At 41.2% G+C, this 288,358-nt stretch overlaps 11 protein-coding genes and 1 pseudogene across 27 annotated transcripts in view; 3 read left to right on the forward strand and 9 right to left on the reverse strand.

Moving 5' to 3' along the window:
• Nucleotides 1-7,570: 7,570 nt before the first annotated feature.
• fev (FEV transcription factor, ETS family member) lies at nt 7,571-11,051 on the reverse strand. Its single transcript, XM_030112072.1, has 3 exons — nt 11,003-11,051; nt 10,320-10,391; nt 7,571-9,217 (listed from the first exon to the last, which is right to left on the reverse strand). Exons 1-3 carry the CDS (start codon nt 11,049-11,051, stop codon nt 8,676-8,678), a joined length of 663 nt encoding a protein of 220 aa, XP_029967932.1. The 3' UTR covers nt 7,571-8,675.
• A 6,099-nt stretch (nt 11,052-17,150) lies between these two features.
• cryba2b (crystallin, beta A2b) lies at nt 17,151-20,325 on the reverse strand. The gene is made up of 5 exons (XM_030111900.1): nt 20,193-20,325; nt 19,150-19,338; nt 18,189-18,330; nt 17,636-17,778; nt 17,151-17,357 (listed from the first exon to the last, which is right to left on the reverse strand). Exons 2-5 carry the CDS (start codon nt 19,305-19,307, stop codon nt 17,210-17,212), a joined length of 591 nt encoding a protein of 196 aa, XP_029967760.1. The 5' UTR covers nt 19,308-19,338; nt 20,193-20,325; the 3' UTR covers nt 17,151-17,209.
• A 9,815-nt stretch (nt 20,326-30,140) lies between these two features.
• On the reverse strand, nt 30,141-36,652 carry umps (uridine monophosphate synthetase). Its single transcript, XM_030112292.1, has 10 exons — nt 36,441-36,652; nt 35,258-35,411; nt 34,470-34,594; nt 34,190-34,377; nt 33,960-34,057; nt 33,657-33,817; nt 33,455-33,572; nt 33,186-33,361; nt 32,993-33,107; nt 30,141-31,950 (listed from the first exon to the last, which is right to left on the reverse strand). Exons 1-10 carry the CDS (start codon nt 36,588-36,590, stop codon nt 31,772-31,774), a joined length of 1,464 nt encoding a protein of 487 aa, XP_029968152.1. The 5' UTR covers nt 36,591-36,652; the 3' UTR covers nt 30,141-31,771.
• Nucleotides 36,653-39,660: 3,008 nt separating this feature from the next.
• Nucleotides 39,661-46,595, reverse strand: poglut2 (protein O-glucosyltransferase 2). 2 transcript variants are annotated; one of them, XM_030112291.1, is made up of 10 exons: nt 46,247-46,595; nt 44,211-44,416; nt 43,915-44,120; nt 41,668-41,745; nt 41,311-41,483; nt 40,951-41,188; nt 40,418-40,627; nt 40,218-40,307; nt 40,036-40,140; nt 39,661-39,795 (listed from the first exon to the last, which is right to left on the reverse strand). In XM_030112291.1, exons 1-10 carry the CDS (start codon nt 46,438-46,440, stop codon nt 39,778-39,780), a joined length of 1,518 nt encoding a protein of 505 aa, XP_029968151.1. In that variant the 5' UTR covers nt 46,441-46,595; the 3' UTR covers nt 39,661-39,777. The 2 variants fall into 2 exon arrangements, with proteins under 2 accessions (XP_029968151.1, XP_029968150.1); XM_030112290.1 differs by having other exon boundaries at nt 40,027-40,140.
• Nucleotides 46,596-47,933: 1,338 nt separating this feature from the next.
• stxbp5l (syntaxin binding protein 5L) lies at nt 47,934-215,028 on the reverse strand. 16 transcript variants are annotated; one of them, XM_030112277.1, is made up of 30 exons: nt 214,790-215,028; nt 183,782-183,879; nt 136,232-136,313; nt 128,034-128,134; nt 118,720-118,854; nt 104,159-104,222; nt 100,804-100,887; nt 98,066-98,189; nt 94,124-94,199; nt 93,162-93,316; nt 92,488-92,560; nt 91,195-91,342; nt 90,650-90,717; nt 89,412-89,452; nt 88,283-88,497; nt 87,968-88,143; nt 86,816-86,941; nt 82,373-82,524; nt 79,917-79,949; nt 78,605-78,670; nt 71,978-72,109; nt 67,703-67,756; nt 64,924-65,103; nt 57,619-57,723; nt 55,787-56,026; nt 53,367-53,730; nt 52,197-52,362; nt 51,379-51,490; nt 51,017-51,237; nt 47,934-50,386 (listed from the first exon to the last, which is right to left on the reverse strand). In XM_030112277.1, exons 1-30 carry the CDS (start codon nt 214,955-214,957, stop codon nt 50,345-50,347), a joined length of 3,801 nt encoding a protein of 1,266 aa, XP_029968137.1. In that variant the 5' UTR covers nt 214,958-215,028; the 3' UTR covers nt 47,934-50,344. The 16 variants fall into 16 exon arrangements, with proteins under 16 accessions (XP_029968137.1, XP_029968136.1, XP_029968135.1 ...); XM_030112276.1 differs by having other exon boundaries at nt 57,619-57,720; nt 71,978-72,082; nt 79,917-79,985; XM_030112275.1 differs by having other exon boundaries at nt 71,978-72,082; nt 79,917-79,985.
• Nucleotides 215,029-233,583: 18,555 nt separating this feature from the next.
• gtf2e1 (general transcription factor IIE, polypeptide 1, alpha) lies at nt 233,584-242,813 on the reverse strand. The gene is made up of 6 exons (XM_030112595.1): nt 242,640-242,813; nt 241,075-241,370; nt 240,805-240,962; nt 236,865-237,060; nt 236,364-236,602; nt 233,584-234,266 (listed from the first exon to the last, which is right to left on the reverse strand). Exons 2-6 carry the CDS (start codon nt 241,362-241,364, stop codon nt 233,818-233,820), a joined length of 1,332 nt encoding a protein of 443 aa, XP_029968455.1. The 5' UTR covers nt 241,365-241,370; nt 242,640-242,813; the 3' UTR covers nt 233,584-233,817.
• A 153-nt stretch (nt 242,814-242,966) lies between these two features.
• rabl3 (RAB, member of RAS oncogene family-like 3) lies at nt 242,967-245,948 on the forward strand. The gene is made up of 8 exons (XM_030112602.1): nt 242,967-243,035; nt 243,637-243,728; nt 244,057-244,186; nt 244,285-244,399; nt 244,496-244,649; nt 245,275-245,346; nt 245,531-245,569; nt 245,680-245,948. Exons 1-8 carry the CDS (start codon nt 242,990-242,992, stop codon nt 245,734-245,736), a joined length of 705 nt encoding a protein of 234 aa, XP_029968462.1. The 5' UTR covers nt 242,967-242,989; the 3' UTR covers nt 245,737-245,948.
• A 107-nt stretch (nt 245,949-246,055) lies between these two features.
• LOC115403631 (granzyme B-like) lies at nt 246,056-247,734 on the reverse strand. Its single transcript, XM_030112600.1, has 5 exons — nt 247,582-247,734; nt 247,315-247,462; nt 246,854-246,992; nt 246,358-246,618; nt 246,056-246,254 (listed from the first exon to the last, which is right to left on the reverse strand). Exons 1-5 carry the CDS (start codon nt 247,637-247,639, stop codon nt 246,087-246,089), a joined length of 774 nt encoding a protein of 257 aa, XP_029968460.1. The 5' UTR covers nt 247,640-247,734; the 3' UTR covers nt 246,056-246,086.
• A 3,756-nt stretch (nt 247,735-251,490) lies between these two features.
• On the forward strand, nt 251,491-253,171 carry LOC115403627 (tubulin alpha chain-like; annotated as a pseudogene).
• A 2,644-nt stretch (nt 253,172-255,815) lies between these two features.
• On the forward strand, nt 255,816-258,349 carry LOC115403444 (rab-like protein 3). Its single transcript, XM_030112339.1, has 7 exons — nt 255,816-255,878; nt 256,486-256,577; nt 256,892-257,021; nt 257,120-257,217; nt 257,843-257,914; nt 258,098-258,136; nt 258,247-258,349. The coding sequence occupies exons 1-7, from the start codon at nt 255,833-255,835 to the stop codon at nt 258,301-258,303; spliced, it is 534 nt and encodes a 177-aa protein (XP_029968199.1). The 5' UTR covers nt 255,816-255,832; the 3' UTR covers nt 258,304-258,349.
• LOC115403630 (mast cell protease 1A-like) lies at nt 258,211-260,303 on the reverse strand. Its single transcript, XM_030112599.1, has 5 exons — nt 260,151-260,303; nt 259,884-260,031; nt 259,423-259,561; nt 258,925-259,185; nt 258,211-258,821 (listed from the first exon to the last, which is right to left on the reverse strand). The coding sequence occupies exons 1-5, from the start codon at nt 260,206-260,208 to the stop codon at nt 258,654-258,656; spliced, it is 774 nt and encodes a 257-aa protein (XP_029968459.1). The 5' UTR covers nt 260,209-260,303; the 3' UTR covers nt 258,211-258,653.
• A 26,696-nt stretch (nt 260,304-286,999) lies between these two features.
• LOC115403446 (granzyme B-like) overlaps nt 287,000-288,358 on the reverse strand; it is a 2,204-nt gene continuing 845 nt past the window's right edge. The window contains exons 4-6 of the mRNA XM_030112341.1: nt 287,900-288,160; nt 287,689-287,796; nt 287,000-287,185 (exon numbers count right to left, since the gene is read on the reverse strand). Coding sequence (XP_029968201.1) covers nt 287,000-287,185; nt 287,689-287,796; nt 287,900-288,160 — 555 coding nt within the window. The remainder of the gene's footprint in view (nt 287,186-287,688; nt 287,797-287,899; nt 288,161-288,358) is intronic.

Below are 288,358 nucleotides of genomic sequence, written 5' to 3' on the forward strand. Positions count from 1 at the left end.
CTCAGAACTGTCTGTGGCTCTCTCTCTCTCTCTCTCTCTCTCTCTCTCTCTCTCTCTCTCTCTCTCTCTCTCTCTCTCTCTCTCTCTTTGCCTTGCTCTCTTCACCTCTTTTAGAGAGACACAGACTATTTATGGAACAAAAATTAAGAAACTCAGGCAGAAAATAAGGAACTGCATCGTGACAGAACATGAATGGAAAAAAATAATGAGATTAAAGTCAGACAGCTTTCAATTAGATTCATTCCCTTTCTTCTGTTAACCCCTCTTTTATTTATGTTTTTTATATTTTTCATTCAAAACCAGCACAACCTAATTCAACAATCCAATCTTTTATGGCAAAGAAAATAACAAGCACATGAATAGCGCTTATATTTTAAATGCATCTATATATTTTTTTTCTCAATAAATGCAGCTATACACTGAAAATGCATCTTGTGTGACAACCATGATCCTGACAGTCTCACAACTAATGAGGCATTGCTTTTTGAAACTGAACAGTGAAGGAAAACATCGAAATGCAACATGAAAAAATAGCCGTCTTTTTATAAAACTGTTTTGTTTCCAAAGTGTTGACAGGTTGACATGGCAGGATTCTGCAGTAGTGTTATATAACAGTCTCCCAGTGCTGTGTTGCGAGCCTTGTCTTTGTTATTAAGATTCAGCCCAGGTCTCCAGCATATCTGTCTGCTCGCCTGCTTTCTGCATTCTTCTCCAATGTGTCTCTATAGTAACGGGAAGGTAAGTGAATGAGAGCCCGGCAATGTGTGCTGTGCTGAGCTGAGCTGGGCCGAGCATGGGTTGAACCGCTGCACAGCACATACATGCTGCAGTAATCAATAAAAGACATGCACACAGTACATGGACGTCTGTTGGTGCAGGCATGTCTGTGACTCCTCCATATGCAGCCACACAGCTGCCTCTGCTGTGCATTGTATTTCACTCCACTTGGCTTTTCTCCAGACTTCAGTTCATCTCAATGGACTGAATGAGTCTTAAATTTGATATTTGCAAACTGATTTAAGTGAGTTGAATGTCATTCTGTTTCCAGTATTGCAACTCAAACACAATAAAGGGACACAGCTGAGTCTGTTTTCTTCAATTTTCCACTTGCACCAAATGTTTAATGTTTGTTTAATGACAATTTAGACAAAATATATATCTCTTCTTTGCACTAAACCTGTATGATGCAGTATATTTGTTTAGATCCATTGGATAAATGCAGTCAGGAGGAGGAAGAAGAAGGGTAAAAGTAGGAGTCTGTGAAATTAAATGAACTGAGAACTTCACAAAACACACTCATAGGTTAAAGAATGTAAATTATCTACCACAACAAAATAATTTAATGGGGTATTGTTTTACATTATAAATAATTTGTAACTTTTCATCCATATGTCTGAAACAAATAGACCAATGTTATTTAAAATGATAGTAGCAAATGGCTTTGGTCAATGACCTTCAAATAACCTTTTCAGATAGATTTTAGCTCTTCCCCTGTCAGATCCTTTCATCAGTATTAGCAGGAAGCTCTGTATTGATTTCCATTGTGTACCTGGAAGACGTTGAACTGTTAACCTCTCATATTCCAAACCAGCTTGAATGATCTATAATTGTGTGCTTTTTAATTTACACATTTTCAAGCTCTTTGTGAACATATCTCCAAAAATAATTTTCTGACCAAAGGCAACTCAAGATAACAATTCCTCCACGATGTTCAGATACATTTGAGTTGTCTTTAACTTGGATTAAACTTACTCAGTGAGAACATCTCCATCACTGCCTTCTTTCACCAGTGTTGAATCACCAGAGCTGTAAATGACCAAGTCTTACAACTTCTTAGAAAGCTGATCGTACCATGCTATGCCCACATCTCTTACCACATGACTGACTGAGCTTTCAGCTCCTCTCCTCGGTTCTCATTTTTATGTGGGAAGCTGAGATCCTTGACCTTTGAGCAGCAGAAACATCTCTGAACTCCAAATGAATATACTGGACTTTTAAGATTGACTGATTCACTCTGATCAAAATAACATTTCTGCATGCCACCGTTTGTGAGTGCCACACAGCGCTGACACCTCAGCTTTCTCACTCCAGTAGCACACCATCAATACATCCTGAACGAGGGAAAAACAGCTATACTTTTCAGAGATGTAACTTGTGACTGTAATAAATTAGGAAGTGACTAAGTGGCACTGCGCTGCCTTTAGCATCAGGTTTTAAACTTCCCTACACCCTGAAATTTCCTTTAATTATTAGATTTTGACTGATGTAGATTTAAACTGGGGGGGCATTCTCTTCCATATTTCACTTGTGTGGTCTCAGAAAGAAAAACACTGGATGTTATTAACGCTGTGTGCTTCTCCTTTGCTTGTCTTCAGTCCTCTCTACAGACTATCTTGTAAGTGCCTTTAGCTGTGCAGTGGAGGGTTCCTGATCCTGTGAGCATGCACCGTGTTAGATTGTTTGTTGTTTCCCATCCTTTTTTCTATCGTTACTATCCAATAGCCTCAATCTGTCAAACAGATGGCCACCACCTCTGAGTCTGGTCCTACCGCAGGTTTCCATCTGTTGAAAGGGAGCACTTTTTCTCCCCACCATTACCTCGCCTGCTTATGTGAATCAGCAAACTGGCAATCATTTATTTTTTCCTGTAAGATCTTGACTAAAATATGTTTGGGTTTGTGAGATGGTAATGCCACAGTTCACCCTGTATAGATAGAAGAAAACAAGCCCAGCAGAATTGTTTGTTTGTCTGGGTAAATTCTATGAAAGGGTCTGAATTTGACAAGAAATCGTCAGACTGGCAGGCTGACAAGCAACTAAACATAAACATCAACAAAAAGCCTGTAGTTTCGTCTCCTCTAATACTGTATAGGAAACATTTTTCTCCATGCATGTGTGTTTGCAGTCCTTATCTTCTGGCTTTTCTTCCCTCTCTCTTGAAATGGGATTCTCTCTGACGTGACAACTGTCATCTTCACCTGTGTGGAAAAAGGCCAAATGCGGACCAACTGAGGCTACACCCAGTGGGGATTATGTCTATTTTGCTGTCCTCTTGCTACATAACCACCAGGCTAATCTCTCTAACTAGATTACTCCAACACTGAGTCGCAGTGAGAGGTCTTTGGTCTTATACCGAAGGCTGGCTGGACAAACAATAAAACTTTGCTGAAGTTTACTTCTGTGATTTTTATCTTAGAGTTTTTTGCTGAATTTTTCACTACATAACAGGAATTATTGTCTTGTCTGAGAAATCTTTTAATTTGTATATTATGAATTATGTAATATTAATTGCTCCATTCATCACACACCTGTAAAGTGTCCATTGTTATTTTGTCCTCTCTGCCGGTGAATCATCTCACGCTGAATGAATCTGCATGATTATTCACCCTCTTCTAGTTTTATGTAACAGCCAAACTCCAGACTCAGGTTTAGATATGCAGAGGTGCTCCAGTTTGGGGACATTATCTAAATTGACAAATTGAAATTCAAGTGAGCTGTTGCTGGTGTCCCGAGCTCAATCTATTTACCACCACTCAGGTATTGGCTGGATTTCAGTTCTCAGTACAACCGGTAAGAAAATGTTGCAGGATTTTGTTCAGTGTTCATTTTTACTGCTCCACCATTTTCACCACCAAGAAGCAGTAGTAACTTAGTAGTAGTAACTTGTATGAGATGCATCTTTTATCAGAACTGTTGTGGAATAACCTGTAATGTGAACTATTTTAATTAACACATTACTGCGCTTAACTCAGTTACTATAATTAAAATTTCCCCGAGTGTCTTCCTTATTAACTTTATCATTTATGTGAACAGTTTGAAAGCTGTTGTCTCTTTCTTTCCTGTTGCCTTTAGTTTTAGAAGACATTACCCTGCTCACACAGTGCTGAATATAGACTTACAGCCACTGATTTTGTGTTTATGAGACATGTCTGCTGTACTCTGCACAGTGGAAGTATATCTCAGCTGCTTTGTTGCTGCTGCTGATTCTTCTCGGGTTTCTTTGAAGAACAGGTCTTTTGCCAATGCATGCAAAAGATTTTATCCAAATTGCAGAGCTTTAACAATGACAGATAAACTCCCAGTTTTTGGGCTTGAGGGTTCTTTTTCTGTGTAGAGTTTGCATGTTCTAGCATTGCTTTTTTTTTTTTTTTTTTTTTTTTTTTGGTTTGGGGGGTATTCAGGCTTCGTTGCTTCTTTTCCCGGAATACACAAGCAGCTGTGTTATAGTAGTAACCCTCAGTGTTATTAAAGGTTTTTTGTGTGTCCAGTCATGTTGGTGACTGATAGAAAAGAGGTACAAAGACATATACAAATTGCTTTCTCTTGCTTTCTCTCACTTCTCCTCCATCTCTTTTCGTTACCTCTTTGATTCTCTTTCACATCTCACATCGCTTTCTGTCACCCTTCCCTTTTCTTCTCAGTCTATTTCAGCACCATGTAGGTGTGCTGTTCTAAATTAGCTGAGCCTTCATTACCACTTTCGCTGGCTGGGAGAATGACTCACTGGCTGCAACACTTCACACTAAGCAACACGAGGCTGACAGGCTGCCTCGCTGTGTCCCAATAAGGCGCTGCTGGGACAAATAGATCTCTTTTTTAAGTGGCTCATACATATAAGCAGAAGACAATCACATCTAGATATACTGAAGACGTCAGTGTACTCAGTGCACTTTAGTTTTTATAACCAGTTTTGTGGTTTTACCCTCTTTAGTGTTTTTTATCAGACAGAAAATTACTGTTGGTGTTCTTAGATACAAACACACCCTAAAATGTAAACTGTGTCATTTTGATTGATTCCCTCACTAAGTCACCTGCATATTAAAAAAAAGACAATTCAGAGTCACTATTTAATCTAACAAGGAGGCATTCGGTACAAGAACAGAAGCTGGACAACAAGATGAGCCCACAAAGGCACAGGGGAGAACATGCAAACTCCAGACGGAACAGCCAGCGCCAGAAAGTGAACATATAGCTGTGAGGTGAGCAGGTGTGAAAGTAACCAATTACAAAGCGTTCGATATTTCAATTGTTTGGTATCCTAAAATTTAAAAATAAAGTAAATCATTACCGAGTAAGCGCACAATCAGAATTATGGACAGAAACCAGAGTCCTTCAGGGAAGCGTTGCTTCAACAGGGAAAACATGCAGCCTTCACATAGGAAATCTCCCCAAACCCACTGTGGAGTCAAAAGTAATGAACGCTCTGCAGCCTGCGTTTCCTGACCAAAAGGTTGATTTTAAGGGTGATGAGGTGTTATATTTGATATGAATACACCTCGACAAGCGTCACAATCCGAGTGATGCAGGAAACACTCAGAAATGAAGGCCACTGAAGTGTTAGACGTGTGAATTTGAGTGACATAACATCATTCATTTCCTTCTTCATAACTCACACTGAAGTTTCATTTCAAATAAATGTGCTGCCAGGGAACATACTGTACGAGTCATGAGATGTGTCTCGTACTCCTCCTCCTCCACCTCCTTCGTGTTTTTCCTCTCGCTCGCCAGTCTTCTGCGTTCACACTGTTAATCCTGTGGCTCGCAGGAAAACACCCACCTTGCTGGTTATGCAAGAAGACAGAGGATGAGGATCAGCAACAATAGGGCGCAGCAGATTAGTGGCGAAGCGGCTGGCAGTGTGAAGACAGTGACGACGGTGATGTTGTGGAAGTGATTCAGTCCCTGTGGACTTTCCAACAGTCCTATAACAAGCTCAGTCTGGAGGGTGAACGCCAGGGAGACACATCTCCCACATCTCCCCTGTGCGTGCGTGTGTGTGTGTGCGCGCGTGCGCGTGCATATTAGATTAAGTGTGCTGGTGTGTTTTTTAAAGGGCTAAAGCAGCAGAGAGACAGAAAGAGACTCAGTTGTCAGTAGCGACCAGCTTGCTTCCCTATTGCTATTCAGGACACACACACAAGCACTCAAACACTGCTGTAGTGAATAACTGACCCTCTCAATACCACCACCAACACCACCACCATCACCCCTCACCCCCCCACCCCTCTCTTTCCAACTCTCTCTCACTTTCCTCTGTTTGCTCCATCCTCGTGGATTAATGCTCACAAGCTTTACAAATTGATCACCTCTTACAATACAGAGCATTAAATCACCACCCATCACCCTCCTGAGGTGAAGATCTAACAAGACTGCTATTTTCTTTCCCCTGCGTGTGAGTTGGGCTCTGAACTGCTGTCTTGTCTCTATTGTCTGATAAAACACGGTGCGGACATACTCAGATCTTTGCAGAATTACACTGTCATGAAACCGGATTTGAGGTTAATCTGCCATTAGCAAATGCTTTTATGTTCTGTATCAGACCAGCTCTGCTGTCACACAGTTATGTAAACTGTGTCTCAGACTTTGATGGACCTTTGGCGCCCCCACGTGGTTGATATCTCTTATTGTTGCCCTCCTCTTTGGGCTGCAGCAACACCAGTGAGATGCCTCATGAAAGATGGACGACAAAAGGTAATACCTGAAAAATCACGTTTTGAAGTGTTAAGAAGATCGCAATGTACAAGTATCTTCACAATTCAGTAAAGTTTTGTTAAGCTATTCTATTTAAAAGCCACCATGTGGATATATTCTGTAAATATTATTTGGTACTCTGGGAGGCACCAGTGAGTAACTATTCCTTCTAAGATAAAGTAAATTGCTCTAAATTGTTACGAAGTAATACTATTTCAAGTCCGCAGCATGTTGTTATGACACAATATTATAAGATTATTATATAATTAGTAGACTTTGTTAAAATACTCTTATGAATTTAAGGGTTTTCTCTCGATATTGCACAGCCTACTGTACTTTTAAAATAGAGTAATACAGAAAGCAGGTGTCAAAGGGTTCTTTAGAGTTAGCAGAATGTTAACACAATGACCAAGCTGCTCCCTCTTTCTAACACACCACTGTTGCTGTCCAGAGGTGAAAAATGATTTCTACTCCATTATTAATTATTAATTAGATTATTCAGGTACCTGCACTTTACTAGAGTTGCCTCTGACAAATCTCTGTACTTTCAACTTCTTCTTGTCTTCAAACTTTCTTTTTTTTTTCTTCAATCAGCTAATTGGAGGATTTTTTAAAATCACGTGGAACAGAGAAGATGCACAATGATGAAGACACATCAACCAACGTTTAATATGACAAGACTTCCTGTTTCTATTTCAAAAATTAAACTCCAAAACAAAATAAAAAAAAAATACGTTGAAATATACATCATATTGTTTTAAAGTCTGACCAGGTTTATTCCCTTTTAATGAGAGAATATTTACTTTATGACTGAAAACATTATCAATGTCATTGATATATTTTAACATAGTACAAATGTCTTTTTTGAACTTTTGTACTGAAGTATGCTTCAGAGCACACTTTATAGATCAGAATAAAGTTTTATTATTCTTCGTTTATCATTGCATGAAGTTACATGCAAACCCTGGTGGAAAGACAATTTGAGCTCCCTGCAGGTTATGAAGGTTTTTATATCAACGTGATTCAGCAGTGACACAGGCAGTAAAATACAAGGTAAAAGGACACGAACATATTGACAAGTAAGCCCTGTTATAACAGTCTGGATTTTATTGACTTGATTCGTTTGTCATTGGTTACAATTGTTTAATCACAGCATGGTTCTGTGTAAATGAACACAATCTATTTCACTTTAAAATTACTTAAAGGCAGATCATTCTGCCTACTTCTACTCTACAGTATTTACAGAGAGGTTGATGAATTCACAGTATAGTATGCAGCCTATTCACAAAATACAACTCTGTGCACTGCACGTTTTTTCTATTGTTATTGCATGTGGATCAGGTATGATGTCCCTATAAATACAGTGTGCAGGATTCTCATCTGTGAGCAAACCAGGACTTAAAGTGAACGGACTGTACATATTAGCTGACAGCTTTTTCTTTTCTTTTTTATCAAATTAAATTAACTTCAAATGAAGATCAGTGAAGCACAATTTAACCACTAGATGGTGCTAGTGGTCCATTAATTGCTTTGCACTCGCTTTCCTAAACGGTGCAAATTCAGTTTGCAGCATAGAGCTGTAAATAATGCTTTTTTTTTTTTTTTTGCTCTATAGTTTGCAGTATGTTGCGTTTATAGATGACTGGGAAGTTGTGAAATTTGTCCTTCTAAACATCGAAAATGCGCCTCAAAGTAAAGAAAAGGTGGTTTTATAGGAGGCATAATCGCTGACTGTCTGTTTTCATGTAAACAGGTCCAAAATGGACTTTTCCAGCTGTAAGTCTTCCGAGCTCTCATGCACTGCATTAACGCATTGCTCCTGAAGCTGGTTTATCTATTTATTTTTATTATTCTTTTTTTTTCGCAAATAATGTCCATTTCAGATTTAATTTCTTAAAAAAAAAGAAAATCTACATTGCGCAGCTGTATTGGATAACTTGAGTTTTTTTTTAAGTACAAACTGCAGGATAAATCACACATTCAAATAAATTTCGTGTTTAAACTGTAGAGAATTACATTTTTTTCCCCAAAAAACCAAAATTCCAGTAGTTTAAGTAGCATGCGTCGTAATTGTAATCTTTAAAATTCCTACATGTGGATAAAAACTGGCTGTACATTTTATAATTTTACAAGCTAATCTTAAAGGAATGTATCCTCGCTGTCCTGGTGTCTCAGTGCGCTTTCTGCGGCTCTGCAGCAGGCAGTCAGTTGTAGTGGTTGTTGATGTTGCTCAGGCTGTTGATGTTGTTGACGCAGCTGATGTGGGACGGAGACACGGTGCCGAACGGCCCCGGCGGCTGCAGGTTGTGGCTGTGGTACAGAGCCGCGGAGGGGGACCCGGGCCAGTAGGAGAAGCCCGAGGGCCCCACGCCGGGGGCCACCAGGTTGAGTTTGGAGATCCCGGAGAAGGGGATCGGGGAGAAGTTCCCCTGGAACTTGTAGATGGCCTGCTCCGTGGTGGACGGCTGGCACACCTGCGCCAGGCCGTGGAAGTCGAACTTGTACGCGTACCTCTTGCCGTGCACTTTGGTCATGATGTTCTTGTCGTAGTAGTAGCGCAGCGCGCGGCTCAGCTTGTCGTAGTTCATGTTGGGCTTGCTCTTGCGCTCTCCCCAGCGCCGGGCCACCTCGTCCGGGTCGATGAGCTTGAACTCCCCGTTGGTTCCCTCCCAGGCGATGCAGGACATGTTGGTGCTGTCGGACAGCAGCTCCAGCAGGAACTGCCACAGCTGGATCTGCCCGCTGCCTGCGAAAACACCAACATCGGATGACAATATGTCCCAAAGCAGCGGTGCGAGGTGTAAATCATGGCAGAAAATCTGCATATTAGAGAAGAAAAAGCGCAAACCCAAAATATCTGGACGGATAAAAACACAGTCGATAAAACATCTTTGGTCAATTAAAGTTTAGTTTATTATCATTCAGATCAAAATCCTTTGTCAGTATAATTAAAAACTGATTTAGCTTAAAATAGATGTACATTCAAAAACCTCGATGCTGGCATTGTAATAATTTATAAATCGCCTTTTCTCTCTCTCTAAGCTTGTTTTATTATCAGTTTACCGCTCCGTTTCAAAGTAATTATCTTTTTCTCCCAGACTATATAATGTGTAATATTCAAGACGATTTGTTTAGAAATTAAACTCAAAAATATTAAAAATGGAATTCGAGCTGTTGTATAAATGATAAACAGCAATGCATTGTAATTCGCACGAGCGATTGATGTTTATTTTTTTCCCCTGGATGAAAGATTTTGTGTAAAGCTACATATCTTTTTTGGGAAAGTTTAATAGCTTCCGAATTTAGGTTTTGTTTTGCTTTTTTCTTTTCGTTTGCTTGTGTGTGCGATTTATCTAAGCAGTTATTTTTTCATTCATCACTGAAGACTGAAAATTACGCACAGGTTTTTGAGTTGTGGTGCTTTCATATTTGGTTATTTTTGTTACATTTAAGTAAATCCTGGATGTGAAATAATTTTGTTCATTAAATCTTTAGTCTGGATCTTCAGAATAACAGTTATTTTATCAAACGTTATAAATAAACACTTAATAGAAAATCATGATAAAATACTTTATTCCTACAATTCATCCAGTATAACAACTAATTGACTATATAACATTAAAAAAAATCTATTTTTTAAATTTTATGTCACCATTTTTTGTTTTTGGAATAACTGGATGCTTCTTTCCTGAAAGTATTTTAACATGAAATCAAAATCCCATATTTTTCACTGTTTTAATCCCTTTTGAAACGAACATTTTAGTTTCTTTTTTGTTCTTTTTTGCATATTTTGTATTTGAAACATTGCACTCGTTAGTATAATATAATAAACTGAGGCTGTCTCTTACCTTTTTGCACGCCTGTATTTATTGGACCCCAAGATGTTCCTTTGCTTTCTTTCAACAGATTTTCTGTTGGATCTGAAATAAAAACAGAAACATGTTCAACATCCTAAAAATGCGACAATGGGTAGGTGTGTGCCTTCAATCTTTTTATATTGGCTGCATTTGAAATCATCACGACACTCCTGCCTTGCTGGGGTTAAATTAAATCGAAAATAAGTCTCTTGTTCAATGAAATTTACAAAGCATTAAATATAATTTGTATTTCTCGGAGATACAATTCATCATCCAGCCCAGAGCAGTTGCCGAAAAAGTCTCCCAGTGTTGCTCAACTGATGCCCAGACCATCATTTCAAGTTGAAAATGGCTTAAAATTCCGAAAATCTGAAACAAATTGCGAAACAGATTAAAAATCCTAATTGCATCCAGGTCCGGCAGGAGTCTAATGCGTGAAGCGTGTCGTCTTTGCGGTCTCCCCCTGCGAGAAGCCAGGAAACGCGTCCAGGAAAAAGGATTTCCGATTTCCGACAAAAGAGCAGACGGGCTTTCAGATTGAAAAGGCTGAACAATGCTGTGCCCTGGAAATGGAGCGCCGACGTCCGCGGGACTCCGACACCCGGCAGAAAAACTCAAAAATCAGATCATAATGGGTTATTTCTACCATTCTTTAACGGGGCAAAACGACGAACCTGAGAGATACATGTTGAACATGAGGTTTCCTCCGCAGTCCTGTCTCATTGTGTTCACTTGTTCAGAAAGGGTTGGATTTCATTTCGTTGGTGGCGGAGGAAAAGATTTTTATTAAACTTTATCTCATAACTGTGATCTGGAATAAATGCGGGTGGACAGATTGAAGTTTCCAGGCAACTGTCACTGGCCCCCATCTCTGAGACAATATTCAGACAGCAATTTCCCCTGGTGCATTGCTTTAATTAAAAGAGCAATTTACCTCTGTCAGCCCGCCTGGTGCCCACAATAAAAAGAGGCCGATAGAAATTCGGCCCTTATCAATCCGCCATCACAGTTTAATAAAGTTTCCGCGTTAAGATCTGAGTTTCTATGGTGAATTGAAGTGTTTGACATGGAAACCAGTTCAGATCCTCCTCACTTTTCCGCCCCTTTACCTCTCGGCAAACAGCAAAGGCCTATTTCATGTTGGAAAAAGAATATTTACCTTCACAAACACGCTCCAGTGGGCACGGGAAAACAAGAACATTTCATCCCCCCAAGACCGTCTCTGTGTGGCTTTGGGGTTATATGGCCTCAATCTGAGGGTAATGAGGTCGTAACTCTAAATCAAGGCTTCTGATGCTGACTGACCTTATCATGTCCTTTAAAAAAAAATAAAAAGACAGCAGTAGACTGTAGGAAAGTGTGGTTTTGACTGTAAATGCGTGGTCTAACAAAGCTTATACTGATGAAAAAAATAGTAATAAATAATCTATAATAATGAGATGTTATCTAAACACAACGCTGAATTACTGAAACTGAGGAGTTTTCCATCTTTATGCCAATGTGTCACATTTTTACTCACTTTGTTGTTATTGTGCGATTTGCAGGATGTGGTGGGAGGATGGATCCATATCTGCTTAACTATTGTTCAATGGCATGAAGCATCATTAAAGCAGCTCCATCTGCAAACTGAACAAAATAGATCAATCAGGAGACAAACATAAGGGCCACGGACCAAAAGCGGCCCACCAGAGGGTGTGTTTTACTAAAGAACACGACACTGAGAGCTGAACAGCAGATGGCACAACTCCCAGTAATGATGCAGGCAGCAGTGTTAATGCAAAAGAGCATTGGCATTAAAAACATGCAGCTTAAGAAGACAGTGTGGAGAAACAGAAGCTGCTGTTGCAGACATTTCCACAGAAATAGGCCTATCCTTATTTATAAGGTATAATGAGAACTGGGACAACTGTGAAGACTAAAATGACCGCCCTGACCAGTTATCTCAGACTGAGTAGAATATTTGAATTCCGGATTCTGTTTTTACAAAATGAAAGATGTGCTTGTCGACAGCAGTCCAGATGGCAAATATGTTAGCAGAGTTTGTCAGAGGTTTGAGTTGGTACAATAGTTAAGTTACTCCATTAGACACAGCTGAAAGGCAGAAACAGGAAGCTGTAATGAAACTGTAAAGCACTTTACGTTCAAATAAAAAGAAGCTTTATTCTTTCCACTTCATTGCTCTTTTATTTGATGTTCTTTCATTCACTCCTCATGCTGTCATCATCATAAACATGGTTCCTCTTCTTACAAATTGCATCTTTTCATATAGTTATAATGCATAACACTGGCACTGTGGTAAGAATATTTTCAGCACAGATTTAATGAGATTAATCCTGTAACATTTGATCCTGTCACTCTTTATTCTGTGTTTCATTGTTTGTACTTGTGGTCACAGTGGTTTCAAAGTATGTTGCTTTTGTGCTTTAGGTAAAAACAACAATAAATTCATTCAATATATCAGTGACATACATTTTTTTTCTAAAGTCATCTAATCAAACAAGCTAATTTGCATTGAAGGAAACAAATAGATAAAAAAAAATCTGTGAATAAAAATTGATAGAAAGTTGTTTTTGAGTTTCAGACTACAGAATGTCTGCTGTTCGCTCAACTCAGGATATCTGCTGTATTTTTGGAATTGTTTTCATCGCCAGGTATGTTCAGTGTTCAAGGAAGGATATCAATAAAGTACCAGCTGTGGATCGTTGGAAGAGTAGGTCTTCTCTCAGGCAAAAGGTTGCAAGTTCGATTTCCTATCTGTCCACACTGAAGTGTCCTTGAGCAAGACACTGAACCCCAAACGGCTCTCAATGGATGAACTGAACAGTTGCTTGGCATCTTCCTCCATTGGTGTGAGGTGGAGAAAAAGTGCTGCAAAAGAGAAATTAACCTTAACAGCATAAAAAATACAAGTAACAAAAAAATAATTGTTCATGTTGTACCTTCTGCAATCCTTATGTGCGTTTCCTATTTTTATCATATTTCACAATACTTGTCTTTTTCATATTTCTCATATTTCTGTCTCAAAAATCAAAACATGTTTAATAAATACAAAAAAGACAATAAAATGCTTGATTGATAAAATGCCATAAAGAACAGGACATCCACAAATCTCAGAGAGTGTGAGCAACTTTATTTCTTCGCATAACAAGCAGTGCATTTGTGAAACCCTCAGGACACACATACTGTACATGGTAAAACAACTCCTTACACATCACATCCACATTCATTTCTATCATTAAACTACAATTTAATCCCATTCAGGTGGTTTTTTTTTCACAGTATAAAGATACAACATATGTTATGGTCTCAGTGTTGGCTGCACTGAGGGTGAACGATCTGCTAATTATTAAACATTTCTCTAATGGCTCACCAAAGACAGCACAAGGAACAATGCAACAGGCTAATATGTAACAACTTTAACTATTTAATGTATCATGGTCATGCATACTGCAGAGCATGAAAGTCATTTTAAATACACTAATCCAATCCACAGAGTCAGTTTGCACATGCATTAACATAAAAACTGGTTTTGCACGATGACTCATTGGATCCACATTATCGAAAGAATTATGCTGCAACATAAAATGCAAAGACTTGTCCTTCCTGCTTATAAGATCAGGAGAAGATCAGATTGCAGTGCTCATTATTGAGTAGAGTATTGTTTGTCCTCCATTCCCGGCTGAAAGGCGTTTAGTCTCTGGCGTCCCAGGCTTGCTTTAGCTGCCTGTGTCCATGTAAAAGTCGCAGGCAACTTAAAACAAGCCTGGAGAGCCAGACTGTGTCTTTGGTGAAGCGGTTGAGGAAAGGTCGCCTTCTTCCAGAGACCAGTGTAGCCAGAAAACAACACATGAAGAAATGAAAATACATGTTTTCACAAGATAAACGTAATGTAGTGGATGCAAATTGTCTTAAAATATATATCTTTAAAATGGACATTAAAAGAAAAAGTATGATTGCAGTTGTTTCACATCATGCTTGTTTTTTGCACATAAACTAAGATGGTAATTTAAATGTTTCAGTTGGTTTATAGTTTAACTGAGCCATTCGACACTGCAAAAAACAACAGCAATCATTTTTAGATCAAAACGTAAAAAGTTCTTTCAGATTAAGATGCACTAATCTTCTGATCTACAGAGCAATCGCTGCTATAAAACTATTTTCCCTAAGTTATCATCAACAAGTGCAGAGTACTCAGCTTACCTTGCAGCTCTGAGCAGCACCCCTTCCTGTGTCTTGCTACACTACTCAAGTTTCCTCCAGTGCAACAGCTTTAATCAGTCTGCAGAGGAATGTATGTTTGAGAAAGGTGTGTGTGTATGGTTACACATTTATTAAAAGATCCTGGTCTTTTGGGTGTGGGACCGCGAGCGAGTGAAGGCTTTTGGGTGTGTAACACGGAATCCTACGTCCTGAACCAACAGGAGGTGTGTGTGTGGAGGTAAACACACTCCAGGATCCCAGTGTGTGACTGTAAGATAAACACAGCAGGGGTCATATTAGAATAAACAAACAATTGTCAGGCTTCTCCTGTCACATGCAGTACTGACGTGTAGCTTGTAAAGGGAAATCATCTCTCGATGCTCGAACTGAATTTGTAGTAATTTAAAGTTTATTCCACAAATCCCTTGTTGAGTTCATGATCACATCGATTTTGTAAATTTAGATGAACAGGAAGTTTTGTGAACTGCAGCTTTGAAACCAGCCAAATGATTCACCTCTCAACAGCAACAAATGTCACTGAATGAAAAAAGTTAAAGGGTTGGGGTTAAATAACTTTTAAATAACTGACTCCCCTGAGTTCAGTTAAATCTCCAAACATGTGAAATAGAAAGAACATGATGACATATAAAACTCTGCTTTAAGTAGACTGATCTCTTTGACCACATGACTTTATAAGAAGGAGACACGTGAATGAGATAGATTAGAGAGCCATGCAGGAAGTACAGCAGGAGAGGCTGAGCTGGAAGTAAAGCCTTTTAATGTAGATAAATGGATAATTTACTAATAATGCAGGAAATGAATGAAATTATTCCAGCAACTGAAATAACAAAGAAAAATATTTTTTTCACAGCTAGTATCAAGCTATACAACAAAGTTGCAAGTAAAACCAAAATATATTTTGTCAAATAAAGCAAAAATCGATTTTCTATGGCAAAATTAGACACCATGCATGGCTGCACAGTCATATGGCTGTTAGAGAATGTCTGTAGTTGGAATCCATTGGGCTTCTGGTCCTTTCTGTGTGGAGTTTGCGTGGTCTCCCGCAGTCCAAGATCATTTCAAAACTGCCCGAGGTGTGAGTGTCATAGACCAGTGACTCATTCAGGGTGTACCCTGCCTTTGCGGATAGCCGGTTGGTTTCAGCCGAACCCCGCCACCCCTGTGATCCTTGTTGGGATGAAGAGATAAAGAAGTTGGGAGATAGATTCTGCGTCCGTCAGACATCTTTCCTATTGTGAAACACGGTGGTGGCAGCATCATGTTGTGGAGGTGCTTCTTTACAACAAACCTCAAACTGTTTATTTATTTAAAGCGCTTTTTAAAATAAAGTTTTCATTTATTACATCATCATCTGGATCACCTGTGGAGAGATTTCACTTTCATACATTCAAAACAGTGAAGCAACTGAAAGTTTTGTACTATTCTCTGCAATGTTTTTATTACAAAACCACAGCACCCACGAGTAGTGGCATTGTCATCCATTGTCATGAAAATCGGATCTATTCTTACCAGTTCGCCTCGAAAGAATGTTTTTGATCTATAGGAAGAAACCAGAGGAACTCACATACATGTGCATGGGAAGAACATGCAGTTAACTCCTAGAAAGGCCTGGCTAGTGTATGAAACCATTACTAGTTCTTACCATGACTTGAGATTTCTCACCACTGCACCAGTGTGCAAACTTTAAAGTATTTGTGTGGAAGAGAGGTTTCTTGAATCATGCTTCAGATCATTTTATCAAACACATCTAGTTTACCATGGGCGCCAAACCACCTGACATGTGGTTTCCATTGAACATAGGAATTATTCTCTTCTCCAGCAGAAAAGTGTATTTGGATTTTAAGCACTGAAAATGAAGCTCTAATAGTCTGGAACAGCAGCAAGGAAAGCCTGTTGTTGAGTGATGGTAGCTTTAACTAAACCAAATAAGAGAAGATGGATCATGAAAATGTGTTTTTCCAGATCTCAGTATCTCAAAGTGTATTTCTTCACAATCACTAAATACCACACTTTTGATTTTTTTTATACAGATTCTCTTTACTGACCGTTGTGACAACTTGGAGTTGAAACAGGTGTAACACAAAATATAGAAACAAATGCAATCTCGTGCTTTGGTTTATTTGAAATAAGAATACAATCTGACAAAAACAATATTACACATCCTAAATGCCTAACAGGATCAAATCTTCACTGAAAAGCTAAATATGTTCTGTAAATAAATACAAAGCAGTATGGAGGGGCAGGGGGGCTCTGGCTTTGCGGTGGTTGTACACATGGAGTGTGACCTATTGTCAAAATCATGGGTACAAATTTGCTTCTATCAACCATCGGCTCTGAGCTTTGATATTTGTTTAAATACAGTGATTAACCTCATTGTAAAAAGGGAAGAAAAGAATACCGACAAACAGTCTCTAGTTTTGAAGAAAAGCCTTTATTTCCTATTCCAAGAACATGCTTTAGCATGGTAGTAGAAGGTATTTAGATATCCATACATGCAGAGCCACAGAGTGCTAGAAAGAGTTTGCCCATCTACTGTTGTGTGACAGTGGTCTGTCCAGGGTTTTATCGTCAAGGAAGCAATCAGAAGGAGAGTTTGGTTTAGTTTTTTCGTTTAGATTTTTTTTCCTTTTCAGGTCAGGTCAGGCAGGCAGAACGAAGGCTTAGTGCTGGATCCTACGGATGGACTGCACCTGGTTGGTGTGAGCCTGGGTGCTGAACTCGTTGTAGTTTCTGTACTCGCCTTGGTGCCTGTCTCTCTCCAGGATGTACTGGTAGCCACGGTAACCAGGGAACTGATAGGCCACCCAGCTGCAGGGAAGAGAGGGAGGGGGCGGGGCGATGAGTCAAAATCAGATCAGGGGATTGGGCAAATTTACAGACACTTCAGCGGACGCCATATGTTTGTTTCAAACATGTTCAGTAAATTTAAAGAGAGAACATTGGTAATTTCATTTAGCCATTCTAACTCTTTAATAAACCTACAAAGACTCAACAAGCAGAGCAGGAATGAGGCTGGAGCTTCCAAAAAAAGGAAAACCAAAAGTGGTAAATGGAGACAAAAAGAGTGGAGAATGTGTGAAACTTACGCTCCTGAGTTGACTTTGATGGAGGGCACCTCCTTGCTGCACCAGCCCATGGCCTGTAGGGAGGGGTAGTCATCGCACATCTCAAACTTACGGCCCTGGAAGTCCTCACACTCGTACAGGGTCACCTTGCTGTCACTGTGGTTCTGCAGAGAAAGATACAAAAATCCTATGATGATGCTGTTGGTGTAGTAACATGCAATAAAGCACATTTTCACCTGCTGTGGAAGAATCAGCAAGGTTACAGTAAAAAAATCTAATCAGGTCTGATTGATTGTTTTCAATTGTCAAAGGAAATAACACGTTTGCAAAACAAAGCTCAAAGAATGAAATCTCCTAAACAAATTAAATTCAAGTAACAGAGTGTGAAAAGAGTTTTAAATACTTCATAACCACATGATTTTGACAACAATGGAATCAGTGGAATGGATTAGTGGAAATTTCACAGGATACATTCACAAGTAAAGGTGAAACAAAGGTAACACAAAAGCAGCATGGGACAAAGCTTGACCAGGAGAAAGATAAAATGTTTGTTTGAACGGGTGAGGTGACTCACAGCGCACTTGATGGGTCTGAAGGAAAGCATGTGCTCGGTTCTGTAGCTGCTGTTTCCGCTCCAGGCCTCATAGCGAGGATAGTCTCCCTTCTCCAGGATAAACTGCTGTCCCTGGAACTCAGGGTACTCATAACCCACCCAGCTGAGGAAGACAAGCAGGGGGAGGAATGTTGTCAGGTGAGAATCAAATATAAATTATAGCATTCAAACAGCAATAAGTTTACACACCTGCCTCTGTGATGAACTGAAGACTAGATATTTCAACTGTAACAGCACTGAAGCGTCATTTTAGTTAAACAGAAGCCGAAATAATAGTTGTAAGTGAAACCAGCCAGCAGCTTCTTTTGTCACTGGGAGCACAAAGCAAACATTAAGCGCGTCTGCTCCTGCTTCCACCACCACTGCTATTACTGCCGCTGTCGCTGCTGCGCCCGGGCCCTCTTATCTGATCGCCAGTCAGTCAGCCATTCTGGCTCACAGCCGCCAGCTGCACACAGCCAACTCATATCAGAAGAGGGTCACACTTGGCCGCGTGCACATACACACACAGAGCCACACACACACACATGCAAATGATGCATGCCACTTAGCAATGTAATAACGCTGCAGGTTGTTATTTATAGTTTTTGTGATGCTCTTTTTTATACTGGTTGTCTGGAGTCGGTGTCATTTGCTCTGATCAGACTTTTTCAAGCAGATTATATTAAAATCTGAGCAGACTGAGGATGTTACCCATGGGACAATCAGCAGGCTTCAGCTCACAACATACAGCATGCTTTTACTCTAAAGATTTCAGAATCTCATAGGGTATGAACTTGGTAAAACTAATCAGGCAGAATTGTCCAGAAAAAAAATCCAAATAGGTGAAAATTTGTATGAATCCAAGGATTGAAGGTAATCAAAAACCGATGGACTAAACAGGAGCGGGTGATCCAGAGGGACCACAGCGGAGTCGACTTACGGTCCGTTCTCGACCTTGATGGAGCGGATCTTGTTGAAGCCCCTCTCCATGATGTTCTGGCACTCCAGCATGAACTCACAGCGCTTGCCCTGGAAGTTCTCCTCCTCCCAGACTGTGATCTTGAACTGGCCCATCTGCTCCATCTGTTGAGTGTTCATGGCTGCTGCTTCTCCCTTGTGGGGTTACTCTCTGAAGAATGCGAGAAGGGCGTTTAGATCCAATACGGAATCAAATCAAAATCTCCAAAAAAACAAACAAACAACAAGAAAACTTGTCTGTCCTTGAAATGACTTTAAAAAAGGAAAGGCAACTTATCAGGAATTAAACTACATTAAACGTGCATGATTAGGCAGTTAACTAGTTGTTCTCTGAACGATTTCACAAGTGTTTATTTTCACCCCGCCAAAAGAAATCCTGTAGAAACTGGGATGATAAGGTCAGTTCACCCTCTAAAGGTGTCAAAAAGCGTGAAGAATTCCACTCATTTGTCATTTTCTCATTTCCGCTGCAGATTTGTCTGTTTCCATACCCTGACATGAAAAAGCATCAGCCAACCCATTAACTGTACTGTGAACTATATTGTGACTGTAATATAGCAGTAAAACGGCAACAAAAATCCTCAAGAAAAGCTTAAAAAACCCCACACTCTTTCTTCTCTGTGGAGCTTCTTGATGACAGACTTTTTTCCTTTTGAAATCTCATTTTATGTTTGAAATAGATTCATATCTCTCACTGGTTTAGGAGAAATGCTTGTGCAGAGTTTACATCTTAAACACAAGCACACCAATAAGGCATCATCTTGCCAGATTTATCCCTTAAAATCAATGTAAAATAATAATTCAGCAATTTTTTTTAAAGCAGAGTATTTCCCTGGCCTCTCTTTTTCTTGACCGCCCTATTCACAGAGCATCCACAGGCAGCCGATTTCCAAGATCAAGACCACCCTGGTGGCTGCCGAGGCCCACCCCAGTCCACAGAGCTGTGCTCCCCCCCCCGACTGCAGCTCCTCACAGCGAAATCTGAGGCGGTGTTGGTATACTTACAGATGGTACTGAGGTGGGACAGATCCAGTATAATCAATGTCGGGGAAGAGACCCTCGCCTGCGTTTTTATAGGGCCAGGCCCCCTGGACCCGAGCCACTCCATTTGCCCCGCAGCCTTGCACACTCAGCAGCTGAGCGGGCCGGCTGAAAGGGGGGCATTAGCCTGGCGCTTTGTGGAGGCTCCAGAGGACCATTGTGCTCAGAGCCCCAAACCGACTTAGTCATCAATATGGCAGCCACGGCCAGTGGCGACCTGACCCAGGACAATACAATGGTAACGCACTGACACAACAGTTTGATTGGTGTGGCAGGATAAAAGACACATTCTGGGAGCTGATCCCCTCTCCGTCGTTCTCTCTGTCTCTCACACACACATACACATAATAACTGCAGTAGGTAAACTGGATCCTTAACTACAGGGGGAGAAAAGGGTCCAGAGAGTCCAGAGGGTCCCTCTCAGACGGCACAAGGCCTGAAGTCAGCTTCATCAGGAAGATGTCTTCCTTTCTACGGCAGATCTGAAAAGCATCGATCTGATGATGGTGAAAAGCAGCAGAGAGACAGGAATCTGAACCGGACTCTTCTGCACTGCCACAGTAGAATATGTAGTTTGAACATTACAAGTGTCATAAATTCACAGTTTGCATAGTCAGGTAGTATGATGTTTAAGTCAAATAACCATAATGAAGAATTTCTGTGTAGCTCATTGATTATTTTTATAGTTACACTGGTAATACTAATGGAAAATGTTAAATGACATCGAAAAAGTATTGAATTTATTTAGGGAAAAAATGCTTTGTTTAATTCATTTGTGGTGGATTCGACTGTAATGGCTGAATGGCAATAAAGATATCAACACAGAAACAAAAATATTAACCGTAAGTGTCTGACTGTTTACAGTTTACAGCTTACTTTTTGAAAGAGTCAGCTTTTAAGATTAATTCTATTTTCAATTACTCTTTTCAATTTTGGGCCTTATTATGTCGACATACAGGACTTAATCACATATATTTGTGTGTTTCCTCTGTTTTAACCTAAATATCAATGGTATGTGAATATCTGTCACAAAACCAATGAGATTTAGAGACACAAAAGATGTGATGAAGGAACAGTTACAGTGAGAAGATCCCTGATTTGATTTTGGGCCTGTGGACACTCTGTTTGTTGTTGGTATGTTCTCTCTGTCTGTAGGATTCTTGTTTTTCCTCTTATAGCAATAAGCGTGTGGAGGAAGTTAATTGGTGACTTTTAGTTGCATGTCAAAGTGTCGTGATGGTGAATACTCCCTCTTTCAGCTCAATCAGCCCCCCTGCAAACAAAGTGGTATAGGAGATGAGCTGATGATCGCACTGGGATGATTTAACATCATGAATGCAAATCGTTCAACATTATGTTATTGTTATTTTATTTTTATCTGATTTCATGATCATGATATTGTTTCTTTGTCATTTTTGGAGAACAGAATCCCAGGCAATGTGGTTCTCCTGAATAGGCTCCATTTGCACAGCTTACAGATTTACAGTTGGAAGAAAAAAAAATAATACAATCAAAGGTGCATAAATAAATAAGGAAAATAGAGAAACTCACATTGCAATTCAAACATTTTTTGAAGATGTGCTTTTAAATGGACAAAGAGAACACAATGCTCATGGCAGGACTTTTTATGAATCAGTGAGGTATTTATCCTTCATCATTGGTGACATCTAGTGGCATTTATGGGTATTACATTAGTTTGGGGCCAATACAGACAGGTGAATCATTTTAATCGTGTGCACGAGATTTAATATACCAATGTGGTGCATTTAAAGGGATCTGCTAGCAGCCAGTTATCAATAAATCCAGACGTAAAAAGGAAAAAAATCCTCCAGACAGTGTGAGCAGCCTGTCTTCACCCAACAAATATACAGTAAAAGATGCCATTTAGACAGCTGTGTGTGTGTGTGTGTGTGTGTGTGTGTGTGTGTGTGTGTGTGTGTGTGTGCATGTTCCACCTGTGCAGCATGTTTACCTGTATGAACAGCTTTCCCATTGTCTTCTGTTAACCCATTCATTGTCTGCCTCCCTGCGTGTGCATTAGAGTGTGTTACCCTGCTTGCCCCCAGAGCAGGTGACGAGCAGGTGAAAGGAAAAGCTTGTATAGACACAGATGTTGTGTGAGTGTGTGTGTGTGTGTGTGTAAAAGGAAAAGGTACTAATATTACTCATGAGGACACAACTGTTGACACAGTGACGTGAGGGGGCCTGCCTCAACCTGACGGAAACCACTTCTTGGGAGTTTTTCAGCTTATCATTGTTAGATTTTCTGATCAGTGTGTCTGTACTAGTATCTGTACCTCTTAGTGTGTAAATCTGTTTATTATTTAATGTCGACTCGTCATTTAAGTCCCTGTTAGAAAAATCATGTAAAAGAGCATGTTTGAAGGGTAGACTTTAGATTATAATTGGGTTCTTGTGTTTCTCAAAGTGTGGGGCAGGCCTCCTGTGTGGACGAACAAGAATTTCATTGGCATTGGGGTGGAGGGGTTGCCAATCCTTTCAAACTTGAAAACTTTGCATTGTAAAATGGTTAGACGGTGGTATTATGGCTAGAGTTTGACCAACATTATTTATTCGGTACTTTACAGTAAGTCTGCATGAAATAACTGTATTAATGTCAAATCAATCACCTCTGCTTCTGTGCAGGCTTTGTCTACATCCCCAAACCAAAAGCTAAACACATTTGCTTGTGGAGAATCAGATTGACATCACCTCAACTATAGAAGAACACACACACACACACACACACACACACACACACACACACACACACACACACACACACTACTAATTTGACTGGTAAATACAGCTGGGTGCATTTGCATATGGAGGGGTCAGTGTCCTCCAGCAGAGCCAGCACATATGTTCCTTATCTCAATCTAAAATCAGTTTTTCCCCATCATGTTACCATTTTGCTCTAATGAGATGAAAAATCACAGCTCAAATGACCTCAATTTTAGCTTTAAACACTTGATATAAAAGATTATCCAGGCAGGATTTGCGTATCAAAAGCATTTTCTGATTAAAATGATGTATCACAAGCTGAGCTGATTTATTGTGACGCCTGTGACTCCTAAATCCAGTCTCGTCTCGACAACTGTTATAATGCTATAATGGCAGGTAGAATTTATAACCATGATAATATATTAGTCACCGGGAGTCTCCGTGCCTTTTGAGTGTCAGCTAGGACACAGCCACAGCCACTGACTGCTCAAATGTTCTTGTCACAAACTGGGAAAATGTTTTTTTACTTCCTCTTTTGCATTTACCCTTGCTGTGTGCTCCTACCCTGGACTGGTTGCATCATCATTCAAATCAGAAAGCCAAATGTTGAAAATAGTTCAGCACATATACTGAAGCAATCCTAATAAAAGATCACACAGTTTAAGATTATTTTAAAGGATTGGATTAAATTAACTGGTTCCTTTCATCTGAGGTTCAAAGTCATCAAATTTACACACTGTGTGTGTGTGTTGTGCTGTAGCTATGGGGAAGGAAGTCAGCAACCTGTCCAGTCCGGTAAGAAATGACAGACTGAATTGTAAACACAACCGCAGCTGGAGCGCTTGAAATAAATAAAAATCAAAGATCTTGGATATACATGAACTCACTGATGCCAACTAATGCACCAAACAGGCACCATGTCAACTTGCTGCTCTGCATGTTAAAGATTTAGAAAAAAAAAAAAGAAGAAACACCCCAAATTGCTTGATGTCAAGTCTGACATTTCTTTCCATCTGTTCCAATTTCTAATGATTTATGTCAACTGAGGTTCAGATTTTTAGATTTATCCCGTTTATCCCAGCTAACATAAGAGAAATGTAGGATATACTCTGCCAGTTTGTTAAATGTATTACACAAAAGAAGAAATTTGAGAAATTCAGTTTGTTTTCAGGGAATCTTCATAATATCAAACAGCAAATTTCAACTGGATTTAAATTTCAACTGGATTTAAATATAAAAAAGAACTGGCTTCATCAAAAAAAAGAGAGAAGTGTCTCAAACTGTTGTAGTTTATGTAAGTTCTTTCACCTGTATCATGATGCATTTATAGATTTAAAATGTCGAAACAATAAGAAGTCGTTGCACTGTAACTTCTTCATATGTGGAGCTGAAGCACGCAGCATTTTTAATGTTATGTGTATTTGGCTCAGCGACTTATGCTTGTTTTTAAATATGTGTGAGTTTGAATTATTTGAATAGTTAACAAATGTACCTGGACACACACATATGCACGCATGCACACATACAGACATGGGCACACACACACACACACACACACACACACACACGCACGCAGACTGCCCTGAATAAACGGCCTCCTTCAGGTGGAACGTTACCTTGGAGAATAATCCAGGTAAGGGTGATGTGAGCAGGACATCTGCTCGCTCTGCCTCCACTCGTTCTCGCTGTTCTCTGGCCCCAAAGCAGCAGGCTTCACATACAGGATCATCGACTGAAGTAAAGTAAATGGTGAAGTTTACATAGTCACTTTTTGTCACTTTTAATATTTTGTCACTTTTAATATTTTGTCACTTTTAATATGCGTTGACAGACACAAACAAATAAAAACTGGTAGTTAGTTTTAGGGAAAATGTGTTACGTTTCTGAGCGTTTCACATTTAGCTTCTGCCAACAGTACGTCAGGTAACAAAGGCGAAAGAGAAGCCTGATGGGAAGGGGAAACAGGCCTTGAGCATTTGCATGACTCCTGATAATCAGTAACTGTCAGAGAAAACAGCACACAGCCGACAGGTAGTACACACACACACACACACACACACACAACACACACACCGAGGGGAACATGCACAGCCTCTGGCCACTCGCTCCACTCCACCATTCACAGATTGCACTAAAACAGTTTGGCAGACGCAGAAAATGTAATCATGTTGCTGCTGCACAGATGCAGAGTGTGTTCTGATGGTGCTGATGAGCAGCGGCCCTGCAGAGCAGAGTTTAAAGGGTCAGTCAGCACCGAGGCTGCAGGATCCTTGAAACAGGAGAACGCCGTCATTTCACTACATCAAGTCCTTTTAGTCAGACTTTATGAAATATGAAAAACTTAGTTGTCATCGCTCCGTCAAAATGTAAGTGAGAAGGGTGATGGAGGGTGGACTGGAGAGAGACGTTGTAGTTTTATGATCATGCTGGGAAACAAGTGACAGCAATAAATAAGTTCCCCAGGTTCACCCTCTTTATGGAAGGTGACCAAATCACTATATCACCATCAAAGTGTTTCAAAAATAAGTTTCATCAGCTTCAATCAGAAACTGATGGTCATCGTGAAATGTTCATCTTATCAACTCAGCAGGTGTGTGAGCCTCCATGTTGAATCCTATAAGCAAATTATCTGTAAGCCGACGCTGCAGGGGCGGGTGGAGCAACAGCAGGACCAGTTGGAATAGTCATTCTGAAAGGAAACAAGGTAACCAGGATACTGGGGAGTGTGAGCTTTCCCTTCCTCTGCCTTTAAACAAATATTGACTGGAGATTCAAGCTGAGGCAAATAGGCTCTCAGGTAAAGAATGACATGTGGGACAGGTTCTGAGATGGGTGTCGCTCATTAGGTAATGATACACATTCTGTTGTATTTTAGGATAGTAAAAGATGGATGGTGTTTAAGCAGAAGGAAAAAAACACTGATCATTGACTGAGAGGACCAACAGCTGAAAACGTTTCAGTTTAAGTAGTAGTTGAAAAGGTGGAACTATAGTTCAACAGTATATTCAAGGTTGAACTTTTCCAACGCTAACACAATGACAGAGAGGAACCAAGTAAAATTGCTTTTAATTGCAGGTTACTGCAGGTTGCCACATTTAATGCAACATGCCCCATGTCTGTTTTCTGTTAGCAGATCTATTGATGTGGGGATGTATTGTGCATTTTATTGCTCATGCTTGGGAAGACTGTCAATTCAGCTTCAAACATTTTATTAAGTTTATTTTCAAGGAAAGAGAATTGGAATCAAAACCTTCAGTATCAAAGCAATGAAAGACTTGCCTCTGAAAAAACACAAAACAAAATAAACAGAAGATGTTTGAAATGAAGGGACGATTATGACCTAAAGTGGAAGAAAACGGTGAATGGTGAAGTTGCGTGTTGGTTGAATAACAGCACCAGAGCATCTGAAAAGACAGGTGGCTGCTATCAGATGTCTGGTGTGCATGTGGCTGATGTTTAGTTAATGATTAACACGTCCCTCCATTAAGCCCATCTTTCAGCTCTCTGCTGCTCGCCTACGGACTCGCTCTGTGACGTAGGAGATGGAGCAGTGATGAACAGGCTCCATAGTGGAAAGTACATTCTGTCATCGCCAGTGGGCCAACAGGAAAATGATTACCACAAAAAAAAAAGAAGCCCCAAAGTGAGGTTCTGTTCACAGATTGCCATCCCTGTCATAGAAATGTTTTTTTCACAATGTAAAATATCCCCTGGGGCAAGGAAGACGAGTATAACCACTCTCTAACAGAAAATAAACAGTGAATGGCTTCCACTTTGGCTTTTTCCCCCTTTGTCACTGAAAGGCTTGCTAATGCTTCTGCAGAGTGGCCATCTCTTTCTCACTGTAACTGCTGGCCCGGTCAGACAGGTGTGTCTGTTTCAAGCCAGGTGGTTTGTTTTTTTGTTTTTTTTTTCATGCACACATGAATTGATGTGAGGCTGAGCTTGCTTAACGTTTTTCAGAAGAGTCAACAAAACTTGTTTGATTTATCCTGCAGCTTATTGTCCACAGACCTCTGATAACATCGCTGTGAGCTCACCAGCTTTCAGACAACTGCCACCTGTATGCAAATCCAGTGAATTCACAACACACCGATAGACTACTTTAGTTACTCAAACTGATGCTTTAATAAGATAGTTGCCAGTGCCCAAGACATTTCTGAAGCAGCAAACTTGTGTTGTGGTGTAATTACAACATCTGGCCTCGATTAACTGATGACACTTCCCATTATTTACAACGTTCAGGCATTTGGATGGAGTCTCGGAGTTGCTGCCAGTGGGATCAACGTGCGTCTTTCCCCAGTTGCCAACCCGTACCTGCGTAACGCGAGCCGAACGAACAAAACTTCATCTTCAGGTATTGTACGTGAGGCTCAACGTGAAGCAAATACGGACAATGGAAAGAAAGAAAGAAAAAAAAAGTCACAAAGCTCAGGGCGAGCCGATGGTCCAGATGTGTGCGCGCGCTGCCTCGCAACAGCTGGACTCTCTCGCTGTGTCAACCTTTGGAGGAAAGAGTTGGAAAAGTTAGAGCTTCAAGCAATGGTAACTTCTTGCAGGAGTGAAATATCTGGGATGGAATGAAATGAGTGAAAAAAAAAAGAAAAGAAACAAACTTCAGGCCTACCTGTGGAAGGAGCAAAGTTATGGGAACGTGCGCAACCTTATCGCGATCCTCAGTGTGTGGCTTTTGTGACAGGTATACACCTTTTATACCTCTCTCTCTCTCTCTCTCTCTCTCTCTCTCTCTCTCTCTCTCTCTCTCTCTCTCTCTCTCTCTCTCTCTCTCTCTCTCTCTCTCTCTCACACAACTTTTTTTTTGTCCCTCCACCCGCAGAGGTGGATCCTCAGGGCGCGCAGCAGAGACACCTGTCGCACGGTGCGTTGCCCTGAGCCAATATTGACAGAATGGGGGAAGGGTGCTCGTGAGTGTGGCGCGGGGGCGAGGACAGACACACACACACACACACACACACACACACACACACACGCGAAATGAATTATTCTTACGAGGCCTTTCCTCCATCCTCGCGCCCTCCCCCTCTCCGTGATGCCAGGCAACCTGTCTGACCTTTGCGCCTCTGGCAAACTGTGAAAAGGCCCATTGTAAAAAAGGATACCTGCCGTTTTGCCTGATTCGTCTTATTTGGACGTCATTTTCATATTGTCTGACTTGCAAATGACTTTGTGCTGCTGCTGCTTAGTCGCAGCCTTGTCGGAGGGCACTGGAGAAAAAAGCTCACATGTTTGAAGGGCAAATGTTTTTGACAAATTCAGCTTTCTTGAAATACTTGAAGCATATTCTGTGAAACAGGAAGAGGTGGATTCATGAGCTCAGTCCACCAGCAAGCTGTAAAATTGTATTTGGGGTAGTGAATGCATCTGTGGCCAAACTCTTATAGATCAGTTTCACTTTTTTTTAAATATATGTATTTATATTTCTTTAAAATGTTTAGGGAGCAAGATCTTCAGGCATGGTTGAATTAATTGTTTCTACCATTTTCATTTGGACTGAGGACAGAGAAGATGCATGATTATATATTTGCAGTGTGTTGTAAATCAATGACACATGAAAAAAATCAATCAGACACCTTATAAAAATATTTTCATTTTTATTAGAACGTTATTTGACCTGGTAGGTCAAACATTCTCACTTATAGCTACTCATTTAAAATGATATCCTGGCCTGGAGGCACCAAGAAGCGGATATAAAACAATAAAGACATGAATAAACAAAGGAAAAAAAATCCAAATTAAACTGCTATCATATCAATCCTATGAGATGATTGAAAGTTTTTACAGTGATGCACAATAAAAATAAAATAAAGGATTGTCAGCAGTACGCTGATGTAAACGTTTGCCATCAATAAAGGGGGCTTTTGAGATATTCAATATTCTGTTGAAAAGATTAGATGAGCCATAATTTATCAGAGCTGACTTTTGCAACAGATGCAAACGTTTACCAGCTGATCATATTCAGGTTTTGGCCATGCCCCAAACTTAATGAATATTGGAGTACCATCTTTGGTACGTTCAGAAATGTCCTTAGTCGTACAGTGATCTCTGACCCCCATCACTCTACCACAAACACTTGGCTGGTCCAAATCCTTACAACACATCATTGCTTGAAGAGGCTTATTCTCCCCAAATGGTCTCATTCATCCCCACCCCAATATGATAGATGGATTCAAGACATTTCACGACGCATGAGACTTAAGAAACTCAGATTCTTCTTGAGGGATTCCCTTCCAGAAAATCTAGCAGCTTTTTCTAGTCTGTATAGATACCTCACATATTGAACCTGAATACAAATGTTGTGTTCATTGATGATTAATATTTTCTTCTTCCTCTCTTTTTCTCATACTTTATTTTTCAGTTTTTCCATCTTGCTGTATTATTTCTGTTTGCTGATACAATGTAACATTTGATTGTTGAGTCTGTCTTGTTACCTGTGGATGAGTGTGAATGAGTGATTTGTTTGGGTGGGGAAGGGCGACTTTCCCACCCATGCAGCCTGGTTTTAAGGGAGCTGTTATTTTTAAATGTGACAAAGTCAACACAGAGAAATGACCACTGTTTTGCATGTGATGTCCTTTTTTTTCTGTACCCTTCGCGTAAATGGAAACCAATGAAATGAAATAAAATAATGAAGGCAGTTTTTTGTCTCAGACTAAATGAAGGACACAGAAAGAACAGTGTGTGTTATCGAAACTGGTCTGCTGTGAAACACATGTATAAATAATGTTATCTGCATATACAGTACATGTACATGACAATCACCTTCTGATAAGGCAATGCTGTTAATGTCAATCAGCTCGCTGGTCAGCCATGGAGCTGGGAATTTCCCACTGTCACACTGGAAGTGTTCACTTTACAATGAAAGGCTTGAAAAAACAAAACTGCAGATAATTGACAAAACTTTCTCAGGTCACACGGACGATATGTTACCAGCTGGTAATGAAGACTTCCCTTTGAGAGTTGTAGATATACCAGACAAGCACATGGATTAAATTAATAAGGTAGATGGATGGCAAATAATGCCACAAATATATACATTTACATACAACATCCAATCTACCGAACTTGAGAACTCATGGCTAATAGAGTAAAAAAAGTCAAACCACTGATCTGAGCAGCTCTGTCGGCATGATCAAGATAGAAATGGACATTTAAGAATAAAAACTTAACACTATTTTCAACAAAACATTTATTGATGTTTCCCTTACAGAAATACACTGCATTTTTTTTTTAAGAAACCAAAAGTGTAAGGAAAGAGGCGTTATCAAACACGACATTAGGCCAGGTAAATGCAGAGGGAATAAAACATTGTAAACTAGCAGAAACTCTGGTATAACAATCGAGGACTTCGGTCACAGATTTCAACATGAGCCTGCATACAAAAGAAACTGTCACAGTGAGCAAGCTTATTAGTCCGTTTAGATTATTTTGTTTTATATGAAAACACAGGGACGGTTCACGAACAAGATAATTGCTTCAACCCGCTTTCAATCGCAACAATATTGATAAAACAATAACCGCGGTTGATAAAACTGCAAGAAACCCCTCCGCAGTTAGCCTGGTCCCTCATTTCACCTCAACCACACCAATCAAAAGTCATTTCACAGCTTATGAGAGTCACAGCAATGATAAAAAAAAAAAAAAAACTAAATCAGAAATCTAATTGTTTTGAGCATTAGTGCAGTCAACAAAAGTAAACACTCTTTATGCTGGAAATACAGGATACAGGTTTTTCAACATAAAATGCCATTAAAAAAAAAAATCCACACATTTGAACTTTTTGTTCATTTATACCTAGTGTGCCAGGTAACATCCAACAAGGGCATTTGAACAATATTTTCAACCTTTTTCTCTTCCTGATGGCAGGTTTAGGTGACTCCTATTGTAGAAGAGAAACGCAGCCGAGGGTCATTTTTCTGGCTTTGTGATACGTTTGTTTTAAAATTGGACTTCAGAGATGATAGTAACAAAATTACTTTGTTTTATTTTTAGGAGCATAGGAATGAGTCTTGATCTTGGTGTGGGGGACACAGACGGGAGTTCCAGTCGCAGCAGGACGGACGTTTGACACAGAGACAGTGTTACGGTGCAAGTTGCAAGGATTTACTGTGGTGCAGGGTCACAGGTAAACACTACAGGTAATTTAACAAAACTGAACGCTATATGTTCACCTGTGAACACTAATCTAATGCCAACTAAATGTTCCACATTAGAAACTATCATGGATGGAACTTAAAATAATTTACTTGTTCTTTATACATTGCTTCAGTACAGTAAAATCAAAAGCGTGTAATTTTGAAGAACACCGATCAAAACTGTTGTTATATTTTCAAAAATCAATCAGTCAGGATGGAACACAAAATAAAACTTAGTGAAAAATGTTTTACCCACTCTCCATTTGCGGGATATTAAACGGCCCTGAGGAATCAGTTTGAGAAGTTCTTAAGACACACTTCACGCCTGGTTGGATGGATCGCTGCCGATTTAATCTACCGGGTGAAATCTGGAAGGAAGCAATCAAAGAGGCATTGAACTGCTCAGCGACGGGACAGAATTAAGTACTACTATATATGTATATTTTCAACCACATGGCAGGAATCATCGTCCACGCTGTGTAGCCGTCTGGGTGCAGCCACACTTTTAGATGCATCAGTGTAACGTTCAGTGCACACGTCTGCAGGGTCACTGTGTGCACAGCCATGTGCTAGCTGGACTTCCTGGAGAAGCCCTGCAGTTCGCCCTGCAGGTCCTCAGAGAATTTTCATTTTAACGGACTGCAGTAAACGTCGCTCCAGAGCTTCCTATTGGCCAACCCGGCCCACTCGCTTTGCGTACGCGTCCCAGCCCGACTTTCTGTATGACTCGGCAGCTTTCAGCCTATCGGGCGCCTCCAAAACACCCCGGCCGACGATGATGATGTCAGAGCCTTTGCTGGCGATGACGTCCTCTGGGGTGGAGTACTGTTGGCCCAGCAGATCTCCTGTCAGAAGGCAGAGGAGGAGAAGCAGCTAATGAAGGAAGGCTGGTTCAAGGCAGAGACAGGAACCATTTCTGGTCCTGCAGCGCCACCCTGTGTTTAAGATAAGATATGAAGACAGGAACTGACGAGGAAAACAAAGCTATTTGCTTCTACAAATCCTGTACTGGCTCATATCGTCTAGGAGAATATAACAGTTTACTACAGGCTGCTTACACTGTGGTCAGCTGGTTTTTGGTGGACAACAATTGAAGATTTTTAAAGAGGAGATAAGAGACTGAAGTTACTGTTCTTCCACAAACTTGTGCACCACCGAGTTTTTTTCCAAGTGTGAGAGATTTCAGAATCTATTTGCACAAGGTATCTATGCTGAAGTGAAGATGGACAAAAAAAGGGGAGATTTCAATTTTTAGTAGGAGAAAAGTCTGCTTTCATCTTACAATGTTAAAAAATACGTATATCAGGGACAAAAATAAACTGGACAGTGGTCAGAGTGTCAAGTATGCAGCCTTAAAGGAATCTTTGCCTTTGCATGGTGACACCCGTTAATCACCAAAGAGGCAAGCTCACAATTTTAGAAGGGACAACTGTCCCCCACTTGTTCTCTGGGATTCGTAAAGAGTTAGAGATTTTAAGGTCGGGGTCTGCAACCCATAGGACTAAAAGAGCCATTTCTGCAACCATCATCCGAATAAAATTCATCTGGAACAACAAAACAAGTTGAACACCGAAAGTCTCTGCTGTTAATTGTTGCCTTGTAACAGGGGTCAGGGTTAAGGTCAACTCAGGAACCACATCTGCCTCTTTTGTGGATTCATACAAGCTCCCTGAAGCTTTCCTGAAATAAAGCTCTATAAACCGTTTTTTTTTTTAAATCTTAGACATAAAAAGAAATCTTTAAAATAAAATAAATTTTCTCCTAAAATAGTCCAAATAACTTTACCGGTGGAATAAATGTAAAAAATTGCTCAAAACTACTAGAACAGCCAAAATAAAGTAAAAGTAACCCAAACATGGTGAAAATCAAAACAATTGCCACGGTTACCTCCAGTCTGCATTTGCACGCCGGGGGTCATGTGGATGAACTCTGGCCTCTTCGTCACACTGGAGCCACAGATGAATCCAATGACAAAGTCTGAGTGCTCCTCTGCCATCCGCAGCTGTAAAGACGTTATCAATGAAGATCTATGCAATAAAATACAACTTGAAAATACATTGAAATGAAAAACTGTCCTTACCACGGCCGCTGTGTATTCACCGGTAGCCAGCGACCCTTGGGAGCTCATCTGTGCGATGAGCAAACAGCCTCGGCCCAGAGGCTTTCCTACGGCGCTCAGACCTTTCACGACCCCGGGCCCCGGCACCGCGTGGGCGTTCACTATATGAGACCAGGAAGAGATCTGGTACACTCCACCTGCAGAGCAGACGCGTGAACTGTGTGAGACCGCTGTAGGTGTTGAAAAGGAAGACCTTTAAAGCGAAAAACTGCATTAATGAGATTCGTCACCTTCATACTGGTGCTTGACCGTGTTCCCAATGTCGGCAAACTTGCGATCTTCAAAGATGAGGAAGTTGTGTTTCTCAGCTGCAGCCTGCAGTTTCTGGCTGAAAGCAGCCGTGTAGTCCTGTTAGCGCATGAAATACTGACATCAATCCACTGATTCTGTCAAACACCAGCACGGTTACATGCAGATCGGTCGTCGCAGTACCTTCAGGATGTCCACGTGGGTCTTCAGCAAGCAGATCTTTGGGCCCAGAGAGTCGGCCAGCTGGAGCAGCTCCTCGCTGGAGGTCAGGTCAGCAGACACACACAGGTTGGACTGCTTCTCCTCCATGATCGTCAAAAGTTTGGATGCCAGAGGGTGAATGTCTGCAGACAAAATGCAGCATTAGTTTCTGTACTGATCTGCCAAATCCGGGTGTACTCACAGATATCTCATTCAGATTAAAAAAAAAGTATGATGGTGTCTAAACCTTAAAAATATAAGTATGTGTGCACTAAAACAACGTACTTGGTAGCTTGGCTCTGTCCATATAGGTCAGCTGCTGGTTTTGTTCCACACATGGCTTCTTGGCAGCAGGAGTGTCATTTCCATTCTCCTTTTTGGAGCTAAAAAAAAAAAAGGAAAGGTGGAGCAAACAAAAAGGAAATTCACTTTATATTTGTCATTCATGTAGTTTGCACTGAAGATACAGAGACTGTGCTAGCCAATAGAGCCAGTAATGTAGTACAGAAGTGCACCTGAATGTGTTATTGTCCAGGATGAACTTGCGGACATTCTGAGCGGTTTCGGCACTGATGCGCTCAGCTGCCAACAGGACGTTGATCAGCTTGAACATGGAGATGACAGGATGGAGTTTGATTCCTCGAGAGGCCAACATTTCCACTCCACCTTGCTCTCGGTCCATTAGTACAATGGCGTCTGTCACCTTCAGGAAACAAATCCTTATGAATGTCATGAAATCCAGGGGCACAAAACAAATAAAGTCTCTCATCTACTGACAGATTTCTGCTCGTTTACCTTCAGACCCTCTTTACAGAGCACCTCTGCCGTCTCCAGGATGCTGCTGCCGCTGGTCACGGTATCTTCGATGACCAGACATATATCCCCGTCACGATACGACCCTTCCACCAGTCGCTTGGTTCCTGCAGCAGAGCGCCACAATGTTTATCATTCGACAAACTGGAAGTTTAGAGGAAAGCTGTGACTGACATAAACACATCAGTAATAACTGAGATCTGAGATAAAGCTCAGTGAGCTGTGCAGCAACCTCAGGTGACGAGCAAATAACACTCACTGGATAAGTTACAGCTCCCTGTGACATTGTTTTGTTTACACTAAGCACAGAAGATCGAGCAGTCATCCAAACTGCAGATCTGAGGAGTCTGTTACTCTCATTTGTGGTGTATATTCAACAGTGAGGGACTCTATACTTGACACTTTTTGACAGAGCAAGTACATTGGCAGGTGTGTAGAGTTCTGTGTGTATGCTGCTGTCTTCAGGGTGAATGTATACATACATGCAACAGAGAACAGTCAACAGAATCCGTCCTTCAAAGAGAACTGCAGAATGCTCTCAAAACTTTGTAAGAGGAGTAACATTTTATCACCAGTCCATAGAAGTGTGTGTTTTCCTAATATGGATATGCAGTTTGCAGGAGCAGAGAGGTCTGTCCTTGGCACTGCGCTTCCCTTTCTTATCAGACACTGTGCGGACGGTTTCAAATGTGTACATATGCAAGTATATATGTGTCATTTCTGCACAAATGAAAGTCCAGATCCCAGTTTTAGTGTTGTGCCTGACTTACCGTAGTCCTTAGCCTCCTTGCGCCTGATGAGCATAGGAAGTTCATGTCTGGAGCAGATAATAGTGGCCAAAGGTAGAGCAGTGTAAGGAACGCCACACACAGAGTCAAACTGCAGCTCCTCATCCAGGACCCTCTGGTATATGAGACTTGAAACCTATAAACACAATAAAGTTAACACATGAATATAGCTGAATGACTAACACAGTTGAAAAAAGCTGAGATGAAGCAGATTCCAAGGCTTGCTACTCACTGATCCATGTTAAACCTGTATTTTGGACACTATCTGCCATCAAATGTTAGTTTTTTTCCCCACAAAGATATGCTCTAATTACTATGCAAACATGCTACTTTTGTAGCGAGTCAAGTGAAACCGGTTTCTAACCACTAAAAGAAACTACATCAGATATTCTCTCCCACTGCATCTCTTCCATTGGCTTCATTTTCACCCTATCAGAGAGCTTGATAAACTTAATGACTGATAACAATCGATGATAACCACATCCTGGGTGGTTCCAGTGACCTTCATTCGGTGTAAAATGTGACATCTAGCTTTTGACAGTTATTACTTTTGAATACTTCAGCAAAACATTAATGGCTGCTGACAGAAACCTTGATATATGGCATCATGTAGCACATCATTACTTATTTACTCCCTTTCATAATTTTGATTCTGTCGATATTTAACTGATCACTGTCACCTCACTTTGTTTACCAAATGTAGTCATCCTGTACCTGTAGGGTACAGCAAATATACCTCAGCATACAGGTTCTTTGCGTTAATTTTTCACATTTTGTTTGAAATATTAAAAAAGAGAAGTGTAATTGGCGCCATATCAAAAAAGCGACACGAATTCAAAATAACTTGTGACTGGCGGGAGAGACAAGCTTAGAAGAGGCAATTCAATATGTCACAGCTCAGCAGGTTCAGGATAGTTAAGATAACTGAAGAGCTCAGTAATCTATGTGCGCGTGTGTGCGCGCGCGAGCACGGGGGTCTCATTGATAACCCTTCACTGCGATAAGACAGCCACGTGCGAATCGATTTCACTCCTAAACCGGAGAAAAGAAGACGTGGTTGTCGAGCTGTGCCGTCATGGAGCTTACAGAAAGAAAAGCTGTTGTTTCGGGGTGTTCGGCCCCCTCTGGTTCCCGGGGAGCAGCAGCAGCAGCAGCACGTGCTCACCTGGTTCATGAGCGCGGGATGGGACACCAGCACCCTCAGGTCGATGTAAATGGGCGTCATCAAGCCGCTCTTCAGTTTATACTCTCCGAACTTCACCGCGTTCACGTCGTGAAGCTTCAGGATCAGTTCATCCACGCAGACGCTCTCCATCTTGTCGCGAACTCACAGAAATCCAACCAGCAAACTTGTAGTAGTCGCACACTAAACTTCTGTGTTCCACAACTTCCGGTGCAGCAGCAATGCTATTCCGCTTTGGGGTTTTCACAATAAAAGCCCCGCGTGGTCAGCACGTGACTTCAACAATAAAATAAATGAAGACGCTTTCAAGGTCATTGAAATTGCCGTGTATTTAGCAGCTTTATTAACTTTAAAGGTAGGAAACATGGATAAACACTACTCACAACAGTTAGGTTTATTTGGGTGGATTTTCAGGATGAACCTAAAATGCAGCATAACCTTTCCAGGTGAACTCTGGCTCACTCTGCAACCCTGAATTAAATCAAAGCAACATAAACCTTGAACGAATTATTATTTTAAGGTTATATTCAGATAATTGTGAGCTAACACCTGTGATTTATGCTTAAGGAAGCCTGCAGGGCACGAATATATTCCAGTGCAATCAAACAAATAGCTTTTTCTTGATCTGATATGATTCTGCATAGTTTTTTTTTTTATGAACGTTGTTTGCTTTCCAGCAACTCATCAAGCTCCTTTCTTTGATAGTTGTTTGGATAACTGAATTTGTGAATATAAGTTAATACAGTGTCCTGTGAAGGTCTAAAAACACAACGTGTATGTGGAGAGTGATTTGTTTTATTTGTCTTAAACCTGGCTATCTTCAAAATAGTGGAATTTTTATCAGGGCAAAAATGAACACTTTTATTTTCAGTGCAAAGAATCAAAAAGAAACACAACATTTCAAACTGAGAGCTTGGTTGGCTCATTGGAGTCTGAGTGCACTGTCTGATCCATCAGGACTGTTTCTTTGTGGTGGGGCAGCTGCAGTTTCCCTGATTGTCCCTGCAGGGCCAAACAGCTGGATGACAAGTTGCGTCTCCAGCTTTGGTCACAGTGGCCTTTTTGAACGAGGTGTTCGTTTTCAGAGAAGGTGTTTGGACTGTAGTTGGTAGGGCTTTTTTGTTTGCATCCTTCAGAGAATAGAAGAAAAAAAAAAAACATTATAATAATCACAAAGGAAAATTCATTCTCACTGTTACTCCACACAGAAAAGAACATAATAAACAAGTTAAAAATATTAAATAAGTAAATGTTAAATATTCATCTGTACACGGCTTAAAATTCCAAGAATTGAGACGGCTCTGGAAATGAAGGGCTTTGGTGTTCAGGACCTCTTTTCTCACCTTCTGCTGATTCTTCTTCCCGACAGAGGGCTCTCCTCAGCTTTTCCATCTCCTCTTATTCTGCTTCACAGCCTTCCTCTACTCATTCATGCCCTCTTTGTCAGAAGTAAGGGCTCTTCTCCTAAATTTTGACACTTGCTCCTCTTGGAGCTTTTTTTCCCCTCTTTGTCCATATTGTCTTTTTCTGTCTGAAATTCCTCTCAGCTTCTGAATACTGACTTTTTCCTTGATGTAGGCCTTCATCATCCTCGCCATCCCTTTTGTCTTAAAGCCTCTCTCTCATCAATCATGTTTAAAAGATCCCATCTTCAGACAATGTTCCCTGACTTCCTTAAATAAAGTTTTTCTTTCTGTCTTTTTTTTTCTTCCTTAAAGCTGGAAAGCCTCCCTCCTGCGCTGTAAGTTGGACTTCTCCTGACTTTCGGCCTTTCTCTGGATGGCCATTTCTTTCTTCTGTTCGTCAAAGCCTTTTCTTTCTTGTTTTTTGAAAAACAAAATATTTGCTCAAATGTGGGTGTTTATGCATAGTACCATAAAATGCTTTCGGCCAATTTGCGTGATGACCAATTGTGCTGCACACATAATGGATCTGTTATTTGCTCAAAGTTCTGTTGCTTGGTCTGTGCATTTTAAACAATATTAGTATGCAATTGACTGATCATACAGGTTTATACTTGCTCAGTCTATCAATCTTGTGAATTTGTTAATTTTGTACAGAGGTTAACCCTTAACACTAATTTAAGGACAGAACCATCCAACCAGGAAAATGGCCTTGTGCATGGGATGATTTCTAATTGCATTGCTGACATGTTTTTCAAACACATCCTCTTTACGTTCCTCTTCACATTGAACCCCAAGACATGCATAGCCCAAATCCATAATGTGATTTGCATTTGCACCTGTGAAAATCAGTCAATTTGTAGAGCACATCTCAATGAATATACCACCATTTAAATGGTTCATAACACAAAATATAAGGGAAGTTAACAGACACGTCAACCTAGAAACATGCCCTCTAGTAGATATTGTCATTTGTAATTTTACTGTATCCACTAGAAATCACACAACCTTCTAGTGTAGTCGAAGTAGTGTGCATGGCCAATCAAATCCAACCCATGAACCCATGAAAACACAGGCTGCAGCCTGCAACACGTCTCCAATGCACTGTTTTTTATTGACCACTAGATGTCCTACTCGAGCTGTTTTGTGAAACTTCGACAAATCAACTGTGAATAAAAATCCTCGATCAGCGATCAGTAATCCCATGTATAGCACCCACCGCCTGGGTTCGATTTTACCAACAACAGAACCACAGATATATAGACAAAGGCCTTTTTTTTTTTAAATCAAAGTACCACTGCCACTGAATCAGGTCAACCGGAAGTGATACAGCGTTCCCAACCTCACGCATCTCTATGAGGAGCGACACCAATGGTCCAGGAGGAGTCACTACAACACCATATTAACAGGGTTTTGTAGGGATCGATTGATTTAGATATTATTTTGGACATGTGTATGAAATGAAAGGTTGAATTATATAAAATTAAAGCAAAAAAAAAAAAAAACCCACAAAAACAAAAAAAAAAAGGCTGCACATTCCATCAATCATAATAGAGGAATGAAAAGAAGAATAAACGATTTTATCAAACCTATTAATCCAGTGTTGTGGACTTCATTACATTTTTACTTTTTTCAACATTTTCATAAGATATTGTTTATTGCAGCTGTTAGGATCCTTGAGGAATAATAATGCAAAACAAGTCTTCCTATTTTCCCCTCAGAAGATTCCTTCCCATGGCTTACCACACTAACGCTTAGGACAGTGAGAGAGAAAAAAGACAACGACATAAAAAACAAAAAAAATATATATATTTTTATTACAAATGAAAATGTCAAAGTTATACAATCAAGTCACAATTTCAGGAAAAAAAGGCTGTATATCAAATATGAGTTGGGGCTCTGTGGCTAACAGGTTCTCACAGCTCATCCTTCACCTGAAAAACAAAAACAAAACGTAAGCATGGTAAAGTCAGAACACAGTGGCACTGCACACACACACCACTGACTCTGTTCTAAAGAAACAATGTATTTTTATTCTTCTATCATAATGGAAAGCAAATCAAAAAAATGAGTTTACAGCTACATTCAACTAACCAGTGAAGACTGACTGATATACTGCAGCTCTGACAATGAAAGCAATTTGTTTCTGAAGTAAAGCGACTGGCCTCCTTTGCCGTTGTCCTGTGGCAGGCACAAGGAAACAGGTCATCAGCAGGCTGCTCTACCAGCTCCATGCCTTTGCGAATCTTTGGCTCGGTCACCTGGAGTTTGGCGTATGCCTACAAGAGGAACAATGCCGTGAGAAAGTATTCCATTCCTGACACACGTCGGAGCTCTGGGAATGAAGAAACATTACCTCGAAAAGTTTGAAGTAGTAACAAAATATGCTGTCACCCATGAGTTGACTGCGGGCAAAGCGCTGACCGGCCAGTGCGATTGTCTTTGCCTGGAAGACAGCAGCAGTCGCAGAAACAGGAGAGAATTTACTGCACAGTGACAAGAACTCGTGATTGGTTTTATTGAAGTCGTAAAATGAACGGAGCATTTCACTCTGACCTCGTCGTCATGGTCTCGAGCCCACTGGATCTTTTCCAGCAGGTCTCCCAGGTCCGCCCTCACAGGGATGTAGTGCTCCCAGGGTCGAAGCTCCTTGTAGAAGTGCTCATAATATCCAGAGTCCTGTTTGAAGACCACACTGTCCCCGGCCAACAGGTAAGGCAGGCGATACGCTGCGACCGTGCCGTCTATGTTTATTTGGTACTTGTACTGATGGTGGACAGAGACAGAATATTCAATTACTTTCTCATTGTTTTTTTTTTTTTAACTGAATTCACTGTTCTTTATATGGTTATGCAAGACATTTTTTGTAGTGTTTATCAAAGTGTCAGCACGTGACTGAAAAAGTTCACTTGTCTAAAGTAGTCAGACAGCAGGTAGCATGCAGTGTAACATACTTGGATTCTGACCACAGAGTTCAAATTTGGGAAAAATTGCCAAAGTAGTGTCCCTTTCATTTTGCTGTAATGAATGCTGCTGCTATTTCTCTCTAGATGACACACGAGATTACAGCGTAAATGATGAACTTTCACCTTAAAGAAATCAAAGAAGGAGACGTGTTTGACCAGCGGCCCGTACAGACTCTCATCATGCTTGAAGAAGAAGAAGTTGGTGAAGGCGGCGTCGATGACGTCCGGGTGAGCCCTCGACAGCTTGACCAGCTCCAGACGCTCCTGACGACTGTCCCGCCCCCTCCAGAAGGCCGTGGCGTTTTTCTCTGCCCACGGCGGCCCCGTGTTGGCTTGAACAGACATCATATCCAGGCTGACTCTGTTCGGTGGATGGACACAGTGAGTTTTTTTTTTTTTTCTCCCCCCCAAAAGTTTTTCCTGGGAACTGTGTGAACTGCGTCCGCCTGCAGCTCTGTGTGTGTTATGGCTGTGGAGACGTACCTTCCCATGGTCTCGAGGACAGACTCAGTCAGGTCATAGGTGGGCATCACAATATCTCTGGTGTTGTTGGAGCCGCACCAGGAGAAGATGGGGTGGAGCTTCTCGGTGGGCTTCCTCTTCTCTAAAGGCCAGTCGCCCAGATTAACGAAGAACTCCACGTCAGGGAGCCGCACCTGGACACACAGTCAGAAGAGAAGGGCTCAAGACAAATGTCAATGAGGAGATTCATACCTTTGTGAAAATTTCAAATGTTCATGTTTTGCATAAAATCCATCATAATAAACTACAGAAAGAAAAACACCCAGTAACTGATTCAACTGGTTGAAAACAAAGAGGTGCAGCACAAGAGAAACATACCTTCCTGGTGAGAGACAGAAGAATGGCATCCATGAAGATTCTGAAGCCCACATGCTCTCCAAACGTTTTAACGTACACCTAAAGAAGTAAAAAAAAAAAAAAAAAAAAAAAAAAAATCACACTTTATTAGAAAAAATACACACTCAGATTTGAACAGAATTAAGAGTTTCCAGCTCTATCATAGCACAGTGTAGTCTTTATACACATTATACACTGAGAAATGTACCATGAAGGCAAAACAGCAAAATAACAAAATAAAATATCAAATTCTCTAATGTATGCTGGTAGAGAGGAATTGTGGGGAGATTTTTTTTTTTTTTTAATTGGAGTTTCATTTGTTTAAGCTGCAATTTGCACATTCATAGCAACTTTTATTTGTGGTATTTATATCCATAACCAGGTTGATACGGTTTTACAGGTCCTGGCTCCAGTGTATCGTGGGAGACCTGCCAAAAACTTCACCCAACTAGATTATTCTCACAAGAGAGCAGTACATCCAGGCTTGACACAGATCTGCCTTCACGGCATCATGAAGTTTATCAAGTTGAATTATCTCAGACAGTTACTTCAAACACACAGAGTCAGTGTTTCACCTACTATACATCTGCTTCATGACGAAATAACAACGACCATTCTTTCAACAACACGGGATCTTAAACTTTGAACAGGTTTTAATTCAAAGGGTGTTAGGGTGAGCTCATATTTCAAAACCACAGCGGTCTAGTGTTTAATATCACATTGAGATGTGCCAACCACTGATAGGATCAGCTATGCTCAGGGTTTCTTTATTCACAAAGCCATTGTCTTCTACTTTCATCGATGCGTGTCTTTTTAATTTTCACCATGACCCAAAAGGAAGAGAACAACAGACAAAAAACATTGCATAAAACTTAGACAGCACTGGACAGCTTCTGTAAAGGTCACTGAGACTGAAAACAGAAAAATGGTTGGAGGCTTTTAGCTGTGTAATCTGAGTTCACAACAACAACAACTGGTGAGATTGTTGCCAGCCAGGCTGGTGAACACAGGTGAACCAATATCCACAATTCATTGGGAAATTTGCCAAAGGAAACACAAAGACTATCCCAAAAGACTAAAAGGTATCCCACTTCAAGACCAGATGAGACCAAAAATTAACCTTCAACAAACTGACAGGAAGCCAAACGTGTGACAAAAGACAGAAACATGAAACATGGAAAATGTCACGACCCGGGCAGATACCGACTTTATTCAAGACTGCAATGGCACAATGCTTTCAGCCGAGCTGACGCCCATCCCATCGGTCAGATATTCATCAGACAACAGGAGTGTGATCCCAAACGCAGCGATAGTGCCGCCAAAGCTTGCATGAGTGACCCCCGCGGAAGATCCAAGCCAAGCCAGCCAGTCTAATTTATGAGCTTTTCGGCAGGTGAAAAGCTGAGTGAGGACAAAGAGGGGGAAGGAACAGCATGTCTGAAGGTGACACCGAATGTTATGCTTGATGAGGGTTTAGACTACATTATAGGTTCAAGACTAATTATATATTATTATTTCTCAAATGGCGATGAGGTGTCGGGGGAGTGAGAGGCAGGGGGACTTTCAGTATTAGGGTGGATTAATGGAGCTCAAGACAACTGTTATATAACTTAATGAGCCGGGGCTAATGTACATTCTCTTTCAGAAAAAAGATGACAAATAGCTTTTGGTGAAAAGTGACAGAATGTATAAAAGTTTGATGAACAAATGGGTGCATGTGTATAAAGAATAAAAAAGATTTAACACATAAAATGTCAAACTTCCTCCCACTGCATGATCATAGGTCACGCTGAAATAATCCCAACAGGAATGTGAAATCACTGACATATATATATATATATATATATATATATATATATATATATATATATATATATATATATATATATATATATAAACTTCAGGATGTTCCCAGGTAATGCTAGCACTGTGTGACTGGAGCTGTAAACATATCACCATTACAGGCACCTGGACCCACATTAAAGTGGTATTTTGAGAAGGCTCTATCCTTAAACTGCGGCTACAGGTGTGGCACCTGGCTTCAAGCTCTCCTCACTGACTTCACAATGCAGTCCTAATTGTATGTCGGCATGACAGCACTCCCATTGCTGGTTGGTCAAGGGTTGGATGAATCCCTTCCTCAAAGACAATGAAGATGATTTAGTGCTTGTCTTTTCCCTAACACCTAAGACTTTTATGTTTCTTTCTGATGTCCTTTGTGCGAAGTACCTTGTTGTCTTTGACGGTGTAGTGACAGAGACTCTGTCGCTGCCCAAAGCGCTGCGGTATCTCCTGCGCATTCAGATCAGGGTCGACGGTTGTGTACAGGGACAGGTCTCTGTCAATCTGGGCGAATGACTGAGGACAACGCATGTGAGCCTCCCACACTGAACCGACTGGCTGTGGACACAAACAGCCCTCATGATAGACCGGACCTGCAGAGAAACAACGTAAACCTGTCATCCTCATCATTTATCCACACTGAACATGTCCCATCCAGAACACTCGGTCTCTACATCTCGTACCTTTAAGGATGAACGGTGACTTTGCAACGTGTTTGTCCTGGAGCAACACGTGGATATGGAGGTCAGTGTAGGTGGCGTACATCCTGTAGCGGACCAGGAATGACCCATCCTGACGATCCAGGACCTGGATCCATATCCTGGTGAAGGGCTCTGATGGAGAAACAATCTTCACCTCAAACGTCTTCTCACCTGGTGAAGTGGTTAAACTGAGGAAAAGACAATGAATTGCTGTTCAGAATGATATTTCATTCATGGCGTCAAACAGCTTTCATTAACATGGGCCATCTTGGTAAAATAAAGATGGTGAGAAAAAAAAAATAGATTAAAAGGAGAAATCTGTAGTTTCCTGATGTGACTCACTGTTTCTCAGATTAGTTATTGTGTCTAATCTGTCCCAGCAGACAACAACAGCCTCGTGTTTTTGTAGTAGGCATGAATGGAGCTGGGAGAGTGAACCAAAGCATGTGTGAAAGTGACACCTCGGCAGAAAGTAGGATACCTTAAATGGACCCATGGAGGTGTTTGAGAGCTGAAAGAGGTCATTGGAGGTTGTCTAACATGTTTTTGCCCGCGGCACAAATTTTAATGTCTGCGATCTCGGTTTACATTTCAGTTTCCATACTACAGCACATGTGGACCGTTTGTTTACTATGCTGTCCATCATGTGTACACACACACAATCTGCAGGCCCAAACACGCACACACCAACAGTCCTGATAACAACATGTGATAATGCTGTCAAATATTGAGATGACAAAATGATTTTCAATAAATACAGAAACTCAAGTACATGATCTGCATGTTGCTATTTTCATCTTTCTTGTGCTCTGTGCTTATGATTTGTACAATATGTGTGCAAACACTGTTATAATAATCTTATGCGATATTTTGTGTAGCCCAAGCAACAATGATGGTTCTAAACAGACACCTTTCGGGAAATCATCGCTAGTTTACATTTCGCTGTACTGTTTATCAATTACTTTGCTGTACTGTTAAAATGCTGCATTACACATCAGGATATTCTGATCCATTAGCAATTTTCAGACTGAAACCAACTTTTTTGCTCCTTGGATAATTTGGTTGATGTCTTTATTTTCAGTAGAAAATAAAGAGATTTTCCCCAAAATGTACTATGTAACATGTACAATCTGAAAAAAATCAAATAAAGACCATGTTTGACGGGAAAGAGTGTCTAAGTGAAAAAAGGTAGGTTACCTATTTCGAAATACTTGTACAACTTGTAGCTATTTTGTATTATAGTTGAGTTTTAATACTGATATGCATGATTTTTTGTGTTTATATATGCTAGTTCAGCACCAGAACTTCTTTACAATGGTACATTGTATAACTGTCAAGAGTGGTTTATTATTAACCTGCAAATATAAACTAATAGTATAAAAACTGCTCACTAACAAACACTTTAACTTAAACCTTTAGTTGCAGTCAAAAGCTTTCTTCACAGGAAATGGCTTTACAAAAGTGTTCCTAAAGTGTTTTCTATCCTTTCATACAGTTAACCAGCTTTTCAGGATTTTCTAAAAAGAGGTTGGATTTACAGCACTGGATAAACTGAGTTGGGCTAATTCATGTTTAATCTTTAAGGCCCTCATACTTCAAGGTTGCAAATAAAAATAATTGATGATGCAGTTTTTTTTGTTTTTTAAATAATGTTTAAATGTCTTTGCATTCACGTTTTATTAACATTGAACACACGATGTTGGGCTGAAAATCATAGTAAAGTACAATTTACAATATGCTTACAATATATTAAATGTTTGTAAGTTATATCTAAATTTATTTCAGAACAAACTGCTAGAGGAAATCTTTATATGCTTCATTAGTTTGCTGAGATATCTGTTGTAAAGGTAGATATTTGATGTAAGTATTCTCAATCAGATGCCAGCCTCACAATGTGGCTGAAAAGTTGCTAGTAACTAGTTCCAGATGTGCAGTAACTAGTTGTCCAGTCGTAGCGCGTGTCCGGGCCGGAGCAGAGCAGAGAGCCGCCCAGACACTCCCGGGCTCCACATACTCACTTCTTCCCTGAGCCGTCCACCGCCTGGATGTAGAAAAAGCGAACCGGGAGGACAATGTTCGCCTCCAACCCGGGTCCCCACACCAAAGAGTTGTCAGCGGCGGGCACCGAGGCCGCCGGAGCTCCCGGCTGACGGTGTGCGAGCACCGACACGCAGAGCGGCAGCAGCAAGCAGGAGTAACGCCCGGCGGACATAGCGGCTTCACGCTGCTCTCACCGGGCCGCTGGAGACACTTCCCATTCCTGCTTCAGCAACGTCCGCGGGCAACGTGGGGAATGAAGGCAGACAGCGGCGGCACCGTGTGCATACTTTAACTTGGTTAAGGCGTCGCCGCCGGTTCGGAGTTCATCTTCAGCTACTCCCCAAATTCAACACAGTGCAGTGAATGAACGGAGGGGGCGGGATCAGAGGGTGAAAGGCAGGATCTGATTGGTCAAGATTTCAGCTACACCGATCTGATTGGCTGAAAGAATCTAACATGAAATATGATTGGAAGTTTAGAGTCAGTGATTGTGACTGCACATAAATTCATTATTGATCCAGAGGGAAGTTCAAATTGTCAGCAACACTAACGATACCAAATGAAAACATAAACAGGCAAAATAGGAATTTAAAGGACTTTATCACTATATCCTGCGCAAATATATTAAAATAACGCCTGTTTTTATGAATAAGTCTTTATTCCATACTTTTGGGTCAATAAAAAGAACAACAGAAAAGAATAGAAAAATAATGAACACAAAAATAATGAAAACAAACACAGACAAGAATAAATGAGAACATCGTTGTTCATAGACCATCAACGCTGCCCCCAGAGCCTCCAAAGTCCGGATGAGTACATGATACTGCTTCCTTTAGTCTGATTAAAAATTTAATGTTTGGATAACCCCAGTCTGTTTACACATCTATACACAATATTTCTGACGAGGGAATTTAGTGTGGTCACTCAATTCAACACAATACGTGACTGGCATTGATCCACCATGGAGTCTTCAGTAATAAATGCAGTGCATCGTTATATTCAACCTGCAGCTTCCTAAATTTCAAAGTCTATACCAAAGTGTGCACGTTACATAAATTTAGATTCAAATAGTACATTTAGATACTCAAATGACAATAAAAGCACGACCCGTATCTGATTCTATTTAATGGTTGATCTATAAAAATCTTTTCAAATGGTTTTGCTAATAAAATCCAACATACAGAATGAAACACACCTTCTCTCAACTGTGTACATCAATCAATGTTTATTTCAGTTTGCTTTTGCATCAACATATTTTTCAGATCTTTTTTTGTCAAGTAATTTCTATTACACTAGTATAATATCAAGAAGAACAAAAAGTGGTAGAATCCATTGAAATAAGACAAACTTTGCTGCCATCATTGAGAAAACCAGAGAAACGCTTCTTCAGCATACTACAGTGTGAAGAACTACATAGTTCCAGTGATTTAGACAGAGCCAGAATACCAGATACAGTACCAGCAGGAACAGGTACAACATATACAGAGAAAATATCCCAAGAATATCTTTCAACAATTTTTTTTCACCTTTCACCCAAGATTGAACTGTACAGTTAATATAAAAACTGAAAACATACTAACCAAAAACATACTAACAAAACACCCTGTCAGCAGAAGTCAGATTTTTTTTCAGCTTTATTTTGGTTTTGTTTTGTTTTTTTTTTGAGTGTATTTTCTCTGCCTTTGAAAGAACTGCACTGAACACAAATCTCATTGACGATACAGAAATAGAAGAGAAATGTGTATTTGCCGATTAATTTTGACATGTACTAGGACACCATTTCGAGTCAAATTCTGTAATTTGTGGAATCCCTGTGCCGTGGGATTTAGGATTTCACCTGAACTGTAGTTGAAGTAAATAGGCCTGAAAGGTGTTGAAGCTGTAGGAATGTTTCAGCAGCCTGACAGAAGGCGGGCAGAAACTACTTGACTCACTTGCATTTTTTTTTTTGTTTTGTTTTTGTCTTGAAATCATTGGCTTTGAGTGTCGCTGTGCATATTCTATGTGCGAGTGATGCCAAAGCGCATTACTTTGTTTTGATGCTCAAGTGCTGAAAAATTCAACGTGAGATAGAGAGATGGGTATCCATAATCGTCTGATTGATTAGTTTTTTTTTTCTCAGATCAGTTCAAAATACAGACAAATACACAAGTACAAAATATCCTCCTCACTTAATGCTGTTGTCCGTGTTGCGTTCTATTCACTGACATACAACACAATCACAATATGATACACAACCATGTATCATGAAACATTTGTTGATTTTAAAATACAAGAGCCGTCAGTTAAGAGGCCATAACCATCAAATATAGGACTGCGACACAAGGATATCATAGTCATCAAGAACAATATTGAAAATAAAAACAAAACGTATTCGCCTTCAGTTGAAATTGTTGCAAATGTTTTACACATGTACATAGTTTCTTCACTGACTCAACATCTCAACATCACTTGAAAGTAAAGAAAGAATACTGTCACCACTTCTCCGGAACGCTTCACTGATGGACACCTCACGAGGGAGTGGGCAGAGTATGAGCACATGTGATACTAACGCCCCGTTCTGAGTCGTTATGAAAAGAGAACTACTTTTTTTTTTTTTAACGCTGGAAACCACAGGACCGAGGTGGAAAGTGATGGGAGCGTGTCATTCATTTCTGATTGCTTTGGTAGAGAAAAAGAAAGTCGGGTTTTAACATCTGACACCCTTTGCCTCCCTCTCACTTATTCTTCACACATGAACTTCTTCCAACTCATACATCCGACAAAGGCAGCGAAAGACTCAAATGGTGATCCAGTGACAATCAAAAAAGTAAACAAAAACACCCTCATACTTTTAGTTTTTTCATGTGTTTGATGCTGATAAATGCCCTCAGTGGCGTGTCTTATTATTACGACCCATCTATTATCATCAATGACTACCACATACAGTATTAGCTCTTTGTTAGTTGGTCGTGAGTGGATTTCTCCATCCATCCAGTTTTTTTATTTTTTATGGCACGTGAATAGTACATAGTGTCATACTATAGATATAAACACGTAATCCAGAAGACCTTCTCATCTCTCTAAACCTTTGCATTCATGTCACATCCGTGTTTTCATACAACTGTAGCAGGGGAGCGAGATATCCCGTACCATTGTTTAACGCTTTCGTAAGTAGCAGCAGCTGAAAAGTGAAGACAGATCTTTAGACTGTGCAGAGTTAAGTGTTAATACTACTGACTTATATTTGCATGGTGCAGCCCAGAGTAATTGAAGTAAGAACAAAGTTTTAGCATTATTCTAAGTGTGTGTAGATAAAGGTAACTATGTGCATTTATATTGTGTCAAGTAATATTTGCTGAGACTAGGACAAAAGTAACGAAATCAACCAGAAGTGGAAAAAAAAAAAAAGAAAAAAAAAGAAAAAGGGAAAGTAACACAAGTTTTGGCTTAATAGCAATGCAGGTATACATTTCCCTTTTTATATATAGATTTTGTCAATATCTCAAAAAATATAAAGTTTTTCATAGTTTCTGTTGTTGGCTTACATAGTAAATAAATTTTTTTTATTTAATTTTTGAATCTCCTGTTAAAGTAGCATGCTGCTTTTTAATATGGCAGTTGTATATTTTAATAGTCATCCATTGTTGTTTCATGCATTTCTTGTTGGTTTCTTTATGTTTGAGTATCTACATGTTAAGGTCCTGAAAACCCAAGCGCACCAGTTCACAGTCACTCACACGCACGCGCACACACACACACACACACACACACACACACACACACACACACACACACACACACACACACACACACACACACACACACACACACACACACAGAAACTCTCAAGACGTTTTCACTTTCATACACAGCCTCTCTAATACCACCAGTCTCTCTGTCCCCATCGCGAACAAGCACGTCTGTGGCATTCGACAAAGTGACGAATGCCCCGTGTGAAGCCGGTCCAGAAGCAGTTAAGACAAAGTCACTCTCGTGTCCCTCTTTTAATCGCTTTCATTTTCAAAGTGAAAGTTCTGTCGCGGCGATAAAGTTCCCCGCAGCCCGAGGGCAGCTCCCGGCCCTCCGCTCTGCTATTAGAACTGGTACCACTTTTTGTCCTTGCACTTCAGCATCAGCTGTAAAAAGACAAAGCCAGACATCATAAATGATGAGGAATAAAACACGTTACTGCAACTTCACACAGCACTTTTCTATACCAACCATTCCCTTTTTAAATAATTTGCACCTTTTTTGACTTCAGTAAGATAATAACAGATCTGTTTATAGCAGTGCTTTACATAAGAAGCATTTATCTGTATGAAAAAAGATACTGTTTTTATTAATGCATGTCAAAATGTCTGATTAAATAGGAACCTTGCAAGATTTCATACGTCTCATCTTACTTGCAATTAAACTTGCCATTGTTTTAAACCTTTTCATCAGTTTTACTTCCTGCATTTTGGTACACTGGGAGACACTTACACACATTGCAATAAGTAATAGAACTAAACGTTGTCTAAAGGAAAAATAGTGCAAAACATTTATCACATTTCTTAACATGTCACACATTTTTTTAAATAAATATTTCAGCAATAGTGCTGAAAGGAAAATAAATCACTTAGAAGTATGTTACTGTCTGTTGGTTTACATATGACCTGAACAGAAAATTTGTTGTTTTCATGCTGACATGAAGAAGAAAAAACTAGTTTGATGGAAGATCCATGAGAATATAACTGAAGTGTGAAAGTTTAATAAATGCCGTTAACCTCGTGAGCATGTTTGGAGAAGGTTTCTGCGCTGGTCATCATGAGGGCGGTCCGCTCCTCCAGCTCCCCCAGCCTCTGGCCTCTCTCATCCAGAGCAATGCGGGCCCGTGCCAGCTCCCCCACCACCCCACTAGCTGCCACCTTCATGCCCTCCACGCCGCCTTGCCCGGGGATGTGCTGCGCCAGACTCCGAGAAGCCTTCCCAGCTGCTGCCTCGCCAACTGTCAACAGCATCAGGTTAAAAGAAAAAAAAAAAAAGAAGAAGAAGAAGCTTTATCTCATTTGGAATCTCTCAGGAGCTTTGACACATGCCGTGATTGAATACTTTCTACTGGGAAGGAAAATAAAAATAATAAACGCACAGAGCTCCTCTCTGTCGAAGGTATGAGCATTTCCTCCAAAGAATCCCTTTAAAAATCCTCTGTTCTGGGCTTCAGGCGTTTCAATAGGCGTAAACAACTCCCCCAGCATTTCCTGCAATGAAGGAAGAGAGAAAAGTTTTATATAAATGCTTTCCAAACTTGGCTTGATGACCAGAGAGGGAGGAGGAAAGTGTGAAATGCATTTTCAATGATAGGACCTATTGGAAACTGCCTCAGTGCACATCTGCATCCCATTATTGTGCACACTAATATACAACCAGTGTTGCCTGTAGAGGGCACTATGGCAGCATCACATTCCTGCAGAACCACTCATTCATTATGCGTGACAGTGCAGGGATGACTCCAAAGAACAACCGTGTTTGAGAATGAATAGGCCTGTGAGTACACACACATACACACACACACACACAGTGTTAACCCATATGCAATATGCAGCCCACTGGAAGTCATGCCACATATGACAAGTGTGACATTTCACTTCAATGGCTCCTGTCAGCTCCGGGCTTCATCAAGGGCGGCTATAATGGATTCTGCTTATTTACTGCACACATACTTTTTATGAAGTCACAACCAAACCACCAGATAATTCAAACTGTCAGTCAGACCATTTTTCTCCTTCTACGTACATAGAAATGCAAAACAGAGAAGAGATTTATCTCTAAATCAATACATGCATGGACGCTATTCCTAAAAACAAAGCAACTGTCAAGAAATGCAGCACATTATAAACAGGTAGACAAAACAGGATTTGTGCATGCACAGATACAGAAACACGCAGGCATGCACGCAGTGCTAACCTGCAGGTTGTCACACATCTCCTGACTGTATGTGATTCTCTGGATCTCTGTGGGGGAGCTGAGATATAGTGCCTGCCCCCCGTTGGTGAAGCAAAAGGTTCTGGCAATGCGCATGTCTGTCAGAGGCAGGTAATTGACATCCATCAGCGGTCTTAAACTCGGCAAACTGCAGGCAGAACGAGACGAGCGAAAGATGGGTTAGACAAAAGAAGAGCACCACACACGCCTTTCTCCCATTTTTGATATCAGCTGATTGTGTTGTCATTTGACAGAAAGCAGAATTACAGCAGTTTATAGTGTTCTGTGCTTCGTAAAACCAGAGGTAAAACATCTTTGAGGTAAAACAAAATCAAAATTTTTTTCCAGGTGACTGTGATCACACAAAGCAGGCAGTTGTGCAGTCGTTCAGTCTACATCAATGCAGTACAACAATATTACATGTGCTTTGCTGTGTATTAAAAAAAACACATAGCAAAGACACTGTGACTGATCTAGCTCTAATGATCGACTGGTTTGGGTATTAAAAACAGGTGAGGACTGTGCAGCCAGCTAAATGTCAATCTTTGGCAGCTTAGAATTAAAAAAAAAAAAGAAAAAAGAAAAAAAAATTGCAATAATACTCTAGAATCACAAATTACTGTATGAATTCACAGCAAGTTAAATGGGCTCCAGAAAATACTTCTCCTTGTTTCTCTTTTTTGAACTCATCAGCAGCCTGAGTGAGCTTTTCATGGTCGGCTACATTTAACCATACACACGCAGGCCTGTGAACGTCACAAAGTAACAATGGTAAGCATAATAAGGCACATTTTTAGAGCTTTAAGAGGAAAATTGTTGAAGTCGTCTGGACCAGTCATTTCAGTCAATGTAGGCCTGCGGTGTTTGTTCCACACCGCTAGTTTAAAGCACCTTGAGGCTCAGTGCCTTGCCCAAGGACACTTCCACAAATGCGCAGGCTGAGAATTGATTGCCAATTAAAGGATTGGAAAACAACCCTGCTCTACTGACTGAGTCACACACACCAAAGCCCATTAAAAGTGTAAACGTCTTCTGACCACTGAATAAAATCAAAAACAAAATCTGAAATTCCTTTGTAATCATTGACTTTCAAAATGCACCAATAATTTTCAACAGCTCAAGATGCACGCAAAAACTGAGCTGTCAACTGACCTGAGCGTCATGACATGTCCGTTGGCGCAGAAGCAGGCCAGGCACACACTGTTACACACAGACACCACGTCGGCTCGCAGCACAAAGGACGACTCGGTGATGTTGTGGACAAAGAGGCAAGACTGGGACGGCATCAAGAAGACTTTGGCCTGTCTTTCAGAGCACACCACAGCCAAATGTCCCTCTCCGCAGGCGTCCTGGGAGGAGGAGGGTGAAAAGTGGACCAGCTTGCGCCTCCGCGGTCTGTCGGGGTCCTCGGGGGCGTTGAGGTCCCGCCAAACCTCGTAGGGGCTCTGGATCAGCGCTCCCATGCAATCCAAGAAGCCGAAGCGCAACACGGAACCCTTCAGCATCAGGACGGCGCCTGGGAGAGTTTCGAGGAAAGATTGAAGTCAAAGTGACAAAATCATTTTCTGAAGATTTGTGTTTTTTGTCATCTACTGTTGGCTGCTAGTTCAGAAAAACACAGTGACAGTTCAATATGTCTGTTCATATGATCTCCTATATGTTAACCTTCAAGACGTGCTTAGTCCAAAACAATAACCCATCCTCTCTATCATTACTCCTGAGCTTAGAGGAAAGTAGTGTTCAAGATTGCGCAAGATGACAGCAGATTGGATCTAACTGAAACAAATGGGTTCTTCAGTTAAGATCGAACGCTCTTCTCAAAGCTCAACAACTGAAAAGAACAACGCAAACAAATACCTGCTATTATTTTAAAAGCTTTGCTTTAAGCCGACTTGCTCCCATGTCTGAGTAAGCAAATTGCATTAAATGACCATGTCTGAAATGGGATGAATAGTTTTATTTCTCTTCTCAGATCAGTGTCCATGCTTGTCAAAGTGAGTGCACCGTATGCTCAATTCCACAAATTGCTTGTTTGTAACATCGAAACAGTGGTGCGTCATGCTAGAAATAACCTTACTGTGTGACATGATTGAAAATCAATCTCCTGAATACAATTCAAGAACATAACTCAATCATCAGATGAAACTTAGAAGTCTGGGTCCTGTTGCTGATTTTTACCAACTTGTTTAGAATCAATGAATACATGTTTAACATTCACAACAAAGGTCAAAATGACTGTGACCTTATGACAACATAAACCATTGAATCTATCACATGCAAAGTACTTAAATATATCTATTTTGCAATCATACATTTCCTAATCGCACTGAGTTTTGCTACGAGGCTGAAAAGCTCCCATTAAGTACCCAATCAATGTACCCCCATTAAGTCCTGCTGTGTTAGTTTAATGACAAACTGTTAAGCAACCGAGAAATTGAGAAAATGCAGTACAGTCCATTTACTCCATTTCTTCTCCACAGAGGAGATTCAAACATTAAAAATCCACACTCCGCTTTTTGTTTTGCCTGTTATCACAGTGTCAAAGCCACAGGTGGGAGGATGTAGCTGTTTTAATAAAAAAAGGACAAGTTCCAGACTGGAAATGTGCCACGACTGAACGGGCTTATAGCTTTCCTGAAGTTGCTTTGAAAAAGTGAATAATGTTGCAGAGCATGTGCAATTGAGATAAAAACAAAAACAAAAACAAAAAAAAAAAACAAGAAAATAAATAACTGATTGTATATTTAGAATTTCTTTTGAGGATCTGGGTGCATTCTTTTTCACCAAATAGCAATATTTGTGAACACTGGGAGCACAAGTAGCAAAAAACACGTAGGCCCGATGATCTAAACCAGCGGTAGTAAATTCCTTTTAGTTTAGTTTAGAGCTTGAGTAAAATGAAAGCACAAAACTAAACAATGAAAACTCAGTTTCTTTTTTTTTCAGTGCAAAGAGGTACGAGTTTGGAATGAATGACTCTACTTTTGATTTAAACTTTTTCCAAAACCTTTTATGGTAAAGTAACTGCAATATCGACATTATGTGAATTATTGTGATGCCTCCTGGTGTTCAATACTGTACAGTAAAATGTCAAATATCCATGTTGGCTTTTTTTGTTTCACATCCTAAATAGTAAATTATTTGAATTTCTTTTGTCATTTCTGCCACAAAATCTGAATGTTATTTCTTAATCATTATTTCTGTTGAAACGATAGCAAAAGGCCACCACTTCTTAGGATATACATCTTTTTGAGCCACCAGCAATACAATACAAGTAGGTTTCACTGCTGTGTCACTGATCTCTCAGAACTGTTAAATCTGTGACTGACAATGACTCAGAAACAGTTGTTCTCTGACTGGACAGGCTTTGGCCAGCAGCTTGTATGTCTGACACCAGTGATTTTGATGCCATCTTTTCTTAAAGCAGAGCTGCACTGTAGTGTGGTGATTCATACTCTCGCCTCGATACACCCCTTGGAAACTGGGCTTTGGTGCTTCTACGTATTTAATTTTGCATGATTCTCACAGCACGTGCACAGACGTGCACTTAATCCAGCAGCACTGCTACTTACCGCTGGGGCCGATTGTGACGGCTTCCTCCATCCTTTCCTCCTGGTCTGTAGGGATGGACATCGGGATGAGAAGGACGACGCCTAAACTGGTGCCCACCCACAGGCACGGAGTTGGCAAGGCGTCGCTCTTGCGTCCGTAGGACTCTCCAAACTGCAGTGTGGTGATGGCCTCTTTGGTGTCCCGGTCAATGCTGGACACGCTGGAACTACGCGAGCGGCTGAAGGAGTTCTCACGACTCTCTGTGTGCAGCAGCGGCCAGCGAGCGGAGAGGCAAAAAAGAAGTGGAGAGAGATGTGACGCCATGACAAAATAAGGAGGGTACATAGAGGAAAAATAAAATGAGAACGTGTTGTAAACAGGAAATTATGGCAACAGTGGGAGTGAATAGAAACATGATGAGGACGAAAGAGGAGAGAAGATGTGAGTGCACAAGTAGTTAAAATGAAAAAAAATTAAAATTACGGTGAGGAAAGATTGACAAAAAGATGAATATTGTAAAAGTCAAACATGGATTGACTACATATCATATGAGACGTAAAATCCTGAAGAATAGATGCAGTATACTGAAAACTGATCATTTGATACAGAAAGACAGCTGAACACACACACACACACACACACACACACACACACACACACAGTCTCGTATTTCTATCCTTGTGGGGACCTTCCATTGACTCCCATTCATGTCTAGCCCCTAACCCTGACCCTGACCCTAACCCTAACCCACACCACAACAAAGCCTAACCCTAAAGAAATGTTTTTGCACTTTTACTTTTTTCAGTAACAACAACATGGTCAAGAAAACACTGTTTCTCCTACTTAGGACCGGAAAAAGGTCCCCACAAGGCACGTCGTTCCACGTTTTGCTATCCTTGTGGGGACATTTGGCCCCAACAAGGATAGAAATACGAGAACACACACACACACACACACACACACACACACACACACACACACACACACACACACACACACACACACACACACACACACACACACACACACACACACACACACACACACACACACACACACACACAGATCTTGGCCTATTGAAAGCCATTGCTGGATTCTGAATGTTGACAGACACACACACACACTCACACACCACATTCAAAAACTTTGCGGCTCTATTTGAGTGCTTCGCATTCAGGCCTGCCATTGTGTACTGCCATCATGAAAAGTATTTCTGTATCGCTGCGTTTCTGAATTATTCAGAGCCAGGAAATGTGCAGCGCTGCGTTCCTGGCCTAATGTCACACAAAGTGGAGACTTTATGTAACAGTAACTGCAGATGGCTGCCAAGCCTGGTGTACACTTATCAATCTTGACAGATGCTCAATGGATGTATTTTTTTTTTGAGCAGCCTTTTGAAAGGGGAATCTACCGTGCAATCCTGCTAGATCGATTAATCTGCTAGACTGTTTGAACACAGTTCTAAAAGCCTATACAGTCTACGATTTCTGAAATTTACAGCAGATTTCTGTGGATTAAATCAACAGTGTTTACTTGTGTTGTCTCTGGTAAATAAAGACAATAAATTAAACATGAAATAGAAGAAAAACAAAGTGCATGTGCCATTTAATGACAGTATGGATGTCAAAAAGGACGATTCCTGCACAGCATCCACTGTGTACTGCTGTAAGTGTGGCATTACCCAACGCCCACCACCTTCGGGACCAGCGCGAGGTACGGGTGGGCATTTTTTCTGAAGAAACAGGGCCACAGGACAGACTGACACTCTGACGGACTGACAATCTGACGGACGGACGCACGCACGTAAATCAGTCCACAGCGGTGGCTGGGTTTGTGGCCGAAGCCCCCTTACCTCTCTCACTCCAGCAGTAGGAGGCGGTGGTGTGGTGCTCGTCATGTGAGTACATAGTGACTCCGTGTAACTGCTGAAGCATTGCCCTCCTGGACGCATGCCCTACTTATACCCCCACGACATGAAGCCCGTTGAACAAACCACCACCCGCCATGAGCCCAGAGAAACACACACATATACACACACACACACACACACGTACGGGGGGGCGGCCAAAACCGGGGCGAGAAACGGACGAGACAGACAGATGAACAGCAGTACCAGTGATTGAAAAAAAAGAAAGAGAGAAAGATGCAACTGAGTGTTTAAAAAAGACCTTTAAAAACATACCAAGACTGAAAAAGAAAGACTAGTGGCCACACAACCTTTACCCACGTCTTGCACCATCTGTGAATGTTGTGAATTACTCTGCCACAGCACTGTGGAGGAACAGTACAGCACTGTTGTACGACAACCGAAGTCTTGATTCTGCTATGAGTGGAGCGCATCCCAGTCGAAGTACCGGCTACAAAGCACAGACAAGCCGAGCTGATGATGTGAAGACTGAAGATACTCTCTTCTTTGGTTGACTTTTCTTGTCCGACACAGTATTAGAGCATCATGCTATCATTGTTATAATTCGGGTATCTTGACAACAATGCTGTACAAAACTGCTGGCAGTCATAACAACAACCAAAAAAAATACAGCCTTGAGTCTGAGAAGCTGCAGCTCAGTTTTTTTTTTTTGCTGTGTGTTGCCGGGTGTGTTTACGCTGTGTGACAGAGCCTGTGGGGTGCTGGCTAATGAAAGTCAGGCACAGTGCTACCCTGACAGGACACAGGGACCCCTGGAGGGCCCTCACGGGGGGGCTGGAAGCAGGCGAGGCAATGTTGGGCTTTCGATAAGGGAAGGCAGACAATGTGAAGTGGTGAGACTGGAAAAAGTGCTGGATTTCTACATTGGTATGTGTACAGACAGCCACGCACATTTCAGTGAGACAAAGACAGACACCTGGAGACGAGGTTCGACCCCCATCTTCACGTCTACGCACTGCTGATGACTGTGAAGGCAGCTTTCTGCCAGGTTTGTCTTCAGCCCATGAAGAACTGAGGTGACATCTGCATGCATCCCTTCATGACTGTCTGCTCCTCCCTTTATGCTTTGATATGTGACCACACCTGCTCCTTCCTGTACACAGAGGCCTGAGACAACTTGTATTTGTATATTCGACAAATTGCACAGGTCTTCATGGGTTAACACAAACTGATGAAAGCAGTAAGACATACACATTAATTTTGAGTGTTTATTTACTAGTAACAGAAAAATTGTTGACTTTGCATTTTAAAAATTACGTGTAGGACAATACTAGCAGAGCTCCATCTGGTACTTATTATGTCAGCAAGCACTGAAGTAACAGGTCTGCTGCTGCTGCGCTTATTTTAATGTTGATTTAAACATGGATATAAATGTATGAGTGCAGACTAGCAGGTTATTCCACTTATTCACTGCAGGTCCCTCCACTTCTATCTTGTGGCCCAGAGAAATCTATTTTAGCTGTTTGTCAAAGCAATATAAATGGATCTATCTATTTACCGTATGTATCTCACATTTAATGTTTGTCATATGTACTATATGTATCTAACTGTCTACCGCTATATCTACTGCCTCTACCGTATCTATTGTGCGTCTCTCTACAAGGGCTGCATATTAGGTAGACATGCAATATGCAGAAATGTTGAGTATTGTGATAACGGTACATGAAATAAACACAGTCAAATAGATGAGGTTAACATCTGTGTGTCGTTTTTCAAATAAAAATTGCTTTAAAGGAGCCATATCATGAAAAATGGACTGTTACGAGCTTTTAACAGTGTTAATGTGTGATTAGCTCATAAAAACTTAATTTAAGATATTATTTCTCTTCATTCATTCATATTTGAATGATCTCTATGAATATTTAGTCCAAGCTCTAGCTCTTTTCAAATGACTGGCTTACCACAGATCAGCGGCGCCAAATACGTGTGCGTAAAACGTTCAGTTTCTCAACAAATCTTTGCCAACCGCCACTGTTGGTGACAAACATTTAACACTGGGACAGCTTCACAAATCCTGGTCAGTTTCAACATTGCTTCTGTGTGAGACTGACTTTTACAAGTGGTGAATTGTTCGGACTTCCATGTTGAAAACACGGTATATAGAAATATTTATATTTCAGAAAACATGTATATGAATGCATTGTGAGTATGAATAAGGTAATATTTTGGAAAACAAAAATATATCTTCTAAACAAACTGTGAAGAACACATTCTCCATAACTTATCGATTCACATTTTTGGAAAAAACCTCATAACACTGCCCAGAAACAAATTCAACACCATCCTCCACTGTTTCTTCAATAATTAATAGTTGTGCTGCCTGACCAGGATAGGAGGTATGAAAATGTTTACTGTAAAACGAGTCTGTCTCCCCCTGCCATTTCCCTCCTCTGTCTCCGTGCCTGGCATGCAGGCCTCATTAACATCGGCCTCATTTCTAGCACTGCTTGTTGACCTTTAATTATTCCAGTGATCCTGCTGGCTCTTCACTGTGGTAACCCAGTGCAACTGATTAACGAACAGCGCCAATGGTAGGCAACAGATAGGAGTTTTCAGGAAAAAAAAGTCAGTGTTGACTCATTATAAATACACATTATTGCCGCTATAATCTATGGCTGTATTTTATTGCTTCACAACAAAACCGCATCTCCTACTCTGGAGGCTCTTAATGAGTATTTTCTCTAAATTGTATGGAAAACCTGAGTCCGCAAAATGATTAGAGCAGATCCAACGAATGTTCAACAAACTAGTGCGTAAACACAACAATTAGGAGACAACATTTCATGTCAAAATATCATTACTTAAGCATGCTGTCTATGCACTTGTACAAATACATATATTGGAAAGATTTGATTAAGCTTGTCAATGAGTCCCAAATGTAGGAAATGAAAAATCCTCTCTGTCTGTTGCTCCATTTGGATTTCAGAGAATCAGGTGCAGCTGTGATATTATTCGACAGACCTGCAAAGTGATATGCAGCAGGTAAAACATTCCTCAGACACCACGCTATGGAAAGAGCCGAAAGCAGGAGAGGGTTCAGACAACTTCAAGGCAAAATGCCAATTAGATTATGTAGTATGTTGACACTTTGACATTTCAGTCTGTGTCCAGACTGGAAAAGACTTGTTCCGTTAACTGAGGGAACAGCAGTGAAACATTTGAAGGTATGCTGGTATTACACAGAAGAAAACTGTTTACATAGTTAGAAAGACGGCAATTTGGAAGGAAAAAAAGAATGATGGAGTGCCATACGAATATAAATTCAACTGGTTGTACTGGGCGCAACTACTCAACACCAAGTTAACGTATGTATTTGTATCTTTCTTGCTGTGTCCCGTTTGTTCTGAAAGCTGATGCAACCAACAATGTAACAATGAGCAATAACAAAGATTTTTGAAGTTTGAAATGTAATAAAGCTAATACCAATAACTTGCTGGAGTGGAATGGCGTGGAAAAAAAATAACCATAATCTAAAAAGAGAGTTCAAAACATTAATACATGTTCATATTTTCAATTTGGCCTTTGTTTATATTCTGACACCCAATCATGAATCTGGATATTCAATATTAATAAAGAAGTAGTGCTGTCGGTTTTATTCGTATTATTGCGATTAATTAATGGGGGGCTGCCAACAATTAATTTTCAAAAATTGTGATTAATCGCAGAATTAGGCAATTGGCTCAAAGAAATAGGAGATAAAACTAATTGTACTGTCATTGGGACATTGTTTATTTCATCCCTGTGCAGTACAGTGAATTATGAGGATTCGATTCTTCACTTGAAACTCGAAAATGTTACAAATATAATAAAATGGCTGTCTATGTTTTGGACTGTTCAACACTGAAAGACAAAATGGGACTGGTGATGGGACTGTAAAATGATGGGTGGTTCAAACTCCACATTTTTGAGCGTTTTCTGTTGTGAAACTGCTCCACTCAAGTTTCAAAATCCAGAAAAGTCCATTTTTGTGCATAAAATGGGTGCTTTTGTATGTTGTTCACAAGTTCACAAAGGATGTGATTAATCACAATTAATTGGGGTCAGAGTTACAATTAATTAGGGACCGAGCCTCTATTGTCTCTAAGGTCTCTATTGTTATCCGTTCGTTTTTTTTGTTATGGTTATCATTATTTAGTTAAATATTTTTAATTGAATGATAGGAGAAGTAAAGTTTTCTTGGCAAGGGTTCTACCCAACAGTTATATTTTCAAGTTTATTAAAGCTCCTGCAATGTAGAAACAATGCAATACTGTAATTATTATACTATTATACAGTAAAAGACATTTGGCAAAATGTTTTTATGCTATAGATTCAAGCAATTTGTCACATTCTTAGCAAATTAGTACATTATTAGTTTCATTACATTTAAAATAGCTGAAATGATTGGCTATTATTACAGTATTGGTTGCAAGATGGACAATAAAAGGCGAGGCTGATATACTATATTAAATGGAATTTGGATTTGATGCACTACTGACACATCAGACTAGATATAACCACAGAAAACTGTTGAAAGTCAGAGTCCCGTCTTCCGCAGTAGGCCAGACGTCTGCAGGCAAGAGGAAAGAGTTTGCTACCTGGTGCAGAGTGAGGTCTCTTCCACACACTTGTCCTCATCTGACATTTCCAGGGTCCAAAGAGAAACTACGATCAGGAAGAAGGCCAAAGCCATCACCAAAGAACAAACCTTGGTGCCTGTCACTTATTCAGTTTCTTGGAACACTTTCAGAGGGTGTGAGTGCATTAAAGCAGCTGCGGAAAAGAACAATTTCCAGGATTGGTCTGACTGATGTTGCACCTGTAGCCTCGGCAGATAAAACATTCATCGCATGCTAATGCTAATGAAAAACGGTCTCCCTCTTGGTTCCAGGTCACTGTTGCATAATGAGGTCGATGAAGATGGCAATGTGAATTTAACTGCAGAATTGGTGTAAAAGGGTCAGCTGTGACTCAACAGCAGCCGCGTGATTGTTTTTTTTTACAGTGATTATCTTTACCAGCATCACAGCAAATGATGCTTTAAGAATTTTACCATGGTTAAAAAAAAGGAAAATAATTTATTTTAAAGCAGGGGAAAAATTGGCTGATGTTTGTGCAGGTCAGCAGCAGTAACTGTGACATTTTGAGAATTGTCACAATGTTGGGTTTCAAATGGAGAGATCAGTCTGTCGTGACCTGACTGAGAATTTGAAAGAATTAAAAGCGGAGTGTGACTGGACAACGACGGAGAAATCATCTATTCCAGGAGCAGATTCTCCTCAGGTCTATTGCATCAGCAATATTTACTGGCAATGCACGCGTTGCCTCACTCTTTTAGGACCGCCGTGAAAACCTTGACTGACGTGTATGTAAATGTACTCACGCAATGCACACAGCTAATCTGTATGACGATCTGCTGCAATCTGTTTCACACTTTAAATTAGAGCACTGCGGTGTCCAACGACCACTCTGCCTCCAGACCCAATCATTGCTCTGGCAGTTTTTATGGAGCACACTCTTAAATCTTATCCATGCACCTGCAGGCTTTTTGGCCAGCCATCCTCGCCCCCGATTTTACCACCATCAGATTAACACGGGACAACCTGAATCGGTGCAGAGGCAGAAAACTTTAAAGGCAACATCAGGGAGCAATGTTAACATGAAAAATGTGGACATAATTCTTCTGCCTGGGTATACTGCTTCTGTAAAGTGATCAACTGAGTTCTAGATATCTGCAAGTGCCAGGATTTACAAAACACTGCGTAAGTAATAAATGTGATACAGTGCTGGTGGAGACCAGTCAGCAGTCAATATCACAGCTGGAATGAGTCATGCTTGAATCTCAAAACTGAACATTTTGCACACACATTATCACACAGAAACGGGATACACACAGCCACGGAGACATTTTCTTTTCTGTCGCACACAAAAAAGACATGTAAATACACACATTGCTGCTGTGATTACGGGGATATGAAGCCTCTGCCAGGGAAATTTGTATTTCAGGAGTGTCGGTCAGAGTGTGAGGAGTTCAACTTGAAAGAGAAACACCAGACTTTGTCAGTAAAAATGTCAAAAAGCCAGAGTGCATAAAGTGTTTGTACTTTCTCCATTTTTATCAGTGTGGTCCCTGAACAAAGCTGTTTCAGATCATTTTTCTGAAAATGATAAGAAAAGAACACTTGCTGGATTACGAGATAGTTGGGAGGTGTGGCCACTCTACATAAAACATTTCATACTGTTCTGTTATTTTCATGAAAATAAAAACAAGTGAATGAATCTGCAACAAAAGAGCAAGATATAGTACCTCACTAGACCTTAACATGTGGAAAAAAAAATAAATAAATAAAAAAAATTGAATTCATGACAGACTCATCATCACACCTAAATTAAACCAACTAAAAATGAAAGAAACAGAAAAAAGTTCTCCTGTTTGAATAATTCTGTATCAGACTAACCTTCAGGCCTGCGACATGGTCGACACACACCACAGTTTAATGGACACAATGCAAGAGGAGTTGACTTGCATTAAGAAGAAGCAGGCCCTGATGTCCAAATGTTGTCAGGTGATGCTAATGCAAGCTGCAGAAATGCTTCATATACCACCGAGAAACAGAGCTGCTGCATTAATAAATGCTCTGCCAAAAAACACTGTTACAACAAAGTGAAATAATTAAGCAAATGAAAATATCTTTATAGTTTGTCCAAAATGAGATGAGCAGATTAAATAGCATTACTGTGAACCTCTCATTATTAACAGGCTCTTATTTTCTCTCTTATATTTGGATTATGTGACGTCTGAGATCTGTGAAGCACATATTGTTTATTTTGGAACATTTTCTATGTAATAAAACTGCAAAAATGTAGGTCACACCAGCTATTAATTTATGTTAATGTCAAGCTATGAGGTTGATGCAGATAGTACAACACCATCATATTGATTGCTTAAACAAATAGAGAAATCTTAAGCTTCACAGTCCTGCAGAGTTTGCTCAGCTGTAATTGGCTTCATATTGTACGGAGCAAAGGTTCAGCCAGCATGAAGAAATAAATTGAGCTGAAAACCGTCCATTAATTTTTTCCAATATTGTGCTATGACGCCAACTTGCATTAGCATGTGCTTGCCTTGTGTTAACTATGTGTCAGGCCTGGATCGACTTACCCCAGGGTCAGAGGATGGCATGCACTTGTTGGGAGGCGGGATTATGTTACTGAGGTTAAGGGATGGGAGTTGGGAAGACAAGCACACACCTTCAGTGTGGGACACAGGCAAAGAGATCTCCATGCAAGCAGCGGACTGGGCCTTGCGGAAGGGCGGTCGGCCGGGGCCTCTGCGGGCAAGCCGTGGCCCCTCAGGACCCATCGGAACACGAGGCTTCCCCGCCGAGCAGGGCTGGGAGGTGGGGCTAGTGCAATGTCCATTGACATGATCTGTAACAACGGCAAAGCATTAGCAAACAACAAAAAGAGGGAAATAATTTAAAATTCAAACAGATTGTCGACCTCTGCTGCAATATCCATATCCACAAGTTTAGTCTAATAATGAACCAGGAAGTAACTCAGAAATCTGAAAATGAGGTCAGAGATTATCTTTGAAGCAGGAAATAGCTAATGACTTCCTAACCCTCTGGAACATTATAACCATCAGTTAAAAAATGCATTTGTTTAAGTCATTATTACACTGTGAAACCCATGAAGATGGATATTTCATATCATATAAGAGGAGCAAGCTGATGCTGGAAATCTGGTTAGCTACTTGTTAGATGATCGTGAGGGGAAAAGGGAGAGTGGGTGACGAAAGGGTTGAAGGGTGACTTGAAGGTAAAGTTTGTGCGGGAAGGAGGAAAGAGATGCTGGGTCCATGGAAAGGAAAGGAAAATGCAGAGGAAATCTGTGAGTGCAGCTTCATCCAGTCTGTGCCAGAAAGAAAAAAAAAAATAAAACAAACAAACAAACATATATAACAGACTTGTTCAAGTTCCACTTATGTTCTTTTTATTGGATTATTTGAAAACCTTGTTTTTTTAGCAGAAACTGTATTTTTCTTTTCACAAGGCCATACGCTTTATGACACTGGCAAAGTTATAGGCGAGGATGAAAGCAAAAAAGACCCAAAACAAAAAAATCCCATTAAAAATTATTTTTCCCCACTTTTAATGCAAATTAGTATTCGGTTAGTTTGGTTGGGCTGCGGTTACCTGCAGCCTGTCCTGACATGAAAACACTTGTTACTTTGTGAAATGGTGGCCTTACGGCGGCCTCCCCTCAGGGGGACTGTGTTTGCTGAGAGCTTTGTCCTCTCCTAAAACACAGCGAGGGTCCGTGAGCAACACCATTCGTTTAGAAGCAAACCCTGTTAATGAGACAATGACAAGAAGAGCGGGATTGTGTGGACTGGGTGCACTTTGCTGGGTTTTTTTTTTTTTTTTTCATTTATTTATTTTTGTTACAAATGAGCAAGTCGAGACAGCTGTAATTAACCGCTTCGTGTTTCCCATGTCTGAGTGCTGCTGTTCTCGTTTAACTTCACCCTCATGGCAGCGAAACCAAGGTTAAAAGCTTTTATGCTTCCAGCGAAGATATAACATCATATCAAATAATTTGTTGTTCGTTCAACGTTGTCCCAGAAACATTTATTTCTAAGAAGACAAAAAAACATGAGGATGGAGCGTCGTATGCTAATGTGCATAAGGACGCTGACATTATTCGCAACTGATCAAACATTTGTCATGCCAATACTCGTCTCTTGCTCATCCAGTTGCTGCTCACGTGATTCAATTTCAAAGAGAAGATGAAAAACACCGGGGTGCCGCCCCACAACACTCACCCACTTACGCAGCAGGGCGCGCCGAGTGTGCGCAGGGATTGAATCCTGCAAGGGGCCAACTAATGCCAGAGACATGTGACAGCGTGGCTGTTTATCCTATTTTAGGTCGTGTTGTGGTGAATTTCAATCAGGGAAGCAGTAAATCGGTCATTTTATCCCAAAAAAATCATGAAGAGAACTGATACGTTGCCGAGAGAATGGCAGCGGACCCATTACATAGATGACTGCATCCATCGAGGCTATGCGCAAACACACACGCACGCACACACACAACAAAGAAAAGATCCTACCGTCACAACTAGTAGCTGTGAAGAGGTTCAAACTGTAGTTCTTAACAGGACAGAAGATTATCTATGATGTATTTTTGTTCCTTTTGTATGCAGGAGACTCTGTGGAGAAGCCTGTTTGCACCTCATGAAAAATTCACCGAGCCTAAAGTGTTCTCTTGTCAGTGATATTAAATGTGCGACCAAGTATGATTTTTGAAAATCGTGTTCTCATTCCTGCTCCAGAAGTCACTTTGAAAGAAGACACTAAATGAGACAAGTCAGAGGAATAAAGAGGCAGAGGCACATTTTGTGTTGGAGAAACAAAGGTTTGTAGGAGTGGACAGCATGTGTGACACTGTAGAAGGAAAGCGAAGGGAAACCTGGGGCTGCGATGCGCATGTGGCAGTTAGAGATGTATGAGGAAAGGGAGGAAGGCTCTGTATCTGTAATGCAGATGATTCAGTCGAAATGGAGGGAAGGCTGCTCGAGACAGAAATGGTCACTTTACAGTGAGAGAGGGGAGTGAGCCATCCAACACTGCAGAGCAAGGCTGTCAATGGAGGAAAGGTTGTGTCAAAATCAGAGGATGGTCCAATCATGGCAAAGCGATAGAAAGCCTCGAGTTTTGATGTGGGCATGAGTTACAAATCACCTTCAGAAACACTTGCAAAATGTAGAGGAAACAAACACAGAAGATTTGATCAAAATCAAAACACGTCAAAGGGTCAAAATGGACGAAACGCTTCAGGCCGACAGTCTCATGGGCTGGTTGGACAGGAGAAAAGAGCAGAAAAGAAAACTGAAAGAAGAAAGTTCGAATGTGAAGGAAAAGAAGCTACTAATACAACACAAAAGCCTAGAAACCATGAGAAAAGCAGAAACCAAATGACTGAAAAGAAATCAAGTGAAAACTGCTGGCTTTCGCCTACCGTACCAAGATCAGTCTTAAGATCTGTTGGCAGACTTAACTTTCTGCCGGGCCCCTTTACTGAAACAAAAAAATAGGAAACAAAGCACCAGTTAATCCCTTCAAATGAAAAGAAAAAAAAAATGAAGAAAATAAACAAATCATAAAAAATACTTTGGTATAAAAAAAGTCAAACCAAAATGCAAAAAAAAAAAAAAAAAAAAAAAAAAAACCCAAAACAAAACAAAATTCACTCTAATGAGTCAAAGGACATGCAAGTTGGTGCAGTTGCACACAGCAGGCATACAGTATTCCTTAATGCATGCTCCACTGTAGTCCCAGGCCAATGCTCCCAGCTATTCCTACCAGATTGGCAGAGCCCAGTTACTGGAGTTCAGTAAAACAACAACAAAACCTGTCCAGAGGAATAAATCATTCCTCATTTGGAACAGGAGAAATTCAATATCTGGTAACATTTATAGTGATTCTTACATCCTGTTTATTTTTCCAAGAAGGTAAAATTACTTTGAATGTTGAACATGAATCAAAACAAGATTTCTACAAGTTACAGCATTCTCTAAAATACTGAAATCATCCGTGCATATTTGTTTTACTGAAAAGTCCATGTAAAATCACATTTTCGGAGGCCTGGGAAGTCTGACAAAGAAGCACAAATAAACAGAGCACCATATGGTGTCAATACAAAAAAAAAACACAGTCAGACAAGGGAGGCAACCAAAACAAGTTGTTAAAACATTTTGCAAGCATTTTTGCAGTAAAGAGAAGACTGCAAAGGTTGAACTCGAGGTGCTATGAGTCCGTGTATTCTCAGAAAGAAAACAATATTTCATTGGTTCTTTGCCAAATGACTATCTTGACATGTGGAAGACGCGGGATGGTGTTTATATGACTCCTGGTAATTTCCATGAACACATGGAAAAGAGCATGACCATGAATTAGCATTCTTAATAATTCTGGTCATTTCAATGTGATTTAGGATTGGGTGGAAGAAAAAGAAAACCCATCAAAGGAATTATTCGAGATTCCTTTGCTAAAAATGCTGATTCAGGTTTCAATCCTTCTGCGTTAGGTTGGATAGAAGAAGAGTCGTGTGGTTGACTGAACAATTGGAATCTATTGTGATGAGTATTCATGTATACTGTTTTGCCACCAAAGGATGATGTTAACAACTGAGTATCATGCTTTTTTTAAAGTAAGACATTGAAAAATGCTGCTTTTAGGAAGAGGAAATTGGGGTGGTAAAGCACTCAAATTGAATTTCATAATCAATTTCAGTTTCTATTCATTTCAGGTACAAGTGCAGCTTTCGGACTAATGTTGCTAATGAGATAACAGATGAGCTGTGTGTGCTTGTGTACTTTCCCTAATAAGCTGTAGTGACCAGATGCTGCTGTGACCGTTTAAAATGTGCAGTGTTGGAGCTATAACGACAGGAAAAATGTGCTCATAATAAACTTGCTACACACAGATGGGTCCTCAGTTTAATAGCTCAGTGGCTGCAATAGCACTTTGTAAAATGTATTTTAATCAGAACGAACACAGGAGACTAATCTGAGGAGCGAAGGGTTGTTCATTGTGAGAGGAATAGCAAGCAACTACTAACTGAGCTCACAGGACCTGGAAGGGACATACATAACAAGTCCTGTGTGCTCAGCTGCATACATTTCATTACCAATTTCTCATTTGAGGTCACGAAACAGAAATGTAGCCTTGGGTCAGCTGAGCAAAATCTTGGTTTTGTGTCTAAATACTGTAAATAACAATGCCAGTCAATGCAATACCTTGTTTTTCTCATCCTGGTGTGTTCATGATGTGACACAATTTAACATATTTGCTACAACAGTTTATGTTACAGTAGTCCCATTTGTGACCTCAGCACCTTTTTTTTTTTTACTTTGCTGTTTCTTACTAATTGTTTCATCCAAGTCTTCACAATGTCGACTAACTTAAAAAAATCTAAAGATTTTAATGTCATTTTCATAATAGGTGCCAGTTTTTACTCTAAGGCAATTTTTTTTAAAAAAAAGGTCTGTAAAGGCATCTCTTATAAAATGTTGATCTCTACAAGAAACACCTCTTCAACTTTACAAAGTTTGCAGCACCTTCAGCCCAACTGAATGGTAATTGTCAGATTACACCAGTCAAGACAGTTTCTGTGACCTCTTGCAAAGTAGAGAGTCACCGATTTGTGAATAATTCGAACTATGAATAAAAGTGCCGTTTACTTATGTTGAGAACAGCGGTGTTGCTCAGACCAATTTCACATTGCTAACAATTATCCAGAAACGTTGTGACTCACGCAACTGTGAATTTGCTGTGAAGTTAAACTTTGATGAAGATGAAGCCTTCATGAAGTTAATGTAGTATAGTGAGTCTGAATGAAGTGTGCTAATTTTTTTAAAGGTATTTTGATTTTTTTTTTCTTTTTAAGATTTTTTTTTATAAATAAAGATTGATTGATTGATTGATTACTTAAAATCTTTGACTAGTTTCCAGGAACATCCCCATTCATTTGCAGACAAATGTATAAACAAGAAGGTTAAGATGGGCCCTCCTACTCCATCTCGAAGGGACTGACAACAGCCAAAGCAAACCATTAAATAGGGCTGATAGTGCTTGTTGCAGGCGCTTTTATGTATCTAAAAAAATATTAACCAAAAGGAGCTAAATCTCACACTGAAATGCAATTTTTGATAGAAATATAGTAAAGTAGTATGGAGTGCTGAAATCCCAAATGGGAAAAATGTCGGATTAAATCACTGATGCACTGATAAACACACGAAGCAAGCTGAGTCAAACTCATCAACACTGCAACCAGTCATATTATAGACACCATGCAGTTAGTTAGAGACAAGACAGAGATGGATGTTAGCCAAGGACACAACAAGATAAGAGAGGAGGTTTACTGACACACAGTCACACAAGAGACCCTGAGCATCAGAGCCTGGGAAAGAAGCATGTTGCCTTTTCCTGACAGAGATGTGTGATTCCTGAGGAGGCGCAACGATTAATGTCACAGAGAATGAAGCACTGGAGGCAGTGACGGGTGAGGAGAAGTACCCGGATGGAGTACAACTCCTTCCTCTCTTGCCAAGCCCGGCAGCGTAACAGCATCGCCGAATGATGGTGGATCCGAGGTCGATGCCCAGATCCGGCACATAAGACAAACGTGACAGTGAACACCCCCCCTGGAGCTGGGGCAGAGACACAATGCACCACCAGCGCACATCTGCACAAAAGCACGGAAACACATTGACAAAGCAGCTGCAGACAGTCCGCTCCGAGAAACAGTCCCGGTAGGCTTGTTTACACTGCAAGCAACTCGGTGGATTGGCTGTGATGCTGTGACAAATGTGCAGCGTTTCCACAACATTCTGCACATGTCGAATGATGTTTTATTGATTTGGGAAATATGAAAAAAAGAGTAAACATTCCCCAGTTTCTGTCATACTCCCAGGTGTACAGTGCCGAAGGGGGACTCGCACTGCCACGCTGGGAGAACCTAATATGATGTCTAACCACACAACACAGTCAAAGGCAGCAACTCTCTCTCATACAAATACCTACTTCAGTTTGTCTCTACCATTCACTACTTTCAGCAGCTATGGATATCTAAATTTATAAAAAACTGGGGAAACAAGAAAATCAATTAAAACATGATTTTTACCTACTGGGTGACTGCCTTGAAATATCACCCAGGGTTTTCAAAGTGTGGGAGGATGAGCTCCCTAACTCCTACAGCTTAAGCCACATTGTGCTGCCATCCAACTCTCAGGCTGCACATGCCTTCCTGGTGCTTTTTTCACCAGTTAACAGTATTAAAGTGGAGAACTCTTCTTGTCCATTGAATCTAATCCTGAAAATGTAGGTTTTATTAATATATTTAAGAGTTTTACTTACTACTTAATCTATTTCTCTATAAAATTAAGGTATTTGCTCACAAAATACACACTCATTGTGGGAAAAGATATACCCGACAAGCAGAGTCCTGCCCCACAATTTGAAAACCACTGCTCTACAGTATTTTTATTTGTTCATAAATTTCCGTTCTTCATATTTCCACTCTGGTATTTGTATATGAGGCTGGAATGTGTCTGTGGTGTCTTTCTGGCGATGTTGCTTACAGTGTGGAAGCATAGTCAGCATGCAAAGTGCAACAGCAAACCAACCACCTGTGATCAGCCTATCTAACTGGCTCGTTGCGTGATTGCTGCACGGGTGAAAAACCACAAGCAGGTATCCACGAAGAGGCTGAGATCTGTGAGACATCCCTCCTCTTACCATTGTCCAGTAAGTAAAAGACTGGACTGCAGTGGCTGGCTCTCAGACTGGCCACGGGCTCTGGCAGGATGCGTGGGTCATTGTGAAGGGAGGTTGGGTAATGAACTGGAACAGGAGATCCAACAGAACAGACTTTTTTAGAGCAACATGGGAGAGACAAACACAGTGGGTGAACTTGGGACAAGAGAGACTGGCAGGTAAGAGGCAGGAAGCAATTAAGAGGCAATGAAAACAGCAGGTTCAATCAGAGGAATTGTTTTGTTTTCCCAGTAACAGGACTCTTGGAAAACTTCATATGCACGACTACTACAGTCACAAACAAAACACACCACAACTACTACAACTAGCTCTACTTCTACTTCTACTGCAACAACAAATCACAACTACAAATCATGCATCAGTCTCTTTACATCAGTATCTCCTCCAGTTCCATAAAATCCTTCAGTCCTTCATCTGATGGAACAAGTCACTTTAACCTTTAGTGCTGGTTGAAGCTTGAAGCAGAGGGTTAAAACTGAGGTATATTTCCAAACATACAGTACATTAGGAGCATATGTTAGCATTTCAAACAGATAACTAACACCACCGCCATACTTCTAACATTCAGATCAGGACAAATCATCTGCCACTAGATATTTTGTTGCTGATAATATGACTAGCTGTAACCAGTGAGAATAGTGGCAGAGAGCTTGCACTGCTGGTTCACTGTCACAGAGTACATACAGTTTAAAGAGCAGTCGTCACTCCTACTTTAACGACTTTAAAACCAGGATGTGATGGCTCGGCTCGCTGATCGTCTGTGGGCTCCACAACCAGGAACTGACGCAGCCCATGATGGGTTTGAGTGTCTTTATTCACAAGCAAAAAAAAAAAGACAAAACTCTGCTACCTGGGGAGCCTGTTCAGACTTAACCTCGGGTGACACCAAAAAACCAAAACCAAAAGAACAGCTTGACGCCCTCTTTCAGGCGGCCTCCAGCTCACAAGTCCTGCAGCTCCTTTAACATTATTTAATCTGTTCATTACTAGATGAAGAATAAACATTTGAAATTTCTTTTAACAATGCAAAAAGAAACCTCTGATTTACGCCAGTTGGGGCCACTGCACAATATCAAACATACTGATTCTTGTGATACCACATCCGTCTGTTTTTGGCTCGAGTCCTCTGTTAAAATAACTTTTACACTGTAGTTACTGCATAAGCGTTTTCTACTAAGTATTGATGATACCAGCAATAGTTTCAGATGCACTTTCAACTATCATTCAGCGCTATTCTAATGTTTCCACCAAAAGCAACTAATGGGGCATTCACACCGGACGCGTCGCGGGCGTCGTCGACGCTCGGGACGCCTCGAAGCTGACGCTTGTGACGCTTTAAACACGACGCTTGACACCGGGTGGTCACAAAGCTCGCGACGCTCTTGATGCACGTCAGTTAATTGGCGCGCTGGAGGCTGATTTCTGTTTCCAGCTATGGCGGATCGCATCAGGAGAGCGGCTTGGCTTTATTTGTTAAATAAAGCTAGACCGCGTCGTCGTCGGAAAAGTCGCTATTGGCTGCTCTGCTCCTCTCTGCTCTGACTGCAGCGGGGAGCGCTGCTGAGACTGACCGCTTGTGAGCGCTTTGGGACGGGGGAGGGGCTCACGCAGCACCCGCTGCTCATTGACGACAGCAGCGAGACGTCCTGTCACGTCTCCAGAGCACCAGAGAAGGTTGCTAGATTTGTCGCTAGTTGCTTTTGACAAAAAAATGTCGCCAAGAGGCTTTGGAAAGTCGCCAGATTTAGCGAGAAAGTCGTCAAGTTAGCAACACTGGCTGGTTGGCCCGCATCGGTGCTCGGATCACTCGTAGTGACGTAGCACCGGAGGGATCGTCTCTGATTGGTTGACGCTCAGCGGCAGCGCGTCGAAAGTTCAGTTTTCCCAACTCTCAAAAAGCGACGCTCACGACGCTCCTGACGCCGGGGACGAGCGTCGTGGGCGTCGACGCTCGAAACGCTGGAAAAGCGACGCTCATGACGCTCCTGATGCGCCGCGCCGCCCCGCCGCCCGCCGCTCCACGACGCTCGTCCACCATAGACTTTGCATAGAAAAGCGCCGCTCACGACGCTTGCGACGCGTCCGGTGTGAATGCACCATCAGTCTTTTCTTTTCTGAAAAGACAATATATTGCCAATATTGCTGCAGTTGAACAAAGTTAATAACCCAAACAGGTCATAGAATGAACCTTGTAGAGTTTTTGGGTTGAAGCTTTGTGACTACTGAATATTCTGTGCTTTTCAAGACATGGACTTTTTGGCTGTTTGCCATCTCCTACCTCAGAATTAGATAGAAACCACATCTTTACATGCAGCCTTTCTGTGTGTTTTTGTGCATAATCTATACTTATTACCGTTGTACAATAGAGCTCTTTTAAGATATCACTTCAGCACAGTGTGCATTCTCTTTAACAAATGCAAATGGCTCAATGTGAAATAGGAACACAATGTTTCTGCCACGTATTAGTCAGTTTTGTCAGTTACATTACTCTGAACTGACAAAATGACAATAGCACATTTTTAAAATAGAACTGCATGTCCCTACTTAAGATTAAAAAAAAAACATTTTTCAAGACAACAGATGATCAAATGAATTGAAAGATCATGAAAACATTGGTCAAGAGCAGTTCTCAAGCTTTTTTCTTTAATTATATAGTTACAATAATGCAATCATGTCAGGGTCGTAGAGGTTATGAGCCATGCGAAAATTTGAATTGTATGGTAAGTTGCAGCTCCTGCCTCACCTCTCTCTTCTCTTGTACACGGCTAAATATATCCTGCTGGGTCAGGCACCTATCACCGGCGTCTCATCTTGTTAGTCCTTCTTTCCAAGGGTCTGGTCATGTAAGCTTCTGCTGCAGCTACATGTGGCATAACGCTCCCAGAGGGAGCATAACACACAGACCCAAACCAAAACCAACAGATGCCCGGGACATAAAAAGAAGACAACTGGAAGGCTGCGGGGGGAAGACAGCCTTCAGGCTGAAGAGGGGCCAATTACTGGGCCTAATGACAAAAGAAAGACGGAAAAAGGTCAGGAAAGAGAGAGGGAGGGACGTGTGAAGAGGAAGTGAGAGAGATGCTTGCTGTTATTGACACTGAGGGTAAGTCTTAGCGATGGCTGGCCGCCTTAATAAGCTATCTACAGTCCATATATGGCCTTGAACAGACAGAGCACACCTGGTCTACCGGGGACAGTCAGACAGCCTCTAATGGCCACAGAGAAGAGAGGAAGTTGATATTCAGCAGGGGGAAACAAACCATGAACTCTTTGACTGTCAAGCAGAGAACAGCTGCATTTATCTGAGGGCATAATTTACATCACAATAATATCAAAAACTGTTTTCAAATTAAAACAAAAAACAAAGAAAAATAAATCAGTATGACTTAAACTGACATTTTAAGTAAGGTCACTCTGCTATTAGCCACTGTTAACATTTCCATATCTTGAAAGCGCTGCACTTGATATAAGTTCTCCACCAGTCTGCCTCGCCCCCTCTGGGTACATGCTCAAGTGTGTCAGACACTCGATCACGGTGCTGTGCAGTGCGTCGTCTATCCCTGCGCTTTCTTGTCCAACTCTCCACGATTCTCCCATCCCTTTAATTAACAAACGGAAAGCTTATAATGGGACAGAGTGACCATGACCTGGTGCACATCGGAAAACTGAAAGACACCCTGCCACTGAAGCAAAGAACATCTTGTCCTCCTCTTCCTATTCTCTTTTTATGCTCTCTTTAGGAGGCTCACAGACAGGGCTGGAGTGTACAGTGTGAGAACAAAGAAAGTGACTGAGGCAGTATATCCTGGATATACAGAAGAAAGCATGAAAAGATTGCTGCCGAATCTAATACTTCAGAGAAATAAACTGAAGGTGAGTTAAAGATGATTCTGCATGCAAAATCTGTTTAAATGTACAGTTATTGCTTTGGTGTGATCTAAAGCACTTGCAAGGCAAACAAGTTTTCTTAAACATCAAATAAAGTCAACTCTGAAAGCAAAAAACTCTCCAAAAGAGGTTCACTGTTCATCAGCTAAAACACAGGAAACCCTTTCATGTGCTCAAAAGACCACAGTAAAAGAGAGGCAAGGAAATGTGATCTGGCTTTGATATTGACTTTGTTATCTTGGGAGTGATGTGTAAATCATTGTTGGGTTGAACTATTAAATTTCCACACACTATAATGATCTTCCTGTTTCATGCAGATAAGTCACACCTTTATAATAAAAGCAACACAGCTGCATTACATGCATCATGCAAACTTTTTTCTCCATCTATCTTAGTCAAAGATCTGACAATGAAAACATTTACAGAGTTTTTTTTTTACTATAAAAAGTATAACAAGTCTTGATGTTCAGCAATGCAACTGCCACTTCTTTAACTTTGTGGTTTTGCACCACATCATGTTAACTTGTATGCATTACATATAAATGAATACATAAATATTTCAGAAGAAAATACTGCCAAGCATAGCTGCTCTCATTACAAGGAAATCAACTGAAGCCACGTCTTCTAGTTCTTTGTGGGTGAACCAAAGCTGCCTCCCCAAGTCACCAGGAATGTTTGACCTGCTGAGAGCTGAACTGGTCCCAACTGGAGCTTGTCTGGGAAACATTTGATCACCATCTTAACAACAGAACTCCTCACGTTGCTGTCCCTACAGAGGTGGACGGGGGATTATAGGCCCTAACCAACAACTAGCAGTCATCAGCAGTAAAGCAGCAATGTTTAATATCACACCTGGGAACGGCAATATAAAAGCAAGTCGCCCCAGCTCAGCCTTTCTCTACATATTGTCTCATGTGCAGCGTGACAGTCGGAGTCATTTCAAGGGCAGACCACATGAGGCCACTGTGGAAACAATCCGGCTGTGCGACAGAGAGCCAAGAGTGCTCGCCACCTGTTAGGAGGGGAGCAAAGCTCTGCTGGGATGCCAGTTGGGCAGCAGGCAGCAGCTGTGGTCTCGGTGGCCTGAACCCTGTCAAATTGTTTTCCTGGACCGTGACAATCGCTCGAACACCCGAAATCCTAGAAGCCTGTCTCATCTGCAAAACTGATTTACTTGTGTAAAATGCCACCATTGTCATTCCTACTGCATTCACATTCAATAATGGATTTATTCATCACCGTCTACTGATATGCGACTATGCAAAAGATCAACATCTGTGTAGGTTATCCAGGAGTGAAACAATTTCCCTCAAACATCTCCTACAGTACTTTCCTCTTCCGGATCTCGCTTTAAAGGAGCTTGTAACACTTAATTGCACAGACTTTGAAAGTTTCCAATTATCCTTTGTCTGTTGGCAGGTTTTACAGATTGAGCGCTATTTCTGGAGATCTCAAAAGATCCTAAAATTGTTCCTTTTTACCCAGGAAACCATCTGAAAAGCACAAATTGTCCATCAAAGCGAATATTACCAGTGATATCGCAGAGTGTGGCAGAAACTGTTTCCCGCTGTATTGACACTGAAACACTTTCTTCTCAATTACCTCACAAGCTTCACAAAAGAAAGGAATCTGATGGAGGATCATTTCCATAAATCTTGGTGGGAAAAACAAGCCCAAGCAAAAAAGAAAAGACACTGAATATTTATACATGAATATATATAAATAATACCATTCAGTTCAGCAACACTAGTTTTCGTTTGTTTAAATTTTTATTTTCCTAATTTCACATTACCTACACTAGTAAACCATTATCACATCTGGATTTCTTTGTTTTATAATTATTAGTTTAGCATTATTAATATTGCTACTAATAATACAAAACAAGGAACCCTTCAACAAATCCACACCATGGATACTGCGTTTATAAGACGAAACAAAATCATTGCATATCAAGTTTATCAATGTTTGTGAGCGACACAAGGAAATTTTTATCTATTGAACTCAATATATTTATTACGTATTATTATGTTCTAGCTTGATTCAAACCATGCACAATCTGACACCCCCCCCAAAAAAACCACAAAAAAAAATGCTATAGATATTTCACTGACTATCTTGGAGAGGGTCTCCTTTTTTTAAATTATTGATGGTTTAAAAATAGATTTGAGCATTGATGTAATAAACAGATAAACCTTCAACAGAGGGTAAACGTCAGTGTTACATGTTGCATTCACATTGGTTTAATACAAACATGTCAGACTGGTAATGAAAGACATAGTCGGAGCATCCTATCAAAAACATTCTTGAAAAAAATATTTCTACACAGTACTTTGAGAACAGTGAGACAAATGAACATAGATTCTAATATACACCAGCCCATTCAACTTACTTCTCTCACCGAGAGCTTGCATGTTTGTTATTTTCAGAACTTAAAAATGAGGACTCCTGTTTGACAACACACTGAACATGAGATGCAGTTTTCCACAGTTTGGGTGATTCTTTCCTCAAGTGAAGACGCTCCAGTGGTGCCACGGGTGAGATGGCAGCAGGCAGTTCAACTTAGCATCCCCGCAATGATTCACAGTGCCAATCACAAGACGTTTGCAAACAGGGATCGGAGACGAGGTAGTGGATGGTGCACAAGGACGTGTGTCTGTGTGTGTGTATGTGTGTGTGTGTATGAGGGTGTGAGCAGGTTACCTGAAGTGGGCGACTTGCTTCTCTCCATGTCAATGGACTGCTGGTTGTCGGTAAGTTCAGTAAGGCCTGCAGCAGCCGGGAGGAGGAGGGAGAAGACACACATGCACACAGTTCAATAGACTGTCGTAACCCTGCTAATACGACAGAAAAGAAGAAGGCATGGTTTAAGTCAGCCACGCAAAGTGCCAATATAGCTATTAACATCTCCAAATATTTGTGTAGGTAATTCTGATAATATGGTGATTAGACCAAAGTCGTTCTCAGTAGTTGTCATGTGTTCTTTGCATTCATATGTATTCGTTTAGGAATCGTTTAGTCTTCCAGGAACAGAGTGGCTGACTCCTGATGGGACCTGCACTACAATTTGTTCAGCTTTTCGGATCCAGCATGATGGTCTCACAATGTCAATGTAACTGCAACTATATAGTGCGGATCTCATCGAAAAAGCAGCACACAGACACACACACACACACACACACACACACACAAACACACACAAACACACACACAAACACACATGAAACAGACCACAGAACAAACACACAAACTAATCACATGCACCAAGCACAGGGCAACATGAAGTCAAATACAAAGACTCAAATTTTTGGTCCTTGGTCCTCTGATGTGAGATGTTTGAGCCTGCACTCATTACAGCCTTATTAATAGCCCCGCTGAGTCGTCACAGTTCAAAAAATTTGGATTAATTTAATTATTTCGCTTCAGTCAAAGTTTTCCACACAGCGTTCTTCCAGCTAATTTTCTTTCAGTGATTTACTCCGTCTTTACAAATGACTGAAGAAATTGAAAGGTGCTTTGATTGAACCTTTTGTTGTTGAACAAAATTACAAAATCCTTTGTATCCTTCCGCTAAAAGCACACATTATAGTTTCACTTAGTCCAGTGCATGGCCGAGGCTTCATTCACTCTGCTAACTTCACTTTGGTTAAAATATACATCACATGGAGCATGAAATATTTATCACTGCTCATATTTAACAGACTCAAAGGAGCGGCTCTCCTTCAGCAGAGGACAAACTGCCGGACATGACGGGAATGCAGAAAGCTCTGTACGAGGGAAAATCGAAGACGAGATCCTGCCAGAAACAATCTGTTTGAGTCCAGTCATCTCTGTGGTTTGTCCAATTGCTTTATGGCCACACCCGTCCCACAGATATTCATCTCCATCAGACCTGATGCCACATTATGTCACACCACAACACTGAGCCCCCCTCCCTCGTCCCACCAGCACACACACAAATAGACACACACACACACAAACGGAGTCCCCCAGCCTTCAGGAAGGCCCGACTTACTCTGATAGGATGTACGGATCCTTTTCTTTGAATCTGAATAAAAGTTAGACAGGCCACGCATGCAAAACTCTGTCAGGCAGGCCCGCATGCCCACACCAGCAGCCACAGAGTCACCAAAGGGAGGGACGGGGGTCGAGGAGAGGGGGGAGGGTAGGACGGGTCGAGTGGTGGGGAAGAGATGAGAGAAGACAGAGGGAAGGTTTTGGTGTAAGAGCAGTGAGACAAAAGGTAGTATGGCAAAAATAAGCGGTGTGAGACAAAGGAAAAGAAGGGGGGGGTGTACGTGTTAAAATAGGGGAGAATGTTAAGCTTAGTAAGAAAGGAAGGATGGACGGAGGAGGGCAGGAGGAATTTTTGGATTGAAGGAAGGGTTCGGGAGAGGGTGGTAGGGAGAAGAGAAGAACACACTGGCTTAGAGTGGAAAAGAAAGCAAGAGCAAGCAGCAACCGAGTTAGTGTCAAGGGAAGACAGACAAGGTAAACCCGAGCAAACCCCAGAAATGCTGGTGTGATTGGTTAATTTGCAGAAGGACGTCTGTGTTGACAAGGGACAATAAATTACTGAGAGGGCAGCATGGAAGTACATGTATTGCTGCATTAACTGGTCTGTGTTAAACACTGCAAAATACGATAAGAGAAAACAGTTAAAAATAACACTAATAGGCGATTCATTTTACTGAAATAAATACACTTTGCTGACATATTGAAATACAGTCTATGCACATATATATATGTGGTGTGACAACAGCTAAAAATGTTGGTGAAAGGACAGAGAACAGCTCTCAGAGGCATGATTTAGTGAGCACTGTGTGTTGCCCTTTTTAAAAGTTTCGTCTTAAATATTGTATCAACTCCAGCAGAGTAAGTGCTTGAGATTAGAACACCACTACCTGAGCTCAAGAAAGGCCATATTGTGCTTATCTGTTTTCTTCTCTTATTTCTCAAAATTGATTTTCAGGACTCACTACAGACCATAATAGAGGTTAAAAATAGGATTTGTGCAACAGAAAACAAAAGCAATTGTCCCAAAGTCGCCGTTTTATAATCCCCTTCCCATAATTCATGAACACCTGTAAACTATTTTCTGCTGCACTCGTGGGAATTATGTAATAAAATGTACTTTTAACAAGTGTATGGACTTAAGCTCTGTAAAATATTAAAACATTAGAGGTTGTGTTTGGGTCAGGTAAAAATGTGCCAAGCATTTTTACACAGTCAGGTCTAAGTAGGGGGTTTGGATATGTTTATAGTGAATTAAATATAAATAAGGTGCTTCAGAGGATCATCACCAGCTGAGATCAGCAGCAGAGGAAAAAGGAAAGGCAGGGGTCAGGAAATACAACGAGACCTCTGTGGCTTTTCACTACAGATCTGTGCTCAAGCAGGACTGAAAACAGAACGGACAGAAATCAAAGACAACATGCATAGTAATGCCATCGTGGAATGACACACCATCTGTTACACATGCACTTTGCATCGTGGTGTGAGTGTGTGATGGAGAGAGAGAGAGAGAGAGAGAGAGAGAGAGAGAGAGAGAGAGAGAGAGAGAGAGATTGTGCTGTTGTTTGTAAGCTAATGTGTGGTAGAGGAAAGAGTGGTGTAGATTTTTGGAATGGTGATACAGCTAAATTAAAAAAGGGTTATATAAACGTAGATCATAATGATACATAATTTTTGTTTGCATACGCAGCTTAATTTTAATTGACATGCATCCCATTTATTTTTCTCATTTTATGTAAAAGCACTTTGAGTTGCATGTGGTGTATGAGGGGTAAGTTATATTACTTCATTATTGTCAGTGAAGTAGTAGTACTGGTGCAATTAAAGGAACAACACCCTCTATCATACTCCAAAAAGATGAAAAATAGTGTTTAAAAGAAAACTTATGTTTCACAGTCCTTCACAGTGTTAGAAAACATAATTTTTAAGATAATCACATTTACACTTTGCCTGGTAAATACTCATGACATGAAATTCAGATTTTTAAAATAAATGAAAATCGGATTTTTTTTAGTCCACATGGAAAGAAGACATACATATTGAAATACATCTGAGCTACAATGTGCTGTGTCTGTATAAATCTGTTCAGTTACGTTCTGCTCCAACTCATCACCGTTACAGAGGCAGGGATCTTGTGAATAAACCTCAACAATCCTGCTACGGTAATTATTTTCAGCCTATTCATGTGAAATTGGTCTCATTTGCCTGACGGAACAGGATAACTTCTCAAAGGGGAGATAACAGACGAGACAGAGGCGAAAGCAGACAGGAAGCTCAGAGGAGACAGAAAGAGAGAGGACTAGAGAAGAGATGCGACAGTGAGATACAGTAGTCTGGATGTGATGCCTGTATCAATGGCACCTTGTCGCGCATGTGCGTGTGTGCATGGCAGGATACTGGAGCTTTGTGTGTGTGTGTGTGTGTGTGTGTGTGTGTGTATGTGTGTGTGTGTGTTACCTGAGGTGGACTGTCTGTTTCTGCGAGGGGAACGAGTAAGGCGTTGGTAAGGGTCAGTGGCCCCGTACAGATCCAGTGTCGACATGCACAACAGGATGGTTTTCTGCAGGTAGTCCACTACTGCTAGGCCGTTACAGTTCCCGAATGCCAAGCTGGACACACACGCAAAGCACAAAGGAAGGAAAGAAGCACAAACACACACAAAGAGAAACTGACTTTTTATTCCCTAACATTACAGGTGCAACTCACAGCACGATCAAACACAGCCAATTCTCCGGTGACATTTTAGTGTAATTACTGTCAGCAAACCTGCTTTTACATCACGATGCTCATGCTGCTGTTACTTTATTATCACCACGAGACTTCCCACAAGGATCTAACGGCACACATTACTTTGAATCCGATGCAGCGGTTGAAAAACTGTTTCATAAAGAAGATAAATCCCTCTATTGTTTATTCAATTTGCATGTCAGTGAAAAAAAGAAAAGAAAAAAAAAAGAGATGCATAAATGTCACTCCCTGCCTTTTCTGTCACTGCACTCTGGTTTCCACCCAGATGTCAAGCTCGGTTTATGTTACTGTCACACGGTCAGATGGTTCAGGCGGTGAAAGCATCCACAGCGTCCATCTCAAAACTGCACATTTCACCCAGCAAACAAATGAGCCTCTCTGTCCTGCGCTTCATGTAAACAATAATTGCTGGACTGTGATTACACGTCTGAAAGCCCATCAATAGGAACAAGACAGTGGCAACCGGACTTTCACCAAAATACACATAAACATGTTGACCTAATTTTTGATTTTCTTTAACAGCCAACAATTTTTTAAAGTAGGACTGTCACAGTTAGAATTAAGAAATATCACTTCTTCATAGCTTGATGTTTCAATAGTTCAATTCAGATAAATTATGCATCACTTGCTACCATGCCACTGATCAATGCCTTTAACATCAGGAACTGTTTAGTTTCCATGAATCCAAATGAGGAATACTGATTTTTTTTTTTTTTTAAACATGGACAAACTCCTTTTCTTTTACTATCTAACAAGTTTTGTTACTTATATATGTGACATGTAGAGTGAAATGAGCAAACAATAGAAAAGTCAAAAAAATGAATAAAAGGAAAACAACAACAAAACAAGAGTCTGTAACAGGAAAATTATGAAACAGCCAAATATCCTGAAATGGGTCAAAGTACTAACATGGCTAAAGGGCAAAAGTAGCTAAAACAGATACAAATGCTGAAAGTCCAAACAGCTAAAACTGCCGAAAACTGGAATTAATTCACAATGATTCTCAATTGTAGTTCTTGAATTTCATGTTTTTTCTGCCTCTCAAGAATATTTATCAGTGGAGCGTGGGTAATGACAGCTTTTGTTTGGCCTAATGCATACAATTCCTTACAGAAACTACAGCATAGTAATAAGCTACCCACAAACTGAGCACATTAAACAATTCATATTATATAAATATTTTAAAATACATTTATTGTAAACAGAGAATACTTCTACAGTCACTTCTGCTTTCTAGATGAATGGTTGCCAAACCTTTTTCCTGTGGATTGCTGCAGACTGCAGTACGCAATGGTATAGAGTTTCGTTTCCCTACAGTTTGGTCTGATTTCATTTATATCTCACATCGCCACAGATAGCGAGCCCACTGATCTCATGAAAAAGTTTTCCAATGAAATCCCACGTTGAATGCGATATGACTGCGTATACATGCGTAAAACATTATAAAAGGCCATGGGGATGGTCGCACGCAATACCATCATTATCTTTAATCATTTTTCTACAACGGCGTAACGTCTTGTATGATTTCGGAACGACCACACAGTGATGTTCAACATTTCTGACTCATTTCCGACTGTTCATGTATAACTCCTTACCAGCTATTCCACAGCAAAAGAAACTCAAACATGTTTGTTTTTGGAAAAATCATTTCAGTCTTGGACAGCTTCGGACTGTGGCGTACTGATTTTGTGTCATTTTGGAAAGGCATGTAGCAGTCAACTTCCTGATCCGCGACTGTACGCAGTCCAGTGTGAAAGCTGGTGAACACTCCTGACATAAAAAGCAGGACCCTTCCCAAAAAAAAAAAAAAAAAGGAAAAGGTAGTTTAACAAGTTTTTTTTTCTAAATATCAGAAGGTTTTCTTCGACATGTGCAGATAAACTATTAGACTCCACCTCTGGAGACCGTCCAACGATGTCTTGGACCCCAGGTTGGGAAACTCTGGCAAAGAATCACGAGGCGACAGACGGAGGAGGAATGACATTTCTATGTTGCTGCTTATTACTTTTTATATTGCAGAGCTTCCATGACTATTTTACTCTTCTCTTGTGTATACATAATAGAGCGTGTATGCGTGTGTGTGTGTGGAGATGCCTTTGCGTCAGTATTCTTGAGAAAGCCAGCAAGCAAGAATAGCACAAAAATGAATCGATTTCTTTTTATTCCACTCAAGCTGTGAATCACTTTAGAGGAATCATTCAAATGATGTTGCTGCCTTGACCCACGTAGAGCTTTTTGAAAGAGACTCTGATTTTATTGGTTTCTGCCAACAGAGCTGCTATTCAGGGCCATACAAGTGATCTTAAAGTTCTCTAAACCTGACGAGTCAATAAATGACTTCTCAACTTCAACATGACATATTTTAATGATTTGAAAGTTAAAAAAGAAGAAAAAAAAACAACAAGTTTAGAATTACTTTGAACATTGAAGGGAAAAGTCTGAAACGAGACAGAAAAAGACCCCACAACACACAACAGAGTTAACTTGGACAATTTGATTATAAGAAAACATCAAATCATCTATCAAGGTGCTAAAGGCACCGGAAATTGCACAAACTATAAACTTTGTTTCTGAGACATGTTATAGAAGGTTACTATTTCACAGTTCTTTAAAGAATCTGATTCATGAACTGGACGCAGGCCGATGTTACTGTTTCTGATGATGTGGGATTTTTACTGTTCTTGTAAGAAAAATTTGTTGCTTCAGGATTAAAACTAGGGTTGGCGATCTTGGAAAACTAGCGTTAGCATGTAGCATCTCCCCAAGGCTCCGCCTAGCTAGCTCCGCCCAGCTCCCACCCCATTGGAGAAGCTCCCGTTGGGAGCAGAGACGCGGAGACATTCGCGGCGCGTGCTGTGCGCGCGGCACTTCCGCGTCCAGTGCGTTCCTGTCCTCAGCGCTTCGTTTCTTCGTTTTTCTTTATTTGCACAACGCCAAGGTATGGCGCACTGAACGGTGAGTGAACCTCCAAACATTCGTCTCCGCCGTTCTGCATCGACGCCCCGTCCTTCTACGCGCGCACTGAACCAGGGTCAGTGCACGCGTACATGTACGCGCAGGGGGCAGGTCGAACGGCGAAGGGATTTGATTGGTTTAAAAAAAGGTGTCCCCTCAAGACTATTGGTTGCTGTTTGTCCCGTTGTACTCCTGCTGTAGATAGCGGATATTTTCCAAAGTACTTTAAAAATATGCTATGAATTGCTTCCCATCGGGTCATAAAGATCATTTTAACCAGTATTTAAAAAAATGTATCTCATTCAAATCGCCAACCCTAGCTTTAATGAAGCACCGTTTCTTCAGTCAGCAGAGGCCTGTTAAAGTCAGAACCAATTCACCTAACTCACACCTAACAAAAGCTAACAGTTGTCTTATGAGCAGGCTAGAGACACAGCAGCTCAACTATTTTCACATATTGCGGCTGCCACAAGTAACAAACACACTAAAACTTTGCAATGTAACTGCAATGTTAATTTAATTTTATAAATCGAGTTAATGCCAAAAAGTACTTACTTCATAGCAGGTTATTCCCAACATGCCCAAACAAGAATTTAATGTCGTAAAATGTATTCAGACTTTTTCAAAGGTATTTTGACTTCAGCAGATTAAGTTATTAAACTTTCACTGTTCTAAAAAGTCTCACATCTGCTAATTGCAGGTGGTGGTGTTTATTCATCGTTCCAAAATCTTATACATATATAGTAGCTTTCCATGCCACTGATTTAATCATATTTCAGAGGACCTCGCCTCGGCCTATAGAATCTGATTTGCATCCCAACAGAGACACAAACTGACAGATGGGCTGAGCTCTGCACACACACAGAAACATGTTTTGTGTGTGTGCTTTCAAGTCCACTTTGTTTTCTGTAGATTTATGTCTTAGCCACCATCAAACTGTCCTCTCTTGCTGTCAACTGAAACCACTGACATGTAATTCCTCTATGGCAGCTTCTACAGAGCCAGCTATGTGCTGCTTGGCTGGATTATAGCTTTAAGTAAACCGAACATTTACAGCTTTCTGCCAGTCTTGGTGTCATTTCCACAATCGCTAGCGTAATATCTGTTTTGAGCAGTGGAAGCTGTTATGACGATGAAACTGCATCAAAATGACCAGCACTGTAATGACACACGTGACATGATATCTGGCTGACTTACAGGCCGTAGGCAGAGTTGATGTCCAGGCTGGTGATCTGTTGTGGAGGTTCTCCGTCTACCCACAGCAGCTGGATGACCAGGTCAGACTGATATCCAGGAGGGACCCGGACCATTCGGTCCTTCACCCTGAAACACAGACACAGGTAAGACTGGACTGCTGATGTAGACATTCATTTAGTGGTGGGACTTCATATACCTTCAAATACCATAGTGAGTAAACAAACAAACAAATAAATAAATAAATAAAATGTGCTTACTTTTACTTTGCATTTCAACAATCGATATTGCAATATAAATAAGTTCAAAGATATATAAAGATACAAAGATAGATAAATCATGCTCGCATCTACGTGTTTTCCACTGAGGCGATATCACAGACAGCCGTGTTATTAGCTAAACTTTCATTCCACAGATTTTTAAATGTAAACTTTCCATCCACTGGACCAAGCAAGTTGCTCTCATCTGCTCCATGCGTTAAAGTCATCAGTGCATCAATGTTACGATTGCTATCATTGTCAGGCTCACAGGACACTGGAAGCAATAACAGCTGGCTGTGTATGGAAGCATGATAGCACTGCTGACAGGTCCATCACGGGACAAGCACAGAGAGACAGACAACCACACACACCTCAAGACAATTTAGAGTCAGTCATTTGCTTCAAATTAGTCTACTCCTCAGATTTGTCTAACTTCACTGTGGAAATCAAAAGTGCACACATTCACTGGGAGAGCATGCAAAGAAGGCCCTGCAAAACCTGGACTTGCACCAGTTAACCTCTGGCTATGAACTGAGAGTGCTACACCACTGAACCACCATGCAGGCCTTAATCTTACTCCATAATGAGGGAAAAGGAGGAAACAGTATGACTCAATGTTTTATCTGCTGTGTTAATCCTTTTCCATAACAAAAAGTCACTGGAAGCGCGTCTGTAACTCTCGGCTAGACGTTTACCTCTAATGTTTTCCTCTATTGTCATAATGTGAGTCAGATCAGGATGATTCCAGAACTTTAAGAGGTCAGTTCTCGTACTTCAACTGATACTATTCAAATAATACATAACTGCCAACATGACAGAACACCGTTATGTTTCAATGATGGCTGATGGATCACCTGCCACAGCGACCGTGTGAATTTGTGTGAAGAAGTCTTACTTGAGGCATGGGACGCTGTCTTTCATGCCCTCCGGCGTCCTGTTTCCAGGGCTGGCTGGGTGTTGGTGGTGAGGCTGGGGCGAGTGGGAGCCGGGCTCCGTGAAACAAGGATTGTTCTCATTCTCCGACGGGGAGATGACATCCTCCGGCTCACACTGCAAGCGCACCTCTAACGACTGGGGATGAAAAAGCGCAAAGAAATACGAATGAATGTGCAGCAGCCATCAGGGCAAAGAGCTCGCGCAGTGGTGTAGGAGGTCGGAGTGGAAGTCAAAACTGGCAGCGTAACAGTGCCACCTTTCCCATTTCACTCACCACTATCTGCGTGTTGGCATCGTATTTGCTGAAGCGGTACAGGATGATGTGAGCCGAGATGCCAACCACACAGAAGATGCGACTCTGCGGGCACCAGCTGACCATCTGGACGGCGAAGGGGTCTTCCTCCACCAGCTCAGCAGCTCGGCCCTCGCCGGGCTTCGGCTTCTCAAACACTTTGGAGGTCTTCAGCTTGTATAACATCTGCAGTGTGACTGATTCCAGAAAATATTGGGGACAAAGGTGATACTGAAAGACTCTGTCAGAGCACGTCTGTCGAAACATTTATTCTGATATTCCCAGTGTTAATAAAACTATAAATTATTCTTGGCACCGGTTTCGCGGAGTCACTCGTGTTTTTGCTTGTCTCCACCATCCAATTTGACATTAGTATTTTCATACTCTGAAATGTGGTCTCCTTTCCATTCGGTGAGAAGTTTTCAAGCTATGATTAGTCCAGCTGTATAAAATGCATTAGGCCGCTGATGCGTCTGGTGAGGAGGGAAGTGATTTTGACCATAACTGGCTGATTTATTTTCCATTTCACCTTTGCATTGCACAAAATCGGATGCTGTGCTTTTATCTAAAAGGAAAAAAAAAAAAGCAGTCGCAATGTTGTGGATTCAAGCACAATATAAGTGGTTGAAGTGATTGAACTGGGCAACAGCTTGGACGATGTACAAGAGGAAAAAGGAGCCGTGTGAATGAACGGGGAAAACACATTTTATATGCTGAGGTCAAATATACTGAGAGAAGGTCAACATATGCAAATGTATGGAGGCTGTGGGTTGGGATGGGTAGTTTGGCCCCCGAGGACAAGCGGGTCTCACTCTGCAACGATCCACCTATTTACAAGCGTTTTGTTATTATTTTCTCGACGTACACACTCTCAAATGTGACACGACTGCAGGCAATTTATTGACCTAATTTGCTTTGGAGCACCTCATATCACACAACTGCTATTAATTTACTTTGCTATGCTTTCCTTCAAGCCCACGGCACAACTGAAATTACTCATCACGGAATTTATAAGGAAAAAAAAAATGTTTACTCGAGTGAGTTGTGTAACAAAAGCCTGAGTCGAACAAAACGTGCAGCTACAGGAGTGACAGAGGAGCTGACTACTTACTTGCAGATGCATCCCAAAACTTGATTGATCCATCAGCATGTCTGAACAGAAAGACGAAAAAGGGACAATATGGGAATATATACATTTTTAAACTTTTAAGGTCTGAGTCTTACAAACACACAGACTGCACACCATTAGTTCATATGAAGCAGTCGTTTTGGTTGAAAACTCAAATGCTAAATACAAGTTAACATTTAACAGGATACCGATAAAACTGAGCTTAACTCCACTGCTGCTTGGTTGATGCTTTGAAATGTGTGTTTTAATAAAATAAATCAGAAAAGGCACCTTTAGTTGCCAAAATTATTTGAAGTAACAGAATTTTTGAGTAAGAGTAAGCATGTGCACCAAATCTGTGACTCTTCTGAAAACCCTTTGGCCACCCCAAATGTCATCAGCGTTACTTTGTTAGAGTGAAAATTAACTTGTGATTTCCACATTTTTAGAGGGTATTCGAGAGATTAATGAGGACGACCAGGCTGAACAGCTAAGAAAAAAAAAAAAAAAACCTCCAGCCTGAGGTGGGCACTGGGTGGCGGCTTAAGAAGTAAAGTTCAATTTTCACCGTTCTTTGTGGCAATAAAGGTCTTTTTTTTGTTGTTTTTGCTTTGTTTTTTTACTATGTAAGCTGCAGAAAATATCCTTAAGGACTCAAAGGGCCGACTGCCACTGAAATCCATGAGCGTCACTGCGAAGCAGACACCCCCCGGGGTGCGAGCTTTAGAGCAGGTTAATGTCTATGTCTGGCCTCTAACAAAACAGAGTGGACTCGGAAATGATGGCGTGGTGTTTTTCACATGCTCAAATCACAGGCATAAATGTGACATTCAAACAGCCATAAAGAGTCATCAGCAATACACGACTTTATACACTGAACAAAACTGTTGCTGTTAATTTATTCATTGACAACGTTTCAGTAAAAGACTTAATGACAAAGTGAGCAGCAGATGGCAACAAAGCTCAGGCGAGACGTAAGTGATACCTCGCTAGCTACTTTATTATATGTTGTTAACAAAATATTATTTGTAATAAAGTCATACTGAATTGTGATTGTTAAACCATGTTAAGGGCAACTTAAATTCTGTGCTTTCAAAAACACTGCTAAAAGTCCAATAAAGTAAAAGCATAGCTTTAAGCTTTATTTTTTTAATGGACAGAGTTTATCATTCCTGTCCTTGTGATTAAAAAAATATATATGTGACCCCTAAAATAACCTGAGTTTGATGCTGCTGACTCACCCTGTGATGATGATCTCTGGATAAGTGTGTGAGCCCAACGTCCACGTGCCCCCACTGACTGGCCACTCCTGCCCGGGGCACAGAGGTTACAGAGGGTTGATCATTAAAAAAAGGAAAGAAAAAGACAAATAAACAATCATCTCCCTTTTCATGAGGACACTGCATAACCTTCGATATTGCGTGCTTTCATTTCTTTAAAAACTAAACTGTGCTTTCAGAAAATACAAAACCAAACTGATTAAAATGACACACAGGTTAATAACGACAGCGCATCTTTTCCTTTAAGTGCAGCCGCAGTGACGGCGAGAAGTGGAATTAGCCTGATGAATTCTGTACGGCATTCATCCTGCAGTTCAAGGCAGGAAGCCTTGTACATCAAAAGGAAATAATTTCCTTACAAAGTACAGGTACATCATTACACAAGTGTCTTTGAAAAGAGAGTATAGGAATATTGTCCTTGAACATCTTAAAGGGAATTAATTATCAAACAAGACTGAACTGTAAGAGAAGTCCAATACGTTCTGCTCTGAAGTCCTTGCTTGTACCTTTTGACTGTAGCCGGTCTTCTTGTGTTTGGTTCCTATGGAGTAGAGGATGGGGATGATGTCTGGTGGACAGTCTGCGAAATAAGCTGTGCAGGTAACTGGAGACTCGTGGATATCCATGGGGTAAGGGTTCTCAAAGACAGGGAAGCTGCAAGACACAAACAGTATGAGGCGGTAAAATCAATCTTAAAAAAGCTCAAGACATTATCAAGGATTATGCAATTTTGCATTTGTGTGTTTTTGGAGTTTGTTTTAACTTCAGCTTTTTGTAAGTTTTGTCCATTTAAAAAAAAAATCTCAGCCTTTATGTTGCACTGACTAGACTGTGCTTTTGACTTATTTGTATATTATAATGACAATAAGTAATCCATCCATCCATTTGTAAGACAAAGAGGGAGCAGATGTGATGGAATGTAAACATGCTTGAAAACATGTCTACATCAACTACAGCAAAATAAAACCAGTTGTGTCAATGTCTTTTTTTCCTATTCTGAATTATTCAATCCATATAAAACATTCCAGTTGAAGACAAATACTGTCGTTATAATGAACCACTTACACACAGCTACTGGCGAATCAATGAGCCGAAACTGTCAAAGACAATGTGGACATGCTAAAACTACTTCGGGGTGTTATCAGGGGACTTTTACATCTATCAGCTGTAACTAGGTAACCTCATTTACTGAGCAGCCTCATTCTGACCAGAGTGTCGTTCTGCTTCTCCGTCACACGTTCTGGCCTTAGGTGTTAATTTCTTGAAATTGCACCACACCAGTATCTTTCACCGTGACTTTCATGCCTTTGAATAAGAAATCTGACTGGAGTGGCAACATTTTCAGTTTAACAGGAAAGTGACATCCAAATATCTAATGGATGGCATTCATAAAAGTTCCATTCTAAGAATAAAGAGTCCTCCAAAAGAGCACTAAAAGTTCCAAACTAAGTGCTTCCTCTTAAGAGCTTCAGACACAGATGCTGAGGACTACATTTAGATGGATCGGGAGACAGATTGATCGATCTCGCTGTGAGCTGACCTTATATCCATCAACACATAACAGTCCGCTTCGTTTTAGAAGTTTCTTCCTACTTAAACTGAGAGGTTCAAAGCTCGTTTCTGCCTCTCAGGGTTATTTTAACATAACCTCTGGTCTCTCTGTCGGCCTGAAGTATTGATTGCTTTGATTTGGAGTGATGACATATGTTGCGTCAAAAGCAGAGGTAAGGTAGTGTGATTCATTCGTTTTGGTATCAGTCACACACATCTTCTATCTTTACATGGCGTAAAACACATACTTGCTCTGTGTCAGATCCACAACGATTAGGTCCTTCTCCAAAAGCACGACCACTGCGTAAGGCTCCTGAACCTCTGCAACACACAAACCAGACACAAGGGGATGAAGCTTTTCATCCATATTTGTTTGCTCAAGGAGTGATTTTAATAAGCGTTGTCATGAAACAGAATTTTATGTCAGTCATGGAAAACACCGTACTGCCTGGAATTGTTAAAGGTTAAATCAGGTAATGATCCAGATTTTCACATGAACAGCTATTTGGGTTCAAAATTTGTTTTATATGAGAAAAACTAAAATGGAGACGCATATAAGTAGAGACACAGCAAAGCAGCACATCTTCATGAGCAAGGCAAACTAAAAATACTGCAATAATATCGTAAATGTTTTTGTGTAACATTAAAGACAGAAACCAACAGCAATCCATATGTTTTATTCATTTCTGTATTTGTGTTTCTAGTTACTCCTGCAGGAAATATCTGTCTTAGTTCAGCTTTTAATTGCTCCACAGTCACAAACTCTGTCTGAAGTTTAGTGCTGACTGTTCACAGTGGGTTCATGGAGAGTCTTGGCTGAAATCAGCTGAACTGCCTTCCCTGTGGACGAGAACTAAATCTCTGCTCAAAACAGTAAAACCACTTGAGCTGAAGTGTTGTAAGTGACTCTGTGTGCGCTCACCGTTGTTGTAAGGAGTCTCACAGAGCACCATGAACTCCACAATAGGATAGTCCATCTCCAGCACAGTGATGGCCTTGCCATGCATGATGGTTAATGTTGGCCGCCGTCCCGCCTTGTCATATGAAAGACCCCCAGAGAAGATAACAAAAGGCTCGCTGTTGTGAGAGGAGCACAGAAGAAGAGCAAGAGTTTGTTCTGGATTGTATTAGAGTTCAAATTACTTATGCAAAAAAAAAAAAAAAAAAGTACAATACTTTGAAAATTTCTTATTGTGACATAATGTACGTTACGCATAATGCGAGAGCCTGACTGAACTGTGATGGATTCTAAATTTACACGCCTGAACATGTTTGTCCAGCGGGATGGAGCCTTACAGCCTCAGATGCCAGTCCACTGCGCCGACGTGACGGAGGTTACAAAGTGCACAGAGAGAGCTCAGTGAGAGCCATGATGGCGTGACACTGAGACGAGTGAGGAAAATCTGGACGAGGGAGACTTTCTTTCTCTCAATATTCATTGGAACACAGAATACATCTATTTTTCATGGAGACTACATCAGGTTGCGCAGAAGATCTCGCGGTCTGTGTGGCAATCCCTTTTGTAGGGCATCAGAAAGTTGCCACACCAAGGGGATTGGGGAATATGGTTAAAAGCTTTAGGTTGTCAACAGTATATACTTATTTAAACATTAAATCAAACCTGGTGGTAAATGTACAGAAAATGAAGTGAAAATGCACAAAAATCTGGAAAAAAACATGAATTGAACACAACAAACTCAACACATGCTCTGCTTCTGAAATGGAGATAGTGGGAAATGTAGATGTGAAATGAAGGGGAAACAAACAAAAAGTGAATAAAAGCAACTGATTAATGAATGACTCATCAGGGTAACCCAATGTACATGTATGATGATAAAAAACAAATGAAATGAAGCAATAGAGAATCATTTTCGAGGAACAAACCTGCTTCTTGAGGTCTTGTACTCCACCTTGAGGATGGGTTTACACGACTCCTTTCTCCCATCCTTTTGTATCTTTCCTGGATTTCAAAGACAATATCAAGTAGATGAATAGCTTCTACAAACACAATCGGAATCATTTCTTATTTATTATCACAACTCTGCTTATAAACAGTCCACAAATTTGTAACACATCAGTGATTTGATTTTTTTGTTCTTTTTTTTATGCTCGATTAAATCAGACCGATCTTTTGGATAAACTTTAAACTTACTCAGTACTCTGTGGTTGTTAAAGTTTTTACAGTGTGTACCACCTGAGAACACAGGAAGCTGTCCAAGTACCATTATGACCAATCCAAACATAACAGAGTCTTACCTGATTAGTTATAAACAGACAATTAAACTTAGAACCAAACAGCTCCAGTGCAGCGCGACCCGGAACAGGGCAAGAGGTATAGAGGATGAATAGATGGACAACTTTGGTCCACATAACAGAAGAAGGAGCTGTCAGTGGTGGTAACAGCTTGCTGTACTTATTGGACTTGGCTTGTCACAGGTACAAAGTAGAGTATATTTGTTAAGAATAAGAGAAACATTGGAAGGATGAAGACAACACAAATTCAGTGTCATATTAAAAGACAGGTTCAAACTGTAACCTACTTTAATTTTGACTCATTCAAGAAGGGTAATGATGAACTGGTTGAGAAAACACTGTACTTGATTACAAAGCCATTGTAAAGAAATATGAGTGGAAGTTGCTGCCAAATTATAAATAATCCCTTTAGTTCAGTTTAATCAGGAGTTTTTAGTACATAATATTCAGTCTAGTCTATTGCTCTGTTCCTCACTCTGACTTTTCCTCCACAGCTGTCTTCATACGAGAAAAAAAAAAAAAAACCTTAACAATATATGTTATTATAAAACTGATAACGACAAAGTTCAAGCTGAACTCCACCTGGAAAATAAGTGGGTTTTTTTTTTTCCCATCTCCTACCTCTGTGTCCTTGACTATTTTTTTCTGTTTGCAGTTCTTTTCAGCGAACAGCAGACCATTACGACAGCTGGCTCTTTTAAAAAGAGTTATTTTTCTCTTGCTATTCATAATGAAAGGATTCTGCTGTTGACACAAAGAGTTAGTCTCTCAGCTGAAACCTTGGATTTCTCTGTGTGAGCATTGTGTTGTGGAAGAAGGCACAGTTTCTGAAAAAAGCACTTTCTGAAAAAAGAAAGGGAAAATTGTAAAAAATAAAAATAAAAAATACAAGAAAAGTACTGTATGAGAAGCAACAGAAACTGTTTCAAAAGTCTTTTTTAATACTTCTGGAGGCTTTATAAGAATAATTATTGCTGTGACAAATTCAACAAAGTGTTTATTGCAGCGGGAGCTGTGCATGTGTCTGTTGGGTGTGATGAGTGACTGTTTTTACTGGAAGCAGACATTTTTTCAGCAATTAAGAGAAAAGCTTATAAGTGAAAACAGCACAATGAAAAGTATATTTCCCGACTAACCACAACTACACTGAGCAATTTCTTTAGGAAAGAACAAAGGTTTTAAGTGTGGAACTATGTTTTCCCATTCTAATGATGCAGAGATCAGCAGACTGCATTGACTGCATAACTGTCATAAAAAACAAATCTTTAAGACTTTTACAGAGCTCTCCATTTCTTGTGGGATCAAATCGGCTATTCAAGCTTTGTGTGAGGTTGTGTATGAGACATGGCTTTGTTTGTTATGTCAGTGCTGAATTTTAAATGTGTAAATAAGACTTTAGCTTCAAGGAAAGGTCAAGAAAAGAAAAACAAAATGAAAAGACAGATTTCAGTAGCAGAGAGGCTGCTTCACTGACTGGTCTATTCTGCTTAGTATGTAATGCAGTGTGCTGTTTATTGTAAATCGATTAAGAATTACAGTGAAGATTCTAGGTTCTGATAAAAATCAAATTAGAAATGCTTCCTGTAAGTATTTACTGAGAAGTGTTGTATGGGTATATCACTGCTGAGGCTAATGGATTTCATTAAAAGTGATTGGGGAGTTACAGATTAGTAGCGTCGTCACTGTATTGCTCCAAAAGATGGCTCAGAATGAGTTGGAACGTATCTCCAGCAATCTTGCAATGAGTCAACAATTCAGTAAACAAAGCATGTTAAAGGCCCAATGAAATTCTGAAAACATTTCCCCAATTTTTCCTTATTTGAGATGTTTCATCAGTCATTTATAATTTCATCTGCGACAAATAATGACAGTAACATCATATCAAACTGTATTAAATGATTGATAGATAAATCTTGATTCAAACTTGTTTCTTGATTCTACATCTAATAAAATCACTTTGCTTGTTTGCGCCTTCTAATCTGCATCAAACCGCAGTGTTGGCTTTCAATTCCATATCAACCTGCCGGGTGTGTGCATAACTTGATTAAAGCAGGATGAACACAGTTGGAGCCTTCCACTACTGTTTTTACCCGAGATTTGTAAATATAAGTACAAATAAATTAGACATATGTTAAACTGGGCCTTTAAGAAACAAACATTAGATAGATAGATAGAACTTTATTTGCCATTGCAACAACTACAACGAAATTGTGAAGCCCTTCAATCAGTGCAAAACAGGCCCAGGTGGATAAATAAGATAAGAATAAAATAAGGCAGATTTAATTGGTGGGATAGCTAAATGACAAATTTACATTATACTGTCAGACTTTTTTTTTAATGTATTTACTGCCACAGCTGCTTTGTTACCAGAAGATGTGTCAAATATTTACTCTCCTTGCTTCCTGTTTTCGGGCAACACGCTCACTCATTTTCAGCTCCCCTTGTCCTCCTATCGCTCTGACCCTGTGTGAAGCTAAATATGTTTCACAAAAACAATCTGCTCAAACTCATCCGAGGCTTCAGGCTGTTTGCTCTGTCCGCCCGCCACTCGCGTCCTTCCCTCCCGCTCTTCCTGTTTTGTGATTTCGCCTGAGATCGCAGCTCACGCTGAGGAAGCAGAATCCTGACAGGGTCAGGGTGACTTGCCAGAGCGCAAATCAACACGGCGCGGGAAACAAACAGAAGGAGAGCCTGTGAAATTACTTGTAGATTCAAAGTAATTCAACTGAACCTGAGCTGGAGATTCTCACCTGACGGTCAGACGAACTGGCACTGACAGGCCGGCCGGGCGCATCGCAATGATCGTCATTTTCGGATTAGCTTTGTCATGCGTTCTAAATGTGCAGACACCCTGAAATGACTGTGGTTGACAAAGACCGAGTTGGTGGCTCAAAACAACTCAAATACAAGCAGTCCTCTCAGACCGGCCTCAGGCTACCATGTTTATCTTCCATGGTACCACAGATCCCAACGGAAACCAGGGTTATATTACTCCTCTCAATCACTGACACATACACAGATGAAACATTTCAAAGGTGATTAACTTGATTTTTCATGGAGCTCTTTAAGGTTCATCAATTTTAAATTAAGGAAAAAAAAGCTCATTTAGAATATAAATATTTACCTGATTAAATTGAGGTTATAATAAATCAATACACAGATCTATCCTCCATTATTCATGCAGCATTTGCATGTATTGGTCTTTCATTTCGGTGGCATTTCTATTATATTTTCGTAGTGTGCTTCATCCGATAAGCAGTCCTCAGTTATGTATCTCTATATTTTTTCTTGGATTACATGTTGGGGTTGATTTATTGTAATAACTCATGCGCCAAACTAAGTGCATCAAACATTTTGTATTTACTTTGTGCATATTAGTGTCAACCTGATGAGCTGCTTGATACTGGCGAGGAAAATTTGTGAATGTCTGTGTGCATCTGTCGTATTACATATGCATATACTCTGAACCATCTCATGTAATAAGTTCTATTTCTGTCTGCTATTTTTGATAGAAGGCCCATGGCCCAGAGTTCCTGGGTGGGATCATCAAAGCCTTCTGTGAGTGCGACTCACCATGAGGGAAGGTGACTTGGAATGGCTTGGTGGTGTTTCTGAGGTTCCACAGAGTCAGGCTGCCGTCCGAGTGACTGCACATGAACTGCTTCCCTTCATGGTGCCAGCTGACCGAATGGATGGCCTGCACCAATGAAGCAAGGTAGGGAGGGCTATTTTTAGAAAGAGTCATGAGGTACATTACACACAGTGAAACATTACAGGCAATTCAGGTGTTTGGAATCCTTTCCAGCATCGTCACGAATGTGTCTGATTGGCGCCGAGTTTTTTCACAGCATCTTCAGCAACACGAACAAAGAATACAGCCACAGATGGTAAAGCCACCAGAGAGGGCTGAGCAACCGAGGGCGCCTGAATCCTCAGAAAAAAAACTGCAATAAAATAAAGATGCTTCTAACAACCGACCATCCAAGTACACAGAAACACTGTCCTTCCAACAAGGACATTGTCACTTTTTCAACTAAGTTGAATCATAACGGAATTAATAAATTGTTTTTACAGTAAAACCATCCAGGTGAAAATGTCAAAGTCCAAAATTAAGACAATGGATTATCAAGCGACGACAAAGTTGTGCGTGTGTGTGTGTGTTTGCATTATGTGTTGTGGCTCCTTATGAGGGTCAACACCCTGGAAAAAGGTAGGAGGGCAATAAGCAATTTATATTGCAATTCCAACATGAATAAGTCAGAAGATATTTAGCCTTACAGTACTAAATTACTAAGTTAACCTTTTTCTCATTTGCCATTCAGTGTGTGAAACTTTGCAGCTTAGCTGGCCAGCAAAAATGCACATACACACACATATTTTAAAACTTTACCTGATTACACTCATTCAAGTACATTTATGGTCACAAAACTTCCACATTACGTAAGAAAAGCAGCAGGATGCCAGATGCCTTTTTAACTGAGCTACAGTTTGCTCTCCCAAGTTATTTCCATTCAAGTGATCCAATTGATGAACAGCCATTCATGGGACTAAAAAAGTGATGTGCAATAAATGACACAAGTACAACCTTTCCACTCTATAAAAAAAAGACATGGATGGTTTTATTTTTGTTAGGAACAGAAATGTCAGCATACTTTGGAAGGTTTCGTGACAGAAGAGGCGAGGTTCATTTTCAAAATTCTTCTTATTTTCTTTAATAATCTTATGCTTTTTCTTGGAGCAAATGCAAAACTTTATCAACTTGCATGCACTCAAAACACATGAAAGCACAAACTGCTCTATGTTCACGGCCTTCCACCAATTTAAAAATGACAAAACCCCACTGTGCTCAGCAGTACCCCCTTACAGCGTGGCAGAGGTACTAATTGCTTCACCTAATGGTTCTTCAGTGAGGTGTAATGTCAAATCAGCATGGCAAAATAATCACTAACATAGCACAAGAAAAACTTCTCTAAAAGTTTGCAGATGTATTAATAGTGTCCACAAAGAGTGCATCACAGGCAAAAAGTGAAAAAGTGAAACACACATGGCGCGCCCGTTTGGATAATTACACCACGAGCAGCCTCACTTTGTACGTCTCCTCGCTGTCTGATCGGGAAATACACCACATTACAACAAGTTTGCCAATTCTGATGAGAAAAATCATTCACTGGAATGGAAGCACACATGAATGTAATTTGCTACAGACGTCAGGATACAATGACCATTAATTTAATTTCATGATTTAACTGAAATCCAATAAATAAACTGCCCATTGATGCACTATTTATGCAGCAGTTAATGGCATTTTGCATAATCAAAATATATATACATTTTACATTTCTAACTGTGTGCAATTAAAATAAAATAAAAGCGACTGTTAGGAAGATAGTCATCTGTCAAAGGAGCACAACCTTTGACTTAAAACATCTCCTTTTCTGTGTAGAATTACTACCTAACCAACTATAAACCTGCAGCACAATCTAAGTCACTTAGAGACGCAGGGAACAGCCTCTTGATTTTATGCTCTGCTGCTCTCCGGGTGAACTGGCAACAGATGTGGCAGGCTTCACCTGTTCCAGCCGACAGTGCTGTGCCCGCCGTCAGAGACAGCCTGAACTGGTGTGAGCAAGGGTCCTCCAATTACGGCTGCTCGAAACAGCTTTAATTGGTTGACAGGATTTAATATTTGATGGCTGAGATGCCATGTTAGAAAAGAAAAGTTGAAGCTGCTCAAACAGGGGGGGAAAAAAAACACTTTGCTTTGTTGAGGCTCGGGTTCTGTTACTTAACAGGATCAGTGATGTGAGGAAATGAAGAAAAGACCAGACAAGATGCTGTTAAAGCTGCAATATACAGTTTTGCAAGAGTACATTCTTCATTCTCCTGCAGACCTGAAATCAATTCCATTGCCTTCATGCATCATTGTGGATCACATTTATTTTCATTATTTACAGGCCTCCAAGATACAAAACCTCAAAACCTTTGAAATGGCAGGAAACTACAGGACAATGCCAGGTTTTCACAGCACTCTCGAGTCATATGCAGTTTGTAAAAATGTTTTGTAACATGCATATGTCCCATTGTGAGACACTTTTGTCATTTTCTTTGATGTTTTTGCACATTCTTGTCTACCCTGCTTCCTGCTGCTAAAACAAGGAACCCCTGCAAAGAGATCGCTCAACAGAATACAAAATAATACGAACATTATGAGCTGAAAGACAGTGACCTACTGAAAGAATTCTCTTTAATACTGAAACAACAAATGGTATTTCTCCGTCATGAGTTTTTTCTGACGGGGCAGTGTGGCTCACCTCATCGTAGTAGATTCTGAAGTCGGCCTTCTTGGCCCGGAGGTCCCATTGTACAATCGTCCCGCTCTCAAACCCGATAAGCAGCTGTGGAGAGGAGTGACAGGGAATGGAAAATAAGGACGTGATGAAAGATGTAAGAGCACAGCATGCATCGACTGTGCCAGTGTAAATTACCGAAGTGCACTCTTCGCTGTAATGCCAAGCAGCTGGTTTGAATTGTAATAAGCTTATGATTCTCTGATTAAGCTGCTTCTGATGGTACAGTACAGTTTTGAGGAGACTGTGAAGACGTATTACCAGACTGGAACATGCAAGCTTTCTGATTTAGTTTCAATTACATGTGGCACGGTTACACAGGTGAGGCGAGGAGATCAGTCCATGAGGATTTGTTGCGGAGAACTCAAAGTCCACGTTTGATTCTCGTTAATCAGCTAGAACAGTGTCCAACTCGTCTTGGTCTTGATGTCACATACAGCCCGGACTGATAGAACAACAGCAAAATAACATTTCTACTAAATCATGGCAACTGCCAGGCAATAAATTACTTCGTGCTCAGAGTGAACCTGTCCTGACCCTCAGTCAGCCGCCGTCCAAAAATTCAGAAACTTCATTCTGAAGGTGAAACTGTGCTGTTTAAACTCACATGTATAGATTGGCATTCACCTCTGCAACATGGGGTTTTATCTATTCCTCATCCTAACCTCAGTTTTTGTTTTGCTTGTTTAGCAGCTACGTTATATCATTTGAGAGGACTGGGTGTCTTAAAGGTGTCAGAAAAGGTTAAGAAGGAAACTGGAGCAGTCAGGAGTTTTGACATCACTGACGTGATACCTTCTTATCATGTCAGTGTGTGCGCGCGCGCGCGCACACACACACACACACACACACACACACACACACACACACACACACACACACACACACACACACACACACACACACACACACACACGAAGAGAGCCAAGTCGACACAATCTGATCACAGATCAGAGGAAGGGGATCAGCAGTGCTGTTAGAGGAGCACAGCTTGCTGCTGAGAGGACACATCGTCTGCTATCTCACACACGTGAAGATGGAAGTTGACAGCAAATGAGATCGGAAAGGTAAAATCTTCCTTTCACATGTTTTGCGACCCTGAGCTTCACATCTCAACACCACCAGGAATGACAATGTCACAGTCATAAACAGTGCTAGATATCAAAAGTACACTATCTTGTGAGGGATCAACTTTGGCATACGGGGAACACATCAGTGGTATAAACTGCATTAGATAAGTATAAACACAAGATATATGCCTGAGACACGTTTGCTGTTGGAATAATACAAAACGACAGTCTTCAACATCGTACATACCGCTATTTTACAAAATAAAAAGGCATTAAAGGTGAAAAATGAATTGAATTCAGGTGCTACTGTAAGCGTGCAATCGGCAGAGATATTGTCATCTGTCTAATAAAATTCTTTTTCACTTTGTCCAGGTAATGTTTTCCTCTTTTGGGTCAATCGTTTGTTTGGAATCATAAGCTTTAATTGCTGGTTTTATGTTCCAACAAAACAATTCATTGCTCACTAGAGTGAAATGAAGGGCTGGAAACATTTAGGTAAATTAGCCTTGTAAATGTAAATGATTGTAATATAAAGAGGCAGGTTCATTCTCAAAGCTTAAAAGAAGGAATGAGTATCTTTACCAAACTCTGACCCCATGAGCTATAAGGTGACGCTGGTAACAATTCTACCATGAATATCTTGTCAAAACTTTAAATTCCAACATGAAAATTATTTTTGAATGTCTAAAAGTGACGTTTATTGTCCTTTCCTCATATTTCTTCTCTAATTATCCTACTTTTTATAAAGTGACATATTTACTTTCCCACAGCAGGCATTTTATCGGTTGACAATTAATTTTTCTGGGTTTCATTCACCCAAAATACACACATCTATCAATCCAGCAGTGCAGAACAGAAGCCATGTCATTTCATCCAGAAACAGCAATCTCATGTTAACTGAAAGTGCATGATGATTTGTGTGATATTTTACATTTTTTATGTCATTCAGATTTTCAATCTAATGGGGTGTAAAACATCTTGAAGCTACTGATATCATTGGAATTTCTAGTGTACATGGATTCAACTTCACCCACAGCCCTGCGCCCCTGCACTCTCTAAGATGAGAAGGGAAGAAGAGGAAAGATGTAGTCGTAGATGCATTCCTTCTCAGTTCTCCCTTCAACCCACTTCCATTCCAACAAGTAAAGGGACTTGTAAGATTTGACGCATTAGTTATAAATAAATGTGGTAACAAAAGGACACAAAAGCATTGACAGTCAAAACATTTCTTACTGTGAGTGCATGTAATCCACATAAGTATAACATGACTGCATGCCTAATGCATAACAACCGGTGCAAAGTTTTGGAAATAAAACTAAAATACCGTCTTTGCCCCCTATCCCTCATAAGAATTATAGATCTGCATCATTTTTCCTTCCCCCAGTATTTGAAGCAGTGCTTTGTCTTTTCTGGCACTGGATGACTACAGTGTGTGACAGCAGCTGTAAACTCATGTCTTGGTTTTAGGCCTTCACAGCATGTCAAGTCTCATTTTGCCCAGAGGCAGCAAAATCCATTGGGAAAATCAATATGCTCCTCAATGACCTCTCTCTTTACAGCAACCTCCACCTGCCACTTTTTCTACCAATTGGACTGAAACTTGACCCTAGAAAAACTCGCGTCAGATGAAAGGAGCTGCAGGTCTCTCACAGCTCTTTTCTTCCGGGTGCATAAGTGAAAAACGGACGGGCGGAGAAAAACACACAGGAAATGTTTCTTTTCAGTGAGCCACAGAGAAAGCAGGGATAAGAGAGTAAAGCTGAGCAATTAGGAGGAAAAAGAAAGCAAGACAGAAGGACAGGAAACAGTGAGAAGGGTAAAGACTGAAAGGGGTTTTGGGACAGAGAAGGAAAACAGAAATTTAAGTGGAGGCCGAGGAGCACAAAAAGGAGAGAGCCTATGTGCCTTAGAAGAAAATGACCCCCCCTGGGAGGCAGAAATAAAAAGGGGCTTTGTCGGCTTTGAGGATGTGAAGTTATATCTGCACAATGTGGAAAAAAAAAAATATAATAAAGCACTTTCAAGCATCTAGATGAGACCTGACAACTTGCTCAGACACTCAGTTTCGATTGACTTCATTATAACAACTTGAGAAATTAGAGAGTGAAAAGAAGGTCTGCAGCCCTCCTTGAAGGCACACTGGGTGGTCCAGGGAAAAAAAAAAAAAAAAAGAGGATCGAAGCTTTGCTTCAGACGGCTGAAACATTAGAGACGGTGTTTAGATGCGTTGATGGATGTTTGTTGCTCACCTTGCCTTCATCCTTTGGGCTGTCACTCAAATGAACCACAGGTCCAGGGTGAGTTTTAGTTGATCTGCGATGAGAACAAAAGACAAGAGTGAAGAAGCCATCAGCTGTAATGACGTGAAACAACTCTCTGAGAGGACTTGAACACGATGAGTGGAGTCTTGTCATTGTACCCAAACAATCACTGTTGGCTCTGCAGCTCACAAACAATTTGGCTAAACAGTGTGAAATCTATCAGCAATATGTGGAGGAAAAAAACACCCATTGGGTGTATTCTTACTGCATTTACCAGGGAACAACAGTAATAAAGCTCTACCAATAGTGTTCAAAATGCTTCAAAAGGCATGTTTGTTGTGTTAACAGTTTCTCTGTATTAACTGCTCAGAGATTAATCTTTTTCCATCACAGCACAGACCGAAGCGGGCTGGCATTTAGAGCTTTGGGAGGTAGTATTTCAGCATTAATAAGAGACGACACTTTTTTCACATTTTCGAACTGCTTCACTACAGCCGGCCATGTGTTACTTTTCTCACCGTCAGATTACAAGCATCTAAATGAACCGACTGTGTCCATTAAACGCATGTTCGTTTTCCTGTCACAGCTTCACATTTAACAATAATTATTAATTTCAACATGTTTAAATAACTGAAACCAAATCTATTTTATTCCAGTAAAAGTACTGATGATTTATTTTTATAATGTCTATGTTAAAATAAAGTGGCTGTGTAACTGTGTCTCAGATGTGGCGTTTTGAGTTGTGTATTGGATGATATGAAAAATGTATATTCTTGAAGCAGAGATTGTCCTGATTAATTTATATTTATCCTACACTCCTTCCCTCCTTGTCAATATGACTCTCAGCAATTCGTTTTTATTGTGAATTTTACTGAGAATCAAGAACCGAAAGCGTGAAAAACAGACTCAGCGCCAAGATCCTGGATGAGTCAAAGCTGTTGAGCTGTGAGAGCGGTGCCAAACATGCACGTGTCTCTCAGGCAATGTGGCTGCTCTAATCTGGCAGCTTGGAAATAAAACCAAGGAAAATCTGCTATGTTGCAACATATGCCGTGCAACCAGAAGATTATATAGGACAAGGAACAAAATCATGGCGATTTCAAGTAAAAGTGATCATAACCCAACAGTTCAATTCAACAAATGATCATCCTAAACTGTACTCACTGGACTTAAAAACACACTAACACAATATTTGCTAAGTGTTGTCAACTGTGACAGAAATCTGAAAAATTTTATAACAACATTAATCAGTCACTTTTCTTGAGATATTTGGAGCATATTTCTAATCCAACTTTATACATTAACTTAAATTTTGCTGCAGAAACTGGAAAACAGATATTTGGGGAGTGAGTAGGAATTCCACGCTGACTTCCAAGAATATCTGCATTGCACATGGATCATTTTGGATGTTTGCTTTCATGTCTGACTGAGCGTAAACACAGACATTATCTGCCTGGTGTCTCTATCGTAGAGAGCCTGCATGCTGTTCCAATCACTGCCAAACTCATATGTGCACGCAAATAATTAGCTTTACCAGCTGCAATATTTAGGCGATAAATATTTCAATGCATTCCCACTTACAATCCGATGAAACACTATTATACAATTCAATAGATTATTAAAATGAGTTATTTTGTACAGCTTCAAAAAAGGCTTTTACATTTTGTGTTTTATGTCAATTTAAATTGAACTAAGGAAACATTTAAATATATGCAACATTAACATCACACAGCATAACTGTAATATCGCTAATTTTTGCAATAAAATTTACAATGCATATCCATGCCAAAATTGGCAAATGTAAATGAGTGCCATCCGATATTTTTGAGCGCTTTCAGAGTTCACACATTCATATATCAAGGCTGATGTTGTGCCTTGTGAGGAGAGTATTCAGCTTTGAGCATGTGCACTCTGAAGGAGCAGGCACTCAATGTCACTGCTCTCCTTCAAACCTTTCACCTGCTGCTTGGACAATACTCATGTTATCCCCAGATATACTGTATATGGCTGCGATCCTCACATTCTGTAATTTGCTGTTGCCTGTGTATCAGCAAAAGTAAATTAGGAAACAAAAAAGGCAACGTAACACTGTACAACAGTTAATTCTTCTTGGCTGCGGTAACATTTCACAAAAGGTATTTAATGAAGAGAAAAGTCATTTGGGGACTACAGTGTCTGTTTACAACAGCCTACTTGTTATTTCCTCTGTAAACTGGTCCCATTTGGACAATTCAATTAATGAAAGGTAGGGGTGCTAAATAACAGCAGAATACTACAATAATTTATGTATGTAAGATTAAGATGATGATGAATTCATGAAGTTCTAAATTTAAATTGTGGATTACCTTCAATCTTAACAGCTGGTCTTTTTATTTGTTTGCCCACTGGATTGAATTTAGAATGGGAAGCTTTTCTGGCTTTCAGATAGGTGCAGTGTTTCACTGCAGGTTTTTATTTATTTATTTTTTTATCTGCTTTTGCTAACACGGGAGTAATAACCATTAATACAAGGTGACTGTAACCAATTATATATATCAGGGTACTATGAAGATTGGGCTTGCCCATTTACTGTGTGCAGTGCCAGAAAACATTATGTCCCTTCAGAGTCTGATCATTCTCAGAGCATGCTTCATTATTCTCACAAAAACAACATGCACGGTTGGCTCATTTGTGCTCATGCATCTCATTTGCTTTAGGCAGGGATATTCACCAAACGCTTTCTCCAATACTCAAAAGTACAGAGTATAGAAAGCCACATCATACAGTATCTTAATACATCTCCAAAAAAATTAATAAACTCACAGCCAAAATCCTCAAATGTTAAATTCATTGCTGTACCACCCTCCAATAATCTAACAATTGCAGCATGATCGTCCTAGCATGCCACTGTAGCTGCGGCAATCAGAGTTTTTTTTAGCATTGTGGCTGACACGTGAGCTGATCTGGGAAGCTGAGGTACAGTGTGACTGACATGGTCAAATGGGTGTATTTAGTTATGCCTGCTGCTGGGCGGCGATAAAGACATGAAACCACAGCGAGCTCTCAATGCCTTTCTGTGCAGCTGTTTATGCAGTAATAAGCCAAAGCATCATTGTTACCATCTGTACTACACAACACCTGTTCCACACTGAGTGGCCATGATGGTTGAATGCCAAGAGCCAATCCTGCTGCAGAAGCCATCCAGAACAAATAAGACAATTCCAGAGGTTCAATCTCTGTATGTCCATGAACTTCAGTCACTCCAAGTGGTGCAACGCCCTCACAAGCACTTCAGCTTCATTCCTTCGTCATTGTTGTGAATGTCACTGTCGATTTCTGAGACTTGAACAAAGTTTGTAACCGAGGTTCTCATACATCCATTTGCTGTAATGTAAGACATCCACACAGGCAAATTCTGACTTTTCTTCAGCTTATTGGTACAAGTTATAGTTTGCAGGAAAGGAAAGTTATTTCATTTTGGATAGAGTGGGCCATGACTAAGGCTGAAAGCTGGCAATTGTGTGTAGAAGGTTATTTTCCTTTGGTGGCTGAAAGCTTCTGCACCATACAGACGAATAGCTGTTTTTGAGGTGACTTACTGACTCAGTGATAAAGTGTCTTCATCAGCTGGCAAGGCCATTCTTTGAAACACATATAAAATGTTTTGAGAAAGATTGAATATACAGATGAATACTGTGTTCGCCTGAGTCGTGTACAGTGATTCATTATGAAAAGTTTTCAGGTCAAATATCAGAGTGCTGTGAAAGTTTACAGAAAAGGGAGATTTGTCATTCAGCCTCAAACATATTGGCAGTTTGCAATTCCCTACTGAAATCAGCAGTTTCAGCTTTGGAATTTATGTTTCATTTCTACTTTGCAGACACACTATCTGCTAATATATAACGACTCATGGCGTTACACGCGTCAGGTCTCCATCCGAATGATTCAATATTTCGGAGCGAATTAAATAAAAATTAGCAAAAAGAAAACTTTATAGACTTTATAGCTATTTCCATTTATTATTACTTTACGATTCAGAGTGCATGGTTGTTTGTCCCTATATGCTGTTTCTGTGACAGACCAGATAACTGTCCAGGGTGAACCCCGCCCTCGCTCATATGAAGCTGAGATTGACTCCAGACCCCTGCAACCCTGAAAAGGAAAAGCAGCTAGGAAATGAATGAATGAATTAGAGGAGAATGCGCCATGAGACGTCACCAAAGACGTCATACAAACAATGTATTCATGTGACCGTCTAGTCAAATCCGCAAATGCTGTTTCCATAGCAAAAATTCAAACTTTCCTTTCATCTAAACGCAGACAAATCCACCCTCTCCAAGTGTAAAAACTTTTTTTTGTAAATTTTTGGCCTTTTGTTTGTTTTGTTTGAATTTGTAGCATCTCCATGAATATTTATTTTCGCTATTTGTGAAAATTTGAATAAGAATAGCAGGATGGAAGCCCTATTACTGACCCACAGTGGGACAGTGAATACAATAAAAACTTTTCTTTGACAGTAAATTTTCTTGGAACTCCAAAATTAAATGAGCCTTTCACTTGTGGAAATCAATCAACAGTGATTTACACAAATTATATAGAGGAATGTTGAATTTGTGACTTTGAAAAAAAGAAAAGTCGTGACAACTGCAATTCCTTAGTTCTACTACAAGAATATTGGCGTACAATATATTTCAAATTTCCTTATAGAGAACAATCTGTACCATAATATACCAGAACGCTTTGTTTTTGTACTTTAAAGATCAAGTTTAAAACGTTCCTACTTGATAAGGTTTTTTGTTAGGACCAGTTAATCACTCAGGAACATTTTATAGTTCAGCTTATATGTTTAGACTGTTGGGAGAAGTTATTTAACGCACTGATCCACTGTGCTGTTTTTCAGTCGTTGCTCTCTCCCGTCTCTCTTCTGCTTCCTTCCAGCCTCTCTGGCTGATAAATTAAAAATCATTGATTCCCGCTCCCTCCAATTTTTAACACGGTGGACATTTGCAGTTTTCATTTGTTGTTGCTCATTCTGTTCTTTTCTTGTTATTCTATCAACAGACTAACTGGATGAAGCAGTTGTTTTCCAGCTCTGAATCTTGCTGGAGGTTTCTCCACTGATCAATATCTTATTTGAATAGTAAATCCAGTGAGATTTCCATCTTGTGACTGGTGCTGTAAACACAAAAAAAGAAAACTAAAAAATTAAATTGGATTGCATTCAATACTTTAAGCTCGGCTAAGATTCCCCAGTGGTCCCCAGTAATCTGCTTTTTTTCTCAGCAGGTCATATGACCAGCAGCACATCATAAACTTCAGCTTGTTGGCAGTCAAAAGATTTAATCTTATCACAGTCTCTAATAAGTCCCCAGGTCTTTTGAGTTGATGGTAGACGGTGTGCTTTTAGAGAACCATGATTAACTTGATTATTCTCATTCTCTGCAGAGATGTAAAGGCATTGTTAAATGAACAAATGAGCAAATTAGTCCATCTAAATGCTGCCATTATAGGGCACAAGGGTCCCAGGGCTTGTTAAGCAATGATGTTGGCAAATTTATATTCAAAACAGTGCCAAAAACCAGCGACTGATGAGGAGCACGGCCCTAAAACCTGGGCTACTTCCACGGCCTCAGCTCCGTGAATGGAAAGAGGAGCTCGGCCACACACTCAAATAATTAACATATTACAATAAGAGCGAGGAGATCAGTGAAAACAATAGTTGATATGCAGGAGAAAATATAATGGGAAGGATGAAAATGTACAAATGAATTAAAAATTGCTCTGAGAATTAAGTCGTAAATTCATTCATGTGTCTGCAAAGCTGAAATAATTTTTTTTCTTCTTTTTCTGCTTTGTCTTCCCAGCTTTCCTTCCGGAGCTTGACTGCCAAAGTATGTGAGATCACACACACAACACCAAATGTAAAAAACACCTTGAACTCCACCAAGACCAGCGGGAGCCATGGCAACCTATTACCGCCAGAAAAAGGGTAAATAATCAACATGACAGATGAAAAGGAGCGAGGCAGAGGAGGGGAATGGCAAGTCAGCGGCAGAGACATGAAGGACATGAAATGTGAATGGCATAAAGCACACACTGTTATACCAAATCATGTCGTTTCACATCAAGTCCAATACGACAGCATGAGCCAAGGCTGTGTTTCAGATGTACAGTACAGGTTAAAAACATCTCTTCATCTAATAAATCATCCATCCAGAACAGACAGTTTGCTTGTCCATCGCGGAGCCGAGACAAAGAGATAATTACCAAAATACTGACACTGATGGACAGTATACGGAAAGCTGTCAAATAATTTACTGTGTTTTCAAGTTATAATCAAGTGAGGGTGATTAAAAATGTATCAGTAATGTTAGAGTGGAGTGGAGTGGAAACATACAGTTCAAATAATGTCTGATGGAAGACTACGCAATCAAACACAGTACACAAGGGACCAGAAGCAGTGTAATTTCACTGATGGTCAATGCCCTTCTGAGACCAGATGATCACTGACCTCAGTGACGAAACCATTTTCATATTTTGTTGACAAAAATGGAATAAAAAAAAATCTGATAGAATCTCTAATAATTTTAGTCAACAAAAATATTGAAAAAACATGATATTTTATGCTGTTTTTTTCTTTTACTTTTAATGTCACATGATCTCATCTTGTCACATCTGTGACAAATGCATGAAAATATTTTTCCATGTAGAGATGTATTCTGTAGGTCATTAACCATGTCGCTTTTTATTCTTTTAACCAGAAGGAGAGCAAATGAAATAAGATTTACAAAATCATTTGTTTGGCATGTTTATTAAAAACTCAAATGAAAAAAGACTAAAAGAGTTCCTGTGTTCTCAGACTAACATAAAGACTGAAATGGTGGACTGAGGATAAATGTGATGTGACTGAATGAATATGACAAAAACATAACTATTTGATTGGAGCAGGAGAAAGACTGAGGCTAATATCACAATTATTTATATCAGAACATTTTATTTTATCCTAATTCTGCTTACGGTGCAGCATCTATTGGAGTTTATTCTGAATATACATCAAATCAGCTGCTCTGCTTCAGTTATGTCAATATTTTTTGGTTCCGTTTTAAAAATATGAGCCACAAATTAAATACTGCAACTTTAGTCAACCTGTGAAAAAATACTTTGAATGTGTTTGTTTGTATTGTGCTGTCTGACCTTGAGCTGTATTCTTTGAATGTCCTGACTTACTTATACATATTAAGATAACAATGGAATAATGCATCAACACCTGGTGAATTTATCTATTCTATAATATTACTCAGTTGACAAAGAGGAACATTTATAAAATGATGAGTTCTCGGCAGAAGCCAGAGAATTTCACCTCCTTCCTCAGTATTGATTCACACACTTCATTTATTTTCAATCCCAAGGCAACGAACAAGCCTTCCATGTTATTTGCTTTATTTATTTATTTATTTTTTTTTGGAGTTGAGCGTCATATTGTGAGGTCTTATTTTATGTGTAAAGATTTCTCTTCAATCATATTTTTTTCTGCTGTATAAATCAACATAGCATCAGTGTATCAGGTAAAATTTCATACCATGTTGTACTGTCTTCAATACATAGCTGACATTTTTGTGATACCCAGTAGCACATCATGCTCAAAGACAATAGTTACAATGAACAGTTTTAATATTTTCACAATCATGTGTGAAAATAATTTTTATCTTCTAAGTTTATTAGTCAGTTACATGGTTTCGTGCCTCCAGACAGAATGATGTAATGTTCTGTCCGGGAAAAGCAAACCATACTGTCAGTGTGGGTTTGTAAAAGATATAATTTAAAGGTGCAACAAGTAAGAAATTTACAATAAAAATAATAATTAAAATCATTCTCCTTTGTCACCTGTTATTGAAGAAACATTCCCTTTAAAAATAAATCTGTCTTCTCCATCAACAACGTCTTGTTCAAGGATTTTTCTTTCAAACTGAGGGTTACGGGTGGACAGAGTTTCTTCTGGGTTCCAGAGCCAATGTGTGAGTTCCCAATGTTGGCAGACAAGTAGCGAAGCATTCTGTACGTACCGCCAGCTGTACACCATGCGTGCTGGACCCTGTGTGCGACGCCGGCTGTTCGTGTGTGCCGGTTCCACGTCCCTAAACTGTCTAGACTGACCTAAACTCTCCCACACTGGCATCCTGCACAACACTCTCTGAAGGGGACGGAGGAAGTACGCTATGTGACGTAATGTCACTTATTACACATTCTTTAGTTTTTGTAAAATGTAAAATAAAATAACTAAACATTATGTTGTCCCTGTGCATGACAAAGTTTTCTCTGAGCATGGCGGCTGATGGGTGGTGACCTATCCAGGGTTTAACCAGCTTTTGGCCTCCATTAGCCAGGATCAGCACCAGCACCCTGAGATGGATAAAGCAGTACAGAAAATGAAGGGAATAGTTTTTCATATCTTTTTTCCTTTGTCTGTACAGGTCTGCAACAGCAATACATGATGAAATAACTTTGTATAACTGATCCACAAAACTTCTACGCCGCCTGCGGTGTGTGTACTTGTGTGTACATTTTTCTTTATTAGAGGAGAGAGTGATGTCTTGAGTTAACACCCTGCTTTGGGCTAACGGTGAAATATTGCTATTATCATCACCTGTGACATTTTAGGGAAATTTGTCTCAGTCATTGTGATTAAATTGTTTCATTTTTTTTCTTCTGACATTATCTCCTGGACACTGGCCTAATCTCTAATCCTGGGAAGTGTACGGTCATATTTCAGATTAACTTGAATATTTCACATTTTATCTGGAAGCTTGATATTATTTTCCAGGTACAGTTTAAACTAGTTCAACAGTCACATTCCAGCACCAGTACAAGTTCACCATTTACTCAGACTCACTTTTTGAAGCTCAGTTTAACTTTGAATTTTCCATTTGAAAAAGCAAAGGCTAAAAAGCTGCCACAAAGTTAGAATGTTGCATACCTGAACAACTGAAAAGATATCAAAAGAAATGAAAACTTTGCAGCATTTCAAGAGAGACTTGAAAGAAAATATGTCTAATATATAAAATGCGCTTGCATTTGTGTTCGTGACTGTCGTAGATCAAAAAGCAATAGTTCATATTTTTATTATCCTCAGTTCCAAACTGCAGCAACATTGATCCAACAGTTCAGCGACAACTCTGGAGAGTGTGATAGATGCCTTTTAAGAAATACACAGGGAGAGAGAAAGGAAGACACATTCTATTGTGTTTCTATTTCAAAAAGGTAGAGAATTACTGCCAACTTCTCCAGGGAGTCACCTTTTCTTTAGCCTGTGGCCCCAACACCGAGACAGGTACCTGCAGTTTTCATGACTTGTCTCCATGGCAACGTCAATTCGGAGACAGTGTCCTGACTGATCTTTTAATCTTGTAGCAGCGTGTGATTTTCATTGTACCTGCCGCATCGGTCAGAGTGTATGACAAGCGCTGGTAAATACGAATGAGGTCTTCTTTCATGATGGGCACCACTCAGAGAGCGTGTTCGTTCAACAGGCTTCCTCCAGTGTGAAAAACAGCGAGACGTTCAAATGTAGGAGGAAGACAGACTGATGGGTCAGTAAAAAATGAGATCTGGCCTGTTTGCTAAAATCTGCTGGTGCTGTGTGATTAAGTGAAAATCCTTCGTACTTTGACAGTCTCACGATTTGACTTTTTCTGGCATATTCAGTTTCATCTTTATCTCTTTTATTTTTTTTTTTTAACAAACATGCCCATATGTCATTCGATTTACATGAAATCAAGATGAACAGAGGTTTGGAATTTCAGCATGTGCAACACGTGCTCTTATAACACAATGAGAAGCGCTGTTTAATTTTCTTATCTTACTGAACACCTTTTGCTACCAACCCTGAGAGAGTACACACTGTGCTGCTATGCTGCCTACAAAAAAAAAAAAAAAAAAAAAAAAAAAAATACAAGGCCTGCTCTCAATCTGCTGGCAACTCTGTCTCCTGAATTCACACTCAAATATAGCCACAAGGGTCAGAAGAATACTGAATAAAATATAAATACTGACTTGAAAACGGTAACTGACCCTACATGGAGTGCTCAGGTCTTGTACCATATGGGAGTTATGGACAGGTGAATAGGTGATGAATGTGCACGGCACAGAGTACACAGGGGAGATGGGGGCATGTGCTTGAATACAGAAACATGAGTGTCAAGGGAGTTTTGACTGAGTTTTGATTTTAGGCTGTTAATACTTGGATCTTGAAATACAAAACTATGCGTTCACATGAAAAAGGAAATAGTTAATTTTAATATATTAAACAAATAATGAAAATATTATTTTGGGCTTAGCTGATCTAATCTAATATTTTCTGGGGGAGTTTCTTCTACAAGAAGGGGGATATTTTTTTTTTTGTTTTTGTTTGGGCAGGTTTTCCTAACTACCAATGGTGATTAAGAAATGATGATTAACACCAGTGATGCATGACATTTAGCAATATAATGTGTATTAAACACCACAGCTGTGTATTATAATCACAATATACAAATAAAGACAAGTGATAATGTATATAATGTCTATAATATGTTATATAAAGTTTATAATTCAACATAACCTACCTGTAGTCTAAATCAAAGACCACAGTATAAGATCAGCCTATATTTAAAGCAAGTTGCAGCTCCAGAAACATTTTTAGGCATCTCCATCATTTAAAAAAGTAAACAATGTATGTTAATTTTAAAAAACAGCTAATTTAGAACAATTTAAGATTCCATTTGTCAATCTAGGAATAAATAGCAGTTTTATTTGTCAAATGTATTGAAAACCTTTCATATTTTAATATTTTCAATCCTGTTTTGCAGTATTTGTTGTTGTAGAATTTTCTACCCATTATTCATTTCATAAGACTGCAGCAGTCAGATGAGGAGGTTACTGAAAAGCTCATTGTTTATTTTACAATCCTAATAGCAGAAACTGCTTAAACATGCCAATGTTGATTAGAGCTGACATGATGCCAACGAAAACACAATTCAGTTCATCACAAGGATCTCTGAACTGCAGTGGGGTGTGTGCACTGGGCTCCTCTGTTTTCTCATTCGTTTTTGCATCTCATTGTTGATATCTCATTTTGGAATGAATCTCAGGAAGATGAAAGAGCGTGTTCAATACAATGCAAACCAATTTGAATTTCAATGAGAGCCTGGCCCTTCTGTTTGGGAACAGTGGCCCCAGCTGAATTCTAGTAAGAACTGATTCTTTTCAAGAGAGCCCATTTAAGTATGTATTAAATTAGTGCATCTATGAACGGCTGTCATGTAAAATATTCACACACGGGTGTAAATATAGCTACATACACCAGCGTAACACACTCACTCTGAAGGTTTTACACTAAAAAAAAAAAAGTTGAAGATGTTCCAAGACAAGAAGTCCCCACTCATCCCTATTCATGATTCACTGACAACCTCTGAAGACAAACTACTAAATCCACCATTATCTACGAGGTAAACTTCTTATGAACTCCACTTCAGAGAAGAGGAGTGCTGATGGGGGAATATGTAGAATACATTAAGGTATATGGTTTGACTGTGCACAGTATGGAGAGCAAGCAGTCCTGCTGTTGGAGGCTTTTACACTTCTGCTTCAGTCACAACAGCAAAGTTAAAGATTATATTATGAAACTGTAAAGTGCATTTCTGTGTCAATCTTGATCACAAAAGCAGTGCCCCCCCCCCAAAAAAAAATATGAACGGGAAAAAAAAAAGTTTTTTTAAGAGCTCATGTTGGTGTGCTTAGTCATTGCTGGTTGTTCACCTTATTTATTCATCAGCTCAGGCACGGTTTATAACAACACTTTCAAGTGAAAATGCCAAACTTTCAATGGATATTGGTGTTATAAGTCTCTAAAAAGGACACTTTTTCCACTCAGTTTAGTGAAAGCCTCATTTTCAAATTTCCTCGACCTCTGTAAAGAAGGAACACACGACAAGCTTTTCCTGTTGGACATGTGCACTACAGCTGCTGTTGATAGTTGTTCTTGAAGTGCATGTAGTTCAATGACAATGGCAGATTCCACAGTGCTGTTTTATACTTGTGGATTTAACAGCATTTCTCTAACAAATTGTACATATCCTGCACCTTGGTCTGGATCAGTAGAGACGCATTTGTTACATTTCATGTTCAAAAAACATTGAAGTTGTCCAGATACTTCAAGCTTACATTATTAAAGTGGTGTAAAGAGACAAATACTAAGTTACTTGTTGCTGATTCTGATTTTTTGTCAACATATGAAATAGTTCTAACCGTCTCTGTTACTTGCGACTACTTCAAGGGCTACAGTGAAACACTGTGTCAACAGTTTTAATCCTCCAGTTTTAATTCCAATCCTCCTTTAATTGCTCAAAAAGGAAGTGAGGCCTACTAATCTCATCTGTTAAGTTAGAGTGTGTTCAGTTGATCCAAATTCTCAAAAATAAAGGAGGTGAGACAAGCAAAACCTCAATCTTCTTCCCCAACCATCTTCTATGATTTTGCTGTTTGGGACTTGGAGTCTCCTCCAGGCTAGTTACGGCCGATGAAACACTGGATGTGGTCTGGCTGCGGTCCGGTACACCGCAGCACTGTGATTCACACCGCCTGCGGTGTCCCTGCAGACCGCTGGAGAAGGTTGCCAGATCTGTCGCTATCCCCCGTAAACAATATGAAACCCGTTTAACTCAATAGAAAGCAGCCCAAACCGCCGTCTCGGTTGAAAATGCAAGTTAAAACTGTATTTGTATGATAAAGAATACGTCATAAACACAATCATTTCATCAACGCGTCCGACGTGTTCAAAAAAGAAGCTTGATTTGGCAGAAACTCGCCCAACCTGGCAACACAGAGCCCCTCCGGTCACAGAGCTGTTTTGTGCCATTTTGGATTAGTTTGACTTTACTGCAGTGACGAAGTACAAAACCGTTCATTCTTCTAAAGCGTATAATGACTACATCACATTGTTTGTTCTGTATTCTACCAGAAGAAGTAAAAAAATAGAATATTAAGGCAAAAACACGACACAGATTTTATTTTAAAGTCACTTATTTTGGAACACGTATCGTGTTTCCTTCCGGCACCCTACTTGCTTCTGTCTGAATTGACGCAGTAGGGCTGCGGCATGCGGAAAAATAGGATCCTTGCGGAAAGAGCCGGACCAGAGCCGGACCGGAGTCGTACCGCAGCCGGACCACGGTCGGACCGCAGCCGGACCGCAGCCAGACCACAGCCAGTGTGCATCAGGGGTTAAGGTCAATCCAGTTCAAATATCTGGAGTACATCAAAGTAGAACTCTGACAACTGCAATTTCATGTTCAACAATTTCGCACTTGTGAATACATTCTCAAAGTGTGGAAAGTGATTAGAAGGGGGGAAAAAAGAAAAGAAAAAGTTTAACGCCCTCTCTGCCGACGCTGTGGTGAGGAACCAACACACCGAATGTCCCATGTATCCCCACCGGCATCTCAGCCTCTGAGACTTTTGCCATGATTGGCAGACAGGCCTCCCACGCACACACATCCGTGTTAAGACTGCTCACTGTGGTTTGGGCTGTCACAAGGCAACAAGATGGCTTGGTAGAAGAGTGACTTATGACTGACACTGCAGCAGGGGACTTGTCAGGGTAACACCAGAAGAGTGGCGCGTAGGTGGGTGAAACCAAGAACAACAAGTGTTCATGCAACGCAACTGAGCGGCATGTGTGCGTGCTTGATGGGGCTTTAAGCTGTCAATCTACAGCATATGTCAGTTACACAGTCAACACTTGGGACGAAACCAACAAGTGCATGTCAGCAAATTAATAACGGCTTCTGCTGACTGATCTTCTGCACAGATGTGAAGCCTCAGACGACACTGGGAATGCTGCGCGCCGGCTCGGAGCGTCGCCACACTGTAAGGACAACTGTGCTTGCTTTGTAGCAAGCTTGTAATACATCAAGTTGTCGCCAAAATGTGTTTCTGCTTGGTTTTAGGACCAATTGCAAGCATTTAATGGGTGTTTTCAAAATATTATAGTTCAATTTGACGTTGTGTCCGCTCCAAGTCCAAATTTCTCCGTTTGCTGTTGCTGCGATAAGATAACCCTGACATTGGGCGTGACAGACAGAGGTTCAATCAGATAAATAAAAGCATTGTCTGTGTTTACTTAAATAAAGCGCAACAGTGACAACCAGTGAAAATAAATCGATTTCAAGAATATTGATTCAAGTACCCAGTCTCTCAGACCAACACGACAGGCATTTAGTCTCTTGTTCACTTGAAATAGCTCAAGCAAAAAACAAAAACAATCACTGAAGACATTATGAAGTTACGCGTGCAAAAAAAAACCCAGCACAAAACTTACTTTGTTAAAAAATCATAACTCTAAAGTCACTTTTCTTTTTGTTCCTTTTTTATGTAAGGACGTACTCTGAACAAGTTTAAGCCAATTGCCAATCAGTGTTTCACGACCAAGACACAGCTTCAACGACTGCCATCCACTTTATCAGCATGGTCATAATCATCGCTGATTAAAATTGTACGTTTCTGCAGCTCCATATTCTGTAGCGTCGGATACTTACAGTTCTATGGCCTTGTTCCACATGATGACGTAGCCGGACAAAATAAAGGACTCGATGTTGACGATGTGTGTGTTTCCTCGCTCCGTCCCCACGTACAGCCATTTACTCTGAAACGGCAGGTGGCAAAATGTGATCCTGCAGAACGAGAAAAGAGAGGAGAGATTGGATTTCAGCCACGAAGGTGTTCCTGCCCGGATCAATCTGATTCTTACTCCACACCCCAACATTACATACAATTCTGCTTTCAGAAAACCGTCTTATTTCACAAACAGTCATCTCAAGAATTATGTGATAGAATCCTTTCTATTGGCGCACTCCCATATGTGATCAATAAGATTGCATTCTGCAGTTTTAAATGTTGGACACCAAAACAAGCAAATCAAATGGAAAACAAAAGTGAGCTTCAAGACAGCTGCTTAATGGACCAAAAATATTTAGAAGCAAAATGATTAAATCTCCACTTGTCTTATCTCAAAGTTTATTTCAGAGTCCATTTGTTTCAGACAGTATGGTGTGGCAACCTTTGTGCAGGTACAACCTGTACTGCGTACATTCATATAACCAGAGGATTCTAAAACGATGTATGTGAAAAACAAAAAAAAGAATCCACAGATTCATTTAAATAATTTATGACTGCAGAGAAAGACGTTTCTAAGTCAATGTTCAGGCCTGAAAGATATCTTATGCCATGAATTTCACACACTTTTCAGTCTCCTACAGCCTGTAGAAGACTCAAGTCGCATGCACCGCTGATGACTGTAGCATATAAAGTAATTAGGATGTGTTGTGAGGCTGAAGCCATTATTGATTCGCCGCCAGCATATATCATGTTCATAAGCATCAAACCGGGGAATAAAGTTCAGGCCACAGTAAGTCGCTCCTGTCCATGCTGATTACCTTGTAGAGATGGTGGGGGGAGTCATTGGGCTCCAGGCCCGCAGCCACCCACCCAGCAAGCAGCAAGATTATTAGATAGTAGACAAATGAGACGGAAGACAATTCAATAAGGATTTTAAGTGCTTGAGGAGATGGCAACATTTAAACAGACAGGGGGTGCAAGAGATTATTCAACCGCCTTTCTTTTCCGACATGAATACAAGTCAACTCATTTAAAATGTTCATATTTCAGGATTAATTTGATTCAACCTTCATGAAGCATTATTATGTGTAATACTTGTACAAAAATTAACCAAAAAGAAAAGAAACAGTTGAGTGGAGCTACATTTCAGCACAGATTACACATATTGTGTAGATTACATATTATTTAAAATGCTGGAAAGTGACTCAACAAATTTACTACAATTCTACAAACATTAACAACATGGGTGTAACTTATATTCAGCATCTTATCATGAAGCAGTGACAAGAAACAAAAAAGACTGATAGTTCAAGCAGTGAAGACAAACGGATTTGCAATTGGTTGTTCACCCATAACCATGACAGTCCTTCACCAACTAGTGAGCGGGTGAACTTGGCACACTGCTATGTTCACGCATTTCAAAGTGAAAACACAACTAATCAATGAACCTTGGTCAAATTCAGCACGTGCACAAAACAGGACAGAGACCCAGTCTGCTCCAGTCTGACATCGTTGCAGCTGTTATTTACTTGCAGAGCGCTCATGTTGTTCAAAACTCAGATGTCTTTGTATCACATAGCTTTGTTTCACATTGACTGCCTCTGTGTTGAGCTAAAGCCATCACTCTTTCATAATAGTAATGTGTTTAGCTCAAACCTAAGTTCATTGAGGCTTTTATTTCCCCAAGAAGCTTAAAAATAAGTAAGAACAATTTTAAAATAGCAAAACCAGACACAGACTTGTACCATAGCTATAATGCTTTGCTTCAAACTATTAAACTGGAGGCCAGCGTAGATTGGATCAGTCATTTTATACTTATAAGTTCAAAGTTGCATGAAACTAAATATCTATTAACGGACTAATCAATATAATATCAAATCCCAACAAATAAAGGACAAAACACAGAGTGGACCATGAACAGACAGGCATATCATCTCAGGTGAAAACATTCACGCACATTGTGGGAAATCATAAAACCCCAAGTCTACATTATAATGCAGTATACTTCTGGACTGCGGGGTGAAACCTGGCTACCTGGAAAAAAAAAAACATGCACGTACATGGCGAACGTGCAACTTCTTTACAACCTCCATGACTGTGAGGACAGAATGTGCTGCACTCGGGTACGTACTGAACGTACAGCTAATGAAGACTACGGCTGGCTGTGTTCACAGTAATTGTGCAGTGACCTTTCATTTGCTGGCCCTGAAACAAAAGAAGCATGATATTATTTATTTTACATGCTTTATGGTACTTTGCAGGTCAATATCCATAACTCCCACAACCACGCAGTGTCCTGGACTAAATGCAGTCCAGATATTACTGCCAGAATATTTTCCCTCTGTGTAGTGTGCACATTGTTTTTATGGAGGTGGTTTCTCCAGTTACTCTGGTTCACTGCTCCAGTCCAAAGACATGTAATAGATGATTTTATAAACTGATGAGATTTGAATGTGGAGTTGTCTTTCTCTGTTTTTATTTTTTTTCCTGTGATGGTCTGGAATACTACCCTATATGCACTATGCCATTGCTCATCGGCAGCTCTTAGGAGGACGATTGATGGTTTAAACTGAACTGCACCAGAGTGATTGTGAAAGTGGAGTGACGCCAACTTTTTAGGTAGTGTCGGTTCTCTGGTGTGACGTGCATACGGATTAAGATGGTAATGCTCACGCTTCCATAAATCTACCTCAGCAACGTTACAATCGCCTCACAACTCATTTAATCTGATCAAAAATGCCAAGTGTGAACACACCCCGAGGAAAAACTGCTTTGAACCATGCATCCTCCCCTGCGCTCCGATTAGCCACCGTTAAACTAGCAAAGTGGATTTAGGCGTGCACTCAACACACTTGTGCCAAGCACTTTAGATTGTGTGCACAAGACTGTTAAAATACAGCCCTGAGAGGCAGCTCACGTTGCATTTAGGAAAAAAAAACATGTTTTTAAAAAGAGGCGTCTTCAGAAAAGCCTTTTAGTAGTAATGATTCCCTCTGTTATCATCTAAACATTGACATAAATGTCACTGGAAGGATCAAAGGAAAACTTTAGAGGCAATAAAGTTAATGACGGAAAAAATGAGAAGATGATAAGAAGGGGATAGAGGTAAGAGGAGATAAATAAAGATTCGCACTGCAATATGTGGATAATGTAGCTCTGACTCCAGGCAGCTAGACCTGGGCACCATTATTAGACATTGTAATTATCGATGCAAGGAGACAAGAGAAGACATGAATTTAGCTGCCAGCTGACCGGCCTCGGTGAGACCAGCCGAGGAGCAAATACCCTTCTTGAAGCAAACAGATGTAGAGATTAATTGCAATGGTGACATCGTCTTGGGAGCTGGCGACCTTGCCATCTGCTCTGCGTGAGTCGCGGCACAACTGGTTAAGAACTTCGACGTCGGCAGTTCTGCTGGATGGAGCCGACCCGGTGATGAAGGCAAAGGGCTAAAATAACTGCCGAAACCTACAGCTTGCATCTAATATAGCGCGCAGCGAGTTTGGATCGTCTTCTGTGACAAAGAAAAGTGGCAGGAACGAGCTGTTTCCTGACAATTATCGCGACACATTATCTCCGCACCATCCCAGTGATTCATTCACTACTGTTGTGGTGTTAGGATGCTAATTGTCAGAGGTTGAGCCCAGAGACACAGAGCTAAATGGAAAGCCGCTGCCTGGGCTCAGATGGATGACTCATGAAGCCCGTTTTCTGCTTAAGTCTTTGGAGAATGATTCACTGCTCTTCTACTGAAAACCAGCCGTCCTGCCTCCTACCTCACTGTGCCACAAGACAGGTAGAAAGCGAGTCATAGACGCTTTCAGTACCTTTGAAGCAAAACATTATTTCAAATGTTCACCTCTGTGCTTGTGTGGGCATGGTTATCTCGCAGTGGCGGCTACAGCTGCTGTAAGACTAAAACATACTGTTCAAAATGGAAAGATTCACAGCATAAAAAGCGATATATTTTAATGAAAACACTGAAGTAATAAAGATGATGCAGCAGAACTAAAATGTTTAATAACTAACTGAAGTGATACCATAATGCTCAACATGCTCTTCAGAAAGAAATCTTTGAGCACAGGGAAATACGAATGAGGTTAGTTTCGCAAAGCTAAGGTATTTTGATGTAAAACGTTTATTTGATACGATTGCTAACAATTACAACAAATACTGAACCAACACTAGCATTATTACAACTACAATTATTAGAAACAACTACATAAAAATCCTCACTTGAGTGCAATTCAAGCAATTGTGTCACTGCTGTCCAGTCATTGTTTTCAATTTAATGAAGCTTAAGCAAAGATATAAATTTGACAAACTTACAGTTTCCATCAATAAACTAAAAGAAAAGTGCAAACTTTATGCAGTTGCTACAAAACAAAGTCATGTTCTGGTAAATTTTTTGTGTTGTGGTTGAGACTACGTTGACTAACTGTTAATAAATTTCAAATCTCATCTCATACATGTTGTTTCCCCGTCACTGAGTGAAACATCTTTCAATTTGATTTTCTCTTAACTCCCACATTTCCTGCTTTGTGTGTAAGTGTTGTTCTCAGTTTGTTTCATCTGTCTCTCCGTCAGCACGTTTCACTCTTGCTTTGTTCCAGTCTTTCCCTTTTCTGTTATGATCTTGGTGAGTTTACTGGTTAAGTCTTGCCTGTTCCCTACAAACCTCAGCTAGGAATGTTTCAACATGCACCAAACTGTCAGGCTTCTCAAATAAACTGTGTTTACAACCCAGACCTACTGTCATACAGTTGAGTCCTTGAAAAGTCATGTCAGCACTAGTTATTTCTCAGTTTATGGCCCAAAACTATATTTTCTTTTATACTGGAAATAACACAAGTGCTTTAAGCAATTAATCCCCATTCAGGGTTTTTAGACTATGTAGTTTTGAAGTTCAACAAATTTAACCAATGCTCGATCAAGAAAGCAACTGGAAATGATTATTTATCTATAGCTAGTTACAACTGTCCTTAAAGAAGAGACACGCAATCCTTTCTCTAAAGACGTTCAGTCTTTCTAAATGAATCTAACAAACTCTTCCTCCCCATTATCTTTTCAGATTTAGTTACATGATGACAACACCCTGGGCTGAGCTTTACGATGTGCTATTTTATAGCGGGATTGAGATTCTTCTGTCTCTGGGAGAAAACGTATTGCCCTCTAGTGATGGAAAGTTTCGACAGGTAGAAAACATGCATCACAATTCAGACGAACTTCTTGACTTATATCAGCGAGACAGAGAGTGCTTGCTCTTATGTGCACAAAGCAAAAGTTAGACTTGCACTTGGCACTGAGACCTTCAACTTCTTGAAAGAGCAAAACCCTTGAAAAAAAAATACTTTGCAAATTCTTTTTTAATGTCGAGAAGAAAATCTGTTTCTCACTAAAGTCTCTCACCTTTTCTTCCTGAACACAATTTTAATCCAAACTACCTCACACTACATCAGTTATATCCATTACATTAACTAGGTAAAAACAATATACGAATAGAAGAATACAGATGTGAGCTTATTTATTTAACTGTGATATTTAAGGCTTATTTACTTCAATAAACAAGTTTAAATTCTTACAAAGATCCAAATTGGATCTGAGTTACTTTTCTTCAGGTCAGACATCCCAGCAAAAACCCAGACCAATGAGTCTAATTTCTGAATAAAAACACATCATGGCATAACACAACAAGAAAAAAATCAGACCAGAGTACGTACTTGTTCCTTGAACAAACAGCATGACTGCTTGACGTTAAAAATGCATAGACACTGAAATGATGGAGGCTACAACGTGATAAATCTTTCCCTGTTAATAAGAAACTTTGCAAGGCGAAGAAAAGAAGGCAGAAAATAGGCTACAAAAGATTATGCAGTACTTTTGTTTTTCACAGCACATCGAGTACTTTCGTGTCGCAGGTGGGTCCTTAGCTGTGGGGCAAAAGCAATATAGCAGCAATAACCTCTCCTCTGACTTCCAGGACCCCCAAGTGGTGTCAAATAAAGAAGAAGTAAAAATGCTGTTCGACAACCTCAAGGCAGAATGCCTAAGAACGACTCCAAGAATAAATGACTTTACCTGGTATTAGAGCTATCTTTAGATGTTGGTAATTTCACCCATATCTAAAATACTCAACACAATAGCCTGCCACAAAGCCAGTTCCTGTGGCGGCACAATTTAGGAGGCAACATGTCAGAGATGTCTTCCTGGCAGACGGGGCAGCCAGCCCCTGCAGCCTGAGGTGAAGGGGGGTGTCAAGTGTCTCACAGGGCAGAGGAGGTCATTAGTTGGGGTGTAACAAAGAGCTTCAAGCCAGCATTTTTCAGACAGGCTGAAAAGAAGATCAAAGTCAGAGGGAGGACAGAAACCTCAAGCGAGACCTGTAAAAACCCTCTTCTTCACTTCCTTCAGAAGGGTGCTGCAGTATATGCCCGGTGGTCTGCAATGCAGTGTGAGTAGATGTCTCTGGGGAGCACAGCATTCACTGTGTAAAGGAATTAATACTTTCTGGAAGAGCTGTATTAGTTACATATTTGTTCAAGCCAAGCTTAAAGAGGTAGCGTGTAACACAGCTGGTGATAAGATTATCCTCATTTTCATTGATTAGGTATGTGGACGTGCTATATCTTAAACCAAACACGATAGTGAAAAATAAAAGGTGATTAAAGTGAATTTTAACAATGAAAGATTGTTGGTACCAGAGTTGGGCTGGTCACAGTATTTCAGAAACTACTGACCTGAGAATAGTCTCTAGGGTTTACACACAAAGGTCAAAAAAGGGAAAAGCTCTACTGAGCAGCAGTTCTTAAAATCCTTTGTTTGTGCCAGATGTCAGAGGACAGACTAGTGTGAGTTGATAGAAATGCAACAGCCACTCAAAAAACTACATAATTTTCGGAACACTATCTCTGACCACATCGTTCCATGAAGAAATGATGGGCCGCAACAGCAGAAGATAACACTGAGTAACAATCCTGCACCCTAAAAAATGAATGGTAAAAAAACAACCCAAATTGGTTTGTTTTTGAACCCAACAGGTAATCAGCATTGGACCAGCCCAACAGTAGTCATTTTTACCCAACAAAATGGGTTGGTCTTTTTAACCCACCAGATGGGTTAACAAATTAAATCCAATCATTGGGTCAAATCAGTTTCAGCCCCGGGTCGATTCTACCATATGATTGGGTTGAATATTGTGCTCATATTTAACCCAAATATTTCATTAAATTAATTTCAGCCCTGGGTCAATTTTACCATATATATTGGCTGAATGTGCCCAAATTCTGGGTAAAAGTAACTACAGTTCTGTGTTAATTCAACTACACACATTGGTTTAATCTTCCAAAAAATGTTGATTCATCCATTTTCTATGCCGCTTCTCCTTCTCAGGGTCGCAGGTGGCTGAGGTTGATTCCAGCTGCTGTGGGCGAGGGCAGGGTCACCCGTCTGTCGCAGGACTAACACATATAGACAAACAACCACTCACACCTATGTGCAATTTAGAGTGACCAATTAACCTGACATGCATGTTTTTGGTCCATGGGAGGAAGCCAGAGTACCCAGAGGGAACCCACACACTCACGGGGAGAACATGCAAACTCCACACAGAAAGGGCCCGAGCCCAAGCTGATACTTGAACCCTGGACCTTCTTGCCGTTAGGCAAGAGCGCTAACCACTACGTCACTGTGCGGCCATGTTTATGCTTAGAGAAATGTATATAATATACATATATATAATATACATATCTTGTAAACAGCTAATTTTCAAAACCTTTTAAAATTCAATATATACTTGGTCATGCAAACAATACAGTATGCAATGACACACTTGTCAACAATATTTAAAGTATTTATTTTGAATTTCTTTGGACCCATTGACAACCCAACAGTGGTCAAAACAACCCATGTGCCGAGTTTAAAAATCTATGTTGGGTCTGTTGGACTATAACCCAACACATGAGTTGCAATAAATAACTCCAAACGCATTATAATAGCCCAAATTGGGTTACTGATTTCATAACCCAGCAAATGGGTTAATAAAATGACCCAACATTTTTTAGCGTGTGCCAGCACGGAACAGGAAACTAAAGTTACAGTTTAAACAGGCTCATTGAAACTGGACAATAACAAATTGGTCTGATGAGTCTCCATTTCTGTTGTGACAGGTGGGGTCAGAATATGCTGTTAAAAAAAAAATTGATCAATCAGTTCAGGCTGTTACTGATGGTGGAACGGTGACTCCTTAGTATAAAATCTTCATAGTTTAAAAACCACAACCACATTTTTTTTTTTTGCTGACCAAGTCCATCCCTTCGTTACCACAGTGTAACATGTTTGTCTGGCCACTTCCAAGAGATCATGTAACACAGCGTTCACTGAACTCCAGCAGCCTCAACAGTCACCTGAACTCAAGTCAGTAGAGGATTTTTAGAATATGGTGGAAGGGAACATTTGCAAATATTCTCTCTAGAAACAAAGTTATAGAGAATCTTCTCTTAAAAGATGCACCAATTCAGTGTTTCAAGTGATTACACACTGATGAAAGTTCCAATTAATACATTCCATTTCCGCTCACAGGTACCTCTGAATCACCCACACAGGGACACTATATGACAGTGTTTTTCAACCACTGTGCCGTGACACACTCGTATGCCATGAGAGATTCTCAGGTGTGTCGCGGGAAATTATTCCATTTCACCTAACTGATCTAAAAACATTTTTTGAAGATGAATAGATTTTGATCTGCAAACAATATGCCACTGTTGAGTGTCTGTGCTGTCTCCTGACTGGAAAAATCATCAAGTAAAGGATAAATTATGCTTTCCACATGGGGGAGACACACTGAAATGATATATATGTAATTCGAATGAGAGAACGTGTGTGACTCTGGCCCCTGAAACTGCAGGGGGCAGTGTGTCGCAAACCCACACCTACCACAGTACAACATGAGAGGAGAAGAAGTGGATTTTCTCTACTCCTCTTGTGTGTGTTTTTTTAAATGTTCATTACAATTATGGCACAGAAACATGGTGACACAGTTTTAAGAACACACCAGAGAAGTAACATTAATGACAAGATAAATAATGGGGTGAATAGTAAATTAAACAAGACAACAAAAAATTTTTTTTCAAAAGTTATGTTTGTGCTGATTGCCAGGAAATTAATATGATTTTTGAGAGGTTTACCAAATAAAAAAAAAAAAAACCCTGCTTTCTTGAGTGCAACACAAGCTTACCTTTCTCTGTTGAATTTGAGCGAATGAAGGACTGCTGGCCGTCTCTGGCGCAGATTCCACAAGTGTAGTGTGTCGTCTGCACAGGCTGTGACCAGCGCCCCCTAGAGGAAAAGACAAAGACCAAACAGAGTAAAATAACAACTTGGATTTTAATTCCACTCGAATTGTTGAAACAATTTTAAATAGACACCCAGATAAAGTAAATGTAGAACTTTGAGTGTGAGATAATATACCATGTAGAAACAACCCACTGTGTAACAATGATTAGTGAACACTGCAAACTTTGCAAAACTCTTTTTTTGGAACGCCGAGCTCCCAAATGAGCAAACATCTCGACAAATATTCCAATATGAGTTGCAGCACCGTCTGCTTAGGCTGCTAAAGAAACATGAGAATGGGACCGAATAACTGCGTAAGACAAATCATTTGCAAATGGTATCAGCTGCTTTCTGAGGAGAATTATAATTACAATGAAACTCCCTGTGTGGCTCAGCTACCAGGGTGTCACTGCACAGACTGGAGCCCGGGGAGAATTAGCTTTAGATTACAAACCTAATCTCTGGATTAAAGACAGCAATGCAGTGAAAAAAGAGGATGAAAATATTGCTTCCCACAAATATCCATATTAGTATTTGCTTTGCATCCATCCAAGCTGTCGCTCTGTATCACAATTGAATGGAAATATTCAAAGAAGATTCATTATACTCAACAGAGAGATTTAGTAAAGAATCTGTTCGAATGTGACAAAGATAAATTACTGTAATGACTCATGGCCGCAGTGCAAAGAAAAGTCACAAGCTTCTGCTTATTTTCCCTCATAGTTTTATGTTATCATTGTCATTAACATTATGATTATTATCATTCAAGGCAAATCTGACAGATGGAGGGCGAACTTACAATTATCTGGTGTGTATCAATAATATCCATTTATTTTCAGGCATAGGCCCACTTTGTTGAAAGCTACCAATTTAACTGGAATCTTTTATCTCATCACAGAATTAATTAGAGCCCGGTGGGTTGAAATTGTGTTAAATGGGCATAATTATTATTCCTATTATTTGCAGTTGATTCTAAAACAGTGAAACAATGAAAGAACTGATGTAATTTTTCACCTGCTAGAATGTACAATCATTAACGGGAAAGATTACTTTTAGAAGTGACGTGTTCCCATTTTTTTCGTGGGAGTATATTAATCATTAACGCTCCTCTGCATAGAAACGTTTGAGTGTGTTATCACAGATTATAATTTCACACTCATTTGTGCATTTCTGTCCAGCTTTGTGACACTTTTTTCTTTTCTAGAAATGTTCTCTGAAATTTCTTGTAGCTGTGGACATGAGTGTGTGTGTGTTTGTATCTCTTTGCAGAACTGGCAATCTATGCAGGGTTGTTAATAACCTGAAACCAGAGTCAGCATGGTTGGTCTTCAGCCAACCAAGACCCCGAAGTTTAAATTAGATAACACAGTAAATGGATGGAAATGTGTCAAATTTCATTTATTTGTGTCTTTTGCTTTCAAATTGTGAAGCACTTTGGTTCATATGTTGCATTATGTACTTCATTTTCATGATATTAATTTGTTTAAGTAGGGCTGACCAACTGCACGAGACAACATCCTACATGTTTGCTAAAACCTTATGTTGAGCGAATCTCTACAAAGCTAAAAAGTGGCAAATTTACCTTTGGATGAACATTTTATGCTTTAGAATTCAAAGCATTCAACAATCTTCAAGACACATTAAAGTCCAAAAAAACAAAAAAAAGAACAAAAAACACACATTTTCTCTCTACCCTCAATGATTTTTTTTCAGCCCCTCTTTAAGAAAATAAGATTAATAAAACAAGACTTGATGTTTCAGTTACAAACTTGTCCTGGAAAAAGTTCATCATCTGGTGACAGATCTGATATCATAAATAAACAAGACATTTTCTCTGAAGAACTTTCATCTTCGAAGTTTTTACACTTAATGTGCCAGATCATGTGAAACAAAGATCTGTAACACTGCATTTCGTTGATGTAGTAGATGGCAAATATGATATCCTTTATTTTTTGAAACAGACGTGTCATATTTTCTCAGAGTTTTGTCAGAGTAACTTTGTATAGATGGATGAATATCATAGACCACATGTAGGACAACCACACACTAAAGCAAACACTACATATCCTACTCAAAAAATGACTTTTCTTTTTCCCCAAAGTACTCCTGCTGACCTTCTTTTCTGTCAGACATGATAATCCTTCTCACATTTTCCTTTCCTAAGTAGTCTCCCTTCTTTACCCTCCACCCCACCTACAATCCTCATCTGACACCAACCTTCACCAGCTCCCTCAGATGTATTATTCATCAAGCAAATTCATGAATTCAGAGCAGAACTGGGGAAACAAACACATTAATTAGCCTATTCATAGTCTCCTCCAAGGGTGCCAGAATAAAATATTTCCTCATAAAATACCAAGCACAGAGCTCATGAGAGCGACACTGTGCCATTATACTTATATATATATTAAAAAAAATCTCAGCTTGATATCGTATTGTGTTGTTTCTGTGCTGTAAAAATAGTGTGCAAAAGCGCACCACTTACAGGAACCTGTGAGAAGTGGCCTCTTCAGTGGGCTCGCATACCTAATGGGAATAAGTCATTACATCTCACTGAATGTCAAGAGTCCAGAGTGAATATGCAAGCCAACCATTAATAGGACTGCCTACAGCCCACGCACTCAATCGAAGGGACGGCTGCTATAAACGATAGCGAGACCTGCAGACCCACAGGAGGGTCCGGTGGAAAGTGTATACTGTGCAGCATGTGCGTGCATGGCATCTGACAGGTGAATGACACTAATTATCACTTCATACTTAATAGTTGATGGGATTTTTACAGTAGAAGGGGAAGATTTCGTTGTCGAAGTTTGACATGGCACTGTATTGACGAGAAGCCTGAACGTGAACATTCAAAGTGCAGCTCTTGGTCTGTACTGGTCACTGTTCATCTTGATTGGTCCAAAGGAAGGAACATTTTAGAACCAGTGGCAGAGTCATGAACGGTCAAGGCTCACTGATGCATATGGCCGACGCGTGCGGTCCCATTCAACAGACTGAAGCTCAAACTGCTGAAATTTGGTCCTGACAGAAATATGTTAGGATACACATTACATCAATCATTGTTTTAACTGGGATTGATTTTTTTGTGTGTGTTTGTTGTTGTTTTTCAGTTGTTTCTTAATATTTGTTACACATTTTTACAAGTGTACATCATCCCAAAGCACGGTGCATTTTTTCAGAGGGTTCAGAGATAAGCCCTATGAAGTCTTCATGGAGAGTGCTTCCATTATCATAATTTAAATGTATCCTCAGCTAGACAGCAGTATCTTTCACACCAAAGTAAAATTCAGTTTTCGTGACATTTCAATAAAGTGTGCATGGATTCAGGACTGGACTCAGCGCATGGCCACAACACTGTGGTTAAAAGGGCCTTTGTGCAAAGTAGGGATGCACATGGTTAACCGTTAACCATTAACCGATAGCAGGAACTTTGACCGGTTAATACTATTGTTTTTTGTTTTTTTAAGCCCCAGCTGGAGCGGAGCTCTCCACAGAGCCGTGCGTCTTCATGCACGCTGGCATTATATTACAGATATCAATGACTGCGCTGCAGATGACACCTTAATTCACTGATTAATTCCAGGTGCCTTCATGTTGTACAGTAGGGGAGGGTGTGTGTATCTTTGTGTGCATTGACGCATGTGGCACAAAACCGGTGTTACATTGAATATTATTTTTTATCTCCAGACGCCGCGGGTCGTCCAGATTTACAGTGAAATGGTTCGGTATGAAGCCGCATCATCCAGATAAATATTAAGCTCCATCAGAACTGTTTAAAAATTGGATTTCAGAAGCTAAAACTTTATTTTGGAAATTAATCAGAACACAGATCACCAGCGCGCTCTCTCGACATAATTTAAAAAACAATAGGAGATGACTGAAGCTTAAAGTACTGTTAATTATATCTAAATCTTTTAGCTTTTTTTTTTTTTACATTTTAGATGAGAATTTGCTGTTATTGTAAATCTGCAGTTAAGCACCGGACTGTGCCGAGTCAGTCACTCACTCGGAGCGCACATTTCCGTGCCGGAATGGTGGGACGTTTGCGTGTCGGAATAGCGGTATTTCGGAATGGTGATATGTCTAAATGGTGGCGTGTCGGAATGTCGGAATGGCAGCATGGAGCCACTCAACAGGGCGTTTAAAAGTCGTCCATGCTTCGAGTCGCTTTGGAGCCTCGGCTCTCCACCAATGCGCACGCTCTTTCTGTGCGCGTTCCGCAGGCGCAGTGTTCCACACATCCTTGAGAAGCTTTTCCGGCACTACAGACTGTTTATCTGCTCCTTTATTACAGATTATTTAGATAAAATTAAGCACAAACATTGTCAGTATGTTATCATTTAATATTAAAGTTTATTTAGCCTTTTTTTTTTCTTTTTTTCTGAATCGCGGGGCGGCGCCAGAGCAATTCTGTCGGCAGACCTTCTCCTCCCTCCAGACAGTCTGCTGTCTCCGTCCACGAGATGTTCACTCTGGTGTGTGGAGTGATCAGGCTGGAGCTCCGGCTGCCGTCACTTTTACCGTCATGTTTTGTTTGCTGTGGCGCTCTGGCGATGTGCGACCTGCGCGCAACGCGGTCACAAATTCTGGCTGCTGCGCAGACATCCGCAGATCGGTCCGCGCAGACCAATGCGCAATGCACACCCACGCAGACATGTGAAGCATGGACGGGCCTTAAATCTTATCGGTTAACGGTTATAAACCGGTTAAAGGGCGTCGGTTATCGGTCATAGAAAAGATATCAAATGTGTATCCCTAGTGCAAAGAGTGACAATCTGTTTCTGACTTACTGTTATTTTAGTTAGAACAATTTACATTTCAAAGTACATTTATTTTCTGCTATGTCAAAGAAAAAAGTAGAAAGGCCTGTATGACATAATATGGACGATAACGTTGCTGAGTATACAATAATGATATGACTTGAAATAAATATAAATGCCTTGATAGATGATGTTAATGTCTTACTGTTTTAAGATTTATTCTTCTAAATATTACTGATGTCTTTCCTGGTGCTTATTTACTTACACAAGCTTGGACTGGGCAGTGTACGAAATTGATCGTGATCCAAAATGATTTTTGCATTAAAAAAAGGGGGTTTTTCACACGTAACCCTAAAATAATTCAGCGTGAGACGCAATCCACAGACAAGTGCACCAAGTATATACACTCACTGAACACTTGATTAGGCATGACTGCTCTATTACTTGTGAACACAAGACCTTAATCCAACATTCTCACAGACTACATGTTAGTGCCAGATGGGCTGGTTTGAATATTTGAGAAACTGCTGGGATTTTATGGCACAACCGTCTCTAGTGTTGAAAGAGAATGGACCAATGAAGATAAATTATCCAGTCAATGGCAGGTTTATGAGCCAAAATGCTTTTTACACACCAGAGGGCAGAGAATAATGACAGACTGTTTTCAGAAGATACAAAATCAACAGTAACTCTAATAATCACTTGTAACAACCAAAGTATGCAGAAGATCATCTCTGACCATACAAAACGTCAAACCCTGAAGCTCATGGGCTACAGTAGCAGAAAACTACACTGGGGCATTCCTGACAGTAAAGAGCAGAGAACTGAGGGTGCAATTCCCACAAACTCATTAAATGTGGACAACAGAGGATCGAAAAAGTGCTGCCTGGACCGAAAGGTCTAAATTTCTGCCCAATATCTCAAACTGAATGTTTAAGAGTGACCTGCAGATCCTATGATAGTCAATCAATCAAAATTATTCTTTAGAATCATATGCAAGACAAATCAGCAGGTGGTTCAACATCTATACCACTCACAACTCATTTCATCCCATGTCATGATCGGATACATTCACAGCCTAATTCTAAAGGCTGCAGGGAGCTCTGCAGATCCAGCTGCCACTTTTTTAGTTGATCACGCAGCATCCAAAGCGTCTGAAACACCATCAGTGCTTAGATAAGTGTTGTATGTAAATTATTGTTGAATCATTGCTGTTTCAACTCTTCGGTGTCTTGGAAAGATTCAAACATTCATTTAAATAGTTTAGGAAATGCATTTAATTAGTGTGCGTTCCCTGCAAATGACTACATATGGCTGTATAGAATACATTAAAATATTAACAGGATTTAACGGTTGCACAATAGAAATCATCAGCCATGGCACACATAAATGCATGAAGTATGAGTCAGTCGAACTCAGAGGCATGCTTTTACAAATTCACCAATTTAATGAGATCTACTTGAACCCACAAACGCGCTCTCGACCGAATACACACAGCTACACTTTTACATAAACATCTGGGTGCTTCCAGGCATACTTAAACCCACACACACAGAGTTACATGCACACACAAAGTCAGCACATATCACACAACACAAACACACACACACATATACACACACACACACACACACACACACACACACACACACACACACACACACACACACACACACACACACACACACACACACACACAGACACACTCCTCTTGAGGCCTATCCACCTCCATTTGCCTCAGACACATCACAAGTGGGCCAATGACTGATGGAAGTGGGCTGAGCGAGGCAGTGGGCTTAAAAACAAACAGACAGGATAAAGAACAAGAAAAAAAAAAGAGTTTGGAAGAGAGATTACAGCACAGCGAAGGAGAAGATGGACGAGCTTCATGTTTTGTACCTGTGACTCAGCTTCTGCACTTTAACAAACATGAGGACCCTTTATTTCTCTCACACACCTACCTACAGCATTTTTCATCAAACTGCTGTTAAATTCCCAAAATCATGCACTCGACACAGCCCTGCCATGTGTCAGCCCACACACTCCTGTACTGTCAGTGGAAGAGTGAACAGTGAGGGGAAAATGATTTCACCTCTGCAACCCCCAGCAAGTAATGATCATAACAAACCTTTAATCAGGACACTTAATCACACAGTGTTTTGGCTCCTGCTGCTCCGAATGAAAAAATAAGGTTTATTAGAGGGAAAATTATGTTATCAGCACTTTTGCTTGAAACAACTTTGACTTAATTATTGATACTCCACAATATTGGATGAAACAAGCAGGGTACGTCATGACGCAGACCTTAAGATTGACCACAGCCACTAAACAGAAAAGAGTCTTTTATTCTCAGTAGACTCACATAATGTATTTTACACATCTGGTTGTTATCTACACCAGCATTTCTTTCCTGTTTGTCTCTTAATTTGCAGTACATTTCTGTATTTACTCTAGACAGCAATACATTTCAGCTGTTCCCTTCTGGGGTCACCGCAGCAGATGGTGTGATCTGGCATGTTTTAATTTGGCGTAAGTTTACCCTGCACACCCATCTTGGCGTAACTTGAGTGATTTGGGGTTAACAGTGTTGATCAGGGACCAACAGCAGTGACCTCTCAGTAATGCAATCCAATACAGCAAACCTCAAGACCACCACTGGCTCACAAACAGTATAGCGAATTCTGCTTTTGTTTTTCTTTATTTTCCAGGAAGTGTTTTTTTGTTGTTGTTTTTTTTTTGTTAATGTACTACTGTGTTATGCTACTGCTGTAGTGCAGGAACTTCTCAAATAAGGATCAATAAAGTATATCAATCCTATATGGAATTTCCTTGTTTGATTGAAAAATTGATATTTTTCTTGAGTGACTTTTTAATCTATTGTATGCGTATATGTATATATAATACAGTAATAGTACTTCCATACAGTAATTAGAATTTCTATGCTGCACTGCTTTCAGTAGTTACCATTCTGTTTCATAGTTCAGATGTAACTACAAAAAAAAAAAACTTGTCAACTGTCAGCCAGCCCTGGAGGCTGTACTTTTTTCTCACAGTCCGAAAACAAGAACATAAATCAGGACATTTGAAGCCCCGTTCCACATTTTAAAATGATTCTAAACACTTCTGTGTGACCAGTCATTTTCATTATGACCGACATTAACTCATCAACATCCAGAAAAATAACTAAAATAAACATGTTCTCACGCTGTGCACAGCACTTCTATCATAGTTGTTCCCTATGTATGTTTGCTTAATGATGACTTCAGTGTTAAACAAATGCTTCAACTCCCCAAAGCGAGATAAAAAAAAACAAATAAAATCACGGACTGTGGCTTACCTCGTTGATGAGGAACTGCAGTTGGAGAACAGCTGCTCCGCTCTCATGCTGACAGTAGCAGTCCACCCCAGGTCGCCCCAGTCTGACGACACCACAGAGTCAAGGAAGTGTACAGAGGAGTACTGCATTGTGCATCAGAACAGGCAAAAATAACACAGTACATATTCATGTGTCAGTGATTGCAGTGTACTGGCAGAAAGCAGTGAAAAACAATATCCAATCAAGACTTAAGCACACTCACTGATGATTCAAAACATTATGTCCCCTTCACAGATGATGTGAATAACATTGATTATCTCATAGCAACAACTCATGTTAAGATCTGAGCTGTGTCGAATGAGGAGTGAACACTCAGTTCCTGCTGTCAGCATGTTGGACAATTATTTTTTCAAGATCAAAAAGTTCATCTCTGTGAAAGTTTTAAAGCAAATGATATCTCTGTGGAGATTCTGGGAGGATGTACCTGTGTTAAATGCGGTGGCACAGAGGCAGGAAAAGCCAGAGTACAACTGCATCATTTGCCACTGGCCCTGTGTGGGCAGGTGGTGCAATGTCAAATCCAGTTATAAAGGATGAGTGGTTTTAAAAAAAAAAGAAAAGAAAGAAGTGCATTGTGGTGTTTGATGACTGTTGACACACCCTGCACTGTGCTTCTCTCACCTTGAGGCGGGTACATTTTTTTTGGGGGGGGGGGGGGATGTATGTCTGTGTCATCACAAAAAGGCCTAGAAATGTACAGTGTTTTCACCCCATAATCAGAAATATTGAGTAAAAAAGTCAAATTTATTCTGACGTACCAATCAAAAGTCTAATGAGACACATGCTCACACCTGCAGTACTAGTACCAGACATTATCTATGGACTGAGCAGTATCAAATTTGCCATTCAAAAATATCCCTTTGAATCACAAATAAGCCCGTTGATGGTTTGTTTAGGTAACAGGTACGGTTGCCCGAGGAAGTCGACTCTATGAGCACATCCTTCAAAGCAGGTGGAAATCAGCGGGAGGGGGAAGTGACACAACATGAAAACACAGCCAGTTGGATCAGAATCAGGCGCAGTTATTTAATCACCACAGTTAATTCACAATCCTGCCATTTTGCCAACATTGTTCGACACAGTGCGGTGCAACAGAGAGCCGTGTACAACTCGTACTAAACAATGCTTTGTAGGAAAATATTTACCAGTTTCTTTTATGCTGTTAATTCACGCTGAACCATTAGTGAGCTCCACCTTCGTCGCTCATTTGGCTGATTTAATAAAAAACTAACATATTTCCACAATGTGGGTTATGAACTGAGCAATTTCCTCAGATGTTTGCTTCATCTTTCAGGGAGCACTAATGCAAGACAGCTATCCATTACAGTTCTTTTCAATCTCAAGTCTATTTCTCATTTGACTGCTGCACATTCTTGGGAACAAAACAGATATTTACTCTGCATCTCCTGACCTCATGTGTAACTGTATTCCATTACAAAACCTGTGGGATGTTGTGGCGGGGGAGTTCGCCTATCGCACTTCTCCCTCAAGAGATTTCTGTCCACTCCGCTTGGCATCAGTAGCCACTCGTGACACCTCGCAAACGGCTGCGGGCGAGGTGACTGTGTGAGCTGAAATCAAACTCTTGTCATGCTGAAGCCTTTTGGCGGTGGAAAATAGAAAATAAACACAAACAGTAGTCAGAGGGAACAAAATGTGTCTTCATTCACAATGAGTCACCTAATGAGTCACGTTAAAAGAAAGAGCAGCAGACTTAAAAAACAAAGCTTTGAGTCCGGCGGAAGACGTGAGTACAGAGGAGACAGAGACTGAAGCTAATTAATTACTTTTGTGTCGGCACAAAATACGGCACTATTGCCCACCTCAGGTCGGCAATGAGGGGTCGGGAAGAATCAATGCCAGCACCCATATATGTGTGTGTGTGTGTGTGTGTGTGTGTGTGTGTGTGTGTGTGTGTGTGTGTGTGTGTGTATATATATATATATATATATATATATATATATATATATATATATATATATATATACTTTTAGCATGTAAATATAATTTACACATTGAAACTGCTGATGCATATTCTCATTTGTACAGGTAGGATGTATCTGTAAATTACCAATTCAAATACGTTTATTATCTCTGGATCTCATAAAAGGAAATCATCAGTTAATTCTAATGTGAGATTTATTGGAATGTATCAGGAATTCTGGTATTTAAAGATGTGAATTCGGCCTGAGACAAAAGCATTTGAAGCATCTGCAGCAAATCCACATACATCCCAATACCTATCTTGGATGAATGGCAGTGTCATGAATAATCACCTTGTCCATATACTGTATTACGTGTCACTCACTTAATTACCGGTAGCGTGCCGTATCCTGATAAATTATGTAAATATTACCATGCTGAGATAAACAGAGACACGGTGTTGTAATACTACAATTGAGATGTTCAACCTATCAATCACTCTGCCCTCTGCCAATCACTGGAACCCCGGAACCGTTTCCAGCTGTATTATGCCACGCTAATTAATGAGAACAACACTGTGCCTGAGAAAAATGGTCCCACCTTAAGGTGACAAACAGGACAAGCTTTAATGTTTACCAGTAATAAATATTCAACAAAATCTATCTTTTGTTTATATTCATTCAAAGTTCTTTTGTTTTTCAATTTACTTTGTAAATTAAATCATTTTACTCCTTTAGATAATTAACAGAAAATGCTGTTGTGTCATTTTACTGATGAAGACAAGATTTGATATTTCAAAACTATTTTTAGACCCATTAAAATTCCAGAAATCAATTATGAAACAAAAACAATGAAGGATGAAAATATTGCTGTTTGAATGGTATGTCAGAACTTTCTGCAGAGGTTATAGAGGAGCTCATGGTTTATTTCTGCATGCTTGGTTAAGGCTTGTTTAATGACTCCTAATGCATTGCACTTGTGTGATTAAATTTACGTTAACTGCTTCATCACCATCTCTGCACTGCATATTTTATCTGCCATTCATGGTTGAAACAGTCGGAGATTGGTCAAATGTTTCACGTCACGTACTGGCTATTAAATTAATGATCTGAGGAAGACACCACGGCAGACATCAGACTTGACGTGGAAGACACTGTCTCAAAGCAGTGACCTTGAAAAATCTGAGGTTGTTGGATGGGAGTCTGAGGTGTGTGTGTCTGAAAGTGTTGTGCGGCTGAAGTCCAGCCAGGAGGAAAAACATGGTAAAAAGAAATGGAGGAACCAGAGGACCCCGAGCACGCAACACGCACAAACACAGGTAAAATTATATTCCACTCAAATCTCAGTGTATGAATCCAAGTAAAAGTTGTGGTCATTTTCATATTTCCCTCCAAAGTTTCGAGCCTAGAAAGTGAGGACTCCAAACGGAGTCGTCATAATCCAAATTGCAATAAATACATCAAGAAAACATAAACATACTTCAACTATTCAACACTATTCAGACAAGAAATGCCTTTGGTCTGCATTCGCCCACACTGTGAAGCCTCATCACCAAAAAAAAAAAAAAAAATCATTATTCATCCCTGTGATGCCACACGAGCACAAGAAAGAAGTCTGTCCACATAAAGCAAGTCAATATGTATTTTTCTCTTGAATGCCGACACAGCATGCGACCTTCAGCATTTCAGGTTTGAATAAAAACAACTCAAAGGTGGATACTGGAGAGTGTGTTGTGAAATGTATGAGTCTTGTGTCCTGTGGTAGCAGCCAGCAGGTGCTTTATGTTACACAAGTTGCTGTGGAGCTCTGCAGACACTGCCTGTTTGTATGTTTGCAGTTACAGGCTAAAGCGAGAACAAAAAGAGTGGTATTTGGATCTTTGATGTGGTTTGACTGTTACAGAACCAACAAGGTACTCTATATGTGGAAAGTCTGTTTGATGCAAGCTGCATCTATCGTTTTGTTTTTTTGTTTTTGTTTTTGTTTTTTTAACTTCCATTGTATTATTTGTCTGCTGTCCTGCTTGAGGTGCCTGCAGGCCTCAAACCAGCCTCATATCTTTACCTCACTGCCTCAGAATTGGAGCGGTGTCATAAGTCATGGAGGCCTTATTACTCCCTCGAGTGCAAATTGTCTTCAATAAATATTTACACATGAAATATCGCAAACATCTCTCACTGCAGCTCGGCAGTTTTCTTCACAACATTGTCAAGCTTTTCTAAGGCACCAGTTCAGACAAGACGTTCTTACAAACGTGATATTGTGAATCCACTCATTTCTAAAGAATGAAAAATAACTAATAATAAATCTAATTTTAATCATTACACTGGCAATAGACCAGAAGTCCGAGACAGAGAAATCCAATGAAATAAAAGAGAGTGCAGAAAATGAGCAACATCAGGAAATACTGTTGAGTATGGTGGAATTAAACTGCAGCATACATACAGAACTGAACTGTTACTAGAGGAAACTCTGGAAAACGTCTTCACTTTTTGTAATTGAATATCTATTAATGTGCAGCTCACACTTTGTCAAGAGAATAAAGTTACAAGTACACATTTAGCAGTGGTAAACAGCAATGCCACTGTTTCCAGATTGTGAAGGGAGGGGAGCATGGGGACATTTTCTGGAAGTCTGAAATCAGCAGATCAGCACTCAGCTACCTTGGCGCGGTGGCCATGTTTATTTAATGCAATGAGCATTGCTGAGTTCACTTGCTGGAGCAGCGTGTGCACGTGCGCGTCTGTGTGTGTCTGTGTGATTCAAGAGCTGAATTGAAGGCGGATGGTAGACTTAAATCATCTCTCTGTCGGTCTGCATCACTCTCCCCCTGACAGCCAAGCCTTTGTACACATCACATTTAAATTCACATCACACTCAAGACGGCATCAAAACACACAAGACGCTGTCAAAATACAAAGCCGATGTGAAGGTGAAGTCGCCTACATCCATGCAGGAGACAAACGCAGCACCGCTGCCAGCTGACAGGAGAGAATGCCAATGAGTAATTGTGAGATGAGGAATTAGATGATGTCTGCCTTCAAAAAACTAATGAGAGAAAGCCAGTGAGTCATGAATTTAAAATACAACACCTGTTGTTTGCCATGCACAGAGCCATTATGTTGTCTGTTACATGTTTGTTGTTTGTGTGAGGCGCCAGTGATCACAGTAACAACTGTGTTTGGCGCTCAACTGCAGAGCGTCCCAAAAGAAAAAAGAAAGAAAACAGAGTGCAGAGTGGACATTTGAACAGATGACTCAACTTTACTCATCTTCACCCAGGTTGTAGCTCTAGAGTTGAGTGACATTAGGATTTACAACAAGCACAGGGCAACAAAATGTAGTCTCATACAGCATTTTAGCACTTCGGTATGTCCATTTCTGTTGCATTTTTAGATACGCTTTATAGTAAAAAAAATCAGTAATTAATTGAAATCGATACCAACGGCTTCTACTGGTTTGGATATATATTGCAAAGAAGTCTTTTTTTCTTGTGATATAGTGGTCACAAAATCTTTGTTGGGTCTGCCAAACAAAAAAGTTGTAAAAGAATCCACGGTGGCCACTACAGGTCCATGGGATCATCCTAGGAATATTCATAGTTAATTTTCACATACTCAACCTTTAAAATGACCATTCGAATGACTGCATTACAAAACTGACTAAAGTAACTTAACATTTGTTTTTTTATTAATCGTGATCTACTGACATTTATTAAAAAGTAAATTACTTTTATGGGTCAGTCAGAGGTATAGGCACAAACAATACACGTTATTTTCCAATCATATATGACAAGGGATCACTGGCAAAAGCAGAAATTGTCTTTTTTTTTTTTTTTTTGGCAACTGTAGGCAACAACAATATTTAAAAAAAATTATAATTACCTCCGCCAAGGAGGTTATGGAATCATGTCGGTTTGTTGGTTTGTTAGCAACATTACGGAAAAAGTTATGGACAGATTGCAATGAAACTGTGTGGAAAGGCGGGTCTTGGCCTAACTTAGAATCCATTAAATTTTGGTGATGATCCGGATATTTTGGTGATGATCCGGATCACTGTCTGGATCCAGGAATTTTTTAAAGGATTCTTTATCATTGAGAGATAGGGCAGTCTTTCACGTAGTTGGGCAGGCCCGCCGACAAGGGGCCTGTGCGGCATTGCGCACCGCGTTGCATGCCGCACGCCACACGTGACACGCCGCGCCGCAGCGCTCCGCTCCGATCACACCCCCGATCACAATGTTGTTTTATTATATATGGTGTTCTTACTGTTGTTGGTGACTGATTTGACCTGTGGCGGAGGTCGGCGCTCTCTGAGTGCCAAATTCTAGTTAAAGAAAGAGGTAAAAGAAGCTCTGAATTGCCCATGGCTTAATCATTCACCTGGACTGTCCATTAGCTTCACCTTCAGTTGCGGAAAAAAATGGGAAAGTTGATGACTGCGAGACAAACAGGATACATGTTGTGCAGGATTAGTTCCACTCAGCCAGTCAGACTACACAGGACCGCACAAGAAGATAAAGCAGGGGCCAATCTGACTGGAGTCGACATCATGACTCATAATTTGTCTGCAACATTTATTTGTGCAGTGCTTCAATATATCAGCCTCCTAATTCCCTTTTACAAACATTCAAAATGTTCCTCCGCTTACAGAGCTCAATCAGGTTGATTCAACCAACACCTCCACACAAATCATCTTTACATGTTTAACTTTTTAGAAATGAATGTCCGCTGGGTGCAAACGTGTAGATCATTGTTCAAAATAGATGCACACTGGGAGTCTTTACCGCCAGTTGCTTTAGATTAGGTTAACACTAGTCACTGCCGTTTATTGCTGTACTTGTTCCACAGGTTGAAGCATGCTTCACACCACAGCAGTGGCTGAAATTACTTCACTCACTGTTCGTCTGCTCTCTCTCTCTCGCCCTCTCTCAATTCGTAGCCGCAGATGTGACTAACTAAACACGAAATCTATTTAAAGAAAATCAACAATCCCGCATCTCAGTGGCTCAGGCTAGCCAGGTGTTACGTACTGTGTCTGACTTCCTCTACATTGCCGAGAGCAAGAAACACAGACTGTGGCAGACTGTCCTCCCCAAAATGTTTCTCTTATTTAAGAAAGGGAGAGAGTGAGTGAGAGAGCGATAGAGGAAGGATGTACAATATTTATAGCACATATAACAGTGTGAATGCATGTTGGCAAAAAGCCTAAAATATCACAACTAAATGAGCTGTGCCCTTATGTTCATACCAGATGACACGAATGTGAGACCCAGCAAAAATGCTATGTCCAAACACATTTATGAATATGCAGCATGATATGATGGCAAGCAAAGTGTTTCCAGCCTCAACTAACACCTTGATTAGTGTTATAACACACAAGGCTCGTGAGAACGTCTCCCATGTGTGCACGGGTTGCGTGTTTCGTGAGTCTTTCTCTCCAGCAGGTCCCTTCAGGATATTTGAGAGAACACTGCATACCAGGCTCAATTTCATAAATGCAGTCCTGCAAATATTACTTTGATTAACCTTTAGCTGTCACATATCTCACCACATATGAAATGTGATTTCTCCCAGCCCTTCGCCACTGCACTATGAAGAGAAATGTTCTATATTTATATTGACAACCTCAGAGCGGAAAAAAGCTTCAGACCACCTGGTGAAACCTGGCATCCCCCAAAGCGGGTCCTGAACCCAAGGTTGAGAACCGATGCTTCAAGCAAAAGTGCCAAAGATACTGGCTCGAAACAGGGACCACTCTGGTCTGCAGGATACTATATCAAAGAGTGAAAACATGTTCTATTTTTCAGTAAAAAGAACTGCTGTTTCTTCCTTGTCCTTCAGTGAAGATACATAACTTTAGCAGGCACCCATACTTCGCGGATGAATTTTTTATTTTTTTTTTAACATCCGTGATAAAGGCAGCAAAGGTTGCAATTGTACGAAATGTTTTGGAGTTTTTTGTTTACTTTGCTCCAGCAAGTATCAATAAAAAAAAGTCACGACAATGGCCCTGTCCTTTTTTTCCCCAACTTGTTCAGATTTTTTGAGAATGTATCACATTTTATACATTACCGGTTGGAGTTTCCCAACCCGAAGGAAATATGGTTCACTTTAACTGCTTTGAAACCATTTTTCAGGGTCTAATGCACAACAGTTGATTAAAGAGAGAGAACACTAACACACTAATAAAGTCAGAATTTTGTTGTTTATATGTATTTGTCCAATTTTTCTTCTTTTTTTTAAAACTATGTCAAGAACAGTAAAAGCACCTTTTCTGGAAACAAAATGAGACACGCCTGCAGTGAAAAATTACAGAATAATTCTGTGAATATGATAACGCCCTTTTTCTTTATATACCAATAGGGGCAGTTTTACTCAGAGAAGGAATGATGTGAAAAGCATCATCTGAAAATCCGCGGGGCTGCCAGGGTTCTGGAATCCACTCTTCACTATTTAAGAGTTGCATGAATCAGTGTGATTGTTGCACAGTCATCCCTCAAAGGTTTGTTTGTGAATGGCATAAGTCTGCATTAATCCTGGATTAACACCGAGCTAACCTTTTGAGAGCTCTTGTATCTGCTGCGTTCATTTGGGTTACAGTTGCACTACCATCTTTCTCTCTTTATGTTTACTGTTTCCCTCCATGTCAGAAAAAAAATGTTATACAGAGATTAGGGGCATTTTTGAGATAGCCTGCCTTGCATAAGAAAAGCAACACATAATTTTGTGTCAAGCAGTGTACAAAGAGTATTCAGGAAGATGAAGGAAAACATTATAACATTACAAGTATGACAGTGTGTGAGTCTTGAACTGATTGCTGAATACAATATATTTTTTTAATCAGAAAAAAAAAAAGAATTAGGGTAATGTCACTGCGATACCATTGTTGACCCAAACTATAAACGTTCTTGGTTCAAATATTTATCCATTTTTTATAAATACAGATAGAAATCTCATAATCAAAACATGTTTATCATACTCCAGCGTTCCATTTTTTACACAGTTTTATCACATGCGGGGAGCTGGAGCTGAACACAACTGACGATCGGTAAAATCAGGATACACCCTGGATGGGTCACCAGGTTATCTCAGGCTCCAAGATTAGGTCTAACTGTGTAAAGCAGAGAATGTTTGGAGACAGTGACAGATGATGTGATGGATAATATTTAAGTGTGCCACTCTGTTACCAATATGCTGATCCACCTTGTTTTCCTCACCCTTTCGAAAATGTTCCCGAATCCCCTCCCTCGACGGCATTATGGATGCTAATACCATGGTTTCCTACAAGCAGTGGTTGCTGTGGGCTGCAGTTTGAAGTGCTGACATTTAAGCTGAATCCTGATTAAAACAACACAACTCTTCAAAATTACACCACCGTGGCTTTCTCTTGAACTGAATTGATCCCACTGTGCCCTCTCTCAATTCACCCCATCCACGCTCAAAAATTCTCCTTCATCCTCGATGAATCACAATTACTCTCATCCTGCCCCAATCCCTTTCTTCCCCTTCCGTGTCTCCTTCTCGAAGTGTGTGTGAAGGGGGTGTATAATAACTGTTTTGTGTGTTTAATAATGCTGGAGGAGCAGTGGGGACACAGCTGGGCAATTTAGATTTGAGTATAAACATCTCACAGCAGAGTGGAGACAGAAAAAAAAAAATGTGTGCGCCGCTGATTGGCTGTCTCGGTATCTATTCTAAGGCACACATTTCATTAACGCTCTCTTTTACTTAAACAGTGTTGACTGACAGAATGCAATTTAATAAACCTGAATGAGTCTGCCTAGATTTCAGAAGTACAAGTGACAAAAGTAGCAGTTGTCAAGCCTGTGCTGGGAAACAACAAATACATGTCCTCTGGCTATAAAAAATATAAAATTGAAAATGTATATATTTTGGTTTCCCACACAGTTTCTACCTGTGGAAGTTGGTCGGGTATACGTCAGCCAACGGCATAGGTTAAAGGAGACATCATGACATTGTCCCGTTGGATCCAAATTCATTAATCCATAATCTTTGTGTAAAAATATATGTTCCATACAAAGAGTAAATACAAAGGTTTTAGTGTTTTTCTGGATTTATAGGAAACAAAAAAATTATTACAGTTTTAAATCTAAAGGTCTGCAAGGTCAAAGAGTGCCATGTGAATAAAATCCCACAGTGCAGAGCAGCAGGACAGTGACAGACTTACGCTCAGTACAATGTTGAGACAAGAGTTGACAGGAGAATGTTTGTTTTTTTCCTGCCGCACAATTTCAATTGTTGAACAAAGGATAAAGCTACACAATCTGTGAGTATCTACTTAAGTGCTCAGATTGCTCAGATAACCAATTATATCTCAATCTGCTGGCATGAAGCGAAAGCTAACTCTATCAAACCAAAATAGGATGGTTTGATTAGTGGAATAGTCGCCCTGTAAATGCATCCTCGCAGATGTTGCTTGGCTGTTCTTTGATGTGATAAAAGTGAGAGAAGGCATCTGTCTGGCTGAGCCTCTCATCATTTAAAGATATGTGCATGTCATTGACTCCTTCACAGTTTCACATAATAGCAATTAAAATGCTGAAGCACATCTGCTCTCTGCCCAGCCAACCCTCGATCATTTCTAAGACTGACCACAAGGAGGTTCAGATTACTGATTGATGATTTTGCCTGACAAAATAAATAAATATACAACATAGACATAAATATTGTGTATAATTCATCTTCTGCCCCCATTTTTTTCTTTTTTTTGCTTTGGCTTGGCATTATTCACTATTGCTATGTAGCAAAAGGTTAAGCATTTGTGTGTCATTTCTTGCTTTTAAGTTCAATTTCATCATCTTTTCATTATCTTTCAGCCATCATTTTAAGGCACTCTTTCCTTTAAGCAGATCACTGGAACACTTTTGAACTTACTGCATAAACAATCTTGACACATTGCTTGGTGAAACATTTTCATCATCAGCTGTCAATATTCAAACATCATATTAACCCTAACTGAACCGTGACACAAAGTCATCCATGTGCAAACATAATCGGGTCTCTGCAATGACACTGAAATACATGCAACAATTTCAAAAAATACAAAACCTGTCTGAATTGCCACTGCTCCTTCTAACTAATTGTGACTGGCTCATCCAAAATCAGGGCATAGCTGTGGGCGACAGTGTTATGACCTCCTTCTCAACTTGTCTAGCAAATGTAATAATGAAAATAATTTCACGAAATGCTTTGAATTACAATAAAACGTGGCAATTTCTTACCCGAATGGTGTTGAGCATCAAAGTCCACAAACTGCTATTGCTTCAATGTATTTTCCTATGTTTAAATCACCGCATTGCATATTGAACTCTGTCAACATTAGTGTTAACATTTATGACGTGCCAGGCTTTTCAACCCCAATATTTTCCTCTGGCTGCGGTTTTGCGGTGCGTTGTATTACTGTCTCGCTGTCGTGCGCAACATAAAATCCTTTTCCTACTTTAAAAAAAGAAAAAAAAAAGCTGTCTTACTCTTCTGTGGTGCACCACTTTCGTCATTTATTTTATTTCATCAGACGTGCGTGTAGCCCATTTGTGGAGAGATTTTTTTTTAACTATTTATTTTCGAACAGGAGCAGTTATACACATATAGATCAATAATAAAAAGCAACTTAAATGTTGTTCCTTACAACTATAAATTTGTCTTGATGAAGGAAATGCATGTTTTTTTAAATGCTTTCAGAAAGGATTTAAATGCCCTCGGGTTTCACCCAGGTGTGCACACACACGTACAACTTTAATTCTTCCTGATACCTCAAGCAAGCTTGATTATTGCAGCGTGGCAATACTTGTGGGTAACTGTGTCAATCAATCGTCAATGAAAACAGATAAACAGCACTGAGCCCTCGCAGCAGCATTATTTCTCTTGACCTGGGTTGCACTGTGGCCTGAGATGCAGCTCCCATCCTCTTGAAAGCTCTCTACCCATCTACTATGCTTTATTCCTTTGTTATTTTTCCTCTTCGCCTCCCACACACACTACACTACGCAGACACTCACAAATGGACAACACTGTTGCCAGATTGCATATCTTATTTTGGGTCCAAAAATACTGAGCGTTCCCTGAAAAAAAAAATGTAAAAAGAAAAGAGAGGAAATGGGACGCATTTGTTGTCCTTTTGCCATTTGCTGTATGAGAAAATTACCTTACATTAAGTTTATTGAATTAAACAATAAAAACAGCTACAAGCCCACTGATGCCTCATACCCATTGCTATGCAGCATAATATGTCACTATATACATACATACATTTTATGTGTGTGTGTCTATATATACATAGAAAAACATGTCAAAAAATACATTTTTTAAATAATGATGAATCGCATCATTTCCATAGTTAATCATGATTAATCGTGTTTGAAAAACATTTTTCTAAATTCCGTTGTTTTCCATTTCAAGGCGGTTTTCAGCCCATAATGTAAATCATTCATCAGTCCAAACAGTCAGATTGAAAGTTGAATTTAAAGTCATTGTTGAAATTTCAGCATCACAACTTCCTGCAGTGACTGATTTCTTGCTGGAGCGTCTTGATTGGGAATCAAACACACCTTTTGGGCCTTGTTGGATTTTCTGTCAAAATAAAGTGAACAGTAGACTAACTGCACACAATGTCCATGTTAAAAATACAGTTTTCATACTGAAAAAAAGCCTAATTATGTGATTAATCATGATTAATGTGATCAACTCTGACAACCCCAAAGAGTGAGCGTGCGTGTGCGTGTGTGTGTGTGTGTGTGTGTGACCTTTACATTCACTTCAGTAACCACAATAACAGGCAGTAATCATCACAGTTGTCAACTTTAAGCTAAGGAAAAAACCCCACAAACAAATGCTTTTCAATAAATATTTTTCTTCTTTTCATCATTTTCACTTGAAGGCCATCACTAATTTCTTTTTTCTTTCAAGTCTGCAGTTCCAATCTAACTACTGCTACTCTGCTTTGTTTTGGTTTATTTTTCTTTTACATTATAATGAAGAGTAGTTTGGGCACAGCTGAGAAATGCAACAATCTGAATTGGGTTCAGGACTTAAATATGAAAACAGAATTTGCAGAATCTGTCAGATGGTGAGGGGATGGTGGTGTGATGTCTCGTGGGTCACCGCTGTACACCACTGCCAAGAATGACAATTGAGTATTAGCAACACACACGCCCCGGCTGCACACCATTAGTACACTCTCAGCTGCATCTTAATGAGCAGCTCACTGAGTAATTAACCTGCAGATAACCTGCTTTGAGGCAATAAAATTGCTCCTCCGGAAGCTGGAAACATGTCTGCAGTACAGAGATTCTTACGGGTCAAACAAAAGCCCTGCAAATGCAAACAGACTGATGTTTCTTTCAAATCAAGGAAAGATGAAGAAGCCTGGGGCAATTTACCGCTACATAAAAGTATAAAAAGTAGCCCTACTTGAATTAGGAATGATTAGAGTTCTGAATACGTGATTTAAATTTCAGGTTTGGGCACCCACCACCTGTGATTCATCTTGAACTTTTACAATTATAATTATGAAAAGCTCTTGCGTCTTACATGCAGTCTTACATGGGAGAAATGTGAACAACTGAAATGAAACAAAATCTACAAAACAAAGCCAAGGCACGGTTCACTTCTGAATACATTTTATGCCACAGATTCCTCATTTTCATGCTCACCCACACCGTGGGATTCATGGTACCACGCCAGCTCATGGAACTTTATCAACACTGTCAGGAGATATGTTCTTATTTTGACTTGCGTACATCTGCTTTTACTTTACTGATGTCCGTTTGAACTCGGACAGCTTAATGAATATCAGACCAAATACTTTTTATGTTTAAGAGAAACATATAAGCATTGCTTGAAATCATAACAATAGGTATGGATTTCCACAATACACGCTCATCTGGTCAGCTTTTCTCCTGCTGAGCCTTCACAATAGTGATATAGAGAACAGAGTAAAGGCCAGACGCCCCTGTCCCCCACAGCCGCTTCCACCTCGTCAGGGGAGAAGCCAACTCATCCCCAGGCCAACAAAGTGATTTAATCTCTTAACCGGGTCCAAGGTTTGCTCCAGGGTTTCACCCCAGCTGATTCTGCTCGACACTCCGACAAGAAGCAATCAGGTAGCATGTGAATCAGTCATCCAAACCATCTCAACTGCTTCTTCTTGAAGCGAGGAAGATGTGACTCCGAAATGTACTTCTTCCCAGTTGACCACACTGGAGATCTTGTCAAAGCGGATGATGACTGCCACCCTGAGAAGAAAACTAATTTTCCCTGTCAGTATCCAGCTGTTCATTGTAAGAGTCGTCACACCCAGAGTTCAGGAGCACAGGTGAGGGTAGTTGATGGAGACAGACCTGTGAGGCAGCCAGCATTCCCATATGGATTGGCTTCCTCTCTGCCCTCAGTGAACTTCACTACTAAAGTCTAATACAGTGAGCACATCAGGATCACTCCTCCAATCTCTTGTTCAAAAGATATATGATTTCCTCCCACCTGGACCTGAAGAGAGCAGGTCGTCTTTTTCTATGAAAGAACCAGAGACGAAGACTTGTAAGTGTTGCCCTTCGCAACTTATTGTAGCTCGTCACAGAAGAAACCAAGTCATCCCAGGCCGACTGAAAATCTTCAATAGATCCTGGGTCCGCCTCATAATTTTTTTAAACAGAAAGCAATCGTGAGACTCTCCAGTCAAACTTCCAAAACCACCTCAACTGGTTCCTTTCGGAAAGATAGAGAAGTGGCTCTATTTGATCTCCTCCCAGGTGACGTCTCACCTTATCACCACGCGCAGTAATTCATGAGTATCTGGTTCCTTATTATTCTTTAGGTCATCACAGCCTGAGTTCCCAATGGTTGAGATAGATCAGTGAAACAGATATTTTCATACAGATTCACCAACAGTCTATTAAAGCAATCACATCACAATACATTATCCCCTAATATGTCAATTGGCCCTCTTTGGACATTTAACTCCTTCAGCAAGAGCAGATTCAGGTTCTCCTGAACTATTTTTCTCCAACCAAGACCAATACAGCCATTTGGCATGACAACATAAACCACAAAAAAGACAACAAAAAACAAGCATATTAAATAATTAATGAAAATATAAAGATATAAATTGTTCTTTCATTTAGCAAATCATAGAAAAGCCAATGCTATTTCAACATGCAATTGTAATATTGACTGTCAAGGTCAGATATTTACACCTGCCAAGCAACTGAAATATAACAGGCAATTAGTAACAAAATGGCAGTGAAAATACAATGACTTCAGACAAATGAACTGTTTGACCTTGAATATATCTCAGTCAGGATCAATCTCAGTGACGCAGCAAAGCGGTCAAGAGAACTGCTGTGGAGATGAATAATGTATCTGACACATGCTCACAAATGTGGTTTGAGTTTACCCTAATGCATATCTAAATTTAATCCATTTTTATTCTTTAATCACAATTTTACCTGTTCTATTTTTTTTTTCTCGCCAACTGATGATAATAACATATTTAGACTATCAAAACAAAGCAGAGGCTGATTTATGTATAATAAACCCAGACTAATGGGTTTGGATACAGACAGAAACGTGCTCATACCGTAACAGATAATGATTACGATCTACTCATAATACTAACAAGAAAAAAAACATTAGCTTACAAATGGTGGTGATGTTTGGCTGACAAATAGGTCCTGTGTCTCCAAATTTGCCTTTTCCACTTTACGGCACAACAGTCAACAATTCAACTCCTTTATCAGGCACAGAAGATTAGATATGGCTTCCTGCCCCTGATGTGAACTCTCTTAAAACTGAGATTTTTAACAAAGCGAACCCAGGGGGAAAATCGCCTTTCATATCAGGGAAAGCACTCTGCTGCAGCACAGTGACAAAATGAGACTCTAAATGACTCTGCTGAGCATGTGCATTTCGTCTTCCTTGGCATATTTTATATCAAGTATTATATCCACAATAATGATTTCAGAATACAAATACACACACCCACACGCATATGTATGTGTGTGTGTGTGTGTGTGTATCTATATATATATATATATATATATATATATATATATATATATATATATATATATATATATATATATATATATATATACATATATATATATATATATATATTTTTTTTTTTTTTTTTTTTTTTTTTTTTTTTTTTTACTGGGCTCCTACAATATTACAAGTCACATGGATATGTATGTTCCAGGACTGTGAAAAGCAGGGCTGAGCTGTTTGTCAAGCACCACAATGACAAGCACAGAGAGATTTTCTGCTCCAAAGAATTAAGTGCGGCTAATACAAGGTCCTGTTGTGGACGGGCCTGCCAGGGTACACGCACATCCACTGGAGAGTCATACTCACAGTCACACCAAGTCAAGAAACACGCGCACACACACACACGGCCATGCAGAGCAGAGACACAGTGCAGCAGCCAGTAGAAACTCAAGATCCTCGGTGGCGCTCTCTGGGTAAGGTGCAATTTGACAACAGGAGCTATCGATTCAGCTGCCTGCAGGCTTTTTATAGAATCCAGCACCATCATTATGACCCAGAGTGGAGCCCAGCCTGCCTCAGTGCCTACCCATCTAGCCAGAGACATTAGGTGAAAAAAGGGGGGGAAAAAAAAGAGTGGGGTGACAGTTGGAGCAGGAGAGGAGAAGATAATGATGGCTATCGTAAACACGGTTAAATGAAGGGGAATTGGAAGAAAGACAGGAGGGGTAGGAGGGGACTGGAATGGAGAGAGAAATTGGAAGAGGCTGTGGCAAACGGTAAGATGGAGGCTAAAAGGGGGTCTGTAATAAAAAAGAAAAGCAATGAGATACATGAGAAAGGACAGCGGATAAAGATATGGGCGAAAAGAAAGCTTAAATGTGCAAATACGGACCAATGTTGTATATCTACCCGTCAATAAATAAGGCGAGGGGAAGAAAATACTGTCAGTACATGGAGTACACACAATAAACAAGTCATAATGTATTTCTTATTAGTGCTGGTAAACACAGATGCTTCAATAAATTTGAAGGGGCTTTTATGATACACTTAGGCATTACATAAAGCTTAAGCAAGATTTAAAAACTTCATACTGACTAGGATTTCCATAATCACTTTTCTGCCAGTGATGGATTTTAAAAAATTAATGCTTGTATTTAACATCTTCATAAAATAGCCCAGGGGCTTCTTTTGCCTTTATTTCAAAAATGTAAATATGGACTCATAATCCTTGATGCATGGGGGTTAATATCCAGTGATGGGAGCATGCACATGTGCGGAGGAGTAATACATGTTCAGTAATCATAAGACCCGGGCTACCATATTTATTTACATGTAGATTGTCTATGGTGACTTCAAGGTTGTTGTTTTCTTTTTTTTCCCAAGGAAATGTGCCAGAACATGTCATAGATTTAATCCTAACCATAATTCACATTGACAACATACAACATACTTAAAATTAGACATTCTGGGATGTCAAAAGAGATATTACCTCATTTGAAATGTACTGACAGTGACATACAGACCATCGAAAAAGATGGGATAGGGGCAAAGCAAAGCTGGAGAGTAATTAGTATTGAAAAAGATCTGGAAGCATTCTCAAAAGAGAAATTTCCCAGAGTTTCAGAAAAGCTACATGTAAAAAAATGGGTCAGAACTTTTTAAAAATTGTGTTTGGGAAAAAAAAAAGACTTTGTAAATCAAACCATCTACAGCACTTTACATAAAACTATTCCATAAATCTGGAGGGATTTCATTGTACAAAGGACATGGCTGAAGATCAATATTACACGCTTGTGATGACCGGGCCCTCAGGCAGCACTGCAGTTAGAACAAGCATAACTCTACTGGAAATCATCACAAATACAACAAAGTTCCCCATGTTATAAACAAACGCACATTAAATCTGTAACTCTGAGCTGCAGCTGATTCCAAAGTCTTGAAACTTCTTTTAAGACATGTAAAAAATCTGCTTTTGTGCATGAAGCTGTGATGTTAAAACACCACTGAGACACAACACGCAGTGTAAGAGCGGCATTCAAATTCAGTATGAGGTAATAGTTTTCATACACTCATTTTCAACATCAGATATCAATCAATCAATCTTTATCCATAGAGCATGATTCAGGCAATAAAACGTCACTGAGATTTCCAGGGTGTCAACCCACATCACCCTACGTCAGATAAAGACGAATAAAAGCTCATGTATTCACATAAGCAAATCTCACATGTAATGAAATGAACAGATTAGATGAAACATATAATAATGACTTGTATGTTACATACGGAATAAAATATATGTTCACCAGACAAAGACTTAAGGCATGTTTTCCTTTTTCTTTCTTTTACAATGAATTTACACATTCTAGGATCGTTAGAATTGGGGTTTTCTGGCAAATTTGTGTTATTCAGTACTGATATTTCTTACAGATACAGTGTTAATTTTCCCCACGCAGCAAACCATATGATATGCCATCGTTTTGGCCTGCAATTAATCTTGGTCCAAGCACTCCTGATGCTCTGCATGCTAAGTGCAATGGTCCCTGTGTGTCAACTGAAAATAACATGCTTATTCTCATGAGATTTACCACACATGTAAACTCTTCTCTTTCCACAAAGTGGTTATTAAGGAAGGCAATTTCAGGCTGAATAATGTGGCAGCCAGGATTACTTGTTGAGTGCGTGCGTTCCTTCAGCCACTCTGCTCAGGCCTGAGGTTTAATCTGTAAGATGTGTGTGATCCCTCCACAGTTATTATCACTCAATAGGGGCTCTTCCAGGTGTTCAGAGGCCGTTGACAGGTTGCAGAGCAAACAGCTCTCACTGAGAAAAAAAAAAAAAAAAAAAAAGCTTAGGATGGAAATAGGTTCAGAAAATAGTGTATCCTGACCACACCAGCTCACCAAGGACACTCGGGAAGACCATATGAAGGTAAGACCATGTAAGAAAAATGATGTGCAGTCATGCAAGTGGCTCTGTAATTTTGTTACTTTAGGAATATGGCGGTTTGAGCTAAAAGGCAAAATCAACATGGAAACACACCCACACTGACCGCTTGAGCTACTGCAAGCAGATGGTGTTCTCCGTGTTCTTCAAAGAACCATTAATCTCCAGGAGGATAATTGAAAATTTTGATGAACAAATGAGGTTCTACCTTCTGCCAAGTCCAGTTCAGATTTCCTTTATTTTCTTCTAATTTTTGGGTGGGAGTCGGACTCTACGTATGTTGCAGTTCTTTCTGAGATCCTCCACATTCATTCACCTCAATGATTCATCAGCTGCAGCCACTTTATCCAACTTACATTTGCTGGGAAATGAAACAGATCCCATCTGAGTTAAAAGGTACACTGTGGACACTCACTCACACACTCAGCAGACTCTCCCAACATAGTGTGTGTGTGTGTGTGTGTGTGTGTGTGTGTGTGTGTGTGTGTGTGTGTGTGTGTGTCTGTAATGCAAAACCAATTGTTAGTGTGAGCTGTTGTCCTGGAATGAAAAGACTGTGTCTCTTTCATGCTGTATGTCTCACTGACAGACCTAAACTTCCTTAGCATGCTATTCTGAAGCACAAAGCTGCTCAGAAAAAGGCCGGCAGGCATCAGCACACGTGCAGGAAAGGAGCTGCATGGAGTGAGGGTGTCAACATGGGGTGTTTTTGTGTTATTTTTGGAGTCATCTTATTTTCAGACCAAAACGCTAATTCACTAAGCTCCAAAACAAGTGACTGTGACTTTAGATAAACTGAATGAGGTTCTAGAAATACATCTCTGTGCACAGTATTAAGAAAAACAGACAGAAGATGGAAAGAAACCCTTTAAGTATTCAGTTTTGTTTCATTTTCAGTCAAAAAGTCAATACAGAGAACAAAGACAAAATGAATGCATGTATAACCTCTGTTACTAAAACTTCTACATGTCAGATTTTGTCTGCATTGAAAATGCTTCACCGCGCTTATTGCTTTCTCCATCACAGTGCTGCCTGGTTTAGCTGCACGAATGTGACAAACAGAAAATTTGAATCTATGTGGTCTCCAGCCTCGAGTGATAATGTGAATTTTAATGGCTGCCATTTTGTTAAAAAACACCAGCATGTTCTTCCATCACATCCAAATGGCCTGTTACTACAGGGATTCAATTTTCCTGTGATTGGCTCTCTGATGAGCCAAGCCAATGTCAGTACTTGTTGGTAATCATTTTCGGTGTCAAAACTGATGTCTTGCTCCCATTCTGATTGTCTATGCACTTGTCTAACTGTGACTGGTCTCGTGCCAAGCAGACATGAGGAAGCAGTGTGTGACACACTGCGCCTCACACTCGGAGCGATTATTATTGTGATAAAAGTGTCCAAGCCAGTGACCCATTTTGCCTGATTCTGTAATATAAACTCTTACTGAACCTACAATTTGTCTTCATTTAGCATCCTCCTTGTCTTTACTGCAAGTCATTATATTTTAGGGTAGGTGTAGCCGATACGTTACCACCAGCTCTTACTAATTTTATCTTTGTTTCATGCGACCAGTTCTCTTCTCTTAGTCGAGTGACCAAACAGACTCTTTATTTTGTGTGGCCATTAGCTTCATTATGATGACTGATATGTTTTTTTTTTCCCAAGACAACTAAAAATCAGGGACTTTTGTTTAGGAAAATTAGGTCCCATCACAAAAACTCTTAAAACCACTGATGCCACAGTGTAAATTGTGGTTGAATGCCAGACTTCCTAATTTTATGTATTCATTAATGGTTGTTAGGAACCAAAGGCAAAGCGTCATTCTTCTTGTGCCAGTTTGGCATTTTTCATTGTAGTCTTTATATATAGTCTGCAGCATATACCAAAGCTAGTCTAAATTTACTTTTAGGCAACATTTGACCCTCGATTTGTCCTCCTGCCTGCTACATCCTCCTTGAACACCATACTTTGAAATAGACTAGTCAGTGTGAGATAAATAGGGCGTCTGCTGGAGGTTTCAGTATATTGGGAGTGGCAGCTGAGTTTAATCCTAAAAGCTGCAATCACTGCTTAAAAAAAGATCCATAATGCATTTGTGTTTTGTATCACTGAACGCTCCACTGTGCTCAGCAAGTGCTTTCATAAACCAGATGAAACACTGAGTCGAACAATCACTTGGCACTGAAGTACGTAACGTGTTGGTGACGTGTGTCTGACGATGTGCCAGCTATTCCTAGAAAAAAAAAAAAACATTTTATTGTTGAAATGGCAAACATTCAGTCTCAAATAAACACAATGACACACAATTCCCTCCCCAGTACCGTACAGATTTTTGTTTTATTCAGGGCATTAATTTAGTTTACCAACCACACCACAACACCAGGGTAGTTACCCAAGTATTTACAGAACACACTCTCAATAGTGGCACATTATTATTTGGCTCTTGCAGGGGTGATTGCTTAAGTTGCCCACACACTGCAGTCCATCCACCCACACCCACAAACACACACCGAGACCAGAGTACCTGGAGGAAACTGACGCAGGCATGGAACGAACCTGCAAAATGCCAAGAAATACCTCACACGCAACCTGTACTTAAACTGGGACATTCTTGCAATTCAGTCACATGATGTCAGGAAGGAAAGTGGCTTCAATCTGTAAGACAAGTGACATGATAATCATCATTCATGTCTGTATCCTGATTATTTTTTTCTTGCCTCTGAATGTCAATGTAGCAGCCAGTTTATTCAACTTAATAAGCTCAACATGTTCTGCACTACACACAACCTATTTGGTCTCTGAAAATAAAAAAAATACTTTACAATCCAGCACAGATATTTACTTTGTTTTCAGCAGGCTACAGCAAGAAAAAAAAGTTGTTGCCCTACTTTCTAAAGTCTCCACTGAAATTCATATTAGGGTTCTTTCTCAGTCACTCTTTCTCCTTCTCTCTCTTTCACTCCCGATTCTTTCCATCACTCTCTCTGTTCTCATCAGCAACTGCTTTGAAATGTAAACTGTGTGGTTGACAAATGGTGAGTCACAATGTAGGAAGATAAATCAGCCCAACTCCGCAATGCTGCCAACAACCCATCTCTTTTCCCAACCTCTCTCTCCACCTCTTTGCAGGCGTCTTTGCATTCACACACGTACACCTACACCGATCGCCTGGCTTCTACTCGGAGGCGAGTATCCTCTTTCTGAAGAGCCGACAACACATCTTCCAACTTCTCTCTCTCTCTCTCTCTCTCTCTCTCTCTCTCTCGGAGCCACGAAACTGTGTACACAACACATGTTCAGAACGGCTCCACACACACACAAGATCACCCGCATGTTACAGTCTCTGTAAAGCTGCAGGCAATATTACAGACAAGATTAGAGAGCTGTAATACCGAGGCATGACTCATTCACCCCAGAATCTACAAATGTTTAGAACTGAAGTCCAAATATCATAGTTAATGCAGGGGAATAGAGCAACGCAAAGAACAGGAAATGGAAGGAATAGAATGACAAGTGGAGGAGGGACTGTAGAAAGATGGCAACATCTTAGATTGTAATGGTGATGGATATCAGCAAGGATGCTAATGACAGCTAGCATAGTAGCTCTAATAGCTCATTATGATCCAGATGGCCTGGCTGATACATCACAGGAGTGCTCATGACCTTCGCTCTTATTCTTTACAAATGACTGCAGCCAAATGCCCAAAGTCAATCAACACTGACCTTTAGAGCTTTAAAACCTCATACTGAAGTTTCAAAACAAAAACCACATCACTACAGTCACAAATAAAGTAATTTATCACTTGCAATGCTGCAAGACTCATACTATACACACACATATATATGTACACATAAATACAAATTTCCAGTTCCAATTTTCTCAACTTACTTTCCTTGCCTTGCTTTGCTTGTTGTTACTAGTTTTTATGAAGTCAGAATTCACCAGAGCACAGGACTAATTAAAAAATGGAAACTTCATTCAGAAAACTGGGAGCTTATTGTAGAAAACAAGGTCAAGTACTTTTGTAAGTAGAGCAATCTTGTGTGTGCGTGCATCAGCTCCCAGCACACCTGCGGAATGGGCACACACCATTATCAACTGCAATCAAATCAGACAACAGCACAGCCGTTCACAAAACGTTGACTGTGAACACTGATCCGGCAGTCCTCGACTCCACTCCTTCTCCCACCGTATAAACCACATCTCTGTTTTGCTCCCGTGCTCTCCTTTATATTCTGACCGTGCAGTTTCTTCTTATCTGTCTCTGGGAATTTGTTTCTCCCTGATCTGCCCTTTTTATCATTCCTACTCATCATTCGGGGAGGCGGAGGGGCAAGAGCAGCAGATAAAAGAGCCACCTATCGGCCTCAGCATGAGATGAGGAATCCGGAGGAAAATAGTGGCAATTGCCTATCTGTATTGTCCTCTGAAGTATGACCAGCATGAAATGAAGGCTGACACAAGGATACCAAAACTCTTCTTCAAGAGGTAGCACACACATGTGAAGTTCCAGTGCAGGTATGCTGATTGCTGAGAGTCTCAGTATATAAGAAGATATAAAATTATCTACCAGGGTGGCTTGTGTGTTTCTTATGCGTTGATGAAATTTTTCATTCACACTATTTCACCCCCAGATGGTGGACAGAAGGCAGAAATTAAAGTGCCACAATGTTACAGTTATAATATTCAGGATTTAACAAGTTTAATGTTATCAATTTTATTAGCCCGCACAAAATGGGATTTCAAAAGTGTCAGGAAATCAGTTCCTTTTATAAAAGCTCAAGTAGCTTTGTTTGCAAGTGTGTCACACAGCAATAATAGTGACACAGAAACAGAAAGACTAGAGGGTGTGTGTTTGGATATCATTTGGCAAAAAAACCTTGTGTGTTTCCAAAAAACATGCATCATTTCTTAATTTTTCCCACATCTTCCACCTACTGTCTTGCAGGCCATGTCACTGGAAATGAAAATGGACACCATCCGAAGTGGTGCAGCTGGCCATATCAGTCCAGTGGTACAATGACATTGTGGGGCATGTCCAGCTGGAATGGGAACGCTTTGGCCTCACAGCATGTAAACCAACCTGGCGTAAGGCTCAACATCAGAGAGGAGAAAAATGGTAGTTGTGGAGGTACACCGTCAGGAGGAGGCTGACAATTCAGCCACCACCCTACGGCCAGACTTGGTGCTCTGGTCCCCTTCACTGAAGTCTGTCTACATAGCTCACAGTCCCATGGCAGAATTCGACCAAAGAGGCCCACGACCACAAAAAACTGTGCTGTGCAGAACTGCTCGCCAATGCTCAACAAAAACAATGGAATGTGAAAGTCTACCCGGCTGAAGAGGGATGCAGATGTTTCCTGGCTTTTTCCACAGTCATGCAGCTTAAAAAGCTCAGAATCTGTGGACAGGCTCTACGACAGGCAATTAGATGAGTCTCTGAAGCAGTCAAAAGAAGCAGGCAGTGGAAAGGCATCAGGGAGAAGGACCCTAGCTGGGCTCAAAGATTAACAACAGGATGTGCTCACTAGTCCCTCCTACCTCACCCCTAGAGAAGCGGGTCAAGGTATGCAGTCAGCCTTAGGCGTGACTCAGGGAAGGGGACGCCCCCTGCTGCGCATAGTCCCATAGTCCTGCTTAAACAACTAGGCAATTCTCATGAACCGACATGCAACACAAGTTCAGGCTTGATCACTCTGTAGCTGGCCACTTTTCAGAAGACTGTCAAGTGTTGAAAAGCCGAAAGACCCTCTGATTCAAAGAGACATTACTGATGATGTGTCTTGAGACTTACAATATCAGAGACAAAGCTCACAACCACTCTCAACATCAAGGCAAACCTCATGTGAATAGCAGTGATGGAAACTCCAACAGTGAGCGACACTGGGACCAGAAACTATCAAAAATAAGTTTTCGTTCCACACCCTGGCCTGCAGCGACATTTGTGACAGCACCTTATATCTTAGATCTCTAAGAAGCTTCGAGTTTCACTATTACATTGTTTTCCATCTCATCCAATGAAGAACCCCCACTCCCACACACTCCACCCACACCCTGGTGATCAGGAACAAACTGTATCCTCCTTTCACACCTGCAGTCAATACGTCCAAATTTGCAAACCAGTACGGACAGGCAACAACAAAAGTCCCTTTGTCTTCACAAGCAGATGTCTAGACGAAACCGCCTGGGTGGCTCAGGAGCTGACGGCTACAGGCCCGGGCGATGAGGTGAGGAATCAAATTAACAAGGGAAGCAGCTGGCATCGGTAAAGCCCTTTGGCTAGGCTCTGTTGTTTTGGTGATAGACAGAATGAATTAATGAGATATAATGTGATGCACTGCACTGGCTCACCTTGTGACACTGATGACGGTCACAGTATTGTGCTGACCAAGGACACATCTTTCCAATCTCATTCATTAGAGCATAAACAGGAAACAGGACTTTTTGGATGCATGTTCTCAAAAAATAACCCAAAACATTGCCTACTGGTTGAGCCCATTGTCCCATATCTGCTTTTCTGCATCTATTGAGAGCTCAATAAACTTGTATGCATTAAAAGGATTAATTTGGACGTTATTAAAATATAACCTTCCGTGTATGATTTGTCGTGTCCCCTTTTTTCTGCTAAATGAAGCAGACGGTCATGTACACCTGAGGTGACTGCATGAGACATGAGCATGTAACCATAGCAACATCACAAAGCCAGACTAAAATCCCTTTGTAAACATTACTTAAAGCTCTCCCACCCTCTCATACAGTGATGGGCATTTTGTCTGCACAGCTTCAATAAGATGCTTGGTGAAATCAACCCACTGTAACTCCTGCTGTTGATGACATGTACGCCATGATCATTTTCATCTGCTGTGAAAAAAACAAATATCAAATTGACTGCTTCCATTTAGGGAAGTTGCTATAAAAAGTCAACTTGAACTGTGGACTTGGGTAGTTTGACCTACGGCTGCAAACGGGCAGCAAAACATGCACAAAAGAAAGAGAAGATAGGAATTTAGCGTGTTGTTACTGAGATGAGTTCTATTTTTGGAAGTGTATTCGGGGTAAGAAACTCTTTATAGGTCACATGCATTGAAAGGTGCCTTACAGGCCAAGTGTGATAGGAACGCACTTGATGCCTGACAAAATTTAGAAACATTCTTTTATAAAGTGTCACACTGGTCACCTCAAACGGTAAGAGAAGGATCCCTTTGAAAGATTTTCTGTGGTGGAACAAAATGAAAGGGAAAATGAAATGAGACGGGATGAAAAGGTGCCTCTACAGAAAGGCCAAAAAGCTGCTGGTTGCAGACTCGTGGTCTAAGAGAACCAAAAAGAACTGAAACATAAACCTAGTCATTTCAACACTGCCCATGTTTATCACAGCTGTACCGCTTACCTACAGTTTTCACACCCTCTTTTCCATACTGTCATGTAATAAGTGATGTGTGCTTGGATGCTTGGATCACAAAAGCAATGGACAGGAGAGTCCAACACAGATAGTAAACAACCTTGCTATTTCAACTTCCATGTGTTTTATTCAGTGACAAGATTTATAGCTTCAGTTGTTGTATAGGCATAACCACTTGTATTTTTGCCAACTATGAATAATAAAATGAGACAGAAAGGTTCAAATTGAGTTTGAATCAAACAAAAACAATCAAAATAAAATTCAAGTTCAAGTCAATATAAGCAAGTCCAATGCATATATTTCAAAAACAGCAAATATATCAATTTATATAATGCTGTTGCACTCAAGCTATGAGAATGTATTTGTGTTTTTAGTCTTTCCTCGAGCGTACACACAAGACTTTCCAGCCAAAAATTAAATTTGGCTGTTGAAATAACAACAGCATCATTCTAAATGCATAACTGTAGCACATTTTTTTTTCCTCAATGGATGATGCTGATGATAAATTATGTGATGGTGAGGTGATCGTGAAAACATTCAAATGTTGCATGTGAGACCACAGAGTATGAATGAAAGCTAAATGTTACGCATTCTAAGTATTCCTAGTATATTCACAGCACAGGGTACTTTAAATATTCCCACTTAATTTGAATTTGCACATATTACTGATGCAAGTTTTAACCACATAAAAGATCAAGAGAACAAGGTCAAACCTACTTTACTCAAACTACAGAAAATTGTGTTTGAGAGGAGATAAGTCAAGTGAACTTTATTGATATAGCACTTTAAAAAAAAACCAAGCTTGCTTAAAGTGCTTTTCACTTCAAGTACAAAAACACGACACGATATGTGAGTAAATATACCGAGCATCAGTCCTTAGCTAAAATTAAAAGCCAGAGAGAAAATATGGGTCTTCAGAAGGTACTTGAAGGAATCAAGAGACCGAGAGCTTCTAATTTTAACAGGTAAGCAGTTCCAGAGTGGCTGCAGCCTTAGAAAAGGTGCCGTCACTTCTATTTGAGTCTGAACTTGGGAACGTGAAGGACCGTCTGAGTGGTCGACTTCAGCGATAAAACTGGAGTATGGTCATGTAAAACCGCAGATAAATAAGAAGGTGCCAACCCATTTAACACCACAAAAACAAGTAATAAACTCTTAAAAACAATTCTGAAGGGTGCAGGAAGTCAGTAGCGTCAGGCTAAAACTGGAGTGATGTGCACCTGTCTCTTAGTCCCTGTTAGACGACCTGCTAAGAGGAGAATTAGGATTTTGTACCGGCTGGAGCCGACAAAGAGACATCTGATCAAGACCAAAATACAGGGAGTTGCAGTATTCTAACCGAGATGTTATAAAGCATGTATGACTCTCTCAACAGCCTCAACTAAAAGAATCTAGTTTTGACAACAGGAGTAATTTGTCATATTTAAAACCACTGTATAACATCACTCCCAGGTTTTGTGACGAGGGTCAATTACAGGTGTCCAGGGTGCCAGGAGCACAGGCATGGTAAAGTAATTGATCTGGATAGCGAATAACAACAATCTCTGTTTTAGTGTCATTGAGACAAAAAAAAAAAAAAAAAAAAAAAAAAAAAGATTTTAGATCCTTTATAGGCAGTTATGTCACGGCTGTGAAAAACCTGCAGGGTTGAGGCCACTTGACAAGTAGATCAGGACATCGTCTACAAAACAGTGAAAAGACTTCTGTTTCTTAAAACAAAGACATGTCCTGTGGTTTTTTATGTGTTTTTTTTTTAATCAATCATGCTATTAATTCCAACTCTGAATGTACCTGAAAGTGTGATGGACAAGATCTTAGTCATTATTCATAAGCTCATTGATCTAAAGCTGATGATTCTACAGCAGACGTATGTGACGCTTCAACTATTCAGGACTGGTCTGTTAAAGTGGGTGTGGCTAATGCAGAAAACTGAATACACCGCTTACATTCATTGTTTTCTCGAATAATCACAGGAATTTCTTGTGAATTTTGAGATGAATAGCTGCTCTTGTTCTTAAAGGTGTAATACAACATTTTGATTTCCGGGTGGATCACCTAAATAATTGGTGGGTCTGTTTGTCAATCATTCTGACGAGCTGCTTTCGTAAGGCGGTTCTCCGTGCTTGCGCCCAATCAGCTTCTCCCTTTTGCGCATGCGCATTCAGAGTGTTTATGTAGCCGGTGAGCTTCTGAGTTCGTACTTACCGATGGCGAGTCTGACATAATGAAACTGTAGCTGTTTCGGAAAAAAAAAGCTTTATTTATGAGCGAGGCGGATCGCAGAAACTGTACAGAGCCGTGCACGCCGGAGAAGAGGAGATCACGCTCGTACACTTCCGCGTTTTCTGGGAGAAGCAGGAGAGCCGGGCGGATGGTCTGGCGCATGCGCGTTGTTCAAAAAGTGAGTAACAGACGTGGGGCTTCGTCTTTTCGAGAAAATGTTGTATTCCATCTTTAACACAATGGGAAAAGATTTCCTTTAATGTGCCTCCACCTTGAAGACCCAATCTGCCATAACATTATGAGACTGCGAGTTTAAAATAGTATTGGTATAACCTTTCGTGACTCATGTTCTGCCAAATAACTTTAACCTCACTAGCAGTTTGTGTCACAGTAACTCAACTGTTGGTTCAAATCACACAGGCCAGCTTGTTCACCACTTTTCCTTGTTTTGCTCTTCCGCATAGATATTCCAGGCACCCCAAAGGAGCTGCACTGTTGAACATGCTCTGATTCAGTCCTCTTGCCATCACAATTTAATCCTTGTCAAATGACACACTAACACCCTACATTGACCAATATTTTGCTTTTGACATGTCAACTTTCAGGAGGAAACATCAAGTTACTGCCAAATATATAGAATCCACGAGCAGGTGCTATGAAAAAGATATAAAATATGTTCATTTTTAGGGTGTCAGTGGTCATAATGTTTGGCTTGACTGGTGCTGCTGTGCAATGCAGAAATGCACAGGCTGTTTCAGTAAAAATGCAACAATCCATCAAAACCTACGCCAAGTTTCTGTATCTTGCCACCTGCTGATCCCACCTGTTTGTTCTACTGGAGGCAGCGAGCAGAGGCGTCTGATGCCATTGAACTCTCTTTCAAATATTGTGGGACAGCTGCACAGTCTGTTTTTACGGCTTATTGCTCACCAAATATCTAAAGGTGATTTATATGGTTGCTGGAACAAGTGTAACTTACCGGCAGCATGGAGCAGCAGCTCACGTGTCTGATGTGAAAGTAAGCACAGTTCTGCATGGATTTACCAGCAAATGCAAGATGTAGGGCAGTGTTCTTCAATATAATTAAGTCACCTGTTATCAATGCATTCAGGATTAATAAGGCTAAAATATATTGAGAAAATCTGCAGGTATTTATGACACCTACTTGCAGAGAATTTGTTTTAAATAAAATATCTTTAATTCCCACAGCTGTCAAAATGGTACATTTTATGCAGAAGTTTTGGAAACACACTTCTAATGTCTACGTTTGCATGATAGTTTCTCCCTAAAAAAGGAAGGAGAAATACTCAAGCATGACCCCATATTCCCATTACTTGACTTTTTCAATCCTACTGTAATGCAATACAGATGGATCTTACAGTGCATTCCTCAACTGTGCTGCAGTGCACACAGTTTTCCACGTGACCTCACTCGGTGCCGAGATAAGGATGGAGAGCAGCTCTTTGTGTCTTGTCTGTCACAAAGACTCCAAAACACAGCAGCAGCCTTTCATTTTCTCAGTCATTCATCCCTTATGTTTCCTCTGCCTCTGATGAAGTAAGCCTGGGCATTATGTAATGTGTGTACACATGGCAACACCGTGCCAAATCCACACTCAGTCTGCATACATATCAACACCTCCACCATCACGTGGAGTAAACAAGTCCCAATATGCCAAATCATGTTACTCAAAGGGACATGTAATCTGATCTAATTAAAGACTCGGAGATTGCATGTACCATTGCATTGGCAGTTTAGCTCATTGCATTTGCAGGATTTCTTTGCAGTTTGGAGATGATAACTGCAAGGCTTCCAATCAGTCAGGCCCTGGCTCATTTTGCATAAATCAGACTGAAATATAAATGTGGTCGAGGCGATAATATGAGAGAGATAAGAAGAAAAATCAAGGAGCTTGAAAAGAAAATCATATTAATGAGATGATTTGAAGGCAGAGTGGTTAAATACCAGAATGTGAACACAGCATCTTTAGAAGATAGTGTACTCAGTGTAATTAAAACTAATCCACTCCAGAAATCAGCATCCTTAAGGTTATTTGGTTGATGTAGTTCAAGATGGTTGAAGAGGTTCATCAGAAAAGAAACTCAGCCAAGAAATCTAATCGCAGTGGATGTGAACCACTGTTTCTATAAAATCAAGGCGCGAGACGTGAAGTGCAGTCAAGTGCACTGTCTGCAATGCACCGAGGAAGACGTGCGCCTTAATACAAGTATTCATCCGATGCCTGGACAAACCATGTGAAAAACTGCAACAGACTGTTTCACAGTAGATATGAATTAAAAAGTTGATTTCCTTCTCCAAAAGTACTGTTTCTAATCTGCTTTTGGACTCTGGCTGTTCAGATTAACAGTATTCCCTTTGAACATAACCTGAAATGGACCAGAGAAATCTTATCAGAACCAGTATTATTTATTGCCATTGCTTAGAGGTTGTGTGTACGGCAAGAAAGCTGTAGGTGCAACTAGTGATTTTTTTCTACTTCAGTCTATCCATTTTCAATGTCATTTTATCCAGTTCAGGGCTGTGGTGTGCTGCAGCCAATCGCATCCAATAATAGGTGAAAGCAGAATACACCATGGACAGCTCACTAGACAATCAAAGGGCAAACACAGAAAGACAGAGTACCTGGACACATCCCACACCACCACGCTAAGAACATATGAAGTCCACGCAGAAAGATCACGTCAAGCCTAAAACACTGAAGGGATGTAGGAGAGAAATTCAATGCCATATTCTCTTTCAACTTCCCCTGTAATCACTTTAATGTAAAGGATCGGGGGCATGTTCCAGATTTGATTGGCATTTTGAGCTGCAAAATGCACTGTATGTTCGTTACACACGCCTGCAAAGCTGCATTTACATTTGTATTGGATGATAAATTAAGAAACACCCTTGAGGGCAGGATCAGCCATGATACAGTTTGCACTGTTTTACATGAAGAGAGAATTATAGAATGGGATGCAGAAAATCTTTTTATTATTATTATTTTTTTTTTAATAAACTATTTGGCACAGATCAAGAGATAAGTCAACAAGACACAAGATAAAAACAGGGAATTTTCAGTTTAAAAGGGTCTTCTAATTTTATCTGCAGAAATTAAAAACGTTACTTTGATGTATACTTTTCTTGGAAATGTAAAATTGTGTTGAAAAAGTCCCAAAGTTTTTCAACATGTCATCCATATTATTTCTATTTCATATTGTTATAAAACCAGGTGTGATCAGCTGCTTTGCACACCCATCTTGAAGAAATGTCGTCAGGGGTCACTAGAACCAGTTCCACAAATGAGGGAAGAGCAGCTGCAGTTGCAGCGAGTGCCAAAGTGTCCAGTTAGAACTTTGAAGCAACACAAGCCACTCAAATGCACCACCCATTTTCCACCCATGGTCATACCGTACTGTTTTATGTGAACAATCAGATAGCTAAAAAAACAAAAGAAGTTTTTTGAAGTTCTTTTTTTACTTTCTTGAGTACCTGAGGTGGCTATTTAAACAGAACATGTGCGTTTATGCCTGCAACAACCACAATATTATAACACCCTGTAAAATCTACACAAACACTTGAAGTATCATTGTGTGAATTGTTTATTTGTCTCACATTATCAGTGATCCTTGGTCCCTTTTCCAGAGCTTGGTGAAACCAGCAGTTCACCAAGTTTAAATTTATGTGGTTCTTGAAAGGAATGTCAGATGATCTTTTATCACATCTATGAAATAATCCAAGGAATGGAAACTAAAATATTTGAGGTCTACATAATATCTAAAATAGTATTTAACACAAGCTGTCATTTTACTGTCTTTCCAATTGGATTTTAATGGATCCATGCACATTTTTACAATAAACTTTAGACATTGCATTGTGCAGATCTGAATGACCTCAAAAACTATATAATCTCAACAACACCACAGACGCACACAGCTATTAACCCCAGTGGCCCAGTTGCATCTTTGCAGTTTGTTTCATTTTACCTAGAGGCTGACGATTAATTATACACCTGCCATTGATCACCTATAAATATATTACTGACAGAACTTCTTGCTGCATCCGTGCTTTGCAACGTGTCCACAAAAAACCACTTGTCTTCGACTCTTAGTTTCTGCAGCACCTCTACGTCTCTCTTTTTCTGTACACCTCAGGCTTTCTACCTACTCAAGGCACCCACCTTTTATGATGGGTTATTGAAAGAATAAATATGTGCGTGGATGCACGCACAGAAACTTACGCAGCCGCGCTGACTCACACAGACCTCTTTTTACCTTTCCTTTTGCTTCCATATCAAGCTCCTCTCACGAGAGCACAGTAAAGTTGACCCTGGTGTAACATTTCTGCTGAAAACAACACTAGGTTTTCACCTTATGTTTGCTTGTTTGTGCTTGTGTACATGTGAGCGTACAAAGATTCATCAGCCAGAGGGTCTGTGAGTAACACATCGAAGCTGCACAGTAACTTTACTCAGGAACAAAGTAGCATTTCATTTACAAGTCTCAGTAATCCAACAAAAATGATGAAGCACGCCAACTGTCAACGCCTTTCAAAACAATCAGAAACAATTAGTGGGAGCACTCAGCTCCTGGCTCTTTTTTTTTCTTTTAACAGAATACTATTAGAACGTGTTTCTTAGTCACTGGCGTTGAATGCATCTTATTGCTGTAATGAACTTTCGCTCTAATCATTCCTGCAGAGTTCTAAAGCTGCAGTAGCAGTTCTAGAATGCTTGTTAGATTTTGCTTCCTGTGTGAAGACTGATAAGAGAGATCCATGTGGTTTTAGGATAAAATGATGTCTTGGTTTATGTTTTAGCTCAGAGGAAATACGTGAGTAGAGTTCCGTGAGTTCCAAGTGTAGCTATTTAACACTCTCCTGTTTCCACACTGTGGGTCTTTTTGCTGGTGCTATGACAGAGCGCAGCAATCACAGAAGCATTCAATGACCTTTTTTAGGGGAAAGGCGTGAGAGCCATCTTCAAACATCAGATAAAGGCAAAGGTCAGTCTACCTGCTTGCACAAAGGTAAAGCCTTCCCTTTTCATGGAAAACTGCAAACCCGTGTCTTTTAACCTTTCAAGTTTTAACAGCTCGTTTCGTCACTGTTTTTATCATGCTAGTTCTCTGATCAGTGTCACACGCACGCAGCAGAAGTTCGGTTCTGACTGCCGATTCCAACAATTTTACATGCCTGAATTAAAAAAAAAAAAAGGATTGTTTTGTTGTTCTTTTACTGTAGGTCGTTCATTTTTTCCTGAAACAAATGTCCACTCATACTGCTTTGTGCAGGTCATGAGTGTGTGTAGAGCTGGGAGATAAAACAATGGATATAAATCGCAAAATAACTTTTTCTCGATGCACAGATGAAACATGATCAACAGACTTTTAGATAGATTGGATTCCTCCAAGCTTTGACAGACAATATGAATAGTCAATGATAATGAGAGTTGCTCCTCGCTGAACCAATCATGTGGCTGGGCAGAGAAAGTCTCATTATCTTCACCATCCATGTTTTGACAAACAATACGAAGTCAATGATAATGAGAGCTCATCTGCACCGAGCCAATCATGTTGCTGGAATAGAGCCATGCCAAGTTAGCACAGAACACAGTAGCAGCCAGTCACAACACATTAGGGGTGGGCAATATAAACGGTATAAACCGTATGTGATATACATTTGGCCCACGGTAGGGATTTTGGTCATACCGCCCAACCGCGATAGCACATTACGTCCTCCAGGTGGCAGTAATGCAGCTTTCTACATGCCCGTTCCCGAAGAAGAAATACACAACAACAGCAATGGCGGTGAGCAGTGAACAGACAGAGGAAGAGCTCGTGAAAAAGATTGGTGCAACATCTAAAACGGCGATCTGTAACTGGTGGCCCGCTGGCTGAACATTAATATCTGGCCCGCCAGATGATTTTTAAAATCTGCGGCAGCTGCTTCACGGAGGCAGTAACACCGTCCATTAACGTGTAAGTATCTAGCTCCTCCTAAACCGCCTTCTTTGCCTGTGAAACATCTGGAAACCCTCTGATTCAGTGAACAACCTGAGCCGTGCAGTTCCTGCTGCCTTCAGGGACACTTTGTAAAAGTAGCCTACTGATAGATGCTACCGGTGTTTGTCAGCTGTTAGCTTAGCTGTTAGCCACTGACAAACGGGGATCAGTAAAAAAAAAAAAAAAAAAAAGAAAAATGCCTCAATCAAGTTGCCGACCCCTGATCTGTAAGCTCAACATGGTTTGGACTAACCATTAAGAAACTGTTATGCTGTAATTTGTATATCAAATTATACCGTGATACATACCGTCTACCGTGTAAGGTTCAAATTATACCGTGACATAAATTTTAGGCCATATCGCCCACCCCTACAACACATGTGTACACAACGCAGCGTCTCGGGATGCACAGCACCCCAGTCTCCCCTCCACTGTTCTGTAAGCTGAAACAGCACCCCATCAAGCAATGCCAGAGTGCAAACGAATCGTCCAAAACCCAGTCAGCCAGCCCGCCAGTGGCTAAGCTAACAGCCACGAAACACCTGCTCCACAGCAGAATGTGTAACGGTTTAAGAATGTCTGACAGTTGTAGAATGTTTGACAGCTTCAGAATGTTTGATAGCTTTAAAATGATCGACAGTTTTAGAGTGTTTGAGAGTTTGATAGCGTTGCAGTGACTGCCGGTGACTTTGATCCAGAAATTGTGGTACACTGATGTGTCTTTAAAGTCACTGGTTTAATTTAATGTTAATTTCCCAATGTGAAGTCCTCGCTCTCCATGGTATGGTTCACTTTTTACTTTTGTGCAAATTTACAATGGCCTCTATGTTCATTGTTCCACACACAGTTAAACAACATGGTAAACACTTCTCTCGTACTGGACTGGGGGACAGACTTGACAGTGAAGTGTCTCAACAACAGCATCTTATTGTTCAAAGTGAGGCCGCGATACCTGAGTGTGGCCTTTCATTTCACTAAAGTCCAGACAGATTTGAAAGTGTCTCCTGTCATACCATCTACATTTTGCAGTGTATTATTTTTGCTGTAGGTGGCCTGTGAATGTATAGCATTGGCCTTTGCTAAAGCCTTCCCAGTACTGCTATTAATAGGCAGTCGGCCTTTCATTCCTTGACTACCTTCCTATCCTGAACACAGTAGATGAAGGACCACAGAGCGAAGCAACAATGCGAGCAAAGTACAATATTAGCGCATATAGAGATCAAATGAAGCTGAAATAAAATTATTATTGTGTTGACTGATATAGCCAAGGTACACAGAACAATCATCAACCTACAAACCACAGGCCATCATGGAACAAAAGACGGCATGTCTACAGAGTCATTCGTGGAAATATATGATAGGGCTGAACGATATGGCCAAAATTTCATATCTCGATATCCATGCCAGATATCTCGATATCGATACGATATATTACAATGGATTCCGTGAAAGTTAAGCATTTTTCAGAAAAATAAAAACATCATAATACAAAAGGATGTAAAAAAAAATGCAGTTTTATTTATGAGAACTCACTGCCACTACCACCAAACTCGTTTGTGCAGATTCTGCAACCGCCCTCTGCCATCAGCTGTCAACCACTAAACGAGGTTTGTGGTTGGCTGGCCTTACCTGTGCATGGGCGAGCTTACATGCAGGGCAAGCAGGGGAAATCTTGATATTGTTGATTTTGAGGAACTAATGTCCTGAATGTTCATATCGTGATATCGATATAACGATATATCGTTCAGCCCTAATATATGATGCATATGTATATGAAATAAACAGCTGTGTATTCAGTTCAGTATTGACAATGACAATGGAGCCCTAACATGAAGCACAGGCAAAAAGTGTAATGCTCACTCAAACACGCAATTAGCCAGTTTGACTGGTTCAGATCATGGCCGCCAACTGAACATGGTGAGACAACGTAATACTGAACAACCAGAGAGAAACTAATAAAAAAAGGAATATACAATGATTTATAAGAGAGGAACATTACCAATGCAAACAAAAAACATCTTAACACTATAAAGATTTTTGCATGATATTGTAATCTATTCTACCTAAAATCCAAAATGAAATCATCTTTTGCTTTGTCCAAGTCATTCCTCCCTCAGACAGTATAAGGAATAGATTGTGTACATTCATATTGCACACTCAATTGTAAATAGGTGTATCTAGTGATGAGATTCCAAAGACTGTTCAGCCGTAATGTCAGTAGATGGCTATAGATCATCACTTTGTCACCAAAAAAATTGCAGAAAAATGCAAAACAGTTTGCAGTTTTCCTGAATGAGGTGCGAGTTAATACGAGGGGGTACCGGAAAGTTCCAGGACTGTGTTTATAAAATTAAAACAAGAATGATTTCAGATTTCTGGTTGTTCAATCTCGCTAGAGCATGTTCTTGTGCAGATCTCTGCAAAGTATCGTCTCACAAAGTTACACAGGGAAAGCACAAACAGTGGTAACGTCAACACAGCGGGACCGCTTCTTCGGAAAAGCACAAAACGGCGGAACACATATCTAAACGCGATCAGCGCGCAAGCATCAGATTTTTTTTTTTTTTTTTTGCTGGGAAAAACAGCATCAGAAACACTCACCACAGTCCAGGAGGCGTATAAATATGGTGCCATGGGGAGAACCATGGAGTTGGTGGTGAGTTGGATTCGCTGGCGGAGGAGAAAACCGGACAGACTTGGCAGACCCAAACGTATTGTGAGGGTCTGTTGGGAACGTCTGGTGGAACCCTCTGTCAGCATGGTTTTCAACTCCCACCTCCGGGAGAGCTTCTCTCATGTCCCGAGGGAGGTTGGAGACATTGAGTCCGAGTGGACCATGTTCTCCACCTCCATTGTCGAAGCAGCTGCTCGGAGCTGTGGTCGTAAGGTCTCTGGTGCCTGTCGTGGCGGCAACCCCCGAACCCGGTGGTGAACACCGGAAGTAAGGGCTGCCGTCAAGCTGAAGAAGGAGTCCTACTGAGCCATGTTGGCTCACGGGACTCCAGAAGCAGCTGACAGGTACCGGCAGGCCAAGCGAACTGCAGCCCGAGTGGTTGTGGAGGCAAAAACTCGGATCTGGGAGGAGTTCGGAGAGGCCATGGAGGAAGACTATCGGTCGGCCTCGAAGAAATTCTGGCAAACTGTCCGGCGCCTCAGGAGGGGAAAGCAGGTCTCTGCCAACACTGTTTACAGTGGAGGTGGGGAGTTGCTGACCTCAACTGGGGATATCATAGGACGGTGGAAGGAATACTTCGAGGACCTCCTCAATCCCGTCGCCACGTCTTCCGTGGAGGAAGCAGAGGCTGAGGTCTCAGAGGTGGACTCGTCCATCACCCAAGCCGAAGTCACCGAGGTGGTCGGTAAGCTCCTCGGTGGCAAGGCACCGGGGGTGGACGAGATTCGCCCTGAGTACCTCAAGTCTCTGGATGTGCAGGGACTGTCTTGGTTGACACGTCTCTGCAACATTGCGTGGCAGTCGGGGACGGTGCCTCTGGACTGGCAGACCGGGGTGGTGGTCCCCCTGTTTAAAAAGGGGGACCGGAGGGTGTGCTCCAACTATAGGGGGATCACACTCCTCAGCCTCCCCGGGAAAGTCTATTCCAGGGTACTGGAGAGGAGGATCCGACCGATAGTCGAACCTCGGATTCAGGAGGAACAATGCGGTTTTCGTCCTGGTCGTGGAACAGTGGACCAGCTCTACACCCTCCATAGGGTGCTCGAGGGGTCGTGGGAGTTTGCCCAACCAGTCCACATGTGTTTTGTGGATTTGGAGAAGGCGTTCGACCGCGTCCCTCGTGGTGTCTTGTGGGGGGTGCTCCGGGAATACGGAGTCCGGGGCCCCCTGTTAAGGGCCGTCCGTTCTCTGTATGACCGGAGCAGGAGTGTGGTCCGCATTGCCATCAGTAAGTCGGACCTGTTCCCGGTGCATGTTGGACTCCGGCAGGGCTGCCCTTTGTCACCGGTTCTGTTCATCATTTTTATGGACAGAATTTCTAGGTGCAGCCAGGGGCCGGAGGGGGTCCGGTTCGGGGACCACAGGATTTCATCTCTGCTTTTTGCAGATGATGTTGTCCTGTTGGCTTCATCGAACCAGGACCTACAGCATGCACTGGGGCGGTTCGCAGCCGAGTGTGAAGCGACAGGAATGAGGATCAGCACCTCCAAATCCGAGGCCATGGTCCTCAACCGGAACAAGGTGGCTTGCCCTCTCCAGGTAGGTGGAGAGACCCTAGCCCAGGTGGAGGAGTTTAAGTATCTTGGGGTCTTGTTCACGAGTGAGGGACGGATGGAGCGTGAGATTGACAGGCGGATCGGTGCAGCGTCTGCAGTGATGCGGTCGTTGTATCGGTCCGTTGTGGTGAAGAGGGAGCTGAGCCGAAAGGCGAAGCTCTCGATTTACCGGTCAATCTACGTTCCCACCCTCACCTATGGTCATGAGCTTTGGGTCATGACCGAAAGGACAAGACCCCGGATACAAGCGGCCGAAATGAGCTTCCTCCGTAGGGTGGCTGGGCGCTCCCTTAGAGATAGGGTGAGGAGCTCAGTCACCAGGGAGGAGCTCGGAGTAGAGCCGCTTCTCCTCCACATCGAGAGGGGCCAGCTGAGGTGGCTCGGGCATCTGTTCAGGATGCCTCCTGGACGCCTCCCTGGGGAGGTTTTCCGGGCATGTCCCACCGGGAGGAGACCCCGGGGAAGACCCAGGACACGCTGGAGAGACTATGCCTCTCGGCTGGCCTGGGAACGCCTTGGGATCCTCCTGGAAGAGCTGGAGGAAGTGTCTGGGGACAGGGAAGTCTGGGCATCTCTGCTGAGACTGCTGCCCCGCGACCCGGCCCCGGATAAGCGGTTGAAGATGGATGGATGGATGGATGGATGGATGGATGGATGGATGGATGGATGGATGGATGGATGGATGGGGAGAACGCAGGTTTTCGAGTGGTATGGGCGCTTTAAAAGGGGCGAAATGTCCATTGAAGACCAGCCCCGCTCCGGACGACCCGGATCCTCACGCACGCAGGAAAAGATCCGCGAGGATCTTTTTTTTCTGGAAGCCGAACACAGCGAGTCTGTGCCACCTGGCAGTCTGTTAACCAGGACCACTACATCCACGTCCTGAGGCGGCTCCGAGAAGCAGTGAGGCAGAAGCGTCCGGAGCTTTTGCGGGATGGCGAGTGGTGGCTGCACCACGATAGTGCGCCGGCGCACCGGGCCCTGCGCGTAATGCAGTTCCTGGAGAAAAACGGGATGATCCTGCTGCCTCACCCACCCTATTCGCCGGACTTAGCCCCCTGTGACTTTTTTCTCTTCCAAAGAATGAAGAAAGAGCTGAAGGGGCAGAGATTTGAGGACGTCGAGGAGGTTAAACAAAAATCGAAGGACGCACTGCACGGCATCATTACGCACGAGTTTTCAAAAGCCTTTTAAAGCTGGAAAACACGGAAGCAACGGTGTATTCAAATCAGTGGGGATTACTTTAAAGGCGACAGCTTTGAAAAATTGTTACAATTAAACACATTAAAAGTTATAACCAGTGTCCGGTTTTTTTCCGGTCCTCCCTCGTATATGAGCAAAAATGTTCAATAAATAATATTGCTGTGTTTGGAGTAACACAGTGTATGCACATTATTATATTAAACGAAACATGTTTGCATGGAAATGTAGCTGAGACTCAGAGAAACAGTCGGTGGGAAAGTTACATTTTCCAGTTGGAAGAATTAACATAATTCATTACCTGCTTGAAACTTCGCAGCTACATGATGAACAAAACTGCCCTGACCTGCATAATACAACACATGGATGATATGATGTTTGTTAAGTCAATAATATTCACAGACTTCACTTCCTCACAGACTGTGAACAAATTACGTTAATCAGCAGGTGTTGCTGTTGTGAAACCACAAGCAGAAAACTACATGATCCTAAAAAAGAGCGCTGTGTTTTTGCACTTCAGTCTGATGCACAATACGCTGCCATGCTCATGCACCATCTCTTCCAGGAGTAAACTGCCAGGTAGAGGCATTAATTCTTTTATTGTGCACCCTGCAAGGGTAAAGTGAGGATAGAGTGCAGTGTGTGGTTATGAATAGTGTAATACTGCTGCCTCATCCCTTTTCCGTCCCACTACCAGAGCAGCACTTTTGCTTGCTCACCTTTTGCGTCAGTAAAAACTGCCATTACTCTAGTTTACAAATAGAGGGCTGCAAATCCTATTACCTGTAATTCACTCAAGATGCTGTGAGACACGAGGCAGGACTGCATATGTGTTGTTGAGGTTAACCGCCGACGTGCACATATCTATGGCAACAGGTGTGTTATTAACGAGCTCATGTTAGAAAAAGAACGACTTGGTTCTAAAAGCAGTGAGAACGTGTGCGCTAATTCCCCGGCACTCTTGATGTGTCTATCATGATCTTAGCACATGACACCTTCTGCCGTAGCTGAGCCACTGACAGCAAAAATAGCCATTATATTTGCAGGCCTGCTCACACAGTGCAGAAAGCCAATAAAATCGTGTGACAAAGACGAATACCTAATTGATGACTATCTGATGATATTGTTTTTCTGACTGACAGATCAAAACTGTGCTGCCTCTCTCTCTCTCTCTCTCTCTCACTCTAACTCATAATATCTCTGGGAACTTTTATTCAAGCAGACTTACTGCAGACTGTTTGCTTCCTCTAACTTGAAGCCTTGTCTACACAACAATATGTGGATTTTCCTACATTGCATTTGAATGTTGTCTGAAACACAAAAAACTACCAAATTCAGGTCCTCGAAACAGTAATAAAAAAAAAGAACAAGTTCACTCACGCACACAAACACACAGTCTGATTAACAGTAGCTCAGTGGCCTCCTCCAATGGCTCACTCATGCACTGTTGGCCAAATTAGGTTTGCTAATTGCTGTCTGTTGGTCGCTGAACACGTGTCTGCCGATGAGCAGATTTGTCGCCCAAAAAAATAAAGCCTGCCGTGGCCTTCTTCAAGCCATGAGCTGTCAGAACTGGCTAATTTATCTTGCTTACTCAGCACAGTCAACAAATTTCTTGCGGGCACGAAGCCTTGCCAGTTCCTGGAGTTGAGAGAGGACATGCAATACGAGCTTCAGCCAAGTCAATTGATTTGCTGAGAGTTGATGACACTTTCAGACCTCAAGAGAATCTAGAATGACAATATGTGTCACATAATAGAAAAGTGTGCTGCTGGCATTTACATATAGCTCACATCAATTTACATCTTGTTAAAACTACAGTATTTCATCATTAAAGAGGTGTGACAGCAGTGACATTTTAAATAAGTGAGACCACAAAAATGACAGCTGTCCATATCATGAGACAAACCATCAACAAACAGATTTCTTTATACACTTATAGACTAAATACAAAACTGATTTTACTCTCTAAAGGTTCTTTAAAGCTAACGCCTTTTGACATTTTCTAAGTCAGAAAAATATAGCTGATATAATGTAATAAAAGTGCGGGCCATGTCGACTCTAAAAGTAGACCTTCGACAGCTGTACTGCGGAGTAGTGATTAACACTCACCTCACAGACACAGTCCAGACTTGGATTCATGTGTGGATTTTGCATGATCTCCCAGTGAGAGTGTTGGTTGTTTCCAGATACTCTAACATCAACCCAAAGTCCAAAAACATGCATTTGAGGTTAATTGGTGATTCAGATTCTTCTTTTTACTTTCAGCACAGGTCTGAAACGGCAATGGATGAAGACATCACTTCCCCTAAGTGATCCATGAAACTTTGATGCTATGAAAGCCTTCTGGCTTCAGCATCAGTGGATCAAAGTAGGGCTGCATGGTACTGTGACAACTATATAATTTGCGAGAAAAACCAGTGGTAGCTGAATTCAATGATTTGTTCATTAGGCTTTCTTCTTCCACCCAAAAGTTCCATTTATCTTGCCCCAAATTTGCGCCAACTGAGACTGAGCAGCGTTTCAGGAGCACTGTTTGGGCTAGTCAATTGATTTAATTATTTTTCTTGATTTACTGTTGTCATCATCGTGTTTAACTCATTACAGTATGAATGCACAGTGTAATAAAACAATTCCCTGCAGGTTAGCCTTTTGTGACATGTTTAATGACGTGGATATGATAACAATACCTTTTTGCTCTAACGTTAAGTCCAAGATTCCTCACAGTTTTTCTACCTCCTACACCTGAAAGAGCCTAAAATTAAATTAAAAATGCCTTCAACCACATTGTCCTTGTGCCAGGAAGTACAGAACAGCTCAGCCTCCTTGTTCCAGGTTCAAGGTTCGAAACTTATTTGAATTCCTACTGGCACTGAAAGCCTGTGCTATTGTTGCACAGGGCATGAGAATTTTCACTAATAGATTAACTATAAGTACATCCTGAAATCCTCTCAAAAACATTGTTTATACCTGAACACTACTGAGTCATCTGGATAATGGCTGAAATTAATAAACTGCATGTTGTTGTACTTACTTTGAGAATAGCAAACGTAGTTGAATAGGTTATGGGCACAAAACAACTGTTGAAATTTGACTGAAAATGAAACATCAACACGTCCCTTGAAAGTTATCTGTTTGATTTACAATCTCACTATCAGTGTTAATCTGTTCAGTAGCAAACACTTTTTATGTCAACAGGAACGCGGTTTCTGCCTTGTCCACCTCTGCCCACTGTTTTATTTTGTTTAGCTTTTTTTCTTTCATTTCTATCTCACCTCATTTTCCCACCTATTCTCTGATCGGATTGACTGTTATGAGAAGTGACTGTCTCAGTCTCAGGGCAAATCTATTACCCGAACCCTTTATTGAAACTACATCTACTTTCACACAGCACAGACACACAAACCGACACCACCTGGAGACAAACACGTGCTTGTACGGGGACATCTGCAGGAAAAGACACACACACACACACACACACACACACACACAGTGTTGACACTGCTAGACGGCACATGGATGCACGCTCAGCAAGCAGACACGCAGGTTTGGACACAGAAATAGAGGAGCAAACACATGAATGCTCACACGTACACACCTGTCAAGCTCCCTCTCTATTCTATTTGTTTTCAATAAACCAAATCTGAGCATATGTTGGTCGTCTCGCCCCAGGCAGAGGGAGGAGTGTCCTGAGAGCCCTCTGCAGAGAGCCTTGTTGCCAACCCACTGCGCCAACCCCGATGACATCGTTGCTATGCTCTATTCACCAGAGCGGGGCACGTCCTCCTGCCACTGACTCAGCAAACCATGTTAAAAGATGAGACGTAAAGACACGCTGTGAGCATTAATAACTCTGCCCAAAACAAATCAACAGCCATTATCTCTTTGCTTCATTAGTGTTTCCGGTTAATCACAAAGAGGATCATTTCCTTTTACTTGTGGCAAGATCATAACAGAGTAAGGAAGGCAATCCGCCAACGTGGAAAGTCAAAACACAGAACTGTACTAATCTCCAGTGTGTTATGCTAGGGGTGTCTAACATGTGGTTCATGGACCAAGGATGGTCCATGATCCAAGATTTTTGGCAATATGTGCATTTTCATATTTTTTAGAAAAAAAAAAAAAAAGAAAAAAAAGAGCTGTACTTTACTAGCAGTAAAGCCCAGGGTAAACATTGTTGCATTTTTTTTTTAAAAAAGATCTGTATGTCAATATTTTAACGCTACAGCTCCTCTGTGATCAAGCTGGGCTATAAATGATCCCTGAAACAAAAGGAGCTAACATTTGTTCTACACAAAATACAAGTGAGGTATAAACGATCACAGGTCATGCTCCTTTGTGCAGCATGTGCTGAAAATAAAAAAAAAAAAAAAAAAAGTTTTACCACTACAAAAAACAATTCCCCACTGTAGTGCAAAGTTGACATGAAAAGAAAGGCCTGGAGTATCAAGCTCGATGTCTTGGTTTTTTTTACTGACTCAAGAAACCATTAATTCATGACTCACAACTAAGAAGCTCCCTGAACCTCGAGTTTTGTGATTTGCGACATCCTCACTGAACACTGTTTACCACACAGGCTTATCTGACTGCATACTAATGTATTTCAATCCACGTGTAGGAGGTGGAGGGCGCTACAGGTGATGAGAGAGAATGTAAAAGTCACAGAGGTCAAAAAAAAAATCCCACCTGGGTGATCTCACTGTTGTCAGCCCTGGAATAACATTATTATGTATTAGGTTCCTCTGTGTTTCAGGACAAATAAACAAGCCTGGGGCAACTGATGTGTATTTACTTTTTTTGACAGAACAGCCCAACTGAACACAAAAAAAAATCTCACTTTTATTATACTCTCTCTCATTCTTCTCAAAAATAATTAAGCCGTGGCCAATAGAGATATGCAATTAACAGACGATGAGCATGAATGTGATTTTGAGATGGTAAATAACCGATTATTTAAAGAAAACCACTTTAGAGCCCTCAGTACTTGGAAGCCCAAAGATTCTGACAGGGGGTTTCTGCGGGGGCGAGTTTTTGTTTTGTTTTTCCATAATCTAAGTATGATTTATTCATGTTGTTATTATACAGCAGATGCTTTTCTGCCCACAACAGAATTTTCACCACAAGTTTTTATCATATCAACCTCACTATCCCCAACAATATAACCTTGTTGACTTTCTCCTTCTCCCCACTCTCATTGTATATATCATAATTATATGTTATTCACCTTCTTTTGATGCTAAATGTGTTTCTGCCTGTATCCTCAGCACTATTTTTTTCTTCTGAGAAAGAAGATTGATGGATGCAGTAAAGGAGGATGTGGAGAACGCCGGTGTAACAGCAAAGGGGTCAGGAGATCGGGTAAGAAGGTGGAAGACACTGCAGCAACGTGAAGGAGCTCAAACAAGAAGCAGCAAATGCAGAAGAATTCAAGGATTAGGAAGACAAATAAGCAGAAAAACCATCACTAGAAAATGTTAGACACAATCACCCTGATGTCCACTTTAACTACAGAAACACACCGTAAAAACTGCATTACATTGAATTAGTACGTACTCCAACATGCTGCACTTTGACAAGACTTGCACTGAAACAGGATCTAGTTAAATATATGTGAAAATCACACAGCTGTACCTAATTGGAATGTTGAACAAAGCGCAAAATCAAGCAGATTCCATGAAAACTCAGAACTGAGTCGTCCTCTAGTTCGACTGAGTCACACAGACACACATACTGAACATGCATACCCACACTCAAGGAGACGTGCATGTCCGCACACCAGATAAAGCCATACCTCCCACAGATAGCCCACATAACCTCAGTCCCACAGAGTCAATCAATAGCAGTATCTGAATATTAAACTTTCCAGACATGAAAACCGATGTTTTATTTTAGTTTTTTCTTCTTCTTTTTTTTTTTTTTTTTGAAACAGGAAAATAACTGTGTGTTTCTGCCAAATTATAAGTTAGTAGAGGGAGGGTAGCAATGGGACACAAGAAGGAGAGAACAATAGGCAGAGCACTGGCTGTCAATTATTTGTTTTTACAAGCTGCTCCACTCTGGTGAGGGTTAACGAAGAAAGAAAGAAAGAGAGACAGAAATTTAGGAGAAATTGTGAAATATGCTGACATGACTAGTTTCGACACATAATCAAGGCAAGAGACAGGTACCATCAAAGCATAAAAAAGCATGGAAATCTCCCAAAAGCCCTGTGTGCTGTGCTAATACAGCAAGAAAGCAAGGAACACAGAGGAGAAACACATTAGAAAAGCTACAGAGGAAAAAACAAAGCGAGGCTATTACAGAAGATGACAGGCAGACGCTGAAAGCCCCGAGAGGGCAAAGGGAGAACATTTAGACTGGCTGTGAAGGACAGAGGAAGGGTGAATTGAATAAATAAAGGTAGAAATAAAAGGGGATAAAGGTCCTCGAGACAGAAGGTGACGGGACGACAGGACAGAATGAGAGATAAAGACGTACGTGTGTTCTGCACGTGAGACCACAAGATTGAGGGTGAGAGAAAGAGAGCGAGAGAGGCAACAGACAACATGGGGGCAGAAGAAGGTGTGTGCAGCATTGTCAATACAAATAGTAAGTCACTCAGGGGCCTTTCATCCAGCTGAAATCTCAGGGCTTCTTTATAGTCACACATAGCATACAGAAGAAAAGGATGGACCATGTGAAAGAGAAAAGTCATGGACAGGCACTACTGGTTCACTTCATCACGCATCCAAGTCACGTCATATCATCAGCTATTCCCTGTGTCATCAAACACCACTGTGCACCCTGCCCCTCTCTTCAGCAACCGGTCCACTTTTCATCCCCTTGTTTTTAAATATTCAAGCAACGTCGCATCTCAATCTGTCACCGACTCTTTTTTGTCTCACTTTGAGCACAGAAATCCCTCAGCCTGCTCGTGTGTTACCTCAGCACGACCTGCTCCGCCGCTACAGCGGCATCAATAATTGTTTGCCGCCTGCGTTGTTCAGGTTCCCTGAAGGGACAGTGGGAAGGCTGGGTATTTATGAGGGCGTAATCTCCTACGTGGGTCGCACTTGCGCACACTCCCCAATCCCCATGACCGGGTGACCCTGGGGATGAGGCGTCCGATGGACAGTTCTGAGCCTGCGACACGACAAGCAGGCAACAAGAAACGACAGAGCGGAAAGAGGGAGGAGAATCAGGGGGGATGGTTGGAGGAAGGAGAGACAGCTCTGCCTGAAGAGACAGTATAATACATAAACAGTGTTGTATGAAGTGATGGTCAACAATTTCGACCGATGCATTTAGCTTACTGTGATTTGCGCCTGTGAAATACAAATGTATGAGGTGCATTTCAAAGATCTGTTCTTTCTGTGTACTTGCAGCTCACTTTGAAATATCAAAGAAATGGAGCACAACAAATTGAAAGCACTTCTCATATGCTCACTGTGGTAGATTATGCTCCGTTCCTCAGAGCAATCATGTTCAGTGTCAAATGATGGGTAGTGTGTATACATTAGCACATGAGTATGTACTGTAGATTCCTACTGCGTCTCCAGCTCAGAGGAAAGCAAGGCGGGTGAAATCAAAGTGCAAGGATACATTCGCACGCCGCCTGATCTCGAGCCGATCGCCAGGATCTTCTGCACTGGGTCAAAGGCCAAAGCAGTGGGCTGGTAAGGAAAACCATGACGAACGGTCTGTAGAGAAAAAGAAAACAAGATTGATACGTTATATAAACAAGACAAACATGTAAGAGATTTAAAATACTTTTTTTTTTTTTTTTTTGTGCTGGCGACCATCTGTATGATCAAACTCTAAAAGAGGATTTTTTGATTCTATACAACGTTTAGAAGTGGATTAAACCTTTGGCATTTTAGCTCATAAAATTATTTTTTTTGTCTTTCTTGTGCCCATATATATTTTTTTATACAGCAAATAATTGTATGGCTGCTACTAAATAGACCACAAAAATATTTTAATTTGTATGTATGTATTACTAAACCAGAACTTCAACAAAAATGTCAAACATGCAAAAAACAAAACTAAACACACTGTTTAGCTGAGAAAAAAAAAACTTCATGTTTGATGAAACAAAAAATAAATCACTTTGTTTATATACATTACATTAAACAGACATTGTCTCTGTCAATTTCTGACTGCACAAACTAAAAAACAATAAACCGACGCATATAATTTCAAGAGACTGAAGACTCATTAACCTTTATAAAGTCAAAATACATTTACTGATGGAACAAAGACTCTTTATAAGAAATTAGCACAAACAAAACACAGCTTTACTTGCATCTGGACTCTGAGCTAAAACAAAATGAACAAGCTTGAACAGTAATATGCCAAAGCCTGACCAGGCAAAACAACGCTGTATCTTACACTCCCACTCTGCAATGCAATGCGAAGCAATGCACTCCAGCTGTCTGCCATTAGTCATGTTAAATTTCCCAGCAGTGTCTCACTTACAGTAATCTGCTATCAAGGAGTGTAGGTAACACAGACAGCTCGCTTGTGTTGACAATGATATATTTAAGAGTAGAACTGCAGCATGAGAAAATACCTCAACAAACCAACTGCGTGACAATACTTTAATTTCTTTAGTTAAGGATGCTATTTGTAGAAATTAAGTATTGCCTCTTTATGAATCAGGAGGCAGTACAGAGTCACTGAAAGAAATTCAAAAGATTATTGTGAGGTACCAAGGCCATCAAAGATAACTGAGAAACGAGACATTGCAACCTGTTTATTGGAAAGGCTGCATTTCAACATGCACATTTGGGATGATTTCAGATTTGAAGCAAAATAAACTCAGGAAAAACAGACGCTCTGAAAGTCATGCTACGGACCTAAACACAAAAGATTAATCACCAGCATTTGAAAAACTACGAAGTCATACTGTGAGTCAGAGTTGTGACCAAGTCTGTGCATTCATGTCCTGAGTCAAATCCCATACTTTCACTTTCAAGTCCTAAAGGAGTTATTCAATTATCCATAAAAATCAAAACGCTTTTATCTGTTTTTGATACATTGAGACAAATCTTGAGAGCTTTTTACCATTTACCAAAGCAGAACCGACATAACAACTTTGACTTTCAGCTCTATAAACCAGAACCATAATTGTTCCTTTTTTTTAAAATACACACACTTTTGGAAGCATAATACATCCACAGCATTTAAAAATAGACGCCACATTGCAGGGTGCATCCTGGTGATGATAAATTATTTCTTGAAGTTTTTAATGTTGCCCCCTACTCCAACACACCTGAATGTAATGTTTTATAATGAAGCTCCTCAGAAAGCCTGACAACGAGCCAATCATTACTATCAGGTGTGTTAAAGTTGGAAACATTTAAACCGTGCAAGAAAATGAATCCCCACCTCTGGTCTATGACTAAAAACACCTGTTCATAAGTACTGATATTTGTACAGACATTTTGGTTTCCGTATTAAACTGGCAATACAAGTAAATAATCCTATGTCGTGTTTAGGTTATGAGAAACCCTGCTAAACTACTCACCGCTCTATGTCGCACTCATACACACTGTCCACAGGTTAGGCTTGCTTTTATTTGCCACCAAGTCGTCTCTCTAATCAATTTATTAAATGAAACAGTATAATTATCTGCAGTTTGCTCATCTAAAGAAAATTGGCTCCTCGTGAAGTAAATTGACGCCGTTTAGTCTTCACCCGTCCTCTGATTGGACGATGTTAGATGGTGCATTCAAAGCGACTGGGAATTAATACTACTTTGATACGGAAGAGAAACAGAAGAGATTCTCGATTCAAGTTTAATAGGGGTGGTAAAGTGCTGAGATACCATCGTAAAAGTAAAAAAGTAGTCTATATTTTAAGTTGAGTAAAAATTCCATCCTGATGGAGGTCACTCTTCCTAGTATAAAAAAGGACGAATCAGTCCAACACTTGTACGGTATTTAATCAACTTCTAGGCCACATTAAGACTTTTCAGGAGGTCATTATATCTAGACAAACTTATGCTCAGACTATCACATAAAATATTTATAAGCACAATAAGTGGCACAACTTCTGAATTCTGTGAATTCCATACAATCCTCAAAATGTTGAGCAATTCCATGATGACAAACTGTGTTTTTTTTTTTCTTTTCCATAGAAACATAAAACATATAAATTGACTTAGTTGAAGTATGAGCAAATTGACTGCTGGTGTGAGAAATGAAATAAAGTGCCCTGCCTAACACTACCCTGCTCCACCGAATACTCACAGCATTATAAGTGTAAAGGTCTTGTTCACTTTGAGCAGGAGTTGATTTTCTTTTTTATGTCTGTAGAGCTGATCTGTATTACCGATTTCAGTAATGGAACAGAAATCACTCCAACAAAACTACTCACTTACAATAATGTGAGTAATTGTAGTTTGTTGCTTTCGATTTTTGACTTTTAAATATCAGGTCACCCATTTGGTCTTGGTGGGGAAATCTCTAGTTTTTCAAGTCAAAAGATAGCTCGTCAGGTCAAGTTGAGTCCAAGTCATCAAGTCAAGTCAGAAGTCATCAGATTTGTGACTTCCAGTTTTTCTCCATTAGTTTGGCTCATTTTTTGAAACAGAAATTACATTCTCACAGCAACATGGAAAAACTTTAAAACTACTCTTCAATTGCTCACAACAGAAAAATGGTTTTCATTTATATCATCAAAATATCTCAGAGCATCTTTGTAAATGATTAAGCACAGTAAGGCTAGACTCAGCCCAGTTTCGAAGTGTCATGCTGATCTAAACTGACTGATTGATTGATTGATTGATTGATTGATTGATTGATTGATTGATTGATTCTCAATTTAATGATTGTACTCTACAACATACATGTATCATTGTATTAGTCATTACATGCATCTGTTCAGCTGTGGAAATTTTATAAAGAGCATACTGTAGAACATACGGTAATACCATAAATACCATGAGGAGGGTGGCCAAGAGGGGGAGGAGGGTGATCAATGAAGAAGAAGTAAGATTCCAGCTTTATTTACAGTACTGTAGGCTCCATGGATTTTTCCTTTTTTTTGTTTGTTTGTTTTTTTTTTGGTTTTGTTTTTTCGTTTTATCACAGTATGTTGAACTCTGACAGATGGAAGTTACTTTGTGTATGAATGAAATCATTTATAATTTCATTGGTAATATGAGAGCAATGTGAGAAGTCAAACCTTGAAGATTTATGTATGAATAAAATGCATTTTTTTCCTTCAGTTTCATATATGATATGTATTGTGTTTGTTGAACAACCCCAAAAAGAATAAGAAAAAAGGAAAAAAAAAACTAACACAGTAACCATGAAGGAGTAGGCACAGACTGTAATGTAGATGAGGGATATTTCCATGTTCCTCTACATTAATGACAAAACTTCTAAACATTTTGACTTTCAGAGCCACATAATGCCAAAGGGACGATGAATTTTGAGCGCACTGACCATCTGTTTGAGAAAGACTTTTAGTTTTGCTACCTAGGTGAACTGTTTTGGAAGAGATATGAGCTGGATGGTCAAAAACAACCATCCAGGTTGGGAACAAAAAGTGTTAAGAACATGTTTTGAGAAATGAGCCAAAGCAATTGGAAAGGATCTTTGCATTTTTGTGGCACTGATTATTTCCATAGGGAAGAAAATGTACATTTGAAACATGAGTGAACAGTTTTGGGAGTGATAGTAAACTATGGTGTTGTGCTGAACTGTAACACTGTTTTACCAAATGATCTTACAGTTTTGAAACTGTAATTTCGTTTCAAGAAATGCACCAAACCAATGGAAGCCCAATGTGATATGGTTACCATAAAATCCCCTATTCTTCTATTCAGACAGACAAAATGCTGGACTTACAAGATTGAACAGGCTTGGGCATGCTGGTTAGCTTCCTTCAGTAGTAATAACCAAAGCCCAGTTCTATCAATCAAACGACCTAATAATGGCTGTCTAAAAATGAATATCTGACAATGGGGAATGAGCGCCTGCCAACGGGGAGCTGAACCTGCTCACCTCTGATGCCAGGTCTGCTTCTTTAAGACAGACGGGGGGACGGATGGATTGATGAACGGATGGATGGATGAATGGATGGATGGACAGATGGATAGGACAGACAGACAAAGAGACTGCATGTACGTTAAATGTCCAGTGAATACACGTAAACCCTCTCTACTACTAGTCATGTTACAGTCCAGGAGTTTGATTATCACCATTTTTCACGATGCAATCAATTTAAAGCTGTGTTCACAATAATTGCTCGGTTCTTATGCAAATGAAAGGCTCTGATCGCAAAGTTTCTAGAGAATAATCATGGATGGATGACTGAAAGAGCCTCCCATCACTGAAAATCTGAACAAAAGCCGTTGAATAATAAACCTCCAGCAGCCATTGTTGCTAGACCCACTCCTACCTTATCGCCAGTACAAACACCTTTGTTTGGCTGCCTATGTTGCTGGAGTGCCAGTTTTGTGCTCTCATTAATACTGCAGAAGCATGTATTAGAAACGATAATATGAGAGTCTGTGGATGAATGAAATTGTTATAAAGCACAGGGGGAATTAAATCACTCAGCAGTGATCAGACTTGACAGAGGATAATGAGAAACAACATGGAGACACCCAAGCACACTGCAGCCAAGGGGACGCAAAGTGATGCTGCATTTGTGTCTTTGCCATATTGCCTTTTCAGCATACAGTAAACGTGAGTCTCCTGTATGAATCCGTATTGCTTGAGAGTGCATCCGTGTGTGTCTGAGTACGCCGCTGTAGCATACCAATTAAGACTACCTGACCTTCAGAGCACATATATCTGTCACTTGAGTAATACAAACACAGCAGGGTTCCAACGTACATGGGGCCACTGAGTTCCCTGAATACAAATAAGGTCATAAAGAATAATATAAATAACCTTTAGATTGAATCCGACATTTAAATGATTTAACGACTGGATCCGAGGTTCAGCACAGCAACTGCACAATGCACAGCAGAAAATGCCATGAACCTTATAGGTTTCGCTTTAAGAATTACTTTCTAACAGCCTTTTCTTCACATTTACTCCATGGTAGGTATCAATTTATTGAACTCCTACCTTTTAGATGATTACAACTGAGCCTTCCACAATACTTTTTCTTCTACAGAGCAGCATGTTAGATTGGGCCCAAGCTACGTGCCTGATGACCCTCCTGATGCAGCCATTAGTGGAACACCTACACACATTGTATAAAACTAAGGTGTCCAGAGTGGAAAAAAGCCAAGAGTAAATCGTTAAAAACTATTTAAGCACTGTAGATGAGACATGGACATACTTTAATGTGAAATCTACAAGCACGTTTTGTATGTTACAGTAAGTTCATGTAAATGCTCTGCTGGAAATAGCGGAAATAATCTTTTATCTGTTTGATATGGTCATTTAATTTGCAGATTTATGAAAAACTTTCTGAGATTATGTCGATGGAAAGCAAGATGAGTGATTTTCAGTGATAAGGAGTTATTCTTTTCTCTTTTTTAGTTAAATTTAGTTTTAAAGGTTAAATCACTTGCACAAAAATAGGTAACACTTGGCAGGGTTCACCCTGGACAGACTGCTACACACAATCACAGGACTGAATTGTACATATGCATCCACACAGAACCCATTCATGTGTAAAAGCCGTGCACACACATGGTGGTAAACACATCTGAAAGTGAGCCTGGTCAAATGCACACACTTCCACACACTCATCCTCCAGGTGTTGCCATCAGGCCCCTTCAGGTTCTCTCATCAGCTCAGCTTGACTCTTGTGCACAGTTGCTGGGATACAGGAGATCCACCCCCTACATATACATACAAGAGAGCCAAGAAGTGGATGAGAAGCACATTTGCTCTGGTGAATCTTAGAGATGGTCATACATATTTTAAAGCAAAAGCCATAAAAGCCTTTTTTGCCCCCAACTCTTCTGGTGTGTGCATTTGTACGTCTATTAATGTTGAGAAAATTAAAAACTGTCTAAAAAAATAAGATGAAACCTATAAAACCTGTCAACTTATTGCGTGACTTGTCTGCAGCTAAAAATAGGCCAAAAAATAAGATGAGAGCACACGCGTAAATCTCTACCTGTGCATTCATTTTGTTGGAGCAGCCAAAAATATTTAAACATGCAGCCAGCAAAGCTGTAACCGTTAACCTGCTGCCAAAGAGCTGTGTTATGGCTGCCAGAGACTGCATTACATTAACTGCTCACCATCCACCTCCTCCCCTTTTCACTTTCTCTGTTGTCCGCACACACACACACACACACACACAAGCCCGATGTCCAATCAGATAACCCCACACAGACATCCCACCCCTCCAAGACTAATACCACCTCATGACACCCACCAGCATCTCTCTCGCTCTTTCCCCACACAGCGTTCAGCTGCAGAGCTGGTCTAGACCCCTGTTTCTATAAATAGCAAGCAGCACCCATGTCTACCACTGCCAGCCACTCATGCAGCTTTATCTACAAATGCAGATCAACACAGCACGACGGCGCTGAAGGCTTTTTCCAAACCTGCATCTGAATATAGAAATTGTTAATTATGATTGTGCAGACATTGCACATAAAAAGTTCGAGGAGTGATTTAACGAAGCTTATTCAAACCACAAGATATAACGTACTGTACATAATTAGCAGCTTCCCCTATACAAAAGGCATTAGATGCAAAAATGCATAGAAACTAACTACAGCTGGTAAATAAAAAAAATAAAAATGTTTGTTCTATTATTCATGTACAAAACGTTCAGGTGCCAGGTTTTACACAACTGAACTCTTTCTCAGAGGTTTGAATAGAAATCATCACAAGATCAATTTTGTATTATGTACACTGAATTCATTTAACACAAATTCAATCAGTTTTTCTTTTTGCAGGATGAAGAAACGGTAGGATTATGATGCTCTTTCAAAGGTGTTGTTTTTATTTGCCGACATCTGTTAGCGAGATCCAAAAACCAATCACAATATCAGAATCATATTCACCAAAACTGACTGTAATCTTCATTTGTAATCAAAATTGGAATTAAAAACCTAATTCAAACGTTGGATTTGTTTGCAGAACGGGGTATTGAAAAGCTGTCATTGTGCACACCAATAAGTGAATGACCTCTGGATAATTCAGAGTGCCGTCAAAACAAAAATGAACGCAGATTTCAGCTTCAATGACAAAGTGTGCTACTTTGAATTCTGATAGAATTGAGATGTCAGGTGTGAGTGAGCATGACTACCTGGACAAAAGCGCGAAACTTAATACAGTTAAGGAGCAACATCCAGCAATATTTGACCTCGGGTGGGTGAGACAAGTGGGTGACAAGTAAAATGTCAGCATAAAAACATTTGTAAATCCCCCCCTTTGTTGAAAAGCATTAAAATGGCCCATTAATACTCCATGAAGCACCAACCTGAACTGAACTGCTGTATCTCAATTTTCTTTTTCTTTCTTTTTCTTTCTTTCTTTCTTTCTTTTTTTCTTTCTTTCTTTCTTTCTTTTTTTTTTTTTTTGTAAAAAAGGTCAACATTAAAGTGTCTTCAGATTCTGTGCAGCCAAGACCATCCTGCAAACCCGATCCTGTCCTCAGGCTAGTTTTTCTTTTCGTGCAGCTTGTAGGTTTCAAAACCCTGAACTTGACCAGAATTTAGTTTCAGTCAAGAAACATGTTGTGTTTTCCAAACATTTCAAGAAAGTGGGGACAACACACAGGCAGGTATCGCACAAAGTACTGTAGCTGTAACGACCCCACCTGTGAGCTGATTCACAGCTGCATCCCATCAGGACAGTAGATGGGAAGGTACATGACAACAACGCCGAGGTACAGTACAGTAAGTAATATCCTGAAGAGAGACTATATGCAGGTCGACCTTGGTGGCGGTTGAATACATTTATCTACACAACAGCAAAATCACTGGGGAACCGTAGCACACAGACCAAGAATAAATGGAGGAATGGATGAAGAGGCCACTTGTGATGTGCAGTCTGATGCAAAAGCACTGACAAGTGGTGAATAATACATAGTGAGAGTAGTATGAGTGTGGACAGCAGAGGAAAGCAAAAGGAAATGGAAATGATGGCGAGAAATGCAGTTTACATAAAAGCCCATAGCTACAGCTGTATGTTTTTCATTAGAAATCTCCACAGTGTAAATGGTATTCTTCAATTGGGCCAAATTGTCATTTCATTTTCTAAAGTCAGTAAACACAATATAAGAGATGATTAAGATGGTCATTTTGCTGGACAATTTTAAGATTTTTAAAGCCCATCTTGTGCACAATTGGTAAAAACTGAATATATATTCAAAAAGTTATCAGTCCATCACAAGACGAACACAAACTGTGAATTCATTAACCTTGACGAATCGGACTCAGCGCCAATCCAATTAAATTTGTGTCATGTAAACACTGCTATCTGATTGTATTGACACCCATCCAAACGAAACCATGATCAAATTGATGTAACTTGATGGATACACCCAGTTCATGATTTACTTACAGTTTATATCATGTTGGACTGCTTCCCGCTGCCTGAGCTTTAGAGAGCATGTTTGTTACGTAACTCACAGTATGTCACAATATGGTTCACACACAGTGTGAAAAATCTGTCGCAAAACAACTGGTTGATGCATGGTACGCCATATTATGCAAAAACACTACATCTCTGCTTTTCCTGATATGACTCTGAAACATGTTTCCTGTGGCGGTGCATTGAAGGAGCCAGATCAGCCTTGTTGACAAATTAATGCTGGAAAACCGGATGTGTGATCATGTGCGTATATCAAAAAAGGCCCTTGTGTGAAGCTTTAGAATTGGTGCACTGACTGATGGGATTACATTCTTCATGCGCTGAAATTCACACATCAATCTGATCATTATGTAAATGTGAAAAATATAAACTCTCAATCAAAAGAATTTGATCAGACAAAAGACTGGCTACAGCCATAAAAGCACTCATAATCAAACACACACACACACTAATGCCTACAAGCAATTGTCGAGTCACAAACTAACTTCAAACACATGTTCCAAAGAACATGGCAGGTAACTGCAGTACAGGAAGCACATGCAAACACTTACACTTCAATGTAAAGTCAACTCCAACAACTGCACTTCTGCACACAATAAGTGATTTTCTTCTGTAATTTCATCATCAAACTCTAAGCTTCAGTTCAAGTTTTCCAACAGGACTAATGGCTGAAGCTAACCGGAACTGTAACCAGATGTGTTTACTGTTTGGGAAGCAGCGGCAACTAACCTTTACATTTCTCAGCAGGAGTCAGCGTGTCAGACCTGCAGGTGGTAATTCGCCCCTGGGCGACAGTGGAGCCACACAGTTAAAGCATTTGGGTGCATTTTCATGTTGGAATTTCACTTTTTGAACGTGCATTTTTTTTTAAAGACGTGATCAAACAAGTCTATTTCAAAATCATATCTTGATTTTTAAAGACTATAAGGTGAGCAGTCCTGGCAGTTGCATCTCCTTGGTGCCATATCAGCTCAAACAAGGCGTCTTTACTGTAACCAGTAATGTCATACAGTGTAAAGCACAACAACATATTGAATACCAATAAGTAGCATGTGGGTCTGCTGAGCTTCCTCCTATTGTGTCTGTTTTTCATCTCACTCGATTGAATAAATAAAGAGATCCTCATGGTTTGAATCTGAAAATGTTTTGTACCGTGGCTTGTGTTACACCATTTGTTTCAAGAGCCAATCAATAGAATCAGTTCATTCACAAATGTCACAACTCTGTTGTATCTTTAAGTACATGTGATCGGGCGCTTGGGAAAGGGCTTTGTTTCATTTGTGTGCTGTGTGTTGCTGTGTTTGCCTTTGTTTTTCTTTTTTCCTTGAATAAGCCCTTCCCATTCACCTTGATTGGAACCCCTGGTCACGTGAGCCTCTAGCCAAACCTGTATTCAATTAGCGCACCTGGGCTGTGGCAAATTGACAGGTGCATAAAAGGCAGTGTGGCTGTTGGCAGCGGGAGAGCAGACACAGGGCAGCAGACACGGAGGAGCAGACACAGGGGAAGCAGCGCACCGGGGAAGCAGCGCACCGGGAGGACGGCAGCCACACCGCCAAGGGAGCACACTCTGGGGCCGTGACGGAACCAGGACGGGACCAGCGGAGCGATCCAGTTCGAGCACCACACATTGTTGACACGCAGCGGCAGGGAGGAAACCCTGCCACGCCCGTGAGTATTATACTCGTCCAGTGTGGTGCTCACTACATGGACTAGAGCGTGGAGTCGCTTGGTCCCGCTTTGTGCTGGCCCGGTTTTGTACGTGGCAGGTGCCGTTCGGACGTCCCTCTGGTGACCGGAGCAACGCAGAAGGAGGAACTGCACCCCACCCCAGACGACGTTGGGATTGTCTTGGGGATCCAGCCTCCGTCCACGCAGGGTGGAGGAGCCCTGCCCCCAGAGCGGCACCCGGGAGCTGATATTGAAGTGCTTGGACCCCCCCGCAGTATTTAAGACCCGTTTAGAATAGTTTTGTATTGTTTTAACCCTTTTATTCTTCTTTTAACACTATTTATATTTTAGACCAAATAAACTGCATCTTGTATTTCATTACGTGGATTGCTCTTTGTTGGTCACACCCTGCTCTCACTCACCCAATTTCAATACTTTGCCGGCCACTAATATCCATTTACATCCCCCAGCGATAACTCTTTTGAATATCCCCCCTGTTACATTTGGCGTTGTCGGCAGGACCCATTTTGAGAGCTGGTGTCGCCAAATAAGAGCAAACATGATGATGCCTGTGTACCCTGGTGCACCTTGGCTACCAAAATTTATGGGGCCAGGTGGCGATTTAAAATACTCTGAATGGAAAGAGCAAATTAAAGGGCTTTTGAGTTCCCAGGATATAGCAGAGGCAAGGAAGGTTAGCATTGTATTGGGAGCATTAAGTGGTGAAGCCAAACGACAAATAACGGTTTTGAACGCAGCTGAAAAAGATACAACGGCTAAAATATTTGAGTACTTGGATTCTCTGTACGGTGACCAGACCCCCATACCAGTTGTGAGATCAAAATTTTTTAGCTGCTTACAGGGAGTGGATGAGCCTGTCCAATCATTTATTTTGAGGCTGCGTGAGTTGTACTGCAAATTGGACAGTCAGGATCCAGATAATGCTCCTTCTGAAACTGCTTTGCGGGATCAACTACTGCTTGGACTGTGTGATGGGCCTTTGGCTCAAGCCTTAAAGGTTTATGCTCGCCGCAACCCGGGCCTAGGGTTTGCTGATTTGCGGGAGGAAGCCTTGAAGTTGGACTCAGAATATAGCCACCAAAGGCCCGAGGTAACCTGCTCTATGATTACTAAACAGTCTGTTCCTTCCAGACCCCCACAGGATGCCGACTGGAAGGAACAGCTCAAGCGTGAAATTATGGATGACGTGAAGACCCATGTGAAGGGGCTGACACAGGATATCGTGGCAGAACTCAAACCACTCCTGCAGCCAGCCTCACCTCGGCCCCGCTCTTCTAACCCAACGTGGAACAAGCGCTACTCACCCAGACCCCACAACGACAGAGATGAACAGGGCAGGCCTATTTGCCACCGCTGCAGGGAGGCAGGCCACATAGCTCGCTATTGTAGAGGACCTGCTACACCTGAACCAGCTTTAAACTAGCTACCCCTGCTGCTGAGGTCCGAGTAGCAGGGCTTGTTGACACTCCACCACCACCACCCAGGGCCTCTGAAGCAGTTGTCGGCCAATGCCCTATAATTAAACTAACCATTGAGGGGGTTCAGCTCAGTGGGCTTTTAGACACAGGGTCTCAGGTCACATTAATGGCAGAAAGTGTGTTTAATGCACATTTCACACAAGCTAAGCTTGGAAAGACCCCTACCTTGTTCCAATTAAGGGCTGCTAATGGCTTAGAAATACCCTACGTCGGTTATGCCGTCTTAGACCTGGAGGTGGAGGGTATTCAAGTCCCGGGACGGGGGGTGGTAATTGTCGAAGACGAGAGGTGTACCCACCCTTTAATTGTGGGAATGAATGTCATTGTGGCTTGTTGGGATACCTTGTTCAGAAGCCCTCGGGAGTCAGCCGTCCCACAGGTCTTCAAAAAGCAGAAAGTTTGGAGGGATGCGTTTGCCACCTGTTGTCAAATTAACCTTTCCCCCAGGACAGATGGACATTTGGGTTATGTGAGGTTAGCTTCCAAACGTAGTGTCACAGTACCCGCGCAGAGTGAGATGCTAGTCTGGGGGCGGGCAAGGATGGGACCAGGTGGGACAAATTACTGCGCTCTTATAGAGGCCGTGCCGCGTGCTGGTGATGTGGGTGTCGCAAAGGCTCTGGTTGAGGTGAGGAGGGGTAAAGTTCCTGTACGTATTTGTAATCCACACCCATACAGTGTTTCCATTGGTCGATTTGAAAAATTAGGACAGCTCTATCACATTGAAGACGCGGATGTGCACGGTTCCAGTGACCTGGCCCTGTCTCTGGAGGAGGATGGCATTGTCCAGGTGGCCCTGACGAACGCTGCAGCCGCTGTCGAAATCCCAGAATGGCCGACTGAGGTGAGCCTGATGACGGAGCGATCCGATCTGTCCGAGCAACAGCAGGAGGAGCTGTGTGCTCTGTTGCAGAAGTGGGAGAAAGTCTTCGCACAGCACAAGGAGGATTTTGGGCGGACAAATCTAGTGCAGCACAGGATCCCTACAGGAGACGCGGCCCCTATCCGGGAGAGGTACCGGCCTATTCCACCTATGCTGTATAAAGAAATGAAAACCCTCCTCTCCAGTATGCTTGAAAAAGGGGTGATCAAAGAAAGTTGTAGTCCTTGGGCTGCCCCTATCGTCCTTGTGCGCAAAAAAGATGGCAGCTGGCGTTTTTGTGTGGATTACCGGAAGTTAAACGCTGTCACTCATAAAGACTCTTTCCCATTACCACGCATTGAAGAGACCTTAACCAACTTAAGTAAATCGGAGAGGTTTTCGACCCTGGACCTCGCCAGTGGTTACTGGCAGGTCGAGATGCATCCTGATGATCAAGAAAAGACTGCATTTGCGACCCCGCTTGGCCTATACGAATTTGAGCGTATGCCATTTGGACTATGTAATGCGCCAGCAACGTTCCAACGTTTAATGCAACAGTGTCTCAATGGACAAATAGCCGAGTCGTTATTGGTATACTTGGATGACATCATAGTATACTCTGCTGACTTCTCTTCCCATCTCCAGCATCTGGACCAGGTGTTTGAGCGGCTGTGGGGACATGGTCTGAAGCTACGCCCGGACAAGTGTAGGCTACTGCAGCGGGAGGTGACGTTCCTGGGACATGTAGTGGACCAGCATGGTGTGAGGCCAGACCCGGGGAAAGTTCAAGCGGTCCAAGGTTGGCCAGTCCCAACGACGATAAAGCAGGTTAGGGCATTCCTTGGCCTGGCTGGGTACTACAGACGCTTTGTAGCAGGTTTTGCTAAGATTGCACGTCCTTTGAATAGACTCTTAACTGGTATTCCAGCGGACAAGCGTTCCCAATCAAAGAGAGTAACTTGGACCCCTGAATGTCAGGCTTCTTTTGATCATTTAAAAACGGCACTGACTCAAGCTCCTGTACTCGCATACGCCCATTACGACAAACCATTTATTGTGTATACGGATGCTAGCCATCAAGGTCTTGGAGCCGTTCTGTCACAGGTTCAGGACGGTCATGAACGTGTAATCGCGTATGCCAGTAGAAGCCTTCACCCAACTGAACAAAATGATGCCAATTACAGCTCCTTTAAGCTTGAACTGTTAGCCCTCAAATGGGCTGTGACGGAAAAATTTAAGGATTTTCTTACAGGAGCAGAGTTCACCATCTACACAGACAATAACCCTCTGGCCCACCTGCAAACAGCGCAACTCGGAGCAGTGGAACAACGCTGGGTGGCACAGCTTGCTTCCTTCAACTATACAGTGAAATACCGCTCAGGTAAAAGTAACGTCAATGCTGATGCGCTCTCCAGGTTTCCTGTCCATGTAGAACAGGTTGCAGTACAACCGAAGGAGCCCGCCGATGTATCAGCTGTCAACATCATGCCCGACGTTGGATGGAGGGAGGCACAGGATTCTGATCCGGACATCAGGATTGTCAAGGAATATGTCGCAAAGAACAGCTTCCCATCACGCGCTGTACGTTTGGCACTTCCAAATCGAGCTCAGAAGCTGCTTCAACAGTGGAAAAGGCTGACGGTGAGGGGTGACCTACTGTACCGGACGTTTGTTGATGGGGTGACCCATGAGGAGCACCATCAGGTTGTGTGTCCAAGTTGTAGGTGTGAAGAAGTCTGGAGGAGGACACACGAAGCTGGGGCCCACTGTGGTGTGGAAAAGACTCTTGCTCGGTTACGGCAGCAGTTCTATTGGCCGAATATGGAGGGAGAGGTACGAGCATTACATGAAAAATGTGATAGGTGCTGCCTTCAAAAAAGTCGCATTGAGCCTAGGGCTCCACTCCACCCTATCGAATCCACCTACCCACTTGAAATCATTGAGCTGGACTACCTAACTCTAGGCCGACCTACAGATACCTATCAAAATATCCTTGTCGCTACAGATAAATTCACTCGTTTCGCATGGGCTATGCCCACTACTGACCAAACAGCCCAAACCACCGTAAAAATGCTTTGGAATCACATCATACAACCGTTTGGCTGCCCGGCGCGTTTCCATTCTGATCGTGGCCCAAATTTTGAGTCGGCCCTAATGCAACAACTTTGTGATTTGTATGGCATAACGAAGAGTAGGACCACATCCTACCATCCCGCTGGGAATGGTGGTGTTGAGCGTTTTAACCAAACCTTGTTAAACATGCTCCGCTCCTTAGATGAGGAGAAGAAACGCTGTTGGCAAAGTTACTTACCTGAACTAGTCCACGCCTACAACAACACAGTCCACAGTGCCACGGGGTATGCCCCCTCCTTTTTGATGTTCGGTAGGCACCTGCGACTTCCTGTAGATGTACGTTTAGGTCTAAGCTCCCAGCAGCAGTCCTTTGATTTACCTGGATGGGTTCGAGATCATCAAAATAGACTCGCTTTCGCTTATGGCATTGCTCGAAAGAAAGCCGCTGACGCAGCCTCCCAAAACAAACAGCAATTTGATAAAAAAGCCAAAGCCTTGCCTCTGGTACCTGGTGAACGTGTGTGGTTGCGAAACAGACGCAGGGAGGGGAAGGGTAAGCTGAGCACATGGTGGGACCCTGAACCCTTTGTGATATTGGACTGTGTGGGGGACACTGGGGTTGTTTATAGGGTGCGCCATGAGAAAGATGGCCATGAACAGACTGTGCATCGGAATGCTTTAAAATTATGTACTGTACCCCCAACTGTGATGGAGCCACCTACTGGAGAAGCATCCTCCCTGACACAGCAGGCTGGCCTCCCTGTTTTCTATGGGTTCATCCCAGCTGCATCAGAGCAAGATGAGCCTCAAGACTTGCCCCGTCGCTCAACCCGTGTGAACTTTGGCCAACAGCCAGCCCGCTATGGGGACTAGTTTGAGTGCAGGGACTGGCAACTAAAAAAGGTGGGGGAGTGTGATCGGGCGCTTGGGAAAGGGCTTTGTTTCATTTGTGTGCTGTGTGTTGCTGTGTTTGCCTTTGTTTTTCTTTTTTCCTTGAATAAGCCCTTCCCATTCACCTTGATTGGAACCCCTGGTCACGTGAGCCTCTAGCCAAACCTGTATTCAATTAGCGCACCTGGGCTGTGGCAAATTGACAGGTGCATAAAAGGCAGTGTGGCTGTTGGCAGCGGGAGAGCAGACACAGGGCAGCAGACACGGAGGAGCAGACACGGAGGAGCAGACACGGAGGAGCAGACACGGAGGAGCAGACACGGAGGAGCAGACACGGAGGAGCAGACACGGAGGAGCAGACACGGAGGAGCAGACACGGAGGAGCAGACACGGAGGAGCAGACACGGAGGAGCAGACACGGAGGAGCAGACACGGAGGAGCAGACACGGAGGAGCAGACACGGAGGAGCAGACACGGAGGAGCAGACACGGAGGAGCAGACACGGAGGAGCAGACACGGAGGAGCAGACACGGAGGAGCAGACACGGAGGAGCAGACACGGAGGAGCAGACACAGGGGAAGCAGCGCACCGGGGAAGCAGCGCACCGGGAGGACGGCAGCCACACCGCCAAGGGAGCACACTCTGGGGCCGTGACGGAACCAGGACGGGACCAGCGGAGCGATCCAGTTCGAGCACCACACATTGTTGACACGCAGCGGCAGGGAGGAAACCCTGCCACGCCCGTGAGTATTATACTCGTCCAGTGTGGTGCTCACTACATGGACTAGAGCGTGGAGTCGCTTGGTCCCGCTTTGTGCTGGCCCGGTTTTGTACGTGGCAGGTGCCGTCCGGACGTCCCTCTGGTGACCGGAGCAACGCAGAAGGAGGAACTGCACCCCACCCCAGACGACGTTGGGATTGTCTTGGGGATCCAGCCTCCGTCCACGCAGGGTGGAGGAGCCCTGCCCCCAGAGCGGCACCCGGGAGCTGATATTGAAGTGCTTGGACCCCCCCGCAGTATTTAAGACCCGTTTAGAATAGTTTTGTATTGTTTTAACCCTTTTATTCTTCTTTTAACACTATTTATATTTTAGACCAAATAAACTGCATCTTGTATTTCATTACGTGGATTGCTCTTTGTTGGTCACACCCTGCTCTCACTCACCCAATTTCAATACTTTGCCGGCCACTAATATCCATTTACATCCCCCAGCGATAACTCTTTTGAATATCCCCCCTGTTACATACATCTCTCAGTTTGTTGGCACTGTAGCCAGATTGAGATGAGGTTGTTGAGATGAAAAGAAAACAAATCACAATGGGGTTAGCTTTAGGGTATTTTCACAAAATTGCAGTTTTTTTTTATATGTTCCAGAAAAAACATTAAGTCAGAAACTGCTATTAAATAGACAAAAGTAAAGTAAAACAAAAGTAAAAGCCTGAACATTATAACCAGCAGCTGAGACCTCTCACTCACACTATGAAGCTGTCTATTTTTTGGAATAAGAGTGAATATCTGGTCAACTTGAAATCATGATCAGATAGTCATTGTTTAATCAAGCGTTACACTCAAATGCTTTTATATGTTGTCAATTGCACATTCTTCAATCAGACTCTAAAGGTCAGTCATGCAAAACCCATGCTTACCTGCTTTCAGTGACTTTATTTTGTTCAAAATATCCAAAGTTCCTTTGTTCAAAATAAGACAATCTATGCTGCACATGTGTTGTGTGACTTACTCAATCATTGTGACTGATTCAGTTTTACTTGATAAACATATAATGTTTCACAGTCGTGTGCAAACTCAGTATTTATGTGTATATGCATGTATGAGAATAAAAAAGAGCAAGATTATCAAGAAATATGCCCACATAAATTTACAGTAAGATGGACTGATTGCTCGCATCAGGTGATCTGAACAGGAGTGCCCTATCCTCATCCATCCATGGATGGATGTATGGATGGATATGCAGGCTGGGATATACTGCCTAGACAGACCACCAGTCCATCATGGAAAAAATGGGAGTCATAGTGTTTCATTGTTGTCATGACAACGTTGGGGCCAAATCAGTATTGGTGAATTATCTCTGAATTACACGATTGGCCTCAGCTGGTTGAGGCACTCTGCACATCTGTCCGTTTAATGAAGAAACAGAGCAGGACGGGGATTTTAGTGAGCGCACCTTGAAAAACTCTCCTACTGTACGCCTACACATCATTTTCACGTTGCACTGATTCAGAAGACGGTGTTGCAGTATCTCTTGACATCCAAGTACTTATCATTTGAGGATTACAATTTGATGGATCAGATCAGAAATATAAATGTCTAACCGAGGTGTGTTCATCACTGTTTGTGTCGTCATGCAACGCTCGTGTCCTCTTGCATTACGCCATGAACTCATTACAGACAGCGTTTGCCATTGTTACTTGTATCCCCGGCGCATACAAATTGTTCATTTGCATCACCCAGGTGTTTTAGCATCTGTCCCCTCAGGCTAAATGTCAGGATGAGAGACAGTAGTGCCGAGGAAAGTCGAGTATTCCCGTCACAGTCATCCATTCCGATTTACTTGACTTTACAGAGCCAGAGCGCCTGTCAAGCAAACAGAGATACACGTGGCTTTCCCCACCACTGTTTGAAGGGAGATATTTTGAGGTTGTTCTAAAATTCCTTTGATCTTGTCGGTAGCTGCTGAAAATAAAGAGGAGACATAACCGAACGTCGGGGAGGAGGAGTAGAAGCGGAGATCAGGGATTTCTCAATGTGGGAAACAACAGTTGAAAAAAACAGTGATTACAATGCACAGCATGAGCTCATTTCTTTCTTATCGGGCACAGTCCTGCCTTTGTTGTTTCGTCTGAGGTAATGGCCTTTAATTCAGTCTTGATGAATGAAGGGAAATACAAAGCAGTTTTTTTTTTCACAAGGCCAAAAAATGTCCCAGTTTTTTTTGTTTTTTTGTTTTATAAAATTCAAGTTAATTTAACTTTATTTATAAAGCGCCGAATACGACTCAGTCTTTTCTCGGTGCTTTTGCAGAGAAATACAATTCCGCATGAGCCAAAACTCCCTGAGAAAAAACAACTCCCTAACACAGAATGTGCACACATTCGATTATCCAACATGGGTATACAATAAATATCAAAGCAATTTTTCTTTTACAGCCAGCGCTGGACAGGTTTTCCGCTAGTAAACATCTGGGTCTCATAACTTGTTCAGTAGCCTTTCAGTGGCAGTGTAGCTGCAGGATGTCTTCAGGGAAGAAATTTTTATCAACCTCAACCGGCGGGTTTTCTAACATCGAGCCAATGAAATGAAACAATAACACCACATGCATGGGCTGCATAATGGTGCATTTCGGGATTTCATTGTAGAAATATCCCTGGTTTGACTCCATGGTGAGCATTCAAAGCCTTTCTTTTCGAAGTTTGATTGTTCTGCTTGTTTTTTTTATGGGTGACTTGTAATTGACCTGAGATATGAATGCCTGTGGTCAGCTGGGATCCACTTCAGCGCACCACGACCCTGAGCTGTATGAAGAGGGATTAAAGATGGATGGACAACACTATGTAGGGCAGCTGTAGCTCAGCTGGTGGAAGAGGTTGTCCTCTGTGATGAAGACGGGTGGCTTTAGTCAATGGCTCCACTTGTTTACGTGTCGAAATGTCTTCGAGGAAGACACCTGATGGTGTGTGAGCACCTCTTGCTGTAGCCTACACCGCCGGTGTTCATTTGTTAGAGAATGGGTGAATATGACTAACTATGTAATGGACTTTATGACTGCTAATATTGCAAAAACATTCTGTATGACTGAAGTTCTTTTACCATTTATATAACTGTATACATCACATTTTTTCTTGTTTTTTTCAGAAAACTTTTTTTATTTGTACTATTATCATAGATCACTAAGAAATATCACGTTTTGTAGCAGAGGCAACCACTATGCCAGAAGGCCTGAATAAAAGTATGCCAGACGAAGGAACTCACTTCATTACGGGGAGTATTCTCAGAAAACATTGTCTCTGATTCACTAACAGTTGATCTGAATCACAGTGGGAAACATTTCTTGGGAGTCCAAATAAAAACACTAACAAATGCATTGCATGCTGGACCCAGTGAGCGTGATCAGTTTATGATATAGGCTCTAGCTGACAGTAAAAATGTTTTCCCTGTTTCTTTTGACACAAATAAAAGAATTGTGGCTCCTTCATACATTGCTGACACTGCGGCTAGTCTAATACACACTCCCTCCTGCATGTCACATGAATGCATGTACTCAAATGCATGCAGACAGTGCGCCCACAATCGTGTCCAGGGTGAGAATCGAGTGAGAATGAATGAAAGCGCATGAAAAACCTCTCTCCACTGACTGCTATGGACTAATTTGCATCGCAGACGCTGTGAACATTGAATGGGAACAGGAGGAGAGTCGCATACATGCATGTATGCATGTATGATCACCTGCATCTACACATCCATTCATTTACACGGTGTGTGATGTGCTGTTTCATTTGTTTGAAGACATGGTTTACGGAGATATAACCAATCTGATGCATGAGAATACATGTCCGGAACGTGCTGGGTGTTTTCTGTCATGGATTGAAGAATAGCTTCCTGCTTAAAGTCAGACCAACAAAATGCGGAGCACGTTTTTTCATCTCGTCCTTAAGATTTCAGATTTTTAGGAGTCATTTTGCTTTCTCACTTGTCTTGATTTGTTAAACCTATGTATTTCTTTTTTACATTCTTGCTTGTTTAATTCACGCCTTACCTACATCAGTGATGAAGTCTGGGTGGCATTTCATTGCATTGATTTTGCAAAGTGCTTGCTGTATATCAATCAAATATTATTGCTGTACTTAGCAGGAAAATACTGCACCGACAGGTGCAGTGAAGTCTTTTTTCTGCTGGCAGCGTTTGACATTATTCTTTGATTTTGACCCTCCTCACTTTTGGCCCCTTTCTCTTCAGATAAAAGAGTCGACTAGAAAGCCCAAATACATAATTCCTTTTATGTAAATGAAAAGCAATCTTATCTGTGTGTGTGTGTGTGTGTGTGTGTGTGTGTGTGTGTGTGTGTGTGTGTGTGTGTGTGTGTGTGTGTGTGTGTGTGGGGAGAAGGTAATTGTCAAGGACCAGGGCTTCGTGTCACTGTGGGGCCAGAAAACAGGCATGTAGTTTATATGTGGTTTAACCTTTTCGCCACAGCAGCAGGCGTGTCAGAGAATCAGTCATGGCATCAGCGCCATGCCTCAGGCTTAAAAAGAAAAAGAAAAAGTAGACGGGGACAAAGAACTGAGTGGGATGATACACTCCACTGCGATGAGACGTGCCAGTCTGCCTCCTCGTGATCACTGAAAGAAATCTACTTTCACATATGACTTAGTTTTAAACACAAATGTTTTGTGCTTATAGTTATGATTCACAATATTCTGATTGGCTGGTGAATTTCCAACACCTTCTCATCTGGAGAACTTAGCTGCTATACCTAATGTGAAGACTAACTTCTTATTACACCATATCATTACAGAGACATGGTTTGGAAATGAAGAGTGCTAAAATTGATTTGCAAAATAAAACTTAATTTTCACTCTTCTCGATAGCAATCGCAGACATTTTTCCAGGGATTTGTTGGAAAAACTCAGACAAATTGCAGGTCTGAGCCTTGAGCATTTTAATTACCACTGAGACCACAGTTGCCTTTACTTTTTACATCCCTCTATCTCTTTTTCAACTCCTGTCTGGTCTTGCTGTCACCTGAGATTACTACATCTAACCACCCAGCAATCTGGTTTTCAGTCCTTACCAGTTTGTCTGTATCGTAAGTCTCACAGGATCTAGATTCATCTGCAATCACCTTTAGGATGCAGCTCATTTCAACACTGGGACTTCAGTTTACATTGGCGTTGATGTTTCTCTGGTTTATTTCAGTTATTTGTCTAAAGTGCCACCTCCATGTCATGTTTGTTTATATTCATTATATTAACGTCAGTGGCCTCAATGTACTATTCCGATCATTTCCCCACCATGACGCCAGTCACGCCAAACGGGTATCTGATCAAGTTGTGAGTCTTGTATTCTAACCCCGTTATGTCAACATTCATGAGCGGCAAAATGCTTTTCTGCTATCGTACTGAGAATCAGCAAATGTTTCCTCATGAAATGGAAAAACAGGGGTTTTTGAAATCTACAAAGATACACACATATTCCATTGTAGTACATGAAAAAAAAAATCCAGAAATGATATGAATCTTATCTTTTTACTTGCTATCCTGTTTTACCTGAACCATGTGAGAAGAACAAATCTGATGCAGACTCATTAATACCGTTTTGTCAGATTTGCATGTAATTAACAATAATGAGACCCACTTCGAATTACTATCACAGATATTTTCTGGTCTTGTTTTTTTTTCTTTTTTAAATTATGTTGATTTGTAAATGAAAAAGGAAAGAAAGCCTAATGGATCTTTCGTCTTTGTCCTATTCTAAATGAACCATAATCGCGAATCTTTTTAAAACACACTATTCAGACATTTGAAGTGAACAGCTGATATTAGTTGGGTTCTCTTCATAGCAGATGGATGTTGGATGGATACTGTTGGTTCTAAAGAGCCTTAACCTGGAACGTTTCGATGTCTGTATGTCATTTTCAGCAACAGAGAAATGTATTCTCTCTCTCTCTCTCTCTCTCTCTCTCTCTCTCTCTCTCTCTCTCTCTCTCTCTCTCTCTCTCTCTCTCTCTCGGTGTGGTGAGATAAGAATGACTTCATTCTTTTCCTGCCGCCTTGGTGTGGACGATCTCACCACACATCATTCAGGCAGAACGTTTTATCACGTGTGCCCTACAAGGATTGTGTGATTAATCAGAAAATGGAATCTGCTTGGCGAAGGTCAAACAGCAGAAATGATTCCATTTCCACTTTTCCACTGGTGTGAAAGGTTGCACCAAACCTGGAAAAAGCAGTGCCCTGGTGGAGAAATCATTTAAAGCACATAAAGACGTGCAAGTGGGAGACAATTCATTGATTTCTCTGGACCTCTGCACTTGAGTTTCCAGTGATGTCCTGGGTAAACCTAACTCTGATGTTGTCCTTGCCACCTCGAGGAAACAAACATATTTCTCTGTTGTGGCAGAGCAGCGGGCGATGATGCATGATGATGCCATCATTAGCGACAGCTTTGATGGATGAAGACATTTACAGCATGCAGGACTTTGGCCTTTGCTGGAGTAGATTTGCTTGCGTTTCTTCTCTCCATTCACTGTACAGTGAGAGCAGCAGAACAACACGAAATAAAAAATAACCAATAAAAGAGCAACAGAGAATTTTCTGAATCTGTGTCTATATTTGTGCCCTGTAGTGGTGTGGTGGTGCGCGCTCAATATCCCCGGGTCGAATTCAACTGGGGGTCTTGCTGTGGGGAGTTTATATGGTTTGGTTGTGCATTTGGAGGTTTTCTACAGGTACTCTTGTTTTATATAGCAGATCAAAAAGGTGCATTTGAGGATAATTGGTGACGGATGGAAGGATGGATGGATGGGTAGCTCTTTGTTGTGCTTTTTCCCAGTGAAGTCAAGTTGCTGGATGTCCCTGTCAATTTGAAGCAGTTATTGCTTTTAGTGGAAACCGTTCTACCAAATAAAACTTGTGAGTGAGAGTCAGATGTATTTCCAAAAAAACCGCGCTGCCTGTTTCTCAGATTTTAACAATATGTAGTCAGATAAATACATGCAACTATGACAATGGAAAGTTGACAAAAACACTATAATCTGGGTTTTTCAGGGGTCCTACAGCATGGTGGTAACAGCCAGCAGACGCAGCCTGTCCCATTAGAAAACCCATTGGGACGATTTTCATTGTTAAAAACACACGGCTTTATTGAAATTGTCAATAAATACCACTGGTCACACAAAAGAGGAATCACATGGAGTTGTGGTATAAAAGGGGAATGATGAGAAAACCAAGAAAATGAAGGCCTGTTTGAAAGAGCTCACTTGATTATATTTGCACAGCATGAGGTTAGGCAGGCAGTCTGCTATCACAGAATGGACTAAGTGTTTTCAAAGCCCACACAAAATCAAGGGGAGGTTTTTTTCTCTTTTGCTCTTTCAAACTTTCTCTGTCACGCACAGACAAATTACCACCTAGCCTAACGCGCCAATAATTATTCCGTACTACACTGTGCAATTCTAATTACAGCGAAAATGGCAGGTGATGCTTTTGAGGATGAGGTTAGTGCTACAGCAGAGTGGCTTTTAACTCTGAATGCAAGAAAAATGTAGAAAGCTCCTCTCCAAAAACTGTGTGCTGCTCTCGTACCATCACGCTGAACTCATCTCCCACCTATCGTTTCTTTTTTCCCCCCATCTTCTCCTCTCAGGCTGGCACCAACTCTTCCCTAATTGATCCCACACTGTGGCTTCTGACAGGCAGTCGACACATGGTAATGTGAGACGAGCTGGGTGCCGGCCCACTGAGTCATCGCTCCCGTGGAGAGTTTGTGTGGCCGCTGGTGAAGGAGCGAGCTTGACGTCACGTTTGCCAGCCCACGTTATCGCGCTCTCAGAGGACGGTGCAAACTTCTGACCTCTGAACTTCAGACAGGAGTTTATCCAACAAAAGATGGAAAAAAAAAAAGTGCAAATCGTTGAAATCAATTTCACCAGTGGTTTAAGTTTACTGCTTCCTAAAATATACTAAAGTTTGAACAGGTTTATTCTATTTATTTACAATCATTAGCAACTATGTTAATCAATGTGATTATGCAGTAATCAATGAGATGTGTAGGCTGAAATATGTCATTTTCAGACAACAAACTAGCAGCTTTTCTCCTCTAATTAGATACATTTTGGCCTTCAGATAACAGGATAGAATAAGACAACCCCTCCAACAAGCTAACAGTTGGTTTTTCTACCTTTTTATACTCTAATTAGGTACACATTCAAGCATCCAGCACAAACTTTCTCAAAAGCTTATAAAAACATGAAACAAATTTTACAAGCACCGTTTCTTCACCAACTAGACACAAATCATTTAGACAACAAGCAAAGCCTACGAACAAACTAAATACTGTCTTCCAAAATCATAATAAAACATCTTTATAAAACATCATGACAGTCCTCTGATATCGTTAGGACACTTCTGCAGGACTGTTGCTCCTGAAATGCATTGTGACAGGCTGTTATAAATTCAGAATATAGTGTTAGCTTTTGGACGGGAACAGTAGTTCTATAAAAATGATAATTTTTCTATTAGGTTTGTTGCGTAGTGCAGCACAAAGCAATGCAAAGTATTCTATTAGATTAGTCCAATCTTGTTATTGATATTGAAGACAGAGAGTGTTTTTATATTTAAAATGTAATTCAGAAAATGATGAAGCTGCAGTAATCATGCATCCCCTTCTGAGATTAATCATTAATAAATGAGATTAGAACTCTGAAAGAGGTCAATATGTCCCAGTTGTAGCTTTGTTTTTTTTTAAAGATGCATGCTATTCAGAAAACATTAAAAAGCCTAAAATTAAATAAAGCTAAAACAATCATTTCTGAGGGAATTAAAATATGCCAATTTTCCAATACACAGTAGTGTGTTATCATCATTCTGCAACAAACAGTTATCTCTCTGAAAGAAATGGAAGGAAATCGATGAATAAAAATCATGATATTTACAGAACAACTGCAAATCGCTCATGAGTGGACGTTTGTATGTATTGTAGAACTCACTTTTGTACTCAGTTACAATTTTTAGACATGGGCAGCGAACATGTAAGTAGATTTTTCAAAAATATGTCTGCAAAAGGGAAGTGAAGTGCATGGATCCCATGTTCAAATCCAGAGGCTTTTCTGTGTGAGTTTGCATGTTATATTTGTTTGGGTTTTCCTCAGGTATTCCAGTGCAGAGACACGCTCTTGAGGTTAATTTGTAGCTCTACATATAGGTGTGACTATAAGTGCATGGCGCTTCACTCATAGCCAGCTGGGACCATCTCCAGCACCCTGGGGCCCAACGTTAGATAAAGCAGTATAAAAGATGGATGGATTGAAAAGAAGAAGCCATCATTGCACAAAACAGACATTTATTTCCCAAAGAATCGCTGATGTTACTCTACAGTATACATTTAGGATGACAAAGGCATGACTCAGCATTTTAATGGTTATGTAGACTTTCGCAGCAGTTTTTGAGTTAAGGGCTGGTTCAGCATCTGACTTAACACAAAATAGTTATAGATTGCTGACTTGTGACACAATGTTTTCAGCACAATTATTCTTCAATAATGTTTTTTTTTTTTTTCTTCTCTAGACCGAGAAATCTAGTGTGAGAGGGAAACTGCCATCTTTTCCTGCCATCTCCTGGCAACCAAGCACATGAATGTCGTACTTCATTAACAATATCCTGTGATTGGAATTCAGCCAGGTTCAGGGGATTAATGTTGTTTCCCTGTGACTTTGAGGAATGATTGTATCTTGTCTTTGTTAGGATTCAAGCAGTTTTTTCTGAAGTAGCTTGCACCTTTCAATTTGCTCTGGATATTTTCACTGTGTCTGAGGACGACATGAGATAAAACATTAATCGACGCAACGGAACATAAGGGGAAGTGTTAGTGATTAAACTACGTCACAACAGAATCATCATTCATCTACCCCAAATGCTCCTATGCGTTACATCAACCTGAACCTACACACTTCTTCAGCATATTCAGAAATTTGACCTTTTTTGTGCTAGAGTCATATTCTTCATTGGAGACGAGAACTCGTTGAATTTAGGAGATATTTCTCACTAATGATTAAAATTCTGTCGTCAGCGCTCCACTCAGGAGAGGTGACGGGGCGAAAGAGAAGTGACACATAAAATATGAATGAGGTCACTTGCAGCAGGAACTTCGCAGAATACAAATGACAGTCGGTGTTACGGACCCCGCCAATACCAATCTGCAACTGTGAGGAGCTACTTTCATATATACAAGCTGTAAACAGCACTCCTGTAAACAGGCCAAACCAACACTGCGTTGAAGGTGATGGTGACTCATTGGCCTGCTTTTAGGGCAAATCATTTTTACAGTTGTTTGACTGCTTGGAGACGAGCAGCAGCAGAATGAGTGCTGTAGAGCATCATGTTTCCAGTTAACTTTCAAGTCCACAATGATGAAGTGCTGTAGAGATATGATTAATCAGGCAGTTGTTAGGATATGGAGAAAACTTAAAATTCCTTCCTGACTTTTATCAACTGCAATGGCGTGGGAAAAGGACTCTCTATCGAAACTGGAAGAAGAGGGTTAAAGTATTAACATGTTTTATCATTGCAAGGCCTGCACGGACTCAGCTGTCCGTCTCATGCTTGGTGCATGACAATAAAATGACAACCAAACACCTATAAGGGTTTTGATCATTAGAAATTAAATAAAAAATGTAAAATATCAGTAATATTTTATATTAGAAATGTCATAAGTACCACAGGACATTAAGAAATAGTTGACAAAAACGACAACAGTTACAATACCATAGCTCAAAATGATCCACAGATTTAAGTGTGCTCAATTTTCAGTTCAGTTAACAAAAATACTTTCTTATGTGTTCAGTTACAGTAGTGCAAATCATTGACTTTCTTTTTTCATTTAGTTGCGATTTAGTGGAAACCTTCACCTAACATTTCAACTATCTCTTTGCTCCGCTTACAATCAGTCATGTATTTTCTGAGGAAGCTCACCTCATTCAAGGCTTGTTTTGGTTTGTTTGTTCGTTTTTGAATATCTATTCACTCAAAATATGGTCTTCCAGTTATTATTTGAATATTTGCAGTTTTTCTGTCAGCTTCAAAAAACAAGTTCCTTCATTGTAACCTCCCTCACCATCCCAGCCTTTTTTCCTACACAACTGCCATTGACATTCTGCCTTTCCCCCCAGCTTTGCAGTTTTTGTGCTAAAATTACAGGTCAACTCTCAAAGTTCACTGGCTGGAGATGGAATGGCAATTGTCCAATTTCGCCACTTTCTGCTTGTAAGGCTGGATGTAACATAGTCTGGGAAGTTTCTGGGTTTTAAGTTGTTTGTGCAAAGACTTCCCCAAATATATATTTATCTACTGGCACTGTCCAGGAAGACAGTGATACCACAATAAGTTGGTTGTATAGTTTTTAGGTTATTGTTATTGTTCACTTTATCGTGAAACTGTAGCAGAGCATATGGGACGATGTCCCTTGCACATTGTAGAAATGACAGAGGAATGATGATATTAACAATCCATCTCCGATCAAAGTAACTGCTGCTTCAGGTCATTCCGTGAGGGGTCACACTATTTTTTTGTTAGAAGCAAATCCAACAACATGTTGATGTGCAATACCACTAATCCAATCTGATACCAAGAAAAAACAGAAATATTGGAAACAATACCGATGCTTTGTTCAAAAAAGAACATAAAATGGTAAGTTAAAGCGCCCTTGCTCTGGAACAAAAATAAAATTGGAGTTATTCAGCTGTTCTCATGCTGTCATATTTGATTGTTGTGGCCTCTGAACTGATTTGAGTTTTACACTCCTTTAATAGGGCTGCATGATGTGTGGAGAAGTTCAATTCTCAGGCCAAGCCTGGGCTGTACTTTGGTTGGTCTGTCTGTGTTTTTCACATAAATTAAAACCCAAAGTAACAGTAATAAGAGCAAACAGTCTTGGCATGTCAGTTCATTCATTCCAGTTAATTAGTAAGCATTCAGCACGATGTAGTCTAGGTCAGCGCCTCTTCCTCCCCCTGTATCTGCTTCCTCTCTCCAACACGAAAAGAACTCATTCTGCTCTTAACTGAGATCGATCTATGCGATAGATTCCATGAGACTTCCAGTCTCACGTCTCCTTCCTTCAGTCCAAATGAGATTTCACCAAAGCCTTTATTTCAGCACCTCGGCTAAATCAGCCCTCCAGCGCAAAAAACATAAAACTGCTGTATAATACAAACAGAGCTGTTGTATCTTCCCACTCTGTGTGCTGAGGACACAAAGTCATGACTAAGTTTCCGAAGTTAGCCAAACACTCCTACACGTACTGCAACAGCTCACAGGATTTCATCCCCATCACACAGACCTAAAAATATTTGAGGCAATGAATGGAAACAGTCATTTTACATGACTACCATGGTGTGTACATTTTCACATTTATGCTTTTTTTTGCTTGTTTGTTTGTTTAACACATGCTTACTGAGCAATTTCTGGAGATTCTCTTAGCTTGCATTCAGGAAGTGTACGCTCAATTCAAGTAATGATACACATTTATTTCCTTTGTTTAAGCTCAGAAGAAAGAAAATTAAATTCCCTGTTCGGCTTCATTGGGAACAGCCCAGTTTCTGCTGCGCACATACAGCACGCTCATATTTTCTAGCTCAGTGGAATAAGCAAAAGAGAAAGTCAGCTATCACAGATTTTTACTCATTATGTGGTTCTTATAGTCTCTTGTGAGAACATGTCTGCGTGAAAGTGCTGGCAAAACATGAGAGAGCAGAATCCTGATGAGATGGAGATAGAAACAATAACAAGGCAAGCTTTTTGCACACTCATTCCATCATCTGAGTAAAAACACTCAAATTTTTAAACTTGGTGCAAGGATAAAACTGGATGAAAACATGCTTTTATTTTTTGAAAGGACAGAAATACATGTGGCCTTAAGAAAAGTATCTGGGAATATGTTTGGCCCCTTTGAACACGTGATGAATTGTGATCTCCTTCACACATTAAACACTGTATGCACAGGGTGTGTAAACATGCAGATGTGAATTGTGCAGCGATACTCCCTCTTCTGTCTCCTCGCATGTCTCTGCCATTTACACACATGTACACAAACGTGGTATTTGCACACCGACAATGAACTTTGTTGAATACAGCAATGCATGGAGCCAGAGAGAGACTCTGCTTCCTGCATGGGACTCATGCTTTGATTTTCTAGCAATTTCTCCTGCCTGCTTGCTCTAAGGCTGTTCTGCAGCATCCCTTCCAGCTTGTGAATCAACCTTGCTCCACAGTCTCTGTTCAGAACCCCCCCCCCACACACACACACCCACCCCCTCACACCACCCTATCCGTGCCCCCGCCCTCCACCAGCCGTTTACTCTGCCCAATAATAACGCAGCGTTTTCACAACAACCCCGTTTTTCTTGTGTCTTCTCAATGAATTATTCAACCCCCCCTCCCCCCACCCCCCAATAAAGCCCCATTTAATTTCTTTAAGGGTTTGAAATAATCGCTGCAGTCAGCTCCAAAAACGCATCCAAAAAAAAAAAGGGGGGCTGCAATGTGTGGCCGAAGCAGCTATAAATACCACAGCAGCACCCCCCTGCACTCATTCAGCACCCCTCCCTCATGCTTTCCCCTCCTTCCCTAGAAAAGCGCATCAGTCAGGACAGTACTGCAGACTCCCTTCCCTGGCTTGATGTACACTTTTTCTTTTTTTTTTTTCTTCTTTTTTTGTAATGCAAGGGAGGGACACCAGTTATGTCATCGCTCTCTACCGTGCCTGCTTGCTTATGCAGAGAGGACGCTGCTGCTGCTGCTGCTGCTGCTGCTGCTCCTGTTCCCGTTGCTCCCCGACTCGGTTCGCATTGTTTTGTAGCACATGTGTGGAGCTTATAGGCAACAGCGTGGCGGTGACGGGGCGGATCATCGCCAGCCACGCGCTGTACATACAGAAGGGAGCTGGACTGTGCCCAAAAACTGTGCGCACACGCATATACCAGCTCCCCCTCCCTCCTCCAGCTGCAAGTCCGAGACGAGCAGATTTCTGTGGAAGGGCCATAAACAATGACTCGCGGTCCAGTTTTCAAAAGAGCTAAAGACGCAAGGATTCGTGTATTGAGGGGTTTTAGTGGAGCAAGGCTTTAAATCCTCATTCTGCTGGTATTTTGTTCATTTGAAACTGAACTGACTCTCAGGAGGATTGCGCACCAGGAGCTGGCCATGGTGCTGAACTTTCAGCACAGAGAACAAAGCGCAGCAGCTCAACTCAAATTCAACTTTTAAATCAAGGAATGATCCTGTCTGCACACGCAACAGTAAAATATCACATCCAGATCAGATGTTACAGGCCTACTGCATGCCTTTAACCACCCACCTTACAGAGCTGAAAGTTTTCCGATATCAGAGTCTCCTGGACGTCGATTTCTCTGGGAGTGGGCGCAGCGGTGGGAGTCCCGGCGGCACTGCCGCACGACGGAGATCCTATAGGCCCTCCTGGAGAGGAGGTGGTCAAACCGTCCAACACCTTCCGGAACTTCTTCATGTCTAATCGTTATTCTGTATGTTCAAAGGTGATGGAGAGAGTTGAAAGTCAACTCTGCTTTCTTTGCTTTTTCCAGTATCCACTTAAAAGGCAGCAATCCCAACTCGTTTAGGAAGATTTAGAAAGAAAAGGTGCCTCCTGCAGCAGTAGCAGGGTTTAAAAAAAAGAGAGAAAAAAAGAGAGGGAGAGGGTCCTCTCTCTGTGTCTTAGGTGCAGTTTAAAAAGTCAGAGAGGGACCTCATCTTGCTCTCTGGCTGTTGTCCACATGAAATGAATGCGTCTGATCCACTCCGATCTGCAGCCAACGTTGCAGATGCAGGTCGCCTATCTCATATCAAAGCTCGCACCTTTTCTGCTGAAACTACTTAACTTCATCCCTCCCCCTCCTTCTCCTGCATCCTAAAGTGACATCCGCTCTCCAGCTTGGAGGAAAAGCCCACCCCTCAACAAACACATCCCGCAAAAGTGACGGATCACACACATACAGGCACACTCACACGCGCTCACACACACACTCACATGCACACAAACTTCGAGCAGGTCAGTCCACTCTTTTCCCCCAACCCGTCCACCCCCCACAAAGAGAGAAAGCACTTCCACAACACTGTGGCTGCCGGTAAGAGGAAGAGGAGGAAGAGGAGGGCGAGGAGCCGAGCAGGCAGAAGAAAGACGCAGAGGCAATGCAGTTAAAACCAGGTTTGACTCCCCAGTCAGGCCACAAAACGAGACAAGTCAACCACCAAGAGGGAGAAGAAGAAGAAGGGGTGGGGAGAGGACGCCCTGCGATTGCGGTGGTAACCCGGGGCTAATCTGTGGATCGATGAGAGTCGGAGAGGTGGTGCAAGAAAAAGGAAAATAGCATCCAGAGAGCGTCGCTTCCCCGCAGTCCAGAGACGGGAGAGGACGGGAGCTGTCCGCGGTGCTGAAAAACCATAACCAGCCAGCCCCGCCCCCTCCTCTCTCTCTCTCTCTCTCTCTGTCTCTCTCTCTCCTCCCGCCTCTCGTCTGCGATTGGAGCTCTGAAGGAAGAGAAACAAACTATTTTTTTTAAAGGAGCAATTCACTTTAAATAACGGCGAGAGCTCCATTAATAAGCCATCCGTGAAGCCAGAGATTGGCGATGAAATAATCCAAAAAAAGCAGCCTGACAGCAGAATCACTGCAATTTAAAACTGTTGTGTTTTTTGTATGCTTCATCTGCTTTGCCTAACTTTCTTTTCTTTCACTGCCTCAAAGCAAGAAAGCTGAGGTTCAAATACCAGCTGGGCATTTCTGTGTGAGTGAGTTTGCATGGTCTCCATACAAGGGTTTAGTCTGGATAGTCTGGTTTTCTTCCACAGGCTAAAAACTTACATGTAAGGTCAACTGGTGATCCCAAATTGCCCCTACAGCTGTGAATGTAAGAGTGTGGCTCTTTGTCTCTGTGTGTTTGACCTGGGATGGACGGGATACCTGTCTGGGTGTATCCTGCCCTTGCCTATGGGAATGGCTCAAAGCAGCACCCCGTGATCCTGAACAGGAAAAAGGGGGGCAAAGCGCATGTGCTCGCAGGCACACGCACGCCCACACACATACACACACACACACACACAGCCATATCACCCTGGGCAGCCACAGGTTGAGGGCACTGTTTGGGAGTTATATGAGTGATGCATTAGCAGTTCGATTCACACCAATGAGCTTCTGGGTAAAAGCTTGCTTTCAAAAATTGTTTAATGTAGTTATTTCTTCAATTTGTTTTCAATAACTAATTATTTCTCATCGCACAGAGGTTGCATGTCTTCTTCATTCAACATTGTCAATTATCTCAAAATGTAGAATTTAAAAAAAAACATAAAGATCTTTACTGTAAGGTGAAATCAGGGCATAACAAGTCTAGTCCTACACGTCCTGTTTGAATGAGCTTCATATTTGCGTTTTTTTCTCTCTTTGTAATCCAAAGAAGAATGTCAGTTTCACTCAGTTAGTGATTTCATTTGAAACTAATGACAAATGGGGGATGGCACAAGGTGACCAATGGGATCACAGTGTTGTGCTCCAAGGGATGTGAAGGCCACTCCAATATTCATTTTTTCTTTTGCTGTTGAAAAATTTTTCATTGAGATTTTTAAAATATCTTTCACCTTGTTTATTTTTTTCATGATTGACTGGATTTGTGGTGGTCCTTAGTCCGTTAAAAAAAACAAAAAACACAAACAATTTATCTACTTTCATGAGCGGTCATATGGGTTTCAACAACTGATTTTTTCTGTTTCATTGTAAATTAGATTTATATTCAGAATAGAATATTTGAGGGGTCATGTCATGTTACTCTGTCACCCCTTAATCTAACCCTACATACACCTGAGTGGGTGACCTTAAACTTGAGCCTTATCATATCCTACTCATTGGTATTTGAACCACTCTCACTTTGAAATGACCCTGAGTACCTGTACCACAACTGGGTGCTGTATCTTAACTCTAACCGATAATCAACTACAAAATAGTATGTTCGCATCATAGTGAGAATATTTCTGATTTGAGGCTGGTATTAGGCCTTTATCCTTTTGAATCTATCTCCAGGTACTCTGATTTCTTCCCACAGTCAAAAACCATGTATTTGAGGTCAACCAGTCACTCTAAATTACTCTTGAATATGTGCCACTGTTTGTCTCTCTGAATTTCCTGTGATGGATTTATAACCTGTCGAAGATGCTCTATGCCTTCACTCACAGTCTTATCAAAGTTGGACTGATTTATGCTTTTTAACTATATCTTGACCTCTAAAAATTGTTTGAAAAAAAAATGTTGGGCTGCTTGTTGAACTTTGTGAAACTGGTTGGTCGATAGGTCCGTGTGCTGTTAGGTTTGTTTATCTTACACAGATTAAAAATCAGCAGATGAATTCATCAAAAATAAATAAATAGATAAATAAATAAATAAATAAATAAATAAATAAATAAATAAATAAATCCAAGAATTATTTCTAGGAGTAGCAAATTATCAGACACACTTAACTCACTTGGAGACTGGTGTTGTTGCATAAGCACTTACATCACCAGCCGGTGCCCCCTGGCGATGCTTGATGTTATGGAGTCGGAGTACAGCACACATGGTCGTTCCATCTCTTCTCTGGTGTAAGGCGAGACTACAGTTTGAGGCTGCTGTCCAGAGTTCCAGAGTGCTTGCTCAGCAGATGTCATGAACGAAATTAGAGAATTGTAATGACTTAATTATTTGTTTCAGATGAGCATCCACATGTCTGACACTGGGAATGTGGAATCTTACAAGGATCTTATGAGAACATCTGGATGTGTCCAATATGTTTTTTTTTTGTTCTTCTTTTAAATGAAGCCATTCAGACAATGAACAGATTACCTATTTGTTCCTTCCTCAGTTAGTACTCCACATCTCAAGGCTTTCTTTCAGGAAAAAAAGAAAAAAAAAGAAGATTTGATTTGTCCATTTATTTCTGCCCCCAACTGCCCTCTAAAGCAGCTCTATTTGATACTGTTTAATGTTTCCCACTGAATACACAAAGAAATCGATGCGTCTTGAGTGTGAAACTTGACTGTGTGCTGTTTACAACACCTCAAGGTTCCACACAAACAGAAAGTGGTGTTGTGTTTGCTTCACTGACGATGGGTGCTCGCAAACCTGCATCAGCAGCGGACTTTGTTTTGGATGGCACCTGGTAATTAAAGAACTCACTAATTCAGGGCCAGGATAATTCTCTGCCTACAATGACAATTAAAAACAAGGAAAAGGAATATTTACAATTTTGTAAAGGGAAACATGAATACCCCTCAATTAAAAACACACTAGTAATCATAGTGTGGTTGTCACCTTTAACAAAATATTTTGTCTTTTCTTTAAAATCTTTGTTTTTGCAATGCAATGTGGCTGTCATCAAGAGTGAGCTGAAAACATTGTAAAGGCTGTTATTATAATCATAGAACTCCTCTGATTGCACACAAATGGCAAGTTTCAGCAGTGACTCCATGCTTGACCTCTGCATTGTTCGATTCCCTCAGACTAAATCAGCCTCATCTCAAAGATCATCTTCCAGAGTTGTTTAATTTTGAAGAGCAGACGCAATTAAAAGTTCAAAAAAAATTTTACCTAAAGGATCAGATTTTGGCCAAACACACACATCACACACAGACACACACAAACAACACCAGTGTATTCTAATCACGGCTGATTAGAGCTGAGCTGTTTGCTGATTGTATGTGACAGAGAGTTAGAGCTGCTTCTCAAAGAGTGTGTCATCAAACACTTTGCACTGATTATGTGTAGCAATTTTGTGTTCTGTCAAAAGTGGCTCTCCTACATGAAAACTCCAGCTGACAGCCAGCAGAGTCCATGCAATTTAAACACTACAGCCGTCCTGTGCGCTGAGTGCCTGCTTTGAATGGCATCTACCAAAACTAATGGCAATCGTGAGCTTATGAGTGAATTAATCATGGCGTATCGTCAATATCAACTACTGATGCAACCAGCAGACAAACCTCACACACACATGCACATATACACACAATGCTGTATATCCAATGCAAAATCACACATCTGCAAAAACTCACACCCTCCTTTTCGTTTTTTTTTTTAATTATTCATTTATTTTCATTATTAGACTGCTCATGCTGCTCTGGTTGTATTTCTTGGTTGCTACTCTGTTATCTTTGAGAACATTTATATTAATTTGAGTAATGTTGATTTGGTTACTGTCTGTTTATTTCAACTAAATAAATAGACACTCAAAATTGTTGGCAAATTCTTGCTGCTGCCATCTTTAGGACAGAGCAGAGGAAGACTATCTTCCATCTGATGTGTGGCGAGCTGTATCTGTAGCAAAGGACAAAAGATGATTTATTTTATAATACTGTGGTCCAATTTCTTGAAATTTTCTGGTTTTAGTTTGTCGCGTTTATCCAACAACTGGATTCATATTCAGTTCTTCTCTTCTCCCCTGATTATCCTCAATTGTCAGCTGTGGCCTGGGTGTGTGTGTGTATGTGTGTGTGTGTGTGTGTGTGTGTGTGTGTGTGTGTGTGTGTGTGTGTGTGTGTATACACTGAGGCTATTTTTTTAATCTCTCTCAGCTTGATTATACACTCTTGATCCTCATCTTTTTTTTGTTTGTTTTGTTTTGTTTTTTTGTGTTGTTTTTGTTAGTGAATTTGCTTGGATTGTATTTTATTACCTCACTGTCAGAAGCTGCTTCCAGTTTTTTCCAGCGTGTTGACATAGATACTAAACCCCAAAACACAGAATGTAATCAGAAGTGTGTTCCTGCTGCAGCGTGACATCCTGACTTTAGCTCTGCCATTAGCATGTCGTCCACTTGTAAACAATATGACCTCTCTTATTACATTAATAAAATATGTATTTCAGCTCAGTTGGTTAATTGTATTGAACATTGTTCATCAGTTAAATAATAAAAAATAATAAGTTTTATTTACATTTGAAGTCAAATCTCAAAGTGCTACAATGGGCACAGGGTTAAAAACAACAATAACACATTACATTACAGCCTACTGTAAAGGCAACATTAGCATTGCTGTGCCTTTCTAAAAAAGAAGGTCTTGAGTCCTTTTTTAAAAGAGTCCACCATCTGAGGGGCCCTAAGTTGGTCTGGGAGAGCGTTCCACAGACGGGGAGCTGCGGCTACAAAGGCCCTGTCACCCATGGTCTTGAGGTGCTGTTGGCCTGACTGGGTCTGAACAGAGGTGTGCGATGTGAGCAGTTCAGTAAGGTATGTGGGGGTCGCACCGTGCAGACAGTGATGGGTGTGCAGGAGGATCTTGTACTCTATACGGGCCTGAATGGGAAGCCAGTGCAGAGTGTGAAGGATGGGAGTGATGTGCTCATGTTTCCACACCCTCGTCAGGACTCTGGCAGCGCTGTTCTGTACATACTGGAGCTTTTGCAAACTCCTGCCAGAGATCCCGTTGAGGAGTGCGTTACAGTAGTCCAGCCTGGAGGAAACAAAGGCGTAACAGTTAGCTGTCATGAAGCAGTGTACAGTTTTCTTCTTACAAAGACCTTCAATCCCAGTTTTAACTGGGGGTTGTATTTGAAGAGAATCTCAAATAACAGAGGTAAATATGATCTGTTGTCGGAGTTCATCGTATGACAGTCGAGATGACTTTGACACACTGCAGACAAACTCAGCTGTACTATCAGCATTTAAACCAAATACAATGAGAAGAGTGTTAGATCAAGGGAAGTCGCCATCTCCAAACTTCATGGATACTCGCCATTCACTTTAGCATTAATGTTAAACATGGCAAATACTTAAAAAAAAAAAAAAATTACATTTCAAACTCTGTGTCCGTTCAATTTTATATTTAATTGCACATAAAAAAATGTTAGTGATGAAAATAATAAACATTTCCAGCGAGCATCAGCTGTTGTTACTGTGAACATATTAAAGTTGATATTGAGTAAAAAGCACTGTTCTTACAGTTAAGTATTGGTGTTTGTGTGTGTGTGTGTGTGTGTGTGTGTGTGTGTGTGTGTGTGTGTGTGTGTGTGTGTGTGTGTGTGTGTGTGTGTGTGTGTGTGTGTGTGCGCGCGCGCGTTTAATTCAGCTGTACCACAATGCATAAATAAGATGTTTGGTATTGAGTGCAGTAGAGTTCTCATCTGTAAAATAATTCAGTTGTCAATCACTTTGACAGCGATAGCATGTTTCACCTCTGCGTATTAAATTTTTGATAGTCGGCAGCGCTGACCTTTGGTTTACATTTGGATCACAGATTGACGCTTTAAATTATTGATGTCTTAACCTGGATGCAGCATTTTAATGTTGCTTTGGTGGCGTTAAGGTCAGACTACCTCATGTAGTGTCAGCTGCTTTGGCATCATAGCAATTCATGATATTAATACGATTACAGTATTGATTGATGCATGCAGGACTTCGTTTTGAAAGAAATACATCCAGGATTCAGATAGATGCATAACGAAATTCTGCTATTGTTGTAGCCCAGATGCATTTTAAATGAGCAAGCTTTTGGACACAGAAAAGACAAACTCCTGCAGTTATATTCTTGTGTTAATATTTTGTATAATTACTTCACAGGGACCCCATGGACACATCTCAGTGCCTCAGTACCTCCACCACCACCACCCGCCAGTCTGATGGGTTTTTTCAGCTCAATTAATACCTGCTGGGTGATTTGATAAAAGTGCAGAGACGCAGAGTTTGGAGCGAAGAGAAGATGTATACAGTAGTCTTTTAAATCAATTTCCAATTAGGAATTCATCCCTATCTGCATGACCACTGGTAATTGAGTCAAGGTGGAGGAAGTGAAGGCCTCTGAGGTGAGGCCCATCCTTCAGGGATTATTCATTTCCATATAAATGAGCTGGTAAACGCACACGTGATGTTCCAGATTCATTATTGACCAAAGAACAAAAATGAGTAATGGCCACTTCTCTTTTTTGCTTAAAAGATTTATTTCTTTCATTTTTTTAAAAGCTGATGAAACCCCGCTTGATACTTCATTTAACGAGTATGCAGGATGCAGATGGAAAATTTCTTCTAACAAGCTAATGCGGCGGAGTTATTCATCACCCTCAAGCGAACAAAAACCTTTAGTGGAAGAAATAGCAAGAGTCATGATGAGTTCAAGGACCCTGTGGCATTTCCTTCTGCTGGATATCCCCTTAAATGAGAGTCAATACTTGTGAAAGACACTCTCTTGTCTTAATTCCCATGGAGGATATAGTGCGTTCATTTTATTTGGTTAAATGAACAATAATTGAGAGCACTGTGGAGGAAACATTTTAAATACCCTTGTGAGGAATTTTCAATAATGAAACCATGTTGGGCTGTAAACTGCAGAAAATTAAAATAAGGACACGCTGCATGCAGTTTGATCGTTATTGGGATGTTTTTGCATGATAGTGTTGTAGCTCAATTATAGCAGTGTTTATTTTTTTATTTTTTTAAACTGCTGGAGTAACAACCTCAGAACACATCAGCTGTCACCTGATCTCTCTGAAGGAAACAGTCACAACTAGTCTGCAAGTAGATCATGGACATATGATGGACGGGTTTGATTGGGGCCTCTTGGTGGTGAAGTGGTGAGCTCTCTTGCCTCGCACTGAGAAGAACTTGACATGATCCCAGGCCCAAGGACATTCTGTGTGGAGTTTGCATGCTTTACCTTGGTCTGTGTGGCTTTTCTTTGAGTGCCCCAGCATCCTCTCAAACGGCAAATACATACTTGGTTAATTTGCAGCAGATGCATGGGTGATTATCCGAATCCTGTGGTGGACTTAGGACCAGTTCAAGATGAACCCTGGCTTGGATAAAGGTATGACATTCTTGGCTTTTGTAAGATGTTGGTTGATTGAATTCTGCTGTTCACCACTTCCATGGTGTCTACACTTGGCTCCTGACATGTCTATTGATAAAAAAAAAAAAAAAAAAAAACTGTGAACACATGGTCAAAGCAGGACAGCATCCTGGTAATTATTCCTTGTGTCCATTTAGAGTGAAGGAGCAGATCAAAATCTAAATGACACACATACCGAACCTGCTGCAGAATCTTGCAATGATACGAGAACTTAATAAATGATGTTTTTTGCAAATATATTGGCTGTGGAGGAGGTACAGGGTGTCCTTCAGTGTTAATTCTTGTGATTATTATTCAGTTTTATGCTGTTAAATCCATTTACCCTTGAAAAAGGTGGCATTTTAGTATAGCTGTATAAACAGATTGTAATAACATCAAACGTGTGTTCAGTGTTGCTGCCTTTGAAAGCTGATGTTCCAAAGTTATGAGTATTAAAGCTATGAAAAGTTAAATCCCTTTCAGAATATAATCGGGGGATTCTCAAATTGTATTGTGTTCCTTGTCTTTTACTATTTACCCACACACATACTTGATTAACCAAAATCACTGAGGCTCCAACACGAACTAAAACACCCTCGATGCCAGCACGGTTACCTGCACATTGTGCGTTCATAATGCTTCACAGAGCATTAAGTATCATACTTACAGATATTAAGCTGTGATTGCACATTAAAAGCTGCATACATCATTTCAACAAAGAAAGTGCTCCTTAGAATCTCCACATAAATAGTTTGCATTTAAACATTTCTTTCTATATTCCTTCCAGTTGCTTCTGCAAAGTGGTATTTTGCTTGTGAGCAGAATAAATTAAACTGTAAAGGAAGTCTCCTTGACATCTTCTAATTTGAATAAACTGCGGGTCTTTGACGTCACCTTCTGTGCGCGGGTTTACAGCTCTGAGAACATGAAGCATTATCAGTGAAGATGACTGCAGCCACAAGTGGTGGATAAAAGGAGAAGTTTTTCTGGGTTTGCGTAACTGAACTGGAAGACCTTGGATTTGTACAACATGTAAGCATACACTTCACATGTGTGTCTCACACCCCCACAGTTGTAATTTGTTTTAACTGATGTCAGTCATATACATTTTAAAGCAAGCATATTCATGTTGACAGTGTCAGTTTATTGCAAATCACTGAATTTGTTAATATTGTTTCTATGTTGTTTTTTTAATGTGTTCATTGTGTACAGTGACCTTGAGTGTCCTGAACGGCACTGACAAATAAAATGTATCACTTATCACTGTCATTAAGTCACGTGATTTAAAAAATAAAATTGAAGCAACGTTTATCTTTTGATGTTAACTTTGAGATTTTTGTTTGTGGAAAAACCACATTCAAGGTTACATAGTGTGGTTACTGCCAGCGTTAGCATGGTGTTGCTCTCCCCACTGTTCAAGGATTTTCTCAACGGCTTCTTGATTGAATTGAAGATGCAGATGTTGACGAGAACAATGTGACTGAGTGTTGAAGGTGATAGTGGGAAATCAAGTCAAACACACCCTATTCACAAAGATAAATGAACCTGAAAAGAAGAAGTCATTTTTGCTTTAATTTCTACCTATTAGTGTACATATGAAAGAGAGGCAGCCCTCATAGTCTCTTCATTAGCCCTTTCCCTCAGTGTGAAGTATTGCATGATTGCTTTAACTGTGGATTAAAAGTGCATGTGCTGGTGCAGGATATATAGCACCATGATCTAGTGTAACTAACTAGGAGGAGGGGAAAAATGAGTCGATTTTGTCCTCAAGGTCAGTAACATGTGCCACTAAATCACAGTTCAATTCAGTTTATTACTCTTCCCTTTGGAAGTACGACTGGTTAATCTGGAAAACTTCAATTTCACAACCTGCTATTTATTGGCTCCAGAATGGCCCGTTTTAGATTGTGGACTGGATTTTTATGTTCGTCCTTGGCAACTGCACCAGATTAAGTTTCTGACCTGCACGACCCGGTATGATAACACAGTGAGAGGGCAACAGCCAGCTGTGACCTTGATCCATCACTGTGTCATCTCTCAGGCATAATTTCCAAACAGATGAGAGAAGGCAGAGGCAAACACACAATATGACGTTCGAAGGAAACCAAAAGCTTGTGGAGCAGAGATGTTCAGAAACACTGTAAATACTTCACAACTTCTCAGAATGAACCCACCAAACTGAATCACCAGCGTCACTGACCGAATCGCCCACTTCCACTGATGACAGAGAGACATCAACGGAGGCAACATTTGGTGACTCAGATGTAAATAATGTGACATAGAAATATTAAACTCATTGGCTGTGATTGGATGAGGTGCTAAAAATGAATTCACTTGCTCTCCAACTGTTTCTTGAGGTAATTCTGACAATCATAAATATATAAATATATATAAAGATAATCACTTATGAGCCTGAGTTATCAGTCATATCATTTACTGAAGCTATCCTCTCATTTATTATTTTTACTCACAACAGAAGCTTTTCTCATCTCTTTCTAAAGTGTTTTTCTTTCATGAACGCCATGTGAAAAACAAGATACTGCAGAAAATCAGCAGCAGTTTTTTATTCAGGCTCTTTGTGTTTTGTGATCATCTTTAAAACTCTGTGGTAGACCTGGGGAGACCCTGGAGCCAGGATCACTGTGTACCTGTGGCATTAACTTTAACGTAAAGATCAGAGGGGGTGAAATCCCTGCCTTTCCCCAGCAGATTCCACACTTTTACTAATGTGTAATTGGACTGATATGGCTCAGAAGAAAGTGAAAAACCTCCAGTCAATGACTATGAAGCCCAATCAAAGGAAGTTATTTGAATCAACAGAATGATTCATGACTATCGCCTTTACTCTGAAATCCATTAACTGATAAAAAAAATAAAAAAATCAAATATTTCACAACTAAATGATTAGTCTTCATAGAGACTATTCAGCCAGAACCAACAGCCCCAAATTAAGCTCTTAAGCTCCAAAAAAGATATCCTAATGCACCTTAATGCTCTTGTGAGAGTATCTGCCTGTGTGCTCTCTGCCTGTTGCATGGTAATGGGCGGGTGAATAGCTGTCAGAGTCGGCAGCAATAAGCTAATGTGCCGCTCCGGGGGTCTGCTGGCACAGCCATATGGCAGAGTGCTAGAGAAGGTTTGTCTCCAGTCAAATCAGCCCCTCAGCACAGCCAGCCGAACAGAGAGGGGCCCCTTCCAGTCGGTTCAGGGCTCGGTCAGGATTTTTGTGTATTGTGAAAGCAGGTAATGACAGCGGGTTACATCACAAATCTTTGAAGAAATAAGAGTGAATATGTGTGGTTTTCCATCAGTTCGTGATGATGAACTCACAACCTGTCCAGGGTGCACTCTGCCTTCTGCTGGGACCTGGGATTGATGAATGCTTTATGGATCTGGTTTAAAGGGTGTTTATGACTCATGAGAAAGAGGAACATCCATCCAGCATTATAGATCACAGGGAGGTCAATAAAAAAATGATTATTTTTACCTTTTGGTTGCTCGGTTCAAGTCTGCTGTGCTTTAATAAAAATGCTCTCCTATCTGCTATTGGGCCAGAATCAAGAGACACAGTGAGTTAGCCAGCAGGCCACAGACTGAACGCGCACACTTACGGTTAATTTAAAATTACTGATTTACCTAATGAGCATGTCCGTAGAGTGTAGGAGTGAGCCAGACCACCCAGAGAACATCTGCAGAGTCACAGAGAGAGAATCAAACCTCCAAACAGGAAGCTAAACCTCAAACAAGCCCCACTAAGAGATGGGTTTCATAAATGAGGCAAATAGGACAAAGTTTATGAAAGCTGTTTGACGTCAAATAGACAAATTAGCTCTTAACCAAAGTAGGTTTCTGATTCACCCAGCAGCAACAAATTACTTGAGATCAAGACTTTTAGTCCACTACTTTCATTATTACGCAAATCATGAATCATAGTTTTGCTTCAACACCGACGAACGACTTTATGTTTTCATCTAACAGGTGAATCACTGTGGCAGCCAGTGAAATGAAGAGTGAGACCTTTGAGCCGGCCCGAAGACGCTGTAGAGATCACTGAGTCACGCAGTAATGAAAAGCTTGCTTCCTGAGAGGCCTTCAAGTTTCATTTTGCCAGGAGACAGAAATGAGGCTTTTGTTCGGTGGCATAGAAACCAGTCCCACTGTTGGTCAACTGTTGACTTAATGAGGATGTGACGTCAGCCGTGCGTGCTCATGGGACTTTTCCCACAGGGCTCTGAGGTGGGTGGAACAGAAGGTGTGAAACCAGAAAGGCATCAGACAATGACATTCCTCAGCGATGTACTGTGTGGGGAAAAGCACAGTCATTTTCTGCTTTTGGGAGTAAAAGAAAACAAAACACCAAGATGTGCCTCAATGTTGGTACAGCAGTTTCACTTCAACCACATATCTTTCTGTCGTTGATGTCTGAAGTGTTGCACTTATTTATTTGTTTAATCTGACTCTGAAGCAGATTTAACCCCTTCCCAGTTAAGCTCACTGATTTCCATTATAGATTTCATTTTAACAGAGTACAGTTTGAATTCTAGAACACCCATGTGGACTCAGAAACCCATGATGACAAGGTGAAGCCAGAGTTTTTACAATTTTTACGAGTTCATGAAAGATTCACCACTGAAATCTTTCATTTATGAAATTATTCAGACCCTTGAAATATGTTCTTTACAAGGTCAATTTCTGCAGCCTCCACACAGCCAGATGAGTTCGCCTGTTATTGCTGCATGTGCTCCTGAACTTCATCAGAGTGAATGTGAGCCCTCGAGTCAAGGTATTTTTCATATTTTGTCTTTTGCTGATTGTCCATTCGGCACCTTTTTAAAACCTTTTCCCAGGTAATGCAAAATCTTTACATTTTTCATAATGTTTAACCTCAGTCCAATAAATGCTTGATGATGGGGTGTGGTTTCAAAATAAAGTAAAAGCACCTCTCTTGTGCCTTATAATAAAGTGAGATGTGCAAACAGACGATGGGTTGGAGAGAAAAACATGGTCGTGCTTAATAAGAACATCAAACTGAGACCACCTTCTGTTTGAACTGCAAAAACAACACGGAATGCTCCAGTTCCGTGAGCTGGAAAAGATGGCAGGTGCCCATCCACTGGAAAATATTGCTCATCCAGCTTTCAATCTTGATGGCTAAATCCAGTTTGAACATGGCAACCCTCGAGGCCGGTGGTTATGGGATCCATAGTCGCTCTCACACCAAATACACACAGTGAATACAGACGCCACCGGCAGCTCTCTGGCAAAATGAGAACAAAGCAGATCCAGATAGTTAAAGGCAGCTTGCTCAAAGATCCCTGGTCGGAGGAGGCAGGTGATAAAGCAGGGCAGACAGGATGGTGAGAGCGCAGGCGACAGGCAGGAGTCAGACGGATAACAGGCTGTGGCACCATGGAAAATCTGGCAAACACTCTCTGAAACCTGCCCTCTATTTACCGCTTACTGGGGAACTGATAAGAGAATTAAAGCCAGCTGAACTGGGCGGCCGGCTGGAACAGGAAAACCAGTGGGCCAAGCTGGTGGAGACGTGTAAGTTAATGGGGTCAGGAGGCTCCCTTCATTATTATGAGGAGATGATATCACCATGTATGACATAAATGTCGGAAAGCCTTAATGGGATGGGTTAATGCATTTTGTTAGTCCCACATTTCTGGCGTGGCCCTTACACTTAACCCAGAAGCTTTCTATGTGTTTCGAGGACACTTCAGACGACATGAGAAATATACAGTGAAGATACAGAGCAGACATGAAAAGTCGTTATAAAACCGATTAGTCATGCAGATGGGTGAGTGACAATTTCAATTCCCTGAAGAGAAAGCCACGATCAAAGGTCAATAGTCCGCTCAAATGAACTCCCATGGGTCCTTTTTGCTTGAAGGTCAGGGACAGTGATGCATTGTGACACAAAAAGCATGTGGAAGGCTTGAAATACATTTCTGCTACACCATCATTTACTGATCGGTTTGCTGCTGTTTCAACTGGGTACAAAGGGCGCTCTGGAAAATCATTGTGTTGCAAAAGTTTTTTTCTGATCAAAGTCAAACATTTTCTTCAACAATGCACATCCCACAGTTAAAAGAGTTAATCTAAGTATGTACAGGTAGAAATAACTCTGTTGGTAAATAATATGTTATGATAAATAAAGTGTATTTTTTTCTTGAATGACTGATCTTTTGCTATCTTCATGTCTCAATAGGTTTTCACTCCTTTCGGATGTCAGTTTAATGACATATTAGACTGGTTTTCATTCATGTTTTCTTCAGTTGCAAGATCTCTGCATGTTTCCAAGTTAGATGTTGCTCACAGTATGTGCTTGGTGTTCAGACCTGTGGATTTTAGAGATTCTCAGGCCATTTCCTCCACTCATCCACCCATCCCTCCCTCCTTCTTCCTTCCCACCATCCATCCATTCTGGATCATTTGGTGCTTAGTTTTGGTGAAATAGCCATTGCATCATTTGTCAGAATGGCTTTTTTGTGGGTGTTGCTGCAGGTTAGATGAAAACTCAAAATGTGGAAAATCAACAAATTCCCAGCCTTTCCCTAAATATTTCATTGGGCTGTACATCCACAAGAAATCATTGAAAGGCATCCATGGAAAAAAAAAAAAAATCCTTCAGTGATGAAATATTAGTTTATGAGAAGGTAATGCAGCTCTGCTGTAGAACACATAACAGATAGTAATAACAGGAGTGAGGAGGCCCATACTGTATGCTAGACCTGGGATGCATTATTGTCCTTGACTGGAACGGACCAGTGCGGGGACTCTCATGAATAAATAAGGTGAATAATGGTGCTTCTCTTCAAAATGGATGTGAATAGCTTCCACAAAAAGGTTAACGGCCACTAAATGATGATGTATATTCATCACAGTTATATTGACAGGAGCTTTGAATGGTTGGACAACAGAACAACCAGGCAGCATCTGCCTTTTTTTTCTGATTGTTTGATAAAAAAACCCTTGATGTTATAGAGCAACGCATTCTGAAGTGCGGGATCTAGTATTGTCTGCCAGAAAGGGAAGTGGAACGTCCCAGAGGGAAAAATAACAAAGACGGAAACAAAAGACAAACAGACAAAGACAGAATGTGACGGAAATCAAAGAATACGCAGCACTTGTACAGGATAGCGTAGTGGAAATTGCTCCCACAGACAGAGGAAGCACACTTAACTGGAGCATGAATGTAACATGTGGGTGGCAAACTGTCCATGTTTTTCTACCAAATGTTGGGAAAAAAAAAAGAAGGAGCAACAATTTTCAACAAAACTGTGGACTTTAACACCAGGGATGCAGTCTGAGAGAGATCTGAAATCCAAAAAAGAAACTAAAAGATTCAAGCAGCTTAGGAAATGTGTAAAATCTCAAATATATGTGCAAGAAATTGCCCGTCCTGTCTTGGGTTGGAATTGCCGTTCATTTTTGAAGCTTGAGGTGAGGTGAAGCCTTGAGTTACGTTGAATGTTCGCTTTAAAATTAGCGTGGTTGAAGCTCAGTCATGGTCGTGAACGTTGGACCATGTCTAAAAGAGTCAGATCACGGATCAAAGCGGCTAAAATGGGCTTTCTCTTGATAGGCTGATGCTTGATGGAGAGTTGAGGAGCTCAGCCATCCGGGAACCGCCACACCTTCACACTGAGTGGAGCCAACTGATGTGTTTCAGGCTTTGAATTAGGATGCCCCCATGGCCACCTCCCATTACAGCAGGGGTGTTAACCTGGTGTCCTGCTTTAGAGGCCTCCCTGTTTAAGCACACCTGAATCCGCTGATCACGTCATCAAGTTAGTGAAAATCCGGCTTTGTTGAATTTTGCTCTGCAGTGCTTTTTCTCATCGGTGTTGTGAATATCCTAATAAAATGTTATCTTAGCCATAAGTCCTGAGATGATCACCTCTGATTTAACCCACCATTACATTTAGTTCATATCTCTCAAATGCATAAATTATGCACTGACAGATTAAATATTATCAGGCTCTCAAGAGCTCAAAGTGGATAATCAAAGAGAGGTGCAGGCTGAATGACAGGCAGGATCGATCATGAAGTCGTTAATCTTTGGGCTTTATTGGATGAAGAGTGACGGAGACACTGCAATCAATCAATTCCTATGTAATCTTCTCAGGCAAACCTCATGAAGCATCACTCATTACAACCTACCTTTGTGAGTCTCCGCCCTTCACACAGACGCTCACATAAACCTGCAGGAAGGAAAAAAACCCCAAAAAACTAAACAGCAGCTGCACGCCACACCCTCCCAAATCCTGCCTCGGTGAAATGCCGCTTGCTCCCTGGACGTCAACCCTAATTCCTCCTCTGTTAAATTATTCTCTTTCTTTTCTGGGGCAAATGAGAACACTTCTATATCAGCAATATATGCATCTAAATTAATTGAAAATGTTAGAAAAAAATAAAAAAATCAAGGTCATCAAGTGGAGAATTGGCGCTCCTCTCAAATATTTCCAGCATTTATTCAAACTCATCAAAACACGTTAACTCACTGCCACCTTTAACCATGCCATCGCCTGCCTGATCTTCAAGGTCCCATGCATTTTGCAGCTTTGCGGCTTCCCCACAGAGCTCCCTCCACCCTCCCTGCGACCCGCACTCACACTTGCCTTGGCAGATCAATGGAACAGCATGAGGTTAGGTTTTTAATTGAGCTGTCCTGAAGAGTGGAGGGGGTTTTAATGAGGCCAGGTCTTGGTTTCATCCTGACCTTTGCGACTCTGCCCCGCAGGTGTCCATCCTCTAACTTAAAAGGAATGTATGGGCTTGTAGGGTTGCCCCAGAGGTGTCAGACCTCACTAGGCTTCACTGTAGAGCTTGACATTTCACCTGAACCTGAAGCGTCCAGGAGGAATTTGTACCTGATGTTACTATTACCAGTGCAGTACTTTAGCGAGAAGAACAGGATGTTTTGTGGTGCAAAGTGAAATCCATTTATGCTGGAAGGGGAAAAAAAAACAGAAAAAAAAACCCAGATAGGCAAACTAGAATCATTAATGGACCTCAAGCTCAATTTTTGACCGTGGGAGCAAATTAGAGAGACACGTGCACAGAGAGAACATGCAAACTCCACAAAGAAAGGCCAACACAAAGTGCCAACACATTAAAGGCAAAACGTCAAATTAGTAAATCAGGAACATCATTAGATGCTCAAAACTCAAGCAGACCATGTTTTCTAATCAAAAACAAGGAAACAAACATTTATTGGTCCTGTAGCAAGGATATAAACTTCATTCATTCCAAACTGTAAGGAGAAAAAATCCAGATGTGAAAAATTTAGTTTTATGTTGAAAAATGTTTTGAAGCAAAGCTAAGGATAATGTTGAAAAGCTACATCTTTAAACACCAGATTGACTCCTCAGCATTGCTAGGTAAATTACCAAAGATCAGTATTTCATAGCTTTCTAGTTACTATTTCAAAAAGTGGTAAACACCTTTATTAGTTACTTGGCAGCTATTTCGGTATGTTAAATAACACCAAAAGAACAGCCGTTTTAGAGACGCAATATCCCACACACTAGCAGGAGGCTTGAATCAAAAAGAGAAAGAAAAAAAAGACTGATTTTCACTCGAGCTGGAAAATTTGAATGCTTTAACTTTTATTTAAAAATGTTCTTTGTTGTTTCCAATAACGCTAGCTGTGCAGAGCATTAGGCTGCCGTAGTTAAAACCATGTAGAAAAACCCTTTTGATAAAGTGAGAGGTACGCTTTTGCTTCATATAGGTGGCACCTTGTCACCCATTTGACCTGACAGGATAAGAAAGGACCCACTGGGTAGAATTTACAATGAAATGCTTTCATTTTCCCCCAATGTAATTTGACATCAGCTTCACTTGATGCTGACATTATTAACCTCATATGTTCACTGGCACCGCAGTGTGCCAATTATAAACCGTTTCAAATAAATGTTTACCAGGAAAGTTAACGTATTGATTTACTCTTCCTTGTATTTTCTTGAGTTTAGCTTTTCAATCAAATCTCTTCAGTAAACTTCTTCAATCTCCCATCAGCCACCACCCCTCATACACACACACCATTCAGCAGTTCCCATCCATAATGAAATCTATGTAGACAGCTGCATTGATTCGGTCAGACACGTATCTTTTAATGTCACTGCGTGTGAAACTGATGACTGGAGAAAAAGAAGCCGCGGCTAAATGCAAATGATACAGACGACCTGCTCCACTTGCAGCCGAGAGAAGAAAAAGAAAGAAACAGCAAAAGGAGAAAAACAAATTGGCACTCTGCAACTTACCAGATTTGTTCTGGTTTGGTGATTTTTTAAAAATACTTCTTGAGAAAATACTACAAGCATATTTACTTGGGCAACACTGAGAGCAGGTCCTTGGTAGATACACTGAGGATTCAGAAAGATGACTCAATACTTTAAAAAGCAGCATCTTGGTTTCATGAAAAATTGCTTCAGAGAGATGAGCAGGAGCTGTGTGTAACAGAGATTTGTTGAATCAGTTTGTCACTGTAGAAATGTTTGCACGTACAAAACCCTGCATGTGTCTTCAGTAGTACATGTCTTGGAAAAGGTTTTGTCCCATTTCGATGTAGGCCTCTTTCTCTTGTGCGGACATCTGCTCCACGAGCTCCGGTCTCTGGCTGACCTCCCTGTACGAGAACGGCCGGCCTCCGACCATCACCATCGGCTCGTCCCCGACCTCCTCAAACTCGTCGTCGTCGTCGTCCTCCTCCTCCTCGTTGGCTCGGAGTGGAGCCGCGGCGGCGGGGGGCGGAGCCGAGGGGGAGTCGTCGTCCGATTCGCTGGTGTCGCTCTCCGAGTCGCTGGCGTTGGCGGAGGCCAGGCCTCTTGCCGCGGCGCTTGCTCCGCCCCCGCCTGCTCCGGCTACGGCCCTCTTCTCATGGATGAGCAGGGCGCGCATCACCTCCTCGTTCTCATCCGTCTGACCGATGCCATGAGCAGCAGCTCCGTCTTGAGCTCCAGGGAGATCTCCACCTGTGGAAGCAACAAATTCTCCTTAGAATCTTTAATCAGCTTGTAAGAAAAGAGTAACTTCTCTAATGTAATGTTATTAACTTGTCTCAACATGACTCTCTAAAGGTTGAATATACATTTTGTTCCCCCACTGAATATTTTCAACGATATAATAAAAGAAAAACAGCATCATTGCAAAGTCCAGTCGAAGCTTCAGATCAATATTTTATCAGAAAACACATTTTAAAATAGATTTAGCAGATAACATGTTAAATGGGAATGCATGTTTCCAAGCTCCAAGCAACACGGTCGGCCCACAGAGATGCACACACCTCAGAGACAGGATGCTTGGGAGAAATAATTTATGCAATTTCCACAAGAGCAAATTGTATTCCTGTACAAACCCGGCTCTGCCGTACCATCATCAAGTCCCTGATTATTTCAATTAAGCAATTATGGTACAGCGGCGAGCGGCAGGGTCCGACTGCTGCACGCCCTTGGAGAAACAACATCGCCGTAACAAGCTTGTTGGAGAACGTCTGTGACGGAGGGAGACAACCTGAGCTGACCTGGAATAACTTGTTCTGAGGGTAATGCGAACAGGGGATGGAAAATTAAAGGTCAGAGAGGAGGAATTAACAGTGGAGGGCCGAGACCGTGCTTTTTGTAGTCCATCTAATCCCCATGTTGCCATTTTGTAGAAGAAAACGTGTCCTCAGTGCGCTCGACAAGCCCTGCCTTGGCCAAGCAACACCAGTTATGATTAATGAGGGTGAAAACAGCAGTCGAGAGTGGGAGCGAATTCAATGTCAAATTTAGCTTCCTCTCTGACTCACTAAGTGAAAGATTTCAACATTATGACAGAGGAGAAAGCTGAGATTCAAGAAATACTGCAAGAAATGTGCATTGGCATTACTCCTGTTCATTCTGCTGTTCAATGTTCATTGTATTAAGACTGTGATTGAATATTAAGCTCAATTTGTCAAAAACTTGTTTATGAATCTGGGTATTATTTTAATGCCAACAATTCAGCTCTCACATAGGTTTTTCAAGAGCACTTATAAAGCAACTTTTAAAATATCCCATCAGACCAGAAGCATAGATTTACATGACTTCTGTAAAATGAAAGAAAGTTAATATAGTCGCAGACCCTCCAGGAGGAACTGAGTCAGGGTGAGAACCACGGGGCAGTTCTGCAGTGGAGACCCTACTTCCTGAAGAGCGTGTCGTTTCACAGCTGTGCAATAACAAAGTGCTCCAGAGTGCCATTAGGAATCTGGGAGAAAACCACGGCCCCTTCCACCATTTGGAACATTTCCACTGCTCCTGCTGGTTTGAAAAAGCCCATAATGACCTGATGGACAACAGCACCCCGAACACACACTGTTCAAACTCTTGGTTCAGAGCTGCGGATTAATGGAATATAAAACGATCTTCTCTGTAGTATTATAGCCGTAAAAGAAAGCAAAAAAAAAAAGTGAAGGGAGTTGTCCGCTGGTGGTAGCGATATTATCTTTTGCTATTCCCCCCCGCCAAGTGTTGCTTATTTTATTCCTTTATAACCACCAGCATAATGAAATTATTTTAGGCCTTTTTTCATTTATTAAAAAAATAAAATACTCAATTGTGAGAATGTGATCTCATTAAATCACTTTTTCTTTGTCCCATTATCTGTCAGCCTCCCAATTTCTAAAAATCTGTCTTCAAGTTTTTATTCTATTAACCAACCAAACAATGGGAAAGTACCTCCTGATGGAGATAAATTAAGCTGCTCCCCTTTCTATGCCTACAAAAGCATTTCCACTTATGAGAAATGCAGTTTATTATTCAGCTCTTGAGATATGTAAGCTTCTCATGTAAAAGAAAAAAAAACAGCAAAAAAATAGCCACAAAGTCAGAGGACAAAATATTAAAGATACTCTACTAAGATAATTGAAATGTCTCCTGCATCATTATAGTGATGCACAAAACTGAATTCCTTGTATGGGCATAGGGAATATATTAAAAGTATTAAAACAAATAAAGACAGGTGCACACAAATAATGAAAACATGAGGGGGCTTCATCCCGATTTTTTTTTTTTTTTTTTTGTTAATCCAAGCAGGATGGTTTTACTCACCGCTCTTGAGGACGTCGGGCTCGCTATAGGCCCCCTGCACGGTGCTCTGAGTCAGCCAGACGGGCCTCTCCTTGGGCGCCTTGCCCTCACTGGCCTGCTTCTGCTGCGCATCCTGTTCCTCCATGTTGATGACCACGTTCTGCGTGTACAGGTCAGCGTAGGCCGACCCTTTGTTAGACCAGGCTTCACGGTGTGGACCACTGGCCGCGTTCCCTGCAGACGCTGCCGCGCGGTCGCGGCTAAAGGGAATATTTGGAAAATATCATTTAAAAAGATCACCAACAGCCAAGAAAAAAAAAAAAACGAGGTTTTTAGGAAGAGAAAAAGTCTCCTGTGGCTCAGTTATGAAACTGGAGTATATTGTCTGCTATCCAAACTGCCATTAACTGGGTGAATACACACTTGCTGTGAAAGAAGTCGACCTCAGATGTGACACAGAAGGACAGAAGAGATAGTGGGATGATAAGTGACGTTGCAGTTTGATCGTTATTTAGGACTAACCTCTGTTTGAGAGCGGGGATCTCGGTGGGTTCTGGCTCCAACAGGTCGTGACACAAATTAACATCTTCGGTCTCGCGCAGCAGCACATAGATGGGCTCGATCTGCTCATTGAAGCGTGCCACCAGGGTCCTGGCATCAGGACAAACGGACGCGTCCTCCTCTACCTCTGTCTGGCAGAAGGTACAGCGAAATGTACCTGCAGGAAAACGAGAAATAAGTTTCAAGCTAAAGCAGACATCGAAAACAGAGCAACTATGTGCTCCCTGTGATCCTGCAGAACTGTTTCCACCCCCCCCCTCCAATCTGAAATCTTAGTATATTTCACCAAACCCTTCAACCAGCACATCTCCAGAGGAGCCATTACACAACTTTAAACATCGCTCGCCTCCACCAATGTCTGTTTTATGAGGGTGATTAACACACACAATAAACAATAAACACAATATATTTGTGAAGACTTCAGGGAATTGTGTGTACTGTGCAAACAGCCGACATGATGCATCTTCTAGCAGTAAGAGAAGGGCGTGTTTGACCATCTGTTTCGACGTTGGGGGGTGTGCCAACATTAGCAGACTCCATCTCTGCTTAGTGAGAGGGGGAAAGAGTGCAGCAGCGAGTCTCATCCGACTCCTCTGGTAAACATGAAGAGTGTGTGGCGGTTAGTCATCATGGATCATATTATTGAACTGGAAATTTAAATGTTCAATTAAAAAATAAATATGAATGGAACTAGGATTCTGATTTTGCATATGTACTGACAATATCCAACATTTGAACTGTCGCTGCAAACATTTCTCAGATGAGTCTCTGAGCGCTGGTTTGATGATGTGGCATCCGTCAAAGGAACATATCTTCTCATGGCCAGTTTGATCTTACTGTCAAAGATTCCTGTCAACATTTCCAATAGCTGCAAGGTCACACAGAGCTGCTGGCCTCGCAGAAACACGGAGTCTATCCGACAAGCAGGTAAACTCCAGGCATTTGTTTTGTCAGCAATCTGTCAGGGTGCCGAGTTACTACACTCACAGCTAGAATTGATAACACATCGACCGAAACAGGAGAAAAAACTGACCTGAGAAAGAAGTTCATAGAAAAACTGAACACAAACTGGCTGACAACCAAAACTAAGTGAAAAAGCTTACTGGAAACGCCAACCTTGATTTTAATGCAGCACTTACCTACAGAGCTGCCAGCTTCTAAAATAAGCTCATATGCACAATAACTTGATGAGAATGTTTTCAAGAAAACCCAAGGTCGCTTGAGAAAAACTAATGCTTTCCCCACTGGTTCTGTTAGCTGCTTATTCGACATAGGGCAGTGGTTGCAGTAAAGAGACCCCAGACCACCCTGTTGCTCTGAAACTTCAGTATATCCGAAGGGCAGCAAGTCAGTCTCACACCAACTGCAACATACAATTTCTGCAAAGTGTGCTGGGCCGATTCCGGGTGCTCGTATTATACACATGGTAGACCTCGAATGGGCGGCGACCAGGGGGCATCCGGATCAGACGACCTCAGCAGAAGATTAGAGAGTAACATAAAGTCTGTCCTGAATGGCTGAACCCCTCCGAATGTCACAAAGACTGACTGAAAGCTCAGTTCCCTCTTCATCACAACAATCCGGTTGAAAGATCGCACTATTGTGGGTTATAACAACCAGTGTCTGATCTTGGGTGGTTGGATTAGAGCATGATCTCAGACCATCTACCACCAATGGCCAACAATTCTTTTTAGCAGCATTTACTCTGTTAAAAACTTGAGTATTTATACCCATCAGGACATAAGTTAAGGTGCAATAAATGAGCGATTTACCATAAAAGGAAACCTCATTCACAAGCAACCATAATTTTGATGCTCACTTACACTACTTTTGCTTGTTGTAGCCCTCCAGACTGAGAAATCATTGCACACAAAATGAAACACGCAAGTTCTGTTTGAGCTGTCAACAATTAAACAATAGCGCTCACTCTGTTGAATAGGAACCAGGTAGGTTCTGTATACTTTTTGAGACCGAGTGGTCAGGCTGAGTCGATTCTCTTCAGCTCATACTTGACTTATTAATGTTAACACTGAGGCTGGAGTCAATACCTGCTCAAATGCCATGGTTACTTAACGCACCTTTACTTAGAAATTTTTCATATTTCCTCCCACAACACCTGCAGTTTGCTCCCTGTCTGAGCAGCACACAGTATATAGACTGCAGAAATGTTATTTTTATTTCAAAAGGTAGGAGCAAGAACAAGTGGGATAGACAGTAGGCAAAAAATAGGACAGTGGCCTTTTTCAAAAAGTTTACCGATATCATGCAATTTCATGTAGTGAAGTAGAAAGATTCTTAATACAGGCTGAATTAGAGCAAATCATATTATTAAATAGCCAGAATGTATTTCTAAAAACGCACTTAAAATTAAAATAGTGTTCTAGTCACTGTACTTGATTGACGGAGTGGAGATTCCTGCTGGAATTTGTGGGGGAAATAAACACAGTTTAGCAATGTAGACATCACATGTCAGCAAAATAGGCGTTGTGTCCCTTGTGTAAGGTTCTCTGGCCACTCACACGCCAAACACATACACAAGCACAATTTAATGAATACCTCCTACTTATAAGTGGGTGATGCGAGTCCTGTTTGCAAACAGTTTCAGACAGCTGCCAGCCCACACCGAAACGGTTTGTTTGTGTGTGTGTGTGTGTGTGTGTGTGTGTGTGTGTGTGTGTGTGTGTGTGTGTGTGTGTGTGTGTGTGTGTGTGTGTGTTGGGAGGACAGATGGACAGAAAACATGCAAAAACACAGATAAGGAGAGTAATGGGAACACAGCAAATGAATTGAATATATAATGTATATATAAAAAGTCCTACATGAACATACGTGAGGATGACTTTAACCAAACCGCTTTCCATCTCCCAATATAATCAACCTGTCAACATCACTGAATGTCTCTGCATCTCAATTTGCCAGTTTCCAATTACAATTTCATTTGAAAATTATACAAATGAACCTCTGCAGCTTGATTCAGGCATTAATCAGGAAATAAATGACCCCGGATGAAACATCAATTTGTCCAAACCCACTGACAAGAAAACCCGATTTATTAAGAGGGAAATAAACATTTTCTTGTACTGTGGACAGAAAGACAACTCAGCTCTCAAACCACTACATGGAAGGAAAGATCAGGTCATGTGTGTTATTACACACTTCAACAGGCTTGCAAATAGGATAGTGTTCGCCCCTTTTTCAGAGGTCAGGGCAAATTTCTGGCTTACAAGACAATCCAAGTGAATTTTCTTAACACGGCCAACATTAAGTCAACTTAGACGTGGTACAATGTTTATCTGTACACACTGTGTTGCTGCGGGCTTATACTGAGCCACTAAAGCATCATTAACCTCAGTTAAGGCTTCAATTAGCATCAATCCAGCCCTGATAGCAAACACAGAGGAGGTGGTGTTTTCTAAAGACACTCGTCACTGCCATCTAGAGGCCATCAGCCAAACACACCATTAAGTCTTCAAGTTTTCATCAATTCATGTTGACACTCTTGTGTTTTTAGACATAAAACACATTTGTTTTGAAAACACTGACTGAGCACGTGTGAAAATGAGTAGGAATATAACAGGTTACCTCATCAGTGCTGTTGATAGCAGATATGTTTTTAAGTACTTAATGGAATACACACACAGCACACAAGTGCTCATAGGTACAGTCATTATCTTCCACCTACAGTTAGTGGAATGAACAATATCTTTAGGAAATACACTTCTTGCGTGCTGAAATAGTCTTTTTCTGCATTTTTATGATGATATCCATATGATGCCAACACAAGTAGACTAATTTTAAGATATCAGTGCCAACTCCAAGAATTACCAAAGTCATGCAAGCCCTACAATAAAGCAAGTAAAACATGCTGCATATGTACAAGCAGATCATGCTTGATGCCTACCCGTCATTGGGTCAAAGAGCTGGTTGGCCTCGAGGTCGGTGAATGTGGAGAAGCAGCAGGGGCAGCGGAAGGAAGCACGGTTGGTGGAGTCCCGCTCATCCGTCTCGATGCGTCGCCTCATGTGATCCAGTTTGTACTTGACCACATTAACCAGTACCCTAAGGAAAGGACAAAAACAAAAATGGTTTAATATAAAGACAGAGAATAGAAAAGGCGGTGTGGTTATTGAAATTTACTGTGAAACCAACTACAACCAAACACATGTAAAACCTGTAGTTGATGAAATAGTAGTTGTGCCGCGTCGTCTTGCCATCTGGAGCCGTCTCCACTCTCATACGACACTTGACAAACTTGTCTGCTTTCAGGGTGTTGAGCACCGAACGCAGCTGTTTACGGTCGAACTTCAGGAGCTCAAGCATGTCCTCCTCACGCACACACGGGTTGCGGATCAGCACATCCAGGGCCAGGGCATGCTCGATACCGTAAAAACCCCTCACGACCTGCTTGGCCAGCCGCTTCAGTGCCGCAGGGACCTCCGTCAGGAGCTCTGGTTCAATCATGTTGGCCTGAGAAGAGAAACGACGAATGATGTTCAAATGAAGAAAATCAGGACACAATTGTTATTTGTGAAGGCAGGTGAATTTCAATGAATATCAAAACAGTTTAAGCTACAAAAGTAGACATTATATTGAACATGAATGAGCATCACATTATGTAGAAGAGGTCTCTGCAAATTAAAACTAGTTGAAAATGGGCACAGTGCCGAATTTGAATAAATCCTTAACAAAATAGTTTAGTTTAGTTTATTGATTTATTTGACAGGGACCATGTACAAATACATTAATCTTTCAACAGAAAAGATGCTTTGTACCAGATTTAGCAAATGCTAATTTCCATCTGCAGTCCCTAGGCGGGTTCACAACAATAACAATGCAATTACATAACTGTTTGTTAAAAACTATTACAAAACACAATACATGAGCACATTTAAAATTAATATACATCAGTGTCAAATCCTATGTACAAAATCAACCGGACTGATGCTGACCCAGTTGGTTATCAAGAATATATTTCTTCAGGTTTCTAGAAAAAATGTTTAAATCTACAGAACATTTCAGACTGTCTGGGAGCTGATTCCATTGTTTAATAGTTTTGAATGAAAAAGCTGTTTGAGCAAAGGCAGAGGATCTTTTTGGGATCGCACAGTTTTTGTGAAATGTTATTTCCTTTTATTAGATCTATTTTTTTTTCTTATTTCTTATCTTTTTCTATTACATTTCTTTTAAACCTGTAACGATTTACGAAGACTTCAATTCTTAAAATACAACTAGATCGTATGCACAGAAGGTATTATGAAAACCAAATTACTAAGGAGACAAATAATGTTTTGAATGTGACTGAAATTGTACCTTCGCACTCTGTCAGCGGAAATATAATAAATAACGTAAAGGTAAAACACAGATTCCTGTTATATCGATCGCATTGTTTGTGAGATTAAACATTACAAAGTCGTATTAAATCGTATTAATTCCTGGTCTGGTCTCAGGCTCCTTGATCACATCGTAACTTCTCATTGAGTCAAATCTGACTGATGGAAAATGACTACTTAATTTAGCTTAGCTATGGTCGGCTATTTGGAACTAAGACTGGAAACAAAAATGTAAAGCTGAAAGTATAAGTGGATAGGCAGAGAATAATTGAACAATAGCGCTGTACGCCTGCCACATGAAGGTATATCGCTCAGAAAATTAAGAAACTACATTCCACTGAACTAAATAGCGACATACATCAAGTTCCCTTTCGGAAGCCGCTAGTCAGCTAACAGTTAGTCTTACCCGGCAAGCCTTCTTTTCCTTTCTAATAGCAGACAAAGCCAGCACTTCAAGTCATTTCTGAGTAAACGCTAACTCGGCCCGTCTCAGGGAAAGAAATTGGACCATCTTCACACACATCCGCACTTCGAATTGTTAAACTTCTGCTCTGAGTAGCGTACTTAGCTCCTTCATTTGTGAAGATAACCCCGGAAAGACAAACAGTCATGAGGAACCAATAGAAACCCAGAGTTTTGATTGACGTATGCACTATCCAATGAGGTTGCTTCTTTTTAGATGACGATTTATTGGCCAATAAAAAAAAAAGAAACCACGCAGCAAATATAACTATTTACTTCCGGTTCTCACAAGAAATGGCTTCACTTGACAGAGTTAAAGTTCTAGTTTTAGGCGATTCAGGTAAGCTTTAACGCTCTATCCCAGTCGACATGCTTCATATGGATGTGTATTATTCTTTTTTGGGGATATGTGTTCATTGTTTATGAATTTAGCTTATTTTAGAAATCCTCTCTTTTCCTTTCTGATAGGAGGCACATTTTGTCAATGCAGTAGCTTCGCAAACATCTATCAATAAATCTATAACCTTACTGTGAAGCAATAGCTATCACAAATAAAATATAAAGGTGTTTATTGTAGACCTTAGCATCTGCTTATGTGGACTCCTTAATCGCCTTGTTTTAATGCGTTTCCTCTGTTTCATTGTAATTGACTGAACTGTCATGTGTTGGTGTGATATAAATACATTTTTGCCTTACTAAAGCAGAAACTGTGTCAACTCCGCCAAAGCCGAATTAAATACCTACAATTCACCTACACTAAAAACTTCTTAGATTCATTTCAGTAGGGATTTGCTTGATGGGAACCAACTGAAACAGACTCTGGATCGTGCTCTTCAATATCTGGAATGGAGCCACAGTGCATTGTGACCCCCTAGACAACTATTATGCTATTTGTTATTGTTTCAATTCTAATTGATCCACTTTTCTCTTGTCGGTTGCAGGAGTGGGAAAGTCCTCCTTGGTCCATCTACTTTGCCAGAATCAAGTGTTAGGGAATCCGTCGTGGACTGTGGGATGCTCTGTGGATGTGAGGGTAAGCTGGCTGTTTTTCAAAACATAGTTGACTAAAGTCACGATGTGATGCTTTATGTGTTTTTACGTTATTTATGTGATGCAAAAATAATGCAAGCCACTGCTAATAATGCAAGCCAAAGTTGATCACCATGGGAAATCCATGGTGATTACGTTTTGCTTTGAAGAGGTTGTGCTTCAATTCGCAAAACTGGTTTATAGTAGGCTTTCTTTATAAGTAAAATGTTGCTTCTTAAGTTTATTTTAAAAGATAAGAATAGCTGTTAAAAGCTTTGTATAAGTAGAGGATTACAATCGTTGAAGTATCTAAAATAATACCTTACCCCCAGGTTCAAGACTATAAGGAGGGAACGCCAGATGAGAAAACCTTCTACATTGAACTGTGGGATGTTGGAGGATCTGTCGGCAGTGCCAGCAGTGTCAAAAGTACGCGAGCAGTCTTCTACAATTCGGTCAATGGTAAAGCAAAGTTTTACATGATTGCGCAAACATCACATCTTTCCTTTTAATGCTCTCATGACATTTGTTCTGATCGTTTATGGATTTGTGGATTTCAGGAATCATCTTGGTACATGATCTGACAAATAAGAAATCCTCTCAGAATCTCTACCGCTGGTCTCTGGAAGCTTTGAACAGGGATTCCTCTCCAACAGGAGTCATCGTCTCAAATGGGTTAGTAGTTGCTTGACTTTGAACTTTTTTATTGTCATGGACACATGCTGAAATATTTGAAAAAGATCTAAATATATCCTTTTTTTTCTTTCATAGCAGCGACTATGACAGAGAGCAGTTTGCTGAGAATCCTGTACCTCTGCTCTTAATTGGAACCAAGTTTGACCAAATTCCAGAGAGCAAACGCAGTGAGGTTCTCACTCGGACGGCTTTCCTGTCTGAAGACTTCAACGCAGAAGAGATCAACCTTGTGGGTCCACTTTTTTTTTATTCATTCCTTTCAAAGTCATAGGTTTTAACATTTTGGAAATTTTCTTCAAAATAAAACTGCAGTTTTAAAATTGTATCGTAATATTAGAATACTACTGAAAAATAATATTGAATTAGAAATAAAACTTTCCAGAAATGTTCCCAGGCTTCGGGGATGTTTGGTGGCTGCTGCAGGAACTGTACAACGGGGTTGGGTGACACTGATCTTTGTGAAGGCCACAAAAATGTAACCTATATGCATAATCCTTTGGGTAAATTGTGACTAAATCTACCGCAAAAATATGAAACAACTATGTTTATAACTAAGTGAAGTCTATTGGATCACGAGGATGATATTAGACATATTTAAAATGATATCTGGAATAAATGATTAATATCACTGTTCCAATCACATGTAAAACCAGTGACTGTTCTTTTGAAAGATTGGATCAGGGAACACCAATTGTTGATGCCTGCTGTACACTTTTTCCAGGATTTTTAAGTTTTTCAAAGTCCTCATAGCGTTGCCAAAATTGCTAAATACTTCACATTGACAGTTCAAAGCAGTAACATGGTAAAATAACCTTTTTTTCTGTGACTGAAGTCCTTTTTTGTGTGTTTTCAAGGACTGTACCAACCCCAGATATCTTGCTGCAGGCACATCAAATGCAGTGAAACTCAGCAAGTTCTTTGACAAGGTGAGAAACCCAAAGTCATTTTATTAACTGTACTTTTACAATATGTCAGTTATACCCATGTTCATACTTTAACACTTGTGTGTGTTGGTCTTACTGATATTATGATCAAATATGAGATTGCATAGTTATCAAAACCATGTAACGTAACTTTGTTAATCATTGTAATTTTTTTTTTGCCCAACAGGTAATCGAAAAGAGATATTTTACAAGGGATCCAAGTCAGGTGACGATTATTTTCTCTTTTTTTCTGTTGTAAAATGTAAGGAATAACACAAATATACAGTATTTATTGAAAGTACATCTTTATTAGCACATTTTTAATTGTTTCTGCAGATGACCGGTTTCACAGACAGAAAACGGTTCAACTTCAAAAGCTTGCACTATGACTGAGCCAGGAATGCAACTGAGAGGAGCATCAGCCATGGGCGACGCGCATCCACAACATTTCCACCCACTCTTTGCATTTGTCGAAGTTTTAATTAAGTTGAAGCAAACACATTTGTAAATAGCTGATTCAACTTGCACAGGGATTTTGCAAATGAGAGATGGAGATGAGGAAAATAAAAGGAGCAAGAAAGCTGAATTAAAGTCAGAACTTTTTTCCATGTGCTTTTGGCACAGATAATCTTTGTGGATTCTTTTGAAAGTGAAGATCATTTTACAAGCATACACTTCATCAAGCCTGATTAGTTTTTCATCAGCAGCTATGCAGTGAGCAATGTCGCTCGATCAGTAAACACTCATGCAACATTCATTGATGGCTTCATGACTTTCTTGATCCATGAACTGAAGTAATTCACTTTGGTGAAGACATGAGGATAATGTGGATTAGAACACTCACATTGCTTGGTGTAGGCTGTGATACCTTCAACCTTATTGTTGCAGATGAGTGGTCCACCAGAATCACCCTGCAAGAAAAGGATAAGAGAAAGATTTGTTAGGTCTGTGAAAACACTACATTTGTATGTAGTTTTGTAATTTGCCCTTGTTCTGTTTGAGATTGTCTCCCACCTCACACACTCCTCCCTTCTTTTTGTTGAACTTGGTGCACATCATATGATCACTGTTGAAGTATATGCCCCAGATGTTTTTACACTCAAAGCTGAATTGTATTTTCTCTGTAGTTTCCCTCAGAACATCTGAAGGAGGCATGTTTTCTCCAGTTCTTCCCCATCCAGCTACAGCACAGTTGATGTTTGCAGGAGTTTTTCCATTTTTGTTGGGTATTCCAATAGTCTTCACATACTTATTGAGCTTGGCCTTTTTTTTCAGCTGTGAAGAGAGCAGTTTAACAGGAAGTCACAACAGATATGAACACATTGATGTGTATGGAAAAAAAAAAATCACACCATCCTTTTTACCCCCTTCAGTACAAATGTGTGAAGAAAGACAATGCTGCTAAAGTTGTTAATTAACCTAAAACATGATGGCTATCACACCGCAGATCACAAAGACATTTAAGTTTTACGATGCAATTTATGAAGTGCATCTTGAGTTTTAATTTTACCTGAAGTAACATGATGTCATATTCATATTGTCCCGTGAACTTTGGATGCAGATGGTATCTGGCCACTTCAATCCGTTGCTGAGTTTTTTCTTTAGCAGTAATGTTGTGACCTCCAAGCACCACCATCATTTCTTTAGGACTGACAAACAGGGAAGTGAAAGGTTGGAAAGTTATCAAAATACTGTGAAACATTTCAATTGTATATGATGCCAAGTGGTAGAACTGAATTTACTGTTGATGAGGGATTTCCAAATGTAAGTAGATTCCTACACACAAAATAAGATTCCTGACATGAAATATTTGTTGATACAATATGCTGTTCATGTTTTCACATAATGTATTCTATACAAAAATTTTGGACATTATACAATATTATCCACAAATGATCCATCAATGACAAATTGTTATGACAATCGAGATTCAGAGCAAAACTTTGCTTTTAATGAGAAAAATCAACTCACTATTTGCAGTGTGCAGCAGTCAGAACAAAGTCCTCTCTAATAAGTATCCCACCGCATGAATGTGTTCCATTAAACTGGAGTGATGCCATGTAGGGTCTGGAATGGGGCTTTGCAACCCTCCCAGCCACGATGTTGCTCTCAACAGCTCCTAATTTGTTAGATATGATAGAAGAGCAGTTAAATGCCACAGACTGTATCCACATCAGATGCTGATGCATTCATCCTTCTTTTTGAGTAATAATTTTCAAATGTTTCATCTGATCTTACCAGTGATGGAGACGAGCAGGAACATATATACGATGCAGCTTATCTGGATCATGGTCATGCAGATGTGAAAGCCCACTGGTTTGATTCTGCTCAACCACCTCAACTGCAGCACCCTCAGTACAAGTGTGTGCAGGTGTAAAAACACTCCTGCTCTGACAGGAATTGAGACCACATTTTCACACTTCATGCTAGAATGCTGCTCTTTCTGCTGCATGCATGAAGTCCTGTTGTCTGGAAACAACTCGTCTTCCGCCAAGAAACATGAAAATGGTGTCCTTTTTTTGGTCAGTTTTGTCCATCCGTCTTTGCAAAATAGCTGAAGCTCAGCTAGATTGTTTGGAGAGCATCTGCAAACAGATATTTTCAATTAATAGAGCTTTTCAGATGGATTCAACTCAATTCAGCTTTATTTATATAGCGACAAATACAACACAGTCATTTGCAGGTACCTCTACAGAGAAAACCCTACAGTTCCACATGAGCAAGCATAGGCAACTGTGGAATCAAAAAACTCCCTTTTAAAAGGAGGAAACTTTGCAGAACCAGGCTCAGAGGTGGTGGCTTCCTGCTATTCCGACTGGGGGACAGAAAGAGAAAAGAAGAGGACAGACAGATTGACTTTCTAAATCAGCTCCACATTGCTCCACTTTCTTCAAGTGGTTCAGGACAGGAGGTTTCAGATCACGAACGGTTAATTGTGAAGACAATTGGTTAATGAAACGTCGTAGTGGCACATGGAGTGAGAAAGGAGAGAAGAGAAGCTCAGTGTTGGTCCTCCACCAGTCTTGCGTAACTTATGGTAGCTACACTAATAAAATGGTCCAGAGAGGCCTGAACCAGACCTAAATGTCAGCTTTACAAAACAGAAAGGTCTTAAGCCTAGACTTGAAAGTAGAGACTGTGTCGGTCCCTCTAACTGAAATTGGGAGCTTTTATGAACCTAGGAACCTCCAGCAGGCCAGCTCTCTGAGAACCAAGTGTTCTCCTCAGAGCAGTATGGGACAAACAGCTCTTTAAGATATGATGGGGCCTTATTGTTAAGAGCTTTACAGGTTAAACGAAACATTTTAAATTCTATTCTAGATTAAACAGGAAGCCAGTGAAGAGAAGTTAATATTGGGCTGATGTGATCTCTGCTGTTGGTTCTTGTCAGAACTCTTGCTGCAGCATTTTGAATCAGCTGCTCTGTGCGATGTTCAAAGCTTTGAATACTTGAATTAAAAATAAAAAAATGAAACATGATTGAAACTTCTTCGGATTCTTGTGTATGCCACACTTTTCAGTTTTCAAAAGTTATTTTCTTTCACTTCACAATTATTTGGCATGTTGTGTTTATTACATACAAATCCCCCCAAAACATCATTTACATTTATGTTTGAAATGTAACAAAATGTTGAAATGTACAAAAAGTATAAACACTTTTGCAAGCCGCTGTGGTGTGTGCTTGTCATCACTGAATGAAGAGTCCAACAGTTCAGGATGTGCATTTCCTCTGTGCCCCCATGACCCCATTGTCAGGATAAAACTGGCATAGAAGATGAAGTAATTGATGAATGTGTATATGATAGGTTTTTTTGTAATTTTGCTCCACTCTTTTTAAGGGACTGTTTTTTTTTTTTTTTTTTTTTTTTTTGCTTTCTTAAAGTGCCAATGCCTGTTAGTAATAAACTTTGCATGAGGGTTTATGCAGTTTGTGGTTAACAAGCTCACAGAAACCATATGTGGTGTGTTTGCTTCCTGCAGACAGGCAATATGAAAGAAGACGTCTGACATATGGAGTGATAAAAGAAGAGGTTGCAAAAGGACTGCAATAGGTAGAAATGAAGACACTTTTGGAAAAATGCTCTGGTAAAACTAGAATTACTGACTCAATTATTTTGCTATTTTGATCAAAGTTAAATATGGAGTAACACAGGTTTCTGTTTTAGGACCTATACTCTTCACATTATACATGCTTCCTGTAGGGAACATCATCAGGAAACACTCCATTAACTTCCACTGTTATGCAGATGATACACAGATCTACCTATCCCTGAAACCAGATGATACCGACCAACTTGTCAAATTAGAAGCTTGTCTTAATGACATAAAAACCTGGATGAGTCATAATTTTCTCCTCCTAAATTCAGATAAAACAGAATTTATTTTATTTGGCCCAAAACACCTGAGAGAAAAAATATCTAATTAAATATTGACCCTAGATGGTGTTGCTTTAACTCCCAGTAACACTGTGAGGAACCTGGGAGTGATCTTTGACCAATACTTATCCTTTAATTCCCACATTAAACAGGTCTGCAGGACTTCCTTCTTTCACCTGCGTAATATTTCCAAAATCAGGAACATGCTGACTCAAAGCGATGCTGAGAAATTAATCCATGCATTTGTTACCTCCAGAGTAGACTACTGTAATTCCTTGTTATCAGGGGGCCCCAATAACTGCCTAAAAAGTCTCCAACTCGTTCAAAATGCTGCAGCAAGACTTCTCTCAAGAACCAGTAGGAGAGATCATATCACCCCAATATTAGCTTCTCTTCACTGGCTTCCCGTTAAATCCAGAATTGAATTCAAAATCCTCCTTTTAACCTATAAAGCCCTAAACAACCAGGCCCCATCATGTCTTAAACAGCTATTAGTCCCATACTGTCCCAGGAGAATGCTTCGTTCTCAGAGTGCTGGTCTGCTGGAGGTTCCTCGGTTCTCTAAAAGTAGAACAGGAGGCAGAGCCAACACCAAAACCCTGGATGAAGAGGCTGTCTCTTCGGTGGACTAGAGCCGTGCTTGAGGGATCGCAGACAGATCATCAATCGCGGCTGATCCATTGAGACAGCCTGGATTCAATGGGTGCAATTCTAATTGGGCATCAATCAAAACAACTGCTCCACTGATTAATCGAGGAACCTGAACCCAGTGGGTGTAAGCGTTTACTTTACCCCGGGCTTCTACCATGTGGAACTGGCTCCCAGTTCTGCTCCTTCTCTCATTTCAATGTAATTTCATTGTATTGCTACATGTCATTGATGATTGTTCCTCTTGCAACCTATGTACCCTGTATTTATAGGTGAATTGTATGTAGATACAAGAAACTGTCTGTCCTATCTCCTTCTCTTTCTGTCCCCTCACCCCAACCGGAATAGCAGAAAGCCGCCACCTCTGAGCCTGGTTCTGCAAAGGTTTCTTCCTGTTAAAAGGGAGTTTTCCCTTTCCACAGTCGCTGATGCTTGCTCATGTGGATCTGTTGGGATTTCTCTGTAAAAGTGTCCAGAAACGACCATGTTGTAATTGGCACTTCATAAATAAAGCTGAATTGAATTGAATTGAATTGAATTGCTAAGGTACTGAAACTAGGAATAATTTCCACATCAGTTTTCAATTTCAGACTGTTAAGAGGATTTATTTTGATCTGTTTTAAGTAAAAATTGCATGATTAATGTCAATACAAACTCAGAATTCTCCATACATTCGAAGTTAAAAGCTTTCTTGACAAAAAAAATCATAGAGTTGCTTCAACTGTCTTCACATTTTCACATTCAAACATGAACAAGAAAACCACGCAAACTCTCCATACAGAAAGTTCCAGCCTGCAACTTGCTCAGAATAAGGTGTAAGTGCAATGTATGTACATTTGTTCTGGCCATGGCGTCCAGCATCAGTGTCTCTCATCCAGATTTATTCTGATCTTCCTCCAATCTTCTTCCCAGCATCTTCTTTTGGCCGGGTTTAACTTCCACTGAAGTCAGCCACTGCATTGCATGTATATAGTCAGCCACTGAAAGTAAGTAAGTAAGTAAGTAAATTTATATAGTGCTTTTCACAGATGTTGGTCACAAAGTGCTTCACAGATTAAAAATCCCAAAAAACGATTCACAGTACATAAGAACATCATATAAACAGTACATGTTACTGGCCCAGATGGGCAATGCATGCTGGGAGCTGTACTGCCTGGAGCATGGGATCCAGCCAGACGGACAGATGCCCTCAGACAAGACTATTGGGGGAGGCAATGACTCCTTCAATACCTTCTTCAATGAGACTGGAGCAGGAAAGCATGTTCCCAGGGCAATCTTTGTTGACCTGGAGCCCACTGTTATTGGTGAGTCATCTGTAATATTGGATGCTCGATTTTGGATGCTTCCTGATCAGTCTTAAACTAATTTGGGGATCCTATTTCTTTTCTTTTTTTTACCATTTCCACCTAAGCTTGTAAAAAATTCCAGTATTTTATCAAGCATACGGTCTTGTTTCTTCTTATTCACAGCACCAGATGTATACTGACGATATTCCACTTATTGCCTGTGTAGGTTGTTGGCATTCCTAATTTGTTTTCTGAATACTGCATTTTACAGATGAAGTGCGCACAGGAACCTACCGTCAGCTGTTCCACCCTGAGCAGCTGATCACAGGAAAAGAGGACGTTGCTAACAACTATGCCCGTGGACACTACACCATCGGCAAGGAGATCATTGATCTGGTCCTGGACAGGACCCGTAAACGGGTGAGTTTGGCATCCTTGATTTGCTGAACAAGTGTGACAAATGACATTTCAACCACTTGAAATTGCATATTCAAGGCTGTGAACAAAGTGTTAAATAATGGATTGTTTTACAGGCTGACCAATGCACTGGCCTTCAGGGCTTCCTGATCTTCCACTCCTTCGGTGGAGGAACTGGCTCTGGTTTCACCTCCCTACTGATGGAGAGACTCTCTGTTGATTATGGGAAGAAATCTAAGCTGGACTTTGCTGTCTACCCAGCTCCCCAGGTTTCCACGGCAGTGGTTGAGCCCTACAACTCCATCCTGACCACTCATACCACCTTGGAGCACTCTGACTGTGCCTTCATGGTGGACAACGAGGCCATCTCCATTATCTGCCGCCGGAACCTGGACATCGAGAGACCAACCTACACCAACCTGAACAGGCTCATCGGCCAGATCGTATCCTCCATCACAGCCTCTCCGCTTTGATGGAGCTCTGAATGTCGACCTGACCAAGTTCCAAACCAACTTGGTGCCATATCCCCGTATCCACTTCCCTCTGGCCACCTATGCTCCGGCCATCTCTGCTGAGAAGGCCTACCATGAGCAGCTGTCTGTTGCAGAGATCACCAATGCCTGCTTCGAGCCAGCCAATCAGATGGTGAAGTGCGATCCACGTCATGGTAAATACATGGCCTGCTGTCTGCTGTACCGCGGTGATGTGGTGCCCAAAGATGTCAACGCCGCCATCGCCTCCATCAAGACCAGACGCACCATCCAGTTTGTGGACTGGTGCCCCACAGGCCTCAAGGTGGGCATCAACTACCAGCCCCCCACTGTGGTTCCTGGAGGAGACCTGGCCAAGGTGCAGAGGGCTGTGTGCATGCTGAGCAACACCACGGCCATCGCTGAGGTCTGGGCCCGACTGGACCACAAGTTTGACCTCATGTACGCCAAGAGAGCCTTTGTGCACTGGTATGTCGGAGAGGGGATGGAGGAGGGAGAGTTCTCCGAGGCCAGAGAGGGTATGGCAGCCCTGGAGAAAGATTATGAAGAGGTTGGCACTGACAGCATTGGAGAGGAGGATGAAGAGGGAGAGGAGTACTGAAGGGCCACACATGACAACTTCTAAAAAGAAAAAATTTAAAGATGTGTTCCCAAAACAAATGTAAAAACACGTTCCAAAAAATTAAGACATGCGTTCCAAAAGAAAATGTAAAAACATGTAAAAAAAAATGTTAAGGCATGTATTCCAATAAAGTGTAAAAACACGTAAACAGAAAATGCCAAGGCATGCGTTCCAAAAAAAAAAGTTCAGACTTGTTGGACAAAAATGTCATGACAGGTTCCAAAAAAAATGTCAAGACATGTTCAGGGCTTGAAGACCTCCTGCACAGTGCCGGAAATCCGGCGTGGAGATATTTTGATTTTTTTTTTCTCTCTGTGACCAGTCATTAAGTGACAGTTCTAACTACCAGTGGTACTCAATGTTCAGGAGTTTTAGCCAATCAGAGGGAGTTGGGTGGGCCTTAAAGGTGCTGTCGGCAGGATTACCTTCGCAAGATGGCGATTTGACCCATCCAAGATGGCGATTTGGAACTCGGAGTCGTGCCCACCTCGGGGTGCCGAGCGGGGCCGGCAGTGTCGCTGCCGCCTGTGCCGGCGGGTTGATTCACCTGTGACCTTTTCACGGCGGGCCTGGGGTCAAAGCCTTTTTTTAAAGAATTTGTGCGTAGGGAGGATTACCTTCGCAAGATGGCGATTTGACCCATCCAAGATGGCGATTTGAAACCAAAACTTGATTTCTGCCAGAAAGTGATTTCCGGTCCGCAGAATCAGTTTTTAGCAAGCAAAATAAGCCGATTTTTACATTGTAATGTCCATTTACTCATTTTTTAAGTGGCATAAAGTCTTGGTTTTGCTCAAATGTTGTAAATCTGACTCTGTTGTGTTATATTAAATCATTTTGAAGCAAAATATCGATCCACATACAATACCGGAGGCATGAATCAGCTTTTGGCAAGCAAAATAAGCTGATTTTGACATTGTAATGTCCCTTTTCTCAATTTTCAAACCATACAATGCACTGCTTGGGATGAAATTACTCTGTTGAGCAATCTCGCAATTTTCGTCAAAAAAAAAAAAGAAAACGTGTCGCCATCGTGACATATCTTTATAGCATAACAACAAGCCAGGTTAAAATCGCCAACTAGCTTACTGGTATTTAACAGCGATATCAGGCAACTGGACGTACAGGAGGCTATCAAACGTAAACACAAATAAACATCGTTGGATGATCAGAAACAAACTTGTTTGAGCCCGATTAAGACTGCCGCAGAGCCACAGAAGCTGCGTTTTTCAGCTGCCCGCAGACCGGAAATCACTTTATGGCAGGGAATCAGTTTTTGGCACGACACCGGCAGTGTCACGGCCACCTGCGCCGGCGGGTTGATTCACTTGTGACCTTTTCACGGCGGGCCTGGGGTCAAGGCCTTTTTTTAAGAACTACAGTAGAAACAGACAGTGTCCTCCGGGGAGTTTTGATGATGTTATGCCCGATGAAGCAGGTAAATATGCGGGCCTGGACTTCCTCGTGTGCGTTCACGAGAAACAGAGCTTTAAAGCGGCGCCCCCTCGACCAATCAGGATAGAGCCTCAGGGGCTCTTCTGATTGGTCAAAGATACCTGGAGCGGTCGAGATTCCTTTTCAGCTCAGAACAGAGACAGATGGAAACGCTGCGCCCTTGCGGTAGTGCAATTATGCTACACTCTTAAAGGATTATCAATGGATACTCTAACATTTAATCCAAAGAAAACACAGAAAAATTAGCATTGACTAGCAAAATCTTGCCTACAGCACCTTTAAGTGTTTCACACTATGGACAAAGCATCTGATTGGTTTGTAGCCGTGCGCTGATCACTTCACTGGCTTCTCTCGTCTCGAGGCAGCACTAAATTTCCAGCAGTAGTTTTTGTAAATGGAATAACTTTACAAAGCCGTCTCCTGCACAGTGGGCAGGATTTTTCTGATGTTTGTCCAACAGTCCTGTGTGCACCCGACTGTCTGTCTGCCCGTCTCTCTCTCTCTCTCTCTCTCTCTCTCTCTCTTACTCTCTGTCTCTCTCTCTCGTGTGTGCTGTGCATTGATGGCGCGGTTTTTCCTCTTTTTTGTTTCAAATCTGATTGATGGAAAGTGACAACTTAATTTAGCTTAGCTATGGTCGGCTATTTGGAACTAAGGCTGGAAACAAAAATGTAAAGCTGAAAGTATAAGTGGATAGGCAGAGAATAATCGAACAATAGCGCTGTACGCCTGCCACATTAAGGTATATCGCTCAGAAAATTAAGAAACTACATTCCACTGAACTAAATAGTGACATACATCAAGTTCCCTTTCGGAAGCCGCTAGTCAGCTAACAGTTAGTCTTACCCGGCAATCCTTCTTTTCCTCCAAATAGCAGACAAAGCCAGCACTTCAAGTCATTTCTGAGTAAACGCTAACTCGGCCCGTCTCAGGGAAAGAAATTGGACCATCTTCACACACATCCGCACTTCGAATTGTTAAACTTCTGCTCTGAGAAGCGTACTTAGCTCCTTCATTTGTGAAGATAACCCCGGAAGGACAAACAGTCATGAGGAACCAATAGAAACCCAGAGTTTTGATTGACGTATGCACTATCCAATGAGGTTGCTTCTTTTTAGATGACGATTTATTGGCCAATAATAAATAAAGAAACACGCAGCAAATATAACTATTTACTTCCGGTTCTCACAAGAAATGGCTTCACTTGACAGAGTTAAAGTTCTAGTTTTAGGTGATTCAGGTAAGCTTTAACGCTCTATCCCAGTCGACATGCTTCATATGGATGTGTATTATTCTTTTTTGGGGATATGTGCTCATTGTTTATGAATTTAGCTTATTTTAGAAATCCTCTCTTTTCCTTTCTGATAGGAGGCACATTTTGTCAATGCAGTAGCTTCGCAAACATCTATCAATAAACCTATAACTTTACTGTGAAGCAATAGCTTTCGTAAATAAAATATAAAGGTGTTTATTGTAGACCTTAGCATCTGCTTATGTGGACTCCTTAATCGCCTTGTTTTAATGTGTTTCCTCTGTTTCATTGTAATGGACTGAACTGTCATGTGTTGGTGTGATAAAAATACATGTTTGCCTTACTAAAGCAGAAACTGTGTCAACTCCGCCAAAGCTGAATTAAATACCTACACTTCACCGACACTAAAAACGTCTTCGATTCATGTGTAGAAGACTAGGGATTTGCTTGATGGGAACCAACTGAAACTGACTCTGGATCGTGCTCTTCAATATCTGGAATGGAGCCGCAGTGCATTGTGACCCCCTAGACAACTATTATGCCGTTTGTTATCGTTTCAATTCTAATTGATTCACTTTTCTCTTGTCGGTTGCAGGAGTGGGAAAGTCCTCCTTGGTCCATCTGCTTTGCCAGAATCAAGTATTAGGGAATCCGTCGTGGACTGTGGGATGCTCTGCGGATGTGCGGGTAAGCTGGCTGTTTTTCAAAACATAGTTCTGTTGACTGAAGTCACGATGTGATCCTTTATGTGTTTTTACGTTATTTATGTGATGCAAAAATAATGCAAGCCAAAGTTGATCACCATGGGAAATCCATGGTGATTACGTTTTGCTTTGAAGAGGTTGTGCTTCAATTCGCAAAACTGGTTTATAGTAGGCTTTCTTTATAAGTAAAATGTTACATCTTAAGTTTATTTTAAAAGATAAGAATAGCTGTTAAAAGCTTTGTATAAGTAGAGGATTACAATCGTTGAAGTATCTAAAATAATACCTTACCCCCAGGTTCAAGACTATAAGGAGGGAACGCCAGATGAGAAAACCTTCTATATTGAACTGTGGGATGTTGGAGGATCTGCCGGCAGTGCCAGCAGTGTCAAAAGCACGCGAGCAGTCTTCTACAATTCGGTCAATGGTAAAGCAAAGTTTCACAGGATTGCGCAAACAACACATCTTTCCTTTTAATGCTTTCATGACATTTGTTCTAATCGTTTTTGGATTTGGGGATTTCAGGAATCATCTTGGTACATTATCTGACAAATAAGAAATCCTCTCAGAATCTCTACCGCTGGTCTCTGGAAGCTATGAACAGGGATTCCTCTCCAACAGGAGTCAGGGGATGTTTGGCGGCTGCTGCAGGAAACTGTACAACGGGGTTGGGTGACACTGATCTTTGTGAAGGCCACAAAAATGTAACCTATATGCATAATCCTTTGGGTAAATTGTGACTAAATCTACCGCAAAAATATGAAACAACTATGATTTACAATGTACTTTAGCAGACACTTTTGTCCAAAGCAACGTACAACAGTGGAGGCAATTCAGGGTTCAGTGTCTTCCCCAAGGACACTTCAACATGCGGACAGTGTGAGACAGGAATCGAACTCACAACCTCCAGAGTGTGGGACGACTGCTCTTCCCACTGAACCACAGCCGCCCCAGTGTAAACTATGAACTATAAACTATGTTTATAACTAAGTGAAGTCTATTTGACATATTTAAAATGATATCTGGAATAAATGATTAATATCACTGTTCCAATCACATGTAAAACCAGTGACTGTTTTTTTGAAAGATTGGATCAGGGAACACCAATTGTTGATGCCTACTGTACACTTTGGCCAGGATTTTTAAGTTTTTCAAAGTCCTCATACCATTGCCAAAATTGCGAAATACTTCACATTTAAAGTTCAAAGCAGTAACATGGCAAAATAGCCTTTTTTGTGTGTTTTCAAGGACTGTACCAACCCCAGATATCTTGCTGCAGGCACATCAAATGCAGTGAAACTCAGCAAGTTCTTTAACAAGGTGAGAAACCCAAAGTCATTTTATTAACTGCACTTTCACAATATGTCAATTATACCCATGTTCATACTTTAACACTTGTGTGTTTGGTCTTACTGAAATTATGATCAAATATGAGATTGCATAGTTATCAAAACCATGTAACGTAACTTTGTTAATCATTGTAATTTTTTTTTTGCCCAACAGGTAATCAAAAAGAGATATTTTACAAGGGATCCAAGTCAGGTGACGATTATTTTCTCTTTTTTTCTGTTGTAAAATGTAAGGAATAACACAAATATACAGTGTTTATTGAAAGTACATCTTTATTAGCACATTTTTAATTGTTTCTGCAGATGACCGGTTTCACAGACAGTAAACGGTTCAACTTCAAAAGCTTGCACTATGACTGAGCCAGGAATGCAACTGAGAGGAGCATCAGCCATGGATGACGCGCATCCGCAACATTTCCACCCACTCTTTGCATTTGTTGAAGTTTTAATTAAGTTGAAGCAAACACATTTGTAAATAGCTGATTCAACTTGCACAGGGATTTTGCAAATGAGAGGTGGAGATGAGGAAAATAAAAGGAGCAAGAAAGCTGAATTAAAATCAGAACTTTTTTCCATGTGCTTTTGGCACAGATAATCTTTGTGGATTCTTTTATAAGTGAAGAGCATTTTACAAGCATACACTTCATCAAGCCTGATTCGTTTTTCATCAGCAGCTATGCAGTGAGCATTGTCGCTCGATCAGTAAACACTCATGCAACATTCATTGATGGCTTCATGATTTTCTTGATCCAAGAACTGAAGTAATTCAATTTGGTGAAGACATGAGGATAATGTGGATTAGAACAGTCATCTTTCTTGGTGTATGCTGTGATACCTTCAACCTTATTGTTGCAGATAAGTGGTCCACCAGAATCGCCCTGCAAGAGAAGGATAAGAGAAAGATTTGTTAGGTCTGTGAAAACACTACATTTGTATGTAGTTTTGTAATTTGCCTTTGTTCTGTTTGAGATTGTCTCCCACCTGACACACTCCTCCCTTCTTTTTGTTGAACTTGGTGCACATCATATGTTCACTGTTAAAATTTTTTTCGAAGATTTTTTTACATTCAAAGCTGAATTGTATTTTCTCTGTAGTTTCCCTCAGAACATCTGAAGAAGGCATTTTCTCTCCAGTTCTTCCCCATCCAGCTACAGCACAGTTGATGTTTGCAGGAGTTTTTCCATTTTTGTTGGGTATTCCAATAGTCTTCACATACTTATTGAGCTTGGCCTTTTTTTTCAGCTGTGAAGAGAGCAGTTTAACAGGAAGTCACAACAGATATGAACACATTGATGTGTATGGAAAAAAAAAAAAATCACACCATCCTTTTTACCCCCTTCAGTACAAATGTGTGAAGAAAGACAATGCTGCTAAAGTTCTTAATTAACCTAAAACATGATGGCTATCACACCGCAGATCACAAAGACATTTAAGTTTTACGATGCAATTTATGAAGTGCATCTTGAGTTTTAATTTTACCTGAAGTAACATGATGTCATATTCATATTGTCCCGTGAACTTTGGATGCAGATGGTATCTGGCCACTTCAATCCGTTGCTGAGTTTTTTCTTTAGCAGTAATGTTGTGACCTCCAAGCACCACCATCATTTCTTCAGAACTGACAAACAGGGAAGTGAAAGGTTGGAAAGTTATCAAAATATTGTGAAACATTTCAATTGTATATGATGCCAAGTGGTAGAACTGAATTTACTGTTGATGAGGGATTTCCAAATGTAAGTAGATTCCTACACACAAAATAAGATTCCTGACATGAAATATTTGTTGATACAATATGCTGTTCATGTTGTCACATAATGTATTCTATACAAAAATTTTGGACATTAAACAATATTATCCACAAATGATCCATCAATGACAAATTGTTATGACAATCGAGATTCAGAGCAAAACTTTGCTTTTAATGAGAAAAATCAACTCACTATTTGCAGTGTGCAGCAGTCAGAACAAAGTCCTCTCTAATAAGTATCCCACCGCATGAATGTGTTCCATTAAACTGGAGTGATGCCATGTAGGGTCTGGAATGGGGCTTTGCAACCCTCCCAGCCACGATGTTGCTCTCAACAGCTCCTAATTTGTTAGATATGATAGAAGAGCAGTTAAATGCCACAGACTGTATCCACATCAGATGCTGATGCATTCATCCTTCTTTTTGAGTAATAATTTTCAAATGTTTCATCTGATCTTACCAGTGATGGAGACGAGCAGGAACATATATACGATGCAGCTTATCTGGATCATGGTCATGCAGATGTGAAAGCCCACTGGTTTGATTCTGCTCAACCACCTCAACTGCAGCACCCTCAGTACAAGTGTGTGCAGGTGTAAAAACACTCCTGCTCTGACAGGAATTGAGACCACATTTTCACACTTCATGCTAGAATGCTGCTCTTTCTGCTGCATGCATGAAGTCCTGTTGTCTGGAAACAACTCGTCTTCCGCCAAGAAACATGAAAATGGTGTCCTTTTTTTGGTCAGTTTTGTCCATCCGTCTTTGCAAAATAGCTGAAGCTCAGCTAGATTGTTTGGAGAGCATCTGCAAACAGATATTTTCAATTAATAGAGCTTTTCAGATGGATTCAATTCAATTCAGCTTTATTTATATAGCGACAAATACAACACAGTCATTTGCAGGTACCTCTACAGAGAAAACCCTACAGTTCCACATGAGCAAGCATAGGCAACTGTGGAATCAAAAAACTCCCTTTTAAAAGGAGGAACTTTGCAGAACCAGGCTCAGAGGTGGTGGCTTCCTGCTATTCCGACTGGGGTGGGGGGACAGAAAGAGAAAAGAAGAGGACAGACAGATTGACTTTCTAAATCAGCTCCACATTGCTCCACTTTCTTCAAGTGGTTCAGGACAGGAGGTTTCAGATCACGAACGGTTAATTGTGAAGACAATTGGTTAATGACACGTCGTAGTGACACATGGAGTGAGAAAGGAGAGAAGAGAAGCTCAGTGTTGGTCCTCCACCAGTCTTGCATAACTTATGGTAGCTACACGAATAAAATGGTCCAGAGAGGCCTGAACCAGACCTAAATGTCAGCTTTACAAAACAGAAAGGTCTTAAGCCTAGACTTGAAAGTAGAGACTGTGTCGGTCCCTCTAACTGAAATTGGGAGCTTTTATGAACCTAGGAACCTCCAGCAGGCCAGCTCTCTGAGAACCAAGTGTTCTCCTCAGAGCAGTATGGGACAAACAGCTCTTTAAGATATGATGGGGCCTTATTGTTAAGAGCTTTACAGGTTAAACGAAACATTTTAAATTCTATTCTAGATTAAACAGGAAGCCAGTGAAGAGAAGTTAATATTGGGCTGATGTGATCTCTGCTGTTGGTTCTTGTCAGAACTCTTGCTGCAGCATTTTGAATCAGCTGCTCTGTGCGATGTTCAAAGCTTTGAATACTTGAATTAAAAATAAAAAAATGAAACATGATTGAAACTTCTTCGGATTCTTGTGTATGCCACACTTTTCAGTTTTCAAAAGTTATTTTCTTTCACTTCACAATTATTTGGCATGTTGTGTTTATTACATACAAATCCCCCCAAAAAATCATTTACATTTTTGTTTGAAATGTAACAAAATGTTGAAATGTACAAAAAGTATAAACACTTTTGCAAGCCGCTGTATTTGGGTGTGTGCTTGTCATCGCTGAATGAAGAGTCCAACAGTTCAGGATGTGCATTTCCTCTGTGCCCCCATGACCCCATTGTCAGGATAAAACTGGCATAGAAGATGAAGTAATTGATGAATGTGTATATAATAGGGTTTTTGTAATTTTGCTCTACTCTTTTTAAGGGACTGTTTTTTTTTTTTTTTTTTTTTGCTTTCTTAAAGTGCCAATGCCTGTTAGTAATAAACTTTGCATGAGGGTTTATGCAGTTTGTGGTTAACAAGCTCACAGAAACCATATGTGGTGTGTTTACTTCCTGCAGACAGGCAATATGAAAGAAGACGTCTGACATATGGAGTGATAAAAGAAGAGGTTGCAAAAGGACTGCAATAGGTAGAAGTGAAGACACTTTTGAAAAAATGCTCTTAAAACTAGAATTACTGACTCAACTATTTTGCTATTTTGATCAAAGTTAAATATGGAGTCCCACAGGGTTCTGTTTTAGGACCTATACTCTTCACATTATACATGCTTCCTGTAGGGAACATCATCAGGACACACTCCATTAACTTCCACTGTTATGCAGATGATACACAGATCTACCTATCCCTGAAACCAGATGATACCGACCAACTTGTCAAATTAGAAGCTTGTCTTAATGACATAAAAACCTGGATGAGTCATAATTTTCTCCTCCTAAATTCAGATAAAACAGAATTTATTTTATTTGGCCCAAAACACCTGAGAGAAAAATTATCTAATTAAATATTGACCCTAGATGGTGTTGCTTTAAAGCGATACTTCAACATTCTGGCAAATTGGCCCATTTAGCACAATTATTTAGTCATTTCGAACAGCATACTTACTTTTTTTGTGAGGGCGAGCTGTTGTTTATTCAGAGGTGAGTCGGGGAAGGTTTTCAGGACGGACACAATGGAAGTGGATGGTATTTTGGTTCCCCCTCGTCAAACTCATCAAATACACAATCCAACAACCCCATAACACTTTGGTGGGCAAATTATAATCCGCACATTCACTACGCTGTGGAACACCAACAAATAATATTGTAGCGTTACAACACTGAAGCAAATACTGGGAACTACTTTTTCTTTTGAAATCACTACTCCCAGACAAGTAGTTCCGTCTTCGCAATCTTCGCATTAACAACTCAATCTCGTAATTTTGCATTAATATTTCACATCGTAGTGAATGTGCGGATTATAATTTGCCCACCAAAGTGTTTTGGGGTTGTTGGATTGTGTATTTGATGAGTTTGACGAGGGGGAACCAAAATACCATCCACTTCCATTGTGTCCGTCCTGAAAACCTTCCCCGACTCAACTCTGAATAAACAACAGCTCGCCCTCACCAAAAAAGTAAGTATACTGTTCGAAATGACGAATGAATTACGCTAAACGGGCCAATTTGCCAAAATGTTGAAGTATCGCTTTAACTCCCAGTAACACTGTGAGGAACCTGGGAGTGATCTTTGACCAACACTTATCCTTTAATTCCCACATTAAACAGGTCTGCAGGACTTCCTTCTTTCACCTGCGTAATATTTCCAAAATCAGGAACATGCTGACTCAAAGCGATGCTGAGAAATTAATCCATGCATTTGTTACCTCCAGAGTAGACTACTGTAATTCCTTGTTATCAGGGGGCCCCAATAACTGCCTAAAAAGTCTCCAACTCGTTCAAAATGCTGCAGCAAGACTTCTCTCAAGAACCAGTAGGAGAGATCATATCACCCCAATATTAGCTTCTCTTCACTGGCTTCCCGTTAAATCTAGAATTGAATTCAAAATCCTCCTCTTAACTTATAAAGCCCTAAACAACCATGCCCCATCATGTCTTAAACAGATATTAGTCCCATACTGTCCCAGGAGAATGCTTCGTTCTCAGAGTGCTGGTCTGCTGGAGGTTCCTCGGTTCTCTAAAAGTAGAACAGGAGGTAGAGCCTTGAGCTACCAGGCTCCTGTTATGTGGAACCAGCTCCCAGTGTCTGTAAGGGAGGCTGACACAGTCTCGGTTTTTAAGACGAGGCTTCAGACCTTTCTATTCAATAAAGCTTACAGTTAGGGGTTGCGCCTGCTCTCTCTCTCTCTCTCTCTCTCTCTCTCTCTCTCTCTCTCTCTCTCTCTCTCTCTCTCTCTCTCTCTCAACTGTTCTGTAAGGTGTTGTTGGGAAAATGAGTCGTGGATTGTTCGTATAAATCTGTGAACCTGTGTCCACTTCAATGTAAATAAAATGATCTCTCCCCCTCTCTCTCTCTTTCCACTGTGGGAGACCAAAAAGTCAAAACACCAGAAACCCTGGATGAAGAGGCTGTCTCTTAGGTGGACTAGAGCCGTGCTTGAGGGATCGCAGACAGAACATCAATCGCGGCTGATCCATTGTGACAGCCTGGTTTCAATGGGTGCAATTCTAATTGGGCATCAATCAAAACAACTGCTCCACTGATTAATCGAGGAACCCGAACCCAGTGGGTGTAAGCGTTTACTTAATCCCGGGCATCTACCATGTGGAACCGGCTCCCAGTTCTGCTCCTTCTCTCATTTCAATGTAATTTCATTGTATTGCTACATGTCATTGATGCTTGTTCCTCTTGTAACCTATGTACCCTGTGTTTATATGTGAATTGTATGTAGATACAAGAAACTGTCTGTCCTATCTCCTTCTCTTTCTGTCCCCTCACCCCACCCGGAATAGCAGAAAGCCGTCACCTCTGAGCCTGATTCTGCAAAGGTTTCTTCCTGTTAAAAGGGAGTTTTTCCTTTCCACAGTTGCTTATGCTTGCTCATGTGGATCTGTTGGGATTTCTCTGTAAAAGTGTCTAGAAACGACCATGTTGTTATTGGCACTTCATAAATAAAGCTGAATTGAATTGAATTGAATTGAATTGAATTGAATTGAATTGAATTGAATTGAATTGCTAAGGTACTGAAACTAGGAATAAATTTCCACATCAGTTTTCAATTTCAGACTGTTGAGAGGATTTATTTTGATCTGTTTTAAGTAAAAATTGCATGATTAATGTCAATACAAACTCAGAATTCCCCATAGTCAAAGTTAAAAGCTTTCTTGACAAAAAAAATCATAGAGTTGCTTCAACTGTCTTCACATTTTCACATTCAAAACACCCACACAAACAAGAAAACCAAGCAAACTCTCCATACAGAAAGTTCCAGCCTGCAACTTTCTCAGAATAAGGTGTAAGTTCAATGTATGTACATTTGTTCTGGCCATGGCGTCCAGCATCAGTGTCTCCCATCCAGATTTAGTCTGTGAAAAATGAGAAGAGTAAATTTCATAGTTATGGTGCCTTTAAGCTATCAGTTTGACAATGGCAGTGTTCACACATTCACCGATTGGCCTCATCATTGGGTTTATTGGAGGAAAGCAGTGGAATGCCTTTCAGGCTTTGCACAGATGCGTTTCTGCATACAAATTTTAATTGACAGCTATCTTACACTTTAGAAAATGCTCCCTGTCCAAAATAATGTAATTCAAAATTAATTATGCGCATTTATGTTTTTCCAAAATTGTTTGGCGCCCCTAAGAAATCACTTCTGGTCTCCAAGTGGGGTCGGGACCCCAAGGTTGCGAATGGCTGCCGTAATTAATGGCACTATTGCACATGTGCGAGGAGATGGACTATATCAACAGTGGTGGCTAAACATCTGTGTACTTGTCATTGTTGTATTGTGTATTGTTTTCTGCATGCATATGTGTGTGTGAGGTGTCATTACTAAAACAAACAGCGCTGACTTGTGGCCTGATGTGAAAACTACAGAATTTCAGAATTTCAGTGGTCAGAATTTCATGTCAGCATCAGTTTGAAGGGCTGCAGTCAGGTTGAATGGTATCTACCAATGACTCCTTTTCACACAGCAGAGGCATTTCAAGAGCTTTACCTGGACAAATGCATACAGATATTGATAAGAATCTTCATACTGCCCTATGCTGATTATTGGATCATTGCATCATTCTGCCAATCAAAGTTGCAATTTACACTCACGTATATGTTTGATGAAATACATAAGTGTTAACTTTCTCAAGAAACTACATATTGTTATTAGAAGTAGATGTTAAAGGGGAAGAGAAACACACAGAATACTCCTGATCTATGGAAAAATGGGATCAAGACCTGTAATGCATACAATTTCTCATGAGAAAGAAATTACAAGACAAAAAACAAACAAACAAACAAACACTGGTAGTGATTCAGAGGAGGAGAGGTTATCAATAGACTGACAGTAACACAAATTGGTGCAGGTGTGGACACTGTGTGGTGATGGACAGCGATGTGGAGTGTGTGTGTGTGTGTGTGTGTGTGTGGAGATACATGAAACACAATGGACTCTAGCTTCGTAGACTGCGCCAAGTCCGCCCGCTGTCAGCGGAGCGCAAAGTGCACCGTCGGCGGATAAAGTCAAAGGGGCGTGTCCACAAAACTGTCCTAATTTCGTGAACCAGGCGCAGTCACGCCTCCATCCCGCCCACTGGCACAGGTGGCGCAAGAGGGAGGAGAGAAAGTGGGTTTAACCCAGCTGAGAGTAATTTGGCCAATCAAATGAACACCTCTCCTTTTATTCAAATGCACTGCTGCAAAGGACACTGCTTCATTAACATGATGAACTATATTTTATTTCCTGGCCTCAACACTAAACCATAGTGAAGCAACAATGTATATGAAGGTATTTTAAAATAAATAATCGCTTGAAGAGCTTGGGGAACCAGACAAATGAAATAACAATGCAGACACATTTACAGGCTAATACTTCTTTCAGAGCGCCGATCGGCTCCGCCGAGGTCTTTACATACAGTGCGCGCTTTTACGCACGGCACTATTCATTCACAAAGAAAGACAAGGCAAACTGACAGGTGCATGGCTGTAGCAAATGCGTCGTGACAAGATGCAAGATCAATAAAACACACTAAGAGCCTGCCCAAGACTGTCCGAACCGTGTTTTGATCCGATGGTGTGAAATAACTTCTGACATCGTGTGGGTTTCCTCCTCAAAATCACAGGTAGAAATGATGATTCACCTGCTTTTTACGCTGTTCAACGCATGCATATACAGCCGTGCGGGATCCACATAGTTTCCGCGCCTGCAATATGTTCATTTTATTTTTTTAATCAGATCAGTCAACTGAATGAAGCCGCTGTCATTGCGTGGAGTGTGTTGGTCAGCTCTAGTGACAAACGGACTGGTTGTCCATATGAAGGATTTTCTTTAAGCCGCTTCAAAATGACCTGAGAGATCTTCCGAGCACAAAATAGAGACTGTTCATGCATGAATGAGGCGACACAAAGCAGAGAGTCCCTCATTTTCGACTCATTCATGATGACAGAGTTGGTGTCACAACTCTGTAGAGACAACGTATCCTGCTTTGGGCCCGGCCGAATTGTACATTGACCCACTTGAAACCATTTTCGCGTGTGGTTTGTTTTTCTTTTGTCTTTTCTTTCTTTCTTTCTCTTTTTTTTTGTGTGTTTTTTTTTTTTGTTGGTTCTTTGCCTGAGGAAGATCGACAGCGGTCGAAACCTAGCGCGAAAATAAGATAAATAAACAAAATATTAAGTCAAGAGGATCAGCAAAACTTTTAATGCCTCATGTCTGCTTTATCAATGCCTCAAATCAGGTTTCAAAATTTATTTAACTTTTTACAGTGCGCATTTGCGCAGCGTTACCTCTCACTGACACTCCGCGCACTCGTGTCCCTGATAAACACGCACACACACACCAACACACATAAAAAAGTTGTATTATTAACCGTCAATAATAATCAAAAGCATATTAAAATTAGTAAAATAAGTCTCCCCGGCTGCGCACCAGGACGGACAACTTCCCACACGGTACCGTCCTGACTCTGCTCATTTGATTCTGGGACTATAGGCTCGACAGGACAAAGGTTTTTATTTAGAAAATATGTTCGTTCTAAAATTAATTTTTGGAAACGAAAAATACATGGTTTGTTGCACTTTGATGGAGGATATAATATTTTACCTGAATCTGTAATTGGCACCTCTGGAGTCGCTGGGCCAGTGCTCCTGCTGTCAACTACCGTGTTCACTGTTGTGTTTAATTTTATTACATTAGTTTATTTTTTTACACCATTTTATGTTATAATTATTTAGTTGTAAACTGACAGCAGCCTACAGTAATTCTATGCCTGGAGGTGACGCGTGAGCGCTTCATGCACCACTGCAGGTTCTACACTGGACTGTACAGCAGCTGGAGGTCGATCGGGCATTTTTGGGGCAGGATTAAATTTGTTTCGCTGTTTGTCCCGCGACTGTTCTGACTCTGATTCAGAACGTTCCTCCTCTTCACTCCAGTCAAGATCGCTGATGTCCGACAAGTCTCCGCCATCCAATTCCCCCTCACTTACGTCCTGTATCATTGCTAAAGCTTCTTCCACCTTATATCTCTTATTTATGCCTGTTTTTATTGTCTTTCTTTTGGGATTTGGTTGATATTTTTGGCCGTCTGTCTGATTGTCTGCTGTCAGAGCTCGCTCCCTGTTCAGACGCGCGCATGAACCAAAACAAATCAATCGCAGAAAAAAAAAGCCCTGTGAAGTGCGTCTTTTTTTATCAGCAGTCTGTGAGACCGCTGTTGGCCTTTGGAGGTATAAATGCTTTGTTATATTATTTGTGTCATTGTTAGGACCTTATTTGCTTCAGAAAAACATACAAGACACATATTTAATAAAAGTCAAAGAATTAGAGGACAGGGAAATTAGTTTTAACAGATTTATTTGAATTCCAAAAACCCAAACGGTCTGTCAGACCATTTTGGCTGTTTTTCAGTGCTAAAGAAGATAATAAAAACAATTATGTGCTTCATGAGTGATTCTGTGTATCTTTCATGACACTGACAAGCTGTCAGTGTCATCAGATCCTCCGCTCCCCAGCCTGCTCACACCTTCTGCACTAAACTCTCACTGCGCCCAGCTGATTCTGTCGACCCCTCCCCCTGGTGCGCCGCCACGCCAATCTCGGCGCAAGTGCAGCGGACCGGCCAGACACCCTCTTCTGCGCCTGTCGAAAATAGGAATGCGCTGCCTCCGCCGGTGATCATCGCCAAGTTGTGCCGTCAAATTAGAGCCTAGTGACTCATCCGTGCCGTTGGTTCAACCTGCATCACCCAATATGTACACAGAAATGTAATCAGAAATAATCATTGTTCCTGTTGCTCTAAATGGTTGCATTTGAAAAAAAAATAATAAAAAAAAAATAGAGAGAGCAGCCACAGGATAGGAAGTAAACAGATCCTGGCGCTGGAGCTTTCTCACTTTCTTTCTCCGTTAACTTTGATGCTACAGCTGTATAATATGTCTGCATAGATATGCTTCAATGCATCCACTCTTTTCATGATATATTTCCACTGAGGCTCTCCTTGAATAAATGTCTGGAGGGAACAAGCCTGTGCAGAATGAGCACAATAAAGTCATGTCTTATTTACATATGAGACATATTAAAGCCGCTCATTAATTAGAATAAACTGGCAGGTTAATTCCAAATAAAGATTTAAGGTGCTTTCATGGTCATTTAAAACATAATTAACTTATTTTTTTCTTAGAATTAAAAGTCCCATAGTCATAGCCACCCCACCCTCCCCACCCCGCAAAGCAGCTTGGGCTGCTCTAGCCTGGCTAGGACCGCCACTGCTCTCAGCTCCTCCGCTTGAACAACGAGGACCAGAGTCCACAGCGCTCCATCTCTGGCTACAGCCTCCGTTTCCTCACCTCGTCTGCTGGAGGCTCTCTCACGGCCGTCACCGGGGCAGCAGGCGGGGAGGGGGTGCGGCGCGGGGTTCCTCGGCTCGGCCTGACCCCGGAACGTGAGCTCGGAATCGGACCTGTCCGCGCTGCGTCCTGCCCTGCCATTACTCCACGTGCCCGCCGGGTTCACAACCCGGCCGTAGCCCGGGTCGGGCGGTGGGGTTTAATGTTCGCTCAATGCAGACTTTCAGTATATTAATCGTGTCGTGCATGCACGCGCACATCACATACACACATGTTCACATACTTTTCTTTTTCAATCTGTGTTTGGGGGAAAGCAGTCTCCAGTCAAGTCCAAGTCAAAGTTTTAAGTCAACTCGAAAATCATCAAATTCATGAACCGAGTCAGACTCGATTCATGAATCATGAACTGAGTCTGACTCGATTCCAAGTCATGTGAGAGTCCGACTCCGTTTCTATAGCAACTCTTTGATCCATTCAAATCTGCAGGCCAGTTTGAACTGGATTCCATTTTAAATTTTTGCGACCTCCAGTGCAGACATACAGCCTCTTGCTGTCAACCTTTATGATCCAACCATTAAAAAACTGACCTTGTAATTGCTGAGCGAGCTTTTGGCTTCCAATTCTTACTGAATTCAAGTTTTCCAGGGCATTTGACGGAGGACAAACCCTCAGGAGAACCAACCGCTCACTGAGAAATGTAAGAACCTTTGTTTTCAAGTCAATATTTCACATTATTACTGGAAATAACAACAAAAGTGCTTTACGCCAACGTTTTCTGAATTGGCAACACTCCACAACAACTTTACTGGCTTTTACTGTTTCATTTAGCTCATATTGTTAGATTTAGCAGATGTGTGTGTGTGAGGCAGGTGTATATTGGACATTTGTGAAAGCAACATGTTCTGAACCGATGTATTTACAGCAGTCATCCAAGATGAACCAGTTTGCACCGAGTGGGCTTCATCGAGAGCCTCAGACATGCCACCAATTGGGGTCCCACGCACGTGACCGCCGAAAGTCCCATGTGCGCCCAGGGTATGAGCCCTACTCTCACCCCTGACTGGAGCGCCACCCACGTCCCCTGCAGGAGCTGCCTACATGCCTCCAGCAGGAGCCCCACCCAGGCACCCAGCAGAAACCCCACCCGCTGGGGCCCCAGGTATGGAGATAATTTTGTTTCTTTATTATTCAATCAATCATGGAAACATGGACTCAGACTTCCATGTAGTGGCAAGCACTTCAATAAAGGCTATATCAGTTTTAATCTTTTTTAAGTATGTTAGCACTCTTTTTCATTTGACAGGCCCATTTAAACCATTAACATTAAAACTGACAAATTTTACAACCTTGTTCATGAGAAGAAAAAAAAGTGGTTTGACAGTAATATACCTCATAGCCTCTCAACAAAAAACCTGAAGAAAACGCCTCTCTTACAATAAAACCAAGCATAAAAAACAGAAGAAACTAAACCCTTCCCCTCCCTTTAAGTACCGACTCCCCGAACACTTGGCACAATCCAAACTTACCAACCGGGATCTCCATTGAACGCTTCCGAAACACAACATACTTAACTAATACTTTGCCCGACCAGGAGTCCCAGGTACATAAACTTATAATTATTCGTCATAAAATAACACAATATAAACATTTTCACACCCGCTCCAACTATGAATGTAATGGTTGAAACTGCCTTTCAAGTGCAGTACCCAAACAATCGCTTTTTTGATAATATATCCAGAACCAGACTAGAAGAAATAACACAACAACAGGAGAAATTATGAATCATGAATAAAAGATCACTTTGTGGTGGGTGGGTGTGCTCTGAAAGAACGAAGCCGATGCCGATATGAATGAATGACCTGAGGGAATGAGCTCTTCGCTTATTATTAATAGTGGAGATTAATGTGAACACAGGACTGAAGGGAAACTGCTAAAAGTCAAGTTTGACTCCGCGAGATTTGGAAGAGTGAGGAGCCGATTCTCTGATGAAGAATTTTCTAGTCTGTTCCACAGCGACTCCACACACTAGAAGATCAGGAGAGGAAGATCTGGTGCGATCTGTCCTCTGTTGTCGTCTAGTGTGTGGTCTCTGAATCGGGGAAGACTGAAAAAAGCCTGTAATGTGTACTGGCCTTTACCGAATGCGGAAGCAGCCAGCAACAGCGCGGAGACAGGTGGTGGAGCGAGGTCCAAACGACCAATAGGAGCTCTTCTCTCTTCCACCAGTGTTGGCCCCGCCCATTGGGTTCAGTCAGATTCGCAAGCAAAACTTTTGGATTTGCAAGCAAAACTTCAAAATTCAAAGCCACCATTTTGTACCACTGACTAAGTTGACACACACCAAAAAAAAAATAAAAAATAAAAAAAATAAGGTGGGGGTAGTGGCTCCTTTTCTGCAACTTGATGGCAACTCCCTTGACCAATCGCACTTGAAGCAATTGAAGCATTTACTAATGGTTTCTTTCTTTCTTATGTCTGTATTCTTGTTTGTGTTGTACGTCGCTTTGGACAAAAGCGTCTGCTAAATGAAATTGTAGAATTGTAGAATTGTAGAAAACCAAAGCTTTTTTCTGTTTTGATCTAAAAAAAAAATGGTGGGGTTGACATTGAAATTATTTAGTTCTCAGATCTATTCTATTTGATTGAACTTTTATTTTTTAATTGCAACTTTATGTTTTTTGGTCTCAACTCTCTTTTTCGTTTGCAAAACCGTTTTTGATTGATTGAATAATAAACAGGGCTGAAATTAATTTGATGCAACATTTGGGTTAAATATGAGAACAATATTCAACCCAATCATATGTTAGAATCGACCCGGGGCTGAAATTTATTTGACCCAATGATTGGATAAAATCTCTGAACCCATCTGTTGGGCAGGGGTGAAAGTAAGATAAGATTCTTGCAGGAACTGTGCAACTCAAAACATTTTTTTTAGTTTGTGCACAAAGCGTGTGAGTATTGTACAAAACAGATATTGATAAATCCTGCTCTTTTTTGACATTCTTGAAATTATGTTTTTTTAATTGCTTGTTTATTATTTTGAATGTTTAAATACAATACATATTGTAACAGCGGCAGCAACCTATTCACAACGAAGGCAACGATCGACAAGGACTGCAGCACTTCAGCTCATCTTAAGCTTTTACTTTTGTAACAACCAATATATACTGGAAACACATCGCTCACACCGAACAGTACCTGCACAGAGGCCAAGTCAATCTCACACCGACCCTTCTCACTGTTGGTCCAACATAACGTAAATGAAACTTAACATAAAAAGACCAGAAAAACGGCTTCAACACATAGAAAAACAATAACTTAACAAACTATAACAAAAAGAAATCAATTTTAACACATTTTAACACAAAATACATCTTGAAACAGCCCGAACAAACCCCTCCCATGATCCCTTGCGGCACCAAACAGTATGGCGGCCCCCAGCGGTGCCTGCCGCCGCAACAATATATATAATATATATATATAATATATGTTGTTTTTAGTTAAATGTTTTTGGTTTTTTTTTTCTTTGCATTTTTGACCTGTCCTGGTTGTCTCTTGAGACGGGAACGGGGGGAAGGGGTCCTTACATCACCTAGGCAACCAGCCATCCAATGAAAAGAACGCATTGAGTTTACCTCACTTCCACGTGTGCTTGTTTGCGGAAGGAGTGATGCTGCTGGCATGACAGGGACGGAGAATATTTTATGACGTGTGAACCCTCACAATTTATTACTTGTGGATTTATGTTTTGTTTATTTTGCAAAAATGACTACCCTGTTGTCTGCAAAAAAAAAAAACACATAACAGTGGACATTGGATTAACGTTACGCTGCAGCGAGAGACTGCTGCTACAAGCTGCAACCTGTCACGGTAAGTGAGGACTCCAGTGCTCGTCAGGCGCATTAACCTTGTTCAACACGTCACAGACGATGTAGTCTGGAGATGAGTTTTATGTATTCATCAATTTTACACTTATTTCGGTAAAATTTGCTTGGAAAAAAAAGGGCTCGCTTTGTATGCATGAGTGAAAGTTGCTTTTCAGAGGCGTTCCGGGGCGTTCCTGTAGAAGAGGCCAGTATATTTCTTACCGGCACGGCGTTCCGGTGCGTTCCGGCTTACTTTCACCTATGATAATAAAGAAACAAAATTATCTCCAAACCCAGGCACATTCCCGGCGAGAGCCCCGCGTGCGCCCAGGGTACGAGCCCTACGTTCACCCCCAGCAGAAGCTCCACCCAGGGCCCGAGCAGAAGCCACACCCAGGCACCCAGCAGAAACCCCACCCGCTGGGGCCCCAGGCACATTCCCGGCGAGAGCCCCACGTGCGCCCAGGTTACGAGCTCTACGTTCACCCCCGGCAGAAGCTCCACCCAGGACCCCAGCAGGAACACCAGCCAGAGCCCCAGCAGAAGCCCCACCCAGCAGCAGCTGAAAAACAATATGTGCCCCCAGCTGGAGCCCAACACAAATTCCCGGCAAGAGCCCCGCATGCGCCAAGGGTTTCAGTCCTACATCTGCCCCCACCAAAAGCTCCGTCCAGGCCCCCAGCAGGAGCCCAAACCAGATCCCCAGCAGAAAAAACATGTTCGTCCTGAGCTGGGGCCCCGTGCACATTCCCGGAACCAGCCCCGTAAGCACCCAGGGCTTAAGCCCTATATGTGCCCCCACCAGAAGCCCCACCCAGACCCACAGCAGTAACCTCACCCAGGCCCCCAGCAGCAGCCCCCTCAGCCCCCACCAGCAGCTCAAACCAGGCCCCTCAGGCCCCCAGCAGCAGCACCGCTCAGCCCCCAGCAGCAGCCCTCCTCAGGCCCCCAGTAGCAGCCCTCTTCAGGCCACCCTCAGGCCCCCAGCAGCAGCCCTCCTCAGGCCCTCCTCAGATCCCTGAGGCCCCCAGCAGCAGCCCTCTTCAGGCCCTTCAGGCCCCCAGCAGCAGCCCTCCTCCGGCCCCCCTCAGGACTCCAGCAGCAGCCCTCCTCAGGCCATTCAGGCCCCTCAGGCCCCCAGCAGCAGCCCTCCTCAGGCCCCCAGTAGCAGCCCTCCTCAGGCCCCCCTCAGGCCCCCAGTAGCAGCCCTCCTCAGGCCCCCGTCAGGCCCCCAGCAGCAGCCCTCCTCAGGCCCCTCTCAGGCCCCAGCAGCAGCCCTCCTCAGGCCCCCAGCAGCAGCCCTCCAAAGGCCCCCCTCAGGCCCCCAGCAGCAGCCCTCCTCACGCCCCTCAGGCCCCTAGCAGCAGCCCTCCTCAGGCCCCTCAGGCCCCCAGCAGCAGCCCTCCTCAGGCCCTTCAGGCCCCCAGCAGCAGCCCTCCTCAGGCCCCTCAGGCCCCCAGCAGCAGCCCTCCTCAGGCCCCCCTCAAGCCCCTCAGGCCCCCAGCAGCAGCCCTCCTCAGGCCCCCCTCAGGCCCTCAACAGCAGCCCTCCTCAGGCCCCCCTCAGGCCCCTCAGGCCCCCAGCAGCAGCCCTCCTCAGGCCCCACTCAGGCCTCCAGCAGCAGCCCTCCTCAGGCCCCTCAGGCCTCCAGCAGCAGCCCTCCTCAGGCCCCCCTCAGGCCCCTCAGGCCCCCAGCAGCAGCCCTCCTCAGGCCTACCTCACGGCCCCCAGCAGCAGCCCTCCTCCGGCCCCCCTCAGGCCTCCAGCAGCAGCCCTCCTCAGGCCTCCAGCAGCAGCTCTCCTCAGGCCCACCTCAGGCCCTCAACAGCAGCCCTCCTCCGGCCCCCCAATGGCCTCCAGCAGCAGCCCCCCTCAGGCCCCTCAGGCCTCCAGCAGCAGCACTCCTCAGGCCCCTCAGGCCCCCAGCAGCAGCCCTCCTCAGGCCTACCTCACGGCCCCCAGCAGCAGCCCTCCTCCGGCCCCCCTCAGGCCTCCAGCAGCAGCCCTCCTCAGGCCTCCAGCAGCAGCTCTCCTCAGGCCCACCTCAGGCCCTCAACAGCAGCCCTCCTCCGGCCCCCCAATGGCCTCCAGCAGCAGCCCCCCTCAGGCCCCTCAGGCCTCCAGCAGCAGCACTCCTCAGGCCCCTCAGGCCCCCAGCAGCAGCCCTCCTCAGGCCCCCCTTGAGCCCCTCAGGCCCCCAGCAGCAGCCCTCCTCTGACCCCCCTGAGGCCCCCAGCAGCAGCCCTCCTCAGGCCCACCTCAGGCCCCCAGCAGCAGCCCTCCTCAGCCCCCTCAGGCCTCCAGCAGCTGCCCTCCTCAGGCCCCTCAGGCCCCCAGCAGCAGCCCTCCTCAGGCCCCTCAGGCCTCCAGCAGCAGCCCTCCTCAGGCCCCTCAGGCCCCCAGCAGCAGCCCTCCTCAGGCCCCTCAGGCCCCCAGCAGCAGCCCTCCTCAGGCCCCCCTCAGGCCCACAGCAGCAGCCCTCCAAAGGCCCCCCTCAGGCCCCCAGCAGCAGCCCTTGTCACGCCCCTCAGGCCCCCAGCAGCAGCCCTCCTCAGGCCCCCCTTAGGCCCCCCTCAGGCACCTCAGGCCCCCAACAGCAGCCCTCCTCAGGCCCCCAGCAGCAGCCCTCCTCAGGCCCCCCTCAAGCCCCTCAGCCCCCAGCACCAGCCCCCCTCTGTATATATTGATTAATGTACTGATATCTTCATTATGAAAATGTAAAAAAATAAATAAATAAAAAAAAACAACAAAAAAAAAAAAAAAACCAAAAGTTGAAGGACGTGTCTTTGAAAAGTGCAGTTTGCATGTTCACATGATCGAAAAGGAGTCTGAAGAACCTTTTAAGCCCACACCTTAATAGGAAACCTTTCAGTTTGTTTTGAAAATTCTACAACTGTGTGTGTGTGTGTGTGTGTGTGTGTGTGTGTGTGTGTGTGTGTGTGTGTGTGTGTGTGTTCTCGTATTTCTATCCTTGTTGGGGCCAAATGTCCCCACAAGGATAGCAAAACGTGGAACGACGTGCCTTGTGGGGACCTTTTTCCGGTCCTAATTAGGAGAAACAGTGTTTTCTTGACCATGTTGTTGTTACTGAAAAAAGTAAAAGTGCAAAAACATTTCTTTAGGGTTAGGCTTTGTTGTGGTGTGGGTTAGGGTTAGGGTAAGGGTCAGGGTTAGGGGCTAGACATGAATGGGAGTCAATGGACGGTCCCCACGAGGATAGAAATACGAGACTGTGTGTGTGTGTGTGTGTGTGTGCAGATACATGAAATACAAAGACTCATCCGTGTTGTCTTTTCAGCCTGCATCACCGAACAACCCCGCTTCACAACCCTGAATCTAGACATAAACATTGCAACACAAAGTGCTTCACAGATTAAAAGCAAACCCGCTCCACCCACCCACCAATGCGTCTTCCCCAAAACCAAAGATACAGCACAAGAACACAGACCATCCCTCCATTTCCCCCCCCCCCCCCCCCTTCCTCCACCATAAACTAATGAAGTGAGTATTAAAATAGAATATAAGGCTGGGCACAGATGAATTAGAAGAGGAAACACACCCAGGAGCCATCTCCATCGAGAGCAGCGGGTCGCCCATGGCAACCAGGGCTCCGGCACAGGACACCCAGAGGAGACGGGGGAGTGATCCACAAATTTCCACCAAGAACTCACAACACAGCAGTCTGGCAGCCACAAGCGAGCCCCGCTGCCGATGCAGAGGGCTCCCTCAGAGGAAACACTTGAAAATAACAATAGGTAAAAACATAAAAACTTAAGACTAAAAACAGCTAAATGAGGCTAAAGTAGAGTAGAGTAGAGCAAAAGCATTATAAAATATTAATCGGATAATGAATAAATACAACATAAATAAGATAAATAAAACAGATGAATAAGTAACAAATTATACCAAATCAAGACTAAACTAAAAATAAATATCAGTTAAAGCTAGGGTTGGCGATCTTGGAAAACTAGCGCTAGCATGTAGCATCTCCCCAAGGCTCTGCCTAGCTAGCTCCGCCCAGCTCCCACCCCATTGGAGGAGCTCCCGTTGGGAGCGGAGACATTCGCGGCGCGTGCGGTGCGCACGGCACTTCCGCGTCCAGTGCGTTCCTGGCGTAACCTGTCCTCAGCGCTTTGTTTCTTCGTTTTTCTTTATTTGCACAACGCCAAGGTATGGCGCACTGAACGGTGAGTGAACCCCCAAACATTCGTCTCCGCCGTTCTGCAACAACGCTCCGTCCTTCTACGCGCGCACTGAACCAGGGTCAGTGCACGCGTACATGTACGCGCAGGGGGCAGGTTGAACGGCGAAGGGATTTGATTGGTTTAAAAAAAGGTGTCCCCTCAAGACTATTGGTTGCTGTTTGTCCCGTTTTACTCCTGCTGTAGATAGCGGATATTTTCCAAACTACTTTGAAAACACGCTATGAATTGCTTCCCATCGGGTCATGAAGATAATTTTAACCAGTATTTAAAAAAATGTATCTCATTCAAATCGCCAACCCTAGCTTTAAAAGCTAGACCAAAAAGGTGGGTCTTGAGCCTGCTCTTAAAAATGTGAGCTTTCTCCGCGTCCCTGAGTTTTCGTGGCAAGTCCTTCCAGAGTTTAGGACCATAGAACTTGAAAGATACCTCACCCTGAGTCTTTAAGTAAACATTAGGTATTTGGAGGAGACGCACAGGAGCGCATGGTCCGCGGAGGCTGATAGGGTAAAAGCAGATCTGAAAGCTGAGAAGGCCCAAGACCATTAAGACACTTAAAAACCATTAAGAGAACCTTAAAATCGATCCTGAGAGACACGGGGAGCCAATGCAGCGATTTTAAAACTGGTGTAATGTGGGCCCGCTTTCTAGTCCTCGTCTGGACATGAGCTGCTGAATTTTTTAAAAGTTGTAAACCTTTAATGCTCTGCTTCGGAAGACCAGAAAGAAGCCATTGCAATAGTCAATATGACTGGTGATAAAAGCATGCATTAGCGTCTCCGTGTTGGCCCGAGAGAGAATAGGGCGGACTCTGGTTATGTTTTTTAAGTGATAAAAAACAACTCTGCTGATGTTCTTATTGTGTTGGATAAAATTCAGCTCAGAAGCAAAGATCACGCCCAGATTTTTCACTTGTGGTGATGGATTAATAGAAAATTATTGTAGTTTAGGTAAAATGTGGCACTGGCAACAGGAAAAGGGTAGCACACACTCTTTCAGCATAGATAAGATGCTCTCAATCAGCATTCTGGAGAATGCAGGCAAGTCTCTCATCCTGCTGAGTCAACTTAAGCTTCCTGTGCAGTTCAAGACAACATTTAACAATGAATGCATTTAGCAATGATAATCAAACAGAATATTTCCAACAGGAAGTGTTAGTGTCCATCAGGCTTGAAAAGCTTAGATTTTCTCTTCATGGTTCCCCAAATTTGTTTGAGAAGACTTGGAGACCTCTCTTAAATTACACTGAATCATTGACATCCATGCCTGATCGTGATGACTGAGCCCTCCCTTCATTTTATGTTTTATTTATTTATTTCAATTAATTAATTTGTTTTTTTTAATGTCATTTAGCTAATTTTTGTTGTTTTTCTTTTGTTTTTGTATTTGTTGTATATTCTGTGTTGTTTACATTGGGACAATACACATTCATTGAGAACCTCTATCCTTTGGGGTGGGGTAGGGGTGGGGGGATGTTTAAAAATATTGGAAAAAATGATATTCTGGAAATTCTGTCCATCACACTGTGTCATATGTTGTATTGAAATTGCTTCCAATAAAGATAATTAAATAATAAAAAAAAAAGTACTCTGTAATGATCATTCTGCCCCCAGCCAGGGACGGGATTATGTTTTTTTTTTTTTTCTTTTGCAAGAATTCTGTGAGACATTCCGTAAGTCATGCCAAATTGTGCCTCATACTTCCCTCTATTAAGCCAAATTGTGTATTGAAGGAATTCAGCCTGGTTCAATATGGCAAACAATGAGGAATGGATGTGTTTCGCCACTAAAAGCGCCGTAGCCTGTGTGCTTTTTTGACGCTCAGCTGGAGCGCGGTGTGTTTGCTGGCATTTATGGAAGCAGTGCGTTAACATGCCCAGCCCTAAAATAAACTAGAATTTGGCACTCAGAGAGCGCAGACCTCCGCCACAGCTCAAATCAGTCACCAACAACCATAAGAACACCATATATAATCACACAACATTGTGATCAGGGTGTGATCAGAGTGGAGCGCTGCAGCGTGCGGTGCCTCTCTCTGTCACCCTGTCGCCCTCTCTCCCTGTGTGTGTGTGTATGTGTGTGTTAATCTGAAAAGGAAAACCGAAAAGCAACATAATTAATGTTATTTTACTTCATCTTAATTGACCGGATTCTCTCGTATTTTCCGTTCCCGACTTCCTGTGTGGTGCGATCTGCTCTGTGTAGCTTTACAACTGACCGTGCACGGCGCGCGGCTCGCTGAGAAAATAGAGAGGAGCGGAGCGGCCGCGGTCCACAGCGCGATCCGCTATGCACGTGGCGCTGTCCCGCACCTCTTGTACGAATCGTCAGATAGGTTAAAGGTGCTGTAGGCAGGATTCCGCATCTCCGCCATCTTGCTTAGGGTTACCTAAGCAAGATGGCGATTTGACCCATCTAAGATGGCGATTTGAAACCCAGCACAGCCAATCCGGTCCTATTTTCTCTGACATCACGCCCTTACGCAAGTTAAGCCCCTCCCACAAGAACGCCCCTCGACCAATCACGGTTAGAGCCTCATGGGCTCTTCTGATTGGTCAAAGATACCTGGAGCTGTCGAGATTCCTTTTCAGCTCAGAACAGAGACAGATGGAAACGCTGCGCCCTCGTGGTAGTGCAATTATGCTACACTCCTAAAGGATTATCAGTGGATACTCTAACATTTAATCCAAAGAAAACACAGAAAAATTAGCATTGACTAGCAAAATCCTGCCTACAGCACCTTTAACAGGGGCGCCGATCTGACAGTCGGTGCGCGGTGCTTCTCACTTCCGCGTCGAAAGCGGCGCATCTTGTGTGAACCAGGCGTTTGTCGCCCCCTGTTGGCGGGCCTGCTCAACCATGTGAAAGACTCCCTATCTGTCAATGATAAAGAATCATTTAAAAAATTCCTGGATCCAGACGGTGATCCGGATCATCACCAAAATTTAATCAATTCTAAGTTAGCCCAAGACCCACCTTTCCACAAAGTTTCATTGCAATCCGTCAATTACTTTTTCCGGGATCTTGCTAACAAACCAACCAACAAACCAACCAACCAACAAACCAACATGATTACATTACATAACCTCCTGGCGGAGGTAATAATATATATTCAAAGAAGTAACAAGCTTTTTGGGAAAATGTAAGGAGTAGAAAGTACCAATATTTACATTCAAAATGTAGGGGGTAAAAGTAAAAAGTTGTCAGAAAAATAAATACTTCTAAAAGTAAAAAGTACCTGAAATTTTTACTTAAGTACAGTAACGAAGTATTTGTACTTTGTTACTTGCCATCACTGATGTTGGAGAACACAAAACAATAATAATAATAAGTTGTTGGGGAAGGCTTTGTATTAGTACTGGAGCGGGTCTAGTGGTTGGATGGGAAGATGAAGACCTGGCAGCGCTGTCAACGGGATTTAAAGGATAAGTTCGGTTTAAACAGTTTTCACGTTGTTTATAGAACGAAGTAGAACAATATACTGACCCCGAATGCTTTTCTGATCCGAACAGTGCTTCGGGAGAAATTTAGATCCAAGGTCGAGCTGCAGACATCCGCATACTGTTAGCCAATAGGGCATGTGTGGCGCCGGCTCCCAAAACGGCTTTAATCGTCCAAAAACTCATTAGTTTCACCAATATTTCCTCATGGTCCACTCACGCCTCTCCTCCACCACAGCCTGGTGTCGCAAAATGCATGCTGTTGTTGCGGGTTTACAGATCTCGGAAGTGAATACGGTGATGTGGATGTAAACTGAAGTACATTCACCAAGAGACACAATAGGTGGCGCTGTGCACCAAAGTTGTTGCCACCCACTCCAAAGAAGAAGAAGATCTCTGCACTGCAAACATCTTCCATAAACATCTATAATGAGTATATTCTTCTACTTCGTTCTATAAACAACATGAAACTGTTTAAACCGAACTTATCCTTTAATACAGGGTTGTCCAAAGTCAGTCCTGGAGGGCCGCAGCCCTGCATGTTTTCCATGTCTCCCTGCTTCGACACAGCTGATTGCAATGAGGCTCGTTATCTGGCTTTCTGCTGGACTTGGCCATGAATCATCATGACATTCAGGTGTGTTGAAGCAGGGAGACATTGAAAACATGCAGGGCTGCGGCCCTCCAGGACCGACTTTGGACACCCCTGCTTTAATTCTTCAATAGTTCCAGACGGACGCGTTGCACTGTCTGTGACTCATGACACCCCCCCGCCCCCCTGAAAATTTGTTTTTTTCAGGCATGCAATCTTTTCCTGCTTCAAGCCCTGCATGTTCGAAACAAATCTGCGGTGTTATGTTTTCCATATTTTAATTTGTATTGTTCTAGTTTCCAGATCTCGGTGTGACCCTTTCCAGATTTTCATCTGGGGCATTATCTTCCAGGTTTCAAGAATTTTTTTGAAAAAAAAATGTTAAGGCATACATTCCAAAAAAAAAAAAAAAAGTAAAAACACGTCAAAAAAAAAAGTTAAGGCATGCATTCCAAAAAAGATGTCAAGACATGTTCTAAACAAATCTGTGCTGTGATAGTTTGCAGATCTTGATCTATGGTGTAACCTTTTCCAGATTTTCATCTGTGGCGTTATCTTTTCCAGGTTTCAGGAATTTTTTTTAAATATGCCAGTGTTTATTTCATTCTGTTCTGATCAATAAAAGTTCTGTTGAACCTTTCAAACCAAGTTGTGAATATTCTTTCATGTCACTGTTCAGTCTTCCCTCATTGTTATGTGAACTCACTCATCTTTTGAAGATTATTGTGAAAGTTCTAATTGAAATTCCCGGGCTCTTCAAAGTGATTGATCATTTTGTAGTGGAATCATTCATGTCATTTACCCATTGATATGTTGGCTCAGTTTTCTTCACATCGGATATTTACATTTTCTTGCTTAGAACAGTGGGTTCACCTTAATGTCAGTTCTCTTAATGTAGTTACTACTTTATGCCAGCAGAGGGCTAGGCTGAGCGAAGTGGGAGGTTGATCAGACAGGGAGATAACCTGAATGCTATAGATAAATACAGGGCCTCAGCTATGAAGATCGAACAGCGTCAGAATCTCAAGCAGAAATGGCGCCGAGCTCTCCTTTGCTCGGGAAGTTAAACCTTCGTGTTTGCATGACTGAGCTGGTTGATGGTTACATTTTGATAACACTGACTGTCACAGGTTGTTTTTCCCGGAGACCAATACAGACAGCAATTGTTTCATGAGACACAGAAGCTTTTTTCTCATGTGGGGAGAGAACAGGGAGTAGTTCTACTCCCTGCTCCTAACCTTGAAACCAGCCTGGGACCGTCAGAATGCACACAGAATGATCTTTCAGTTACAGCCTGTTATGCTGAAGGCCTCAAAATCATGAAACAATCACAGAATGCGTATATATGAGGTAAAAATATAGTGAACATTTGAATCAGTACATATTCATTAGAATGTGATTAAAACTGTATATAAACAAGTGAATAATGATTTAGAATGTGATTAATATAGTGGACACATGAATGATCAGAGCATAATGATTAGAATGTGAATGGATTATACAACACGTGGCACGTGCAGTTCAGAGCCACCGCTCGTGTCCACAGGGCCCGGGTGTCCACACCACAGACCTCATGTACCCAGACGCCTCATTCACGCTGCTGTGAATTGGAGCCAACATCCCTACCTGACGGCCATCTTGCCGGGATGGACCTCACTTCCACAGCACATTGAGGAATGATATGTTTCACCAAGTGATCATTAGCTGATCAGTTTTCAGCTTCTATTCTAGTTTATTATAAACATCAGACATGGAGGACACACAGACATAAACAGAACGAAATGAACTCATTAACTGTTCAGGCTGATTGAAATTTTTATTGAGAGAATTGGTTAAGGATGTATATTGTACTTGATTGTTATTGATATTATGATTGTATTATTCTGATAATCGTCATTATTATATTACATTGTTATATCTATTATTTTCACAATTATTATAATCAATTTTGTTCTTGTGTTTAAATTTTATCATCACTATTATGATTATTATTGCTATTATTATCGTTTAATCATCACAATATTTCTGTTTCCTTATTAATTATTATATTATATTTAATTTTGATTCATAATAAGTTTCAACATGATAAATAGCATACACAGAAGAGCCTCAGATGCAACATCTGTCTCATAAAAACCATCTGTATATCTACAAACTACTATAAACTACTACAACTATAAAATACTCGTTTATTGATGACGTTTTGTTCTGGCCATGGCGTCCAGCATCAGTGTCTCTCATCCAGATTTAGCCTGATCTTCCTCCAATCTTCTTCCCAGCATCTTCTTTGGGTCGGGTTTGACTTCCACTAAAGTCAGCCACTGCATATTGCATGCATATAGTCAGCTCAATATGTAGCAGAATGAATAATGTGATGATTTCATGTCAGCTTTGAGATCGATAATTTTCCTGGATTGTCACAAAACATGATCAGCAGGACTAAGCAATTTATATATTTAATGTATTTCAGCCAAGTTAGTTATTTCTCCAGTAAGCGGCTGTAAGCTCCACTAACATAACACACCTCCATAGATGCACATTCACTGCTGCGGCTCCAGTCCACCTCGGTAAGATGTCGGTGCTTTCGACACGCCTCTCCACCCTCAACTAGGTGTCTACTTATATGATGTCTATGGGTGCAGCGCATACATTAACCTTTGACCTTACCACTTCCTGTTAATGAGAGCGCTTTTTCTGAGACTTCATCAGTTAATTAAAGTGAACCTTGGAACACATTTTTCTCCCTGAATGTCCTCATCTGTTTTTACATTGTAATGGTAAGTGCACGATTATTGTCTAAGATGAGGTAAACACGAAGATGCTTTGCTACAAGCAGAGACTGCAGGAACAACTTAGGATGTGGATGTTGAGGTTGGAGTTGGTGGAGTATAGTGGTGTTCCTAAGGACCCCTTCTGCATCCTCAGCAGGTATCTTAGGGTCACAGGTGTTTCGCCCCTTAACCTGCACACCTCTCCTGAGTGGGGCAGCAAAGGCTGAGTTAATCTTCACCTGCAGAAGGGGTCCAGCTATGATTTCTTGACAACCACAGCCACCTCGAACTGGTTTCTGCTACTGTGGCAATTTCCCTGGTGGCCTTCTGCAGTTGCTTTGGATTAAGCCCAATCTTCTGCAGGAAACAGCGCATAGATGTAGCGGGGAAACACCTAGCGCTGACCTCAAGCAAGGGTTGCCTCTTCTACTATATCCTGGTACTTAGCCTTCTTTGCCTGGTGAGATATGGCTAGCCTGTCTTCCCAGGGAACAGTGAGTTTGGCTAGAATGATTGACTTTGAACTCCTGAACAGAAGGATCATATCTGGTCGGAGGGTTGTTGCCACTACCACCTGGGGAAAGACCAACTTCTTCTTCAGGTCTACGCGCAGCTCCCAATCTGTTGCGCGGTGTAGCATTGATGGTAGGCTGACAGATCTTCTTCCCTTCCGAACCTTGCTGCCCTCCAGATGGAAGCTTGTGAACCTTGGTGGTGCTGGTGGCTGTTTGTTGGTGTTGCTTCTTTGTAGTTCGACCCACTTGGCGACCTCGGTGAGGACTTTATCGTGTCTCCACCTGTAGCTCCCATCTGCAAGAGCTTTTGGGCAGCTGGTCAGAATGTGGTTCAGTGTGCAGAGGCTGGCGCCGCACTGACTACAGGATGCCTCTTGCTCCTTGCCCCAGATCTTCAAGTTGCTTGGTGTGGGTAGGAGATCAGCCACAGCGCGCTGCAGGAAGCTCAGCTTGCCTTGGTCAGTGCCCCAGAGCTCCTTCCAAGACAATGGTCTCTCGAGCACCCCCTCCCACTGCATCCAGCACGCCTAGGAACCCAGCCTTGCTGCTTTAATTCGACGATCTTCTTCAGCTGTCTCCCGCACCCTTTGCACCACCAAGTCCCTTCTGTCTTGTGTGTTGCTTTTCGACCAACTCTTGGCGCTATAGTTGCCAAGCCTTAGCTGTCCCCGACACACAGTGCCCACGATTTCTTGATGCCTCCAGTAGGCTTCTGCTTCCTTCACTGCTTCAAGGGGTTTCCACTTCCTGCCGCAGTGCTTGCGTGCCTGACTTTTGTGTCCCTGGAGACTAAAAGCGTGCACGCTGCCCTTGCTTTGGTGGCTTTAAATTCTTCTGTGACCGAGGAGCACGGTAACTAGAGTACTGATGACTTGCTGTAGAGGGTGACTGAGCTGAATGCTGGAGGGACGCCCAGCCATTTAGGAATAAACCTGCTACAGACTCTTTCCATTGCTTCTACTCTAGCCATAGGGAAGTCGTAAAGCAGGAATGGCCACTGGAGTCTTGGTATGATGCCATGCTGGAAGCACCACACCTTAAACCTGCCCAGCAATGGACACTTATCGATTCTTCTCAGCCACTCTCTTAGTTGGGCTGAGGTGTCCTCGAGGTTCCCCCTGTCCTTCAGAGTATTGTCATAGCTCTTCCCCAAGCATCAGATTCGCTCCTCCTGAATGGTTGGAATCTCCTACCCCTGGATGCTGAAGGTGGTATTCGACAGACTTTCATTCAGAAGGCACAAGTTCCTGGATTTGCCAGGCTTGAACTGCATCCGGGCCCAGGTGGCCATCTTCTCCAGTGAACTAATGTCTTTATCTTACGTTTGTTGGTTGAAATCCAAATTGTGACTGGCATTGCTCTATTTTCCCAATAAAAACGTAGTTTTGGTAGGACAATGGCACCATGTGATGAAGACGATGAAATGAAACAATGGTGAAAGAGTTTTAAAGAAACGAGTGATAGCCTACTTAGAGATTTTATTTTAATTCAGCAGTTGTTTTTTTGTTTTTTGTTTTTTTTTACATATGGTGCATATTTGATTAGTTTTACATGTTACTTTCATTTCATTTAAATAACTTTGAGATTTACAATTTCTAAAAATTCACAGGCATGTTGACCTTGAATTTTTTGAAAATTGTAGCGTGTTTTCAGAAGCCATCCTTTCATTAGCCTCATACAAAAAGTAAAATGAAGTACTGTCCTGTCTAATGAAGCATGCTTTATTAATCTCATTAGAGGAATTGTTCTGTTAGATAAGCTCTATCCTATTAACCAGAAATATTAAATCAGTGTTGAGTTTTGGTCAAGTATGTTGATTACTCATACCACTGAAGGTTGAAAAAAACTGAGCAACTATTTTAAGGGTAATCTCATACTCTTGACCTCACTTGGAAATGGATTTGTAATGTGTGAAAACAAAAAAAAATCTGAATGAATTTTTCAGATTTCAGAATTTTTCAAAATAATCTGAAATCTAACAGCAGACATTTGTCAAACTTTATCATCATAATGTTGATTGCCCTTTGTTAAATCACTGATCAATTAAATAGAAATAAAGTTTTCTGGATTTAGTCATGTAGATCAAAATATGAAGATGTTAAAATCAATACCAAGCCACTGTAATATGTGAACTCACTGAGGTAACCTGGAGAACAATAGCTTCTCATCTGTTCAAACATATAATACAACAGTGTTTTTTGCCCAAAATTAAGACTCATCATGTCAATAACCAGCAGACACAACTTTGACCTTTATATGACATGTTTGATGCTTTCGCACTCTAAAAATAGATGAAGTTGTGAAACTCTGATTGTCTTCCAGTGTACATCTGTCCACCAAACTGATGAGGATCTGTCCTGACTGGTGTGTTGATGAGGAGGAAGATGCTCCTCATCACTGTACCAGCAGCTCTGAGCTGAGCAGCAGAGAGCAGCAGAGAGCAGCCCAGGCTGAACATGCAACTGTTCTGCAAAGAAAAGATATCAGGACAGTGAGGATAGTTCAGAGTGAGCCGGCAGTATTTATTTGAACATTCTCCCTGTTTATTTTTTTTCTTTTATAAAAAGTAATGGTTTGAGATGTTTTGTTTTGCTGTCTTGTGTGAAAGCTCTGTCCCACAGAGTGATGAGGAGAAACTTTGCACCTGTTTATCACAGAAGATGAATATCAACCCTGGAAAAGACATGAGGAAGAGCATTGACCAATAAGTTCACCACAATCATTTGATCAGTTGTGATAAGTCTCCCCTGTGTAGTGAGATGTTTCACCAACATTGTTTACAACACAAACACCATTTTTATTTTCAGAAGACAGCAGAAATACCGACAAGATCGAAACCCTTCCAAGGACTTAAGGACCACCAGAGAAAGAGGAGCTTGGACGATTACTGACCAAGCAGTCAGTAAACACTCATGCAACATTCACTGATGGCTTCATGACTTTCTTGATCCAAGAACTGAAGTAATTCACTTTAGTGAAGATGTGAGGATAACGTGGATTAGAACACTCATCTTCCTTGGTGTAAGCTGTGATACCTTCAACCTTCTTGTTGCAGATAAGTGGTCCACCAGAATCACCCTGCAAGAAAAGGATAAGAGAAAGATTTGTTAGGTCTGTGAAAACACTACATTTGTATGTAGTTTTGTAATTTGCCTTTGTCATGCTTGAGATTGTCTCCCACCTGACACACTCCTCCCATCTTTCTGTTGAACTTGGTGCACATCATATGATCACTGTTGAAGTATATGCCCCAGATGTTTTTACACTCAAAGCTGAATTGTATTTTCTCTGTAGTTTCCCTCAGAACATCTGAAAGAGGCATTTTGTCTCCAGTTCTTCCCCATCCAGCTACAGCACAGTTGATGTTTGCAGGAGTTTTTCCATTTTTGTTGGGTATTCCAATAGTCTTCACATACTTATTGAGCTTGGCCTTTTCTTTCAACTGTGAAGAGAGCAGTTTAACAGGAAGTCACAACAGATATGAACACATTGATGTGTATGAAATTTTTTTTTAAATCATACCATCCTTTTTACCCGGTTCCATGCAAATGTGTGAAGTCTTAATTACCTTAAAATATGGTGGTTCTATCACATTTAAAGCAAATAACAACATACTTAACAAAGAAGATTACGTTTTTTC

Source organism: Salarias fasciatus, chromosome 16 (assembly GCF_902148845.1).
Source record: "Salarias fasciatus chromosome 16, fSalaFa1.1, whole genome shotgun sequence".
Lineage (NCBI taxonomy): Eukaryota > Metazoa > Chordata > Actinopteri > Blenniiformes > Blenniidae > Salarias > Salarias fasciatus.

What these genes read in the sequence shown, in the direction of transcription:
- gtf2e1 (XM_030112595.1), bottom strand. Translation starts at nt 241,364, where the DNA reads ATGATTGAACCAGAGCTCCTGACGGAGGTCCCTGCGGCACTGAAGCGG. An exon ending in TACTATTTCATCAACTACAG is followed by an intron (nt 240,963 to 241,074) that starts GTTTTACATGTG and finishes TCCTTTCCTTAG; the next exon opens with GGTACTGGTTAATGTGGTCA. An exon ending in GCTCTTTGACCCAATGACGG is followed by an intron (nt 237,061 to 240,804) that starts GTAGGCATCAAG and finishes GTTTTCCTGCAG; the next exon opens with GTACATTTCGCTGTACCTTC.
- LOC115403630 (XM_030112599.1), bottom strand. Translation starts at nt 260,208, where the DNA reads ATGACCATGATCCAGATAAGCTGCATCGTATATATGTTCCTGCTCGTC. An exon ending in ATGACATCATGTTACTTCAG is followed by an intron (nt 259,186 to 259,422) that starts GTAAAATTAAAA and finishes CTCTCTTCACAG; the next exon opens with CTGAAAAAAAAGGCCAAGCT. An exon ending in AGAAGGGAGGAGTGTGTCAG is followed by an intron (nt 258,822 to 258,924) that starts GTGGGAGACAAT and finishes CTTCTCTTGCAG; the next exon opens with GGCGATTCTGGTGGACCACT.
- rabl3 (XM_030112602.1), top strand. Translation starts at nt 242,990, where the DNA reads ATGGCTTCACTTGACAGAGTTAAAGTTCTAGTTTTAGGCGATTCAG. An exon ending in CTTCTACAATTCGGTCAATG is followed by an intron (nt 244,187 to 244,284) that starts GTAAAGCAAAGT and finishes TGTGGATTTCAG; the next exon opens with GAATCATCTTGGTACATGAT. An exon ending in ACGCAGAAGAGATCAACCTT is followed by an intron (nt 244,650 to 245,274) that starts GTGGGTCCACTT and finishes TGTGTTTTCAAG; the next exon opens with GACTGTACCAACCCCAGATA.
- cryba2b (XM_030111900.1), bottom strand. Translation starts at nt 19,307, where the DNA reads ATGAACACTCAACAGATGGAGCAGATGGGCCAGTTCAAGATCACAGTC. An exon ending in ATCAAGGTCGAGAACGGACC is followed by an intron (nt 18,331 to 19,149) that starts GTAAGTCGACTC and finishes TGTCTTCCTCAG; the next exon opens with CTGGGTGGGTTATGAGTACC. An exon ending in TCAGACCCATCAAGTGCGCT is followed by an intron (nt 17,779 to 18,188) that starts GTGAGTCACCTC and finishes CTTTCTCTGCAG; the next exon opens with AACCACAGTGACAGCAAGGT.
- umps (XM_030112292.1), bottom strand. Translation starts at nt 36,590, where the DNA reads ATGGAGAGCGTCTGCGTGGATGAACTGATCCTGAAGCTTCACGACGTG. An exon ending in CAAGGAGGCTAAGGACTACG is followed by an intron (nt 34,595 to 35,257) that starts GTAAGTCAGGCA and finishes GCTCTGCTGCAG; the next exon opens with GAACCAAGCGACTGGTGGAA. An exon ending in GGACAGAGCCAAGCTACCAA is followed by an intron (nt 33,818 to 33,959) that starts GTACGTTGTTTT and finishes TTTTGTCTGCAG; the next exon opens with ACATTCACCCTCTGGCATCC.
- poglut2 (XM_030112290.1), bottom strand. Translation starts at nt 46,440, where the DNA reads ATGTCCGCCGGGCGTTACTCCTGCTTGCTGCTGCCGCTCTGCGTGTCG. An exon ending in TTCTGTCTCTCACCAGGAAG is followed by an intron (nt 41,484 to 41,667) that starts GTATGTTTCTCT and finishes CTGTGTGTCCAG; the next exon opens with GTGCGGCTCCCTGACGTGGA. An exon ending in CCTTCTTTGATTTCTTTAAG is followed by an intron (nt 40,628 to 40,950) that starts GTGAAAGTTCAT and finishes GTCCACCATCAG; the next exon opens with TACAAGTACCAAATAAACAT.
- fev (XM_030112072.1), bottom strand. Translation starts at nt 11,051, where the DNA reads ATGAGACAGGACTGCGGAGGAAACCTCATGTTCAACATGTATCTCTCA. An exon ending in GTTCAACATGTATCTCTCAG is followed by an intron (nt 10,392 to 11,002) that starts GTTCGTCGTTTT and finishes TTTTTATTTCAG; the next exon opens with ATCCAACAGAAAATCTGTTG. An exon ending in AAATACAGGCGTGCAAAAAG is followed by an intron (nt 9,218 to 10,319) that starts GTAAGAGACAGC and finishes GTGTTTTCGCAG; the next exon opens with GCAGCGGGCAGATCCAGCTG.
- LOC115403444 (XM_030112339.1), top strand. Translation starts at nt 255,833, where the DNA reads ATGGCTTCACTTGACAGAGTTAAAGTTCTAGTTTTAGGTGATTCAG. An exon ending in TCTAGTTTTAGGTGATTCAG is followed by an intron (nt 255,879 to 256,485) that starts GTAAGCTTTAAC and finishes TGTCGGTTGCAG; the next exon opens with GAGTGGGAAAGTCCTCCTTG. An exon ending in GATGCTCTGCGGATGTGCGG is followed by an intron (nt 256,578 to 256,891) that starts GTAAGCTGGCTG and finishes CCTTACCCCCAG; the next exon opens with GTTCAAGACTATAAGGAGGG.
- LOC115403631 (XM_030112600.1), bottom strand. Translation starts at nt 247,639, where the DNA reads ATGACCATGATCCAGATAAGCTGCATCGTATATATGTTCCTGCTCGTC. An exon ending in ACTGCTGCACACTGCAAATA is followed by an intron (nt 246,993 to 247,314) that starts GTGAGTTGATTT and finishes CCTGTTTGTCAG; the next exon opens with TCCTAAAGAAATGATGGTGG. An exon ending in ATGACATCATGTTACTTCAG is followed by an intron (nt 246,619 to 246,853) that starts GTAAAATTAAAA and finishes CTCTCTTCACAG; the next exon opens with CTGAAAAAAAAGGCCAAGCT.
- stxbp5l (XM_030112273.1), bottom strand. Translation starts at nt 214,957, where the DNA reads ATGAAGAAGTTCCGGAAGGTGTTGGACGGTTTGACCACCTCCTCTCCA. An exon ending in GATCCGTACATCCTATCAGA is followed by an intron (nt 78,671 to 79,916) that starts GTAAGTCGGGCC and finishes CGGCTGCTGCAG; the next exon opens with GCCTTACTGAACTTACCGAC. An exon ending in GCCTGTGTCCCACACTGAAG is followed by an intron (nt 57,724 to 64,923) that starts GTGTGTGCTTGT and finishes TGGGGGTATAAG; the next exon opens with TAGGGCATGCGTCCAGGAGG.